The sequence below is a fragment of the Cygnus atratus genome, chromosome Z, assembly GCF_013377495.2.
Source record: "Cygnus atratus isolate AKBS03 ecotype Queensland, Australia chromosome Z, CAtr_DNAZoo_HiC_assembly, whole genome shotgun sequence".
Classification (NCBI taxonomy): Eukaryota; Metazoa; Chordata; class Aves; order Anseriformes; family Anatidae; genus Cygnus; species Cygnus atratus.
Genome location: NC_066396.1, coordinates 27111211 through 27399568, shown reverse-complemented (window position 1 = coordinate 27399568; position 288358 = coordinate 27111211). Strand labels below are relative to the sequence as shown.

Genomic DNA, 288358 nt, shown 5'->3' with positions numbered 1-288358 from the left:
TAAGTGGTGGTTATTATTTTTTTTAGAGACTTGTGCTTTGCCCATAAGAAGTAGAATGGAGGCAGAAGGCAGAATAGACATTTTGTTGTGGCATCCTCCCCTCACTGGAAAGCAAAGGTGATTGCTATAGACAGAATGCTGCTGGCACTTGAACTACCTCAGGTATTTTTTGCAGGAATAACACAACAAAGCGAGAAGGACTGTTAATGTACTGGTGAAAGAGCCAAGACATGACTGTGCTTTGGATCTGGTGTAATATCCACAAATATCCACAAATCAAAAGCAGTGACCTTAAACACCAACAAATGGAAATGCTCAGTTCATGCATGAATTTTGAGAAGGCCTAGAGATTTATATTGTGGTAAAGACAATTCAATGTTTAGAGGCATGAAGAACACAATATTCTGTTAGATGTGAACTAAAAGAACTATTTTGCCATTCTTGTTTGTTTGTTTGCTTTCACACTCAGAGGAATACAAAGTTTAAAATCTGCACTTTGGCTCTGGAACTAGAAGGGAAAGATCATTTGGCTGGATTAATTTGTTATTTCAAATTTGATCAAAAGGTTCCACTGAAGTAAATTAGGCTGTGCTGACTTATACCAGCAGAATTTTGGCCCAGGAATTTAGTATAACATCACAGATGGCATATTATCTATGATTTGACAGTAGCTTGCAATTCCATTACAGTGTGAACCACAGTTCGTTAAATAAGACATAAAACCTACATTTTTCTCAAGTTCCAGAAAAATGAACAGATGAATTCAGAAAATAATGACTACAAAGCTGAAGTGGTTATGCTTCACATTAATAATAATAAAAAAGATTTGTACAGTCTCCTAAGCAGAGCTTCTGTATGTCTTTCTGCTAGAGATTGATGGTACAGATAAAACTTAATGTCACAGAGAGCAGGATTTCCTTGAGCGATACAAATGTGAAAGACATGTTATTAGCACTGCATTGCATTCAGTCAGAAGGTCAAGTTCAGTGTAATGTTTTCCATTAAATGAGACCAGAAGTTGTATTGTCCCAAGCCTGTACATTTCACAAACAATGTCAGATTCCATTGGCACACATTACCCTCTGTCTTTGTATAATGTACACACTGGCAACAGGCCAAATGCAGATCTGAGGACTTAGTGGTAAAGCCATCTTCTGAGATGTTGTCAAATCAGGCTCTGAGCCCAGCTGGTATCTTGACAGGTGAAAGTGCTGTAGAACTAATGTAACATAGCTCCATGGAGGGACTGCAGAAAATGGAGACGATGCAGCAGGAATTCAAATGGAGATTTGTATCCACTCCATAGTCCTTTGCTATCTTGCATTTGAATCAAACATGCCACCTTGATACTAATATCCCTCTCTTCCATAGCACAAGCACGACAACATGTTAAAGGCAAGGGAAAAACAGGAAAATACAGGAAAGGAACCCTGGTGTTTAGTGAAACTCCAAGCAGCCAAGTCTCTCAGAAGGTCCCAGCATGAAATGAGCAGTGATGGCAGAAACGTGACCTATTTACCTGGAGAAATGAGAGGCTACTGTTGTGTCTGGCTACTGCTATCCCTGCCCCAGCAGTGGTTATAACAATCATGATCATTGTCATGCAGGCCACCACAAAGCTCCCCTTTCTCACCTGGATGACACTTTGGTCAAAGACTCTCTGCACAGAAATACAGAGACACAGTACAATGTGTGTAGAGGATGATGAATGCCTTCCAAATCAGACCAAAATGAAAGGAAACGTTAGAAAAACAAGGCTATGTCAATGTCTTCCTTACTAAAGAAATAGTATCAGTGATCAGAAAAACAAAAGCAAAAAAAATAAAAAAAAGAAGCATACAGTTTGTTGAGAACACCCTGGATCACCACACATTCTGTTACCTTGGAGCATGTTCAGCATAAGCCCATTTAAGTCAAAAATTTTTATTTTCGGGGGGAGTGGTAGACAATTGTTCTTGTTTTTGTGCTTTTTGCTTTTTCCCCTCTTTTCTTTATTTCTCTACATGCTTTTTTCTTCAGCACTGTCTGGCCTAACATGATTCCTTTGAGCCTCTTCAGGCCCATTTTAAGGGTTCTCCAAGCACAAAGACTGAGATCTCTTCAAGTCTGCAAGCATCCATCATTGGACAGAGACACCACTGATGAGTGAAGAATCCCCTCATTTTTTGGCTCGGTTTAGCTGTGAGTACAAAATGTGACAGGCCTGAAACCATCCACTAAAAGACTTAATTGTGAGCATTATCAAATTAGCCACTTGAGCAAGTACGCATCTGTACCTAGATATGTGTGCATGCATTTTATATTAATGTTGTACTGATAGATTTAAGGATGATCATTTTGCTGTTGATTATTAAACCAGTTTCCTTGTTTCTTATTGCTCTGAGGAAAACACTGCATCACAAGTTGAAGTCAAAGAAATCGTTGATGTACTCACAAAGACATTTTTATATACTCTAGCTGCGCTGTCATTTTTGTATTTCATTTTCCTCTTGTTTTCTCATTTTCAATATTATTTCATATAAGAACATCAATAAATGTCTAAGGTAAACACTTCATTTTTTTCTTCTTGATTATCAAACATTACCATCACCTTCCCGTGCCTGTGCATAGTCATAGGTCTTGCAGGTAAGAGAAAGTCCTGTATTAACTCCAGCGAGTGCTGCAACAGGCCCCATCTGAAAGTCAATCCTTTGGTGGATGGACTTTTTGCTCAGTTCAGTTTTAGGCAGACCTGAGTTGAAAACAACAGCAACAGCAGCAACAACAAAGTAGACCTGCTGGATTATTTTTCATTCATCTTGAGACTGAGGTGAGGAGAATGGCTGGTGGCACTGACAAGTAGTGCAGTGAGTGGGTGAGTGCACATCTTGCCTTCCTCCCCTCCCCTTACAAACACATCCCGGAACTTTGCATGGAACTTATTTTGAAAATGTCTGCAGAGGACCAAGTTAGGAAGCTGCATGGGGAATCTTACCACATTTTCTAAGGGATATCTACTCCTGATTTTCTCTTTGGTTGCCTGGGAACTGACTGTGTGTGAAAAGGCCGTCAGAAGCAACGTCCTCAAAAACTCTCGTGAACCTGCTACTTTCTGGTTCATTATCTGATTTTTTTACTGAAGTATATTGATGAGAGTTTTGTTTTCATTTTGCTCCCAGTCTTCAACTATAGAAAATTTCTGTAGTGGTTAAAAGAAAACCAAGAGCCAGGACATCCAGGTTCTGTTTCTCCATCAGCCACTGCTTCAAGTTTTTTAATTCACATCACTATTCACACTTAATTTCTTCCTTATAGAATAACATTACTTACTTCTAGGCTGTGCTTGTAATGCTTAATTTATTCATGTCCATGAAGCCCCTAAAGATCATGAAATAAAGGTCATTATGTAAGTGTGGTGTATTATTGATATTTTTCTTACTTAGTATTCATCTTAAATGAGGATGGAATGGAAGCCAAACAAGTTTCCTGAACATTACAATGTTAAGTTTCAATTGAGTTGCTAAAAATAGCCAAGAAATGTCTTTCTGAAACCATCGTTCCAAGGTTAGCTATCTTCTTTCAGTATGAAGAAGAGATTTGATTTAGAAAATCAGGGCCTGACTCAGTCAGTCCTCCCACATGTAGGTAAATTCAGTGTGATTGGATAGATAGCTATACGAGAAAGGGGCTGCAGAATCAGAACCTTAATGTTTTTACTTGTAATTGCCTGCAGTAGGGTTTGTTTTTCAATAAATTACTTTAATTTAAATGTGTCCCAGGGCGTATTATCTCTTTGAGGCATATATACAATTAATGTATATTTGAGACTTAAGAGCTCACACCATAAAGCTACTACAGACTCTTATCCTTGATTCTGATGTTTCACTTCAGTATGATTTACACTGAAAGAGCAGTATATTATATGTTTAATCTGGCCAGGCTCTTTGTACAGGAACATCTTATTGGTTTTCAAATAAAAATTCACCGATTGCCAACCATTTCTATTCTGTGAGTTTGATGAGGAGGTGACGCTAGAATCATGCAAGCTTGACATTAAATAATATGATGTACATATTGAGAAATTGCTATCATGTGCAAATTAAATATATCTTTGCTCTGAAGAGTTGTCTGGATTTGACAGAAGTAGAATACAAATTTCATTAAAGCTATTATAATTTGGAGGAAAGGACAGACATGAAGATAATGAAATCAGTTCTGGTGCCTACAATATTTCTTTGCAGGCTGATCTGATGCTTCTTAAATTGTAAGTTTAGTGATTGTTGTTAGGAAAAAAATAAATAATAATAATATATAAAAAAGTACATGCCCTGAAGCTGCGTGGTTTAGGTAAGGAGGCTGAGACTGAGGACTGAGAAGGGACCTTTTGATGAGATGGCATTTGGAATGGGATACCTTACATTCTTTGTCCCCAGCTGAGCTGAAAAAAAAATAAATAAATAGTCGTTTTCTTGGTGAACACCCTCAGGACACATGAGACAGAAACAGATATACTATTATATTAGGATCTTTTCTAGAGAAGTGGCCCAAAGGTATTTTCCTTGCACTTTTTCCTGTGGGATAGCTTCAAATGACTGTGGGTGTTTTGCATCTCTTTGTCCTCCCCTTTAAGGAAGAATCTCATATCTGCCTGTAACTCTAGAGTGAAACTAAGGAATATTTCTCATCTTCATTTCGGACTTCTGACTTTGGCTTTTCTGTTATGAGTTTCACAATATTCTGTGGTTTCAAAATCATATTGTGGTATGAACCTCAACGTTCCTTTCTGAAGTTGCTTGAACTATAAGATACAGAAAAAAAGGCTTGAAATGGGAACTGTATGTGCATTGACAACAGCTGGATACACCTAAACAAAACACTTCACCCATGTCACTCTGCTGGCTCGTCTTTCTGTACCCACACAGGACTTAAATTGCCCATCTTTTTCACTTGTCTTCCATAGCCTTCATCTCACCCATTCAGCGTGACAAGATTATTTCCCACACCTGATTTCTCATGATGCTATCTTACCTTTCTCCAATGCTGGATCTTCACACAAGCCCTTTTCTCCTTTATGTTTTGTTGCTCTATTTGTTGCTATATTTCTCAGGGACTCCTCTGCTCAGCCTCATAACCTGTCTTCTTAACTCTGGTACCTACAAAACCTTCAACCTTCCTTAGAGCTAAGTTCCTAAGAATTTTGCTCATCAAGCTGCTTCTTTTCCCTTGTAGTTCTCTCTCTGACAATACACATTTTTTTGTTTTGTACTAAGCATTTCTCTTTGGATAATGAAGTCTCTCTGTGCTGTTTGTACTGCATCTAGCTGGAGGTTTTGGATCACCAGTTTAGTTTTAGTTCCCTGAAAAGGAACATTAGGCACAGAAACATTACCTATGGGCATGAGAACTGAGAGTGCCAAGGTATAACAGGTACCACGGGTATTATTTACTGAAAGAACATGTGGTTAGACTTTACAAAAGTACATAGGTACGTTGAGAAATGTAAGAAAATAAAGTACACAGAAATGGAAGAAAGAGGGACAAGAGGGAGGAATAGGACAGAGGTGAATAAGGAAGTGTACAGGAGAAGTGAAGAAACCAGAAAGGAAAATTTAGAGGGGAAGTGTGGAGCAGAAAATGAAGAACTAGAGGAAGTCTGGGGAGAAGACAACAGGAATAACGCCAGTCTCTTGGATCGCTGAGTGTTGATTTCACTGATATACCAGTATGCCAACCACTGGATTAGGTTGAGCTCATGCATAAATTAGACCTCTTGCCACCTTTTTTCTCTCTTTTAGAGATTCAAAAAACCATTTCATTCCATATATGAGCATTTCTCCTATCAGCCCAGCCTGGATCTCACAGCTGATAGTATCCTGTCCTGGGTGACTGCTGTTGCTCAGAGCCAGTCCCTTTGATGTACTACTGTGCGTCTATCTACACTTTCCATCTACTTCTTGGCACTGCACAGTTAATTTTCAAGAGCCTTTTTAGTTCAGATGTTCCCATTCTTTCTTCCCCCATTTTTTTTTTTCTGTACAAACAACAGATTGCATTGCATCTGATATGTTGGTTTGATCTACAAAGGGAAAAACAAACCAATAATGCTGCTTTGCTGTTCCTTCTGTCAGGCCTCCTATGCTTCTCTCTTTTGCCAGATGTTTATTCTTGGACTTCCTCCTAAAGTTTTCTGTTTCATTTTCTGTACAGTTATTTAACTTGGCTTTCTATTGACTGTCTGTGTTTTAGCACTTCTGCAGTGCTTTATAAACACCCTGCTAATTCTTCCATTCTCTTTTGAGCAAAGAGATATTATTCCCATTTCACATACAGGGAAAATGAAGGAGGGAGGTTATGAAGTTCATAGAAAGCACTCTGCTTGCACCCACACCACAAAACCACAGAACAGTCTTTTACTGTTGCTGTAATCAGTTCTGTGTCAACCTCCCACTCCTAAATTTCCCCTTCTGAGTATCACAGACGCAAAGGCTGCAGTGACTATTTCCTGTGGTCCTGACCAACTTCCTTGGAGTCTGGCAGGCAGTGAACTTCTTAGGTCAGGAGGCACTTAAGTGAATCTCCTATTGCCTTGCAATGCAACTGCGAAATCAGCTACAAGTGCTGTGCCCTGGGGAACTGAATAAACTCTTTTGCTTCTCTCTGCTTTATTTATTTATTTATTTATTTATTCATTTATTTATTGCTAGAGCAGTGCAGTCTTGGAGGTACGAAGGCGTTGTTTGCTTTTCTCTTTTATTTTTCCTATTTTTCATTCTTTTACCAAAGGGAAGCAGAGAGAAGTTTCAAGAAATAAAATGGAAGAGCAAAAGCTGCTACTTCAGCTTAAAACACTTGAATCTAGAGTTAATTTCTGTAGAGATGATTGAAAGCACTAACACATAAATCAGTATGCGTTTGATGACCAAATAATGTATCTGTTTTTTGCCAGTGTTCCAAAACACGGTTACATCTATTCCAAAATTAGTTTGCTCTCATCTCTATAACACTCCCCGCAACCAATAAATAAATAAATAAATAAATAAAAATCCAAAAATAAACTAAAAATCTCCTACCAAATATATATATAAGTATATATATTCTGATTTCAGTTCAAACCTAGAACCTGCCAGTGCTTATACATGGAAGGATTTCTCTTTATATATGCTATTCCCTTTATACTTCATATATGACATTGCTTTCTGGATGCTTAACCAAAAATTGAATCTCATAGTTGGTATCAGTTGTGGATGCCCCATTCCTGGAAGTGTTCAAGGCTAGGCTGGATGGGGATTTGAACAACCTGGTCTAGTGGGAGGCATTGCTGATGATGGCAGGGGGTTGGAACCAGATGTTCTTTAAAGCCCCTTCCAACCCAAACCATTCTGTGATTCTTTGACTCTATAAAAGGATCTCACAATGAAGAACAGAAACTATATTACTGCCATGACTTCACCAATTCACAACTAAGTAAAATGGCTAAAATTGAACTTACTTCTGTGTGATCCCTAAAGTAAATGGCACAAACTGAAATAGGCTAAATAAATTTGAGAAAGATCTGTTCTTGGACATTTCAGAAACAGGAACTAATTTCTCAGATTAAATTGCTCAGTCTTATTGGTCCTTTACTAATAATGTATTCTGGACAATCATCCTATTTGTGGTAAAGCACACAATTCTTATTCCACTCACAGTCAGGTACATTCTATTCTTCTCTTTAAATTATATATAGAGAAAAATACTTGCCCTATTAAAATGTCATTTTTTAAAGGATTTTTTAAATCTAAACCCTTTTCTAAACCCTGCCTGTGATGCAGTGTGGTGGAAAAGGCTACTTTGTCTCCAGAAATGCTACAAACAATTTGGATGGCAGATTTGATCAGAAGATCAGTAATGAAGTGGTAAGTTATGGGAAAGCATTTTCTTTCATCACCAGTCTCATTTTGCCTTAATCTACAGCATCCAATTTTGTATTATTATGCAAACAAGTTATATTTATCCTATACCTAACAATATACGATTGAATCAACTTTCTAGCAAAATCACCATTAATACTGGTAGTCATTGAAAAAAATCCTTCCAAATAATAATGAAGAATCATTCATTATTGAACATCTGAGCACACAGTGCCTGTTGCTGACTCATCTAGTCTTTACGAACATTTGTATCCCCGAAACACAGATCTTCTTTCCTTGTGTTTTTTAAAGTTGAATTTACAAAATACACATGCATAAAAATAGTGTCAGGTCTGACAACCTGAAACAAGACACACATCTCTCTAACACAGTTCTACAATGCATCAATGCATAGAGAGCTGTGAGAGCTGAAATTACTGCTTTTGGCAGTAGAAGTGTACTGTCACGAAATCTCTTTGGCTTTCAGAGGTTTCCCAAGATTAGATAAATTGAAATAAGAAATTATTATGTTTTCTGAAAAGAACCTGTCATTTCAAAGATTCAGCTAGCAGAAGGACCTGAAAATCCCACAGTACTCTTTGTCTTTGCAGCTACAAATGCATCTAGTTTTATATCTGTTCCCAACACTATTACTGTACCCATTTTTCCAGAGGACCATATAGTTAACACATTTCATGTTAATATTTTCTGTGGGAATAAGTTTCAATTACATTTGGCACTGAGGATTTTCCCCTGCATACAAATCTTAGCATAGAGTTGGTCTGTGCTGAAAAATTGACATTGTGATTGTCATGTTCCAATAATTTCTACAGCAAGAGAGCTTTCACAAATTTCTGCCAACAGTTTGACTGCACAGCAATCTCTACTATAATCTAATGTGCATGCAAATGAATGCAGTCCTCTCATGTTGTTGCCCTAGGATCTGTCGTTGCCCTGGGATCATGCTACTGCAGCTCCTATTTATCCATATCCTCAGGATGCTCAAAGACACGGTGATGCTTGCCAAGACCACTAATGTCTCGAAGCTGGTACTACAAATGGCACAAAGTCTGTTAGGCTAGGTTATTCATGAAATGTTTATGTTGTCCTCAACAAATCTGAACTTTCATTTCTTCATAAAAATAGTTATTTTCCACGTTCAATTTTATTTAAATTTAAAGTAAAATTTCTGCCGGTTACTTGCAAACGTGACTGCTTGTACTTGGTACCCAACAGCTGCACTGTCTGGGTGTTTTTTATTGATGAGTCAAAGCAAGTTTTTGGCTATGTAAGGTGAATTTGCATGTAGGTCAGATGCCTCCAGCTGGGAGGGTACCAGGATGGCTGCAGTGCCTGTGTGGTTGATGGCTTTGTCATCACAAGATGGTGAGGCTCACAGCTCAGAGGCTGGCAGTAAAGGTGCCTACCTTCACAGACTCTTCTCAGTAAACTTTCTACCCATGACATCTGAAAAGGGGGGCCATGAAAGTTCTTCCGCTACTCCATTTCCTTCTGTTTATTTCCACAAAACCTGATGAACACAATGAGACCCAAGTACACAGCAGCCAAAATTTTTAATTAAAGACCAACATCTACCAGGAAGGTAGCTGGAGCGAGGCTTTTCTGTGTTTTTACAAAGATCCTCTCCCTCACCATCAGCCTTCCTTTTCCCCAAGCCCTCTAGCTGTTATTTTATTTATTATTTACAAAGTGGCTAAAGTATCTGAATCATCTCTCAAACAAACAAAGACATAGCGGCTCACATCAGGAATTCACAATTTAAATAATGAAGCCCTGGGGACAAATCCATTGCTGACACAGGCAGGCAGAGCATCACCGAGTTCAGCTGAGTTGTGCTTGCATATTCAAGCAGCAAAAGCTTAATCTTGTGTTTGCAAAATCAGATGTTGCTACTGAAATAGTTTTGATGTAGTGAATTTGATTAGGTGATTTTACAGCAAGAGGAAAAGATTGCTTTGCTTTGTAAGTGTCCTCGCCTGTTTGAATGGAGGGGCAACAATGATCTAAAAACTCAAGCAATTAGATACTTGCTTCAGGAAGGGCATGTAACATAAAAATCAGATTAGTTATGTCCTTTTCTTCTTTAATTTGCAAAGTGGGGGTCAGAAATGTAAAAGGTAAGAAAGTGAAGTTGAAACTGTGTAATCTATGCCTTCAGGTGAGTACGTGAACCAGAGCACATCATGTGGTGATTTAGACTATTCATTTTTCTTGGCACCAACTATCTTGACCCACTTTTCAGCATATCCTTCTGCCATTAACCTATCAGAAGCAAAAAAGCTTTAATTCCTTATATTCCTCCTATTGTCCCTACACACTTAATATTGCAAGCATAAGCATTAAACTTTGAAATGTGTTGACATCAGTGGGAATGAATCTCTTCTCAGTATCCATACCACTGAAAAATAACAGATTTTAGGTAATTCTTACTTGCAGTGGAAATACATAACCATAACTTGCAAGACAACTGTCTACATGTGGGAAACAGTAGAACAAAGACCATGTATTTTTCAGATCAAATCTTCACTGTTTGACAGTTTTGGACAGTTACGGTGCTTGGTTCGTTTAGTGTGCACTGTCTTTTTCCTTGATAACAGAGTTAATTTTTATTTTTGTATCAGATTTTGTGCTGAATTTGTAAGCAGTGGTGTAAAGGTTGGTCTAACCTAGGTTTAAGCCAAGCTATGGAGCAAGCATTTAAGAAGATCCATCACCATCTACCTCAATGTACAGCAGTGATTTTGGCTGTCCAAAGAGGTATTTGGGAAATCAGGTGCAGTGAGGGAATACAACGACATAGTTGTTATGATACAGACAGCTGGAACTAGATGATCTTTGATGTCCCTTCCAACCCAAGCCATTCTATATTTCTATGAACCCAGGATCAGATGCTGTCCTGGGATGTCCAGGCAGGACCATGGGCACAGGAGCGTGCTGAGGCTGGGACGGTGTGGGTGCCTGGTTTGAGGCCATGGCTGGGCAAAGGCAGGACAGCAGGGCCAGAGCATATCCCCACCACAAAGAGCTCCGTGAGGCCACCAGGAGTCCTCTGACCAGAGTCCTGCAGCCATGCTGATACCAAGCTGGCCCCAAGCTCCACTGACAAGTGTCCCAGTGGGGAGACATGGTCAAGGCCCAGACAGAAAAAGCAGTGCTTATCACTGCTCAGTAATGTCAAATGCCTCAAAGTGGAGTAGTGAGGAGATCCCAGAGGACACTGTAATGGTATTTCACAGAACAAAGCTCTTTCCCCATCTCTTCAACATTTTTTTTCTCTGCAGAGGATAAGGCTCTGATTTTCAGTCCACCTGACAGAAAACCCAGCTGGAGCATGTGGCTGCACTGGCAGGAGACAGTGCCACAGAGAGTCACTTTGGTAGGGAGCAGCTCTGAACAAACAGAAGGAGTCTTACTTATATCTCACTTTCTTATATTTAGTGCACTTAGAATAGTTTTGTTGTAGAGTAATTAATGGTGGAATCAATGGTGGAATCTTCCCTTGTAATATGAGTTCAAGTAATGGGGGTTTTACCCCAGAATTCTGAACTACAAAGACAAATTTAATCTTTCCGTATACCATATAGTATTTTCAGCTATTTTTCAGACTGTCACTATTCCTAGCAAAAAAAGATATTGAGTCCTTTCTTGAATAGTCATATATTAAATCAAGAGTGACAAATGTAATCCCCAAGTTCTATCAGATTCTTCTCTCATTCCCACCCCTGTGATTTTTATTACATTTTTCTTTACTGAGCATGAAAATATGAAACTAATTACATAATGCTGAAAAATATGCTAAATTAAATTAAAAGCACAATTATCAATGATTTTTTTGTGATTTTTTTCTAATTAGAAAGAGCATAAATCTATTGTCCTGGGATCTACTGTGCACATTTACATTTTGCCAGCTGTTATCGTTGGAGACTTAAACAGACCACACAATTTCTGAGCCTTGTACTGGTGAAAATACTCCCAGAAACTGGAGGGCTGTGCGAGTGACAGCTGTGTTGCCCAGCAGGCAGGCAGGCAGGCAGGACTACCTCCCAGCCGAGCTGTGCTGTGCTGGGCCATGTGCCTCCTCCCAGCCTCTGGGTGTGCAGAGCTCGCGGCATGTCTGCATGTCTCACACATGTTATCCACTCATTGAACATAGTTAGCTGGAAGTCCTAAGTGGTTGTTACTTAGTATGGGCAAGACCAGCAAAACCTGGCTCTGAATGAGCACACGAAGGACCTTTCTCTGTCTCCTGGGAATAAGTCCCATCTTATGGGACGCCATCTGCTTAAACCAGTCCCACACTCCCTCACGCCAGCATAAACTTGGCCAGTGGTCAGGTTAGGGTTTTGTCATAATGAAGCACAGATTTCTACATCTGCAACTGAGCACAGACTCTGTCCCATGTGCTGGTGAAATCATCACATTCCAGACAAGTTTTTAGATCATTTCTCTTCGAGCGTTTAACATACTTGGCATCTCAGCAGCTAGAAATATTTTGTTTGTTTGTTGTTGGTTTTTTTTGCTTTGTTTTGTTGGGGGGGGAGGGTTTTTTGTTCTGTTTTTGAATGCTGAATTTAGAGATTAATCACTGCCAGCATTTGGCCAGCATGATATCGTTTAGACTAGAATCTCATCTATTGCACCATCGTGTCTCCAGAGTAAATCTAAATGGGCTCAAAGAGGCTTACAACCGAGCAAAAGCATGTGTATGTAAGAATGTTTATATATATTCTGATGAACAGGTGTTTAAATCATATTGGAATTCAATTCTCCTGTTTGCATTCTTAATGTGGCTGGTAGATACAGTATGTAATTAGAATCTTATTTCATGTTTTGCTTTGATCTATACATTTCTTTTCCTGCAAATTAGATCAAAGCCTGAAGGATCAGAAAAAAATAAAATGAAACAATATAGAAAAGGCGGGCTGATTTTGTGAAGATTTTTCCATTATTATTTCTACAGTCGGTTTATTTGAAGAGATGGGGAGATGTGGTACGCATACACAAACAATGTATAGGCCCAATTTATAACTAATTATGGGTAGAATCTGGCTCACGAGGCTCAGGAAAACAGCAAAACGTAAGACCTTTCCTTTTATTTTGTGAGTAACATGTTGTACTTTCTGTTAACTCCAAAAGAAAACAAATACTGTTTTCCTGCAGAAATCTTGATGGACTGGAAAAACAATGGAGGGATGATCAGAAAAGCAAACAAATTCCACCAAGTGGATGTTGATTTTACCTCTCTCTGAACTGTGTCCAGGAACTGAATAACTGAACCATGATGTTATAGCAAGTAGCTGGAACTCCTTAGAGCTAGATATAATCATCTTTGTTTCCATGCATTTTCTAACCTGCAGTTACAAATTGAAATGAATGAGTAAATGCAGTTGTTCACAGAAATAGGTTTGTGGTTTTTTTTCTAGCAATGCTTGCAATTCATGGTCCATGGACCCTGGGGACCTGCCGGCTATTTCTAGGGTTTCTGAGGTTAGGAGTTTAGGTTGGTCACTCTTCAGTCAATAGGTTTATTTTCTATTGATATCCCTGGGGAAATTCTTAGCAATCCTGAAGCTGCACCCAGTAGAACCCTAATTTTCTATATCCCAGAATGAATATATCTCAGAAAAGACACCACAAATAAATGTAAAAATTGGCCATGGTTAGAGTTTTGGAGTCCTGGGAGTGTTTCCATATTTCCTTTTCCTAAGGAACAGCACTCAGATCAACATGCTCAGCCCTAGGGCAGGTTTGTACAGCGGTACAAAATACCCAAGTCCCCATGCAACCCTTGCACGCTGCCTTCTTTCTTGCCAGCAGTGCGCTGCATACTCCTGCTGCACGTGTCGTAGCTCCTCTGCAAAGCCAGGGTGTAGCCCAGGGACTTTCAGGGTCCCTGGTTCCCGTCTCAGGTCCTCAAATTCCTGCTGCAGCTAATGTCACTGGGGCTTCCTCCTAAGTCCAGCATTCCCTACCTCTGGTGTCCTTCCCCTTACAGCACACTGGAGAGCAGAAGGTTTCAGCCTGCGGGATGTTGAGATGGGAGTTTGTCACGTTAAGGGGTGTAGCAAATTAACCACTATGGGTCCGGTCAGACTTGGGGTACTGAAATATCACAATCATATATTCACCAATAACGCATTAATCGATATGGGTCTGGTCGGATTCAGTGAAGTGTCTCCACTCCACTCCATGCTATTCCTTAGAGTCAGCACACCAGGTTCCTCACTGCGATAGCATCTAAGGTTGAAAGCCTAAGGAACACTCAGGTAATGCAGCTACACCCTACCCTGAAAGCCTCTTCAATGCTGTACATTTTCTTTAAAATGTGAATATTAGTTTTATTTTCCTAGTTACTTTAAGCAATTACACTGCATAATCCACCTCGTGACTGTGCACTTAGTTACATGGTCTGAATTTTTGGGTAGACCTGTGTGGTGCCAGGAGCTGGACTCGATGATCCTTATGGGTCCCTTCCAACTCAGGATATTCTGTGATTCTATAGTCACACAAGCTTCACGGCATTTGGAATATGTCAGAGATACCACATACATTCTCAGGATGAGGTTTATCGAGTGTATGTACATTGTGTAGGGATGCTAAATGTTTCATCATAATCCAAAGTTTAACATACAAACTAATTGTAAGCATCATGTTGAGGATTCTTGTGGCAGCTGGCGACCATCCAAACAAAGTGTCCCACCAATGGTGTTTTTCATCTCTTTACTCTTTCCATCACTTGATGTATTTCTTCTATATCGTGGTGGACAGTAATCAGTCTTTCATCCATTTTCTCGAACGTGTTTCATCAGCTGCTTCAGGTCTTCATGTAACAGTAATTTCTTCACCAAGGTAAGGTTCATTCCAATAGAGGTAGGCAGCAGATCATGAAGCAGAATATAACTGGACACAATAACTTGATAAGAGGTGACAGGAGCTGAGTAACTAAAATCACATCCTAGAATTTTGGTAAAATTACAAACACAAACATTAGAGTGATTACTGCTATCTACAATAGTATTATCTATGACTATAGAATCTCAATGGGTTCTCATGCAAACACAGTCTTTCCCAATATATACAAGTACAGTTTCAGGGGTTTCATTAGGATGTGTCTCAAAGTGGCAAATATTTTGTCCAGTGTAAAGTCTTGGGCTTCAAGCGTGCTACTCTCACAGATGAAGCCTTTTTGTTCACACACAATACATGCATATACATCAATTGTTTGCCACTTTCCTCCCTTTTGATGGGCCCATACTTCATGCTCCTTAGGATAAAGTATAGTTCCATTATGACTGAGTCCAAATGCAATGATTGTATATACATTGTATATGGTGTCATTACTTATGGTAAGTATATAGGCAATAATTTTATCACTTTCTGCATAATAGGTAAAGTTGACTAATTGCCACCATGCTTGAAACTCCTTTTCAAATTCTGAAGCATTATCCCAAATCAATTTTCAAATGTCAGTGGGTAAAGTTCCTCCTTCTCCCCCTCTAATAATAGCTGCTGCTACAGATTGTATCCATAACTGTGCTCTGATGCAGCTCAAGGCAAGGGAGGTATTGCTTTGAGTTTTTCCAAGAGCATTTACAATTAATTGATGATCATTTTCTTCAATTTGTTCCCGATGGGGTAAAATGTCTGATAGAAGCCATTGACTTGCTCCTAAGGCCAGTAAGAATGATTTCATTGGTTGTTCCAATTTCCTTAGGTCATCTGTAGTAGCAGTTATTCTACTCATTAGGACTTTGGAATCAATGCTACTTAGTATACCTAATCCTGTTCCCAATAACCCAGTTGTATCCTGTGGCATGTGTTGAGATTGTTTCATAGAACGGTCCATGTAACCATGCTAACCAGCCGGTGTGACAATGCATGGTTATATGTCACGGTGAAACACCTCAGCTCCATGCACAAACACAGCAGCTAAGTTTAATTTTTCCTTTAAGGCCTGTGTTTCCAAAATTCCAGTGTATTTGACATAGCCTTTGGACCACAGCCATCCTGGGTCTCCTTGGCTATAAACCAGAAGGGATTGCATCAAGGTCAGGGTAAAGAATAGTATTATTAATCCAAACTGTTGATTCATCATCCTCCAGCTGTCCATACGCAGTTCACTCAGGATTCCTGTGAACACAAAAGAAAATAAAATATGCTCGGTTGTATTCAACCAGAAGGGTTAGAAAGAGGGTGAAATAGCAATCTTTGACTTCCCATGTGTAGAGATATCTGGGAGTAGTTAGCACTATTGCTACTGTTAGATGCACAGAAGGCTTTCACTATCTCTGCCATGTTTGGAGCTGCAGCAGTCAAAGGTGTGGTGTTAGCATTTAACTGTCTGTAATCCACTGTAAAATGCCATTGCCTGGTTGGTTTCTTTACTGGCCACACCGGTGATTTGTAAGGTGAATGAGTCCTTTTAATAATGCCTCTTTCTTCCAATTCTGTTACCACCCTGTCAATCCCCATAGGTACTGCTGCTGGCAACAGATATTGCTGAACATTAGTGATTTTAGCAGGGGGTAAGGGTATGGATGTTTGTAACAGACCTAGTTTCACTGTGTCCAAATCCCTTTTATGTGTTGCGAAACTCCACACAGTTCCATCTGGGAGTTTCCACACATGCCTGGACAGCATGTCAAATCCTAAAATATTAGTATATGCAGCACCAACTAATACTTCTGCTCTGGTTAATTTTTGTTCCCCTAGCAGCCAGAGTGAAATTTTTGCAGTGGGGCATTGTTTTTCCACACCATTGATTTCCATGAATTTAACCCTGCATCGACCAGGTGTTATGCCCAGGGTTTGTGCTGTCTCATCTGTAATTACTAATATTTGGGCCCTGGTGTCAATAAGAAAATTTACCTATATTTTTTGGGGTCCAACGGGAATGGCAATGATAGGGTCAGAGTGTTCATTAGAGAGCCATTGAATTGCTAATACCTGCCGAGCAGGGTGGCTCACCGGGTACAGGAATTCTTTTGGTGAGATTCTGCTTTGTCAGTTAGGCTTGGTGCAGAAGGTGTACTTTCATTATGGATTGGGGGTTTTTCAGTTAGGCAATTCTCCCCATCTGGAATATTTTTCTTACCCAGAGATCGGACTAATGCATGGAGGTCCTCCATAGAGGCACCATGCAAGATTGGCTGGGGTGCACCCAAAGCTAGGGCCTTATGCCACAACTCCCCCCATTCTTTAATAAATTTGAACCTCTTTTTGAAATTGTGGTATCTGGGATTTTGAGTGTGAATTTGGCGGACTTGCTGAGGGTGGTCTTGGGACTTTATACTGGATGAACTAATACGGCCCAATCAGCATCTGTACTTATCTATGTCTTGTACAAATTCACTCCAGGTTGGAATGGGGGAGCTCGGCTTTCGCCACGACCAAGATCACCATCCCTATGAGCAGTTTGTATGCGATCCTGGGTATTTGCTACAAACATCTTAAGACAATCAGGGTGTCCACGGATGAGAGGGGTTAATCAAGCTGGGTCGATAGGAGCCAACATTGGGGATTTCCTGAATACATCTCTTTCATATATTGCCTGAATGTAGGCTGCTTTCTGTACTGCTACAGCCAGGTCAGAATAGCTTGTGGCTCTAATTTCCAGGGGTTCCCCTCTCTCCTGGGGATCTATACCACCTGCCCAGTATGCCACCCGTGCAGTTATAGAGCAATTATGGTATCCTGGTGTGGTAGTTAAAAATACTCCAGGTCCCCAAAAGCCTCCTGCCTCTTCCTCACTCAACATAATTCGATCTCCTCCTTCAAGAGAAACTCGCCACACATACTCAACTTCTGATTCTCCTGACCACCTTGAGAACTTCTCCAGTATTTTAACCAACTCTGCCGGTGACCATGGAATCGTTTGCACAATAGTGCGGATTTCATCGTCATCATCAACAGTAGTCTCAGTTTTAACCAAAGGTCTCAAGGAAATAGATTGAGGTTCAGAATGAGCAATCTCTTTGACATCATCATTACTGTCAAACCAAAAATCACCATCCCAGGTTTCAGGTTCTGCACTATGCATCAATCTACAAACCTGCTTAACCAGAGCAGAAGGCTGTACTTTATTTAACAGGTGACTAAACCTCTCCAGTAGTTGTTTAAGATGACTATTGTCATTCACAAGTTTGTTATTCTTATTCAAAAGTTTATCACTTTCATTCAGAAGTTTATCCACTCCGATTCCTAATGTTTTCCTGTCTTCCTTTCAAAGGCCAATGATGACTTCAACACCTTGATCTCTGATTTCAAAGCTGTATATTCTACATCAGAAATTAGTTCAGGAGCAGGATTTTCCTTAGCTTCTCGCTGAGCACAAGACAAACAGGCTGCTAACACAGCACAAATCGCACCTTTATCCTTTTGTTGTCTGATCTTTCGTGAAGCCTGACACTGCTCAATGCGTTCTACCACTTTCTCTTGATTTTTCCAAAATTTTTGGGTCAACTCCTTCCCCACCTGGGAAGGGACACATTTGCGTTTTTGCAGCAGTTTATCCATAGCAATCCTGCTGACTACGCCAACTTCTCTGTCGTGTTAAGGGGTGTAGCTGATTAACGGTTACGGGTCCGGTCGGATTCGGGGTACTGAAGTATCACAATCACAAATTCACCAATAACACATTAACCAATATGGGTCTGGTCGGATTCAGAGCACTGAACTACCACGGTCACGGATTCACCAATAACGTATTACACCCTTACTCTAGTCGCGTTCAATGAGAACTATCACAGCTAGGAACAATGCAGTTAAGTCCAATTTATTACAGCAATAGGTACACAGGTTCTTTGGATTGCCGGCGATAATTTACTGTCTGCAAAAGCAAGTTAGCATGCATGAAATACACAGGTGCATAGCCTGGAAATGAATGTGTTAAAAGGCACAAAGACTCTATAGAGATTTCTAAGTTTCCACGGCGACACCCAGTATAACCAAATGTTCAAATCTCACCCAAAGGCATCCCAATGGCGGGGGGGGGGGGGGAGGGGAGCGGAAGAAGCTCAGCCCATAGACTGATTCCAGAAGTCAGGAGGTCCTCGTGATGCTATATTCCCTCGTGATGGTATCCTCCCTAACATCCTGACGATGGTATCTTCCCTAACATCCTTTCTCTCTTAGGCCAATTTATAGTATTTTCCATCTTTTAGGTGGAGCTTGAGTGACTCTAGTCAAGCATATCTTAGTTATGACTGGTGAAAAGTTTTCCCATCTCTGTTTAAAGGGATAGGCTCTGAGAAATTCAGTGCGTGCTCAGTGAGGGGTAGTCGCACCTTGGAGGCAGGTAGCTTTTGGGATGGAGGTGTGTTTTGGTATTTTAATGATATTATAATGAGCTAAAGTACACTAGAGTACAGCATTTTGTCAAAAACATGACAGGGTGTTGGCTCAGGGTAGCAAAAGTGCAGCTTACCGGTCTCGGTGTGCACAAGAACAATCGAGTCCCCACCTGGTCACAGAGCCTAGCCGCGGTGTCTCCACTCTGCTCTACTCTCCATACTTTTCCTTAGAGTCAGCACACCAGGTTCCCCCAGTGCAATAGCATCTAAGGTTGGAAGCCTAGGTAACGCACTGGTAATGCAGCTACGCCCTACCCTAAAAACCTCTTCAATGCTGTACATTTTCTTTAAAATGTGAATATTAGTTTTATTTTCCTAGTTACTTTAGGCAATTACACCACATAATTCATGTGATAAGAAGGCGGCAGGTCAATCAGAATGGGGTTCCCGCCCTGGTGATTTACGTGGCACAGGGTTGCCAGCTGTGGAAGAGAAACCCTCTTGTACTGCATGTGTCTGCACCATATGATTTCTGTATTTCCCTGCAGCCTGGGGCTGTGTGGCCCAGCCAAATATCAGAGCAGGGAGAGTGTGTAAATAAATGCAGAGAAAATTCTTTTTTCTTTTGTAAGGAAGAGCTGCAACAGCTGTGTTTGTATTTGCTCTGTACACGTATGACTGGGTTGCAGTGGCTAGATATGTGGGGAGGTTTGGGGGGTTGTTTCTTCTGCTGTTCTTCCTTTCTTTTTTTCTTTTTTTTTTTCCTTTTTTTTTTTTTAATAAATAGCAAAGAATGGTTTTAACTTCCCTTTTACACTCCTGTTGACCATATTTTATCATTAGGTTTTTTTAAGCCTCTTTAAGCACATCATCAGATATCTAAGAAAAGAACATTATTAGATCTTGCACACTTTCCCAAAACATGGGGAATTTTTACAGTGTCAAGGGCTGGGCTGTCTTGAAAACATGATGCCTTCAGAGTCATCATTTCTAATATGGAAAGAGAACATACTGTTGTGCACAGCAGGATCCCTGCAATGCTTGTACACTGGAACTGTGACTTCATGGATACCATATTTTTTAATTACCTGCTTGTTATATGCTATTATCATTCCTTAATGTTGAAAGAAAAACCCATGCTACTCACATTCTGACCCAGAGAAATATTAAGCTGTTCCCAAAAGTCTTGTTTTCTATGTTGCTCATTTTTAGTGTGTTGGTATTAATACACTAAATAGAGACTGAGAAAACCTACATTGGCTGAGAAAAGTAATGGAACTCCCAACTAAATTAGCCTTTTCATGATAAACCTCGGTTTACACAGAGGACAGTGCTGCAGAATACACCACCAGCTCAGACCCTGAGCTGTGTGGAATGTCTGTCCCATTCAGCAGGGTAAAACTGAGTTCATTAAAGGGTGCATCACCTCCCTTCCTATCACATCTTCATCTTCTCTTGAGAAAAACAAGGCTTTCATGTGCTGAGCTGTTTCATGGGAACCATGCAGCTGGCACTAACCTCCTCTCTGGGTAGTTTTTTTACACACTGCCCATACCAAAAAGATTGCTGAGTGCACACTCCACAATTTATTTTTAAAATTATGACCTAAGCTGAACTCCAGCTGTCTTATGTTACTGAAGCATTCTCATTAATAATGGGATTTTTTCAGCCTATGTTTACTTAGTTGGCTATAACTTTTTAATTTAAGTGAGTGTTCAGATCAGATGTTTGAACCCAGCTAAGAATTAAGTTCAGGAAGAGTTAGACAGGCAAGAATAATTAATATCTGTTCCTAGAGTACTTCTTTGAAACAGAAGTCCTGTTGTTCTGGTAATTTTCTTTTTCTTTTCCTTTTTTTTTTTTTTTCTTTTCTGAATTATGGTCAATCTGAATTTCCAATTATGTGTTTGGAACATTTGTCCACAGTATTTTTATTCATAACAGTCCCAGAAATAATTTAATTATGGAATATTTGAAAGTAGTAGCATTTACAATAACATCATGTTATGTATATAATTAGATGCATGATAAGTGAATGACATAGAAACAGTAGCATCAGTTCCTTGTATTCATTCCAGTGCCTGGAAGCACTGATTAGTTTTGTCCTAGCATTTTACCTAGCATGACTACATCTGAAGAATGTTCGTAATCTAATCCAATCTAATGGAAGACAATTTAATAGTATAGATCCTTTAAGAAGTATTTAACCCACACAAATATATGTGAGATTGATAACTATATCATAGCACATGGCCATGCTATCTTGCACATAAGAATGTTCCTGAAATTATGTAAGATCCATTAGATCTCATCATAGAGATTACTGAACTCCAGTTATTAAAAAGAGAGAATTTATAATCTGTGGAAAAAATAATTTTTTCACTGAACACTTTGTTTGAAAAATAAAGTATTTTGACTAGTACAGAGAAAACTCCGTTCACTGTTTATATGTGCAGTGAAAAAATGCAATGTTTTGAAGGAAGTTGATCATCTCATGAAAAATTATGCTTGCAAAATCAAAATGTTTGATTAGAAGCCGGTGATGAGTTTCTTTAAGGGACAGTTACACTAGCTGAGATTAGAAAGCGGTTTACAAGGTGAATGTCATTGCTAATGTGATATTCCAGAAAATCTGGCTAGTGGAATTGTTCTTAAGAGACTATTGCACAGCACGATCTAAAGCAGTTTTGAATTCTAGCATCTATATTTCTGATTTATTTTCTTTCTTTTTTTTAGAGTTTAGACTTACATATCCATTATCAAGGAGCTTATATCAAATTTTTGTGGGATTGATTTACATTGTCTGTACAACTCTACTTAAAAGCACAAATCATTGTGCACAAATTATTTGTGAATTTTCTTTTAGATTATAAAGGCTGTTAATAAAACCCACAGTCTGGCTGACTGATTAACTACTAACCTGCAGAGGAAATGCTTGCTCCTGCTACAAAATGGTATTTTTTACCTGGTAAAATTAGTGGGTTCCCCACTCCCCATGGCATCCACACTCCCCATCTTCTAAGCTCCGTACAGAGAGTTTGCCCATAAGACTTACTAGTCTTGAGCAGTCATTGAAGCTTTTCCACAGTATGAATGCTTCTCATACTCCTCTTTGGCACAGTCTTTGGCATAGTACGAGTCCTTCTCATAGTTGTCCTTGGCAGAATAAATTAAACCACACAATGACACCGTTGATGTAACATAAATGTGACCACAAGAGGAGCCAGAGCACAAAAACTGTTGCATTACACCCACTCCGGACTATTTACTTTAGCAATGTGCCAGACTGAGACATACAGTGCTGTAAGACAATGCAGGAGCTACAATGCATTTTTGCACAGTGAGGGTGACCAAAAAGAGATGAGCAGAGTTCTGTAAATTTTTTTTACTATTATTTATTTATTTTTGCTGAGCCAAAAGCATTCCCAGCTGATGAGACGGGAGTCATGAACTACTATGGGCGGCAAGGGACTTACAATCCTGGCCACCTATGAACACATTTGAAAGAGCTGTGGCTCACATTCCAGCCTGCTTATTTTTGTGATGCTATGATATTGTGTGATTCCTGTTAGGATCTGTTGTCTAACATGTTGTACTGGTAAGGCCCCAAGATACAAGTGGCTGGACTATAGGCTGTGCATCTGCTTTTGGGCCAAACTCGTGTAACCCTACAGCCCAACCTGAACTTGACATAATTGCAATTGTGGCATTTTTGAAAAGCAAGGCAAAAATTCTCACTGGCCTTCACATTTCATTCAGTGTACTTATACTGTTAAAAATATTGCAATCAAGGAAACTTTATGGAGATGGACTCGGTGGAAGAATGGTGGGTCTGGAGGTCCCAGGATTACTGGGAATATGAAGATGAATCAGTACCATCTTTGTTGGGGTTGCTTTGGTGATTCATATCACTGCTTCTGCTCTTCAGCTGGGGAGGAGCTTCCACGATTAAAGCACTTCATTTTGCCTGGCTAGCACAGCCAGCCTAGCAGAGATTCTTTCGTAACACTCAAATGATTTACAGCAGCAGCGGCAGCTATGACTACAACTGGACTAAATCCAGTAACCAGCTCTTAAACTACCCAGTGTAAACCACAGCCAAATTCCACATACCACTTAGAAAATTCACACAACATAGTGATCATCCAAGTGCTTAACTTGAGTGTTCTGATACCGACAAATATATTCAGTTATTCCATTTTAATTTGTTGCAAAGTCTTGGCAGAGCTTGAAATATATTCACTTCCAGACGCAGAACCACTACAGCCTGGGGTAGGCAGCAGATAAGGCTCTGTTCACACGATACCTTTCAACACCATCTATATTTTTCCTTGGGTTGTGAATATCTAATTTGCCTATAGTCTGAGAATAGCCTGTTGTTTTTAAGTTTTAAAGTGCTGTTTATTATGTTTGGAATAAGACAGATTCTCTGCCCTTGTTTCACTGTTTTTTTAACTTATATATATATATATATGTTATTGCTGCTGATACAAAAATATTTTCATCAGATCTTCACTATAGATAAAACCTGAACTTTTAATTAATTGATTTCCTGGCAATTTTCTTAGGTTAAAAACACAAGATGTGTATTGTGCAATGCTCATCTCTCACAATTACAGAGAGGTCTGAGGCTGTGATATGCACCACTTGCTTGGCAGGAGTACTCACAGTAGCTGCTCAAGACCTGTTCTTCACTTCTCATTACTGAGAAGGGCTTTTTTATTATTTTTGTGTAGTGCAGTCTCTGATTCAGTGTACAAAGCACTGTAAGTTTCAAACTGGCTCTATGCATTAGACTATTTTAAAATAGAAAAGACATAATATTAGTCAAATCATTATAAACTAAGAGCTTTTGTATCCCAGCTGATTTAAGGGCTTCATGACATCTTCATATTTGTGAAGACAGGAGGAGATGACTCTGCTGTGGACTAATGTGGTTGTGAACTAAAGTATTTAAATATTAACTCAGATATAACCATTTAACTAAACAGTCAACAAAAATACAACATGAGCATCTCATCATTCCCTTTTCTGCACAGCTGATGGAGATTGTCCACTTAGAGAGATTTACAAGTCTCAGTTAAGAAGAACCCTGTGTAGTATATTGGAGTCACATATTGAGAGCTATGCAGATGTGACACAGTGGTAGATTGTGATAGAGGGGCCTATTACATTATAACAAACTTCAGCAACATTACTTATAGTTACATGTATATTTACATATATATGTGTGTGTGTGTGTGTGTGTATTTATAGTTTCAAGCAAGAAATGTCACCTTTTTCATTTCTTGGTAAGAAACCATTAAAGCTTGATAAGGGTTAACCATTAAAGTTAAGAGAGGCTATTAAAATGGAAGGGATTTGCTAAAATATCAAGCAGTTTCCTGTTCTGGTTCCCTAAATGGCAACAATCGCATGCTGGGCTATTTCAAAAATTGGGCTCCATTATGTAAGATCTACGCTTGTAGGCTGTAAGAGTCTTTGCAGGTTTACTCTGTGCAGTGTGTGAGCAGAGGGATGCTGACATTTATTTCCAAAGCCACGTGATTCACTTCAGAGACGTGGTAGGCAGGGCGCCTCTGCTGAGTCACAAAATGGTAGAAGCTGGACGGCGCTTCTGGAAATAATCTGGTCCAACCTCCTGCTCAGGAGAGGGTCACCTAAAGCAGACTGCTTAGGGCCATGCACAGTCACTTCTCCAAAACGGAGACCCCAGATCTCCTCTGAGCGACCTGTTCACTGATCTATGTGACCCTATAGGCTTTTTTCAGAGTAGAGGCTTCACTGATGTCAATATTACATTTTCTTGTAGCCCCCACGGACATAAGACAGAAAAAGTCATCTGAGATAACGAACAGCCAGCTAGGAAAAATTGAACAGTCCCCAGCCATACATATTAATACCAAAACATGGGAACCAATTTGCAATATTAATACTTAAAATTTAAAAGGTATTTTTAGATGCTGGCTGGGAAAATTCTTTTATAATATAGAAGTGCAAACTACACTTTTACTATCACTGAATTCTGCTGAGAGTTACATTATATTTCATTTATATCACAAGCTTTAACCCTTTAATTTCTGATCTTCTTTATCTTTTCAAAACTGTTTCATCCCCAGCCCAGTTGGTTCTTGATTAGAGATATACAAGGCAAAACCACAAACATGTTTTCTACTAAGAAGTATATAGTACGCAATCTCAACATTTAGTCTGATTCTAAATCTTCAGCTACTTCAGCTTTTATGGTTATCAGGACAATTTTCTGGACAGGATGAGCAGAAATGTTGTAAAACGCCCTGTCTTTAAAGCTTTTTAAAACCATTTTTCTCTGTTATCATGGTCCTGGAATTTGACAGTGTTTTGCAACAACAGCAATGAAACTCTACCCATATATCTCAGCTCTATACATGAAAGCTTCATAGCCTGTCACTAGACTCGTGATAACAGCAGCTTAGCAGAAAATACCTGCTTTCCTTCTAGATATGTAGGGCTTATTGATTTAAAATGTAGTGATTATGAGAAGTCATTAAGATCGAGATTCTGTCTTTTGCTTCAGCTTTTAATGCCAATTTCTTATGTCATCACTTGTTACAGTCAGCTCCAGGTACAGCCAGCAACTTTTAATAAAGCTCTTTTAAAATTAAATTAAAACAAGACATTACACACTACAAATGACCAAAAAATGATCTATTTTGAATGAAATTGACTTTTTTTTTTTTTTTGTGAATCAGAAAAAGGGGATAACTCATTGCCTTTTTTCATGAAAAATTGTGTGTGAGATATGACATTTCCCAATGGAAAAAAAATAAGAAGAAGAAGGAAAAAAAAGAAAAGATATAAAATTTTAAGATGGATAAGCTGACTAAAAACTCTTGCTAATATTTTCTAAATCTGAAAAGAAAATTACAGCATAAGAGAGAGTGACTTTCCTTTTTAGTGACAAGACATGAAAATGGTATCTAAATCCATTCCAGCTGGAGATATACCTGAATATTTATACCCATATCCAGACTGCTGTTCACAGTACAAATGACTCTACAATAAGAAAACAACTTCCATATGAAACATTTTCAATTTTACTAAAAACAGGATCAACACTTTGTCTTCTGCTCAGTTATTGTAGCCCACTGTAAAATGGCTGCTGATGTCTGCAGAGCAGAGCTCTCAGGAGCAGAGAGCAGCAACATACCAAAAGCAGAAGCAATCAGAGCGGCATAAGTCACGCTCACTAAATCCTGATAGCAGGAGTTTCAGTAAAATCGTATTTCAATACAAATTTTCAGCCCTCAAGGGGGAAACCCAAAGTTTTGGAGCATGTCTTTATGGTGGCATAGTCATTGAACTCAGCTTCTACACCTGAAGTTTCAGTGCTCATGTCCAATGTAATCATTTATGGCCAATTGCTATTGCTTTAAGCAGCCTTGCGGGTCTTTTTTTTTTTTTTTTTTGTCAGCTTCAGAATATGTCGAGGTGTCAAACCTAATTTTTCTCACCGCTCCTGCATGCCAGTAGTTTGCAGTTAAAAATGCTATCGGACTGAATCATGATGCTATTTCCAACATCAAAACGTACAAAGTGCTGTAGGGGATAGTCTCTTCTGCAAACAGGTGGCAAATGTTTCTGAGAAATGCAAAATGTAGTGCTTCAGCAGGACAGAGTACTACAGAGTTTCACGGTCATTGCTGTGTTTTATGCTGGTAGTTGTGTTTTACGACAATTGCTTACAAAACTTATCAAAAGTTAAAGTCCCATCAGAATGAAAGAAGAACTTGAGTTGCACATGACCTCATGTTGCCAATTACAAGTAAACTTCTATAAACGATCTTGGCAGGTGTTGGCAACTCTATTGTGTAGGCATTTTTAGGGCTTTCATCCGAATTTTGGCACTTCGGAGCTGCATCTGGCAGAGGGCCACAGCAGTACCAGGAGTTCGTGATGCTCTCTGTGTGTCTGTGCATGTACATGTGCATGAGAGGAACTGGAGGTCCTGATAGCACAAGTCTGCTCCCCTAGGTTTCAGCAGAGACTTGGGCATGTTGCTCCAGCACGGTGTCAATGTCGACTGTAGGGACACATGAACTGACCTCTGACCAGCTGTATCCTCTCTTTTGCCCAGAGCTTACCACCTCCATGTGGAGGAGGGTGCAGGCATGGGGGGTTACAAGTGATGGTGAACCTCCCAAACACACAACCACACTGTCTGCATGGGGGTGGCAAGCCTCTGGCATGGAGACCAGCTTGAGCAGCTGGAACAGAAAGAGTGTTTTCTGAGTGTTTTCTGGAGCTCATTCATGTGGACAACCTCTGCCAGAATCCCACATGTCAATGTCCATCTAGAAAGGAACAAATGTAGTCTAAATCTTACAGAGCAGAATAACGCCTGTCTCTAAAAATACAAGTCCTTGTATCCATCTCAGGGATTGCTACTGAAAGATTCTCTGTGTTATAGTGGCTACGTTAACCATTAGGAGTTAAATAAATACTTAAGAAAATGAGATAAAATGCACATCCTAAGAGAACCTGTGCACCAGTAACAACTTCCAGTTCATTGTTATCTATGTGGGCCCTTCAAAACGGGTACGTGCACATTCACCTTTGCTCAAGCTCAAGGAGGGGTGAAGGGGAGAGGGAAAGGTTGGGATGAGAGCAGGTCATGGAGGAAGTAGAAATGTTGTTACTCCTTTTGTAGGCACATTTTGGATGCCTTTAGTATATCAACTGACAATTTTAATTTGTCTCTGTGCTTAAAAAGAAAAAAAGTTGAAACTAGTTTCTTTGTCATCACATATCAAACAGATCTCAGGTGATGGGTTGAGCAGCTAGAGTTGAGGATTTCAGAATTTTTTTGTATGAGGATTGTCCAAACATGCATATAGATACCTAATTTCTTTATCACTTTCAAAAGTACTAAGATGGCAGTTTCTGTACATGCCTTTGCACGTGCAGTGATACAAACTGTGCATGTAAATAATTGTAAGTATAGGGATTTAAGCCTATACAGCATTGTTGAAAAAAGAATGCAAATACCATGTTTCTATGGGGTGGCACCAAGAAAAAAATCTTGCTCTTAAAGTGCTACTGTTTTGAGTGGTTTTGTTTGTTTGTTTGTTTTTCTTTATTATTTTGCAGACAACAGAAAGAGAAGTGAATTTAGTGGAGCAGAAAATAAACAAGAGATAGAAAAACTAAAAAAGCTGTACAGTTTATTTTGAAAGGAGATAGTAAATATATTCTTGTCTCATGTGAAAATCAATGTTCAAGGACAAACAATCTGACCAATCCAAGAAAACTTTAAAAGTTTGTAGGGAAGTAAGTAGGTAGGTATCTACACAGGCACACAGGCACACATGCATATAATTTACACGTAGAAACATTTTCATGTGACAAGATGCAATTTAATCTGTTTATCTTGATGAGATAATGTGGTGAGGTAGACAGGATTGTAAAAGAGGTTTTCGCTTTTCATTCCTGGCCCTGCTACAACAAATTTCAACATTATTGTGTTTTCTTCTTACTCTTTGTTTTCTGTTTAAGTAATGTAAATTTTAAGCTCTTGAAAGAACTTGCTGCATATTTGCAGAATGTTTTACTCTGTGGGTTCCCAAATTAGTTGAAATCTCTTGGCTTTGATGTAATAACAATAGCAGATAAACCCAACCTATAATTTTCATAAATGCAAGTATATTTTCAAGAACTAAATGTCACGGTTTCCTGGGTGCTTTGCAGATGAGCTGTGGTATACTACCCAAATTTACCCTTATGTTAAATTACAGATCTTTGCAAGACTTCTCTGATGCTTATCAAAGAAAATTCTGCACAATATGCAGTAGGTGACAGGAAAGATTGAACCAGCTAGCCAAGCTCAAGTGACAGATTTCAGCTGTATTGTAGGACAAATAATTTGATCCATTGCCTTTTGACCTAACTTTTGCTATTTCATTTTACAAAATTTTCATTAGAACCAACAAGACCAACAAGTCAATCAACAGAGTGATGTATCCCTTGGAGCAACAATGGGAAGCAGAACAGAGGCCTTCGTATCAGGTGAAATATTTAACAAAACATAATTTACATATCAATGGTGTTTCTACCACTGAGGTTAATAAATGTAGTGATAAAAGTAAAACTGGTAGCCTGAACAGGCTTCTGTGACTTGGGTATTTCATTCTCTGAACTAATAATGAAGAATAATTGTCTTTTGAAGTGTTTATTATCCCTTAAAAAGATGCTTGGAGGTCTAAACAAGACAATTAAATTAAAATGAACATTCAGTAAAATTGAGCCAAATAAAATTAATCAATGAAATGCGAGGAACATAATAAGAAAAATTATTCTGCATCTGGATCTTCCATATTCTAAGCCTAAGTTGAGACAAAGGTGGTAAATCCTTAATTGATAATGGGTAGCATCCTTGGAACTACTGAGTAGTTGGTGAAAAGTTCTGCAAAAGAGACATTCGATACTTTCAGATACAGACTGTATAAAACACATAATCCACATGTGTAACTTACTGTCTCTACAAACTAATTGTCTTGTTTCTCAGATGCACTGAAATTTACCACAACCTTTCAAAAGATTTAGCAGTCACTGAACTGTTTAATTATGAATGTTTGAAAAACATTTTTAGGCATCAGTGAAGGTATCTTCACCACTGATGTCACGACATAAATCAGATTTAACATGTTATGTCCAAGTCAGACAGGATATAAACAGTTTGCATTTGCATCATCTCTTTGTACGGACTTTCTCCGTGAACAAAGAACGTACTTCACAAAATGTTTAAGACAGATTCAGTTTGTGCTTTTATGATTTGGGTGAGTGCTTGGAAACCTAAAAACTCCAGAATTCCTCAGAAAGAAATGCATTTTCACAGGCAATGCCATTGATTACATTTTCAGAAGAAAGAAGAAGAGATACTGGAGGAAATTGTCCCATATACTATCTCTAATGTGAGCCTCTCTCACATCATTTCTTTAAAATTATTGGTCAAAAACAAAGATTATCTTCACTGCGCCTTACAGCTTGACACCCTATTCCTTCTCCATCTTTATGCCTAGTGCCCTACCTGACTGCAGACATTGGGAGAGAAAAATCTAACTTGCCACAGTCCATTGTCTATTACCACCTCTAATGTGCTTAGTAAGATACATTTGTTTAATTTGCACTTTGAACTAATGCTGTACACTGGTGTGCCTTCACATGAAGACCACCACAGGGTTGAGAGCAGACTGTCTGCAGAGCCCCAAGGTTGCTTTGTTGCCCTATCAGCATAAACTGGGAACTAGCCAGCACAACCAACACTCTAGCTTCCAACCAGGACACTCTGCATGTGCCGCTGCCTGAATGGGGGGTGAGGGGGGGTGTCTATATTTTTACACTTTTGCACAATTCCATGGAGCACGGCTTCCCACTAGGATGCTGCTCTGTTTGTTTTAATTCTTCAAGGGTTATTCCCAAGGAGTGCTGTGCTGCAAGCTGTGCCTTCCCCAGGGGACTAGGTTGAAAAGGAGCTCAAGCACATGAAAGGTACCCTTCACATATAGCTTGTTTCCACCTTTCTTTCTCCGAGTGGCTATCACAGATATCCACTGAATTATATGCAGTGGAATTGCTCTAAGCAGATGTTACCTCCTGAGTAACAAAGTAAAGCTCAGGCCAAGAATTAGGCTAACTGATTTATACATCTTCAGTGCAGAGAATTGCTCTGCTGGCCTCAGAAGCTCAGAGGTCTTAAGAAAGTATACAGGTAGGCAGTGGGCATTAAATTTAATTAATCCATTGGCATTTAATTTAGGCTAGTGGAGCAAGGAATTAAGGCAAATTTAGACCTGGGGAGCATGGCCAAAGTTTCTTTATCAACTTGGCTGCTGTCTGTACTAGTGATAGAACTAAACAGAAGTGAAGTGTTTTTCCAAGTAATTTGTCACTAGTTGTAATGATGATAGCAACAGTGACACTGCAATACCTGATAACTGATTCATCATTTAGGCTAGGGGTAACTGGCTTTTTGATCCATTCATTCATATTGGCAGAAAGTCAGCTGCTTTGATAGGCATGCTACAGTCTCTGACTCCAAGATCAGCACGCCACTCTTTGAGCTTATATCTGGAATATGATGAGCACACTCTACTTTAAATGAGCCCTAATTACAGATTACTTTTCATTAAATTTTAATGTGCAACCAGAGGAAGTTGCTCGTTTATGACACCTTGTTTGGTATAAGGCTCTTTCAGTAGGCACAAACTACATATTGAGACAAAGAGAAAAAAATAAGAACTGGGTACAGCTGCACATTTTGTCTCTGGGCTGATGAAATGTGGGATATTTCCAGCCTCAGAGCTCTCCTGGGTTGTCTGTTTTCTTGATTTGTTACTGTTGACACTAGGACAGGCTTGGTCTTCACAACAGCATAGTCCATTGCAAAATGTCAGTCTGCAAGCTGACTATGGTGTTGGAATGGCTGCCAGAGAAACTGTGTCTCTGCAACTATTGTACACGTTATAAGGCTTGGGATTGACTAGACAAACTGTTCATTCCATTCACTCACATGCTACTCAAATTAAGCAGAAGTTTATTCTGCAAGTGCTTTTAATGTTTTCAAGAGGCTAGTCATGGCGTAAGTACTACTCAGGATGAGTAACACAAGTTTGGCTTTCTATACAGAGTGATATTTTGCAGCTTTAGTCTTAATAACGGAATTTCTTACATCAAAATTATGCAGACACTTTGTAGCCTGTTTTAGCACAACTTCACTGTGTGGGTATTAAAAAATTCAAAATTAAGGCAACAACATCCAAAATTCTGCAATAACACTTTGACTATCTGAGAACTCTGTTCATCTCACATTATAAAGCTAGAAAATTTTAAAAGACTATTCCCCAAGGATGTTTGAAAATTTCATCTTTAGAGAGTCTTACCACGTACGTTTTGTGAGTTATTTTTTTCAGCTGTTTCTTGCACAAGTTTTGAGAGACGTTATGATGAAATTTGTATTTCTGCCCAGAATGCAAAATAAGTCCCAGCTCTTAGATTGGCTTTCTGTGACTCCTTAAAGTATTTTCTCTTCATAACTGCCATTACAGTACTACACTATAACTTTCACACATATTTGTCATATATGTTAAAGGTCTCAAACAATTATAATTGCATTATTGTTCTGCTTCAAGACGTGTTTTACTGTTAGAGGGCATTTCATGTTTTTCTTTCTCAAAATTTGTGTCATTAACTCATGCTGTCATGTTGCTGGACAGTTCTCTGTAGCTCCATATAACATGTTACCACTGTAAATTCTGTGGTATTTAAGAGCTGCCAGTAAAAGAAAACATATGAGTTCTGGTAGGAAGGCATTTATTTTGTTGTTGAACTATAAGCAGAGTTGAAGAACTTCCTTACCCCTTCCAAATAGCACTTTAACAGATGATTAATTTCACAGAATTTTATGTCTTCAAGTAAAATGTCATACATTTTAAAAATAACTAATTATTTTGGCCTAAGGGATACTATAAACTGGCCTGCCATTGACATAACTACAGGAGATCAGGACTTATTGTGCTGATCATGGACTTGCTGGACGTGAGCAGAGACTGTTTGGTTGAGCCCCTAAGATGGCAGCAATACAAATAGACAAGACTAGCAGCTGGCACTGTCTGTTTCCTTGTGTTCTTCAGGAATAAATATGACATTCAGAATGCTTTTATGTGCTAGCCAGATACCTTACTGTGCCTAGAGTCGGGAAGAAAAACATATTTATCAGAAAGTCAGAGAAAATAATCAAATTGTGGCAACAGAGGGTCAATTTTACTTTCCTACCAGATGGAGTGAGAAACAATAAGGAAGAACTTGCCCTGGTGTATTCTCAACCTCTTTTGCTTCATTCTAACATGAGTTTCAAAACCATAAATCACTGTTGGAGTTTCTGGGGCATTTTTTTTTTGAAGAGTTTCATTTAAATTCTCTTAAAATTTCTGATAAATCTTCCATCTAGGCAGTGAGCCAAGAAATGATCACCAGGCGACACTGAAGTCCAGTCCATGACCTCAAACTTAATTTCAGTATGTCCCTGGACTGTACTGTAACAGGATGTGATAGGATGTTTGTGTATGTAGACACAGTATGGACTAGGGCACTAAGCATGTGGCTGGGAGCCAGGAGGAAGAAGAGACACGGTACCTTTGAGAATGTATATACAAAATTCGCAGGACATGACTGAACCACAGTCTAGGACACAGATTTCCTGGGTGCATTAATAACTTCTGGTGTTTTCTCTACAGGAATACTTCTCATTATACTCCTATGGAAAAAAATAAAAAATGAAAATGTTATAAAACATTATACTCCTATGGGGAAAAAATATATAAATAACTGAATGATTTCTGTTTTGTTTGTCATATATGTCACATGTGTTTCATAGTACTCCAGGGAGAAACCTTAGCTCTGAATTCACTTTCTAATGCATTGAGTTTTTTTAAAACTACATTTGAACTTTCAATCTTCTATGCAGCCCCCCTCAGATCTCATTTGGTCTTCCCTACTCTCACATGGTGCTGACAGAGACACCAGTATATCTGACTCTTACTCTCCAGTTTTCTGTCTCTCTTTGGCCATGCTGCCTTCTTGTCCTCACTCTGTTTAGATCTTTTCCAGGGACCCAGTTTATCTGTAATCTAACAGACACATTAATCAGCCGTCTTCACCACCCACATGTTTAAGATGAAGCAAGTGAAAAGAAGAATGGTGACATTTTCTATGGGAGTGTCAGAACATCCTACCTTTTCTGCATTTGTTCCCTAAGTAGTTCAGACAGAGAGACTTGGGTCTCTGCTTTTGCTATACAACAGTAAATTAACAAAGATAATCAGTAATAATTGAGTTGCTACCTAATTCAGAATAGTCTGAAGGTGTGTTGGTTGTTGTAAACAACATGCATGTTGCATTGATATATGTTGTACGCTGTGAAAATATAAAGGAATGTTTGTTATGAAACTCCCTGCCTCAGAGAGCTTATAGTGTGAGCCTTGTGGATATATTTATTTATTTATTTAAATTATTGATAGGAATAAAAATCCGTGGCTTTAACACCAACCTAACAAAGTGTTGTTGTTTTTTTTTCCTTTTTTTTTTTTTCTTTTTTTCTGGAAAATGGGATGTGTTGTACTGGCTGAGGCAGCAGGGACTTCATCATCTAATCCCTTGGAGAATCTGGGAACCTCTGAGCACTCAAAGCCTACAAATCAGAGTAACTCTCACTTCAGCAGAAGAGGGTAAAATTTGACTCTTTCCAGCAAACATTATCAGCATTTCTCAGCAACTGCTGGGAAGAATACTAACAGTAAGTATTCCTGTTTTCTTACTTGTTGGGGATTGTGTGTGCCCTTTGAAGCCAGGTGTTTCTGCTGACAGTAGAGAGGACCATTCATTTGTAGCATCTCCTGCTGCAGCAACTCCAGTAATGACTGCAAAGGCAAGGGACCCAAAACAGCTGCACATCAAAATCTTAAAACACAAAGTTGAAAATACTGTAACTTACTTGGAAGGTTCCTTCTACTACAGCAAGGATGCAATGTTCTATTCTGGGAGATGGCTGTTCCTCCAAAGTGTTATTGTTTGTCTAATGCACTTGCTGAAGGATAGGACATTATCTGCCTACGCATAAAATGCAGGAGCGGTGTTATTTCTCCAATTTGCATTATTCATCCAGAACAAGAAAGCTTTTCTTGTCAAGAGGAAGCTGGTTGGGCTGGCTTGCTCTGCCTATCCTTAATAAATAACTGAAACATCTTTTTAGTCATCTAAACATAGAACAATGTGTTTTGTTTGTTTAAAAGCCAGGGCTAATTTAGTAACCAAAAGTTAACTTTGGTTAAAAAATAAAAATAATAATAATAAAAAAAACAGTAAGGTATACAGATAAGCAAGTTGGTTACAAAACATTTTTACCTGCGGAAAGGAAAGGGAAAAAAAAAAAGGAAAAAAAAAAAGAAGAAATTAAGAAGGACAACAGAGTTTTAACTCTGTGGAGGGCACTGAATCAATACCTTCAGAAAATAGCCTTTGTTAAAACAGCAGGGCTTGAAAGGCAGACTGGAGAAGAACAGGATCAAGCCTGGCCAGGAACGGGGCCATGTGATCAAGTGCAGAGTGGGCTCTCAGTCATTCATTGCTACATTCCCTAATGCTAGAATCCAGCAGCAGCAGTTCAATACACCTTATAGGACTGTGACATTTGGGACTGGTGGGTTTAACATACGAAGTGTTATTTCCACATTGTACAGAAACAGGTATCAGCGATATTCCCCAGCCTGCTATGGGAACTAATTGCACAGAATTTAAATGCTTTCCTTTCTAGTGTGCTGTATTTTAACACCATTTTACTATTCTGCTTTACCTAATTAATTCAGAGTTAGATTTTGAAGGTGTGGGAAGAAACCTACAAAAATACTAAAAGCAGCTCTTCTCCAAGATTATTTAACTGTGGCTTTGCCAACAGTCAAAAGAGATTAGTAGGGCTTTTCTCCCTTCTACCCGTTCACATGGTGTGTAACCTCCCCAGCACAGCTGCAGCTGTCACAGCTGTAACACAAACTTCCTGAAGTGTAGGAAGAACAAGACTATTTTTATTGGTGGTGACACTGTCTTTAGAGTTCATCACATGCTAGCCTAAATCTCTCTGCCAGTCTCCCTTCTGTAGTGTTACATTTATTTATTTTATATTATTTGTGCAAGTGTTTGATATTTAAAGATGTAAGAGAGTTATATTAAGGAAAGTATTTATAATTATTATTTGATACTTAAACATGCAAGTTTAGGATAAACTGTGTTGGCCAAGAATTTTGTTCCTAACATGTCTGTCTTCTGTATTTCCGACAATCTGGTATACATATGTGCTTTTGTAGTTATGGTTGCAGTGATATGTTGCAGTGACATTATGCCTGTTAACAAGTTGTTGTGCCAGTTTTGCGTGACACACATGGCAGCAAATGATTGGATAGATGAACCGTCTGCCTGAGCCTACTTGCACCAGCTTTCCAGTGGGAAGTCCCTTCTGTTTGATGTTAATGTCATAGTGATGTACTGCGGCTTCGACGGTAGCTGTGAATATTCATGTGATATTATGTATTTGTACTTTGGAAGGTGCTGAATTCATGGTCTATAAGGATTACAGATGACTACAATTTATTTCTTTATTTCTGACAAATCTAATAAGAGAAATGAAAAATCATGTGGTGCACTGATAGAAATTCTGCAAAGTAAGTATGACCAATTTAAGCAATGGCTTAAAAAATAAAAATAAAAAAATGGCTCAAATGCATAAATCCAGGAATTATGCACTTGCCCCCAACTCCCTACAAAAAACTATAGATAAATACAGATATTTTCCTCAAGCTGGCATTTGATATTCAATATTCTTCTATAAGATGATAAAAATGGTACTTTTTTATTATTATTATTCATAGAATCATATAATATCCCGAGTTGGAAAGGAACCAAAAGGATCCTTGATTCCAACTCCTGGCTCCACACAGGACCACCCAAAAATCAGACCACCCAGAAATTAGACCATGTGTCTAAGAGCTTTGTCCAAACGCTTCTCAAGCTCCAGCGGGCTCGGTGCCATGACCACTGCCCTGGAGAGCCTGTCCCAGTGCCTGACCACCCCCTGGGTGCAGAACCTTTCCCTAACACCCAGCCTGACCCTCCCCTGTTCCCAGCTCCATGCCGTTCCCTCGGGTCCTGTCGCTGTCCCCAGAGAGCAGAGCTCAGCGCCTGCCCCTCCGCTCCCCTTGTGAGGGAGCTGCAGGCCGCCATGAGGCCTTCCCTCAGCCTGCTCTGCTCTGGGCTGAGCAAACCGAGGAGCCAGAGCCGCTACTTATACATCTTTCCTTCTAGACGCTTCACCATCTTTGTAGCCCTCCTTTGGATGCAAATAGTTTTTTGTCCTTCATATACTGTGGGGCCCCAAACTGCACACAGTGCTCACAGTGAGGCGGCACAGCACAGAGCAGAGCAGGACAATCCCTTCCCCCGACCAGCTGGCAGTGCTGGGCCTGATGCACCCCAGGGTAGGGTTGCCCCTCCTGGCTGCCAGGGCACACTGCTGGCTCATGTTCAGTTTGCTGTCAACCAGAACCCCCAAATCTCTTTCTGTTGGGCTTCTCTCCAGCCTCTCGTCCCTCATCTGTACATATAACCAGGGTTGCCCCATCCCAGGTACAGAATCTGTCACTTGCTCTTGTTGAACTTTATGCAGTTGGTGATTGCCCAGCCCTCTAACTAGTCAAGATTTCTCTGCAAGGCCTCTACCCTCAAGGGAGTCAACAGTGTCCTCCCAGTTTAGTGTCACCTATAAATTTACTTAGTACACCTTCAAGTCCTATATCCAAGTCATTAATTAAAATATTAAAGAGATCTGGCCCTAAAATGGAGCTCTGGGGAACCCCATTAGTGACTGCACACCAGCCTGATGCAACCCCATTTACAATAACCGTTTGAGCCCAACACATCAACCAGTTGCTCACCCATTGTATTAAATGCTTGTCTAGCTGTATGGTGGACATTTTGTCCAGGAGGATACTGTAAAAAACAGTATCAAAAGCATTGCTGAGATCCAAAAAGACCATACTTGCTGGCTTCAGGCATCACATCTATTTTTCAATGCATTGAGTGGAAATAATTTATATTTCAAGAAAATGGAACATGATACAGTGAAAACATGTTGCCCTCTTTGTGTTCCAACATACATAGTGGTTGATGGCTGTAGTGGCAGGTCTAACTCTAAGGTAAACATAAGACATTAATTCTTTGAGGAAAACTAGTAAAATAAACATGGTTATGGCAGAAGCCACTCTCACAATTATGTACAGGTAAGTGTTTCTGTCTCTGCAGAGAAAAACACCTGTGTGGGGGCAGTTGCTGTGGCATCCTCTTGGCAGTGCCCGCATTCCACCTAGCAATCCCAGGGGAACAGATCACAGTTACTCCAGGGAAGCATCTCTGCTCAACACAGCCAATCCACTGCAAAGGGACTGAAAAACTCTTCTGACACTGTTTTATGGATATGACAGGAAGTTTCTTCACTGTCTCCATCCCCAACATTCAGCAATACCATTCATGTTTTAGACAGAGATTCACATCTGTGTATGAATCTTGAGCGAGTTTCCTCACTGCCACCATCCTCATGACTACATTTGGCATGTCCATGGAAAAACTTTAATTACCCCCAAAAAAAAAAGAATTTGTGTTTTTCAGACTCTACCTACCATATCAAAGTTGTATCAGGATGTATCAATTCTGCACATGGATTTTCTTAATTAAAGATCAGCTTTGTAGTTGCTTGACCTTCAGCCTTGCCTCTGAACACAGCTTGTGCACAAGTTCTTGGAAAGGAGTAAGTTTCTTTGTTTCCTTACCAGGACTCATCTTGACTTATCTTTTGGCTTCAGGAGATCTGTCTTTTCCTAGCATGGCCCTATTAATTGGCCATCATTGTCCATAGCTAGAATCATAGAATTACAGAATATCTTGAGTTAGAAATGACCCACAAGTATCATCAAGTCCTACTCTATAACTACTTCCCTGATGAGTTTGTTCCAGTACTATTTAAATAAATATTGTCTTGCAACAGGAAGCACATTATGGTGTTACTTGTGCCATGCCGAAAATGCTATAGTTAATGCTTTCACTTGTTCTCTTTTCTTATGTAAACTTCCATCCAGCTCAAGGTAGCTAAAGGAGTCAGTTGCTAGAGCACCTGATATGATGTGGAATGAAACGCAAGTGTTGACAGGCCAGGAAATTGTCTGAACAGTTTTTTAACACACCTCCATACTCTTCAAGTCAGAGTGGGAGTTGAGATGCCTTTCATCATGGTGAAAGTCCTAAAATGACAGTCAGAACAGACCTTTTTCTTTGCAGCAGCTTTATTACCCTTCATTGGCTTTTCTGCTCTTTCAGATATTTTTGGTGGGAAAGAGACTAACAGAGAAAAGAATCGAACAGGGTATGGTAATTCTGACACAAACAGAACAAATAGGTTGTTATGGTGCTATGAGCAAAAACATCATTCCCCAATCTGTAGAACAGAAGTGGCTTCTGAGAAATTTCTGAAGTCAACCTTGTATACCAAGTGATCAGTCTTCTCATTTTTCTGCCTTCCAGCTCTCCCATACTCAGTTGCACATATGCTTGTCCATCAAGCAGTGGGTTTTTAAAGCACAGGGCTAGCTGGTGTGAGAAGGTACAATGAAGATACCTTTTGCAGCATTTCATCACGGTTGGAGTAATTGTCTGGAGACTTACGCATTTGGACTTCACTGAGTGCTCAAAAGAGCACAGCAAGTCCATGCCAGGACAATTTCTGGGCGCAAAATCACGTTTCCCCTCAGTGAACCTGGTACCTGACTAATGAGAACAGCTAGAGCAAAGGTTAGACCAAATTTTTCTTTCTTCTTTGGAACAGATAAGGAGTCCTATAAACCCTCAAGGAGCCCTGACAGAGGAGAAGGCTCATAAACTCAAAGAGATCCTATGATTTATTAACAGTCTTACCAAGGCAATTTAGTGATGGGGATGGAGTGAAGATTTTAAAGCAAAAGTTTTCCGTTTCTGCTCTTCCAGTGTAATACACACATATGTTCATGAAAAGGAAGAAAAAAATCCACACTGTCTGGCAATCCACCAAATCACCAATGTGTGTTTGCTGATATGCCCATAAAAAGAATTGTGCAATCCTAGGTGTGTCAGTGGTGAGGAAATAAAATTGAATTTAGTACTCTGGTTATTACATAGAAAGGTCTATGCTATCAGAAGACAGCCTGCCAAATAGCCAGTACCTGAACTGGTACTGCCTTTTCTTTCACAGACCAGACCTTTTCACATTCTTCAGCGTTCTTGTTTATGAATCCTTTGAACATCACAGGGATCAAAACTTTGGCAAGTCTTCAGGAAGATGTTTTCCTCGGATATTTGCTGCATGCAGGATGGTTCAAAATTGGCATCATGAAGTTTCAAAAGATAGAAAGAAGATAGGGATAAAGGTAGAAAGTGAGTAGATGAGTGTGAGACAAAAAAAAAAAAAGTGAAATAATATTTTAGGTAATTAACTATACCTGTCACATTAGTCAGCCTCTGGTACCTCATTCTCCCAGTAAAGCAAATATACATATTTTTGTTCTATTAAGTCTATGCAATTATGTACTCCTGTTTTACGGTCTATCTAATTTATTCCCAACAATTTCCTTTCAGATGGAACTTTCCATAGTTGAATGGTTTATAACTTTAAAATTTTCATTCATTGGTTCCATTCAAAACCTCACAAACTCGTCTTTCATTGCCCCAAAGACTCATATTAATCATTCAGTACAGGGCCAGTGCAAATTTTTGAATGAATTAACTGAAAATAAAGTCAAGGCAATTTGTCTAAAACTGTTTTTTCATTCTTATGCTCAAGAGAAACTTTCACAGATGATGGTACATTACCATTTTAATAATTAACCAGTCACTCTAGTGTACAGACTTGCTTTGGTTGCCATATTAATTGCCAGAGAGCTATAAACTAGGGAAAAAATGCTAGCATTTGGAATTACAGCAAGCACTTTATGAAACACTGCAATTTTCTACACCCAGATTAGCAATAGGAATTCTTTATCATCTTAGGTCACAAAAGTATCATAGAATTCAGGTAAATTGAATTCTGCTTTTTAAAGTTTTATTTTATTTTATTTTATTTTATTTTATTTTATTTTATTTTATCATAATACTAGTTTTCATAATATATCTAGGCATTTACAGGCTATATGAACATTGTTTTAAATGTCTCAAATGCCTGTTTAAAGAAAGTTTTTGAAAAAGTAAATGAACTGTTTATCCAGGAAACAAAACACAGAAGTGATCAGTAAGATTAATGATATAACTTAAATATTATTGCAACTAGCAGGAAAATAACAAATTCCTTAAAAAATAATACAATAAATAAATTGAAATGTCTATATATTTTAGCAAATAAAATAATGCAAATCTCCTCTATTAACAAAATGGTGTTTCTTATCTTCCTTTATGTTTTGTTGTTGTTGTTGAGTATATTATGTTTCAAAACATTTTATTAAAAGTTAGTTTTAATAAATGACAGCTATTCTATTTTTAGAAGATAGATAGTATCAAAGCAATTAGGCCAATGTGTTTGTGTGTGTTGGTCTGAAATGATTTTTAAAATAAATAAATAAATAAATAAAAGATATTTCTTATACTACGAACATTCTTTTCACAAAGTCAAAAAGTAAAAGAACCAGTAAGTAGGATAAAATATGTGGTAGAAGCAAATAGGCATTCTTCTACTGAAGTTAAAAAAAAAGGCATTCAGTTATGCTATTGTCATCTGGTCTTCATGACAGGCTACTTTTATTATTTATTTCATTAATTTATTGTCACTATAAATCTATTTTTTCTGATTGGAGAAGGAAAGGAAGCTTTGCCTTTTTATTTATAGTAAAGACTGTTTTCTTAATCACGTTGTTAAAAATAGCTTCATGAATGGACAAGGAGTACAGAATATAACACAGTGCAGTCTGGGTGAGGGTCATCAACAGATTACCGCCAGATTATCCAGATTATGTGATTATCACTGTGAAATGTAGGTGTGTTACAAATTAAATATTAATCAGATTTTACAAAAACTATTATTAAGTCAAGATAGCAACAGTTGGCCTACTGTATTTAAGTTGTGGTGCTTTTTAGTGTGGATTTCATAATTAATATAGCGAAGTGGAAAAAGGCTGGTAAAACTCCAATTCTTAAATTCATTTGAAAAGACCTTACACTGACTGTAGCAAGTATTCTTGATGAAGGAGTTTTGTTGTTACCCAGTTCAACTCCAAATGAATTTCAAATATGTCTTTATCTTGACCACTTTCCCCTCCTCCAACATTCCTCCAACAGCTTTAACAAAGCCAACTTCATTTGCGTTTGGCAGCTAAAAGTCTAGTTCTTCCTGGAAGGTAGTGCATACACACATGCATTTTCCCAGCTTTATGAAATGCAGCACAATGGGTCAAAACTGCAGCAAAGAGAAGTGTCTTCTCTGGATATCCTTTTGTGAACACAGATGCCCCTTCTGCAAGACCTCATGCTCCAGCTGGAAGAAGTAAACCTAATCCACAGGATTCTCAAGAAAGTCTGATGCATAAAATAGCTCTACTCACCAGCAGGCAACTGCAAAACCCACCGGATTTCTCGGGAAGAAATAACATCGGGAAATTATAGGGAAGACACAGTTTTGCACTGTGCAGATATCTCAGCATCCATACTCTCAGACATTGAAGTCTTTCCTGCATCTGTCACATGACAAAAGTGACTCTTTGACTGGGGGACTTGAAAATAAAACGAAACACTCATTCAAAATTAAGGTTGAAATTTGTTTGCATTCTTCACCAGGAACACACTCCATATTATGATGGTAGCCCTAGTATCACTAATTTAACAAGGATACGTACAGGGATATGTAAGCACATAAGTGGCCACTGTTGCTCTGAATCCACATTGTGGAACCCACGCCCACTAGAGGAACTAAATTTAAATGCTGACTGAGAAAGAAAATATCAAATTCGCATTAAAACAAGTGTGAAACCAATGGAACCAGTCAAAAAAGCAAAGAGTGGAATGACACATAAAGTAGACGGAAATTATATCTTCCTGTTTTTAATCATTAAATAGTCGACGTGAAAGGAATTGTATTTCTCCTGCCCAAATAACGACCTCCCATAATACGTAGGTTAGCAAGGTTAATACAGAAGCACATTAATGGATAATGATGGAGATGATTTGAAAGCTCCTCCATGCACAGCTAATAACTATTTGCTATTTGTTACTTACCTATGGATGATTCAGTATTTCATTACTTCTAATGCACTCTGATTAATGTTTATATATTCACTCCAAATATTTTCTCTGTTATTTGTTTTAATCTGCACAATACCTATGACTATGGAAAATAATATTCACATTCCCAGATGTGATCATTAGGAAGTACTCTGTCAAAGGTGATGGCAGTAAGAGCAACCTCAAAAAATCCTGGGAGAGACTGAGAGCGTCACAGGTGCTTCAGGATGGATTTGTTCCTATAATAGCCTGGTCATGATAGTAGCACAGTGACAAAATTCTGTTTTGTTTGTTATTTTCCCTGGTCCTGGAAAGAACATCCTCAACTCTTTTTGACTCATAGCCTTGCAAAAAGTACAGAACTTCCTAGTTATTTAAGCTTGGAAGTCTTCTGTAAATTGTAATGAATTAGGAGCCTTTAATCTGCAGTGTGGTAAGCTGCCTTGAGACGTTCAGTGTGTACAGCCAGCTCTCAGATATACCCAAGGAGTTTAGGAATGCTTGTATATTACTGGATGTACACAGAATCTTTCAGGAGTGCCTCTTTGTCCGTAAAAACTCCAAGGGCCTGGCCTTTATTGCCCTAATAGTATTTTTTGTTTTAGGTTTTATGGGAAGAAAGGCAGTTGTATATTTCACCATTATGAAATATTAATAACTGGAAATAAAACATCATTGTTAAATAAAAATTTCTATCATCTGTTACTTTGTTGCTTTCTTGATTTTTATTATCATTATTATTAAAAGGAAAAAATATTGGTAGACTTCCTCTGTGATACTTTAATTGTGACTGTGGATAGGATTACTGATACCATTTCATGGCACCAGCACATACGTCTCCAGGATTTATAACAGTTCATGGCTTCTCTCTCATGGATTTCATCCAAGAGATGCTTGAACACAGAGCTCTTGAAATGTCTCCCTTGTGGTGGTTCAACTGCACTGAGCTGCATCAGCAAATAGCATTGACACTCACCACGGCAGCAACTGTTACATTCCAGCATAGTTTGATTTAGTGCAGAATCTTTATAGATGTATTCTGCTGTAACCCTTTCTTATCCATTACTTAATTTATGCTAGGCCTAAAAATCAGTTTCATGGAGTTCAAAAGCCTCTGGCATTCCTCTGGAATTTTATCTTGCAAATATTTTAAGTATCAGCACAGGTATGGACTGTCCTGTGAAGAAAAATAGAAACATATTATTTTTTAAGTCATGCTTAACCATTTACAGGAAAATGGTAAACAAGTTAATCCTAACTGTCAAAATATTTTTAAAGATACTTTGAAACAGGTAAAGTCAAAAATCATTTCTAGAAGGTGAGACAGGGGACCTGTACACAGCTTTGCATCTATGTCTGCATATTCAGTTTCAGTTTCAGTGATGAAACATGGAAATTGAATAGCATTTAGTAAGCTTGCTGCTTGCATGAAAGTATGAGGATTTCATTCATTTTGTGAGTGAAAAGTTGGGTGTGGAATTACAAAAATGTCATCAAATATTTGGATGTAAGTTTTAAATGGGTATCTCAACATGCAGTGAAAAGAGGGTCAGTGCATAGGATAGGGCCAGTGTACTGCTAGTTCACTAATAGGACTCTTACCAAAAACAGCTCTCAAATCTCATTAAACTGCTCCTTATCTATGTGGGGGAAGAGTGCACATCAAGCTGCCTTTGTTGAAGGACAAATGGTATAGAGATGTCACGGTTCTCAGCAATGAAAGGGAAGAACAAAAACGTAAACACAAATAGCATCTGCCATGTCTAATATTTTGATTATTAAAATGGGCAACACTGGAAGAAGAAAAGACAATGGATGAAATCTGGTGACTATTAAGAATGAAGAATTCTGTGTTTTTAAAACACAGGTCTCAGAACAGATAGATTTAAGTGATGTTGGTGGCTCATCCAAAGGCTAGATGATGTTACCAAGTCACCTAGGCATCTATTTTCAAAATTCCTTATTTAGATAAATTTGAAAGAAGTAGAAGATAGAAGTGATTGGCAGCTCAGAATATCTTGTTCTAATTCTCTCAGATAAAGCCTCACAAACAGGTAGTCTGTAATGCATTAAAAGTTAATGAACACTCAGTAGAATATCTGTTACCTGAGGTTTCCCACCTGCAAATTGGATGCAGCTTCAGGTTGCCAAAATGAGTCAACAAACATTTCTGGGACCATCTTCACCTTCTAATACTGTAGCATCATTCTTTTTGATCCATACAATTTCACCTTGTATTACGTGCCTTCCTTAGAAATATTTATTGAAACTCTAAACAGACAGGCTTTGGTGGCCGTTCTTACCTTGTAAACACCTCTCTGTCTGCAACATCACCGTAGAGGCTGATGTCTAATATGCACAGGGAGGTAATGCTCAGCTTGTTCCACTATGATCGTTTAACCTCTTGAGGGTGGTGAGGCACTGGAACAGGCTGGCCAGAGAAGCTGTGGATGCCCCATCCCTGAAAGTGTTCAAGGCCAGGCTGGATGGAGTTTTGAGCAACCTGGCCTTGTGGAAGGTGTCCCTGCCCATGGCAGGGGGTTGGACTAGATGGTCCTTAAGGTCCCTTCCAAACCAAACCATTCTGTGATTCTGTGATACTACGATTCACTTTCTGTGCCAACTTGCAGTCTGACTGTGACCTCCTGACTGACACAGGCAGTCCTAATTGAAAGAAATATAAGTAAAAGAACAACTTGTATCTGTAAAACTCATGCACCGAAGTGAAAATATGAAAAAAATCCACTACCTGTTTGAACACCCAAGAGCATGCTGTTCTGTGAGTTCCATTTCTGTTTTCTTCCACCCCGTTCCATAGGTGATGTAACACTATGTACTGTGGCAAAACTTTCCCAATTACAATTTCAAAACAACATATGAACTTAAAGACAATGTTAGAAAGTATATGTACTGTGGCACTAGAGGTGGGAAATTACCTCAAGTTATATACTTCAGGTTATATACTTCAGGTTAAACAATTAAGTAAATCTTGTTATGGATGATTTTAGAAAGGTAATTAATAATAATAATAATAATAATAATAATTCCCAGCACAATGTTGTTTTATTTTATTTTGTTTTCTTTTCTTTTGTATTTATTACAAAAATGCTCATAATAAAAATAATGCAAGAAAACAGTTTGTTATACAGAGCCAGCAATGTGATCTTGCCACAAAGAAGGCTAGTGTTATCCTTGACTGTATTAGCCAAAGTATTGCCAGCAGGTCAGTGGAGGTGAGTTTTTTTCCTCTATTCATCACTGTGTCCAGCTCTGGACTCCTCAGGTACAAGAGAAACATGGACATACTGGAGAGAGTCCAGCAAAGGGCCACAAAGATAGTGGAGGGGCTGGAGCACCTCTCCTTTGAGGAAAGGCTGAGAGAGCTGGCACTGTTCAGCCTGGAGAAGAGAAGGCTCCGTGGAAATACCAGCAATGTCTATAAATACCTGAAGGGAAGGTGCAAAGAAGACAGAGCCAGGCTCTTTCCAGTGGTGCCCAGTGACAGGACAAGAAGCAATGGGCACAGACTGGAACACAGGAGTTTCCCTCTGAATATCAAGAAACACTTTTTACTGCATGGGCAACTGAGCACTGGTACACGTGCCAGACTGTAGTGTCTCCCTCCTTGGAGATCTTCAAAAGACGTGTACACATGGTCCTGAGCAACCTGCTCTCGGTGTCCCTGCTTGAGCAGAGGCTTGGACCAGATGGCCTCCAGGGGGCTCTTCCAATACCAGCCGTTCCGTGTACACGAGTTGAAAAAGATCTGCAAAAGAAAATAAGTAATTTTTGAAGCTAAAATGGAATTACATTCTACCACCTATTCAGAAAAGAGATTTTTCTCACCTAGAACTGACTGTCATGTTTCTTTCCTTCACAGTAATTGATCTGTCCATCAGCTTTAAAACTCAGCGTAATAAATGAATGAATTAAATAAATATAACATGATTTATTTTACTTACACACATTTTCTCTAATATATATATATTTTATATTGTAAGTCAGTCTTGAAGAATTATATCTAGAAAGGAATCATTAGTATAGTTCTTAAAGAAACAGAGAGAAGTACTTCTGTAGCTGGTTAGTAATATAAAACATAATATAAACATAATTTTCTTTGTGGAAAGAGACCGGTAATTATTTTTTTTTCACTGCTAGAGGAATGAAGATGCTTGATGAATATAAATGTTATTTAAAGATGACAGGCAGAAAGTACTCTAACCTCCCCATGCAGCATTAAGAAAAAATATATTCACTTGTAAGCAAGCATTTTTTTATGAAATTGAGGTGCTGCCCATCAAGCTCTGTTACCAGCTGCTGTTAGGGAAACAATTTCCAAACTGAAAGCACTGATGATCCATGTGGGCATGATAATTGGGTATAGACATATAGGGAGCAATATAAAACAGGGGAAAATGATTTTAAAAAGTAATATTAAACTGTGCAAAACAAGTTACAAGAAAATTTGAAGGCTGGCAGAAACCTGCCAATTCAAAAGGCTGTGGTAAAAAGAGCTTGCAGTAATGCCAGGAACTGAAACAGAGCCTAAGGTCTGCAAAATTAGTAATAAGCTCCACAGTAATTTGATATCCATTTATGACAAGAGAAGATCAATATAAACTAAATGTATGATCTGAAGATGACAACATGGGAAATTCTCCATGTAGAATGCCCTAGAACTCTTAAAAACTTAGAGAAGAGAAATTGGGTTTCACAACCTTGAAAGAATTTGAACTAGAAACGTTGGTATTTACATTTTTCTTGCTTATATTGACTGGCTTTAACAAAAAATAATCCTGAATTATAAAATTCTGCTAACTGTGGCTGTTTGTTTTTCCTTTCAACAATCAACACTACAAAATACCACTGTATAAAGATCATGGGAGCCTTTTATTGTAGGCCAGTGAAAGAGAGCCACAGGCCTTGTATAAAAATAGATTAAGAGTATAGACTTTCTCTTTGTAAATGAAAACATTAGCTAATAAGACAGTGCTGCTAAGATTGAAAGATACAAACAGCTGACTTTCATCCCTTATGGGGCACATTCCTTTTCTCAACTCCCACATCTCTGAGGGAAGTATGCCTTGTGCAGTACAAAATACCTCTTTCAGAACTCCTGTGAGCCTTTCTGGAAGTATCCTTTCTTATGTCCAGGCTTGCAGAGATAGCAGGGAGCTATGGTCGCCATGTCCTTCCTCCCCACTCTTCCACCTTCCAGATGGAGGAGTGACCTAGCAAACCTCCATGGCCAAAGATAAGCAAAAGGACTAAGAGGGCACCACGTAGCATCCACCCCTCCTTTTGGGTCTACAGTAAGATCAGGCACAATTTGGTCCTGAACAGAGAAATTTTGCTGCTTGCAAGCTGCAGCAGAAAGCATAGGAAAGGTTGTGCAATAAATGCCTTTAGTAATCTCTGGGATGATTCTGGCCAGCAGTCAGAATGCCTCTGGGGATCATGAAGAAATACATGCCAAAGAAAGAGATCTTTTTGCCATTCAACCAAACTAAATACCTCAAATACTGTAAATTAGCTTTAGTTCGTTTTAACAACAGCTTAGAACTGTGAGTATTTTTCTGGACCATCTCTACTTACACTTTTTAGAGAAATTTAGGGGGATATTTTGTCCAGGAAAGGTCAGTTAATGCCTTTCCAAACATGTTTCCTTAGCAAGAATGTTTACAGCCTGTACTGGAACACTTTCCAGTGTTTCCAGTCCTTTGATAATTTTCCAGTATCTAAGGAAACACAAGTCCAATTACTCATTCTTTCTTTTTCTTTTTCTTTTTTTTTGAGAGAGAGTAATTTTTTCTCTCATGCCTAAAATGTTCATCGTTCTATCTTCTGTTTTGAAATCAGCTTTGAATTCCCTGTGTTCAACAGCTGTTTTTATTAGGGATTAAATAGAGTGATGCTTTTTAAATTGTACTGATAATTCCCTCTTCAAAAAAGCTATTATATTTTTCAAAAGTGGCTGTTATAGCTGTATTTTAATCACACGGAATTCCTTTGCAATATTTTTTCTAGGTTAGACATAAGTATTTTACTAAATATTTGACCTCATTGTTATATCTAAGTGGATACATGTTAAATATCTTTGTGCCTTTGAGAAACCTAACTCTTTGGCCTTTTAGTCTCCACAGGGCAATGAGTGAAATCCTAACACCATGTAAAATGTGGGAATGTTACCTATGCTTTCAATTAAGTCAGAGTTAAGTTAGGGGTGATGTCATGATTTTATTTTTACCATACATCTTCCCTGCCTCTCCACACCTGGATATGACTTGGATATTGTAATACTTTTGAAGCTGTAATTGTAAAACACATACAACAACTTATTTGAATCTGTAAGTATAACATAAATATTCAAAACAAAAGAAGAAAGGAACCTCACCTCCTGTTCATAATACTGAAATGTTTAACAATATATTTTTTATACTTCATGTAATTTACACTTGTCATCTTATCATTTTGGCTTTTGGTATTAAGTTACTTAAAAATATAACTTGCTCAAATGCAAGTAATCGATTGTTCTATTTTTATACCATGGCTGAATGCTTTTGGACTGTGTATTCTAATGGATCAGTAATTGTATTTCTTCTTAAGCAGACAGTATTAGAGGACACACAGAAATTACAGATTTGTAAAAACTAGCACAATCTAGCCAACTTAATTATAGGTGGAATTTGGTGTTTTTTCATTCCCTAGATGGAGATTTGTTGACTTGTCTTTGAGAAGAGTTCTGAGAAAGAAAAATAATTCTTTATCTTGGGCAAAATACTGCAATATGTATTTTTATCAGAACATTTTGGGGCACATACAGCTAAGCCCTTGGGTCTCCCTTGTGTGCACACCCTTGAAACTACCCTTTATCCCTTTCTGAAGGATTCAGTAATCACACTAGACCCAACAGATGGTGCATTCTTTGTTTGGGGGACCTACAGCTATCAACCAATCCAATAAATAACCTCCTCAAATACTAGTCCAGCCTACAGCAAACACTTTTTAGGCAAAGACACTCTGAAAAATTAGTAGTCTTCCATAGATTGTTGTGTTCAGCCTCCCAGACCCATCAACACCTCTCATTTGCAGCTGTGCTGCAGTTCCTGGCAGAACTCTCACCCAGCCAGGCTCACTGGGGGCAGCACTGCTCCAAACCCTGCCCTGGCTCCCCAGCACCCAGGAGCACAAGGAGGGACACACAGGCTGACTCGCCAGGGCCAAGACAGCTTCGCCAGGTAGGCTACACACCTCACCTGGGTTTACATCTCACTGTTTGAAAGTTGGTGCTTTATGACATAACAATTTATAATTGTAGAAATCAGGGAGCAATAAAGAAAGTTATATAATACCTTATTGTAAGAAATAGTTAGATAAATTAACAGGAGGAAGAGAAAACTGGCCATCGTCCTGCTCTTGCCTTTCTCTGGGTCCTTTTTAATCCCAGTTCCACTGCCCCTATAACCTGAATCTACCTGGCATCCCCACCATCTTCTTCTCTCTTTTATCAACCTTCTTTTAGTTCTTTCCTAGTACCTTTTATCACTTTTTCACCAAGACTTTTCATCATTCTCAAGTCAACCAATCTCTGATTTCTCAGTACTTCTGTTCTTTCAATCTCTTCCAGCCGTGCTATCTGGGAGATAAACCTTTCAATCACAGTAAAGACAGAAGTAAGGGGTCTCAACCTGTGTCTCTACTGAAGTCATAGAATCATTCAGGTTGGAAAAAAACATCTAAGATCATCTCGTCCAACATATAACCTAGTACTGACAAATCTACCACTAAAACATGTCACTAAGTTCTACGTCTACACTCTTCTGGAAGACCTCCAGGGATGGTGACTCAGCCACTTCCCTGGGCCAATACTGCACAACCCTTTCAGTAAACAAATTTCTCCTAATACCCAACCTAAACCTTCCCTAGTACAACTTGAGGCCACTTCCCCTCAACTTAACACTTGGTGCTTGGGAGAAGGGCCCAATCTCTACCTCGCTACAACCTCCTTTAAGGTAGTTGTAAAGTACAATAAAGTTTCCCTTGAGCCTTCTTGTCTCCAGACTAAACTGCCCCAGTTCCCTCAGCCGCTGCTCGTAAGACTTGTTTCCTAGACCCTTCACTAGCTTTGTTGCCCTTCTTTGGACATGCTCTAGCAACTCGATGTCTTTTTTGTCATGAGGGGCCCAAAACTGAACACTATATTCAAGATGCAGCCTCACCAGAGCCAAACAGAGGGATAATCACTTCCCTGCTCCTGCTGGCCACACTACTTCTGACACAAGCCGGGATGCTGTTGGCCTTCTTGGCCACCAAAGGACATTGCTGGCTCATATTCAGCTGGCTATTGACCAATACCCTCCAAAGTCTTCCTAATTTTGTCATTCCCGTATATTAACAAGAACAAAAAAGACAAATATTTTCTTTGTCATCATTTACATCTTTTCTGCTGTTTCTACTACTGTCACTTCTGCACTCAAAACAAAGGAGGTGAAAACTCTTATAAAATGCAGTGCTAGTGGCAACCTTCTCACTGTAACTCATTCAACTCCTTCAGATGATCTCCAAAGATTTCTTCTCTCTTTGAATCCCTACTGTTTCCAGATGGGCAGCCATAGGCTTTATGAAAGAGGAATTCAACAGGATATAGCATTCTATTCAAAAAATTTGTCTGGCCAACAAGGAAAAATATGAACGTGATATAAAGTGTTCATGAGAATTTTCTGTTAAAAATGATACCTGGGCAGATGAAAGGGAGTTGAGGGTTGGTACTAGATAATCTTTAAGGTCCCTTCCAACCCAAGCCGTTCTATGACTGATTTGTTTATGGTACTTTTAACTCCTACCAGTCTTGGTTTACATGTTGATGGCCTGCTTTACACCTTTTCTCTATTTTTTTAATGTACCAGCTTCTAGCCTTTCCATTGTTTAACCTGTCCAGCGAAAATATATCCTTAACGGTGAATAGTTTGTTTTAAACACACTAATGTCAATACACTTTTACCTTTACTACAGAACATTTATATTTTAAATTCCACTTAAAATGTACTTGGCATGTTATGACTAATCTTGGAGAGATGGCTGGTGCAGATTGCTTGAGGCAATAACAACTTTAGTTGCTACTGTTAAATTTATCTTCAATTGTAAATCAAAACCTTTAGGAAGGCAGCTTATTCTTTGTAGTGATACAAAACAGAAAGTAACTCGAGACAGATCTCAACAGCTAACACTAAACACCATCTTGCCTATATGTAGTTGAAAAAACATTTTTAGTTAAGGAAGGATGAAATTCTCGCAAGCAGCTACCTAAATGTTAAAAGTTCATGTGTCATTTCTGTTAACAGTGAGTTCATTAAAACCCTAACCTAACAGAGATAGTCTATGAATTAACTAAAATGAAATACCCTTTAGATAGGAAAAATAGCAGTGACATTTTCATATTCTTGTAGACAAGGAACTAATTAAGTCAGTCATTTTACACATACTGAAGGTCAATGGAAAATTTTGTCTATGAAATTAATTAAACTATGATACTTTCTGTCTGAGCAGCACCCCCAGTTAATCATATGTTTCTCATAATTAGTGACCAGGTCTTTGCCAGGTTACTTCTCATGTATCATGTTCTTGTGCATAGTGCTTCCAAAAGGTGTAAACTGCATATTGTTGAACAAACCTTGCTGTATTTTATTAGCATCCTAAAATCCTTCCCTTCCCTTCCCTTCCCTTCCCTTCCCTTCCCTTCCCTTCCCTTCCCTTCCCTTCCCTTCCCTTCCCTTCCCTTCCCTTCCCTTCCCTTCCCTTCCCTTCCCTTCCCTTCCCTTCCCTTCCCTTCCCTTCCCTTCCCTTCCCTTCCCTTCCCTTCCCTTCCCTTCCCTTCCCTTCCCTTCCCTTCCCTTCCCTTCCCCTCCCTTCCCTTCCCTTCCCTTCCCTTCCCTTCCCTTCCCTTCCCTTCCCTTCCCTTCCCTTCCCTTCCCTTCCCTTCCCTTCCCTTCCCTTCCCTTCCCTTCCCTTCCCTTCCCTTCCCTTCCCTTCCCTTCCCTTCCCTTCCCTTCCCTTCCCTTCCCTTCCCTTCCCTTCCCTTCCCTTCCCTTCCCTTCCCTCTGTCCTCATTTTTGTTAGATTTCTTTATCTCAGTTATTTCTTCCCTAGGGGACACAGTAACTGCTAGTACTCTGACAGATCCACCAACACTAAGCAAGAAAAAGCATCCCAGATAATAGATGCTGGAAAATTACACAATACAATTTTGTTTTGCCCCCTTATTCGATGGTCAACAAAGCAATGATATTAACATTTAAATGTGGCCCATATACATTTGAGTTGATACCTCACTCTGTCAGTTTGAGAGTAACACATCTTCAACCTGTTGATTTGGAATTTGCAAACTCAGGCAAACTTTACAACATCTTTACATTTAATTTTAAGGTTTTCTTCAATCCTAACTTTAAATGTAATTATAAATAGAAAACTTGGAACAATCTTAGGACACTTTATCACCATTTATAGAACACCTCAGCTTGATACCTATTTCTCTGTTGAACAAGGCAGAAATTCAGTTAAGTGAGCCAGAGAACAAATTTGCATGGGAACTGCATAGCTTCCCTTATGACTAAGAAAACTGCTGTTGCATCCAGATGACTTATCTACACTGCCTGATCCTGCCAAGGGAAAACAGATGTTCAAAAGGCAATTGACTAGGATAACAAATGACAGTGAAAATAACCAAAGCTGCTTCTAAAAAGAGAGATCTGCAGTCATATAGAGGTTCAGCCTCTGATTAAAGAAAAATTAAGTCCTAGAAACACAGAGTCATTTGGGTTGGAAAAGACCTTCAAGATCAAGTCCAACCATCCACCTAACCCTACCAAGGCCACCACTAAGCCATGTCCCTAAGCGCTGCATCCACACATCTCTTAAATACCTCTAGGGAGGTGGACTCCACCACTGGGCAGCCTATTCCAATGCTTGACCACCCTCTCTGTAAAGAAATTGTTCCTAATGTCCAATCTGAACCTCCCCTGGTGCAATCTGAAGCTGTTTCCTCATCTCCTGTGACTTCTCATCTGAGAGAAGAGACCAGCACACATCTTCCTAGAACCTCCTTTAAGGTAGTTGTGGAGAGTGATGTATGTCTGTATAATGTACACTCTAGAGCAATGTAGAGATGGATAAGCTGGTTTCAAATAAATTTGGAAATTGTCTAACATGAAACATTGAGACTTATTTTCTCAGGCTACCTTTTCCTGCTGGCAGGTAAATCAAATGTTTTGCATCATGATGTCATGCCTCGGCTGGCTTTGATACCCAGGTAACTCCCCACCATGATACACTACAGTGCCTGTATATTGCAAATGAACATAGAGACAAAGATCATTTTTCAGTAAGCCACTTCCATCATGCATTCTTGACAGGACATCAGAAGTCAGCAACATCTTAAATGGACGATAAGGGCAGAATTTTCCTGTGTATGAAAGACATATTCATTGGACCTCTTCAGATAATGTCAAGTGTGCATGGAAGGCAGAAACCATTTAAATATATTTTGGTGCTGTTTACCATTAGAGCAAAAAGGAATATAAAATACAGTTCTGCTGGCCTTGTTTAGGTAGCAGCTGCCTGAAGTCTGAAAGCGTATTTCAGTGAAGCCTAGCTAGCTGCTTTAGAAAATGTACTGCTTGCTTAAAAATATTGTATTGTATTATAACAGAAAAATCTTAGGAAAGCTGACAGAAAGGTAGTACTCTGTATTTACCTCAAGTCTGACTAAAATCTGGCAAAGGTTACCCTCATCTTTCATTCCTCCCTCCTTTAGTCTCTAACCAGTGAAAGGCCCCTAAATGCAACAGCCTTCAAAAAGGCTGTTCTGACAATTGGGAATTTGAAGTACAAGGGCAGTGTGGCCACACTGGCTTCCCAGTCACTTTTAGCAGAAATACCTGAGTAGTAGATTATGCCAGTTTTGTAGCTTTCTTATACTATGGACTGGTTTAAAATACCTGTAGTAGGAACCAGAACATAACACTGTAACAAGAGGATTTCTAGTTCCCTCTCATATCCACTAAACCCTCTGTGTTATCACAAGCTTCTTCCCACATCTTTGCAGTGACAGCAGGGCAAGAAAGAGTATTATGAGTTTGATTTTAAATTACATGTGTAGGATGGACTATCCACTGTGTTGGTACCGATGAACTGGCAGCATATCAGACAGACGGAAAATATCCCTTCCTCCCACACCTTCCAACATCATCTTGTTAGTACAGCCCCTCTCCTCTACCTGGCTCCTTGCTGTCTGTCACAAGACTTGAACTCAGTTATCTTTTCAAGACCTTCACCTGTGAGTCAGATTTGATTGCAGCTGACCAGCAGACTGAAAAATTTTCAGAAAAAAATGATAAGAGAACTGGACTTCCAGGCAGATAATGGAATCACATAGCATTGTGTCATGAGGAAAACAGGCCTTCATTTGACTGATGCCATGTGAAATTCAGATCTTTCGTGAATGAACTACTGAAGTGTGAAAGCTGTGGTTCTCTGGGCTTGAATCAGCTGCTATATTTGCAGTGTCAATTTACACTTTATTTCTTGGGTTTTGTGTGTTAAATGTAAAAAGTAAAAAAGCTAATGGGCCCATTTCACTTGCATATATATACATCGTGTAAATGTGCATCACATATCAACATATAAAGCATACAGTTTATACTGTGCAAATATATGGTAGATGCATTTTTATTACAGTTTAACCTCCTTTTGACTGGAATATTTGCTTTGTTTCTTTTATATAATAAAGAATTATTAAACAATTTTAACAATTTCTATCAGCAGCTTTTACTCTGAGCTATCAAGTCTCATGACCTGTCAAGTCTCAATATGAGGCTGAAGAATTTAGCTCTTATTTCCTTTCTTTCATGGCATCTGCAACTAAGACATCTGCATCCTAGCACTACTATCCCAGCACTTGCCTGCTGTAGCTGTGGCTGGCATGTAGCTGGCTTGCGGCTCTGCATTTGGAAAGGCTGAACTGGAAGACACTGACCAATGTACCCACCTTCATGTTAGCTGAGAGGTTGGGTTTCATTGTGAGATCATGGATCTATACTGAGGTCATTGAGGGTATAAGTATTGAGCTATAATTCAGTGTAGAGCAACTAAGTAGTCTATAAGGACAACACAATCGGATCTGATTATTATGCATTAAAATAATACCTGTGAAAAATATTAGGTATTTAATTGGACTGTGTGGGCAGGGCTTTTTATAAGGGAAAGAAGACTTTTAAATGTACACAAACAGATCTTTCAGTACAAGGAGATCTAGACACAGTGCTGAAATGTTAATACTCACACGATTACTAGACACGTCCCATGAAAGTAATGGAGCTGGTGTAAGTGTTGGAATAACAGATGATGAACTTGTTTATGTGTATAAACTTCTCGTGTTCAGCCCAGTCATGTTTTCACGTTTTTCTCTGCAATAATGAGTATTAGAAAATGACCTTTAAAAGTAATTAAGTTTTAAAATATTGGAAGTAGCTAGGGTTGATGTAATGAAGCCATATTGGGGTGCTGCCTTACACAGCTGTCTGGAAAAGCAGCTGTCTTTATGGATGACACCGGTGAGTGATTTTGGTAGCTGTGAAATGACGACAGTGTGCAAGACAGGTATGTGCACGCAGGGAGTGTCATCTTGATGAGGAGAGTGTCAACAAGAGGACTGCACCCCACAGACTGTTGGGGTAGGAGATACACAAGAGGACCATAAGCAAAGTGGCCAGGTCTGAGTTTGTGTCAAGGCTCACAATATTATTCACTTTTCTAAAAGCTCTCCAAACCTTTGGAATTGTGTGGGAACATTTAATACAAAACAGTTTAATGGTGCCTACAGCCAAAGAGACAGGATTGCTGTGTGAGATGGACACTGTCCCTGGGCTACCCACACAGCCACGAACACAGTCAGGGTGGCTGCCTCGCCCTGTGAGCGAGCCCAGAAGACCCCAGCTCCGTGTTGCTGACTCGAGATGAAATCCATCGCGCTGCATCTTTGCAGCAGGGCCCGTGCCCTCGTTCCTCAACTCTGTTGAGAGGAGCCCATTCATGGCGATGCAGGCACGAGGGACAGGCAGGTGGCCATCCACACTTGCGCCTCATCGAAGGAGGCAACAGCTCGGGAGCACCGACACCGCATGTCGGCCTGTGACGGGGGCACACGTCCGCCTGGCCTAGCGTGCGGGCAAGAACGAGTCAGCACGGGGCCGCCGGTGGCCGGGCGCAGCCGGGCGGCCATCTTGCAGCCGCCCCCAGCCGCGGGCGAGGCCGCCGTTGCCACGGTTACCGGCGAGCAGCGCCCCCGCCCGCCCCCTCTCGCCTCGGCTCGCCCCGCCCCGCGGCCAATCGGAGGGGCGGCGGCGGCGGAGCCGGGCCGTCTTTGTTCGGCCATTTCGGGGCCGCGGCACCTTCCGGCGCCCAGCCGCCGAGGGAGAGGACGGGCCGGGACGCGCCGGGACGGGCCGCTCCCTCGCCACTCCCCGCCCCTGCCGCCGGGCTCTGGGATGGTGTGGGTAGGTGTCCGGGCTGCGAGGGGCGGGCTGAAGCGGCCCGGCGGCGGCGGCGGCAGACGGCGCCTGCCAGCGCGGGGGGTGGCGGCCGGCTGCGGGCTCCGCCGCTGGGTGTGTGGGTGGCCGGGGTCTGAGGGTCGGCCTCTTCCTTCCCTCCCTCCCTCTCCTCCCCGCCATCTCCTGGCCGAGGAAGTGAAAGCAGCCCCGGGCGTAGCGACGTGGCCGTGTTTCTTGGCGCCGTCTGCGGGATCGTGCCGTGCGGGCTGGGCTAGGTGGGGTCCCCGTGTGCGCATTTAGCGGGGTGCTAGAGAGGGGAGAGGCCCCGTGTCCTTCTCGTACGTCGCAGGGGGAGGCTGTTAATTCAGGCTCTCAGAGGAAACAGCCGCTGTAACTTGCAGAGCCATTGTGGGGTGAGCGCGCAGTGGGCCCGAATATTTTTGGGGTTGGCATGAATGGCTTGCTCAGTCTGCAAGCTACGTTCTCCCTGTAAAGACAGTAATTCCTTTCACGAGATTTTATGCCCAGGATCCAAGAGATCCTCCTGCTGTGAGGGTTGTTGTGCTGCGAATGCTGGCCGCTGCAGGTTCATAACTTGTTTGTTTGCTGTCCTGCGTGATCCAGTAGTCCTTAAAGTGGTATTTCAATATCTCACAGATACAGTTCAATACTTACAGCACTCACCGAACAAAAGGTTGACTTGTGTCCCCTCAGAGCACGAGTAAATGAACAGAAAAAAATAATCACATGCCCATGACCATACAAGGATCCTTTTGGTAGAACTGGAGAATGAGCCCGTATTACTAATCTAGAGTCTCAGCTATGCTTAAAAATGACAGTGGATGATCTGTTTCTAAAAGTCCTCATTTTGCATCTGCTGTGTGAATTTTAGTTATTTTCGGATTATATGTGGGAGGATGGAGGAAAGGTGCCCGCAATTGGAAAGAGTTTCTGTTTGATCAGAATTATTTTAAAGTGGATTTCTTCAAAATAGCTAGCCTATACTCAAAGTAGCATAGTGCAAAGCAAAAATTATAATTCTGGGGAAAAAAAAAAAGGTTAAAAAAAGCAGTTTACTCTGCCTTGAAGTAGGAAGGATCTCATTAGAATTAATATTGATTAAGGACCGTGTTTACTATTGCATGCAGGCTGTGACACCCATTTCAGTGACTTTAGAAATTGATATAGATGTAAGAACATCTGCTAAACTGAGCTAAGCATGCCTTGTGACAAGAAAGTGAAAATAACAATGGTGTGTTTACAAATGTAGGCTTAGATCATCTAACATGCATTTTTCTGGTATATTTGTATAAGTTCCAGTTCAGGGGCTCTTGTAGGTGGATATTCAAGAGAACATGGATACATGTGGTTAATTTCAGGTTCATGGGGTAAATCAGCAAACTCAGGGACTGAACTACTGTATAATTAGGTGACGGGTACATATAGAGCTGTCCAGCAGAGTGGCACAGCTAGAGTACAGTGTAATTCAATCAGTTTTCCTTCCAGCTCCTGCTCTGAGCACACCAAGATGCCATGGCTATAAAGGAAAGTGGCAGAAGGGCAAGGGTAATCCTCCTTCATTGCAGCTGATAATCACTTCTGACATTTCATTTTTAAAATATCTCGTTGGTAAAAAGAGATCCTTTTGTAGAACCTGCATTTTCATTGTCATATAAAAATTTAGACCACGCATCTGTGAAACATGTTCAAATTAAATCAGTATGTTATCAGTGGAGTTTCTGCCAGTGTGCAACAGGGCAGGACTTTTCCTTTGTTTTTGAAAGGGCTAAAACTGCCTTTCCTTTATTTTTATGTCTTAACTACGTTGTGCCTTTGATTTATTGGTTTTAAACACAGAAATAAATTGTCAGTTAACTTAGTTCCAGATTCTACGAACATTGAAATACACGTAACAATATGTTCTGTTCACCTATTCCACTTCTTACCACAGTCTCACAGTATTGAGTTAGATAGTTTGGATTGGTTTTCTATATCTGTTGATATATTTCACATGTGACAGAAAAAATATATATATATAAAAATATATAAATATTATATTATTATTATATTATTATATAAATATATATAATATATAAAAATAACAAAAAAATATAAAAATAATCATGTATATATAATATGCAAATGCTATAGGGGCCCGAGGTCAAGGCTGCAGTTCATACTAAGATTTTATCTTTTAAATCTTTCATTGGTAAATATACTTGTGTAGACCCAATGTTGTTGGATTTATGATCTACCGTATACGTGACAAGTTATACGTGTGTATGTTATGTATGTTTTGTTCACCTATTCCACTTCTTTCCACTATTTCATAGTATTGATTTAGATAGCTTGGATTGGCTTTCTATACCTATTAATAGACTTCACATACATATGCATATGTATAACTTGTACGTAAACATTTGTTTGTGCATGTCTACATGGATACAATGGAAGATAGCTTCTTATAGTGATAAAGAAATAAACTTCTAAATGTCACTTTTAGCCTCCAGAGTTTGATTTAAACAATCAAAAAGTTGACTTCCTATGTATTTTTCCTATGTATTGAATGTTTTTAAAATAAGATGGTTTTGTATTTTTTTAAACAAATCAAATCTGACATGTTACTATTGAATTATTCGTCTATTAAATAATTTAAGTAATTTCATTTTATTTTGTAAAGCATTTTCTACAAGCTTTTGTGAAATATCCTTAAGCATTCAAAATATGATGCTTATGAAGAGCCTGCCATGAAATGCTTTAAATTAAATAATTGACTAATGCTAAACATAAAAGCGGAGGGAAAGGCAAGACAATGTATTTGGCAGAGAATGGAAAATAGCAGCTGAGTAGGTACAAAAATTCAAGAAAACTGCTAGCATATTAAAACCTAGAAAGGAAATCTTTGCAGAAATGATGGCGTAGCACAGACCAGGGCATTCCAAACCTAGTTCACAGGTATATGGTCATCATAAGTAACTTCTGGCATCCAGGATCATGTTTTCCCTAACCACACAAAACCAGAGCTTTTCTGCTGCATATTCCTGTGTTCCAAACTAAGACTGCAGTCCAGTGCTTATACTTACCTTTCCCATCCATACATGCACCTGCAGATGTTTATGTTAATTTTAAACTTAAGCCATATACTTTCTCCACCACACACCCAAATTGCAAATCTTCACTTCCAGCAAACACAAAGTGGAACTTCAGCTTCCCCTGTGTGCTTATTATCTCACTTATCCCATTCATCCTACTTCACCATGTCTTCCTCTTTTTCCTGTGTCCTGAACCAGAAGTGTGGACCTGCCTGGGGACAGTGGGGCTGTTCATTGCTGTTGGTTGCAGTTGGTAACAAGAGGCAAGTCTATTGTCAGAGGCTAAAAACACAAGTCTGCTTTTTTAACTAAAGAAACTTAAGTGCAAAAGTCCAAATAGATACCTGTATTTCAGTCTGTTTTTTGACTCGGGTTCACAAAAAGGGGGGAAGGGGTTGGAAGAGAAGAAAAGAAAAAGCTTAAGCCAGCATTGAATTAAAATGAAGTGTTTTGCACAGGGGTTTGCAAGCTGATGCATAGACAAGTTCAAGCTGAATTGGTGCAATTTTCTCGTATAGACAAATCCTGAGCTACATGGTTCTAAGTCAGGATTGACTTCAGTGCTCTCCGTTACGTGTATGGTAAGTAGGGAGTTGGCATCAGAGGTGAAAGCTTTAGTTGTTGAATCAGTCTTATAACAAGTAGTTAAAAACAAACAAGGTGAGGTTTGAATGGAGCTTTTGAACAAATGGGAACCAGTTGCATTGACAAGAACGTTAGAGTCATGTAATTACGTTCTTAACTTACGTGTGAGAAGCCAGAGAGCAGAAGGCTGAAAGCACTGGAATCTGGAGCAGATATGCTCTTGGAGCCCCTGGGAGGACAGGTCAAAGTAGGCAAACTAATGAGAGGAAATGATTGGTTTAAAAATAAATAAATGAGTGATTGCTTCACATTTCTCTCTAACACAGAAGTATATACACTGGTGCAAATATGTGTTTCTATATCACATCTTCAGATAGCTGCTTAGATTAAAACTCTTCACCTTTAATATGCAAAAATCCAGTTGGCCATTTAGTTACATTACCAAACAACTTTAGACAGCTTCCTTTCTGAAATCTTCTTCCACCTCATCTCTGTAGAAGAGTGTAGAAACTATTTCTTGACTAAAAACTGGGTAACACGCTGTAATTTCATGCAATATTTTGCTTCTGGTTACTATCCTATTACAGTTGTTTTCTGAGCCAATGGGTATTTGTAATGCATTTTATAACTTATGACTGTGATATATCTTTAATTTAACAAGAAAGCATATTTTAGCCTAGACACTGTCTGTTCTAGTGATTATCTTACTTTTGATTCTGTGCAGTCACTGACAAATTGTGCTATATTTATTTTTTGTTTGATAATTGGCAGTATTTTCACAGCTTCCCTCACTTGTAGTGTAGATTTCAAGTTATGTTTTGTTTTGTTTATTACTTCCATTAGCAGTCTTTCAAGCTGTGGGTTGGAAAAGTCAATACTGATTAAGGAATTTCATGAGACAGTGGCAGTTATATGCAAGACTCACTTCTGAGTTCTGTCTCTTTCTCATTAATAGTTGTACAATGTGTTTGAAAGACAGGTTTCTTTTAGGTAAGAAAAAAAAGAGAATATATGAAACTATATGCTTTAACGTCTTCCTTATTTAGATTTTTTTTTATATTGGCACATGACGTAGAGAATGAGCAAATACTGAGATTGTTGCTCTTGCTTTGTGTTTTTTTTACGCTAGATGACAGGGCTAATAGAGCACAATGAGTCTTTGATAATCTCATCTCTGCTAGAGTAAGACACTCCTTGTTTTAAATAAAATAAAGAAAAAATAGTAAGATATTAGAGGCTGCCTTTTGAGGATCTTCTGGATTGTCCAATAAACATATTTCAGAATGTTTCTGAATTCAGAATAATACAGATTTAATTGGGCGTAAGGATGATTTAAAGTTTCTTTAACACACACACACACACATCTTGAAGGTTTGGAGAAAAAGCATGCCTGTGAAAACAAATAAAATAACTGAGGCCAAAGACATTGGGCTTATGTTATAACAGAGATCTTAAAAACTGGCCCATGTTATTGATATAATCGGAGTTGCTATTTTCACAACTTTCAGATGGTAGTTAGAAATATTTAGTTCTAATATAAAATATTTTCCCTGCATGTATGATTTTATATTTTTCATACAGATTGCTTAATCCTCTTGCTTTATCAACAGCAATAGCAGAAGCCATAAGTAAATAATGAAGAGATTTTGTGATAAAGTGATAAGAAGATAAGATGTTCCTTTCAGGAGTTACCCAGTATAGAAGAATTTGGTATCTATGAATAAAATATTATGTGTCAGTAGAAATTCTAGAAAAGATGCTATAGTGTATGCTTTTGAACTCTATAACATCCATTAGAGCATCTTCTGTGTAGATTGTAAGACATATCCCAAATTCAGAGGAAATTCATGACAGTGGTCATCTCTAGTGTAATGTCCTCATCACAATTTAAATCTTGGGTCTTCCAGAAGATGTTTAAATAATGAAACAACATTGTTGTGAAAGTATTATATAGATAGAACTACTTCAGCCTTGCATCTAGTTAGACCTAAATGAAGGCAGACATATCCTTTTACTTGAGAGAAGTTTAGCTATCCTGTCTACGCTTTAGGGAAAATGTATATTAGGAAAAGACAGTTGTTATGCAGATATCCTTAAGATTATGCTAATTTAGTGGTAAGTATGCGGGCGATTGAGCTCTGTGTTACTTAGTTGGGCTTTTAAGCTCAAATTTGAAATTCTGAGGAAATATTTAAAGTCAGTGTTGGTCCTGTCCGTGCTGAGCCATTTTGATATTGTTGATGATGGTATGCTATGACAGTAACACCAAGTTTTACAAAGGAATTATTAATATATATATATATATTAATATATATTAAAATGAGTATGTTGTTAAATACACATTTTTGTTGTGGAACATAATCTGAAAGAAAAATAAATAGAAGTAGGAATTTGTCAGACGTGTCATGCCATGTAGAAAATATTCAATTGCAAAAAGATTAGGCTACAGTATTTTATATTTTATATTTAAATTACAGTAGGAGGTCCACATATGAATTAAGGCTCTAACAAGTTAGGCAGAAGTAACAAAATAAGTATTTTCTCCTTATGGTTTACAACTGAATTACAATACAAAAGACAAATGTTCTATAATGGGAAGATACAAGGAGAATGAGAACTGTGCGACAGACTCAAAGCATCTGTACACATTGCACCAAAGGAGTGCAATTTCTTTTTTGAAACCCAAATTTCTATGTAGAATCTGAGAAAGGATGGAAAATAGCTTGTAATGCCTTTTGTATATTTTGTTAAGGGCAGAAAAGATGCTGCCTGTTAGTGAATTTTTCCTTGAGGTGGAGAGTATTATTATCACTAGCAGGAGAAAAGAAGCCCAGATTCTGCATCATGATAGTATATAAGAACTGTTACATAGGATGGAGATGTTAACTTGTTCTGTTGTGTGTAAACAATTTAAACTGACTTTGGTTTCAGCTCTTCATAGTTTTATATTTCATGCGGTGGTTACACTGTTACTGTAAGACAAAGATGGGATGCCTGCAAATTTATTTTTGGGAGGGTGGTGAAACTATTTGCAGTGTTGTGTTTTTATGTGTAATATGCTTAATGCTGGTTCAGTATTGCTTCAAAGATTTGTGGTCTTACAGATACAGTTGTGAGAATGATTTTTTTTTTTCAAAAATACGAGTAGAAATGAGGGAATAAAGTAAAAATTAAGAATAAGAATTACACTGTTATATGCAACCTTTTCATTGCTTCCCACATTTGTGCCTTTTCTTGAATCAGACGCTGTTCACCTGGAGTTATTCAGTGATCTCTTAACAGCTGTTGCTGAAAAGGGCCATGAAGATCTGCGTAGAAGTATATAGGCATTCCTCTGGGGTGTCTGTTTGCTTCAAGACGTAACTTGAATATGTTATTTAATTGAAACTCTAAGGCTTCTCTTAAATCTTACCTTCATGTTTCACAGCCAAGAGCATTTAAAATATGACTGGATAAACTTGAATGGAAAAAGGTGAAGCATTCTTCTATTGAAATATCAATCTGTATTACATACACAGTGTGCCTCTCTTAATTGAAATAGGCTTCACTATGTAGATTATATTCTTTTCCTTACCAGATTATCTGGTGAGTTTTATTGTTCTGGTCAGATGAAACTTCAAAATTTTCTAAAGGAGTTTTTAATAATGTTTTAATTTCTAAATATATTTTATATTTGGTTTACATAATTCCTGTAGAGTTAATGTTGAAGTGCTTGGATAGTACTGTTTGTTTTTTTTTATATTAAACAGTAATAATTTCAATTCTGTCTTATTTACCATCTTAAAATACTGATACTTGGAGGAGGAAAAAATAATGTATTTGCAAATTTCACTGTGTATGTATATGCAGGAACAATTTGGGTGGGCTATGTGTTTGTGCCTGTACTTCCACATTTACCCTGCGTTTTTACCCTCTCCTTCATTTGAGCCTTAAAATACAAGGAATGTCTGCAGTCATTTCTTATGTCTCTCGGTGAGATAAAGGTTTATTTGCTTACTTGTCTTTAGAGTTTCACTTCTTTGATTAAGCTGGTTAGGGCATCATTTCTTTTGTTTATATGTATGATTGTATTAGCTTTTTCTCATCACTCATGATCACATGCATGACTTTGTCTCTTTTGGAAGGAGCTCCATTCCAAATCAGTAATTATTTGCTCATTCATCCAGGAGGATGGAATTTCAGAATATTTACCTGACTTTACAGATTAGGGAAGACCAGACAACTGTACTCGAGCTCACAGGGCAAAAGATTGAATTCTTGTTTTGAGCTGATGCCTTGTAAGTCTTTAAGTTCTGTTTTTGTCCTGCACATTTGAATATGACTCCAGTTAGTCACTGTGCAGGACAGATACAAGCTTGTTAGAGTAATATAGAGACTAATATAAACCCAAAGCATGTCATTTCCTTGAGTCAACAGCATCTTAAAGACCTTAGATAAATCACTTACTGCAGTAAGGAAATTCATCAGCCACACGGGGAACGAAATACTAGTCTACTAGTAAAATGGTTGGTGATGCTGGTTTAGTGTATGGCATTGCTGTCAGCATTGCAAATGCCACCAAAGCACCTACGTTGCCATCACTGACAGACCTCACAGTGGTGGTAGTATTGCTGACAGTAGTATTGCTGACACGTCTTGATGCACAATCTGTGTGTGAATGTTTTAATAAACATTAAATAATTAAACAGCTGGATTCTCTGCATCCCTGGCTGCAAGATACTTTGACAAGAAGGAAAAATAAAAATAAATAGTGACAAACCACATCTTTGTGCCCTAATAACATGTTTCTTTGGCCCCTTTACTGATTTCCTAATAATGCCTGGGTTTTGACTGGAGGAGACTCCTCACTTCTTGGAGACATCCTTTGTACTTATGCCTTTGTAGCTGGTGCCAGTGGTTACTGCAAGAAGACAGCGGTCTGACTTATAAAATTTTTTATTTTAAAATATATAACTTAAATCAGAATGATAAAAAGCTTGTTTATGTACTTGGTTTTAATCTTGCATTACATTTGTAGTTTTTCTTTTCCTCAATAAATCATTCTCATCTCATTTATGCATCAAAACATACTTACAAATAAATACACCATTTGTCTCGTCTTTGTTACCTCTTTCAACTAGCAAAAGGGCCTTTGTACCTTTACATGTTTGTTAGTACTTGATGAGATTCCTAATCATTGTGTTTGTATGTAAGAAATATTAAAGATATTTCTACTGAATGACTTACGATGTAGTTGTACAAAAAGTCTTAAACAATTCTGGTTAAACTGATTTATGACAGTTATTTATACATATTTTGCATTAATATTGGCTTTTTTTTAATTTATGTATTAACTGTGGTTAGAAAACAGGTCTGTTTCCATTCATCATAATACAAAGTTTAAAAACAGAGAGCCACTTATTTGGAACATCAAGTTTGTTTGTAAGTTTTATTTATTCACAATTATTTTGAATGAGGTAGTTTTAAAGAAGCAATGCATTTCAGGTCTAAAATCTTCCCCAAACCTGGCATTACACCACAGCGACGTCTGCTGTCTTTAGCATTTGCTGTGGAGTGCTTTTTCTGTACTGTCCAGGCAGGAGAGGACTTCCTTTTTAAAAGTTTTTGAAAGAGCGTAGAGACCTTTACCACATACCTAGGCCATGCGACCTCACACAAAGGCCCTGTCTGTCTTGGCTGAACCAGTCCTAGAGGACCAATCCAGAAGTCTCTCTGACTTTACTTCTTAGGCTTTCAGGGGTTAGGACCACTTTGTCAAACAGGCATCAGGAGGAGATATGTATCTCACGTTTAACTAATCCCCTTTATTTGATGAGGATGAGCACAAAATTGAATAAAAGTAAATGCTAAAATTTCAGGGACCACATCTCTTCTGTCATTCTCTTCTACCATTCTCATCCATGGATGTGGATTTTTTTCAGCTGTAACTTCATTTTTTAATTATTTCTGCTGCTTTTCTCCTATGTTTTCAAAGGTCTCAGTTCTGATCTATTAATGAAAAACAACTTCAAAAGCTATGTATAACTTTATTTTTCTGCCTTGGGACAGTCTGAATTATCAGTTACAGATGATTAGTTTTATGTTCAACCAAAATCTTGCAACAGACACCAGCTGCTTTGTTTCCTACAGCTATGAGAAGTAAACCTTACTTAAATAGGGGGTTGAATAGGGTTCATATGTACCTGACACTAATCTCGGTATGCCTGAAAGATTTTAATCTGGTAAAAAGCACACCCTGAACTACAGATGTGCAGTTTGGCAGTAGAGACTCAAATAAGACCCTGGAACTTCAAGAATTACTCTAGACTTTGAATAGCCCCCCCTTGAAGTAGATTTTGCCTATTACAATAATGAGTGGGGCTTGTTACTCAGGACAGAGCGTTCCACTTTGACTTCCTTATTCTTAGTTACCATTTACTTTCCCTACCTTCAAAAATCCCTTTCATGTTAGGCAATTAAAGAGGCTTGTATGGTTCATATAGGAAATCTAAGTACTCTCAAATTTAGAGAAAGAAGCTTGTGTCCTTGGGGGGGTGGGGAGAAGACGGGGGGAGGAGGTTGTACTATATCATACTTCAGCTGTTAGATCTGGCATCATCCCTCACAAATTCAGGAGGTGATGATTTTGTCAAACAGTCATTGATTCAATTTCAGTTTTTTATGACTGTCAGCATTAAGAACATTTGCTACCATTTTAATCTGTAGTATGTGTGATTACAATGGGGGCAAATCAACAGTAACAGGGGATCTTTCCATTGGGAACCTTTATCTGCAGACATGTAATAGTAGCATATTTGAAAAGATAATGCCTCTAAAGGTATCCTTGTCCAGAAGATTATTTGATCAAAGGCATTTCAAGTCAAGAGATCTTTGCAGTTTTGCCTACCACTTGTTCAGTCAGTTGGAATTTTTACTGAATTATAAGAGCAATGTTTTACCCTGTCAAAGTAGAATTCAAAACTTTCCTGATGATTTCCAAACTGGTGAAAGCTTAACAGGTTTCTGTCTCTGCAGTTGATGATGTCATGCATGTAATCAAACCCAACAACTGCAATAGGCTTTGTTTTTAGCTTTCACTTGTATGTCAGCCTGTGCTGTGTGTTGATGTTTGTAAGCTTAATTTGGATTAAGTCTTGGTTAACTATTCTACAAGATTTCAAATGTTCATGCATGCTGTGGCCTATCATCTGTCTTGGCTGCAGTGATGTGGTGGTTTGGCCCCTTCAGATATACAGAAGCTGCATTGCTCTGCACTTTATTCTATGCTTGTTGAATACATGAGGAGCAGTCAGAGGTATCCATTAAATAAAGAACACACTTCTGTCCAAAGAGTGTAATTACATGACAGCAGGTTACTATACATACTATTTTATCTGATCAGTGGGATTCTACAGTGCAGGCTTTTTTGTGGACACTATCTGCAAAAACAAATACTGCTTGTCACCTTTGGGAAAAGAAAACACAGTCATGGACAGCGATGCCACAACATAAGCCAGAACTCTCCGTTTGCCAAAAGCAACAGTCAAGCAGATTGCCTGAGCAGGTGCATTATCACAACTGTAGGTACTGTCAAAAGAAGTTCATCATCAAGTTGGTATTCCATGGAGAGCAAATAACGTTACAGACTTAGTTGCCACCAATACTGAAATGTCCAGTCTTCCAGAAAATTAAGAGTTTGGCTTCATTACAAGGTGTTTTATTATGGGATCAATAGCACACACACACAATTTCTAATATGTCACGCAGCATAAGACAAAATTGATTATAGCTGTAATTGTCTCAATAGGATGGGAAGCTAACATAATTTCCCTTAGCTTCTTCAGCTTCTTATTCTAATCCTAGACCTACCAGCTCCAAGGAATGAATGACAATAGGAAATGAAAGTCAAATAACTGTACCCAAGTCTGAAACTATATTATCTGAAAGCCTGTGTATTTGCTGGTTTGAATATTGCTGGCAGTGTACCTTTAAGGGTCTTAAACCAACGAAGGAAGCAGATTCTTAGTTCAGTACATTCCACAAAATTTTTTACTTGAGCCCAAGGCATACCGTTGTACTTTGGATCATGTTGGACTTTTCTTACATTCCACTGGGTGGATTTCCTGTAGGTGCTATCTTAGCTTTTTGTCATCCTCTGGCACCAAAGAACACACAAAAATGTTTCCCGTGCCCTTAGTTACCAGAAAAAGTACCACTTCTGTATCATGTGTCTGAATTCAGTAAGACCACACTAAATGTTTTATAATGTATTCTCCTTTGATACATTTGATGGGAGGACTACCAGCATTTTTTTTAACTGAAAGCTGAGGAAATGTCTCCAGGAAGAAGGTATTGCAAAATGGTGTAGTGATAGCTATTCTGCATGAGCTCCTTTGCAAAGACACGCTTATTGTGTTTTGAGAGCTTTTTTTCCGCTTAGCTTAATCCACTTCACTCTTAGCCTGAAATAAGAGGGTTTACGTAAAGATCTATTATGGAATATCAGTTATCTACTCTTTCCTCTGTGCATACAAACCTATACATAGGGATACAGAGAGACGCTATAAGCAGTCTGTGTGGAAACTCGGAAGCCTGGATTGTAGCAATGGATTGGATGATTGATTCTCGTTATTAAACACCAATTTTACAGTTAGCAGTGCCTGTACTTTGTACGAAGAAGGAAGGTAGCTATTAGAATTTGCTGTCTAAAAGAAAAAAAAAATCCAATGTTTCCAGTGTGGTAAAACTAAAGAGAGGGAATGATTTTATAAATGTTAAAGTGGCTGAAACCACAAAAATATTCTGAAATTAGGGCAAATTTTATAATTAATTTTGATTAGAGAATAGTTATTTGAAACTAGTTTCAAAACTGCTAGCAGCGAGAAGTACTTCCCAATGGTACGGCTTGGAGGCTAAGACATTTGAGGGATGGGATATCTGCCTACTAGTTCAAATCTATTTTGGCAGGGCGTCAGCACCAGTCTCTCCTGTTTCTCTTCTCAGTGCACTGAGACTGCTGGAAGGGTGGGGAGGGTATTCTGTTAAAAATCTCCTAACTATTTTTGCTGCCTATATTTGTATTTGGAGTATTATTTCTCAATTATTATAGGGTGCAGATTAGGAAGTAATTTTTAATCCAAGTTCCTCTTATATCTGTTTATAACATAACAGAAAACAAACGAGTTTAAAAGACCTAGCACTAAGTACACTGTAATATGATAGTAAGGACACTTTCAGAAAAATTTGGCTTCATTGCCCTAGGAAGAAGCAAGAGTTGAAACCTGCCTCATGCATTTGGAGCTAATACTCTTAAGTACTGGATTTTGAATAAGGTATGTTATGTTACAGAAGTGACTTGGGACATTCCGTGACAAGGAGGAAATGGACAGGTTTGCAAAGTTGTTACTAAAGTTTATCCAAAGTTTGCTCAAACGGGACTTTAGGTGTCTCATCACACAGTGGGTTTGCTCCTCCGGCATCCACCAACGTGCTCAGGCCGGTGCTTGCGGCGCTGGCAGAGACAAAGCAAGCGGTACCAACCTTCCAGGTGAAACAGGCAGCTCTTCCCTGCAGAGCAATTCACACAGAGCAGGGCAGAGCAGAGCAGTTCGCCTCCTCCCTGCAGCCCCCACTTCTCTTGTGGCCATCCAGGCCTGTATCTTCTTCAATATCACTGCATGAGCACTTCTTTGAAAATGGGTGCTGCGTTTTCATGTGCGAGCAAGCAGCACACAGAAACAGCAGGGTCATTAAAATCAGCAGAATTACAACAAAATGAAGAGAGTTACAATAGGATGTGTTGATAAATGTAACATTACAATGGCTTTGGGTGAATATTTCTTAAAGATATCATAGTGGTGCTTTGTAAAATTGGCTTGATTAATGAGCAATTTGGAATTGAATATCCCATCTTCAAACAGCATTTTTCACAGTGCTTTGTCAGCTCTTGATTATGGAATAATAGGATTTTTTTGTTTTTTTGCCTAAACCAATGCAATTATTATTCTGTATTTGTTCTGACAGTCTGTCTCAGCTCACCCCAAACTGGAAAGTTGCTTTTGTTTTGTCTGTTTCCATAAATCAGTAGCATTCATCTTTCCCCTTGCCTTTATTCTCAATGATGACTAAGAATTAACAATAGCACTGCTAGCAGTAAATATGGTCTTAACAATATTGCGATGAATATCAAGTATATTTTACTTATCTTGAACCACACATTTGTTTTTGTTTTTTTCAGTCTAATTTTTAACAGATCCTTGATTTCTTCTGTCCTGGCAAGTTTCACGTGAGAATGATGTATCCAAGTGTTTTTCCCTGTTACAAGTACTGCAGAAAAGGAAGTTAACAACACCAAAAAGAGTCTTTCCCACCTTGGCATAACTGGCTTTTCCTTTCATGTACTTTAACCTGCACATAATCTGCTGGTTCACAGAGGTGCATTTTCCCTTCTGACGGCACTGGTTGCTGTAGCTGAGCTTGGTGTTGGGAGGGTTTTATCTACTTCTGGAGCTCCACCACACTGAGTTAACCTTTCATCCCCTTCCAACAAGTTGGTCTTTGTCGTGATGTAAGTATTCAGAATCTGCAAATTTCTCCCAAATGATACCTCAGCTGGAGTTAATGCTCTCTGGTTTGGCCTCTGTCTTCTGTGCATTAAAATGACTGGTAAGGCCTCTGGCCACGTCAGACTGGTTTCTGCACAAATTTTAGACACAGCACGGTTCAGGCTCTGATTCATTCTTTCAATTTTCCCTGACGATTATGTGTGGTAGGGTTATGCAGTTGTTGGGTGATACCTGATGTTTTGTATAAGCGTTTTAAACCTGGGCTGTAAAATGGCTGCCCTGCTCTGAGTCGATGTTTTCTGGAGCTCCAGACCTGGTCACCACATCTTTTAATGGGAACTTGACTGCTTGCCATCTGCGTTGCCAGCTGGACGAGTCTTCTCTTCAGTGTGTGCTGCTGGATGCATCACACTTTTTTGGGAGGTCTTTTCTGGGAGGCTGATAGCTTCTAACAAATCCTTGATCTGCTCAGCATTTGCTCTCCAGCCACTGCTGGAGGTCTGGAGGTCACAAAACGCCTTTGTTTCCACAACTGTCCTGTCCTGTAGCGTGGCAGATAGGTACAAAAGCATACTTCAGGTCCATGTAGCTGTTCACTTCGTTCCCTTGTGCTTCCCTGTGGGCTTCTGCCAGGGCTACCAACTCGGCTGCAAGAGCATCGTGTTTCAGAGAAATAGGCTCTGCGATTAGCACCTTGTGCTGAGTCAGGAGGGCAGCATACCCTGTTAGTCACCTTCCTTCTGATCCTAAGGTGATCGGTCTACAGAAGTCTGGAGTTGGCAGGGCATGTCTGTAAGGTCTGCTCTTACCTTTCCTCAATTTTGGGTGACCTCTGTGCCATCATGGTGTGGTTCCCCATCATCCAGGCTCAAGGCGTTGCTTCTCTGCTGTCAGCAACAGCAATTTGTACTTCTGGAGTTTCTGAAAACTCAACACCTGCGATGATTTAGTGAACCTCAGTTCGACATCATGTGGGGCGTTTACAGTCAGTGGGTGTCCTAAGACAATCTTCCCCTATTTTTCTGCTATCAGTGCTTCTGAAGCTATTGTTTTAATACATCCCTTTGTCACTTTAATAACTGGGAGTAACTGGGCTGAACGGTAAGCCACTGGGGGGCACATCTGCCTGTCCAGAGTCTGAGCCAAGGCCCCAGAGGACACTCCTTTCCTTCCACACACAAGTAAATGGAACAGCTTACTATAATTTGGCATCCTAAGTGCACGTGCTGTCATCAAATGCTTTCTTCAGATCTGAAGTCCATTTCAGTGGTTCTTCAGCATCTGCTTTTGTGGATGCCACCAGTGGTGTGGCTGTTTCTTCAAAGACTGGCATCTGGGATCTGCAAAAATCCTACTGCTCCTAAAAATGTTCTAACCTGTTTCTTTGTTAAAGGCCTAAGCATATACTGATTTTTTTTTTTTTATTCATTAATTGGATATTTTTCCACCTTTTCCAGACAATGCATATCCTATATATTCTACGTCTTCCCTATGAGATTTAGCTGGGGAAAACCTGGTGGCCTTTTTTAACTGAAGAAACCAGTAAAGCCTTTCTAATGTTACACAGTTTTCCTGATTTGAACTACCAATTAGCAAATGATCAACATACTTAGTCAGTGCAGAATTATTTGGTAATTCAATGCTCAGGAAGTCTGTAACTAAAATCTTTGAAAATATTGGAGGTGATCCTGCAACCCCCTGTGGTAATCTCATCTATGTCATTTGTTGCCCCTCCCATGTTAAAGGCAAATATATATTGGTAATCCATGTGTATTGAAATGCTAAAGAAAGTGCACACATTAGTTATAGAAAAATATTTAGCATCTGCCATTAAGAAGGTTAGTATAATCAATGGGTCATGGACTACTGGGTGGGGTATTCTACCCATTGTTAGTTGCTTGTAGGTCTTGCACAAATCTGAAAACTGTCTTTCCCTCTGGGCCAGGATTGGGCTTCTTTACTGGTGATGATGGTGTGTTACAGGGAGGTTCACGAGGGAGTTAAAATTTCCTTCTTCAAAAACTCCTCAGTCATTGGCTTTACTCCCTCTCTAGCCTCATGTGACAACAGGTATTCCTTTAAGGAGGGAGGTTTCCCTCCCTTAGTTTCCAAGTGGGGTTGATGACTTCAGCAGACCCACATCCATTGAACTTCATGCAAAGATGTCAGTATGCCTTTCAGCTCCTGAGGGATGTTGTTTATTTTCTCCTGGCCTGTAACCATCATTATTTTTGGAACATTTTCTATTGGAAGTTTGAAAGTTATACCTTCAGGAACGCATACCAATCTTGCTTGTAATTTATGCACTACGTCCAATAAGTCCCACCCTAACAAATCTGGAGATGCTATATTCCAATAACAACAGCAACAACAACAAAAGGTTTAATGATAGATGTAATGGTACAAATGGGCCTATCTTTGAAACACTTACCTGTTTTCCTTCTATAACTACTACATTTACTTTTCCTGTCACCTTTGAGCTCTCTGGGAGATTGGTTAGGGTGGAGTAAGTTGTCCCAGTATCAACTAAACATGCATAAACCTTATTTCCAATTTTGATATCTAATATTGGTTCCTGGGATCTGCCTGGGAGGTGTATTCCTGTTTCAGTTTCCATTGCTGGGGCTTGGGAGTCTGGAAACTTATCTTCCTCTCTTCATCCCCTGCCCTGCAGGGCTTCCCTAAACTATGGTCTTAGGTACCCTGCCCATGGTAACGGGGCATTCTCATCTCCAGTGTCCTGGTTGCTTGCAGTAACAGCAGCAATTCTCTGGTGTTAATCGACCTCTGCCCTGATCTTTGCTTCTCTGATTTCTGTTACGTGCCTCCCCTTAGTATCCCTCCCAAGTAAGGCTGCTGCCAGAGGGCTTGCTTTTTCATTCTGTTTCCTCTGCCGAGTTGCTTTTTCCTCCTTTCTTTAATTATATGCAAACGTGGCTGTGCTCGTTACTTCTTCCATTGATATACCTTGCCATCCTGGGAAATGTTCAGCAGAATAATTCTTGATACCTGGGGCTGCTTGATTTACAAATAATGAGACAACCTGGGGCTGATTTTGTTCTGCTTTAGGATCTATTCCCCCAGACATTGGTGGCTGTTTCCCCAGCCTAGTTAGAAGAGCAGAGGGGTGTTCCCATTTCTTGCCGACAGCCTGTTGCCCACGTCCAATGTGCTGTTCTTTGTCCTGCTGCCCCCGTTGCAGTTACTAGCCCACTCGCTGCAGTTACTAGCCCACTTGTGCCAGCCCTGCCACGCCTGGGGCCTGCAGCCTGGCTCCCAGCCCAAACACGTGGCTGCGCCGTGCAGGGCTGCGGCCGCTCGCTTGTCGTGGGCAAAACTCTATCGTTTCATCCGTCCCCCGTCAACAAAGCCTCTGGCGGCTGAGAAACGTCTGTCCACGTCAGATCATACGCTCTAAATATACTTCTAATCATCTGTAATGCTTTTCCAGGGCCCTCCTGTAACCGCGGCGTTTGCTGCTGTCACGCTGCCGAGCCTGCTGCGCTAAAAGGCACACGCACCCCAGCGGGGCCGGCGGAGGGAGGACCAACTCCTTTAACGGAGCTCGCGGAGCACGATCAGCAGCCGGGGGTGCAGAAGGGGAGAGAGAGAAACAACCCAGAGGCGTTGGCAGCAGCACAGCCGGAGCACTGTCGGCGCTAGCAGCAATTGCTTGAGCTTGCATAGACAAAAGAGCGTAAGGCGACACCTTTTTCCTATCACCATTTGACTTGAATTGATCATTTTGGTTCGTCTGCTCTGTTCTGTGAACTGCCCAGGTGTTCCAGTAGTCCAGTTAGGCAGGGAATTGGTCCCCCAATAACAATCACAAAAAACCTTAGGAGATCAACGCTAAAACTGCCAACTTCTGGCCACCTTTGGTCTGCAGTACCAAATGCAATCGTAGCAGACCAAGCTTTTCCATAAAATTCCACTGTCTGTTTCCTAGATAACTACAGGTACCACCACTTTTTTGAAACTTATGCTAGCAGAGCAACTCTCATGACACCTTGTCCCCTGTCCAATTTGCAGGATTTATGTGGATTTCCAGTTTTTGACACACCACCACCATGCAGCATTTATGTGGATTTACAGTTTTCACAGATCACCACCTCACCTCCTTACAGCTCGCTCCAGCACCCCTCGTGAGAGACAGAAAATGGGTAAATTCACCCAGTTTGTGGCCCAGTCTGTCCTAGGAAGCTCTGAAGCCAAGCAGTCAGGGTCTAACCTGGGTTACCAAATTGTGGCACAGAAGTAACTTGGGACATTTCATGAGAATGAGGAAACAGAGCCCAAGGGCAGGTTTGCACAGTTGTTACTAAAGTTTAGCTGTGATTGTGGGACCCCTGCTCCATTAGGGAGATGGGGGGGAGAGCCCCCCCAGCCCCAGTTAAATCCTGTGGTGCCTTACATCTGATCCCCATCCCGACACCCCACAGCCCCTGCAGTCCCATTGTTGCCCCAGCCCCTTTTACCTTGTATGAGATATGCCTGAAAAGTGTCATTTCAGCCTGATCTAATGGGACATTCTGAGAGAGAAAGGGAAGAGAGTTCCCAAACAAAAAATAATAAAAATTATCTCTGCGCTCTTTGTGGATGCTCAAATATAACATGGCAAGGTTTGTTGAGAGAGAAATAAAGATACAGACTAGTTCAGGGGTTTTTGTTTGTTTGTTTGTGTGTTTTTCTCTTTTTTTTTTTAACATTACACATTTCTGTGATACCAGTGGATTCTTGGGTGTGACATCTGAAGCTTGGATGATAGAGACATCAAAGATTGGCTTCACTATTTGTTCCAGTCTCCTGTCTTCAGTGAACTTTTGCCTTAAGATATGTAGATGCAGTGCTCCATATTTATTTCTGGTGCATTCTACTGATCGAGTGGGATGAACCAGGCCATCATATGTTTTGAGGGGTAGTTTCCAGGCTTCTAACCGCTACTTAGTTTAACATTGATTCTGAATTTCACTCTACACAAGAAGATGCTTGCTGGAGGGAAATGGTACTAGAAAACAAGGAGGCAAAGGATATGGAAAGAAGCAATTGTCTCATTTTTTCAATAATATTCTTTACAGAATCACAGAATCGTCTAGGTTGGAAGAGACCTTCAAGATCACCTTGTCCAACCTCTGACCTAACACTAACAAGTGCTCCACTAAACCATATTTACTTTCAATCGTACTTGTTTTTTTCACTCAAAGTATTTTCCCCTCTCAACAGAATTCAAAGGATAAGAGATGGGTAAAAATAACTTCAAAGTAATGGTCAAGAAAATAAGGTATCCAGCTAATTAGCTATCTGCTTTAATTTCTATGTATGCTGAGTAGTTTCCAGTGGTAAAGGATCCTATATAGAACCTCAGGAGGAACCTGCCCCGTAGGACAATCATATAAAGCTTTTACATGTTCCACTAACTATAGCAGTTCCCATTCATTCCTAGTCTGATTTGTATGCCTTTTTCTCTCTTTTCCACAGCAGAAAGACAGGGAATTAATTCTGGTCATGTTCATGGAAAGGAAACCTATGTCAATCTTTCTTAGTTCCAGATCCACGGCCTGTTTCTCCTCCTGCTTCTTCCTGTTCTGCCTCTCAACCTCCCTTTCTAGTCTCGTCCCTTGTTTCCCATGTCTAATCTTATTTTTGTCTAGGGCCCTTGGTTTCCTGATCAAATTAGGCAGATGCAATCCTTGTGTCATAAATTCTGGACAGTAACTTTTGAAGCTCTAAACAATTTCAACCAAATTTGACAGCGGGCCAGAAGTCTCAATGATGATGAAGTTTCTAAAACCTTCCTGGTGAGGCAGCAGTTGGAGAAGTGAGACCCAAATGAGCACTTCCTTGGTTTGTTGGACCTCACCTTTCATCTGCTCCAGCTGTGTAAGCATCATTATGGAAAGCTCTGCTGCACATATGTTGTGAACCACGAGCATAGTTTTTAATGGTCTGAATCTGGTTAGCTGTGATTCTTTGCCTGAGACTTTTCTGTGCCAGAGCGAAATGAGTGGCAATTCCCACTGCTCACAAAAATCTTGTATAAAACTTTGTGCCATTCCTTTCCTTGTAACTGGTGGCGAGTCTTTACTCTCCTGCCTTAGTGACTCCAATTTGTAGGCATTTCAGTGGGAAAAGCTCTGAAGAGGTGCACTGCTTTAGCAATCTCTCCCAAACAGCCCTGGGATAACCATGGCAATTGCTTAAACAGCAGATGCTTAAACAGCATCAAACATCCCGTTTCTTTGTTTGCTTGTTTATTGTAAAAGACAGTATTTTTCTGTCCATTGGTTTTGTTCTCTTGCGTGCTGTGCTGCATACTTCTCTGCTGTTTAGCTGTTTCCTGCTTCTTATTCCAGTGTGCATGCTTTCCTGACTGACTGTCCTCATTATCCGGAAGTGTGGATATTGTAGGTACACGGCCCGTCATACTTGTTGCCTATTCCAGTTTGCTTTGCTGTTTTGCTGTGGGTACTGGTTTTGGCTCCTTCTGCAAGGCTGGTGGCTCATCATAACTGAAGGAAAGTTGGCTGGGGATACTTCATAGCACTAGCTGACTGAAACTTAAATACTGATTTAATTGAGAGCTTTGGGGAGGTGAGACAAAGAGTTACACAGCAAATTACCTGGGAATTGCTATTGTTCCCTGTCCTTGATGCCTCAGTTCTTAAGGTTGCGATGTGCAACGCACGCGCGTGCGGCTCAAACCCAGTGCTGTGCTGCAGCAGAGGAGGCAGAAAGTGAAACTAGTTTTCTGCTTGGCAAGCAGGTTGCTTACAAACACAGTGACTAAAATCAGATTTTAAAAGCTACGGAATTACAGGTTTTCACGTTCGTATTTTAAACATCTTAACACATTGAAACATTTTAAACATTCCACTTGGCCGTTAGCATATGTATAATATATATAAACAGGAATATGTAAATATGCGTATATATTTAAATTGATAATTTTGACCTGGGCTCCGTGGTGATATATTTTGAGGGTGAGGGAAAGATGTACTAGGCATTCAGGGGAGTTTGTTTCGAGCTGCATGCCCCCCTTTTTGCCAAGCTGTTCCCTCTTCACCCGCCCGGCACGCAGGCCGCGGGGAGCGGACAGATAGCAGGCGGGTACCACGTCCCTAGCTGCCGGGGCTGCTTTCTCTCCCCAAAACCTCCCCCGTGGGCGGCAGCCCCGGCCGCTCTCCCCCACCCCCTCACCCCCCTCGGGGCCTGCCCTTCCCCCGTAGCGCAGGGGGAGGCGCTGAAGGGTCGCGGCGCTTTGTCGCCGGCAGGCTGCTGGCGGCGTGGGACGCACCGGGGGACGGCTGACGGCGGCCCGGGCGGGCGGAGGCGTGCCTGGCGCTAGGACCCGGCAGGAGGAGGAGGAGGAGGAGGAGGCGGCGCGGCGGCTCTCGGGGCCGGGTTACCAGACCGCCGTGACTCAGTGCGCTCGGCTTTGCGGAGGAGCCAGCAGGTCGGTGCCGTCCGTCCGTCCTTCCCTCCCTCCCTCCCTCCCTTTCACCCGGGGGCGGTTGGTCGGGGGGGGGGGGAGGGGCTGGGCATCGCGCTGCTCCCTCCCTCCTTTATTCCCTCCCTCTGTCCGTCCGTCCGCCCGCCCGCCCGCCTGTCTGTCCTTCCTTCCTTCCTTTCTCTTCTCCCCTCCTTCCCTCCCTCCCTCTCTCCCGCCTACCCCGCGGCCTGGGCCCTGCCGCGCCGCTGAGGGCGGCCGCCCGTTGTTGTGGTGTGTTCGCAGCGAGCCAAGATGGAGTACGAGTGGAAGCCCGACGAGCAGGGGCTGCAGCAGATCCTGCAGCTGCTGAAGGAGTCCCAGTCGCCGGACACCACCACGCAGAGAGCCGTGCAACAAGTATCCTTGGGCGAGGCCGCGCGGCGGCGGGGACGGGGGAGAGGGGCGGGGGAGCGCGGCCTGCGGGCCCCGGGGGCCGCCCGGCCCCGGCCCCGGCCCCGGCCGCGGGCCCGGGCACCTGTTGCGAGCCCGCCGCCAAGGGCCGCGGCTCCCCTTTCAGGCCCCTGGCTGGCTGCGGCGCGGCCGCTCCGGTGTCGGCCGCGTTACCGGGTTACCCCGCGCTGGGCCGCCGCCAGCGCACGGCCGCGGCGGGGCGGGAGCGGGGCCCTGGCGGTGCCGGGGCCCGCACGGAGGCCCCCGGGGCCCCCCGAGGCCCCCTCGTCCGGACGCGGGGCCCGGCGGGGGCCTCCCGAGCGAGGTGGCGCGGCGCCGGGACGCGAGGCGGGAGCCGGCGGTGTCGGGGGGAGTGCCCCCGGCGTGCTCACGCAGCCCGGGCCCGGCGCCTGCGATCACCGTTAGGCTCTGAGGGCGGCGGGGAGCGGGGGGACGTGCGCCACAGGGCTCCTCGGGGTGGCTCTGCCGGGCGGGTTTTTGTCAGTGGCGTGCGCTCGTCTTCCTCCCCTCTTCCCCTCCCCCCCCCCAGTCTCGAAACGATGAAATGGCGGAATAAAAATTAAAGGAAATTTTAGGTTAGGAGCGGTGGAAACATAGCTCCTGAAAAATAAAGCCCGCATCGGTTGTGCGCAGGCCTTTGAGCTAGCCACATAAGTGCTTTGAAATACCTAGAAGTCCTTCTGAAATCCTCTGAACGGTACGAGTTCATTATCTCTCTCCCTTTTAGTTTATTATCTCACTCCCTTTTTATTTAAGGCGTGTGCTTGAAGGTCTTAACAGATGGCATCAGAATTCATTCGCATAGGTAAGAACAAATGTATATAAGGTTATTAAAAGAGTTTAGTTTAAAGGCAAATCTACTCAACTTCTACGCTTTGCTAAGATAGCCAAGCATAGAACAGCTTCTGCTATTATCTGAAAAGCAAAGTGAGTTTTCATATTGATCATCTTGCTCTCAGAGCTGTATCTTAGACTTGTAAGATGCTGTTTCTTCCTTTGGAAAATACTATATGGAGTGGTAGCTAAAGTGTTCTGATAATGCTTCAAACTTGGGCAGGCTTTCCTTAGTACTTCAAATGCAAAATTGTTGAGAGCTACTGGTGTTACAATGTAAAAGGCATTTCACAGCTCAACTTCAAATAACCTGCTTTGTTTGTTGAAAAATAGCAGCGTAGGTGTTGGATGGGCAACATAGTAGATGTTGTCTGTCTTAAAGATGAGCAGAATCATTTTTAAACAAAAGTGCACTAAATTGATGTATGAAATTCTTAAATGTTAGTGGTAATTCCCTGCTGTGCTAATACACCTTACTTTCAGAGAGGTTCTTGTATGCAGGCCTGTAAAAAGCAGAGCAGTGGCACACTTTATTATTGTATTACATGATAGTTTGGAAAAAATGTTTTAATACAGCTTGAACAGGTCATGACCTGTAATTTTAAATAAATAAATATTCTTTCAGTCCATTTGTGATAGGTGTTGTATTGTAGGGTGCTACCTATTAACATGCCCAAGCAGGATGGTGATTAATGGTTTCAAATTTGAAGTACTTTCAGTCGATAATTTAATGTAAGATTATCAGTGTACTCTCTTGTGCTTTTTCATTATGACACAGTTCTGATATTTAGGTGCTCAGAACTCAAATATAATAAAGTGGGGAGCACGGGTCAGCCAAAAACCTTTGTTAATTTAAGTTACGAATCAGTAAGGCTTTCAAACATTTGTCAGATGAAGAAATTAACTTTCTTTTTTCTTCCAAGAAAAATTTAATATAGGTGAAGAAGTTGTTGGGGAAAATATGGCCTATTAGCTATTCTTTGATTCCTAGACTGGTGAGGTGTATTCTAATTTAATACTGCTATTTGAGTTCTTTCTGCTTGCTTCTGCTGCTGTTTCATGTTTGAGCCATTTTGATGTGCAGTCGTTAGTAATGTTCAACTGACTGCTTCGGTGGTCATGTTTCTGAATTGTGGAGAAAGTAAAAAATTTACAGGACACAGTACCCTACTTTTTGGCTCCTGAAAGAGCTGTTAGGCATGGCACCTAATCTTTGGATGTGTGTTTTATCATTTCTAGGCACCACGTGGAACAGTCAGTATTACTTTCACTTGGCATGGCCATCCTTCTGTTTACACTCATCTCTTTTGTTTCACAACAAAATAACTTGTGGCTGTGATAAGTGTGCTTTACTCTGTTACTGAGTGGTGAGAGGACAGACTTCTCTAGCAAAGTTAATACTTGGTGCAAACAACCTAAATATCTAAAAATGAAGTTTCTTAAGTTTGTGTTTGAGACTAGCTAAACTAGTTGTTGGTCATTAGAAGGAAATGGATCCTTTAGAACTGTAAGGGACCTAATGGGCCATGGAGACCTAACAGATGAATTTGGTTAAGGTTTTACCTAATTTGAATGCTTAGAGGTTCAGCTAAATTGCAAATGAAGTCAATGCAATGCATGTGAATCAAGCACTGTTCTTCAGAAACTAATTTTTTGCTGAACGTCTTGATTGTGTAAACCTACTAGGTATCGTCAGTATGTCAGTAACTTGAAGATGATGCTGCATATTTATGACTTACAATACTATTGTTGAGCAGCATATCAGTTAATACCAGGGTGCAAGAACAGGGTACAGGGAGAATGCCAGATCACTTTTCCAGACAAACAGCACAGAATACTTGGAAGTTTGAGCCAGAAGAAACGGTAAATTTTAGAAAAACAGCTACATACCTTCACAGCTCTTCAGAAACATAATAATTCTTATTGTAGTTTCCCCAAGGACATAGTGAAGAGGTTGGTATTGCTAGTAAGACACTCGTTCAGACAGCTGACACTAGAAAACAGGTACGTATATGGAAGAACAGTTCTCTGTTACTTGTTTGAGATGGTGGATAAGAATAAACTAGTTACAAATATCCAGGCATTTACAATTAAATTCTCACTACTGAGAGCTCAGGCTGCAGCTAGTTAGAGTTATTTTTTTAAAAAAAAAAGTTTGTCTAATATTAAGAAAGTGAATAGCATTAAAATAAAACAGCTATTTATGATTTTAATAGGCTAAAGTGATTTTATTTATGGTGGAGAAAAACAAGAAATGTATTGTGGGATTGTGTCTCAGTGGATTCCTTAGTTTGGCGGGCTTCTGATTGTAAATACTGAAATTCAAAACTATACAGAAACAAATTTTTAATGGTTTTAAAAATATTTCTTTAAGAATCTTTTAACTTCTGTTTATGTCCCTGGATTTTATTTTTTTTCAGATTTTACCACAACTAAAAGGTATTGCTTCATTATGAAGACTGCAGACTGTCTTCAGATTGTTCTTACTTGGAATATTTTAAGCTTTTATATACAACTGTTTAAAATGACACAGTAGCACACAACAGATTTAATAATAATTGTATCTGGAAAGCTATAAAAGCTGCATGTAGAAGATTTCGCTTTTCCTTAACAGTTTCTCTCTTCAGAAACTAGAACAACTCAATCAGTATCCAGATTTCAACAACTACCTGATTTTCGTTCTTACAAAGTTAAAGTCTGAAGGTGAGTTCTTGAGATATGGACTGTTTTATTCTGTTTCTATTTTTCACTTGTTTGGTTTTTGTTTTCTTTACCTTGAAAGAAATAAGAAGCTGATTCCTGCAGTCGGTTTGCTGGTTTGTGGATCTCAATAGTCTTTTGAGAACTTGTCCCCTCAGGAAACTTTGTGGTAAAATGTCTGGTAACTTACTGCTGCTTGTAGTTTCAAAGTTTTAGAATAGGTGCCACTCTGAATGTCCTATGAAATCTTATCAGAAGTGCTGGAGCATCATACTTCTCTGAGACTGTAGTAAAAATGGAATGAATTTGCTTCATGGTGATGAATTGTGACTGTAGACAACATAAAAACAAGCTGCTAGATCCAGTTAAAATCATCTAGTAATCAGCCTGCTAAACATTTTAAAGATCACATACTAGAGTTGTCTGAAGAGGCTGCCTGTCAGAACCTTCATCCTGAAGTCGTTCTTGTAAAATGGTGTTCTAGTTAATGCCTCCTTCCCCCCCAGACCCCCATCTCCCTGTCATTCTAGTAAAATGGAGTTAGAAATCTACTCCGTATTTACTGAGGGCTTATTCTTATGGACCTTAGTACATGCTCTGTATGGCATGCTACATAGCTTCTACCTGCTGGTAAATTCATGTGAAAGATTTTCTTTCCAGTGTACTACAGCTACTGATCTGTGAGGTCTTAACTAGTGAGAGATTTATTTCAGGACCTGTTTTAGCACGTGGCTTTTTTATGTTTGTCATTAATGACAAATCACAGTGCTTTTGGATCGTGTGCATAGGAAGTATTCCGATAATCTTTAAGGCCTTGTGGAAATCTCTGAAATTTGATAGAGTGCTTTCAAGACCTGAATCAGCCAAGATAATAAATTATTGAGCAAGTTGGTAGTGTAGTTGTAAAGTACCCAACACTTACATGTTAACGAATGTGGTACCATACTTCAATTGCTTGTGTGCTTTAAACCAGTAACAGAAAAATAAAAACACAAAGCAAGTCTGGTACTGGGATCTGGAATTTGTACAAAGGATATGGTGAGGAGGTTGCTTCACATCTTTCCTCTCAATATGTTTTCTAACACTGGTTAACCTGCTAATTTCCCCTTCTTTATTCTGCTCGCCGTTTGAGCTTGAGGTTCTAGGTACTGATGTATGTTTAATGATGTCAGGATCTCTCTAATGGATCTGCTTAGGTTATCCAATAATCTTTTTACCCCTTCTTAATGTTTACACACATTAATTTGTTTGGAATGGAATGAAAGGTAGGAGATGCTAATCATTACAAAACATTTGTTTTAAAGCCGTTACATTGCGGGGAGGAAACATTTATAATCTGGTGGGTTGAGGGAGGCAACCAAACTGAGAAGTAGCAAGTTAACTTCTAAGAAGAGCTGTCTAGGATCATCCTGCACAGATATCTCTCAGGTACATCATGTAGTCTTCCGTGAGACTACTGAGAAATATCTGTTGCTTCAGAGAAGATCTTGTCCTGCATCAGTCACGTTTTCAGTCATAATCTTTTGTCCAAGGCAGCTGATCTTCTTCAGCTTTGTATTTCAAGGCCAGGAAACTTTCAGATTATTGAAGGTGGGGCATGGTCCTTGGCAGCCTGCTTTAGGTGTCCCTGCTTGAGCAAGGGGGTAGGACCAGATGATCTTCAGAGGTGCCTTCCAACCTCAGCCATTCTGTGATTCTGTGTCATAATAGAGTCCAGTGGTGGTGTTTTTCACAGTGTGGTGGTGTTTTTCACAGCTAAGTTCCAAATATCTCATTACCTTGCTTAGATAAGACTAATGAGGGATAACAGAGGACTGTTGGCTGGTTTTGCTTTGAATCCAAGGGCCAGCAGCTCTCCATCCCTTAGTATTCCTGCGAAGTAAGGTAAAGAGACTTTTAGAACTGCTATTACTCTTGCATCCTCTTGGAACAGTAGGGGAAATGTGATGGACCCTGTCTTCATTACAACTGGGAAAGTATTCTTTCACTGTCTATCCTGAGGAGGTTTCTCCTGGCAATCTGTCCTACAAGTCTGTTGGCTAGAGAAGGGAAATAGTGTGCTTCATGACACAGCTGAGAGATCAGTGCTGTTGGAAGTCATGCTTTTCTTATGGCCATAACTTCCCAGCAAAAGGGCCCACAGAAGTAAGCTTCCAACATGACTGACAGTTTAGTCAGTGGAAATTAAAGTGGTCTGGTAGCTAGTGCATGGGGCAAAAAACAACTTGGTTTGATAGCAGGTGTGACTAACCTTTGATGGAATTTTTGCCACTGTTGAAACTGCTGTTTAGAAAACTGTACTTAAAGATGCATTTTAATCCACCATTACAGAATTCCTACGTTCAGGAGCTGTCATATAAGCGTATTTTAAGCACCTTTATTTTATTGCAACAAAGGTTGTACCAAGTTGTCGCCTTTTTTTAGTACCAGAAATATTACTTTCCAGTTGAAGGAAGTGTAACTTTATTTTCCCTTCCAGCCTTAGCTTTGTCCGAACAAAGTTCCTGTATCTGAATGCTTAAAACATGCAGGTTTTAGGTCTCTTGTGGTACTACTGCACATAATGTGGGTTTTGATTTGGTTTTGGTGTTAAACTTCTGTGAGCCTTTTTAAGCTGATAAAGGCTTGGATCTTCCTGAATACAGGTGTTGCCCTGCTGCAATTTATCAGTGGAAATATAAGGCCAGTCTTACAGCTAACAAATGCCCGAGCTTTTTTTTTCTTCTACTTGTTTGTCCAGACTTGCAATGCTATCTTCAGAAATGCAAATCCTGACATTATAAATATCATAGAATGTAAAAAAATGAATATCCAGGAAATAGCACGCTGTCCTGAAAGTCAGACAGTAGGCAAGCTGATGGAATAAAATATGATCCCAAATCATTGAAGGCTGAGGTATAGCTCTCTAGAAGATAACTCCCTAGAAATATGGTGCTCAGAGATCATCCTCAGTTCGGCAAGATGAAGTCTATATTAATTGAAAAGTGTTTGAAAGAAGCTTGTCTTTATTTGTAAATGAAAGTATCATTCAGATTTTCTGTTACTGTAGCTGTTTCTTCCTGGTTTGACAGGTATAAAGCCTGGCAGATAATGTAGTGGTGCTGTGCTCCCCTGGCATCTTTCTTCTTTTCTTTTTTTTAAGGTGTCCCCTGAACTGAGCTCAGAACCCTGTAAGCCTGTCTTCTGTAAATAAGTAACTTGCTGGAATGTGTGCGTATTACTACTGCTGCTTCCCAGATCCTTTTCTCTTTTTTTCCTTTTTTTTTTTTTGTGGTTGACTGAAATAGTCCAGAGTGTCATGTTGTTCTGTTGTTCTTTTCTTCTTTTCTTTCTGGAGCTTTCATTCTTTGTTCCAAGTCGTGTATCTAAATCCTCCTTTCCTTGCTTACATATTTCCTTCTGTAGTCACAACTCTGTTCCCTTGAAGGAAAGGACAAGAAAACATCTGAAAATTGAGCCTTCTTACTATCTCGCTGCAGATAGTCCTGGTCTCTAGTTATGGTGCTTTGAGGCACTTGTTCAAGACATCTGAAGCATGAGGCAGATCAGAGGAAGAATTTCTAGGTATCATAATACAGGTGGCTCAATCTGTAAGCAGAACTTCTGGGTTTTGTTTCAGACCTTACTGACGCAAATGATGAAATACCTCAAGTTTGTCTGTATCAAAACCTTAATTGGTTTATGCCTTCTGTAAGTGAATGTTTGATAGATACCTTGCCCCCCTCTTCCCATTGAAAACACACTGGCAAAAATAGCATCCTTCTTAATTGTCTGTGTTGGCTTTTGTAGAAAAATCCTTTCAATTCCCTGTGATTTTTTTAATTATTATTTTTAACCTATAATTACACCTTACTTTATCTTCTGCAGCCTTCTGAACTTTGTGAATGAGAGGATGATCAGGCTTACACTAAATTATCAGAAGGTGATGACCATTGTCATTCACCAATAATACTCAACTAATTTTCATGAATTCGACATGTCAGTTAGGGAGTGTTGACTGTCATAATTGTGGCATGATACTTGGTTGATGCAATGTTGTATCAGCATATTCTGAGATGACAGGGTGTGCTTACATCAGCAAAGACTACTCTGTTGCTTCCTGGCAACAGTTCTCTGTTCAACTATGAAGAGAAACTACATTGCAACTTTATAATCTCTGTGGAGGATGCCCACTATGTTTACACTTGTATCCATGCCAGAATAGGGTCTTCACAACTCAGAGACAGCAAAAAGCAAAGTTGTCTTTATAATGTGTCAGAACTACTGTGGTATTCTACGAGGCCTGATGTGGCCTTCAAGATGGTGGATGTTTTATATAAGAATTGGAAGAACCGAAGTTGTGTCAAAGCTTACCACTTCTTAGGTAAGATTTGACATACCTAATACCTCTTTATATTGTGAAAAAAGAACGTGACTACTAATAAAAGTTCTAGTTAAAAAAACAAATAAGTCCTTTCTCAGATCTGTCTTTTATCCTGCTTAGACAAGCAACAGAAGTCATTGTTAGTTTATGGATAGTGTCTCTAAAGCCTTGAGTTGGGTTCCTTCTACTTTGTCCTTTAGATTCACTGCTGTGCTTTTTGCCAGGATCTAGGCTAATGGCAGCATACCTTGAGACAAACACATAATGGCCCTGATATCATTCTGCTGGCCCATGTAGCCATAGTTATTTATCCTGTTGCGTCACACTAGGGTATAATCTGTCTACAGAGATAACACTAGTGAGACCAAAGATTGGAGTTCCCACTTCAGGATGGGCTGAAGAGTCAGTCACTAAAACGTGATCCAAGATCATAATCCAATGGACTTCGTATATGTGCAACAGGATAAATAGTTGAAAATAGAGCAGTGTCTCAACCACTGTATTTTCATGTGTCACTTCGTTATTCAGAGTACCTTACTTGCTCATGGAGCATTACCATGGGAAGGTTTGTTAGTATTTTTCCTGTCCATCCTCCCCAGCCAAAGTTTGTTTCAATAGAAGATGCCACACATGGTAGCTTATTTTCTATTAATAATGACACTAATGATTCATCTAGGTCTGCAGGCGGAATTTGGAATGGCTTTTCCTAAACTATTACCAGGATCCAGAGTGGTTCTGTAGGTTTAAAGTGAATATTTTCTGATAAGTGCTGGAATTCAAATATAGTCTGGCCAGTAGTTTTCATTCCATTATAGATTGACTTAGCATGTTGGTGTTGAAAGATCTTTGAAGCTGAGTAAGAAAAGGCCTGTGTGAGATCATGTGTTGATTAACCAGCTTTCAGTTTCAGGAAGGTATTTTTGATGAGCAGGATTAAACCAGAAAAAGGTGTTTTTTAAATTAAAACAACACCTCCACCCCCAAAAAATCACCCACAAAACCCATCATCCATCATGATGTCACTTAAATATACTAAAATAGCTATCAAGGAGTGAATCTGATATCTGATGGGATTAAAATTCAGAATTAAACTCAGATTAATGTATCCTTACTTAGAATTTAAAGTGCTACACAGAATGTATAGTGTCATAGTGAAACAACAGTGAAATATTTTCCCCTTAAATTCTGATATATTGAGAATTAAAATAAATAAATAAATCCCACCTCGGTATTAGAATCAATGCAAAAAGTAATTGAGGTGCATACGTTTCTTAAGGGAAACCAACTCATGAGATGATTAATTTTGTCAGATCAGAGCACTGAAAACTGCATGCTTTTTCACCTATATGGCAGCTAACTCCTCCTTTCTGTGCCCCCACAGGGGTATTGTAATACAGACTTCAGTAAAATGTTTCTCCTAAGCAGTTTCATGGCATACATACCATAGGTGAGAAATGACAGATCTATTTATTTTTTTTCTTTTAAGAGTCTTGAAAGAAACTTTGAAGTTACCAGTGGATTGTGTTATGTGATTCAATGGTTCAGGAATGCTTTCTTGGAAATCCTTATTGTGAGCATCCAGAATCAGAGTATGGGATCTCTATTATTATCTCTTTTCTTATTCCTGAAACCCATGTAAGGAAAATACTGAGAAAGAGCAGGTACAGTAACAAGTTCATTGACTGTAAGTACCTGTTTTCTAACCCAATACCCTGATATGCTTACGTTGGTGTAGGCTCTTCAAAGGTGCTGTTCATTGCAAGCAAAGTCATTTTGGGAGGAGAAATCTTAGAATTTCTGTTTTCTCTGAATAGTATTATGAAAAGAAAGGACAGAATTTCTCAGGCTTTCCCTTGATTATTAAGGCTATCAAACTTTTTTTCTTCTTCTGAAGTTCAGGTGGTCTTTAGTGTATGGTCTGTTTTGGCTCCAAAAAAAACGTGGCTTTATTTCTGGGGTAAGTGGGAAGTATTCAGCCATCTCTTTAAAGTCTTACCTTAGTATGTATCTCAAAAGCTGAATGTAGTCTGCTACAAGGGGCGTTTATTTGTATACTTCTGTTAAGTCATACTTTCTTACTCAGTGACATTTGCTTTGTTGCTTCTCACGTCAAAGCATACTTAAAAAGCCAGTACCCACCATCCCCATGTGGTGTTTCCCTAGAGAAGAGGGAAGATATTGCTGGTGTGATTTCTAAGTGTACTTCTGTCCACCAAGTTGTAGTGTTTGCTTCAGTGCAGTTCTCAGGTGCTTGAGACTAGCGTGTCTTCTGCTGTGGTTTTCATCCTCTCTTTGTTAGAATATACATGTGTGGATTGCTTTAAAAAAAAAACTAAGTGACTGAGATGAGAGTAGTGTTATTCACTTTGCAGATGGTGATACACTGACTATAAGCGTGGCTTATATTTTGCCCTCTTACTCCTGTAATATTGGCAACTTTAACTGTTAGGGTGTAACTTCTATTTAAAAGGAAAACTGCTCAGTGTGCTCATTTTGCTCTCAAAGCTGTTAAGGCTTTTTTAGAAATAAGCTCATGCTGTGTGTTTTAACTACTGGTGTGGATTTAATATGTGCAAATGCAAAATGTTCTAAAAATCATCACAAGTGTCACTCTTGTTTGTGAAGATTTCTGATCCATTTTTGAGAAATAGGCTGTGTTGTAACAGCTAAAACCAAGAAAATAAAGATCCTGACAGCGCAGTGTCATGAGACAAGATAAATGTTGTCTTTAGAGTGACAGGTACAGAAATACCTTTATGAGCTTTACAGCAGGAAAAAAAATTCTTTTTTTTTCCCCTGGGATTTTAAGTAACCTTAAGTATAATACTTTAAGCTTAAAGTGGTATGGTACACTATCCAGTCAGAAACAAGATTGGAGATGTTTCAAAACATTCAGTGTATCTAAGTATGTTAACAACCCTGAAATGTAGTGGCTGGTCTGAAATTAATCAGTGCTCAGTTGATTCCTGTGAGTCACAGAAAAAAAAAATGACACAATTGCCTAACTATAGGAACGTCTGTAAGATACCAAAACAAGGCTGGAAGTGTTCTGCTGGAAGTGTTGCATATTTATTGCTTAAGTGGCAACAGCCATGCTTCTGAAGATCGTGTTGTAAATAAAGCTGAGCTGTTAAGAACATGGGAAGAGTGTTGAACTGCTGACCAAAAATTAATTTATTGGTTAGTTATACAATTTTTTTTCATTCTAACCAATAATGGCCACGGGTCGAACAGTGCAAAAATTTGTACATCTCTATAGGCTTGCAAAACCACAAAAGTTTTAAAGAATTCTCTGGTTTCACTGTTCTTTTCAGCTTCTCTATTGTATCCCCACAAACTGGTTGTCTCAGCTCTTTAACGCCATTTTATGCATCGCCTCCTGATCCAGCAGTTGAATTGGTGCTAGAATTCTACCAAAGAACAGAAGAATCCTTAATACCAAATGGAAATTCAGTGTAAGGAGAGAATGATTTGCTACAATATCCCAAACTCTGTAACAAATACAGGATATTGTTGCAGTTGTAGAACATCTAAAGACTATCATCCTCTGTCTCTTCTGTTTGTCTGTACCTTAGCACTAATTCAAGTGCATTGGAAAAAGAAATGATGAGCTTTGTGATGGAAGCGACCTAGCCAGTCTTTGGCAATGAATGAATTAGGAATTAGAGTAATTAATCTCTCTGAAGAAATTGCTTGGTGAGATGAATGGAAGTTTATTCACTCTCTGACTATATTGAAGGCGAACATGACATCTATTATATGAATAGCTGTTGGAACACAAGGATTAATAGGATCAATGAAATAAGGCCTTGTTATCAATTCTGGTAATTCCGAATACTGTTCAGACTATGAAGTGAGTATTGGGAAGTACAAAATAAGATACCCAGCAACACTGGTGTTGTATACTAGGCCATGCCATGCATTGGAAGTTTTGGCCACTTCTGCTGTCTACATTCTGTAGGTATATCTTAACAAAAAATTGTGTTTGCAGGCACATACAGGTCTCTGTTATAGAGACAAACTACTTTGTTTTTCTGAGACTTCCTTGCCAGGAAGGCTTCTTCCCCTGTAATGAGTAACTAGTTCATTAAGGCAATCTTCTGTCATTTTTATTTCTTGAACGTGCACTTGGCATATTTTCTTCCTCTTCTGTCTGACCTTTCTGTACACTTGAACTCGTATTTTGTTTGATATTTTAGGTTGCATTCTGGCAAATGGCAGTGTAGGGTTTTGGCACTAGTGGGAGTGTTCTTCCTAAATAGATGTGCATCAGCCTGCAATAAGAAATTAGGGAGCAGATACATGCTTTTAATTCAATACTCCTTTATATAGTTTCTTTTGTTATTATTACTTGAGAAATTTAACTTTTTTGTTTTACTCTTTGCCTTCACAAGAGTTCTCACTATGAGCAAAGTGACTGATCTGCTATTTAGAATGCTAATTAAAATGAGACTGTATCTAAGAAGCTTTAATATGTGGCTGTGCTGATTCTCTTCTTCCAAGTCATTTGAAATCCATCTTCAGCCTCCTTATTCTCCAGTTTCTACTTCAGATTTCCACAGTCACCTTTCCTTGTGGAGGGAGGAAAATGAGAGAAAGCTTGGAGTGTCTATCATTTAGAATCATAGAATATCCCAAGTTAGAAGGGACCCACAAGGATCATCGAGTCATTTAGAGCAATTCAGTTGGAAGGGACCTACAAAAATCATCTAGCCCAACTGCCTGACCACTTTAGGGCTAACCAAAAGTTAAAGCGTGTTATTGAGGGCATTATCCAAATGCCTCTTGAACACTAACAGGCATGGAGCATCAGCCACCTCTCTAAGAAGCCTGTTCCAGAGTTTGACCACCCTCACAGTAAAAGAATTTTTCCTCATGTCCAGTCTGACCCTCCCCTGGGTTTGTGCTGTTCCCACATGTCCTGTCATTGGTGACCAGGGAGCAGAGGCTAACACCTCCCTCTGCACTTGCCCTCCTCAGGAAGCTGCAGAGAACAGTGAGGTGATCTCTCAGCCTCTTTTTCTCCACAATAGACAACCCACGTGTTGCAAGATATGACTTCCAGCCACTACTATCTTCCAGCTTTTACAATTTTTGTTGCCCTCCTCTGGACACATTCAGGTACCTTAACATCCTTTCCTTATTCTTGAGCCTAGAACTGCACGCAGCATTCAAGGTGAGACCACACCAATACTAAATATAGTGGGAGAATTTGCCTTTCTTGACTGGCTGGTTATGCTATGTTTAATGCACCTAAAATGGAGTTTGCCGTCTTGACTTCTATGGCACACTGCTGGCTCTTGACCATTGTGGAATGCTTAAAAATTCTCTGAGACTTAAAGCTTGCGAGTCAGAATTGCCCGTGCAGTAGTAGATCCTCTGGTTAAGAGAAGAACATCCTTCTGATCACTTGGAGTTAGGTGAATGCTTTTTCCTTGGAGATACTGAAATAAAAATACATTCTGTTGAATCTATACCTGCTTGAATGGTCGCTGTGTGCTGTTTCAGATGAAGCAACCAATTTCACTAAGAAGGAATAGCATTGCTCAGTCAGGTGCTGCAGGGCTAAGCTGTCATAAGCTGCCTATACTGAGCTGAATGCAGACTGCAGCCATTATTGGTACTTATGACTCTGTCATGACACTGTTGTACCTGAATAACTTGTGAAAGCAGAACGCACAGCTGAGTCAAACCTGAATGGGGTTCTGAAGTGTAAGAATTGCCATTTAAAAGGAGGAGAAAGGATTTCAAAATGCTTCGCAAAAGCAGGAGTAATTCTTGGCTGGTTTTGGAAGTCAGTTTTTATTAGCATCAGACATCTTGACTGTGGGATCAAGATGTACTTTTACATGGCTTTTCAGATTGCTTGTAGGAAAGATACTCAGCTCCGAGGGTAGGAAAAATACAGTGTGTACTATTATTACTGGTATTTTTTTCTGTGTTCCTCTCCAATTAGCGTTAAAGGGGTGGCATTGTTACTTGCACACGAACAGTGTGAGAATCGATAACTGGCATTCCTCTTATAGGGCTAGATTTGGCTTCACGGGAGTGGTGAGTTAATCAATTGCACCTGCCTCAGCACTGCAAGATAACCCACTGAAACTGTTCTGACGTCGTCATAACATATCACAGCAAGTCTGCTTTCTGACAATCTACAAAGAGGTGGTGGTGTTGCTTCTTAGGAGCCATCACAGCCTAGATCAGACACCAACACCTACCCTCAAGAGTAGGAGAAACCATTTTTGATCTGTAATTCTATGAAGAATAATAAACACTCTTTAATATGTATCTGCGTGACATCTTGTCCACTCAGGCAGAACACTACCCTGACATCATGGCACCCATGTCTACTTCTATGGATATTTTACTGGTCAGAGTAAGAGTCTATAAATCATTTTACACAGTCATATGTTTCATATGTTTTTTTGCATGGTAGTCTTTTTCTTAACTCGGTTGGACTTTCAGGTGAACTACAGAAGATGCACTGCTTTCACATATATACCCAGTATCATACACGTTCTGATTAGAGGAAATGTGTTTATTTAAGGGCACAATCTCATTCTTTAAGGCTAGTACAGCAGTGCTTTTAAGTACTGTTTTTTAAGTACTTTGTGAGCCATTAAAACCTTAAACTAGTACTACAGCCTTGCAAGGGAGTTGAAAACTTGCTCAAAACCACATAATATTTGAATAGCTATATTGTGAAGTGAGGTAAGGTGAATGGGGGATCTTCTGCTGATTAATTTGGCAGTGAAGATGACATCAAATGCTAGAGGTCTGCTTCACTTCCCTTTTTTCTTGTACTGTATGTTCTTGTCCACTCTATACTTCAGGGCTGACTGAGATAGGAGGCAAGACTGCAATCTCTTTTGATGGCTGAAGCATATGGCTGACAGAACTTAGCACAAAATCTATGAAGACTGAAGAGTGTCTTACTCAGCTCTTAGGCCATCTGCTTGTAATCTTGGTGTTACAGCAAAAACTCCTCAGACCTATATTATTGTTTTCTGACAGTGTAGTTGTTAAGTTGTTGAATGCCCTGAATTCCTTAGATATCTTCATGCAGTGAGGTATCAGAATGTTTTTTTCTCAAACTAAGATTCTGACTGTGGTGTGGTTTTTAAAATGCCTGAGCGTCAGATTCTGTGTTGCTTCTGTAGCTTAAATAGTCAGGGTCTGTTTAGTAGTCTCTTTGGCCCGTCTTTGTGATCTGTTTGCCACCTCTCAGCATGGTGATAATTGGCTTTGTTTTTTGTCTTGAATCTTTCTGCTTTTCTTGCTTCTTGTTCTTTGCCATTTGACAGAGATGTGACTTCTGGTATGAATCCCTTGCAATCTTTGCAAGTCTGCGATAAATGTTTACTGTGAAAAATAGTCTTTCTATCCTTATCTTATCTTGGCTAAAGGAATGGATTTGAGATACTTGATACTGCTGCACTCCACAGGATGCTCCATAAGGCAGTACTTCAGCAGCATTTTTCTTAAAGGCAGCCTTGATATTTATTTAAACCAGATGGCTAATCTGAGAAATTTCTTAGTAACTGTATCTTTGCTTGGTTAAATTGAAGCTGTTGTTTTGTCACTTTTGCAATCATGTTCAGGCATACTAAAGGACAACTGTTTTTCCTTAATGGAGTGTTTAGTATTTTCTGGCTAATATTAGTTTATACTAATAGCAGCTAACATATCGTGTCTAATCAGACCTTGGACGTAACTCTGACCTCCTGCACCCCTAAGAAGATACTGCTGGCAGATAAAAGAGTGAGCAATTATTGTATTGTGTCTAACTGGTCACTAAGATGATGCATAAATTGTGGCTTGCAAGGACTTTAAATCACATGGGAATTAAAGAAGGACTCCTCTGGCTTCTGTCCTGGCCAAACGCATAGGCACAATTTTAATTGCTTACGGAGCACTGGATTTCTTGAAGATCTGCTGTCAGTGGATTGCAGTTATGTAAAGCAGTCAGAGTTTGATACATAAAATTGGTTTAATAGTAGATGTAGAGATTTTACTTTTAATTCAGTAAGTATTTCAGTCAAAACTGAAGCTGATCATGCATTCAAATGGGAACTTCTTTCTGTAGGTCATTCTCTAACAGAATTTTGTTGATGATATCTTCAAATTGTTGAAAAAAATGATGGAATTATTTGGTTTGACTTGCCAAGTAGTAGTTATACTGTCTGGCACAAGTCATAACCAAGTTCTGTGGTTGTGAAAAGCTTCTCCACTCATCTAGTCTCCATTTAAAATAGCAAACACTCTTTGCCCCTCCTTTTTCATTCTCCCAGAAAATTTGTTGGCCCTTGAAATGCTGCTACACTATACAAATGAAACAATGTGGGTTTTTTGTTTGTTTGCTTGTTGTTGTTTTTTTTTTGTACTAGTTAAAGTTTGATGGTACTTAAAACCTATGGTGTAGGTAAAGTTGCATAATTGTTTCAAATACTTATTTAGTGTGTGGCTTCCTGGTTTATAATAATGAGTTCTATACCAAAGCTGTGTTTTTGAATCAATACATTTATAGTTACAAAGCATGAAAAATAATGCTTCTTCAGGAAAAATGAAATATGAACATAGAAAATAGATTAAAGAGTGCCTGATGGCTTTCTGGTTTTGGAGCTTAAATAAGATAAGTTGATTAAAATGAGCTTTAATTTCTAATCAACCAAGCAAAAAAACCCTGTCCTGAGAAGGGCTGCTTCTGTTTTAATTAGCCCTGATCATAACAAAAGTGTCTGACTGCCAGATGTTGAAGACATCGGGGTGTACTGAGAGTACTATGTTGTGATGCAGTAACTTTAATGTTAAAATACTTTATTTTTGAAAAGTGCATATCTTACTTTACTTATCTTTATTCTATCTGGATATTAATCATTTTGAAAACCTACAATAGATCTGTGTGAAAACTGTAATTCTGGTTGCAAATAAACCTTGAATATTCTTATTTCTTGCCCAGGTCAGGGCTATGAACAATAGCAAAAAAAAAATTCAAACATGTGACTAAAATACTAATTAAAATTACCTTTATGTGCTGTTTAGAGTTGCTGTAAATGTAAAGGTTCTTATAGTATAAACTTTCTTTATAGAACATTCAGATTTCACTTTCAGTGTGTTTTAGAAGTAAAACTAAGTTATTCATTCTCATGAAGAACCAAGCACAAGCCTACTCCAATATAACTGAAAGGTCTCAGCTGTTCTTTTTCCATTCTTCCTGTTATTGCAGTAATTTAGAGGAATACACAGGAAAAAATAACTCAGCGAACTCAAACTTGAACTGAAACTCAAGGTGGTCTTAATTTGAATTTTTACTCTGTTTAGGTCCGTTCTGGTAGCTTTTTTTCTTACAGTTTGCACTATGTAACACCTGTTAACAGTGTTTAAAGCCTTTTTTGTCTCCATCTTAGTTATTAATTTAATGGGTCAGTAGAACAGCTGGTATCTGAAGGGAGTTCAATATTCTGTAGAAAAATAAAACGCTATTTCTCAGGGAGTAGAGTTTTTTCTCTTACCCTGTGAATTCAGATCTATTCCCTGCCTATATCTAGAAAACTGTATCTCAAAATGTTGAATAGGCAATACTAATAGTCTAATTTTGAATAAATGGAACTACTGAATTCTACTGAACTACTGAAATCTGCCTTATTCTATGAGCTGATTGAAGGTTGAATGTAACTTATTTTCTGTTGCAGATGAACCAACACGTTCCTTGAGTGGTCTTATCTTGAAGAATAATGTAAAAGCACACTTTCACAACTTCCCAAATGGGGTAACTGACTTCATTAAAAGTGAATGTCTGAACAACATTGGTGATTCCTCTCCCTTGATTAGAGCTACTGTAGGTGAGTTTGCTCTTACTGATATCGGTAACATTTTCAGTATGCAGAATATATGAGTTGGAGCCTCACTAGAAGGCTAAAGAGTTATTAAACTCCAGAAACTGTTTGCTTCTGGTAATTGTTGCAACTTCAGAATGTTTCAATGCAGATATTAATGTTCAGTATGAATATGTGCAAGTTGGACTTATTTTTGCTTCCTGTTTTCTTAAGTTGATTTAGCAATTCAGTTCACATCTCTTAAAATATAACTAAAATAAGTTTACTTAAATCTACTAAAACTCAGCTCTTTGCTGTTTTTTGTACCTGAAAATAGGAACAAAGGTCTGACTTCAGAACTATTTCAGCACTCCATTTGCTTCAATTAAATACTTATGTAGCTGCTTTCTTTTCCTCCCTCCCCACCCATGTATGCACATACATTCATACCCCTTCAGGGAATCATAATTACTGTACCATGTGTGACATACATTCACATAATGAGCTTCTGCTTTTAAACACCTCTTCTAGAAAACAGTAGATAAATTGTGGTGATTAGGACATCATCTACAAGTGTTTATTTTTTTTTTTTTGCTACATGAAGTTCTGATTTCCTAACTGTTTTAGTGCGCCTCTTCCATAAAATGTTGCAAGTGTGCATTATTGTTATTTTTATAAGCAGAGGGTTTTTTTCCTGTCTGCTCTTTGAGAATATGATTTTCCTGAATTACTACAGCCACTGCAGTAATTCTCCTTGTCCGCTCCAAAAAAATAGGAAAAAAAAGTAAAAAAGCATTAACGATATAGATGATTACAAAAGGAAGAAAGAGAGCATGTGCCACTTCAGAGGAAATTCAGCTCATATTAACTGATTCCTGTTGGCTCAGCAAGCATATAAAATAATCTACCAGTTACTGCTCCGTTAGAGTCACTTGATTTTGTTTTTATCTGTTCTATAGGATTGCTTCCCTGGACAGCTCTATTATTTACTTTGGGCTAGAGGAAAAATGCCCATCTCTTAGTTTTTGTTTTTTTGCTGTCTCATCACTTTTGAAGCTGATTTACTGTGATTTTTATTAATGCCTCATTTCCTTAACAACAATAGAAACTTTCAGGCTAGAGGTTGTGCTTACTATTTGTTCATAGGAATTGTCAGTGTCGTACAATGGAACTGTCTAAAGGAGATATTCCAGCTCCATTTGGAGTGCTGTCTTAGGGCTGTTCCATGGTTTGGTGGTGGTTGCTTTTCTGTAGGGGTTGTTTATTTGTTTTCAATCAGTTCTTTGATTTCTCCTAGTAAAAAATAGTTTGTGGATTAATAGTTAAATTACTGTTGAGCTTTAAGGGATCTTTGCAGGGATTATTCAGTCAGGTACAAACTCTGAAGATGCATACCAAGTGATCAGCTGTGAGCATACATATGTAAGGATTCCTATTTAGCACATGCTTTGCACCTTCCTGTGTGAAGTAAAGACTTCTGTCTTAATAGTGATCTTGGTCCAATACCCACCAGTGACTTGATATCAGCAAGGTGTAAATGTGTTACTACCTACCTACACAGCTTATTAGCATATGAGCTGGCATTTACTAGTCAGAGCTGCTCGTTGAGATGCGTAGTTTTTTGCTGTTCAAGCACAATCAATTTAATGGGACAACCATAACTAAGATCTCTGTAATTCTGAGAGGAAAACAAGCACATACAGCAGCATCAAAATACCATCAGGGAAGTAATGCAGCCTTCACTCCTTTGTGGTCTCTGGTATCTGGTGCTAACCAGACAAAAGCTAATACCTTTTGATCAAGGTGGAGGCAAGCTGATAAATTCTCTTGTCAGAAGTCATCTCACAGAAGAGAATGAACACAGCAATAGAGTCGGTTTTAGAACAGTGACTTAAGATTGAATAGTAAATGTGTTATTTTTTCCTCACTTAGTGTTATGCTTTTTTTAACCCCAACATGAGTAACTGTGCAAAACTTCTACGTTCAGTGTAGTACAGATCTTAAAAACCCTCAAGACAATGTTAAAATACGGATTCAAATTTAAAAAGGACTGCTGCATGTGTTGAGGACCCACCAAGTTAACCAGGAAATAAATGCATCTATTTAGAAGGTGTTTGACTATTTTTAGAACTTCCCAGGAATTCTGGTTTGGTCAGGACTGTACCTTGGTCAGGTCCTGCTTAAAAGCAAGCAAGTGAAATAGTTTGATTAAGTGGCAGGACTGAAGAGCTTCACTGTAGAAAGGAAATGAAAGTTAATGATTATTCTGTGTGGGGCAGTTTTGTCATGAAGTTTGGCTTTTTAGAATTAAGGAGTTCAGAAATCAGATTTTTAGGAGCTACAGAGGCAAAACACCACCTGGAAGAAAAAAAAAAAAGCCTTCCCCTGTTCTGTTATTGGCATGAAAGTACTGAAGCATAGCTGCTTTTACTTCATACTCATTTTTTTTTATGGTAGAGCTGGTGCTATAAATTAGGGTTGTATATAATTGAAATAATGAGAAAATGATGCTGTCATGACAACTGCACTTCTGTTTTTAACGAATTCTGACATCCCTCTGGACTTTCTCATAAGTTGGGCTAATAGCTGCAGCTAATGTTATATTTCACATTTGTCAAGTGAAATAGCAGCAGATTCGTAGTGGTGATGTGAAGTTCATTACACATCAAAGACCGTCTTTTAAAGATATTCAGTTTCAATTTATAAACTCGCAGCTTAGAATGTTGGTCAGAAGGAGAGGCCCGCTTTAACTCTCAGGTCTTACTCAAACCTGTCAAAAGTCAGAAATTACTTTGTGACGTTCAGTTTAATTGCATGAGCCAGCAACGTGCCCTTGCTGCAAAGACTAATGGTATCCTGAGCTGCATTAGCACACATATTGCCAGCAGGTCAAGGGAGGTGAGCCTTTCCCTCTCTTCCGCACTGGTGAGGCCACACCTCAAATACTGGATTCCTCAGGTCCAGGAGAGACATTAGCATACTGGAGAGAGTCCAGCAAAGGGCCACAAAGATAGTGAAGGGACTGGAGCACCTCTCCTCTGAGGAAAGGCTGAGAGAGCTGGGGCTGACTGGTCAGCCTAGGGAAGGAAGAGAAGGTCCAGGGATCTCCATGTCTGTAAGTACCTGCAAGAAGGGTGCAAAGAAGACAGAGCCAGGTTGTTTCCAGTGGTTCCCAGTGATGGGATGAGGCATAACTACCAGTATTAGTAGTGAATTATGCTGACTTTTAAATTTTGACTTGTATAAAGTCTGTACTAGTTCTTAAGCAGCCTTCCCTGTCCTTGTCTTCTGATTTGTTTTTCTTGGAATTTCTGTGTGTACTGGAAATGGAATTAGTGACTCATTGGCCTGTCCTATCTGTTTGCTGGACCTGAGTCAGCCAGCCTCCACAGATGGTCACTGGATGACCTGCCATAGTATGAAAGCTCTTAACAGGTTTTTCACTCTTAACATGTTTCCATAATGGTTTATATAAACATGGTTAAGTTGTGTGTTCACAACTTGACTACTAGGTTATAAGTTTGTTGAATAATGACAACCATTATGAAGTACTTCCTTTGTTCGTGCTTCTGTATCATAAGAGCTAATTTAAGGTGGATTCTCTGTTTACTGGAGGTCAGGATTTTTACAGTGCTTTGTAATTTTACAGTCAAACCTGTCTTAGTGTTTGGACATGGTTATTTCCTTAACTGGAATTACTTTCTGCCTTAGTTCTCAAGTCTGAGCCCTTCATGGTAGGAGGAAGAAACAACCAACGTTTGCATTTCAAAGCCGTTCAAATATCATTCATAATTAAATCTACTTCCTATCTCTGTTTGCCATTTCTTAATTCCTTTCTTCTTTGAGAAGACGGGGGAGGGTGGAGAGGGGGAGATGAAAAAAGTGTGAAACGTGAAAATGAAATCTCATTTCCCGCATTCCTCTGTGATTCACTTAGGCATTCTGATAACAACCATTGCCTCAAAAGGGGAGTTGCAGAATTGGCCTGAACTCTTACCAAAGCTTTGCAGCTTGTTGGATTCTGAGGATTACAATACTTGCGAGGTAAGGAGACTTACTTTGAAATAGATTATCTGAAATTGATTATTTTTGTCTCTTCATATATACCGTTTATATGAATAGTATTTTCTGTTTATACGTACATACATATATAATCTCTTCAGATAACAGTGGCTCAAAGTTGGTACTTCCTATTCTACCTTCATTCCTTGTTCTCAACGTTCATTCAAATGAATGTTTTCTTTGCATAAAAGCAGAATAAGGCTGCAGATGGATAGTTGGTAGCGTCTCAGATGGGAAGTGTCCATAAGTTATGCTCTGTGGTGCCTAATCATTTAGGCATTACCAAGTTGACCTTGACTCTTCTTTCTTAAATGCTTCAGTTGTTCATCGTTCATATAACTTCATCTGGAAAAGTGATCTGTCATTGCTGTATCAGGCTAGTGTGAAGTGAACTGTTTCTTCAGTGTATGTGAAGAAAAAGAATTAAATACCAACCTAAGTGTTATAAACCAAGGAAGAAAAAAAGTCTTGTCTGATTTAAAAATAAAAAATAAACTGTGATCACAACTTCAGTTATTTGATATTGTCTCCATAGGTATGTGAAGCATTTTGTATAAAATAACCCTTAGAGATAGAATGATGGTCCAAGGTATCATGCTGTTACATAATGTTTTAGTGCTGTTTTCCCAACAAAAAGGAAAAAGCACTTAAAAGTGAGACTCAAATAGACCATCATACATACAGTTCTGTTTTACCCTGTAATAAAATCATATATAAATAAAATCAGATACTCCTGCACCAGGTTGTTTTTTCAAATAAGAAACAGCTTTTGAGCATTTTTTAAGATAAAATTAAATAAATTAATATTGCATGCTAAAATGAAAATTAGCACTTGTCAACCATTTGTCCAGCTTGAGAGCCTACAGATGAAAGTGTTAGAGGATGAAAGCCTTCAAGGATGTTTCAATTTTACTCTACATTTAACTTACCACATTTACTGTGGTATTGTGCTGAAATTACCTGTTCTGACATATAGCTTTCTTCAGAATGTGAAAGAACAGTTGTATGGTTTGTTTGTGTTTTAAACAGGGTGCATTTGGTGCTCTTCAGAAGATATGTGAAGATTCTGCTGAAATATTAGATAGTGATGTATTGGACCGACCATTAAATATCATGATCCCTAAATTCTTGCAGTTCTTCAAGCACAGCAGTGCAAAAATAAGGTAGGTTTATATCTTGTACTACAGTTCTATGTTAAAGATATTATTTAAATGAGCAGCAAGGTTGATGTCTTGTAGATCTATTCAAAATAGTCTAATTTGAAAAAAAAAAAAAAAAAAAAAAACAACCACAAAGTATATTAAGTTCTAAACACTGCATTAAATTTTTCATAGTAGGCAACATGACAAAAGGAACACTTTGATATGCAAAATCATGGACTGTAGATTTGGAAGATGTATAAAAGTGGAGGTTGATCTATTAACCCAGCAGACTAGCATGAAAATTGTTCATGCATGGAATCTCTGTGCCATTTGCTTGTTCAGGATCATTTGAAAAAACTATGTTGCATGCCTCATTCGTTTTGAAATGACTACAGCAATGAGAGAGTCAAGAAATCATTTGCTGATAATTTCTGAGTTCTTTCAGGAGAATGTTTCTGCTTTTTTCTTCTAACTGCCCTGAAACTTATAAAGCTTTATATCTTTCAACTGGGTCAAATTAAATGGGTTCATCTTTTCACTTGAATACTATATTAATTTCTTCTAAGTAACATAAGTATGGCCAAAAAAAAAAAAAAGGTTCAAGAATTAACTTGTTACTGCTAGTATTTATCAACAAGAGTGGTAGCTTTTACCATGAAGTAAGCCAGCCATGTACCCTTGCTCAAAGAAGGTTAATGGTATCCTGAGCTGCATTAGCCAAAATATCACCTCAAGGGAGGTGAGCCTTTCCCTCTACTCCTCACTGGTGAGGCCACAGCTCAAGTACTGTGTCCAGCTCTGGGTCTGACCTGTGTGATCACAGATCAGGTACAAGAGAGACATTAGCATACTGGAGAGAGACAGCAAAGGACCACAAAGATAGTGAAGGGGCTGGAGCACTTCTCCTGTGAGGAAAGGCTGAGAGAGCTGGGACTGTTCAGCCTAGGGAAGAGAAGGCTCAGTGGGAATATCATCAATGTGATAAATACCTGAAGGGAGCATGCAAAGAAGACCGAGCCAGGCTCTTTCTAGTGGTGACCAGTGACAGGACGAGAGGCAATGGATAGAAACTGGAACACAGGAGGTTCTATCTGCTCATCAGGAACTACTTCCTTCTATGCCTGTGACAGAGCGCTGGCACAGGTTGCTCCGAGAGGTTGTTGAGTCTCCCTCGGAGATCTCCAAACACAACTTGGACATGTTCCTGGCAACCTGCTCTGGGTGTCTGGCTTGTGCAGTAGGTTGAATGAAACCAGATGAATTCCAGAGGCCCCTTCTTCTAGGGAATGATTCTGCAGGAATTCTGTGGATACTGGGATTCTGAGCATTTCTGTGAAATGTATTTCTTGAACTCCTATTTGAAAGTTGTGTTTGCGCACCTTAAGGACTGTAACTCTTTATTGTCAGCACTAGTAGGTGGTGAAGATTAAAAGGACGAGTAGAGAAACTAGAGATTTATCCTAGAATCACAGAACAGCTTGGGTTGGAAGGGACCTTAAAGATCATCTAGTCCAACTCCTCGCCCCCACACACACACCATGGATCAGGGGTGTCTTTCACTAGATCAGATTTCCCACAGCCCTGACCAGCCTGGCCTTGAACACTTCTGGGGTGGGGTATCCACAGCTTTGGATAACTTGTTAGAATGTGTCACTGCCCTCACTGTGAAGAATTTCTTTCTTATACCTGACCTAAATTTACCCTTGTTCAGTTTCAGGCCATTACCCCTTGTCCTATCAGTACAGGCCATGATAAAATATCTGTCTGCATCTTTCTTAGAAGCCCTCTTTAAGTATTGAAAGGCTGCAGTAAGGTCTACTTGGAGGTGCTGGAGGCCCTCTGGCTGTGGCCATCCAGCCAGTTCTTGATCCCCTGAATCCATTAAATCTTTCCAATTTAGAGACGAGGATGTTGTGTGGGACTGTGTCAAAGGCCTTACAGAAGTACAGTTAGATGGCATCAGTTGCTCTTTACTTGTCCACTGATACAATCACTCCATCATAGAATGCTACCACATGGGTGAGGCATGATTTGCCCTTGGTGAAGCCATGCTGGCTGTCACAAATCACCTCCTCATCCTTCAGGTTCCTTGACATTGCTTCCAGGAGCATCTGTTCCATGATCCTCCCAGGTACAGTGGTGAGGCTGACCAGTGTGTAGTTCAGCCAATTCCCTCAGGACCCTGGGATGCATCTCATTGTGCCCCGTAGACTTGTATATGTTCAGGTTCATCAGGTGGTCTCGAACTCAATTGTCACTTACATTGGGAGAGACTTCATACCCCCAGTCCCTGCCTTGAGGTTCAGGGTCTTGAGAGATGTGAGAAGAGTAACTGCTAGTGAACACCGAGGCAAAAAACTGTTGAACCTCAGCCTTCTCTGTGTCTGTCACCAGTTCTCCAGTTTTGCTTATCAGAGGGTGTACATTCTCTTTAGTCATCTTTTTCTGGTTAATGTACCTGTAGAATCCCTTATTATTCTTTGCATCCCTTGCCAGCTCTAACCGTGCCTTGGCTTTCCTGATTCCATTCCCATACTCTTCCCAGGCCATGTGTCCCTGGCTTCCATTTCCTATGCATTTCCTTCTTACACCTCAGTTAGACCAGCAGGTTTAACCACTCAGGCACACAAGATTTCTGCCTTCCCTGCTTGATTTCCTACATGTGGGAATTGAGACCTCTGGAATTCTGTGGAAAGTGTCCTTAAAGAGCTGCTAGCTCTAATTAGTCTCTCTATCCCTAAGGACACATTTCCCAGGAAATCTCATACAACAATTTTTTTAACAACTGGAATTTTGCTCTCCTAAAATTCAGGGTCCTCACTTTACTCTTTGCCAGGCCCATATCCCTCATGAATTCCACTAGGGTATGATCACTGCAGCCCAGACTGCCTCCAGTCTTGACCTCTTTAATTAGCTCATCTGTGTTGGTGAGCGTCAGGTCCAGTAACACTTGTATGGTTGGGATATCCATCTTATGATAGAATTAAAATAAGATTTAGAAACTCACTGACCTGAAATAGATGCATGTTAAGACAAATACACAAAACATGAAATTGCACTTCTGAAAAAATAAGCTTAATGCTTGAATGCAGCTGGGAGAGATGGAAATTTTTTTTTTTTTTTTTTTTTTTTTTACTTTCCACATTCTACAGTTTCTTTAACTTTGTCTGCTTCACTATGTTTATGGCTTTGAGATTTTCTTAAACCAATTTCAAGGTTAAGGCAAGCTATCTTCTCAGCTGCAGCCTAATTTCAGTACATAGTGCTGAAGTATGAAGAATATTAGTAGTACCAATAACTGCCTTATATTTGTCCAACAGCTTTTGAGCAATGTTTTACGAGACTGTTTTCCAAGAAATGTCTGAGCAGAGTTTAAGTTTGGAGTATAAATACTTGAATGGATCTTGAAAGGCTTTTAAAGGTAGTTTTGCCTTTTGCCTTTACTTATAGAATTTGGTTTTTGCATCTCTGGGAATAAAAAAAGACCTGTAAGTAGTGCCTTTGCATGAGGTAGATTAGAACAGGTGTTTCAGTTGTAGTACATTTCTACCAGAAGTCTTCCAGTATGTATCCAACTGCAAGTGTATGTTTGTTCTAAGCTATAACTGTATTGTTGACACTTGGTCTCTTATACTTGATACTTAAAGATGAAGAAGGGCATGTTAAAATTTCACCATGTTGACTTTTATGTAATTGTTGATAGTGGAGGAGATCAATAATCATAATACGCTCAAAAAGAACATCCTTAGATGCTGCTAGGAACAAGTGTGCCAGATACAGTCATCCTGCTCTGGTTTTTATTTACTTTACATTCTGATATTTATTAGGTGTATTGGAGTATAAGGTGGTACTTAAAAATGTGATTTACTAGTTTTCCTTGGTAATACTGTAGATGAACAGACTTTTTTCAGTCTTGCTTCTAGGTGATCTTTGGTCAATGTGATTTGATTCTGATTTGTTTTTGATGCCTACGTACGGTTTCAAAAAAGGTTTTAAATCACAAAAATGTAAATTTTGATTGTTCTAGATCTCACGCTGTTGCATGCGTCAATCAATTTATCATCAGCAGAACGCAAGCTCTTATGATGCACATAGATTCTTTTATTGAGGTGGGTATGCATTCTTGGTGGTGGTTGGGGATTAAGGCAAATGAATGTCTGTTCTTTCAATAGCTTTGAATAATGTTCTACAACTGCCACTTATCTCTGGCTTACTGTTCTTAGCTTTATGTTTAACCTATGTGTTGAAGTTTTTGTATGCTTGTGTGCCGAGTTGATTAGTCTAGGCAGTCTCTTACATAAAAAGTAGTGTTTTGAAAGGTGTTTCCTTTTCATAATTAGAGGAAACTTTTTTGCATAAAGGTGTAAAAAGTAATGAGACCAGTCTGTTACTTAACTGTGATGGAGAGAGCTCAGTACAGGGATCGTCATGTCATTTAATCTGTCTGGGTGATGGGTGTCTTTTTAATACTACTACTGAACATGAGCAAGAAGGGTGGTACTTTAGGTTATCTATAGAATTTAATTTGCTGCTGTTGCATACTGAAGCATTGCTTTAGAACTTCATTTACATTTACAGAAAAATTAAATAGCCAGGAAATAATGTTCTTGTGTCAGGGTCTAACATTCCCAAGTGTTTTTGTCATGTGTACTATGCACACTGAGAATCTGAAAATACTATTTGCTAAAGCAAGTATCTGTAAGAAGTAATACGGTATTCTGAGGTGTGGGGAAGGTAACAGAATTGCGTATTTGGATACTTTAGTTTGCTAGTAATACAAATTTAAACGCAAGATGAACTTGGTAAATTAAGACTTTAACTGGTATTAATTTCCAACAGAATCTTTTTGCGCTGGCTACTGATGAGGAGCCTGAAGTACGCAAAAATGTTTGCCGCGCTCTGGTAATGTTGCTGGAAGTTCGAATGGATCGCCTTCTTCCTCATATGATTAGTATAGTTGAGGTGAGTCTCATTTCCTTCACTGCATGATGAAACCAGTTTGGGATTGCAGAAATAACAAATAAAAAGCATTTCCAGGGAATGCCTTTTTACTGGGGAGGTGATGAAACAGATAATCCTGGAAATTATTTCCAGGCCTGAGAAGGACAAGAAAATCATCGGGATAATCAGCATGGATTCACCAAGGGAATTCATGCTTTACCAGTCTGATGAACTTACATAGTGAAATGACCAGCGTGATGGGTGAGGCAGCAGTAGATAGTCTTCCTGGAGGCCTTCCAGTAAGGCCTTTGAAACTGTCCCCACATAAGATCCTCATAGTGAAGCTGTTGAAGTATGAGCTGGTTGAGCATACAGTGAGGTGGATCAAAAACAGGACCTGTAGGTTAATGGTCAGTGGTGCAAAGTCTACTCAGAGCCCAAAGGAGTACCCTGGGGCATCAATACTGGGCCCAGTCCTGTCTAACATCTTCATTAACGATCTAGACAATGGGTTAGAGTGCACCCTCAGTAAAGTTGTTGATGACACAAAACTGGGAGAAGTGGCTGACTCGCAGTAGGGCCATGCTGCCATACAGAAGGAATTCAGCAGGCTGAAGAGGTGGGCTGGCAGGAACATCATGAAGTTCATAAAGGAGAAGTGACAAGTCCTGCACCTGGGGAGGAAGAACTCCATGCACAGGTACATGCTGGGGAGGAAGAACTCCATGCACAGGTACATGCTGGGGGCCACCCAGGTGGAAAAGTAGCTCTGCAGAAAAGGACCTGGAAGTCCTGATCTATGCTGATTTGAACATGAACTAGCAATGTGCACTTTCCACTACAAAGCCTAACAGTATTCTTAGCTGCATTAGCCAAAATTATTGTCAGCAGGTCAAGGGAGGTGAGCTTTCCGCTCTGCTCAGCACTGGTGAGGCTGCACCTCAAGTACTGTGTCCCATTCTCAGCTCCTCAGGCACAAGAGAGACATGGACATACTTGAGAGAGCCTAGCAAAAGGCCACAGAGATGGAGAGGTGCTCCAGTCCCTTCACTTAAGAGGAAAGGCTGAGAGATGTGGGACTGTTCAGCCTAGGGAAGAGAAGGCTCAGTGGGAATATCATAAATGTGTATAAATACATGAAGGAAAGGTGCAAAGGAGACAAAAACCAGGCTCTTTCTACTGATGCCCAGTGACAGGACCAGAGGCAATGGACAGAAAATGGAACAGGAGAGGTTCTGTCTGCTCATCAGGAACAGCTGATGTTACAAGAACATGTTGAAAATCTTAGTTCTGGTATTGATACTGCTACAGTTTACGTATTGAAGCTGTCACTTTTCTTCTGCATGTGTTGATCATGGGATAAGGCATGTTTTGCTATGTAGCTGAGATGCTATTTGGGCTGCTAGCAAAGTTGCCTCCCATTGCATTCGGTTGTAGAGGTTAATGCTGTTTGATAGTTCCATTATCATTCTAGATTAGTCAACTGGCAAGCAAATCTGCACTAGTATGCTTCTTCCCCTCCACTCCCCCACTCAGCTGTTTGAATTGAGTAATTTCCACATTTCCAGAAAATATCGGCAGTTTCCAGGTAGCCTTTACATACGCTGCTTGCCAGACTTAAAATATAGCTAAGGTCAGTCAGACGGATTTCATGCGAACTGTGGGTCACAGCCCAGTGTCATACTCCAACAGGGCTAGGTCCAGACAACGTGAAGAAAAATTCAATTTTTTTTCTTGGACACTGGCTTCCAATAGGGATCAATGAAACAGGTGACAGCCTTCGTCTGGTGTCTAGTCTTTTCTGTTTGTTATCTGGAATTCCACATTACCAGTACAAGATATGTTCTCATGTAGTGTAGGACAAGCAAAGATTATTGGTTCTTGAGATTTTTTTGTCTGGTTTAGAGCTTTTTTTTTTTTTTTGACCAGAAAGATGTGGTGATGAAAGCAATATCATCTTGCTCTTCACCCTCCTAAGATTTGGGCCTTTGCAGGTAGAAATAGTGTCACTAGCCAAAAGATCCAAGATTGTATTCTCATTGTACTTGATATTTTGTTGTTGGGAAAAGTTAATAGATTCCTCTCTGCAAAAGGCAGTTGTCATGAATTTCTGTTCTATAATGAAGTCTAGACTTTTTTCAGTTTTGGGACTACCATGTATAGTTACTGATTGCCGCAGTTCTGTGTGCATCTTGGTATGCCCCAAACTACAACTATCGTTTAGTATTCACAGAATCACAGAATCGTCTAGGTTGGAAGAGACCTCTAAGATCACCTAGTCCAACCTCTGACCTAACACTAACAAGTCCTCCACTAAACCGTATCACTAAGCTCTACATCTAAATGTCTTTTAAAGACCTCCAGGGATGGTGACTCAACCACTTCCCTGGGCAGCCCGTTCCAATGCCTAACAACCCTTTCCGTAAAGAAGCTTTTCCTAATATCCAACCTAAACCTCCCCTGGCGCAACTTTAGCCCATTCCCCCTCGTCCTGTCACCAGGCACGTGGGAGAATAGACCAACCCCCACCTCGCTACAGCCTCCTTTAAGGTACCTGTAGAGAGCGATGAGGTCTCCCCTAAGCCTCCTCTTCTCCAGGCTAAACAACCCCAGCTCCCTCAGCTGCTCCTCATAAGCCTTGTTCTCCAGAACCCTCACCAGCTTCGTTGCCCTTCTCTGGACTCTCTCGAGCACCTCCATGTCCTTCTTGTAGCGAGGGGCCCAAAACTGAACACAGTACTCGAGGTGTGGCCTCACCAGAGCCGAGTACAGGGGGACAGTCGCCTTCAAATGAGTAGTTTTTTGCCCTCTGAAGCTTGACCACCTCCAAGCTGCTGATGGTGGCTATTCTAAGTAAGTCCAGGGAGTCTTAACAAAGAGAGAAAGCATGTATCCATGTGCTGTTTTTCATGCTAATGCAGAACCAATTTTAAAATGATTCAGAATATTAATGATCCAAAGACAGGTCATCTTGCCCAGTATTGTGCTTTTAAAGCTGACAAGTTTAGTAAAAACTTGCATACCAAGTTACTGAATATTAATATTTAGTATATATACCAAGTATTGAATAATCTTACTGCACTGTTTTGTAATTTGCAGTTATGAAGCAACTATTTTCATTGCCTAAAGTCAGAATTTTATAATTTATCATTAAAAGTACTTGTTGAAATTTAGCATGATGATATTAAACAAAATCTTCAGGTACCCTTCCAACATTTTGCTTTGTTACTAGAATCACTGTTCTTACTATGATTTCTAGGCTGTGTATATAATTATCTTATACCACTGAATGTAAGTAGCTTTTTTAATCAACGATTATTTAACTTTAAGCAGTATGTTATAATACATACATATACATGTAAGCGGCATGTTATAATATATATATATATATATATATAATGTATACTTAAAGATGAAATGACAGTGTGAGGAGTGCCTTCAAACAGATTACTACTCGTTACCTTTTTCACTGTAGTGACAAACAACCAAATGGAACAAAATAGTGGATTTTTAAGGTCTCTAGGGGAAAATCCTAAACTAGTGCAAATTTCAGTTGCACTAATGAACCCTTGCTTGTAGTAGTAGGGTTTTTTTATCTTTTCCAAGCTACAATTTGATGATAACTCAGAATAGAGGGGTATTTCTGTTACTGTTAGTTCTTAGTCACAATAGCAAACCCTTAGGAAAAGCTTGCAGTTTAGTTTAATTCTGTAGAAAGGGGTGTATCCATGGAAAATCTTGCATCCTTGAAATGCGTAAGGATAAAAAAGAGGTTTCTATTTCCAGGGGGGGGGAAATAGTATTCTGAAGTAACTGAAGGATTTCTTTTGCTTGTTTTAAATCCATGTATGAGGAGAGGTAGCTGCAAGAGTTTCTGCGAGGCTTCTAAAATGAGTAGAATTATAGAATCATTTAGGTTGGAAAAGAACTTAAAGATCATCAATTCCAACCATCCACCTAAAAACTACCACTACTAAAACATGTCCCTAAGCACCACATCCACCCATATCACTCTTAAATACCTCTAGGGAGGGGGGGACTCCACCACAGCCTGTTCCAATGTCTAATCCATCTTTCCATGAAGAAATCCTTCCTCATAGGCAATCTAAACCTTTCCTAGTGCAACCTGAGGCCATTTCCTTGTGACCTGTCACTTTTCACCTGAGAAAAGAGGCTGGTACCCACCTTGCTACAACTTCCTTTCAGGTGGTTGTAGAGAGCAATGTGGTCTCCCCTCAGCCTTCTCTTCTCCAGACTCAGCAAACCCAGTTCCTTCAGCCCTGCCTTATGTGTCTTGTTTTCTAGTCCCTTCACCAGCCATGTTGCTCTTCTCTGAATACGTTCCAGAACCTCAGTGTCTTTTTTGTAGTGAGGGGCCCAAAACTGAACACGGTGCTCAAGGTGCAGCCTCACCAGAGCCAAGTTCAGAGGGACAATTGCTTCCCTGGCCCTGCTGGACACACTATTTCTTATGTAGGCCAGGATGCCATTGGTCTTCTTGGTCACCTGGCCACACTGTTGGCTCATGTGCAGAGGGCTGTCAGCCAGCACCCCAAGGACCTTTTCTGCCACGAGATGTTTCAGCCACTCTTCCTCAAGCTTAGACTTCTGCACGAGGTTGTTATGACCCAAGTATAGCACCCAGCATTTAGCCCTGTTGAATGCCATACACTTGGATGTGGCCCGTTGATCCAGCCTATCCAGAACCCTCTGCAGAGGCCTCCTACCTACAGGCAGATCAATACTCAGGCCTAATGTGGTGTCATCAGAGGGTGCACTCGATCATCTCATCGAGATCATTAATAAAAATGTTAAACAAAACATGCCCCAGTGCAAGCATGGAAGAACACAAATTACTATTTTGGTTGTTGCGTGCATCTTCCCTTCATTGTTCTGGCAGCTGTCTGTAAGAAACTGATGCAACAATGGTATACTTACATTTTCTAGTTATGCAGGTATTTGATTATTTTTTATTTAAGGGGGATTAAAGGTTCATAGCAAGATTTACAGATTCGATAATCTATGAATTACTATTCAGGCTTGAAAAATGTGAGGTTTTTTTTTTTGTTGTTTTCCTATTAGGGCTTCTACTTATTTAGATTGTCTCATAATCAATTTTTGGAAGCTTGTTATGGCACTGGGATTGAAGAGTATTTTAAAGTGTGTACTTGTACTTCCTTGTTCAAAAGTGAAGAGGGGTCAGTTAAAAAAAATCAAAGGAAACTGTTAATTATTATCTTTAGTCTCTGTCCGTAGTTTCTTGGTAATAATGTTCTTTCTTAAGCAATGAAGAAATGTAGAGTGTGAATCATCTAGGATTAAGAAAGAAATCTCAGTTTATTCTCAGTTTATTCTCAAATTTTCTAGCTTTATGTAGTCTCTTAACTCTTCCCCTTCCCACAAAGAAACAATATTACTGTGGTGACATGCTCATTTTCTGTGAACACAGTTTGCAATATTAGTAGCTTCTTCTTGTCACATAGAACTAATACAAGTAATTTCTTTCTGTATCATGTAGTACATGCTTCAAAGGACCCAGGACCATGATGAAAATGTGGCTTTGGAGGCTTGTGAGTTTTGGCTGACTTTGGCTGAACAACCCATTTGTAAGGATGTCTTATGTCGGCATCTTACTAAGTAAGTATGAGTATTTACAACTTGTTTTTGAAATAGTCATCTTGAAACTTCAGTTGATTTCTTGCTAGTTACTCTTATAAAGACTGTATCTATCCTACAGCATGCTTAGAAGAATTTTCCCGTAGTTAGTTGTTGTGCGGAGTAAAAATGTTTGTGACACAGAGTTCATTGAAGAGACTTGTATGTTTCAGACACAACTACTTTTAGATGCAATCTGTCACTTTGGTGCTTCTGTGTACTGTGGTCACTATAAAGTTAAGTCTGTTAAACATCAGATGGATGCTAAGATGCACTGTTGTGTGTTTAAGCTGAAAAAAACATTTCCACATGACATTGTCTAATATCTGGTGTACCCTGGTATACATGGACAAGTAGCCTAGACAACTGCTAATCTGGGGGTCGCAGTGCAATCCTTCTGTGTGTATAGTCATGCCAACGATTGTCTTTATAAAGAAGTTAATAAAATTACATGATCACTTAGACTTGGGCTGAAAGGGAACAAATATCCACGTCTGAGACTTAAATGTCTATATGTCCATAACATTGATTATAACTTTTTTCCTGACTAATTTTAAAGTAAAGTCTTCTGTGATAATTAACAAAATCTTTAATGTTCACATCCCAAAAAAAAAATCTTCATTTAATGCACCCATGGAAGGTTTTTGAAAATACTGCAGTAGTTCTGTCTGTTTTTCCAGACAAGATGTGGAGAGAAGACATGCATTCTTTTCAGTAGAAATTATCATTTTAGATGTGAAGCAATTAAAATATATAAAGTTCAGTGAAACTTACTTTCATAAGCAATTGGAGAGACATAAGGTTAAAACACTAAACAAGAATACTTCTCAGTTGCAGAATTTACATGGATTTAGTCTGTCACTGATGCTGGCTCAGTCATGATGATTTCATTAATAGCTTGATTTGTCTTGTAATACATGGTTTCTTATATGTTAGGAGAACTTAATGTAGTTAGACTTCTGTCTTCTAGGAATAGTGAGGTAGGGTCCTCAGACACGAGTATATAATTTCGCATGTGCTGTTGGTGAGAGCCAACTTAGTACTTATTTATCAAGTACTTACTGAAAAGTTTTAGATTTAATTTGTGAAAGGTGTGTCAGAATAAGTTTCATCTTATGACAGAAAGGTAAAACTCAGTTGTGCCATCTGGCTACCTCTAGTTAGAAAGCTTGTTATTTTAAAATAACACTATTTCAGATTACAAGTACTGATTAGCATCATGAAATGCAGCTTGTATTTGTTCTAGCTTTTGTTATCAGGCTGTTGCTTTTTGGGGATTTTTTTTTTTATTTTGGGAAGGGTTACAAACAAAATTGTGGCCTGAGTAAGTGAAATTTGTCTTGCTTAATATGTGTTATTTTGACATGTATCAATATTTCTTTGTAGGTTGATACCTGTGCTGGTGAATGGTATGAAATATTCAGAGATAGATATTATTTTGCTGAAGGTGAGCACCAATTTCTTTTATTCTGTAGGAATATCTGGGTAGCTTCTGAGTTGTTAATTGGAATGATATACACTACATTCCTAAATTCCTTGAATAATATAACGACACTAATGAAAGCATTTTGATGACAGGGGGATGTTGAAGAAGATGAAGCTATTCCAGATAGCGAACAGGACATCAGACCTCGTTTTCATCGTTCACGGACTGTGGCTCAGCAACATGAAGAGGATGGTATTGAAGATGATGATGATGACGATGATGAACTTGATGATGATGATACTATTTCTGACTGGAATTTAAGTACGTCAAAGTGATGTGTAAAATGTTTTTAAAATACGGTTACTTGCATAATACAAGAACCACAGTAAAAAGAAGACTTTGTGTATAGGAATACAGAGGCTTTAGTTCTGAACAGGAAAAAAAATTCCTGCGGTTTGGACAAGAGGGATGTTGTACCTTTTTTTTTTCCTGGGGTGGCTCTTCCAGATGATATTTAGACTATCTGTCAGCTTATTTTTTGTTGTGAATATGGCACATGGAGCTATAAACCCGTACAATTTAATAGATGCTTTGGACTTTAATTCTACAAAATGCAAATCATGGATCACCTATTTAGCTTAAAAAAATATATAGATATCATAACTGGGGGAAGCTTAATAATGCTTTCTTTTACTTCAGTCTCCACTGTAAAACTGGTTTGTGTGGTTCTCCCCTCCCCCCTCCATTTGAACATGCTGCTACTGACAGCTGTTACCAGTATTTCTTTTTATATGTGAGAAACTTGCTTCTGACCAGAGCAGAGCACCTGAGTTGCAAAGAGAGCAGATAGCTGTGAGGAAACGACTGTTCTGGTGGTCTGTGCATGTGTATGTCATAGGATCTTTAAGCCAATTGGTCATATGGTAAGGAAAGACAATGCCACAAACTACATATTTTTTAATTTATATATATGTGTGTGTATATGTGTATAATTTGTTAGTTCATTCATAGCAAGCAGAATTCTGTCAAATGAGGCTTAAATATACTTTTTTAAAGTAGCCTAGTTCTTAAACAGGCAAGGATTTGTCTTCTGTCTGCTTCCACATGAGATAAATCTGTAGCTGCCACTCTTGTCATTTTCTTGGTTCTGCTGCTCACCACCTTAAAAGGTGAATCCAAGAAAAAGAATCCAAGAGCTGATTTGTCAGTTATGATCCAGAAGATGTTGGATAACAAAATGAGGAAGTATAATTTCTTGGTACCATTAGAAACTTGTGTTTCTTGACATGGATTGGTTTGATTAAAATATGTATTCTTTTTGAATCTGGACAGTCTACAAATAGATTTACTTATATAAATAGGAAATCACACTGTAGATTTTTTTTTAACAACTTCGTAACATGATTTTAAACTACTCCAATCAACCTCTCAGAAGCTATAGGAATAAAATACCTGATTTTGTTGGCTGTCTCAGTGTGGGTTCAAAAACTTCTCAAGCTATGCACCCTAACCTATTCTTCCCCAGTTTTGTTGTTCTTACTGTGTAATGAGATATATAAATTAGACCTTTTTTTCCTTAATGAGCCCCTTTTTAGTATTGAGACACATCCACATAAACATTTTTTCTTAAGAAGCCCTGAGTTTTCATAACAGATGAAGGTACCTTGAAGCTTAGGGATCAAAATAAAAAATTGGGACTTAACCGAATTTTTTAGAATTATGAAGAAAATATTGACATAAGTGGCTTATTTTTGTAAAGTATCTTAAAAAATATATAGTTTTAGACTCATGCTGTTCTTGTCATTGTTGTGTGTAGAGATTGCAGTATTAAATACATATTTTCTGTTATTCTTCAGCTATGAAAAGCGTAGCTGAAATTGACAGAATGCCTTGTGTTAAGAGTTTTAATTAAGATGGTGAGGAAGCTAAAGCTGACCAGGAGTGGTGGCCTGAAAGAGGAAGAGCAGAACAGCTGGGGAAATGTGTACTGACGTGTCATCTGGACTTTGAGAGAATTTGGGTTATCTGAAGTTCAGAATTGTGTCCCCTATTCCTTATCAGTGTTCTATATTTGACTTTGAATTCAAACAGAGGAATCATCAGTGCAACCTGGCTATTAGCAGTATTGCTTACTAATGATACCTGTTAACTAATCATGGGAGCAATCCTTTTTTCTCTAGAAGAAAGCTGAAACAGTCTTAGCTGATAGGTGCAGGTGCTCATCTTTGGGAGTTTGTGCTGTTTAGTATTGATTTTTCAGTTGAGATCTCCTGTAAGCTGAAGGCTCTTTGTTTCATGCTAATGTTTTGGACCTCATATAGGAGCAGAGCAGAAAGTTTTATCTGTTTCAGCAGTTGCTGCCTCGCAGCTGAGACTTACCTGTATCCTATCTGGGCCCACTAGCAGTTTAGGTCTAGTTTAGGATTTTTGCATGTTAGATATGCTATGCATGTTTTGACTGATAACTGTCTAGTATATTCCAGTTACAACCTTTCTGACAGATTAAGAAGGAACTGAGATCATAATATGCAAAACAGTATAGCATAAATTCTGTAATACACACATTCTTTATAAAACAACCCTAGTGTTATTTTTCTAGGCATTTCTAGACATTACATCAGAAAACTAGAGTAAGGATTTCTGAATTGTGCTTTGAAGGTGTTTCTGATTTTTCTTTTATGAGCTTTTATTTCTACAAATGTAGGGTTAAAAAGTTTCAAACTAATTTCAAGTTGTTCCTGTTTAGTGCATCAAAAAATAGGAGCACGGGCCTGCAGATTCCTTTGTCTATAGACATGATTTTTCTTTGAGACATGAATCATGGCTGAACTCTTTTGAATCAAATACTGATTTTTGTTTGTTTTTAGGCCATTCTCCTTAGTTTCTCAAGTATGTTACATTCATGTCACAGACCTTTTCTGTTCGTTGGTGTTATGCCATCCTGAAATTACATAGCGTATAGAGCGTTGCAATAGAATGATGTGGTTCCTGTCAGTGAGTTAATATCTGCAGAGCGTATATTTTTAGTTGGTATTTAAGAGCTGCAAAACTAGATTTCTAGGAGCTGTACCTTTACACCAGAGCAAAGTGGATCAGTGACTGGAACAAAATAGAAGTATCCTTTTTAATGCCCTGAAACTCTACTGGCAGCTGGAAGTTAAAATGAGGGTTATACTGCCTAACTGTAACTGGGATTAACGCTATTAATTCCCTTTAGGGAAATGTTCTGCTGCTGCTCTAGATGTCCTGGCCAATGTATTCCGTGATGAACTTCTGCCACACATCTTGCCTCTTTTGAAGGAATTGCTCTTCCATCCTGAATGGGTAGTTAAAGAATCTGGTATCCTTGTTCTTGGAGCAATTGCTGAAGGTAAGGCAAATAGTGCATATCAGCTTGCCAAACTTTTGACTGATTCTAAAGCAACTCTGTGATTACTTCTAGGTACATTTACTTGTGCAAACAAGTATGTGTCTTCCACTGATCTCTGGTTTCAGTGATTACTTTCTACATTATTTGGTGACTAGTTATTTCTTTAGTTTTCATTTTCAAATTAATGCATGTTTGGGACGCTGAGTTACTTAGATTTCTTTTATTCCTTCTTTAACTCTCTTTGAGCTACTTTTTGTGGATGGTTCTCTGGTTTAAATATAATAACTTACGTTTCTTTGTAGTTAAAGGCTTAGCCTTTTGTCCAGACTTCCAGCTTCTCTGTTCTTTTTGCAGATGGAAGGAGTACTTTTGGGTCCATGTCTGCCTGGATTTTTTTTTTTCCCCACAGTGCCTAGTGAATATAATTTTTTTGTTGCTAAGGAACTTTTTTGTTGGTTTTGATTTCAAGTCAAGCAAAGTAAAAGTTAGTACCTCTGGTAAACCTCAATAAATTAACTGCCCTTGCTGACTTGAGAGATCAGCTTTTGTTGCTGGTCAGTGTTTGTGTGATATTAGGAGAAAACGTGAAGAAAACCAAATTTCTGAAGTAATCCTTTTTAAGAATGTGATTATCTGTTATCAAGGCCATATCTCTCTACTTGTTGCTTTGGTCACTGTTAGCAGACTGAATTAGGACCTTGAAGCCTCATAAACCCATTTTATTTGGGTGTTCCTTCTTTACTCTGTCTAACAAAGCAGAATTTCTGGAGATTGGGGAAGCACTGAAATAGAAGTGCAGTTAAATAAAAATTTCACTGGAGAGGTTTAATTGTTCATGGTAATGTTTCTTTCTGGGACTTAACATAAATTTAGTAGACTTGCTTTGTATATTAAAATGTATTATTATGCGATAGAGAATGAAAATATGTCCCTTTTAGGAAATGGGATTCTTTGTTAATTCTGGTACTGCAATAGCTATATTTTTTTTCCTTGCAGGCTGCATGCAGGGTATGATTCCGTATCTTCCTGAGCTGATCCCTCACCTTATTCAGTGCCTCTCTGACAAAAAGGCTCTTGTGCGTTCCATTACATGCTGGACTCTTAGTCGCTATGCACACTGGGTAGTTAGTCAACCCCCAGACACATACTTGAAGCCATTAATGACTGAGTTGCTAAAGCGTATCCTGGATAGCAACAAGAGAGTACAAGAAGCTGCCTGCAGGTGAGCCAAAGCTTAACCAAAAAGCACTGTCCATGACACTACTTTTTCATTGGAAGTTATTTTAATGCTTTTATTGATGAATGTGTGACTCCATTTTTAGCACTCGATGTTGTTTTTATTTCTTTCAGACTGGAGTAGGTGCAGCTTTGTGTGGAACAAACACAAATTACTCACAGTTCTATAAGATTTTAAAAGTTAATTTGTATTTCTCTTGTCCAGTTTGACATCAGAGTATATGAATCATCAAACTAAATAATACTTTGCAGTAAAAGAAACCATCTTTGTGACACCTGTTTAATTTCAACATTTGGAGTTCCGTTGACAGGCTTTTATATGCTTATGAATAAGGTCAATACTGATGAAAATAGAAAACTATCCTATCATAATGTTGTTTATACTTACCCAGATGTTTTGGTAATACTGGGCTTATCATTATTATTGCAATGGATGTTCCTTTTTCACTTGCAAGGAAATCCTGGGAGACAAGATTCCACTTTCCCACTTGTCTGCTGATATTTTAAGAACAAAACAAAATTAATGTCTCCATTAATGTCTCCAATTAATGTCTCCATGGATGGAATGTTAATGGAAGGGGAATAGGGTATACCTCTTTTGCAGGAAGCTCAACAAACAAAGCTTTACTCGTCAGTTTGTGTGGGGCAGGAATTTACATAGCAGACTGCCAGGAATGTTTCTTCATAAAGCAGAATTAGATCTGCGTTTGATTGCACACATAATGCTTGAAACAATTGTTATTTTTCAAATTTCAATAGTGTCTCAAGGCGGTGGTCAGAGTTCTTGTGCTAAGCTTTGCACTAAAGGGGTAGATGTGTTCTTGCCTAAGATCAGAATCAAGTAATTTAATGAAATGTAATGTGTAAGTTTTGCATATTTAATCACTGTATCATTTTTGTCTCTAAACTTTTTCAAACAATTGGCTAGCAAGTTTCTTCAGCTTTAACTTCCGGTTATGTTTGCCTGTCTTTTCTTAGTGATAGCTTTCTGTTCCTTCCAGAATGAACAGGAGCATGGTGATCTGAGTACTCACTTCACAAATTTGCAGATCCAAGGAATTACTTGCATAAAAATTATATTTAAAACAATAATCAAAACCAGCAAAACCAACTACACATTCCTAACCATGCTTTCCTTGTCCAAAACATGGCTGAAATATGCTTAAACATAGCTGTGTTGCGATTGTTGGAATACCCTCATGGAGTGCTTATGGAGTATGCGCAATAGGTTGTGGAAACTATTAAAAGAGAAAAGTGTCTCTACTGTTGGTAGAGATAAAATGGAAATATTAAAAAATAATGAAACACCTAATTATTTGTAGCATACTTTGAAATGCTCTCTCTACAGCAATGACTCATGAAAAATATTGATGCAGTTAAAATAAATAAATAGTCTGGGACATTCCACTTTAAGGAAAATGTAGAGTTGTTACGGGTCAAAATGTACTTAGTAGCTTTATAAATAGCGATACAATGATTTTTCGTGGAGAGGAGCTAAAAACTGCATCCATGCAGTAGAGAGCTGCACAGATCATTGTCTACTATATTTCAAATTGCTCACAGGATACTGTATGTTTTCATCACTAACTTACACATCATTGCAGCTGTCTAATTTCCACTGCTGTGATATTGAGAAACTGCTCCTATAGTTGGGGGTGCCCAAAAAGACTTCATTGAAACGCATTTTCCTGCTCACATTCTATGCCTTTCTGAAAGAATACTTCAAAATAATATAATAAATTTATTTAAAAAGTAATGACGCTAGCCACTTGAACGGTTCACAGTTGTATTGTGTTAAGAAAAGGCATTTCTGTATTTGGCAACAGGCCAGCAGGGAATTGTTCACTTCATAAGGTGATGCATGCCTTTTTTTAGAGCTGGGGCAGGCTGCTAATAATCTTGTTGGCACAAGCTAGGCCAGTATCTTTTTTTCACTTTTATTGTTTTCTTGAAGCAGCATGTCCTGCTTTTTTTTAATGCTGTGTTCACACACACTTGACAATTCGAGCTGAGAAGGTTCAATGATGCCGTGATGGCTAAAGTCATTCATCCCTTGTTTGCTTTTGTTTTCTTTGTCTTTCTGTACCAATTTTTCAATGCAGTGAGTGAACTGATGCAGGTACAGGCTGGTGTTGGTGTTGTACTGGTACAACAGCACTGGGGCTTCTAGGTGCAGCTACAGCATGTATTAAATATAGTGGGCTGGTTTTAGCTGAAATAAACAATTTTATGGTTTCTACAATTTCAGTTAATACATTGTAACTTCTATACAGTAATGCTTGGGGGGGAGGAGGGGGCAGAAAGGGCTTCCTGTGTATATGTAACAGTTTTTAAATGAATATTTTTGAATTTTATTCATCACAGTATGAGACCTGAACCCTTATGTGTTCAATCAAAATAGATTGAGGTTACCTCAGTAATACAATTTTGAAAATAGACCTGAGATGAATTTGAGGACAAAAAATTTTGTGTTTAAAAAGAAATGGCTAGTGTGAAGTGCTTTGAATTGGTTTTGTAGGTGGTTTTTGTTTTTCAGAGGTACTGGCTGACCTGTATGCTTTCTTGGTTTGTTTTCTCTCTCAGTGCCTTTGCTACTCTAGAAGAGGAGGCTTGTACAGAGCTTGTTCCTTATCTTGCATATATACTTGACACTTTGGTCTTCGCATTTAGTAAATACCAGCACAAAAACCTGCTCATTCTTTATGACGCTATAGGAACTCTAGCGGATTCTGTAGGACATCATCTAAATAAACCGGTGAGTATACCTTATGTTCCATAAACATGCTTACTGAAAAAATGTTGGTTCAGTGTTTTTTGTAGTATGCTTTACATGTTATGAAAACGAAACGCTAAATTTTCTGTGTAGGTTTCAATGATACTGAATATTTACATGTAGAGTACATAGAGTGCGTGTAATTTGGCCACAATGCAAGTACTCATGATTTTGAATAAAAGTTTCTGTGTATTGGCTTGTGAAATGTGCTTCTTGTCATGACTTCGTACTTCATTCTCAGAATTCTTCAGCTCAGGGGAGATATGCATGTCAATGTAAATATTAAGTGGAACTTCAGAGGAATTGGTGGAATGTGTGCTAATTTCTGCTGACCAATCTTTTTTTGTAACTATTTTCAGTTTAGCTAAGCTGCTCTGTGTGTCATCTTTTTCCTATATAGTGGAGCGTATTGCCACTAGAAATTCCTTGAGAGTAGAACAGATATGCAATTTATATATAAAAACACCAAATTCTTTAGCCAAAGCACAGATAATGCAAAGGCAAATACTGGGGGGTGTTAGTGTACATTTGTTAATAGAATGTGCATATTTCATGTGTTATATGCATCTTCTTAAGCATATTTAAATTCTTTTTTTCTCTATAGTGCTTCACATGACACAGACATAGTAGAATAAATCAACTTGGGTTCTTGCAGTTGCATTTTACTTACAATCCAAAACCCCATACCCTCAAAGGACTTCTTTTTTAGTCTCCTTCTGGCCTTGGCCAATTTGACATTTGACAGCACCTAGAGGAAGCTAAATGGGAACTCCTGGTGATGGTGGCACTTTCTTCAGTCACTTAGAATATTGCAGTTTTGGACACAGCATTAGCTGGCTCTTTAGATACCTTCTGGGAGCAGCACCACTAACAGGGATGCCTTGCTCAGCGTCCTTATGACTGAGTAGTGGCAGTGAAGATGCAGCAGCTTGTTTCAGAATGGGCAAGTTTGTCCTTCTGGATAGATTAAAAAAAAATAAAAAAAGGTTTTATTCATAGATGGTTAGTTGCGTGAGGAAGTTTGAGGTATATAGGGTGATTGGGTTTGTAACATGAGGGCAATGGCAATTGGTTGAGAAAAGCAGGTGACAGACTGCACTGCTGGTTTAAAAAATAAAGTATTTCATAGGTTCTGTGGTAATCACATAGATGTGTAACAACCTAGGCAGCTATTGACAGTTGCTATGTTGAAAACAGTCCTGAAGGAAAAGATTCACTTTCCAAAGGTATTTACATGCTTCACTGAAATGATCTTAAAACATAAATTATAAACTCTAATATTAAACTACTTCTACATGTTACAACAAAGAATGGTTTACAGCAAATCTTTTTTTTTCTGCTGAAAAAAATAAAGTGGATCTTGATATATCACTTTTCTGGCCTTGAAATAAATTAGTATGCAATGAACTGCTTCAGCAGCTGACGCATTTTCATCCTGAACAGGAATATATTCAGATGCTTATGCCTCCATTAATCCAGAAGTGGAACATGTTGAAGGATGAAGATAAAGATCTCTTCCCTTTATTAGAGGTAAATGTTAAAATTTGAATATCATCTATCAACTACTTCTATGAAGAAAATTTTTTAGTTTCTTAAGAAGCTCCTACTAGGAAGTGTGACTGCAAAATCTGATGGCATCAGGAATTTTCTATTATGGATAAAATATTCTGATTGTAGTAAGAAAATCTTATGATTGACAAAATGTCATTATATTTAGTAGAAATCTTAGATTATTTTCTGCCATTCTTGAGTGTTTTCTTTGGGATTCTTTTCTCTTTTTTTAAAAAAGTTCTACCCCTTTTTTATTTTTGTCTTCTCACTTTCCTTTCGTACCTCCATTAAAACTACTTTTAGACAACCTGAAGGTATAAACCAAACCGTGTTGTCTGTTCACTTTACTTTCCAGGTGTGTAGCAGGAAAACACTTATAGAAAATGAAATAATGTTAAGTAGTGTTAAGGCTTGTACATGATCAAGATATTGAAGCTTAGTGTAAGTGCTATGTGTCTTTGTATGCACTTAAAAATTACCAAGAAGGAAGATCCTGCTTCTGAGAAATTTTGTCAGTTGGCATGTTTGACAGAGTAGCAATTAGCTGACAGTTGCCTTGGTTCAGCTAATTGGTACTGCCTTTCTAGGTTGTGTTTACTTAATCAGTTGCATTGGATATGCTTTAAATACTAATGTTTTAATTTACCTCTCCCAAGTAAAAGGCTCTTGGGGGAGGTGAGTAAAGTTAGTAACTTCTTTCTCTTTTTTGTAATTCCAGTGCCTGTCATCAGTTGCTACTGCCTTGCAATCTGGCTTTCTTCCATACTGTGAACCTGTGTACCAGCGTTGTGTAAATTTGGTGCAGAAGACCCTTGCACAAGCCATGGTATTTTTCTGTTGCTATTCCGATGTTTTCAGAATATCTCATTAAAACAATGTATGAACTATGTGAAGTTCTGGGTTGGCAGGAAAATCTGTAGTTTAACCATAGAATGTCTAAATGAAGCTGCAGTCATTAACGTCTAAATAAACCTGACTTTTATTTTTATGCATACCCTTGAGAAACTGTGATACTCATTCTGAAAATGCATGTTTATTTGTGGCAGTTGCACAATGCTCAACCAGACCAATATGAGGCTCCAGATAAAGACTTCATGATTGTGGCTCTTGATTTACTTAGTGGTTTAGCTGAAGGACTGGGAGGCAACATTGAACAGCTAGTGGCCCGCAGCAATATCCTGACACTAATGTACCAATGCATGCAGGTGAGATGAGAAACCTATTTAATCTAAGGATATTCTTTAAGAGAATCAAAACCACTTCTAGAATTAATATCTTGTTTCTTTTCCTCTTTAGGATAAAATGCCTGAGGTACGGCAGAGTTCTTTTGCATTGTTAGGTGATCTGACAAAGGCATGTTTTCAGCATGTTAAGCCTTGCATCGGTATGTTTCTTTTGCATATTAAAGTTAGCTTGTTTACAAACTGATAAGAAACTCATTTATCTGTTATTACGTTCCTTTTTTTGTGGCTTGCCTTGTTATGGTGTTGTAAGTTTTCTTTTTTTTTTTTAATCAGCAAGGTGCTGTAGTCTTTTCTCCTTCAAACTGTGTTTAAAAGATGTGTTCTTTTGTAGACAGGGTAGAAGTTCATTTTGGTGCTTGATTTTTTTGTAATGTAAAAGCTGCTTGTTCGGCAAGAATACAGAAAAATAGATAAACTTCAGTTAGAACAATTGATGTATTTGATAAATCACTGAATTAGTAGCTTTCATATTTTTTATTAGAATCTGTAGTTACATTAGAATTATAGACATAGAAATGGGAAAATGTAGCTAAACGGTAGAGTTTGGGTATTTTTTGTTCTGTTTTTAAATTTCAGTAGGAACATAGTATCAGTTACATACTTACACAGTAATTATTGTCTCATCCCTCAGATGCTCTTGAGATACACTTACATTGACAAATGTATGTTATGATAGGTTTGGAATGTAATTTTTAATTGGCAGATGTTATAACAATAGATATGATTGACTTCTAAGCATTTTTTTGTTAGCACAGTTGTATGCATAGCTATCCAAGAGATTCAAGGGCTGTTCAACAATGTTATTAAACTACAAGTACTTGTTGGGTTGTTTTTGTCTTCTGCTCTCTTACCCAGCTAAAGGAAGGGAAGAAAAAGGTTTTATAGAGTTGCATAGAACGTAAAGCCTATTAGAAGCATTTTAGAATCATAGTTTGAAAAGATTTACATTGATCTACTTAGGTTCCAAAATCCATGTTAATCCAATATATAGCAGAAATACAGCTCTTATTAATTCATGCATAACACTTTCAAAGTATTTAAGTAGGCTCATATTATTTTATTTTTTTAATGTTATTTTTCTGCAGTATTATAGTTCTGGGACAAGATGATTGTGTTGTGTGATGAGATTTCTTTAAAAATGTTGTTCTTTCTAGCTGATTTCATGCCCATCTTGGGAACCAACCTAAACCCTGAATTCATTTCTGTGTGTAACAATGCCACCTGGGCAATTGGGGAAATCTCCATCCAGATGGGTAAGATTTTTTTTAGTTTGAATCTTTGCATATTTAGCATTGTTTGTGTGTTTTGGTTTTGTTTATTTTTAATGATACTTCCATGTTAAAACTTAAAATTTATTTTGGAAACCTTGTCCTTGATTGTAAATTCAATGTATCAAATCTATATAGATTATATATTAATGGTCATTTTCTTCTGAATGTTTGTATTTGACTATTTCAGGTATAGAGATGCAGCCTTATATTCCAATGGTGTTGCACCAGCTTGTAGAAATAATTAACAGACCCAACACACCAAAGACGTTGTTAGAGAACACAGGTACCCAGAAACTCAACCATTTGTGGTGAAGGGAATTACAGTTTTGGTTTTGGGTTTTTTTTTTAGCTCTAAAAATTGTATAGAGGAAACACACCAGAACCGATTATATTGCTATGTATTTGGCTTTTATAAACAAAAGCAACTCTATTTTGCAGAAGCTCTTACAAGTCTCAGCCTTGCAGCAAACCATCTATCATATATCTAGATTCTGGAAAGTTCACCCCTATAAGAGTTACTATATTTATTTGTCATCTGTTTGATTTTGACATATTCTTCCAATTTTATTTACTGCCTATATTTGTCATATTAATAGGTGACACTAAAGACTTTACCCTGATTTAAATATATGCACACAGTACATATGTATAAGGACATGCATATATATCTCCAGTGTTTGAAACAAATATAATAGGCATATATATAACGAATAAAGATTTTCTTGAATTTTCAAAAAAAGAAGTGCGTTTTTTAAAAGTACTTTTATTGAATTGTGTTATCACAAAGATCTAGATCTGTGATGGCACTTTTACCACCAACATAAAAGAAATCTTGTACAATTTCTAATACCTGGTCACAATTTAAAAAAAAAAAAAATATATATCTAAAATTGGCATGTGTGTTCTGGCCAACAGCTTTGCCTTCCAAATTGAGAACAGTCACCAAACTAAACAAGAATTTCTGAGGCTTGTTTCTTTTGCATTTATAGAGGGCATGTTCTGGTATGAAAAGCACCTTCCATACTTTAGCAGAAATTTGTTAACAATTTGATAGGTTTCTCATTTACTAATTGAGAATCTTTTCATTTTTTTTCGTGTTCGAAAACTAATTATCTTGTAAGAAAATGATAGTTTAGACATTGTAACATGACACAATTGAAAATGATGCAAATTCATTTGATGTGAAGCATGGGGTAAATTGGAGAGAGATTCTCAATGTATTTTCCTTCAGTATTCTCTAAACGTAAAAACTGCAGTTTACCTCCCTCCCTCCCACCAACCCTACTTTAGTATGGAAGGTGAATATGAAAGAAAACTACCTAGTTGTCTAGCATATTATAGATAATGGTTTTTGAAATAATTTTCGAGCAAATACCTACTTGTTTTGAAATAGACCGTGGAATAGTATAGCAGTATAAATTCCTCCTCACCCAACCCCTGGCCCCCCTTTCTTTGCACTGATGGATGTGTAATACCTGTAACTGATAGGCATCCAATACTTAAATTTTTGCTTCTGTCCCTCTTAGAGAATTTTTGGAAGCATCCAAACACTGACATTTTTTTTATTCCCTTAATAGTTACTTTAAATGTGGATGCGTAACTGCAAATAAATGTTGAGTGTGGTGTATTTATTATAAGTTTGTTGTGGGATATTGTGCTGCATGCCACTGGTATGTGCAAAAATATTACTGTTTTCTGTGTTAAGTTGCTGTGTAATGATCTATGACAACATTTCTGTAGAAATGTATGACTACATTAAGTAAAAGTAGCAGCATTGAAAATGAGTACACGTGGAAAAACTTGAGTTTTGTCAGAAATTGCTATTTCTTGTACAGACTGTAGCTGTGAGAACTTAGGGGTAAAACTTATATTTTCATTTGAAACAAGTAGTTCAAATAAAATTTAGTAAGTTAGATCTCGTGAAAATTGCAGACATCGTATGCTGAAATTGAGTAATATCACGGAAGAATAGTACATTACAAGTGAGCTGCAGCTTTCATGGAATGAGTACATTTCAAACTACTACTATATCCTACACCAAACTTTTATTGGAGAAAGCATCATCTGCTTTATTGCATGTTTCATGAAACTGTTCACAAATGCCTGTTTAATTAGAGTGTTGCATAGTATGTCCCTTGAACATAGGTTTCCTTTCTCTGCTTCATATAAATCTGCTGGATTTTAGTATTATTCATGTATTTTGCTTCAAGTAATCCTGATACATTATTCCCCACCCTCTTCTTTTTCTAAAGATTAATCTTTTGTAAGTTGAGCAAACACCACTAAAACACATTTGCATAATGATATTTTATTCAGTCTGTCCCTCAAAAAAGGACCAAACCACCAAATCATCTCAAGAAGGAATTTTGATTTTCATGTGTCCCTATGCCTTTGTAACATGAATCAGATTCTGATACGACTTTTATGAGGAAGCCTGTTGTGAAAAAGAAATTGGGATTAAAGAATTAACTTTGTGCAGTTAGTTGCTGTGACTTAGCAATCACTTTAAATTCCCTACAAGATTATGAAGAAAACAAATATTTGGTACTCTTTAAGAACTGTATCACCTATTTAGTGTTTATAGGTAGACAACAGTATATTTAATGTAACCTTACTTCTAAATGCATCGTTACTCACAGGTGTATTAAAATCTTGAATTCTAAATATTGAAAAAATAAATGTTAAGAGTACTTAATACTAAAACTGAAAATGGTTAATTCCTTTTGATTAAGGGAATTTTTAATAGGACGTATGATTAAAAACTCAAGTGCATGGTAGGTAAATTTAACATGAGAGAACTTGGAAGAGGGCAGAATGATTATTTACATCAGAAAGCCTTTGGATTTTAAATTGTGTTTTTGGTGTTCTCTCATTTACTTCTTTAATTTTTCTTTTACCCTGGAGAGTATACCATATATGTTGCTGCCTCTTATTTAGGGGGTGGTAATAAACAGCACTGGTGAAATCTTATGTTTATTATCATACACAGATTCTGTTGGTTTCTGTTTCTGAGTTATTTGTTGTTTTTTCTTTATTTTTTCTCCTCCCCCCTCATTTGCTCATGTCTTGGTTGGCGTTTGGTGGTGTATAACCGTGATTGCGTTACCTTAGCAATAACAATTGGTCGTCTTGGTTACGTTTGTCCTCAAGAGGTGGCCCCCATGCTACAGCAGTTTATAAGACCCTGGTGTGTATTATTCAATCTTTTTTTTTAATTCATTTTTCTTCACTCTCTTTCTTTCTTCTTTCTATCTCACTTTTAGATATATTTTCAGTTGGTTACAAAATCTCAATCCTTAATCATTGCCAACCATGTGACTAATCTTGTCCTATCAGGTTTGTGAGTTTTTAGTAGCACCGTCATGTATTTTTTATGTTGTGGCTAACGACTAATTTATGCATGGGATAAGATTGTCACATGCTTGCTGTGTTAAAGCTTGACTATGAAAGAGCATTTTAAAATCCACCAGAATGATAATACAATGCATGCAAATACTGTAAAATTTAAACTGTGCATTACTTTACTTTAAAAAAAAAATATATCAGTCTGAGGCTTGAAATGCTGTAAGGAATATATGTTTATAGACTTGTTATGTATAAAATAGCTTGCTTGCTGCTGTAAAAGTTAAATAACTGTTCTGTTAAGTGGTATCTGACATAATTCATACTGTGATGGTATTATATGTTCTGCTTCTAATAATGATAGTTCCTATAAATATTTCAGTTATATGTTCCTTTTGTATTTAATGGAATACAGGTCACACTTTGTATATAGTGAAACAGTAGAACAAAATTCTGGAAATGATGCATAATGGGAATATGCTAGTAAACAACTGTTTTTCTAACTGTTCAAAACAGTGTTTTAGGTCATTTTATCAGTGTGACATTCCATCAAATACTGTCATCTAGTTCTGACTTGACTGAATGAAGGAGTAATAAAATTAGCTAAGATTTGCTCTCCAACTTATTAGGTGCACCTCTCTGCGAAACATAAGAGACAATGAGGAAAAGGATTCAGCATTCCGTGGGATATGTACCATGATCTCAGTCAACCCCAGTGGAGTAGTCCAAGTAAGATGCATGAATAGATCTTTATTAGTTGTTGTTTTTTTTACTCGTGAAATTTAGTGAAAGCTGAATATGGAATATTAAAAAGTTTTGACGTTGATGCACTGCAGAGCATGATGCAGCTTTACTTTGAAGTCATGGAGGCCAAAATGTTTACATTGCAGTGATACGCACTGATAATACTTCAGGATTTCTTCAGTAATTATCATCTGTGAAAAGGAGTTGAAAAGCAGAGGTGTTAATCTTTTGTCTAAAATGAAGTTGTAAATAATGAACTTTGATTAAAAATAACTATTGTAATATTTCTGTCATGTATTTTGTGGTGAGGATCTGTATGAAAATAGAAGACGAAATCCAACGCATTAAAACCTATTTTTCAGATGCCATCTGGACAGTTAAGAAGAAAAAGAAATAAAAATAATAAACACCTCTTCATTCTTAAAACTAGGGTAGGGAAGATTCTGTCGGAACTTGGATTATATTTCATAAATAGTCAATGTGACAAGAAAGATACTCTTTAAAATAAATGGTACATACCAAGAACAGAAGTGACTTGCTTTTTAGTCTCCACAGCTCCAAAGTAAAGCTATACCAATGTAATATTTTGTGAGAGGAAACTCAAAGTGAATTTTCCTCTCCACTGCATGGAATCCTTCTCCTTGAAATACAAGAATTGAGCCTCTGTCTTGGTTTGAATTTTTCAGTTGATTTCACTTATGCCTTATTCTGTTCTTATTCCCCTCTTCTGCTGTCCATTTGTTCTTTCAAACAACTGCAGGGGAAATTAAGGACTTTTCTCATTATCCTCTCTTCTTCTCTGTAGCTGTTATCTTTGGTTCCTATCCAAAAACATGAGCATTGTCAAATTAATGATTAAAGACTGGTGTTTTAATAGAGTAGTAAGAGATGTAATGCATGACAGCAAATGAACTATGTGCAGGGATTATGAGGTGTCTTGGTTTTGAACATGTATGGTAAACATTCTGTGTGCTCCAGAAATAACTTCTGGCTCTGCTTAAAGAAATAAAACAGCTTTTCTCCAACTGAAGATTTGAGTGAAAGTTGTGAGTGTGATCTGGAGTTTGTTGCTTGTTTTTTAAGATGACCAGTTTTTAAGCTTCGTATGTGAACTGAAAGAATTCAAATTAGCCAATTGTGTTTGTTGTTGTTGTTTGTGTTACTGTGGCTTTATTTAATCAAAAACCTGATGAAACAAAGCTTTTCATAGTCAGCCATTTCTACTTCTGTACACTTAGGCGTAGAATAATTTACCTGAATTAACTGGAAAATAAGTACATGAAAACAAAATCAATTCTTGAGTTAGGATCAAAGACTCCTGCATAGTTTATAGAAAGAACATCAAGCATTGTTTTCAGACCTATAAATTGAGGTTTCTAACCTATGTGATTGTTTAATCTTATAGGACTTTATTTTTTTTTGTGATGCTGTTGCATCGTGGGTTAGCCCAAAAGATGATCTCCGAGACATGTTCTGTAAGGTAATGTTCTTAGTATAATAGTATATCCTAATTATGATTGTTTTGGGTCCTCTGTTTCTTTCTTGTTTTTATTTCCACTGTCGTGGAAGCTTCCTGTGTTTGTGGTCATGGAGTCTTCTTCGCAAAGTCATAAGTTTCAGACAAAACATCAAAACAATCTGGAGGTTTTTTGACCTATATTTTCTTATATGCATTCAGGCTATTATACTTTTTTTATAATGGTGCTGAAAAGTTCACTTGGGATTTTAGTTGAAAGGATAATGACCCTCAAAGAGGTTTTCATAATGCCACGCTACTATGATTTGACTGCATTTTGAAGAACGGGATTATCTATACCCACATATGTGTCATCTCCGTTCTAGAAAATTAGATCTGTCTGGTTTAAGACTTTTTTTTGCCATGAAAAAGACAACTTTTTTTTCAGAAGTATCTAGAAGATTGCAAATGGAAAATATTATAGTGCTATCCTGATATGTTTATCTTCCTTCTGCTGAAGCCTTCTTGGATGAGTGAATCTTCAAGAAATTAACGTGCAGTGATATCCAAGAATAAATTCTATAGACACTTTGTTTAGGAATATAAGCAAGAGAACTATCTGCCTTCTATAAAATAAGAAGGGGAAAAGAAGACACATTTATTATGTGTCTTAGGTTAAAAAACAAAGCAACAGAAAACCCCTTCTATTTCAGATTCATGAACATATGCTGTTACAGTTCAGTAATAAGCCTTTTTTCATATGTTGTAGAGTGATATCTCTGTTTTTAGGAAGGATACGTTTCACAAGTTCACAATATTCATTTTAAAGCTAAAATAGACCATATTTCTAAGTATGTATTAGGATCATGGGTCAGTATTGGCGCTCTCTCTTCAAGTAATGCTAAGTGTCAATATCAGAACAGAAGCGAGAGTTTTTGAATCCCATCTTGAGGAGCAAAGACAGAAATCTTACTGTACTAGATAACTAGTCTCCTTTGAAGAAAGTTCAGGTTCAGGAAATGCATAGCTGTAAGTATTCTAGTGTCAGCAGAAGGAAACAACAAATACTTAAAAGCTTAAAAGAAGTCCAGGATGCTGTCTGTCTGTGATGATAGTCCAAAGCAGTTTCAGTGCGTGTTTCTGCACTGGTCCTTCAGCACTGAATACTCACTTCAGTAAGTTAAGCTTCACTGTCCTGGATTCTTTCCAAGATAGTCATGTGGGATCTAATGCATCCAAACTAGATGCAGCAGTTCTTGGCCATTTTACATAAGAACATACTTGTTTTTTTCAGCGTTATCCTTTTGTCTTTTTTCATGCAAGAAAGGAGACAAGTTTTCATCAAGTGATGGCATACAAATTTTCAGATGACTTCCTCATTGGAGTATGTCCTTTTGCCAGCTGAAATTACTACGTCTTTTAGGAACAATGGGGAAAAAACAGCTTTTTTTTGTAGCCCCCTGAGGTCTTCTGCTAGTGGATTGTACAGTGTGTGGTTTTGAGGCTGGATATCAGGAAAAGGTTCTTCACTCAGAGAGTGGTTGGGCACTGGAACAAGCTCCCCAGGGCAGTGGTCACGGCACTGAGCCTGCTGGAAGTTAAGAAGCATTTGGACAATGCTCAAGACAGTCTTTTTGTGTGTCATACCTGAACATCCTTGGATGTTTTTTTTTTTCTTTGTCACTTCTTGGTAGCTGGCTGATCTGACTTGCTTGGATTAGGAAAGAGATGTGAGCCTGTTTGTGGAAGGTCTCCTTCTTGGTGAAAAGAAGTAAATTAATTATGATGTAATTATTGCAACATCCTATTTAAGGGCACCTTTCCTTGAGAATGTTTTGTTGGGGATGAGCTCAGCACTATGAGCTTTAACATTTTTTTCTGTGAGGATATTTTTGTGACCAACTCTTCCGCAATTCAGTATCCTTGAGTTTAAAAAAAGGGAAAACAGAAACACATAGACTCTAACTGCATTTTTTTGTGTGAGGAGGAGCCATTTCATCCTGCTTTTTCTTACATTTGCTTTTTAACCTGCTGTTTTCACATCAAAAATAGAGAGACCTTTCTGATAGTACCACTTAGTTTTCAGTTGATTTATTATATTGAAAGATCCAGACTGTAACCAGTAGCTTTTTTCATTCTTATGCTTACTTTTAACTGCTGTGGGTCCATGTTGTTTTAATGCACAAAAGACTTTAACAACTTCATTTTTAGTAGCAGTTGTCTACAGGTTCTGAGAAAAAAGCACAGCTTTAATAGGAAGCATTTGTAATTGCCAATTTCTAGCACAGGCATTCATTCTGTCAAGTGCTATCTGTGATACTGGCTCAACTTTTCTTCTAGAACCCATCACACATTTAAAAATGAAATATGAGTACAGTAATCACAACATACAACCTAGAGTTAGGTCATTTCAGAATACTAAATATTTTGTCAATTGACAGACTTTGTAAGTCACCTTACTTGATAGTTAAATATTAATATCAGTCTTTATGGGTAGCTATATTCTGTATGTCTCAACTGAATTTGTTTTCTTTTTAAGAAAGCCTTATTAATTTCCTTTGTTTAACACTTAAATTGGAGAATTTAGATAGACAGATGAACAATTCAATAGATTGTAGGTTATTGCATATATTACTAGTAAATAATAATCATGTATCTATTGTTTGGTGACTATTTTTACTTTCAATTCCCCCCCCCCATCACTTGTAGATTCTTCATGGATTTAAAAATCAAGTTGGGGATGAGAATTGGAGGCGTTTCTCTGACCAGTTTCCTCTTCCCTTAAAAGAGCGCCTTGCAGCTTACTACGGAGTTTAACCTCATGCACTGTAGCTGCAGTCCCATAATTAGAGGTAAGCATACGAATCTTCCTTGCTAAATAGAGCTGTATAGCAGACTTCATCCATATTTGCATTATTTGAAACATGATTAATTGACTAGATTAGTGGTTTTTCTTCTTATAAGAAGGGGGGGAAAAAAGGCAGTGATGGTTTACCTAAATGGTGGTAGTGTAGCTGTAGCAAAAACTTTCTGACTCTGCTCTTTACTTTTTACAGAGAGAGAGAGAAAGTGTACAATATGCACAGTAGTGTATCAATGTAAGATTGGAGGTGTAGGTGTAACGAAGTGCCTGTTCAGGTTTAATAAAGTGATGAGTGTGATCCTCAAGGCATCATACTAAACACACAAGGCTCGCCGTGCATCTTATGAATTAGTAGAAAGTAGATGTAGTTTAAGCTGAATATTTCTCTTGGATAGGAAAGCAAGTTCAAGACACTTTAGCTATGAGAAGTCCAATACGTTCCTGGCTACATAATACATGGTCTTTGCATTGAGTTAAGGATATGCTAATCTGCAGCTCTATAGTCTGTAGACCTTTACTTTTTGGGGAATTTAATGTGTTTTGTCTTTCCGATGTTGCATTTTATGCACCAATTCAGAAATGTTGGAGTTCTGTCTCAGAGAATACTCAGCTTCATCAAAGAACAATGACTGTGCATTCTACGACAGTTATAGTTATACCACCCTGCTTTGTATGCTCTTTGTGAACACTGTATTAAAGCAAAGTACACTTGTATAAAGTAGTGTGATATTGCCAAGAGTTTATTATACTGCACAAAAAGGAAGGGAGGGCAGATTTAAGTTCATTCAGTCAGACATCATATAAATCTGATAACTTGCTGTAGAATTTTTATACTAAAACTTTGGTGAGAATTGTGCAATTTTGTTTTACTGTTGAATGAACAACTATTTAAAAGTCAGCCTAATGTTTTTCAGAGTCAGTGGCATAATAATTCCTGTTTCAATTGCATATTTCATTTGAAAAATGGATTAAAAATGTACCAGCTTCAAAAATTTACGTATTTATCAATGAGGGCATTTTAGTTTTGACAGACTTTTTTTCTTCTAATGAAGAAGAATCCAAAGTGGGGAAAAAAAGCTAAATTATTCTTAGTTTGTGTTGAGGAGACAGTATGATTACCTTGTTTAATCCACATAAAAGTGAAATTGTTATATTAGTAAAGATATGTTTAATAATCTTTCTCAACATTGTAACTACCTCATAATTTTGTACTAAAAGGGCAAAATCTTGTTAGAATGTACAGGACTGCTTTCACCTTAAATCTAAACTTGGCTTACAATAATAGAACGGTCAGTGTAGCTTTAAAGCATACACCGTTGTCATGAATACTAATCTTCCCAGTTATAAATAGTCTATTTTCTTGAACAGACTTATAAAAGGAAAATCTATGCACAAATTCTCTTTAAGTTTAGGTTGGTACCTACTGCTTTTAAAAAAAAAAAAAAAAGGGCAAAAAAAAAAGGCTCTTTGTTTATGCACAGGTCTGTCACTTCAGTTTACAAGTAAGATTTAACTATACCTCTATCTTTTCTTTTATAGGTCCTTCAGTCTGGGAGACTATGAGGGAGCCTCTGCACCCAGGGAAAATGTTACCCTTTACTGGGGGGAAGGGTGAACCAGTAGGGAATACAGTACAATCCCAACCCTACTGGGAGGGGCGGGAGGGAGGTGTTGCCGTCACTGTATTAAGTCGATGTTGGGAAATGTTTTAACATCTGGAGCCTTTGTGGGTGGAAATCTGTCTCCTATTACAACTCTGCACTGGATGTGAAGAAGAAAAAAAAGAATCTATTCATAAAACAGCACATTCTGGAATATTGTGGGGAATTGTACCAAAATAAGAACCATATAATTGAACCATGGGGATACGTAAAGAGGAAAACTATTTTGCGCACAATAAAGGAAACCTAAGAATGGGGGTCACAAACAGTAAAAGGCTTTCTTTTTTTAATGTTTTTTTTTTTTAAGTAAGGGTTTTCTACATTATTTCATCCTGCTTGATGGGATTCCTAGGTATTTGCATGTTAATGAAGAACTACACAAATGAAGTTAGTACAGTTAAAATGCAGCTTGTGTCTGTATTAGAACAGGCACTTGCAGTGTGTGATACAGAAACCCCATCATAAATTAATAAAAGATAACTTGGACAAAATGAAGCAACCTGCAAGCTGCCAAATGAGTCACTCCTTTCATTTTTGGGGTAAGGGGAGGGACAATTCAAAGGAGAGATTGACATCTTAATTTTTACGTTAAAAAGAATTTAAAGTAGTGGATATGATTTGATTATTGTACTTCATTAGATTTAATTTCTAGAGTAAGGCATTATTCTTAACGTGCAGTTTAAGGTTCAGGCATGTGTTCTGGCTCATAGTGATCAGAAGTAATTTAAATTAGTGGGAAAGTAGCATGCTTGCATCACATAGAGTGAAATTGGTATACATTTACCTATGTTGCGCCAGTTTTGTGTTGCAGTTTACCAATTCAGTATAGCCCTGCATTTAAAATTCCTTTTCTAAGATTCTGTGGATTTTATTTTTATTAAGAATATAGATATAAAGTACTGTAGTTAACAATTAGGCCTTGAAATACCTTTTTAGGATCTGTTAAGAATAAGATTGATATTGTATTGTGTGTAACCTGCACAATGTGGAAAGCTGATATAGCTGTGCAAAATACTTGCCTCTGTGCTGTCAGTGTGATGTGCTTTCTGCATGGTTATATACTAGTGATTTTATCAGAATCTCTAAAAATGAGTTACATGGTAAGACCCGTTAAAGGCTGCATAAATGTTAGTTGGCACGTAAAGACAATTGTAGAAGTTGATGACATGATTGCTATATTTGTGTTTATTCCCACTCAACATATTACCTTCTATGCTTTCTTTTTGTTCAAAGCATGATCTTAAAGAGATGTTTAAGTTAATGGATGTAATGCAGGGTATCTACACTGTATCGGCGCATGTTGGTGGCCCTTTGTGATGTAGTTAAATGCACAAGGGTGCAAGTTTAAAGCTACAGAGTGAAAGTTGGTTTGGATCCTCTTCATTTCATTTGTTTAGCTTTTCTGTTGTGTTTTTTTCTCTACTTACATGTATTCCTGTGAATAAATCCTTGTTAAGTTAACCCTTTACTTTTCCTTCCATGTGTATTTTCTTATGTACTGTGAATGTGAAATCCTAACTGGTACACTTGATCTTGTGTCCATCTGAAAGTGGCAAGTCTTTATTAATTTAGATTGCCTAAAGAGTATCCCATGATGATAAAGGAAAATGGAGAGATTTTTAACTCTGCTGGCCAGAGGTGAAGCCACACCTTTCCATTTTTCAAGTGCTGCATAATTAATCCGCAAAACAAAATTAAGCCATAACAGCCTTTTTATAGATTTAGTTTCTCACCTTTGCATTGCAGAATGGATACTGGATAACAGTTTTTTGTTGTTGTTTTTTCTTTTGTTTGTTCGTTTTTAAGAACTTGCTCTTCTTTGCATGGTTCTATTCTTTGAGTGTTGGATGATTTAGCCATTGCACTGAAGTTTGAGCTGTGTGAGTGTGAACTTATAAATGATGTTCAAAGATTTTTTTTTTTTATGCATGATAGCATGCACATTTTATGTTGTCCCCGACTCTCCCCTCTCTCCCCCTTTTTTTAATTTGGGTTTGCAAATTTAAATGGATTATGCCTGAAAAATAGTTTGGACATGTACTGTATGAAGTACACTCGGCAATGCTAGTACATAGTATTTATATGATTTTGTCAAAATTGCATGTGATAACTTGCTTTCAAATTACATTGCTTTGGTAGCAAATACAAATTCCTTCTGAACTAATAACCGAACTAAATTAGAAATAGTTTTAGTCACTAAAAACACTTAATCTGGAAAAAGAAGAAAAAGACTTCAAAATTTAGCAAGGTAGGATATTTTTTTAGACCCAAACTTGCTTTAATTTCGAGTGTGTTCAAGCATTAGGTAAGAATTTCAGAGAAATTACATTTAAAAATTTGTAACATAGAATACCTACCTAAATAAAACAGCATTATGGGTAGAATCCAAGTTTAGTTAGACTTTTTAAATTTCAGAAAGTCCCTTTAACCAAATAAAACCACACCACCTCATCACAGATTAGCTTAGGATGCCACTTTTGTACGTTCATATTTTAATAGGTATTTACGCAGATGTTAATTGGTCTGGTATAACAGCAAGTGAAGTAATTAAAATAAGGCAGACATAAACATTACTGACAAAGTAGTCTTTTTGTACCAGTAAGTTCTCTCATTGTGTATTTTAAAGCAAATAAACCCTATTCCTAATGCATAATATAGTGCAGAAATTTGCAGAAGCCATTTAGGGTACAATGTGAGGTAAGAAAAGTTGTGAATCAACATTAACAGTTACAATTCAATTATTGCATCATGGGATATATTTAAAAAAATCTTAATTCTTGTGGTGTGGTCTTGACAGTTTTTGAATGTTGACTGAATGTCTATACTGGTAGAATTGTGAGTTTGTCTTTGTTACATTCCAGTGTTTCTGCCTCTTGGCATGCTGAAAGCACGGCTTACTTCATTTGCTCCTTACACACTGAATAAAGTGCTGTTAGTGTGCTAAACTACAGAAATAGCCGCTGCTAAGTAATGGTGTAGATTTTCTACTTGAATATTTTTGTTGTAGGAACCTCAGGAGGTCAGTGTTTACTGTTTTTATATATGCCTTTCTCCTGTTTTGAGTTTCCCTTTTTTGAAGGATTCTGAGAGTGAACAAAAGCTGCTGATCAACCTAAGTTGGTAACAGAAAGTGTATTTAAAATCCTTATAAATGCATCTTTTTTGGCAGTTCTAAATTGCTGTTAAATTAGTCTTAAGTGAAGTTCAATACTAAACTTGTTTCATTACACATTCAGGAAACAGCTCTTTTCATTTAGGAAAAAAAAAAAGATTATAGTAGTTCATTATTTTAACCAGTGCAAGCAAAAATAATCAATTTTGTAATTTTTTTCCAAAGCTTGATTATTTTCTAAATCAGTGAATATGTATATATTTAAATTGTAATGAGCTAATTCTTATGCTTTAGTTTATTGCTCCTTAATGCTTATACTCAGAAGATCACTTTTAGGAGAATGGGTTTAAAATTTATAATCATTATAATTTTTAAAAGTTATGAGGTAGCATAAATTTTGTAACTAACAATATTGATACACACTGTGATTATTATTTTTTTTTTTGTTAGGACTTTTATGTTAACATCAATCTTACTTAAACTGCATATATTGTATAATAGTAAAATGTATATTTTAAAACTTGGAGTGGCTTTCCTCAAGTGAAACTCATTGCTACTTAGAAATATTCAAATACTAGCTTTATCTCAGGTGAATACTCTTGTACCCTTTTTGTTCAGAACACATGCTTATGAAAATGTGTCTTGATTATATCAGTTCATGTATTTCATGGTAGGCAGCTCCTCTGTCTTGAACTTAATCTAAATTAACCTTCTACTGTGGGACAATAATGACTTTTGCTTCACCTATTTTATTCATATTGAATGTATTAATAGATAAAGGTGCAAAAACATTCTTCCCTTGAGGAGAATGCATCCATATTCAAACAACTGAAATATTTGTTGAAAAATGCTTTAAATGCAACATTGTTTTGGAAATCTTCTGTTTCAGATTTTGTCAAGGAAAGAAGTTGCAACTTAACACTAATTGCTTCAGTACTTTCATGGGGATGATAGATGCAAAAAGCTTCTATATAGGGTCTAAAGAGTAACTTTTTATCTTAGATAAAGGTTAAGCTCTACAGTGAAATGACTGCTGTAAATTAAAAAATAAAAATAAAAAACTTGCAGTTATCTCACATAGATGCTGATGTAGTTTGCATACATATTTGTTATATATTACATAAGTATTTCCAGTAACCTCATCTTGAGTAAATGAAGCTTGATCAGTAGCTGTGTATTTCACTCACCTATGCATTCTCCAGATGACTTGCATCCATCAGTCTACTAGCTATTCTTCTCCAATAGAAGCTGTTTTTTTTTTCTTTTTTCTTTTTTGTCTGCCACTGATGCTTGCTCTTTGCACTTAATGGTTGGAGCAAGCCAGTTTTAGGTTATTTTAAATGGGGAAACTCTGAGGTGAGTACTCTTGTTGCTTGCCTTATGGTATATATTCTGCTAAAATAATAAGGATACTTACTCACTTGAATGTATTTATGTGAGGGAAGTTAAAATGGCTCTATAAAAGATGTATCCCAGTGTGGTGTTAACAGTATATGTCTTAGTAAGCCAAATCCACATCTCTAAGAATTCAGCACTTATAGTATCATCTTTTGATAAGCAAGTTCTATTGTGCTACTTTCACCTTAGATATCTGTTTACTTACTTTGGGTAGGAAACAAAACTGAGAAGGCCTGGATGAACTTTATGGGGATTGTGATTATTTAAAAAGATTAGTATGAGCAGTTTTATTTGGCTGTTGAAGTCTCTAGTGTAGTATCTTTTTTTTCATGGGAAGAGATAGGTAGATACGTTGTATGCTGTCTGACTTGCTAATACTAAATACTTCCAAAATTTTAAATTGAATGCAGTATATAAAATAGTTTAAAGTGAAAGATGACTAGATCTTTCTGCTGACAACTTAGGTTGTATGAGTTTTGCTTGAAAGCTTTAAATCTGATGTTTCTGTATCTGCCACAATGTTGGAATGTTTCCTTCAAACATATCCTCCTGCAACCTCTCAAACTGTACTAAATTGAGTGATTATTTCTTGAAGTCTGCCTATGTGCTAACAGAACTTCATTTTAAATAGAATATGGTTTTAATTTTTGATAAGCTGCTGAATTTTAAAGAGTTTTTGGGGCCACCAAATATTTTGGATCATGCAGAGAATATATATTGTACTGTAGTAATTTTGTATTTACATTTGTATGATGTGACATAATAGATGTGAATGTTAATCACTGCTTGACTATGTTAATAAAGTTGTTTAAATATAGATGTTGCATTCTAATTTTTAATGAAAAAATGAAAATTTCTAGTTTCATTTATGGTTTTCCTGAGCCATTAGTGCACTCTTCTGGTTACCACATGTAAGTTCTGAAGTCTTTTCAAGAATAAGGAAGGTTTTCATTTATCTCAAAAAAAAAAAAAAAAAAATACTTTGGATAAGTTCAGGTCAATTCAATTTAAATGCTTCATGCTGCCTGGAGGCAGATTGGTGTTAGACATTGGAGGTTTAACTGAACTTAAATCAGTATTTGTTGGGTCATAATGGTTAAGTGCTTTACTGAGAAATGGTATGGTGAAATCACTTTCATTTGAAATAGCTGATGTTTGCTAAGGCTCACCAAATGGGGGGAGAAAACAGACCTCACTACTTGTATTACCAGTAATCTGAAGGAAAATAGGAGTAAACTAAAACATGAATGAAAATTAATCAAGACCTTAAAGCAAAAAAAAAAAAAAAAAAAAAAGACCTTACAGTGGTCTTAATCCAATTTTTGTCTAGCTTTTATGGGACTGGGATCATACAAGCTATTTAAAGATCTGTTCTTCTGTAATTTCCTGGTACAGGAGTCTGCAAAATTAAAGTACGAAACTAGAAGTGGTATCTCATGGGACAAAAATCCATCTAGATCGATTTGAACATTTCATGTTCAACATTTAACAGTTAGTCAATTATATACAGACAACTTAGTTACCTGTGCTGGACAGGTGTAACTCCTACAGTGTAATGATAAATTTCAATAAAATCCATGAGCAAATACAAAATAAAACTTCAGTAGAAATCCATTGCTGCATACTTAGCTAAAAGTCTGCTTAACCTAGAGACTTAGATTTCTGCCTCCAAAAAGAGAAGAAAGCCATGGAATTGCTGTTAACAGCAATGTAGGTGTCAAGTTGATCAGAGAGATCAGCTCCTGTCAGCTGTGAGACATGAGTGCACTGGTGACTGGTGGGAGGGGTAGGGGTGTGTTTTCTTTCAGATTGCGCTTCCCACTCCCTTTTGTTGTGGGGTACCTATGATAGAGTCCTGCTGTCAGCAGGGTACTTACACAAAATATCTAACCCTCTTGACTCAGAGCCTGATCTTTAGCTGTGGCCTCTAATTTTGAGTCTGAGGTTAATGACTACTTGTTTACACATAAGAGATGAGCAGAGTAAGTACTAGCATCTTGGACAGGTGAAATGAATGTTGTGACTAAGTTTGTGGTTAGATTGCAACAGTGCAAAGGATTGTCTTTTCAACATAACGCCATACTGTTCCCTTTCATTTTACTTTTGTATCTAACTTAAAGATAGACTTAAATGAAAACTGAAGCATGTCGATAGGAATATTGAGTGCATAAATTTTTTTGTGTGTGTTAAATGATCGCAGATAAATGTTGGTAACTTTTTTTTAGTCCAAATGACTCGGAATGAAACATACTGCTTATATAAATTATTGACATCCGAAGTCCATTTCTTTCAGAGGCGTTTGCTCTTGTTTTGCGCAAAATGAGAAATATAAGCACTATTGAAACTTCCCAAAAGATGCACCAATGTTAATCTGTAAAGTGGTGGACTTGATGTTTTTTCCACTAGTCAGTCCACTTTAAGAAAAACATATGTAATTATGCTGCACACTTGTTAGAGCATGTATGTATGTGATAACATACAAGAAATTACTTTTGAATCATACAGATTTTCATTTTTTTGACATTTTTTCTTGTTTGCCAGACTTACATTTGAATTGTGAAAGTGAAAACTGGCATACTCTATTTTGTAGCTTCAAAATACTTCTTGTCAAATATTGATTTATATTTAAAATATGGAAATAAAACTTTGAAGTCTTATGATGACAGCATTCTTACCCATTTTTCCTTTTCCTATCACCCCTTGGCAAAATGGATAGTCATAAATTTTTTGCTGTTGATCATACAGGGGAACTTAGTCTTCCGCTTTGTTTACAGCATACAGGTTAACTTGGATGTGTAACTATTGCAATAACACTAAGATTAATTAATTAAACTGTTCATTATTTCTATCTGCTCCCCTGGTACTTAATGCAAATTCAAAACAATTTATATCTCTAATATGGTACTGTACACAATGAGAAGCAATGTAACTTGACAACACTTCTAGCTTGACAACACTTTTACCTTGACATAATTGTCAAGGAATGCCCCATGTGTAGAACAAACTTTATGTGCAGTTTTGTCAATACATCTATTGGAGTTATATTCACATTGGCTTGTTTAGAGGATTCTGTGGCTGGCAGATAAAGAAACTGAAGGATTCTACAGTTTGAAAACCCAAATATAGTGAATGAGACCTTAAAAAAATAATAATATAAAAATATGATTTTGACTTAAATTTTATAATTCTGAGTTGGTGTTTTTCTTCTGTGGTGGTTTTGCCTTGATGGGCAGCCACTCTCCACCACAACCGCTCCCTCACTCCCCTTCCTCAGAAGAAGAGGGGGAAAAGAAAGTATGCTGGAAAGGAAGGAAAAAAATCTCACAGGTTGAGATAAGGCTATTTTAATTAAAGGGAAAAGGAAGGGGTGGGAGGGAGCACAAGCAAAGGCTGTGCGGAAGTACAGAGGAAAAAAATATTTCTACTTCCCATCAGTGAGCAATGTTCGGCCACATCCCAGGAAGCAGGGCCTCAATACATGTAGCAGTTGTTCGGGAGGACAGACGTCTTCATAACGAGAGCTTCCCCTACCCCACTCCTTCCCCTTTCCCACCTTTTATTGCTGAGTGTGACACCACAAGGCAAGGAATGTCCCCTGGTCGCTTTAGGTCAGCTGCCCTGGTGATGTCCCTTCCCCACCCCTTGCCCACCCCCTGCTGGCTCTGGGGGGTTTGGAGGGTGTCTGGGTGCTGTGCCAGCGCTGCTCAGCAAGAGACCAACACTGGTGCCATCGGCTGCTCCAGCTACAGGTGCAAGCAGAGCAGCTGCAGGGAAAGTCAACTCCATCCCAGCCAGACCCACTACATCTTCCCAGAACGGCATCTTGACACAAGGTATGTTGCATTGCCATCCTTTATCTTAATCGTATTAGAAAAGAAAATTTCAGTCATTACACATATTTCTGGTCATTGTCTTGCACATACGTTTTTCATTCCAAACTCTGCTTGCTGAAATAAACATTTTGAAACTATACCCAAAATAATCCCAGGCTAGTAAACTCACGCCTTTTCCTTCTAGGAGCAGATGTACTTTGGATGGACAGATGAATTGCATGACTAGGAATTAAGTGGCCATTTTCTTTCGTTCTTTATATACCTTAGCAGAGGAGAGTAAGAGAGTTGCATCACTTTCTCTAGTATTCCAGAGGAAGATGCAGCTAATTTTAATTTTCCTTATCTCAATCCTTCTTACTTCTAAAGGTTTTATACATCAAAACCATTGTCTGTCTTGGGCAAAAAACAGACAGAAGGAAGCTAGCTGGAACCTTTGACCACAGCTCCCACTACTTGCAAGCATTCATTTACTCAGTCCATAAAATGGCAGCATTAAAAAGGGAGTTGTGGAGACTTGAAGAGGTCACAGGTGAATTGCCCACTGGTACAACTCAGAGCTTTGCCTAATTAAGAGCAATAGGCATCTCACATACATTTATTTCTCAATTAGTTTTTTATCTTAATTCAAAGTGTGGCAGAAATAACAGGATATTATTCCATGTGTGGAGACAGGAGGTCCTGAAAATTATTGCTAATACAAGTCTGCACATCTTCATAATGACTTAAGCTTTAAGATGATTTTTATCGAGGTGATAAGGTCACTATGAATTCACCTGTCTTCCAGCTGCTCAAGTTGATGGCTGCCATCAATAAGCACTAGTACGTTCTTTTTTAAACGTACTTTTTTAAACGTTCATAGTTTTAAACTATGGATGCTGTAAAGAATCAAAGTTTATATTTTCACATAGCATGACTTTCTCCCAAATGCAACCCACTCGTTCACTGCCTATGCTGTCCATTAGTGCCATTCAGATTTCAAACATGCAATGCTACTTCAGTACCTGTACTTTTTTGTTTTACCTCTTTCATAGTATTCCCAATGATTTCTTACCTAAACAGAAAAAAAAAATCTGTCCAAATTATTTTTTTCATTATTCCTTGACTATATCTCGTAAAACTCATTCCTGAGCCTTTGCACGTCCTGTTTGTTAGTATAGTAATAATAATGAGCTGTATTTGTGTTTAATTAAAAACACAAGCAGCATTTTTTCCACTAGATTGCATTTAGAACACTTTCCTGAGATACCGTGTGATCTTATTAGTGGAACTTCATGCCTTTCTACCACAAGCTACTGTTTCTGTTTCATATTATCGGAGAAGATCTTTGTGGTCTGGAAATCACAGCTGGTTATGTGGTAGGTACTATGTGGCATTTTGGTACTAAGTGAAGTTACACCATCAGAGCTTTGTCTTCTAAACACTTCAGATTTGTTTGCTTTTCATTTAATTCAAATCCTTTAAACAATTCTTTTTTTTTTTTTTTTTTTCCTAATTTAGGTTCTTTTTCATTGGTTGACCACAAATAAGAAGCTGCTTCAAGTGCATTGATTAACCTATTTTCAGGTTGAAAATATTGATAGAGCAACAAAGTTTAGCTAATCATTGACTCTGTACCTGACAGGATCACAGCAAAATAGTTTTTCATATTACTGCCCCACCTTTCAGAGAATATAGATGAGATAACTCAGTATGGTGTATCTGTAGTAATGCATCTCCTGAATATATTAGAAATAACACAGAATTTTTCAGGCAGGACTGAAGTGTCACTGGAGAGAGTCAATATGAAACTTATAGCCATTAAACTACTGCATTTTATAGTTACTAATGCCAACTTAGACTTCCATCTGGTTTAACTGATTTGATGAAGCAAGATTTTGGCAGCATGAGCAGAAGACTAATAAAGGTCGAGTATTGGTACTAAGTGACTCACTCTGAAACAATGCTGTTGAGTTCATAATTCAAGTAACTGAAGTAATGAATGGGATGTGATCAAGCTTGCTGACTAGATCAATAGAAGTGTGGTTTTACATATACAGTGAGTCAGATGATGCAGCCTAATGGAATACATCATTCCAGGGATGTTGAAAACAGCGCAGTTGAAACTTGCTAGTGAATGGTTCAACAGAATACAAAAATCATTAGCAACTTTGAAAGAGCTCAGGTGAGGTATTACAGAAAGCTGAAAAAATTGAGCTGATCTCTTACTGTAATGATCTCTTACTGTAATAAATGTAGTTATCTATGTGCATAACTATTTTTATGCCCGGAAGTGTAATTTGGTCGTAATCTCACCTATGATCTCTCAATAGACCACATCTTCAGTTTGTGTGTATATCTCTGAAAAGAGATGGGAATATCTTAAGATTGTGTTGGAGAATTGCCAGTACTCTTTGGATAAGCTATTTTAAGTTATATGTATTTGCTACCAACTTTTTAGTCTCTTACTTCTAGCCAGATTTTTTTTCTAAACCTTTCTAGCTTTAATTACCATGTATGGGACTTCATTACATTTTTTGTACCTTAAGAAAACAAAACAAACAACAACAACAACAAAAACCTTCTCTAGTCATGAAGGTAATGTCTAGATCAGAAGCAAGTGAATCATTAAGCTTCTGGGTAATGTCTGCATCTAGCCAGGTACAAACGTGTGCTTAGAACATGCTCCTGATGATCTTGAAATCCTATAACACAACCTGATAATATTTACCACGGTTAAATGACTCTTGAAAGAGACTTCCCTAGCAATTTGCTGTCTTCCTTTTGCCTCATCTTTTGTTCTCCACTACGGTTGAAAGAAAAAAATAAATAAAGGCTTTGTACATTTTCTGGTGCTCATTGTTTTGGAATCTGTCAGTAAAAGTTCTTGTTTTCTTATCAAGGTTCTTTGTGTAACCATTTTAAAAAAGTAAAGTAAATGCATTTCAAGGGTGTGCCTCAATTTGGTATGTATCTGAGAAGGATAAAAATGGTCCAACTCCATCTGCTTCTTCAGGTTCTCTTTAAAAAAAATAGTGCAGTGTGAGATTATGTATTTTACCTGCATCAGTTTCTTACTCTTTCTTTTTAATGTATAAAGAGCGTTAAGTATCAACTAGCTCTTTGGCAGTTCATTATGACAGTAATGTAATAGCCAAATTTAATTCAGGTTATTTGATGTCTTCATTTTTCTCATTTTAAAGTATTAGTGCCTTCAGTTGTAGGTTCATGTACCACGGGTGTACCCCAAAATTCTATTCAGTTATTGTGCCTAAAGTTCATAATCTATTTTCAAATGGATTACTCATAAGGTAGATTTAGTTTCTATAGGTAGAAAGCAATATACAATCTTTTGTTTTTTAATGATATCTGTCTAATGTCTGTAGTCTAAATGCACTCTACATTTCTGTATCATATTTGACAGGTCCTCCGAATAAGAACTCACTGCATATATGCTATGCCTTGCATAATTAGTCTTTAAAAAGATTGATTGTTGAAAATAGGTTATTATTAAAACTTACAAAATCAGAAGCTGGCAATACAGGAGGATGGGTAAATGAAATGGAGAGAGCAAACTGGAATCAGGGATGCTTTTCTGGGAGAGGAATTATGAGCCGAAGACCTCCTTTCACACATGCAACCTACATTAGTACCAAATGGCATCATTTTTCAAAATGAGCATTGTATTCATGAGATATAACTTAACTGGTATAGCCAAGAAATCTGTTCAGCTCTTCATACACTTACTGTGAGGTGTATTGTTATGGTTCTTTAACCTTAAATTTGTGTAGATAGCAAAAATAGGAGAGGAATTGCTTTTTAAATTTTCTACTAAAAAACTTAGTAATCCAGAAAATTACTTGAATCTTCTGTGAAAGCTAAAGATAATATGCAATGAGAATGTTAGTTGTATTGTACAGTGCTCACTGTATAGTTATGGCTATCAGAACAGCATTCCTTTCTGCCCACTCCCATTGCACTATAAGAACAAAAGAACAGTTGTGCTGGGACAGAGCCTACCTAACTCAGCATCCTGTCCTTGGCAAACAATAAAGACAATACCTAAAAAAAAAAAAAAAAAAAAAAAAAAAAAGAATAAAGTAAAAATACGAATGGTATTTTTCTGCAAAGTATTCTCATAGGCTTCCAGAATAAGTGACACTGACTTTGTATTTAGTAACCCATTGTGGATTTCTCTATCTAGAAAATTTGCAGAGTTGCCCTGTAGAATGACCTTAATACACTGGCTAGATATTGTAACAGTACATAAAATCTCATCCCCATCATATGTCTTTATACTGAATTTTAACTTCAGTTGCAAGATACTGAGTGCTAATACGTCCTAATACCTGTTGCTGGGTGCTATGCAAGAGGCATGCCCGAAAAATTGTAGAGACTGACTGGCTATTGACACGGCACTGATGTAGCACATGAACTGATTTTTTAGTCATGCTCACTACATAATACCCAGCAGCACCTTAAGCAAGGTAATCAATAATCAAGAATTTTCTTATCTAGCCCAGTCTCCAAAGAAGGGATGTGCGTAATAAGATTGGCTTCAGTAAGGGTTTTTCAGTATGTGCTACTGTAAATACAAGGAAAGTGACAAGATCTGCATGCATGATGTTGAAATTTGAAAACAGCCCTTTGTTGCCGGTAGAGCTTTGTGATTGTATATGGAGTTCAAAAGAAAGTTCACTCCTGAAGATATTAATTTTATTGTGGGAATTTCAGTGCACCTTAAGAACATTATTATTATTCCTGATCTTCATCCATATCAAAGTGGTTTTCTAGGTAACTGTACCTGTGCTGCAGGATGCCTTAAAGTTGAGGCCTAAGATTTTGCATTTCACCTAACTTTTGTGGGAAAGAAACTTGTAGAAAGCCTGAGGATATGTTTGATGCTTGTGTGATGGTAGATTGCTGCAGAACAGCAGCAGTTGCTTTGCATCTTGATATAGTAATAGATACAGGATGACTATATACCTTTGAAAATGGTAGATGGGAATGGAAGATGGGAAGTCATGTTTAAAATGTATAAATAAGCCTGACTCCCCTTCCATCATAGCATAGTATCTGTCCATGTGGAAAAAAAAAAAAAAATATATATATATATATCTACTATGAAGAGAGGGGAGGAAAACAAAAACAAACAAACTCAGCTCTGATCATGCAGTTTTTATTCCATTGTTTGCCCTGGAGTACATCCTTACAGATAACAATGCACACTATGAACATAGTTCATTTTGTATCTTTTAGGTTAAGAGCATCATAATGCAGAATGCTTGCTTATATCATGTAAACAGAAGCATAAAGCATTTTTTTAATGTAGTACTACAGCATATTGTTATTTAGAATTACCATATACATGCTTGCTACTATTATGAAAAGAGAGAAATCCAGATCTAGCAGTCTTTTGGGATTTCTTTATAAGTTCTGACTACACAAAGGGTCCAGAATTTTTCTGTCTTGCCTTTGGTGACTCAGTGAACCTTGCATACAGTGAAAGTTTAGGAGAACGTTGCTAGAAAGAGAGGCACTCCTAAAGTTACCATGGAGCTACAGGAAACAATGTGCTAAAGGTATAGCCAGTTACCAGCAACGGTTACACCAATTGGGAATGATATTCTTTACGTGTTCATGGAAGATGAAGGTAGCTGAAATTGTGTAAGGCAGAATGAATCACACTGACTTGTGCTGATACAAATTTGGTGGTCTAGTTTGCCCTAGGACATAAAATATATGCCTAATTAAAGTCTATAGTTCTTTAAGCTTCTGCAGAACGCTTTTCCTAACCATTTGGCTTTGATGGAGGTGTTTAATCAACATGAAGACCCCCATAAAGACCATCTACCCTATTCTGGACGCATTGGTCCCTGAGTAAAATCGGTGTTTTACTGTAGATAGTCTTGGCAGCTGTACCCTTAATAAAAAAAAAAAAAAACAAAAACAGTAAGATGTAGATGAGACTTGAGGACTGCGAACAGTCATGGTGGCAATGCCGAATGAGTGCCAGGGGACAGTAAGCACAGGGGCACTGCCCTTGTTTTGGGCTTTCTGCACCATTTCACCCCAGCCAGGGGTGAGTACGGTGGTCGGCCCCTGTGGAGCTATAGGACTCAAGTACAGGACTCTGTGATATACATGTATCACAGTATGTGATTCTGTGATATGACTCGGGGATCAGACTTGTCAGTGTGGGACTGGCACTGCTGAAGCTCAGCCTTCTGAAGCTGTTTGTTCCCTCACAACTCTACGAGGCAGCGTAACGCTATATATTGCTTAATAGGCAAGGCTGAGGAGCCGGCACGTTGCTGTTGCGCACACACTAATACACCGCCCTCTGCGCCTGCGTTTGTGTCTTTACTTGTCAGGCTATCCGCAGGGGCTGTCCGCTGGGCCGCTCCACAGGCAGGGGCGGTCCCCGCAGGCCAGAGCCAACCCCATCCCCGCGGAGCCGCCGCCACCCTCAGGCGGACAACGGCACCCAACGCCCCCCCCCATCAATGGGCTCCATGCGCATGCGCACCCTCCCCTCTCCCGGCGGAGCGGGGCGGGCCCCTTGGCGCCTGCGTAGCAGCGCCGTGTCCACTCGGTGCCTGCGCGCATGCGCGGCGGCGAGGGGCGGCGGGGCCGTGTGAGGGAGGCGGCGGGGCCGTGTGAGGGAGGTGGCGGCTGCTGCTTCCTCCCCCGCGTCCTCCTCCTCCTCCTCCGCCCTCGCCACTCGGCGCCTGGGGCCGGGCCGCGCTCGCCGGGGGCGGCGGGATGATGATGGCGTACTTCGCCGAGAGCTTCTGGGTACGGCAGCGCCGCGGGACGGGGGGCGCGGGGTGCCGCGGGGGTCCCCCCGTCAGGCCGGGAGCAGCCCCCCCCCCCCCCCCACTCAGGCTTTGCGGGGAGCGGGGGCCCCGGTGCCGGTGTGTGGGCGCGGAGGGGGGGCTCCGCAGGGAGAACGGGGAGGGAAGCGGTGATCCGGGGGCCGGCAGCGAGCCGGGGCGTGTTTCCCAGCCGGGGAGGACGGGTCCGGGACGCTGCGGCGGCTAGCTGCGTCGTCGGGGCTCGCCGGGCTGCCGCCGTGCGCTGCCTCCCTGCCGGCTGGTGGGGAACGGCGAGCTCCCCGGGACGCGCACACACAAAAAGGGAGAGAAAATACCTCAGACCTTCCCATCTTCCTGCTTCTGCACAAACAATAGTTGTTCCTAACGTCTAAAGAAAGCTCGTTTCCTAAATGCGGTATGCTGTTATTCCAGGCGTAAGCCTGGTTTCGTGTTTTGTCTGCAGCCTGCTTTTTTTTTTTTTTTTTTCTTTCTTGCTTTTTTTTTTTTTTTCGCTTTGGCTCTTTTTGTTTTCGACAAAACGTTAAAATCGGGTGAAAAGAGCCCACGTTTGTTCGTATGGTGTGTGGAGACGCTTAAATTGAAGTTCTGCTGTGGGAGATGAGTATTAAACTAATGCGTGAAATCTTTTCATCTTTAAACATAAATAAATAAATATTTAAGTTAATGTAGAAAGTCAAATTTTCATTTGAAAAGTTAGTATCTCCTCGTATGAATAAAGTGAAATACAAGCTTTTATCCAGCTACCTCAACTGAAATAAAATATTTTTCCGTTTAACTGCATTAAGTACTAAAACTTTCAACTTTTTAAACTTTTGACTGCGTGCTTATCTGTGGCTAATTTCGGTAGTAAGTCAGTAATTTTGTTAAATCAATGAAGATAGAGGGCCATTTTTGTATGTTGTTTCTCTCTGTGCCTTCAGAAGTGCAACCAGCGAATATGAGGCAGTAGGCATCTACCCAACGTTTCCCATTCCCCCTTTCTGCTCTGCAAAGTCCCTGTCTTACAGCTCGCAGGCCAAACTCCAACTGTGGGTTTAGAAACGGGTGCCAAGAAAAGGAGTTTTTCTTTTGTTGGTGCAGGTATTTTTTTCCTGCCTCCAAAAATGACGTAGAGTAGGACAGGAAGCACGTTCTTCTCGCTTGTCTTGCAGTGGTGGCAAAGACAGTAGAAAGGGTCTTAAACTGGCAAAATTTGACGAGAAACCTTTGTAATACCACGGACAGAGTTTTGTTTTGTGTAAAAGTAAAATAAAAAGCGATGAGGATGGCTGCCTCCTTGCTGATGTGGGCAAATATCTTTCTAGAAAAACTGTAGTGGCTACGCATATGTATAATTTTTAACATCAGAAAGTATGTCCTCAAAAACAAGCGTAGGTTTGTGCATTTTGAATGATAAGGCTTGTCCAGCTTTTCAGAATGGGTTATTGTTCAGAACTGTTATTTTGGAAGATTCAGGGTACCATCTATATCTGCTTTGAAACGTGGTGAGAATGCTGAGACGGAAATTAGAAGATTGCTGTTGAAATGCACTGACCACGTGATGACTAAAACTAACGAAGATAAATCTGTAAATAGAAAGAAAAGTGGTATTGCATTGAACTTTGGAAGAAGTGTCATCTATTTCTTGCTTTTGCCATGGCGTTCTAGGTAACACAGGGCAAAATATTTTACTTTTCTGTTCGTCCTTTCTGTCCTGTTCGTCACCTATGGAATGGGGTTAATTATACTTTCTAAAGCGCTGATGTGGAATAAATCCAAAACATTATAATTAATACTTAATTATATTACATACGTGCTGCCATCAATTCGCAGCTGAAATGGCACATTGGAAATGGAACTCTGGGTCTTGTGCTTTGGAAGACCCTCTCCCAGCTTCATAACCTGCAATAATTGGTAGGAAAAGGCCTAAGAAACTTGAGGGTCTCAAATGATTTCTTCGGTAAAGAGGGGTGACATGGATATATATGCGTTTCCTACATACTGTTCAGGCTGCTGTGTTCTAAGAAGTTCCTAACAGGGTTCTTGTATAGACAAAACAAATTTTAGCTTCTTTACTGTAATAGTCTTGAAGCTTATTAGACTTCCACATTGTACTGCTTTTAAAAGTAACTGGATAGTTGCAATTTTATTTTTTTGGTAGGGAACGTAAGAAAAAATTACTTTCTCTGTGGTATTTTTGGGCTTGTCATTTGTTGACTGCTTCTAAGAGGTCATTGCAAGATTATTTTCAGGACATGAAGTTGAAGTTTAGAGACCTGTACTGTCACTTGAAAAGCGTAGGGGTATGCCAGTAGTGTGTGGTGCTCCTGAGCTTTTCAAAGTCAGTATCATATAGATTTGGGTTTTTTTGTGTGCAATTTGTTGTGTTTTTTTTTTCATTTATTTGTGGTATCAGAAATTATGAACGAGTAATACAGACTATAAATGGCTTTGATTCTTATGACTGAGTTTCAGGCATTCAAGTCACATGGCCAAACATTCCCCACTCCTAATTAGGATGTTGTCATAAAACTTGGGTGCTCGCTGCTATGTATGTGCTATATCAAAACAATGATGTAATTTAAAGGGAACACTTTTCTAAGTTATTTCCATTATAAATAACTAGGTTTTGTCACTTTGAATACACTCATGCCAGTACAGTAGAAAAAAAAAAAAGCATTCGTTATTGTTACTTACTGTTTTCCTAGCACTGCTTAGGAAGTGTTGCATAAGCTTTGACATAAGTTTGGTTTTAAATTGCCTGGTGCAAGCGATACCCCTGTTAATTGTAAGTCTATTAAACTGTTTCAAGTCAACCAAAATAAGCCACTTCTGAGCCAGTTGGTATACATCTGTAAATTGTTTTAAATTAATTTGATTAAACCGATTGAAGTTTTATGCATAGCTGAAACTGGTCTCTGCAATGGTGCGCATGTTAAACATTCGAGAAGTTCTGCGGCATAAAAATGCATGTTTAAGTCAGCTTTGACAATTTCTTTCTGTTTTATCTTTTTAACTGCTTATGCTACATGTAGCCTTTGAGAAGGGCTGCCAGGAAGGTTCCTTTCTTAGGGGCTTTTGCAACATGTAAGGGCTGGCTGTATCCGGGGTTAGTAATCTCAGTTTTGTGAAGAGGCTTGCTCTAATAAATGTAAGACGTATTCTCCTACGCACTTACGGGCTATGATTGACACCAAGACTTGTCGCGCTTCCATCTGGAGGCCCATTCATATGTTTATGCAGTGCTACTCTTCGGCTTGGCGTGCAGATGGATGCTCAGTTTTCAGGAGAGCTGTTGTGCAATGTTTGTTCAGTTCCCTCCCTCTTTGTGTACTCGTTTAGCATGAGTTGGCAATTTTCCATCTTCTTGTCCCCAAAATTTTTTTTATTACCTAGATGTAGAGGAAAAAACGTCCTTCCTCCATTGTATGCCTGGAGCTTCTATGTAGCTGATCTGTATTTAATTTGCTGAAACTGGAAGAAGGAAATTGAAATTTCCAGGTTGCTTTGTGTTCAAACTTCTCAAAACTTTCAGAACCGAGAAAGATACTTTGCCTGTGTAAACGTCAGATGACTACCTTTTGGGTGTTTCCATGCACTCAATTCTGTGTAGCTCTTTCAGACACTCAGTGATCCAAAATTACAGCTTTCAAAAGTGTAACACCATCACATGCATCAGAGGAGTATTTTCGTGTAGACTATGTCCACTAGATTAAGCAGTGCTAGTGGAATGCAGGAAACATTACTTACTTGAAACTGCAGTAAGCAGTAACTGATTAAACAAAAAGACAACAACGTGTATCAGAGCATCTAAAATTTGTTTAAATTTACCTGAGGTTAGCTGGACTTCTATAGCTTTATTTCTTTAAAGTCATACTTCCTTATGAGTTCACGAAAAGAAGTCAACAGTACAAATGGACAAGCCATAGCAAACAGTATACATCTAACTTTGTGGATAACGAGCAAGGGTTTTTTGGTTAATATGTAGAGCTTTCATTTTAGGGTGAGGGGAATGAACAGCCAGTCTCTGATGCACTAAAATATGTAAATTAGTTGTTAAAATAAAGTATCTTGTAACCTGTTAAACTTGTATCTTATAGCAGAAAGGTTGTAAAAGTTGTGTCTAGTTTCAGCTAATGCTTTATTTCACCTCCCTTGAGGGAGTTGTGCTTCTCCCTGCGCTCAGTTATGGGAATGTCTACAGTTATTATTTGGCCTGTCAATGCGACTCTTGAGACTTTGATACAGAAAAATATTTCTTCCAAAAAGGCTTATAAATTGTTAAGATTTATCCTTGCTAGGGGTTTTATATGCATACTCTTACTTCAGGGGTGTGGTTTTCTCATATTTGCATCTGATAGTAGTATGGGCAGTACTTTTAAGCGTAAAAGTAGCTGTAGGACAGCTTCTCTAGAACTGACCCATAGAAGAGGCAAAGGATACAAACTTTCCTATTCTCACCACAAAAACTGAAGCAAGTGACTCTGTTTTCGATATTAATTATTTTCTAGGCTTTTCCTATTTAGGATTTATCTAGCAAAAGAATTTCTTTTTGGTCATATGTTGTTGATATTGCATGTTTGCCATAGACGGTTGTAAGGTTTAACTTAATTTGGAGATTATCCAGTTTTCATTTTTAGACAATTTGAAGTAAATTAGAGACCTAAAATTCTTAGGGTTAAAAAGAAAACCTGTCTTTAAGTTGAAGAAGCACTTGTAAATGTTGCAGTTTGAATATTTGTCTATTTCCTGGAGAATAAGCTGGAGGTTTGGTAGGCTATTAAAAAAAATAAAAAAAGGGAGTCAACAGATTATGATTTAAATTGCTTGAAGTCAAAAGTATAGTTTTCTTATTCTGTTCTATTCTTTCAGTGTAGTGTGGTATTGTGATCATATTTAAAAGTTTGAATAGGGGGTTGAAGGCTTATCGTGCATACTCAGCCACTACTCACGTGTGGTACAAAAGCATAGGCTAAAATGATGGTAATTCACTTATTGTCAAATGTTTCTTTACTTGCCAAACTTAGTTGGAAAAAGTTAAACTTCGGCTGAATCTCTCATTAAGCTTCTAAAGCATGACCAAAATCAAAAAGTACTGCATGTGCCTTTTATTGACTTGTCCACTGAGTTTTGCAGTGAAAGCAGTATTTGCAGCTGTCCTCTTCTTGCTTCTCACACTGGCCAAACCAGTAGTAAATACCTGACCAATCATGGAAACTTTATAATCACGTCAATAGTTGGGAAGCATTTGTTTACATTAGGAAAAAGGGGCGTGCTATAATAGAGTATTAGCTTTTTATACTAATACATGTTAATGTTGAACAGTTTTAGTCCAAAGCAGACAGAACTTGCACTTAGACAAATTGATTAGAAACATAGGAAATAAACAGTGCTACAGATGGCCCAGAAATTTCTGGCTAGTTTACAAAATGTAGATTTAGATTCGGAATTATCTCTATGTGCAGCAAACTAACTTAGTCTTTTTTTTTTTTTTTTTTTTCTAAGTCTGTTAAGTAGCTTAGTAAAACGGAGTTCATGTAATCTGTTTCCTGTTATGTACAAGTCATGGAAATGCTGAATTCTGACTTCTCAGTTGCTGACAGGGTTACTTTCATTTCCATGAGAAAATCATTGCAGATAGTTCTCCATGGAGGGACGTGGAATGATTGCCTACCCTCGCTTTCTGGGAGTGTTGTTTGTTTTGTGTACGAAGTTGGTCCGTATTCCTTATTGTGGGCTTAAGTGAGGTGTTTGCTTGTATTTTAAGTCTTACTTTTTCTGATGGCTTGCTCTCAGGAGACATTTATGTCATATCTGAGAAAGAGCTCTCTTATGGTGGCGTAAAATGGGAAACCTCAACAAGAACCCCAGCTTCTGGAGAGAGAGTTCTGTTAGCTCTAGGGAAAAAGGAAAAACTGCTAATAAGCTTAAGTGTAATTTAATGGGGTCATCCTCAACAGATGGTATTTTAACCCTGATATGACATTCAGAGTAGTTTTTCAGACTGATCTGGTAGTGTGTTGCATACAACCTGGTATTTCTCCCAGGGTGCTGCTAGCAGAGGGATGTGCATCAGACTTCATGGGCAGTCTGTTACGGAAGGGGATGGTAATTGCCTCTGAGCAGGAGTGGAAGGTCTCACCAGTTCCTTCTACTGCCTGCTGCATTTATTTATTTTTAAGACAGTTCGTATTGGGCTTTCAGTGATCCCAGCAATTACTGTTGGCATCAGGAAGGAGCACGTAAAAATCGTAGTGAAGAATAATTGGCTCTACCTACAGTTCCCATGTACAGAATTTGATGCCACATCTGTGCAGGGCATTAAGGAAAAAAACACACAAATAAACAGTGCCAATGCTATATATGTATGTAGGGGGCAAGTACTTGTATTTTTGTAAATTGAACTACATTTTTTTTCTCTTAGCTTCAGCATACATCTGTATCCTAAATACAGAGCCTTAACTGTGATGCTCAGTATGTGAGTATTTGAGATATCCTTCTTAAAAATAACCACTAAATGGAGTGGTTATGGATAGGCAATATAGCTTTTCCTGAGCAGAAAAACATTTGCTCACTGCACCGAGATATCATGCTTTATTTGACATAGGTACACAAATGTCTCCCCAGGCATGAGTAGAAGATAATGTAGTTTAGAGAATTGTCCTCAGGTTAATTATCAGGACTCTTGATTATGTAACTTGTAAATAATCAAGCAGTTTCAAAGTCTAGATGTTAGTGCTTTTAGGTGGAGCCTGATATTGGTAAGATAGGCTGCACTTGGTGTTGTATTTGCAAGTGAAAACATCTTTTAGCTGCACCAGATTTAAACTGCATGGGACTAAGTCACAGTGCCTGCTTTGGTCTTGCTGCTTCATTTAATCTTTAATAGATTTTTCCCTTAGCCTTGGATAACTACCTATCATATATAAAATATGTGGCATTCAGAGAGCTTTTTTCACTTATGAAACTAACTGTTCTGTTTCTCTGTTGTTCTGTCTGCTGTTCAACATGACGTTAGGAACGAGACTAGAACTGATTAGAAGACTTCATTTAAGTGGAAAAACTAGTTCCTTACATTAAACTACACTCACAATTAGGGAACAAGATGATGATGGAAATTGGTTGCTCTGGATCATTCAGTTCCACAAGGATTTGCAGAGTTACATTTCTGATAGATTGTCAGCACTCAGGAAGGCTGCAGCCAGAAGTAGGGTCATGGCTATGCTACCCTTCCTGTGTTTCTAAACTGGCAGGAAATTTATGGAGCCTCCAGTATAGGAAAGATTAAAAGTTACCCCATTATGAACAGTCACACTTAAAAGTTCACAAGCAGTCTGTGTTCAGCACATTTGGATCAGTGAGTTGGTTCAGATAGGAGAAACGCATTAAAGTAAAGCAGAGAAAGCACACACGATAAAGGAGAAATTTATTATTTTTTCTAGAAGACATGCTTAATGCTTGTTTGTAAAACCTCCAGATTTGGGCATGACAACAACTGTTATATTAGAGTTTGATTTTGTATTCTAATTGAAAATATCAGTACTTTCTTAATTACAGAGCTACTCTGGTGTTTTATAATGTGGTGGCATTCATCAGGGTTTATACTAAGTAAATACATGAAGATAATAAGGCGCCTGTTAGTGCACCTGTAATCAAAATTATCCTGAGCTTCAAACTGCAAGGAGAAATAAGTAGGAGTGCAACTGTTTACTTCTTGTGTTTGCAGATATCTGGCTTCCTCAAAACTAATTTGCTGGTTTGCAGTCATTTTATCGCTGTTTCTTTTTCGATTGCGGGTTTCTTTTTGGCTAGTTTTTCCCAGTGCCTGGAAGAACTAAAGCATATAAATCCTTACTAGTAATCTGAATGAAATTGCCGTTCACTCGCCTGTTAATTGAAAATAAATGTATTTGTGTCTACATGGTGTCCTTCAAGGGAGCTTGCTGCATTAGTGCTCAGACTGATGCATGCTCCAGGGGCCTGCTACTGCAGCGCTGCGAGCTTCCTCCAGCCACCCATCCACCGCCTCCTTGCTTCTGCTGCTCCTGCTGAGCAGCGCAGCTGTTCGCATCCTCATCGTGATCTGGACCACCGACCTTCGTTTTTATTTGCCAGCTTTATTTTTCAGCTGCTGCACAACTGCCCCGATCAGGTGTGCCTTAAGGCTGCTCAAGCAAATTTTTTTTTTTTCAGAACAAAAAGGTCAGAAATGGTTGGAGGGATTTATGACCAAATCCCCAGCTCCTCTCGCTGAAAATGTGGAGCTGCTGTCGTGAAAAGTTCAGGATTGTATTTCTATCCTTCTTTCCCTTCCACTCTGAACATCCGTGCAGCTTTCCCAAGGGCGTACTACTGTGTCTTGAGCAGCAGCAGTGATGTGGATCTGAAGCTTTTGGAAGGGAGGAGGGGCATGGATAGTTTCACAGGAAAACTCTTAAGAGTAGCAGTGCTATTGTACCATGCCTCGCCTAACCTTCTTTTAATTTCTATTGTTGCTTTCTCCTGTCCACAGGAAGTTCACTGTAGTGCCAAAGGCGATAAGCTGGCTCACTTTCTTAATCAGTGTTTAGGGCAGTGTCTTAATTTTAATGGCGAGATATGTTGTAGTGATCGGAAAACATTTTAAATTTTAAAACTAGATTTAAGAATAGACAAAGGGAAATTACAAAGGGAAAAATGAGATTAGTGATTTTTACTGATTTTACAAACAAACAAAACACACACACACACACAAAAAGACTAATGATCTGTGAAGAATTGGACTGATAGGAAGTCAAGTGATCCCAAAGTCTGAATTTTAGTTCATGGGAAATAACGAAAGTTAGGCGAGAATGAAGAGGGTGTTCAGTATTAAGTATGTATTCAATAAGATATAAAGCAAAAGAATGCAAGAGCTGTAGGAGTTCAAAACGGAAATGGCTTTGAATGTAGCCTAAATATATGGAAAGGAGGAGTTGTCGGTAGAATCATAGTAGAGGCTGCTGAGGGTGATTTTAGTTCGTTTTACATTAAGAGAACTAACAGCAGTTAGTAAAAGCTGAACCATTAGAAATCATTCAGTTCATGAAACTTGAGCAGTTATTAAATTTTATAGGTTCTATACTTTGTTCTGTAATTGCTTTAGCACATTGTGTTTCATGGTTTTTCTGTCTTTTTATTAATCCTTAGGGGGAAAGAAACAATGGCTTTGACGTTCTCTATCACAATATGAAGCATGGACATTTGTCAACAAAAGAATTAGCAGACTTTATTAGGGAAAGGTAAGTATTCATCCTTGCTGATTCTGTGTCTTTAGTGTACTATTTTTGGCTTTTATTTCAGTTTGCCATGTGTTGCAGTAACATGCTAAATATGTAAACATCAGTGAGTGTTTCAAGATCTCTCATATCCTACAAGAATATCTAGATTTATTCCATTCACTTAGAACTGGATAGTGACTCTTAAGCATTAATTAATAATAAGCTTCCAGTTTTTCAGGTTTGATTTGAAGAAAAAAAAAAGGCAAAAATCTGGAGTATCACATTAGGGGTCCCTCAGTTTATTTAAATTAATCCCAATTTTCATCATGGCTGGAAGAAAAGCAATAATTTAACAAGTACAAAGTATCAGTCTCCCAAAATTTCTGACCATAGCTGTAGAGTTGGGGTAGTAGCAACTGCAATTATGATCTTTAAAAGTTATCCTTTCAGATTAAGATGTCGAGAGATCAAGTTCTTAAAAGAAAAGGGAGTGGTATATTGGGATAAGAAAATAATACACAGAAAATAAGCCAAGTTCTTTATGGGATAGAATGGAGAGAAATGAAATCTGCAGGTACAACTTCCTAAACAGTTGACTTACTGCCGTTTTCACTCTTCTTTATGGAAGAAGACAATTGCTGCTACTTGGAATGCAAGAATTTACATTCTAGATGAAATTAATTATATGTCTGGTTCAGAATTTTGTCTCATACAGTTAATGACACCATTAATGACCATAATGACACCAAAAAACATTTTATTTCAGAACTGCTTACCTTGACTTCATTCTGTTCTGCATCTTTGTGTATTGCAAAGTAATTAAGAGATGTTGTCCACAGTTACCTGTTCCCCTCCTTCCTCTGCATAGATGAACATAGAATAGAATGTTATTTTGCATTGCTCCTTTCTGCTGGCAATGTGGAAGTGGATGAGCAAGATTCATTAGGTGCCTCCTACATTTTGTGTTTTTATGCCCTACTTGTACCTGGGCTGTACTGTTTTCTGGGCTGTTGTCTCTGAAAACCAAACCTGCATATGTTCACATTTTCTGCCTTTGGGTTCCTTTCGAACGTAGCAAGCAGTTTTATTCAAATGTGGAAACACAGGAGAGTGAAAGTTGAAAATTGCTGGATAGGTAGAGGAGACAGATCATGAGTTACTGATAACACTTTAAAAAGTTAGAGCACTTAACCATTGTATCTATGTTTGTAATGTGTTCATTTGAAAGAACACAGTGTATTTGTACTATATGTGCTGTTAAAACTGGATATTCCTGGAAAGACCAAAAGGTTTTCCCCTTGGCTAGGTCCTGGATCTGGTGGGACACTCAAGACTACCATGGTCTGTCTGATCCTTGTGGGCACTCTAGTCTCTGTTATATATGCAACTTTCTAAGCTTATTAGAGAGAGAATTTTTCTAGGCTGTGTTGATTTACCAAGTCAATTGCAATTCAGTTTTCAACAGTGTTGTTTCACTGTTTCATTTTTCTTTCGGAGTACTTGCTAATGGTAAAGTTCTTACAGGACTGAGGGACAGTTAGATATTTGGACAGTTCTTTACTGCCTTTTTTTTCTGGATATGCTGCTGCTCTGAATGGCAAAGAGTTGCTTCGTTAGTAGTTACTACCTTCGAGGAGGTTCAGAAATGTGTTTCCTGAAAGAATGAATATGTGGGGGAGCACTCTGCTCAGCACTGCTAAATCTTTGATCGGGTGGGATATCTGTCTTTCTTCTGAAACATAGGTGTCTTAGCTCTATTCTTGATAAAGTGCATAGACATGCTGTCTTTAAAGGAGTGAAAATGTATAAAGATTGGGTTACCCGACATTTCTTTCTTTTCTTGTTTAGAAATACACACTTTGCATACTGGGAAGATTTTGTAGGTCAACTGTGTGTTGTGTTTGTATGTATTTAACACCTAAAGTGTGTATATATAAGAAACTGTTCTCAACTAGGAACTGAATAGGTGTTGTGTTGGCTTTTCTCCAGAAGTCTTTCAAACCTTTTTGTGCACCAGTTGTCTGTAAATGGCCTAAAAAGGAACTCCTTGATCAGAAGAAACTGGCAATGCACGTATTCCCATTTCAGTTTAAATGTTTAACAGATCCCAACCAAAGACATTTTCAAATAAGTAAGAACTAATTTAACCAGGCATTCATAGTATGTTACTGGTATATCATATTGCTCTGGGAAGTCAGTTGATACAACAAGCGAAGATAAATGTGCCCAACCAGTCAGCAGCATCTTTTGGTTTTTATTGTTTGTAACTGTTGTGTGCTGATAATCTGTAGCAAGTTTCATAACTTCAGGGTTGTGAAGATCGTTCATTAAAGTATTCTGTAAATTGTTCTGAAGAAAAGAGCTGTGGATTTTGGTCAAAAAGCGCTTTTTTGTTGTTGTTTGTTTGTTTTTAAGTGTGGAGTTTTAAATCTAGAAAAAAATGATAGAAGCTTTTGATAATTTATCAAAACACATTGTTCATCGTGATAATTAAAGAAACATCAGTATATGTACTTTTTTCAGTGAGTAAGCTTTCCCAGCCTTGGAAACTTAAAACCTTTTTCCGATCATCAAGAATACTTACATATGAGGAAGAAGAAAGTTGTGTAATTTCTTGTGGTGAATAAATTTGTAGTTGTTTGTAGGTGAGATTTAAAATGAAGTTGAGTTGCTGCATTTTACATTTTAATCGCCATCTCCTAGTTGATTGTCTGGCTGATTAGCTTGTTATTTTTGAAGTTCAGTAGACTTAAATACATCTGTCAGAGTTTCAGGTGACTATTACTACTTCATTTCGTATTTTCATAAGTACTGAGTATTGGCTTAGGGTCAAAAATGGCAATAGTGTGCATCTTAACCTTAGCAATAGGAAGATTGATGTGGGAAAGACTTGAAAGGAGTCACTGCTATGGTACATTGTGCATGACAGCTATTCCATGACAGCTGCCCCAACACAGACTCTCAGCATTCCTCCTGAGAGGAATTAATGGTGACCCTTGGATTTTGAATCCCTTGGATTTTGAAAGATCTTTAAAAAATAAGTATAAACAGTAGAACACAATACATTTTGCTGCATGTCACTTCACTGTTTTCCAGACTCAAATGTCACTATGCATAGAATTTAAAACCGTGAAAAAAACTAGAAAGGCTACATAAGACCTCATTATATTTATGGTGAACAAACGTGATCGCTCAGTAAGCATTCAGTTTGTGTAATGTTTTTATTACAAATTTATTCAATCATGCTGCTCTGTAAATCTCAGGTATTGAGACAGTGTTAGATGGGTGATTGTGTCACTTTGTTCTAACTGTTACTAAAGACAGGAAAAAGCAGAGAATAAAAGAAGGAAGGTATTGCCTTTTGCGAGTCTTGAGTCCTTCAGTTTTACTTGTTCCAGTTCCCTTCAACATTCTGTCACAATGTTCTTAGATTTATTTATTTTTTTTACATATTTCTTTGGTTTTGCATATAGTTTTTGTGGGATCATTAAAATGGAACAATTTTCAGCTCAAGAAACAGTCCTGTACTTTGCATTTTTAGAATTCATGTTTATCTGTCTTTAAGTATCTTCAAAATTTCAATTGTGCTTTTGGTTGTTTTCTTTGACAGGGCTACAATAGAGGAAGCATATTCTAGGTCAATGACAAAACTAGCTAAATCAGCGAGCAATTACACACAACTTGGGTAAGTAAGTGTGCACAAGAGAGAAATAATTAACTACATACATATTAAGAATCCAGTTTGCTTCTGAATATTTTATTGGCGATCTTGAAAGTAGCATAACTTTGCCACCTTTAAAAATGATTGTTAGTCCTTCAGCTAGTATGCAACCATACAAAGTATACAGATATGACAAAAATAAAAGACAGTATAGTTCTTTATGTAGATATTAAAAAAAAAAACACGACAACACAACCAAACATGAGGAGGGCTGTTTGTTCCTCTATATTTAAGATTGAGTTCTTTTCAGACAAAATAATGAACATGACTTTCTATTAAGTGCTCTCAAACCTAATTGTTCTGAGTGGAGAACATATTGTCTACAAATGTGGCAGTGAATTTATTTCTATTTCTAGCTGTGGTTACTGCAAATAAAATAAAAGCCTTTAGCCTCATGTAAGAAGTCTGAGCTGTAGGCATAATCTTTCTAACAAAAAAAAATCCATTAATCATTTAATTTTTTAAAGCATACCTCAAAAAAAGAAAAAAGAAATTATGGAATGAATCTATTGAAAAGTCACATTCTTAACTTCTCTGAGGACAGAGTTAACACTTCAGAGAACGGAAATATGGAGAGCTTTTATCAGTAGATCTAGCACTATTACAGTATGCACATAAATATGTTAAATTTTTGAGCTATTCTTGCATCATCTGTAGGAATATCCTTGTCATTTTCATGGTGTTGATGACAGAGAAGACTGAGTGGATTGAGTAAACTTTTATATTTTACCTGTGTTGACTCTAAAACAGCAAAAACTGAAAAAGCATATAGTACATTTGAAAGATATAATAACGTTATTTATAACATAGCAGTTGTTGGGTTTTTGTTTATTTGCTTCAGTTTAGGAGCACAGCTTAACTTCTGTAAACATTGATACATTAGCACTATTTTAAAAAAGTTAGCTGATTGAAAGGAAAAAAATCCAGATGAACATTATTTTTTTCCTCCCCCCCTCAATCCAGGACATTTGCACCAGTTTGGGATGTTTTCAAAACCTCAACAGAAAAACTAGCAAGCTGCCACTTGGATCTTGTGCGGAGATTACAAGAGCTAATAAAAGAAGTTCACAAGTATGGAGATGAACAAATTAAAGCTTATAAAAAGGTTATTTTTTTTCTTATGTGTGTCCAGTGACTTGTTAACATTAAAGTTCAGAAGGTTGGATTTTGATGACTGTGTGATATTTGGCAGACTAAAGAAGAAGTTTCAGGAACATTGGAAGCAGTGCAAAGCATTCAAAGTATCACTCAGGCCTTACAGAAGTCAAAGGAAAACTACAATGCAAAGTGTCTTGAACAAGAACGTTTGAAAAAGGAAGGAGCAACACCAAGAGAAATCGATAAGGTAATTCTGTGACATCTTTCGTAAAATTTATTGAGTTGTCAAGGTGTAACACATTCACATTGTATTAGTGAAATGCTCAGAATGGGTTAAAGGCGGTAAGCTGTAGCTATTTTATAATGTACATGATCCTTTGAATGCCTAGTTAGGTTTTGTTTACGCTTGCTTCCTTATCTGTTCTTTCTAACTGCACTGCAGTTCTAATTATGCTGTATTACTGCCTCATACGGTAATTTCGTTTAGTGGCTTTTACAGAAATTTCATATAATTGTTTCAGCATCTACTACGTTTTTAATGCATTTTCGTATGTAAATATTCAAACACTCAATGCCCTCTTTTTTGAATTAAGGAGTAGAGAGGTTTTTACGTTGTCCTTTCAACTGAGACAAAGTAGTTAATTGTCAGAGTATTGAAGTCTGTTCCGTTGAAAAGAAAAACAAGCTAACATTACTTTCAAAGCTAGTTTAGGAGCTCCCAATTACACAGATCAAAATCCCTAGGGATAAGTATCCTGATGCTGTATTTAGTACTGTCCTTGGGTCATGGGAGAGTTTGATCCATTCACAGAATCATTGAATGGCTGAGGCTGGAAGAGACCTCTGGAGACCATCTCGACCAAACCCTCTGCTCAAACAGAGACACCTGAAGCCAGGACCACAGGTCCATGTCCAAGTGGCTTTTGAAGATCTCCAAGGAGGGCGACTCCACAACCTCTCTGGACAACCTGTGCCAGTGCTGAGGCACCCACATAATAAACAAGTGTTTCCTGATGTTCAGATGGAACCTCCTGTCTTTCAGTTTGCGCCCATGGCCTTTTGTCCTGTCACTGGGCTGCATTGAACGGAGCCTGGCTCTGTCCTCTGCATTCTCTCTTCAGATATTTGTAGGCATGGATAAGCTCACCCCGAGCTTCCTCTTCTCCAGGCTGAAAAGGCCCAGCACTCTCAGCCTTTCATAATAGGGGAGGTGCTCTAATCCCTTCGTCTTTGTGGGTCTTTGCTGCATTCTCTCCAGTGTACCTGTGTCAGTCTAGCAGTTGGAGAGTCCAGCACTGGACACAGCACTATAGGTGTGGCCTCACCAGGGCTGAGTAGAGGGGAACGATCACCCGCATCAACCTTCTGGGAAAACTGAAACTTTCTCTTGATTTCAGGAAACAAAGTAGAGGGAAGTGGTTATGTTTCCCTGTCTCTATACTTTCTCTCTTTTAATCTTGATACCTCTGCCTGTTTCTTTTGAGGTTATCTGGTCTGTTCATGTTAAAATGGTCCTAGTACCTTTTTTCTGTAATCTTGGTGGAGCAGATAGGATTGGTTCATTGATGACAACGGTGATCCTGTTGACAATGTTCTGATTGTTTTATTTTTAATTTAAATCTATTTTTCCCCTGATTTGTATTTCAAATAGCAATCTGTGTTGGATTCTAGATATGAATCAAAAATATGTGGGACAGCAGATGTTTTCTTGCCAGTCCATTCAAAATACATTTATTTTTCTGAACTTCTGAAAGTAGTTCAGAACTTTTCAGTTAGAAAAGTTGACTTGATGGAAGGCTTGCTTTTAAGATATAATCCATAATCCCTCCTCTGGTCAGAAACAAACAATCAGAAAAATCAGTCTAACTAATAGCTATGCCTCTGCAGAAGAAAGAGAGGAAATGCTGTAGGACAAGGGCCACTTTCTGATGTTTTATGCATCTTTCTTAGATAATTTTGCCCAAACAATAGGGCAGCATGGTTGAAACTCAGCTAGTACTTCAAAAATGTTTCTGGTGGGAGCTAGTAACTGTGACTATTGCATCCCTTCCATCATGTCTTTATTAAAATTTACACTTGTACTTTTAGAATTGTGATAAAGATTGTTTTCTTATATTTTTCTTTTGGCAGAGAATAATTTTGTTATGTTTAGCGGAACATCAAAAGTGTTTTTCTCAAAATCACACAATACCTACTGTATCACAAGACAGAGGATTTGTACCAGTATGCTAAGAGCTTATCATTAAGTTTAATATTTCAAGAGATACTTTATCAAAGAATCTGAGGAGGCATGGAAAGCTTGCAATTTTAATTGCAGCTGATAGTTAGTGTTAGCTTGTGTAGTAACTTCCTGTTTTTCTCTGACATGTTAACTTCTGTATTTATAGTGACTTGACAAAAAATTCTTGACTAATCTTTATTATTTCAGTTACTGTAAAACTGCTAAATAGAGCTCTAGCGATTGCTGTACCTGAGAATAGACACATCCTGTTTTCAGAAGGGATTAGTAGCTAATCATGCAATGTTCACGTTCCATCATTGTCTGTCTTGCTGATTGTTTTCCGTATGTACTCTTCAGCAGACAACACTCATGATTCTGCTCATAGTTAAACATGATGACAAGAGGCAGAGAACATTTTGTTTATGTCAAAATCCCATGCATGCAGAGTTCAGTTACATAATCCTTCACAAAAGAAACTTTTTTTGAAGTCTTTTAATTTGGCATTTCCTTTCGTTTCAAATGATCAAGTTCGGAATCCTCTCATTGCATAGCAATCATAATTATTTTTAAAACCAAGTGTTTATAGAGCACCTTGCACTTTCAATAAAGTAAAGCATATTTGGGAAACAAGATAGGACAGTTTTCTTCTTGGGAGTTCCCCTGTGTGAATATGCAGGAGAAAGAATCATGAAGCAAAATTCAGGGCAAATTGTAGGTTGGTCTGATATGTCCTGTCCTGCTGTCCTTAATGCCTGAAGGATCCATATTCTTTGTACAATAAAGTATTTTGATGCTCTGTTTTGCTGGGTTTAGAGTACTACATGAGCAAGGTCTGCTTAAGCTTTCTCAGTAAGTTGATAAATTGAACTGCACCTTCAATTCCTCATCCTTTGAAGTCCTGTTTGATGTTTCCCCTGATAAACAAGTGCTAATGGTATATTGCTACTTGTGATTTAGGGTTATTTTTTCTTGGAAGAGGAAGAATAGAATTATCTTCTTCCAGAGGGCATCTTTGTATTAATTGATTTGAATGTTATAGACAGTGGTCAGCTTTATAACTCACCGCAAGTGAGTAGTAGTTGCTGTCTTTAATCTGGGACTGATAAAATCCCTTTGAAAGAGGAAAGGAAAGCTCTTCAGAACTAGAATAGTAAACATTCTGTCTTTACTCATGTCACTAACTGAAAAGTATTTCTGAATTGTTACAACTGGTGGGAAATTTCATTCAGATAAAGAAGGTATTTTGAACTTCTTTGGCAGAAAAAAGGTGTTGAGAAATAATTTTTATTTAATCTGTGGTTTTTTTTTTACTTGGATATAGCAAAAATATCAAAGTTCAAAAAACTTAATCTCCTGTCATGCTGTAAAATTTGAAAATAACTTCCCTACCAAAAACAGTTACTTCATTCATTTTTTTCCATGTTAAATTGAGATTCTCCTGTATTTCTTTTTATCTTTTAAGAATATCAAGTCCACAGAAAGAAAACTTTGGTTTATTGAAAACAAATAATGAAAAAAATCATTATAATGCCAAAAAATACTATTAGAAACAAATCTGAGCTGCATGAATCTGTCCATCACTTTGTTCTGCGTTAATTTCACTTTCAAATATCTTCTTTTACTCAGTTTCCATTATTTTTCCACATTCCTTATTTTTTTCTTTTCACTTCTAACAAGTGCCTTCTTGTTTTATTTTTTTTTACAATTGACTCTTTCAGAATTGCACTAAGAACTGTTTACTCTGAATTTCAACCCTGCTTTTTTCCTGTTTTTGTTGTTGTATATCTAAATATTTTATGTATCAGTGAAATAGCTTAATTTCAGCAGCACATACTTTAAAATGTTGATCTCAAAACAAGTGTATTATAAATTAGTCATTGATGATAAGAGAAAGGAATTTAAATGAGGTAGTTGCTTTGTTACCTTTTTTATGTGGCTTATTCTAAGCAGCATAATGATTTTATGCAGAAATCTCTAACAGTTTGAATCTAAGTTATTTGGTGGTAAAATTTTGTGATGACACTTTACTGTTTTGATATGCCCCTGGATCTTTTTTATAGGTCATCCTATGCTTTCTCTCAATAGTGACTTTAAAAGCCTTAGATATGATTGGATTGACACTTTTTTTGTACTGATCCATAGGCAGCAGTTAAATCGAAAAAAGCTACAGATACCTATAAACTGTATGTGGAGAAATACGCTACAGTTAAATCTGATTTTGAGCAGAAAATGACAGAAACTGCACAGGTAAGTGTTATACTAAATAAGACACTTTTAAAATAAATTAATATGTCTTATTTTATCTCTCTGAAGATACCAGCAATCAAGGCTTTTGAAAAATTAGTTCAAGATAGAATGATCTCCTTTGGAAATTGATGTAAACTGTGCTGTCAAAAGTAATAGGTTTGAAAGACAAACACTGGCCATGTGTATTGTGATGGCAGTGTCCTTGAATAATACACTGAAATACTAGCACTCCAGAAAGACATTTTGAAGAAATTTTTAGTAAGAAAACAAAATGAACTTCTGTAAGTGTTGTAGATGCATTGTGATGATGCAGGAAATCCTGCGAATTGCTGGTGACCCAGAATTCATTCACAGGAGTTACAATACCATGACCCATTATGTTTTTTTCATTATCATTCCAGCAAAACATTTCAGTAACAGCTTGTTAAAGAGTCTTCCCTTAAGTGCTTATCTGAGGTGCTCAAAAGCCCTTACCTCTATTCAAATGTCAAATGAACAAATGTTTTGTTGTGTTTTTTTTAAGGTGTTTTAATCTGTATTACAGAGGATATCATGTTCTCTGTATGCTCGAACATTCTGTTTCTTCTTATAATTTAAATTTTTTTTTTAAATCTTTTGGTAGCAGACTGTCCTAGATTTCAAAAAGCAAAATGCACCATTTCTGCTCTTTTTACTATTTAGTTGACATAATTACTTGTATACGTTTTCTGGTTGAAAAAAAGCTTTTACAAGATTGGAGTTATTGGAGTTTTCTTTTTGGTTGGAAATTCTTTGCTCTTTTGCTTAGTTTCAAAGATTAATTTTTTTTTTTAAATTATGTCATACTTATTACATGTTATTAATGTAGAAGTGTACAAGTGTTAGTGTTTTCCTTAACTTCTTGGAAATTAAGAATTAAATTAATAGTTCAATTAATTGAATTTTACAGTAAGGGAATTGTGTAGGTTGATACAGAAAAAGCTGTGCTGTCCTAAACTGTAAACTGCTTTTCTACTTTGAAAACTTGATTAGAACTTGATCTAGTTCATCTCCGAATACATATTCAACACAGACGTTAAAGAAAAAATACCAAATATATACCAGAAGTCTTCCTTGCAACCCCCCAGTCCAGGCATTTGTGACAAAAAAAATGCTCGGGTATACTACTGCTAAAGTCTGCCTTTAATGTGACTTATATTAGGAGTCTTGATACCCTTTTGTTGGAGAGTTTCCAATAGGCATCTTATTTGTGCAGTATCTTGACTAGGTTCTGATAGAGGAGCTATGCCCCAAGCTTTTCTTTTCAGTTTGAGTTGAATTTGGCTAAGTACATTCTTTTTCTCGCCTTGTAAAAATGTGAATCTTAAATATTTTGTTTGTTTGTTTAATTGTGTAGTGATGATTGCAGTTATTCGGTGTTATAAAAGGTTTTATTTAAAAAAAAATCACTAAGGAAATTCATGGGTGCTGTGGTAAAGGTTCTAAGTCCTGTTGTCCTTCTCTATCATCTCTGATTTGCTAAGCTCTGTTTTCAATACATGTTTTAAGTTAGTGTTGCAGTCAAAAGCAGTAGTTGTCCTCTTTCTGGTCTTTTGTCGTGTATTTGTTTGAGAAACAGCCTTGTAGAGCTAAGCCAGATAAAACTAATGTATTGAGGAAGGTTAACATTAACCCAGAGGAGATTTGGGTTCTAGTTTATGAAGAGATCATACAAGCATTTGTGCTGGCACGAAGGAAAAGGCAATGTGTTACCAAGGGTGGAGGTTTGTGTCCTTAAGCTGGCTTGAAGTATGTAAGTATGACTTTCATGAACTGGCCTTGCTAAATTGCCCTGTAAACTTTTCACTAATGAGCAAGAAAGCTATGAGTGATGGAGTTCTTATTTAGACTGACAGGAGATAGACATGAAGAGTATTTGAAATGGATTTTATTGTCAGTGAATCAGTGAAGGAAAATGTAGAGACTTTCAGCAAGCAAACTAGCTGGGCTATTCGTGATATGCTAAAAGAAAAGCCATTTGAAGAATCCAGTACAACAAAAGAATAGGAAAAGAAACGACTTATTTTGTATCTAGAGACACAATATGAAGATGCTTTTTTTTCCCCCCTTGTTTATGTTATTAGGTAGGTATTAGGTACTTAAGCATGACTGAACTTTAGAGAGAAAAAAGGTTTTACTGTAGTAGATATTATAGCTGGGAAAGCATGACAATACTCCTGGCTTTTTTTTTCCCCAGTACAAAAATGGTACATATTTACCTCTCATGGCAGGCCATACTTGTCTGAATGTCTTCGGTTATTCTTTAGCTGCAATAACCCTTTTACTCAAACTTTAGATTTCATTTAAGATGATAAGAGGCAACTGAAAACTCTTAATACCTTTCATGATTGTCTGTGCTGAAACTGAAAATTCTACCTGTGTAAGTCATACCTATTCAATTATTGTATTTTAAGTGTAATAGTGTAGCTGTATCTAAAGTTTGGTTGCAAGACAGCTACTTTAAATATGATGTGATAGGAAAAAAAGAAAACCCGTGAATATGTGTAAGCTCCCTCCTAAGTTAAGCACACCCCAGATTATCTTAATTTGGGGTATATTTCACTTGAAATATACCAGTTCAGGAAACAAATTAGGAATGTGGTCATTCTCTGCTGTTTCATTGCAAAAATAGTTGGCTTATTCAGTCTGTCTTGGGCTGTTCAGATAAAATTGTTCTGAGAACACTAACATCTTGAATTGATGTGGTTTTATCCTAGGTAATCATGTAGTAATGTCTTCACTTAGCTGTCCTCCTTGTTAACCCTCCACCACTAAATCTGTTGCATAACTTTTTTTTCATTTTTCTTTTTTTATCATTTACTATCTTATCTGCAGTTATCAAAGTGAAGTGGTTTGTGAGACATGATTTTGAGAGGTTAAATTTTGAAATACGATCTTCCTAATTTTGAATTGCAAGTTTTATTTTTTGCTGCAATAAAGATGGAAGGTTTAGTTGTGATTATAGAAGAATAATAATACAGTTAATTTGTCATTTAGAAATTGGTTTTGAATGAAATTCTTTATGTTGAAAGATTTTTTTTCTGAATAAGGATGTGATTGTATTATATAATTGCTCTGCAATTGCTAAGAAAACATGATGTCTCATTTGCAAAGTATTCCAACTTGTTAGAAGCTTTTTAAAAAAATCATGTTATCCAGTCAGTTATTGGAAAGGATCAAATAGCTGAAAGTGCTAAATTATTTTTCTTTGAAAGCCTTCTGTCTTAACTAGAATTAAGTACAGTTGACTGTTCAGATGACCTTGATGTTAAGCAATCTGCATATATACATAAAGTTAAAGACAAAGTAGTAATTCTTCACATTTTAAAACTGAAAAGAAAAGAATGTTTACAGAATGGATCACACGCTGTGTATGCTGAGTTAGACAGTTAAGGATAGTTGAAGATTTTTCATTTTTAATTTAGCATAAAACACTAAGAAGTGACTTGTACTTGGGTCTTAGCATTATAGATACATTTCAGTATGTTTCAGTATATCCTTTCAGAACAGACAAGTTCAAGTAAACAATTTTGTTAATGATTCTATCTGTGACATGAATGATATGGTTGTATTGCAGTGCTGAGATAGTCTTTGATCAGAATCTTTGTGTTATGTACTGTACAAGGCAAAGATGGCTTCTACTTCAAAGACTTTATTACCGATAAAACAATAAACAAGAAATAAGGAAACCGAGAATGGCAGGAGTGGCTTGAGGGGAATCGTGGTATCCATTGACGTAACAGGCAAAAATCTCTGAATGGCCGGTTGTTTTGATATGCATCATAGAGAAGAGTTTAAAAGAGAGTGATACATCAGTTTTGCACAGTTTTATGGGGATCTGCAACCAAACCTGAAGGCAGCAGTGTTGGTATAATCTCAGAAGTTCACTATGAGTTTAGGTAAACATTAGGTAGTGGAAGTAGGCTGGAAGATCACATTGTGTACAAGTGCTGGCACCCTGATTGTGACTGAGAGTATGTATAGACATGGACCACAGATATGTTTGAAAGCAAAATAGTGCAGTTTATTTAATCAGGCAATTGGTAAAAATAGTAGCATCAAAGAGTAGTCTAGAGTTTGACCCTGTCCTCTGTGATCAACAAGGAAAGCTGCTGGGGGGGAAAAAAAAAAAAGATTATTCTAGTCTGCTTATTGGCTTACTGTTGTCTAGTGAGTCATATATGAGTGTGGCAAAAGACAGACTGAGAGTTTAGAAGATACAGATATTTGACTTGTATGGAGTTATACTTGTGTTTGTGAATCAGACTGCCAGAAAGTATGAAATGCAAAGATGATCTTCAGAGAACCTTGTAAAAGTAGAGAGGAATAAATGGTGCTCCAAAGTTTGGTCACACTTGAAAAGGCAGTTACGGAGGTAGGAAGAGAATCAGTAGAGAGCAGGAGTAAAGAAAGATTTCAAGATGATTATGGCTAAGTGTTGGGTAGAATGAGGAAATTTTTCTTTCCTTAGAGATGTTCGAAGTGCTCTTAAAATGATGGAAGTGTGGGTAAAGTGGAACAGGGGAACAAATCCCAAACAAACTGCAAAGATTATATACAGTCAGTTTAAAGATAAAACAAATTAATTATATTTAAAGAAGCAAAGGATATAGATTTAACTGGAGAAAGAGAAAGTATGTATATATTGTGATCAGGAGGAGAGGGTGCTGAGGAAGTACAAAACAGATTCAGAAATAGGACTTCTCGAATTAGACAAAAAATCATGAGATCTTTCGGTAATGGAGAAAAGAGATTTTTTCTTCAACCCTATTTTCTCTTGGTAAAAATAGGTCAGATTTTTTGAAAAATCAAGATAGGTGAAAGCTGAAAAAGGAAGTAAAAAAGCTAGATAATGGTTCCAAAAGGATATGTTATAAAGCACATTATTTTGTAACTGTGAATTTTACACCTTCCTTTCTTAAATACTGTAATCACTGTAATAAAGATCTGGAAAAAAAAGTTTGTTTTTTCTGTTTAGTACATTTAATTATTATGATGTAAGTTTTAGCATTTCAAAAATTATTTTCATTATGAATAATTGCTTGCATTGGTTGACAGAAATTTCAAGACATTGAAGAAACACATCTTCTTCATATGAAAGAGATTATAGAATCATTGTCAAATACCATAAAGGAAATTCATTTACAAATAGGAGAGGTAATTTTTATATTATCATTTGTTTATTTGGATTATGCTACATATTTTTCTTAACTACTAAATGGAACATTCCTTACTGTGTTTGTGTAACTTGTGCTTGTGTAATTGCAAGACTACATCTTTCAAATGGCAATAACTTTTAAAATCACAATAAGAAGGAGATAAATAGTAACAAAACACAGAATTTAAAAGACTTTGAAGCAGATTTGATTCTTTTTACCACAGATATCAAATATTGTATCAGTGCTGAGCTCGCTTGTCAGAAGTTTGAAGGAGATTTGAATAACTACTAAATAGCCATTTTGGTCTTCTCAGATGTGTGCAATCTATTCTCTTATCCAAGCCTCTCTGATAAATTTTATTGAATGGATCAGCTCTGATTTTCTTCATTGTATTGGAAATCTTTTTAATATCTAAATTAAATATGAGCCAAAAATTTTACTGCTTCCTGTTGCAATTATAAATTCAGTAAGACAAATTCTACAGAATGTCTGAACAATCATTAAATTTTGTGCTAACAGAAAATAATGTCTTTTGACCATTTGAAGGATGTTTAGTGTATTTCAAAGCTCTGTTCATTAGATATTAAATTAACACTCATTTTACACGTAATAGGGGTACTTCCTCTTTTCTTTAACTAAAACATGGAATTATATCGTCTGAAAAGTTTCAAAATTTTTGATGATGCTGTTAGGGAAAGGCCTCCAGTAACAATGTTAAAAGAAGTTTTTGTAGTATCTTTTCTTCAGATGCAAGCTGGTCCAACTAATAATCCTTATAAGTAGTCCTCAGTTTTTTTGATGTTTTGCAGTTTTATTTGTGTATACTTTGTTTGAGTCACTGGTTTGCTTGGTTTTGAGGTTTTCTGCTGGTGAATGATGGTCACAAGGTTCACGCTGTTTATTTCTAAAACATATTACTGCCTCGTTGCAAAAACTTCATATTAACAACATGTTCCTTTGCCAGACCAAAACCATTAAAACAGTAATGCTTTTACTCAAGCAGGTGGAAACTGTGATAATACAGTGGTAACTGTTCACACCCTTAACTGGTGCTGGCTTAAGGGGACAGTTTGTCTTCCTGACATTGTCGTGGGGCATGTTGTTGACAAATTCAGAAAAGCGTATATAGAAAAGTAGTTTAGATAGAAGAAATGGAAGTAAATCATAGACTTGTCATCAGTCTGTGTTCTTTCATTCCTCATTTGTATGTGTATTGTGTACACAATTACCAATGCTAAAGCAATAAAAAGGGATTTCCTTGATAAAATGCCTATTGATTTCTGGAAGTTAATATATTTTAGAGGGAAGCATTTTACACTCCAGAGTGAAAAATAAACACTTTCTGAAGTTAATGAAATTTCTTTAATTACTGTTTTTTAAATTCCTGTTGTGTGTGGTATTTTGTTTGTTGTTTTTGAAGGTTCACGAAGAGTTTATTAATAACATGACAAATACTACAGTTGAGAGTTTAATACAGAAATTTGCTGAGTCAAAAGGAACTGGCAAGGAAAGACCTGGTAAGAGATTAAAAATAGAGGAGCAAACTTTAATTTTAATACTGTAGATTTTCTCTCCTAATCAAAAGGCAAACCCTATTTGTTAACATGCTATTGTTGTAACATACTTAAAATTTCAAAATTCTCAGAGTTCATTAACTTTGATATTAAATGTTTCATAGAAGTTTAACAACACAGTTTATTTATTATGTATTTCTAGGACTCATGTTCATAAAGCATAACAATTTATAGCTCAGAGTCCTCCAATGTGGACTTCTGAGGAAGCTTTTAAACTATACTGTTCCTTGGGATGTCAGTGAAGTTTGTCCAGAAAATGAAGTTCCTTACACAAAACTACCTTTATTCTATGTGCTTCAGCACAAATTAGATTTCCAAATTTAATACAAATTTAGGGATATATTCAGAACAGGTGTCTGTAAAGCTGATTATAGAATTGTTGTAACAGTTGCATTGGTTTATTTAGTTAGCTTACAAAATCATGCTTTTTAGTAGATTATATGTAGATTGGTTTGTTCTTTATCAGCAACAAATTTACGAGTACTTTCTGAAGTACTGCTTGTTGGGTGTGTTGTGTTTCCTGGGCTGGCATAAAAGGACAATCTCACATTACTGTATATCTAACATTACCGGAAAAATACAGAGTTCAGTTTAATATTCAGGCATGGGAACATGGTCACTGGATGTGTGAATACAGAAGTTTGGTAATACTGTTTTTCTTGGAGTGTGGAGTGTTGGGAGTCCTTGTTAGCATCTCTGCCTTATAGTATCAAAACATGTTTTTTTTCAGAGCAAGGATGTACAGAGTAGCTTAGATCTTAAGCATTTATATTGAATTATTAAATGTGGTTATTAGGTATCTTACAATGCTTCTGTGCTGTGTTGTTAATATAACGTTGTTACATATTCACTCTGTGATCTGCTAATGCTTGTACATGAGTGGGATGAGGCAAGGTTGTATATGGAAAAATTGTCAAACTTTTCCAGTGTCTTACATTTTTTTGGTAAAGAGTAAGAAAGAAAAAGTACACACCTCAGGGATTCATGTTCAGTTGGACTGAATTCAGGATGAAGACAGGTGAAAATTCAGTATTCAAGCCTCTTTGACTAGCTGTGGCCAACATGTCACGTGTAGGGGTCACTGTCTTACATTCAGGATCCCGACTCCCTGTGTTACAAAGACCTGTGCTAGCGTATTCTAGAGCACTGTGCGTTTCAGGCAATACACTTTTTTTTTTTTGTCAGACAACATAGCAATCATAAGAAAAGTAGCACTTCACCTTTTAATTTAATGGGAGAAGTTGTACACAGTGTACTTATTAGCTGCTTTACAGATTTTGTCATATTCCATTTGTATTCTCTTGAGTCAAATAAAAACTTTTGCCATGGCAAATTCTATTTTTTTCAATTCTGTAACTATTTTAACAGCAAAAAGGTATGCATGTTGACTCTTTTTTTTTTTTTTTTTACAGAGTGAAATTATATTGATATTAATTTTGTAAAGCTGCCATGGGGCAGAGAGAAAGCATAGGCAAATTCAGTAGCAATGGAAATTCACAAGAAGTTGTGAGGTGTCAAAGATTGGTCTTAGTTATAATTACTGCTTCTATTATAGTCATATAGCTTTGACAATTACAAATATTCGGAATGCAAAGTGAGGTATCACTTCTGTAAGAATGAAATGAAAACATCCAGTGTGGGAGGAGCAGCTTTTTCTTGATTCAAAAATGCTTTTCCACAATTGAGAACTGTTCTTAATAGAAAGGCATTTTTAACCATGAAGCAAATTCTAGAAGTCTTTCTGTGATACGAATTTAGTAATTATGCTGCAGAAGGAGATGGCTTCTCAGATAAGTCTAAGTATTCAATGTATAAAAATGGTACTGACTTGGAGTACAAAACAAATGTAGAAAAAATGACTTAGTGCTCTCACTGCTACTTAAGATTCTGGTCCTGAATATATTTGAAAGAAACAATTTAATAATCATCTGTAGTATGTAGGCCTTCACCTTCCCATATTATTTGTAGACCAATATACTGAATCAGTTTGTGGAACATTCTGAAATACTGAATTTTGAGAACAACAACAACAAACAAAAGGATAGTGCATAACAAAGTATTTTAGTTTATTTCAGTATTTTAAAATTGTAGTTATAGTACTTTACAGCAGGGTTCACTTTCCTATTTCTACAGATCTAAATATAAATATGAATCTGGAAGGAAGTACTGTAGAAGGGCTTTTTATTTTGTGGATTAGGAACAACTTATAATGTTTCTCTGTACATCCAATTATTTTCTTAAATTCTCATCTGCGTAACTTCAATTTCTCTTTGTACGATCATATCCCTTATACCAGATTATACGGGCTCCCTCTGGTGGCTAATTTCTGATACCTGAAGTCTTGATGTACTGCAACAAGTAGAGTTTAACACGCATTTTTTCTAGTACAAATAAAATTTCTTTCAAGCAGTAATGCTTTATGAGTTTTCTAAACCTTATTTATGGACTTCCTTACTTTAAGGCTTTTTTTTAACTGCTACCTAAATAACCTACCTCTTGAGCTTTATCTCCTAATTCTTATGGAATTTACTTCAAGTATATTTTTTAAAGATATACAATATTTGAAGAAATTCTATTCATAATTTTTCATACTCTCTTTCATTGTAAAAAAAAAAAAAAAGCCATGTATATTAAGTTGCAAATACTTTAATTAAAAATGAAAGAAAAATCACTTAAATGTAAAACCTTGAAAAACAGAAAAAAAGGTCGCAGGACCCTTCAATAAACAGTCATGCTCCAGGTCAGAGTTTAATACATTATCTGAACTATTTTCTAAAGTTTATTTGGTTCTGCTGTTAGGTCGAATAGCAAGTTAGATACCATCTGATGAAAGATGCTTCTGTTGTGCAACATTGATCAAAACCCTTGTTGGCCACTTCAGATGAATCTATTTTCTGTTTGTGATAGGCTGCTGTTCTGTGTTCCTCGGAAAAATCATTTATAGCGTGGCAGAAAATGTCTGCTTTTCTTCCACCCAAAGTAGATGTTAAATCTATAGTAGAGATGATGTAAATTCCAGATTAGTGACATATCAATGACTTTTTGCCTTATTTACTTAATCTTCTAATCATCTATAAAAACTTGGTTTGTTCCATTGTGAAAAGTTGATGCATGAAACAGAAACTGTTAAGAAGTAAGAGCTCATGTTCTTCCAGGATCTTATGTCTGAAATTGGCAGGATAATACATACTGTGTGTAAAGATACTTGTGAGTGCCAGTGGCCAGATGTAGCTGGTCATGAATGATTTTCCATTTTTTACAGCGTTCTCCTATGTACAAAACTAAGTCTGTGTGTCTGTCCCTCTATTAGTGTTAGCCCACTACAGTTTACCCAGAAGCTAGCTTTGAAGGCCAAATGAGAAGACTCAGCTGTGCTACATTGTCCGAAAATACACAAACAAAAGCCAAATCCAGACTATTTGTTTTTGTTAATTTGTTCTGTTGTCCTTGTTAGTGGTTGTTGGTAATTTATTAAGTTGTTGCTCTTATTTTCTCAATTTTCTTAAAAATTTAATAAAGAGGAAAACAAAAAAAAAATATTGTAATACAGACAACAATAGAAAGACAAAATCCTTTCTGGCTCCATAACCCTCCAATTAAACAATTATCCGCAGATGGCAATTACTAAATATGCTGTGCCATTGTTGAATGTGGAATTGGGGGTCAGCTTTTTCCTACTATTAAAAAAAATCATTGGTTTTGATCCATCTGCACAATCAGAATCAGACAGAACGTGATTTTCACTGTGACCCTACATCCTTACCCATGCAAGTAAATGAAAAATGTGAGGAAGAGGAATCAGCTACATGCACAGTCTTCTAACTGTACCAGTCAAACATCTAGAATTCAGGCTGTTGAAAACAACCGTACATAAAAATACTTCTTGTATCCTTTCACATACTGTTCACCCAATAAACTTGACCTTTAGGAGAGGCTACAAATCTGCTTTTGTTCAAGCATTGTAAAGTGAGTGTCGGCAATCCATGGGCTCTTTCTACAGAAGTAGTTGAGAATGTCAATTGTCCACAATTGCTGGTGATCAGCTGTCACTGTCTCTTGCACAGTGACATGGCTGTACATATAGCAGAACATTTTAATTTGTCCTTGTCATTTTAGATAGTGGGAAAAACAGTCTATGTCCTTTTAATTGAATGATGCTTCCATAGATACCAAGATTCAGAAAGCGACAGCTGTATTGTCTTTACTCCTTTTCCTTCCTCTAATGGTCCCAGAAAATGACAATTCAGTCAATAATTAATCAGTAATGCTGGTAAATAAATGTTTGGTCTGTGGCTTTTTAGAGCTGCTTTATTTTTTTTTTTGCTTTATATATTTTTTTTTTGCTTTATTTGCCAATGCAGGAAAAAATGGTCTCAAGGCTCCTGGTAAGTCCAATTATCAGGAAGTATAAGGTCATGGGTATCAAATGCAGACATAAATTCAGAATTGTTATTTATTTATTAATCATTTTGAAATTCAACTCTCTGGGAAGGCTTTGAAGTAGTCTAGACTGACTTAAAACAGCTATTATATCAGGATCTTCAATGCCTCATAAGGCAGAGCATATCAGAAAAAAATATTCCGGTATCCTCAATGTGCTGATGATCCTTGTCTGCTCTGAGGCAACACATCTGGGAGCTCTGTTTCTGGAGTGCTAGCATTTGAAGCCTTATTTTGAAGTCTTAAAAAATGATTTATTTAGGCATGACATTCCTGCTGAAAGCAATATGGAAATTTCACAGGCTGCAAAACTGTTGACAAACCATTATGTTTACTATTTGGATGGCAATCAAAGCAGTTTAATCTGGATTCCTTACAAGCTCATTAATGCTGCCAGCATTGCCTGTTACCAGAATTGTAAGGCATCAAAGCTTCAATTTAGTAAACATTTAAAAAACAAATTTTACCTAGGCTTTAATTCAACTGAGTACTGATTCAATTAACTCAACTGAATTGTTGAACATTTGATTAGAATAATGTTTTATGTGGCTGGTTGTTGGCTCTGGTGAGAGTTGGTGCAAAGCTGAGGTGTGAATTTATGAGATGTTGTTTGGCCTTCGCTAATTGTTATGTGGGCATTTTAGTCCTAAATGTCTGTGGAGCACTACTTATGTATTTTTCCCAAAGTGAATGCAAGAGCATTAAAGTGAGCTGCACCACAGCTGTGAAGCTAGTCCAAAGTAACCAGTGTAGTGTGAATGCTTCCTCTTTGTTAACATTCCTATTTAAGTTACTATGTTGTATAAAACTACATACTTTCTATCTTACGAAGAAATGAACAAGGTCTATAGGGTAATGTAGACCAAAAAAAAAAAAAGTGTTTGGAACAAATGTTTTATGTCAATGAAATTTCAGAATGAAGTTAGTCCTTTCCCAGAGATTGAGAGGCAAAACAAGGGTCATGGAATATTGAAGCTTGCTTTGATTAAGGCTGCTAGCTTTTTATGTACTTGAATAATAAACTCTGCTTTGAGAAAAAGACTTCAAACAGCGCTGGGTGTGGCAGGCACTGGTATTTTCCATGGGTTTGTTTGATAACATAATAGTTTGTAGGTTTTATAAAAAATACTTTTCTAGGAAGCTAGACAACAAAATAGATGGAAATAAACACTGCAAATGTCTAATACTAATTTTTGAACAGGTCTGCATGACATCTTTGAGCTTCTTTTCCACAAGGAATTGTAACAAAGCAACTGTTTATTTATGTTCTTATAAATTATTTTTATATTTTCTGTAAATATTGTGAATATTTTAATACTGCCAACACTTGTGAATAGATGCATAAATAGCCAGAAGTGTCTCCGTTTTTCAAAGCCTGTGCCCATACATAATTCTACACAGAAGGCTGACTGAGGAAGGAGTTTAGTTTATCAACAATGACAGTGTCCTAGGGATTCACAATAGTGTTCTCTGTAAAGGAAGACAGTCCATTCGTGCATCTTTGTTCCTATCCTAGGTCTCTGTTAGATTTTGCCTGCAAAAATTAGGTCCTGTCATAGATAACAAACCTGCCAAAACTGCCGTAGACTTTAGGAAACCTTATCTGCCAGCATAGATTTTAAATAATTACATATATCTAACTTGCAAATTTGATTTAAACGAAGAAAATAAATTACTTTTTATTTGTAATGGTCTGAAGAGTCAAAACTACAGGTTTTGCTGTGAAAATCTTAGTGCCTGTGGAAGACTGGTAGCATTGTACTGAATTTGTCAGCCAACTGGAAATTTAACATTATTTGGCAGGTTGGGCTACAAATGTGGTGCCATGAGGAAGCTAATTAAGCTTTTCATTTTAGAACGATTGTGTTTTAAGTAGTAGAAAGAGCAATTCATATTAATAACAAAAATTATTCTTGGTGTGGTATCTTTCTTGAATATATCATGTTCACAGACACACACATTCAGAAGTCCACATCTGAGTTTGAAAGCTGGGTGATCCTTTCCTGGTGTGTGAAAAATTTGGGTTCATTCTATCTGAGAAAGAAAAGTCCAATTCTCCTGAAATACTTAGGGAAATCAAGAGCTGCCTGTGATAACTAGGAAGAAAATCTGTCAAAGACCAACCACAAGCTTAGCTGAAAGAGAAAACAGTAGAACAGCAGGAAACCAACTTCAATGGTTTGTCAAAAAACAACAACAACAAAACAAAAAAACACACATCCAAGAAACAGTCGAACAGTGGTAAAAGTTTATGTGAAGATAACCTTTAAAAACGCATGTGCCATGCCGTCTGGAACCATACCCTTTTTGTTTTTTCGGCTTCATTACAGTTCTGCAGTATATTAGTACAATTTCTTCTACAGAGCTAGCTAAAACACTGAAATGTAGTGTAAATATATTCAACAAAAGTGGGACAAGGGAAAAATGAAAAATACCACAGAAACTGTTAGACAACTGTAGATGCAACAGAACAAAAGCTTTGACTCCCTAAGAAGTACTGTGAGTTTTTCTTGAATTTTCCTGCCACAGACAACAACAACAACAAAAAACAGCTGCAGACTAAGGCAAGTAATTATTATAGGTTGTGGGAGCAAAGAAATGTCAATTTCAGTAATTTAAGATATTAATTAGGTAATAGACTCCTCAGAAAATGAAGTAATTGGCAGGATAGGTACTCCTACAATAATAATAAATTATTTATTAAGAGCTTTTAAACACCTGAGAATAGAAATAGCTTCATGAGACATGTTTTGTACTAATATAGCAAATAAGACCTGTAATTTATTTATATAAATAGTATAACATATGAAATTAATGCTGGAGGAAGGGGGTAATTGTTAAAGACATTTTTCTTTTAAGGTGGAAAATGTTCTGTGGACACAGTAAACGTTAAATGGCCTTTTCAAACATGAAATTTTCACAAGAAGCACAATTGGAAGAAGTGTATTCTTTTTTTTTTTCTTTCAGAAGATAAAGCTTAGCAAAAACAAACTCTCTGAAGTCTGGAAAGATTTGGAAAACTACTTATAAACATCTGTGCTGTAGTTCATTCTTACTAAACCGTAACGTTAGAGAAAAGCAACATCTTGAATCTTGTAATTTAACTTTTTGAGGAGAAATGTGGTTTCCAACCTTCCAACTAGGGAAGCAAATAGAGGAGTCTCAAGTTGGATATTTTATACACTTTACCTTTCTAATAAAATTAAAATAAATCCTAAGCATACAGTCTTCATACGCTTGTCTAACATACAAACTTAAACAGTTTACACACTAAGTTGTATGCGGACATGTTTCTAATAGACAATTATTGGACAATTGTCTGATAGACAATATTTGACAAGTCTAATAGGCCATTAATTATTTCTCATAATTTCATTGATGGTAATACTGCAGCATGGAAGTGCTTTACACCAGAACAAGCTATCATTGGACATTTTTTGCAGTGAATTGACTGGGTCAACTAGATCTGTGTATTATACTTTTTCTTGATCAAGAATATCATTTATGATTTGGAAATGAATTCTCACTTAATTTACCTTTGACCTCCTGTGTCCATGGTAGTTGTCAGAAAGTGCAGAATCTCATCTCCTTTTTCTTCAGTATCTTTCGATTGTCTTAATTGCCATAAATCATCATGTTCTGCATCCAGAAAGCTTTCTGCGTGAACAATTTCATTTTAAATGATTGATACTGATTTTTCTGCATTTTGGTATTGGAAGGTGCAGGGGGGCACCTATTGCTTGAATAGCTGTACAGATATTTGCCATCTTGTTTAGCTATCAAACTAGATTCATATGTGCAAAATTATTAAATGCTACAAAAATGGAAATTTCTTGATGCTTTTTTACATATATATGTGTTTAATCCATACGCTTTTCTCTCTGCTGGTTGGTTTAAATGTCTCTTAGGCTTGCATTCTTCATACCTAAGCCCAAGTTTAGCCATAACAATAATATCTCAAATTCCTGTCTTTTATTAATAATGTTCATAATTTAAATTCTTCATGTAATGTCATGGATTTGTTTTGAAGAATTTTCCCTAATTGGTTGCCTAGTTTTGTGGGAAAGATGGTCTCTAAAAAAACAGTGTAAGAAATGCTGTTACTAGCAGTAAACTTCCTAAGCTTTCGGAATTTAGTTTCACAGTGTGTTTCTCAGCTTTACTATTGTAGCTGATACAGTTCAAAGGATTGTGTAGTGCTACATTATTTTTGATAATTTGTCTGGTTCGGGAAGATTAGATAGAAGTGGAAAATCAGGATCTTGTCACATACATTTGTCCCTTTGCAGCCACTGATTTTGAAACTGTCACATTTGCCCGATATTGCCTAGATGTTTTTAACGTCCAAAGAAGGATTTAAAAAAATAAAAAATAGTATTACACGTATTTAGTTTCTTTAAGCAGTTAGACATATTTCAAGGTCAAAGCTATGCTGAAAAAACACACTAGGAACAATTTCATAACAAATTTTTTGCTTGTTGGTAGCACTGGAAACTGTCATACAGTAATCAGTACTTCCCATTTTACAGTTGAGGTGGAAGGGTGATTAAGCTTAAATTCTTTTCTTCCTTGCCCTAACAACTGAATCTTCTGTACACATAAATTGGAAAGCGCTTTAAAAGTGCTACAAAACAAGAAAACATTGTATATTTCCCATGAAGATGTTTTTGTCTACCTGAAAAAACATTTTTTCTGTCAGAAAATATATATATTTTTTTAATTCTCTTTTTCTCCTCTCTTTTGGAAAGAGGTCCTATTAAAGGTTTTAACCTCCTAAGGTTTCGTGGATTTGAGTTCAGGACTTAGAAAGAAACCATACCCCTCTTGGTTTACAGGGACATTGTGCAACAATTACAAAGAAGTGATTCTTTAAAAAAGAGGGATATTATTTAATGTACATATAATGCCTTGCATTAAAAAATCTTAGCTGAGTTGACTCTGAGAAGAACACTACTTGAATGTGTCTACGCAGTTTTTTCATCACTACATACTTGGATGTTCTGCCTGCAACAGATGAGTCATTCATCCTGCAGGCAGGCAAAGCTGTGTGTTGCATACGTTTATTATTATAAACTAGGTATATGCGGTCCTGCCATTTCATTTTCCCAAGACTTTGCTACTTTCAACTAAATTTGATGGAAAAGTAGAGGTTGCAAAGATTAGGTAAAAATGAGGATACAGGTAAAGAAGGACCCAAATATGTCCTGCAATATGTCCAGTAGCTCATACTGAGAATCAGCAGGCAGCTGAGTATGTTTGTATGTTGGCCAGCTTGTGGAGAGTTTAAAACCTGCTATATCTCACATCCTGTTGTTTACCCAGCCGAAAAGAAAATATAAGATGAAGTTAAAGTGCAAAGCAAGAGAGTAGAAGAGGTTGAGAAAGAGTCTGGGAGTGGTATCAAGAAAGAGACTTGGGAGCATTGCATTCTGTGGATTCTTGTCCTAGCTGACGTTAATTTTGCCACTCATTTCATGAATTTCATGAAACTGCTGAAATTTCCTGTGTTTGTTGTCATATTCTGGTGTTGTAGGATAGTTGGATCTCAAACTTTGAACTGCTTTCAGTATGTGCTTAGTGTCTCTTGTTGAAAATTCTTGTGTTATCTGAGCAATAAAAATTATTTTATTTGTAACTGAAGATGTTTGTCATCTTAGAGAAAAAATGTTCTCTCCTTTCTGCTGATAAACATCTTAATTGATGGTAATCGTTTTAAAACTATGAGGATAATGATGCTTTTCTAGTTCGTTGTTGCTGTGTAAGCCACAGGGAAATACTGCCCCTTGAGAGCAGCATGCCTAGTGTACTCGTGGAGTTGTATACACAGTACCTGAAGTGCCTGAGATAAATGATGTTTCCTTTGATCCAGTGAATAGCATGAGGGGCTAAAAGCACGACAGCAGAATCAGGGTTAGAACAAATTGCTTGTTCAGTGGATGGAGGCAAAGTTTGCTCTCCTTTTATGTTAATCTGTTCATCTAAAAAAGAAGGCATTTGGAAGTGCTACCCATGTTGCTACTGATAAGCATGGTTGTCTATGCTTCCATTGTCACCTCTATATTTTTCCATTTTTTCAGCTAAAGAACTAACACCATGCTACAGTTTTCTATATTGTTTTTTTTTTTCAAAATGAATGTTGAAAAAGAGGGTTCAGTCAAGTCTCAAGCATCTCAAGAAAGCTAGATTGATATGTAAGCCTGAGTATGTAAAAAAGATTTGTCAGAAATTCAGTGATTGTTGTAGTGGAACAGTATAAAAATTATTTGTAGAATTAGGTTTAAGGATACAGCTTTACCACAATTTCAGTATTTTCTCTCAGCCAGGCCTATGTTCAGGTCAGTTATTGTATTTTATGTCCCCTATCCTCTTTAGTGAGATAGAGCTGACCAAATCCATGAACTAATGTTTGAGACAGTCTGGTACTAATACAATTAAGATACACAGATACATTATTTACCTCAAAGACTGTAATGCATCTTTATAATGCATTCTTATAAATAAACTATGTTTTAATTTTTTTCCCTTTTTTTTTTTTTTAATTCTAGGTTAGAAATCCTTTTCCATGGAAAAATAAAATTCTCCTGCTCTTTTTAGAAAATTGCTTATCTTTCTTGGACAGCCAATAAAAATGGGAAGTTGGTGATAGAAACAATTCTGGTTTCCTGGTTTCTAAATTTGAAAGCTTGGATCAGGATCAGATGATGAAGAAAAAGATTGCTTATATGTTTGTGTACATACAAAATTGACCTTTGTGATGCAGCTTAACATCTAAACACTAAAAGCAGTCATTTGTTTTGACAGCAGAATTAATTGAGGCTAAAACAGTCGAAATTCCACTTGTATCAAGCTGTTCATTAGGAATTGCTCTCTGGCTTTAGTGCTGTCAGAAAAATAACCTGTTCTGCTATGATTAAATAGCAGAATGATGGTCGGTCCACTGAATTTGAGAGAGAGGTTGAATAAACTTTCTACTGCGGAAACAATTCAGAAGTGACACGCTGCAAGGGGGGTCAGAATGTGCATTGATATCCAGCTGAGCTGTCAACTGGCACTGGGCCAGGCACGCAAAGCTTTGCCATTTGAAGCAGCATGTGAAGCATATGCAGTTTAAAAAAATTGTCCTCCTTTCATGCATGATTTACTGTCAAAGAGAAAAACTTTTGTTTTTATCAAAAACAAGAATATTGTTTGTTACTGTATTTGTAACTACAAGTGCAGATTTACAGTTTTTTAAAAAGCTTTTGGTTGAAAGAGATATGTTAATGTTTATATATGTGCGTGCAATATGTAAACTGTTTCCTTGGAGTAGAGGAAAGGCCAGAATATATATATATATTTTTTTTTTCTTTGAGTGACTGAGGATTTCCATTTATTGGCAATTAAATGTAGTCAATAAAAATACATGCCTGGGTGGGAGAGCATTTCTTTCTGTCAAGTATAGCCCCCTTAAACTAAAAAGGACCAAAAGCAGGTACAAACGTAAAACAGTTGTTAGTTGATTTATTGACTTCTTGATTTGTTTATTTTTTTTTACCTTGGCAGGATTTTCCAGTTCATTGGTATACTTACTGGGGGCTCTTTTCCAGAGAATGACATAATATTGTTTGCCTTCCTGGTGATAGTAGTTGGCTTTTTTACCTGACTTGTTTATTTAAGAATTCAAACAATAAAACTTTTTTTTTCCCCTGTTATGCAAAGTGCAAATAATTTTGTTTGTCTGACCTTAGCAAAACCTTTATTTTTCCAGAGTCTCCCTAACTGTATACTAGAGGTAGGTTTTATAACTGGTTTTCAAGGTCCTTGACAAAGAACATAACTGTCTTGAAGACTATTGGTGTTACTTTGTACATAAATTTGCTAGCAGGCATGAGGGATGTTATTTATAAACCCTCTTCTGTAGTTGTCTTGTGTATACTCTGAAAAAACTGTTCCCACAGACATAGGCTAAATATGTTGTAGGTACTAAATTAAAATTAACAGTGCAATTGTATCAGCATAGTTACATTTTCTTCATTCATCTTTGAATAAGATCAGTATCTCCTTATTGTTAGCCATCCACTTTGCTTTTTGGTGTCATGGAAGTCCACATACATGCCTCCCGTAACAAGAGAACTCTACCTATATTTTCTGAATAGTCTGGGAGATGCATTCTGAGCTACAGATTCAGTTACTTTATTTATGCTAGTGTCACTCACTGTAAGCTATTAGATTAATTAAAATCAAAATTGTCAGTTTCTTCAAATTGCCATTTTCTATTTTAGCAAACCAAAGCTTCCTCATTTACAAGAACCATGAACTGACCCACTCCTGATTTATTTGCTTCAGTCTCTAGTCAAATAGCAGCCCTTTGCTTTCACGTGTCTGTAAAGCCATTGTCCATTTGCCTTTCCTTCCTGTCTGTATCTGTCCCTTCTGGTGGCATGCTGTGAGCTGCAGCAGCCTGCTTTGGGAAGTGTTTTAGGGTGACGCTTACTGGGAATGTGGATATACAATTAGAGGAGCTTACTAAATTTTGAGGCCCCCTTCGTTTGTAGGTGCTAAGTTCTCATTAGCATCCTGCTAGCTAGGTATGTATCCTCAAGTGACTGAAATCCCACAAGATACTCATATTTCTTTCTGTTGTAAATGCTAACCTTCGTTTACACATATTAATTTTTTTCTACCCGGGGTACATACAGTATCAAATAGTTTTTTAAGTTTATGTACAAGTATTTCAGATATTTAAATTGTTGAGTTACCATTCCATAGCTCAATGTAACAACGAGCAGACCAGACTATGAAGAAATTATGTGGAGCCTGAAACTATCCTTCCCTAAACCAAAAGAACATGAATGCAAAGACTTTTGTGAAGGGTGGTCTCAGCTATGAATTTTTACTTACTCTGATAAGTGTCTTAAAACGTATTTTTGATTTTCATAGTCCTGGTTTAGTTCTAATATTTGTTTTTATTCTTTTTATGTCTTTATTCTTTTTGTGTTCAGGTGAATACTTGAGAATAGTCTTCCCTCTCAAGTCACATTATTTTCTTGACTTTCCGTGAGAAAAAGTACAAACAAAATCTCAGTGCTTTGACTGTAGTACTGCAGATTATCGTCATTATTATTGCAGTGTGGTAACACTTTTCAGTGCTTTGGGCTGCCATGTGGCTAGGACTCTAGAGATATCCATAAAAATGTCTACTTTAGGGAATGGCTTCAGTCCCTGTCATCACCAATACCTGTTAAATGTGAAATGACTGCTTTTCTTTCTTCAGATGTTGCGATGGAGAAGTATATCAGTATACTTGCTTCAGAAATCTCAGAAGTTAGGTTGTGCAGCATTTGGTTCTGTAGACAAAAGTGTCAGTGCCATTAAGTTAATCATGCAGGTTTTGAGCTGAAATCTTTGTTGGAGTTAACCTTTTGTCTGTGCAGCAGTAGTTGGGCGCAAGTCTGTTAAGAAAACTTCTTTCCTCCTAGTGAAGAGGTAGTGCATCCACATCTCCGTGTAGCTGTTATGAAAGTGTGATAGCAATACACGAGTTTTCGTGCTTTGACATGCACCTATATATTACACCTATTTGGATATCTCCTTTATTGCCAACCCATTAGGAATTTTTGAGGATTTTCGAAGGATTAAGAAATTAGGAATTAGAAAGATGGAGGTTATGGTTGTTCAGGGAAGAAAGCTTTTTGATTTAATGTGTGGGTCTTTTTGTTCATTTGTTTGTTTTCAGTGATAGCACAGGTGCTTTTGTTATCCAGAGACACAAATACAGTGGATAATGTAGTGGAACTTCTTAAGAAAGCTTCTGAAATCCTTACTGATACTTTGCTTTCATAGCACTGTGTGTGCCTAAGGAGTTTTGGTTGGCTGCATCTTGTAGTGGAAGATGATGTGGCAACAGCACACGCTTTGAGCTGAACAACAGTATTATTACCTCTTTAGGCACAAAGCTGTCTGCCTGCAAGAAACTCTAGTTATTTTGTGGGCTACCAAATGCTCATCACAGCTGTTCTGCTTTCTAAATTGGCTCACCATACAGCACCACATAAAATATCTATTTCTGAAATGTTATTTTGGCTTAAAAATAACGCTCCTAGGGCAAAATGTGGTGCTCTTTACAGCAGGCATATAGGGAACATAACTGTTGGGAGATCTGAAGTTACGGAACAAAACTCCAGAAAATTAAGAGCTACTACAAATTTCACTCTATTCTGCTAAAAAGTGCACAATGTATGAATTTACCCTTGCTTGCCTTTGCTACAAGTATATGATTCAATATGTCAGGAGAAGGTTACATACAAATTTTAGGAAAAAAAAAAGTCTATGGAGTTTGGAGGAAAGTGATAGAATTAATTTATTATCATTTGTGAATTTGTTAGTAACAGCCATAAGCATCTTGAATATCTGAGATTCTGAATGGTGAAGAGCCTTATAGAAGTTCGAATTAAATGGAAAAAGTAAGTTAGGATGAAAAGAAGCTTTAGAATTTTAACTGGTTCACAGATTTTTTTGTAAGAGAAAGCTGTTCTCATGATTTATCTTTCTTGTGGTATAGGAGCTAGCAGACACAGAGAAAGGAAAAAGCATGTGGGGAGAAGGGTTTTCTGTATTAACTGCACATTTTGAGGAAGCACGAAGTTAGATAATTGGTATCATTAAGAAGAAAGTGCATTTAGAATCTCCAAGTTAACTTCATAGATCTTAGTGAAAAATGGGACCTGCTTGCTGAAATTTTTTGCACTTTTATCACATTACAGTCTCTGGCTATTCTTAAGTAACTAAGAATTCTTAATTCTTAATATTCTTAAGAATATTTCAGATTGTATTCTGTAGACTTCCATATGAGGAAAGAATACGGTTTTGAAAGACTGTAAGCTCGGGGTGGTGGGGATAGGCCAGCGTATGTTAATTCTAAATGAAAATACTAACCTGTTCTTCCTGTCCTTGTGTGTTTCAGTACTAAGTAAGAGTGTTCATTTCTTGAAGAGCTTATCGATCTGTAAAAAAAAAAAAAAAAAAAAAAACTACCTTCAAAGACAAACATTAGGCAAGTGTAGTGGACAAAATACAGAAACTTCGATGTGTTCATGTTGATCAATCTCTTCTTTTATGCTTGTGTTTGAAGTGAAAGTTAAAGATATCTGAAATAAGGATGAGTTTTACTGGAACCTTGAATATATATATATATATATATTTTAATCATTAAAGTAGAAGAATTAAAAGTCTGGGGATCTGTGTTAGTAACTGGGAATGGTAAAGAGGAAGGATGGTATTCTGAAAAAGCTTTAGAATTGTTTTCTTCTAAAAATATGTTTAAGTCCCTGTAGTTTACAGTTTTTTCCTTCTGTTTTTGTTTTGGGGAAGAGTGCTTGTGGTTGGTTTGGCTTTTGTTTTTTTCCTGGCCAAATGGAAATATGCATAGAAGCAAGAAATAGAAGTAGTTGAATCCCTAGCAAATTGATGAAAAATAGATTGTCTGAAGTGAAATACTGAATAAGTAATGGATCTGTTCTTGAGCTTTTATGTCTTATAGTATTTTTTCTGAATTTCATCCCCAATGTGTTTTGTACAATAGTGTTTAATTAACTAAAATAAAATGTAGGCGAAATTGTTATAGGGATGTGACAGTTCTCTGAATCAGTGTTTCTTCTTTTTTTTTGCTGTTTTTTCATTTTGTGAGATACCCAGATTTGCTGACTTGTGGAGCACAGTGACTTTGTTTTACAGTGAATTTCAAGGAAAGCAAAGGAGAAATGATTGGAAGAGAAGTCTAAAATGTCCATGTATTTACAATATATAGTGGAATGAGAGAGCTGTTTGGAATTTGCATTTTATCTTGTGTGGAATAATTAGACTTGCATTTAAAGTTATTTAGCAATTGAAATTCAAAGGGTAGTTAAGACTGCCATTTGAAATTGGTCTGTTGATATTCTGCTCTCAAGAGCTTCATCTGGAGCCGAAACAACTACATTATGATAAATGAGGTATCAAGGTGTCCTAGTCCTAGACTCTCATGCTGCTGCTGCTTTTATAAACACTTTTTTTTTTTTTTTTTTAACCAGCAGGGAAAATATTACAGACTTGGTCATTGTTGCAATAAATATAAGTCATTACTTTGAGTATCTTTTTTTTTTTTTAAATCCAATTCACTAGATATCTGCAAGATTTCACAGTATCTGATAGCTTTTATCTAGTATGCCTAAAACAATTCAGTTTGTTTAACATTACCAAGGATGGAGCTTCATCATCAGTTTCTCAATTATCTTTTTATCTTTTTGTTTGATGTAAGTGTAACTTTTTTTCATTTGCAATTTTGAGAAATGCCATCAAAATGTGGTGTTTATACTGAGTTGAACACAATTTTACACTTCAAGAGTTAGTGTACATTTTAGGGGTTACTTTACAATATAACCATTTGAGGTAATTAACTGCGTAAATCAAATGCAAATTAATCCCAGTTGTGTAATTCACAGTACTAATTCACAGCTAAATTATTTTTTTGCTTTCATTGTGGCATCTCTAATTGCAGTACAGTGATTTGCTATGTTGTACTGCTTAAAAAAACAAACTGAAGCCTGTAGTCATCTTTCTTGTATATAAGATCTGTTTATATCAACTAGTTATTTTAAGACCAAGAGTATCACATTCATTTTGAAGTGAATGCAAGTGAGAATGATGGAAAATGCTTGCAAGCACACCTTTTATTTTATGTGAAAACACACTGAAAATTACATTACTCTTGGTTTTATGGTAGATGTTCCAAAATAATCTTAATTTCACAATAAAGATAAATAGAGTATTTACTAGCACATACGCTTTTGGGCAGAAGTGAAAATTGTTCTATATTTAAAGTTTCCACAATCTCTTTACTTCCAGTTGCTTGTAATTGAAATTTGCAAGATCTCAGTCTCATTTGCAGCAGATGAGTAAGCCCCAAAAAAGGGGTGAGGAAAAAAACTTGGCAATCTTACTGAATTGGGAACTGTGGTTTGTTTTTTTTTCTCTCTCTATTTTATCTGTAAAGAGTGTATATATGAACTTCCTAAAATGGCTCATAGTGGGGCTAAACAAGCTCTACACTTAGACAGATTGAAGAAATGAGAGTTAGATTTACCCTTTGCAATAATACCTGACTGCTACCTTGTGTCAACTCTAATGAGACGTCACAATAATGAATTTATTTAGATACTATACTTAAACGGTGCTCGCACATCACTTTTTACTGTCTAGGTAATTAGCTATGAAGAAGAAACGGGAACTAAAAATGCAGTCAGGAAAGGTGTGAATCTCAAAACTAGAGTTATAGCTATACTTTCTGGTTTTCAATTTTTTTTACATAGCTCATCTTTCATTAAAAGAAGATAAGTCTAAAACTTTACACTGATGCTATATTAGGGATACAGGTTTGAATGAGAAAAGGAAACAGAATAGTTTCATGTGGCTGTAAGAGCATAGGCAATTAACTTGTAATTGGGCAGTGTGCACTAGAATTTTAATTTTTCACTATGAAAAAGTGAAAATATTTAATGGTTTGTTGTATATATATGATTTTACCATCTGTTTGACCATTGACAGAGCAACCATGGTTTTCCTTTACCATTTAAAGTCATAATTAGATTATCTGGTAATTTCAAGAAATATTAATAGTGGCTAAAATATTTTAGTGTTTGGCCCTCATTTGAAGTTAAATTTAAGCTAATGTTTATCTTCATTGCCATTTCCTTAAGGCCCTATTGAATTTGAAGAATGTAATACGTCCAGTGCTGTTGAAGGTAAGTTATTGTAGTGTAATTATTTACATAACAGTTCAGCGGATAGCACCTGGAACTGAGTAGTGAATTGTATTCAGCTTTTGAATTTATATAACTTGAAAGTATTTCAATCAACTAAGAAGCAGTTGTTCTTTTAAGAAACAAATTTAGAAGAAAATAAGACCTACAGTACTTTTTAAACTAATGCATGATGTCAGAGAATTTTAATGTTTTTCAAAATGTACTTTGGCTAAGACCTTGTCTTTGCAGAGGTTTGGATTTGGTTCGCTTACAACTGTGTAACTCCATTAACAAGTGTCAAAATATGGCCCAGGCTCTTTCCATTGTTGTCATGTTAGTTGTACCAATTTTAATGCAGTGTTATGGTCACAAAACCTTTCTTTGTTGGGAATTGTTTTGCTTAGGGAATTGTTTTAAGTGGTTAAGAACTGTTTTATTTGCATACACTGTGTATTTACTTTAGGGACAGAGGAGTCAACAGTATAGCTGTAGTGTCCAGCAACTTTTAAATTGCCAAGATTGCATCTGAAACTTAAATCTTTTTTTGACTAAAACAAAGGGGATCGATATTCAGAAACTACTCACATACTCTATTTGTTACTGGATTGGACTGGATAAAGCACATAAAGGAAATAAATCTCACGATAGCGTTTTAAAATAATTTTGGAGCAATTTGTGCACTTATGAAAACATAAGATGCAGCTGAGTTTACAGGTACCAGATTTGACAAGTTTAAATTATTTCACCCTGAAAATTTCTCATAGCAGAGAGGTTCCTTATGTGCTGTGTGATGTATTTCCGTAAAGGGTAATATAATGAAATTTTAATGATGCACTTGAACTATAGGTTGCAAAATTGGGGAAACCAAATTGTTTCCACCATTCTGCTCAAAAGCTTGCTGTAGATAGTATATAATATGAAAAAAACCACCCTGTAGACTAGTTGGATCAAATGCATGCACTTAGTTGTACTTAGTCATTTTGCTTAAAGATTGACAGTCTACTCAGCTACAGCAAAAATGGGGAGAGAAGTAGAAATGACAGGCCGATGAAATATTCAGAAGTATTTATTTTATTACATTAAATAGGAATGAAAGAAAACTTTTTTTTTTTCTGTAGTATACCCATATGTATCTAGCGTTAAAAACGGGGAAGACGTGATTCCAGACTCAATGGGAACCAGCCTTAGTGCTAGCTACAGCACTAAGGAATCGTGAGCTGAGCCTCAGCTGGAAAACCTAAGAGACATTCTCTTTTTTACAAAGATCCTAGGTTTGGGGAGAGGTGGAGGCTTGCAGCTACTAGGAACATTCAGGAAAATAAGAACAGGGTGCTGAACTGCAGTAGCTGTTAGGGACAGTTTGAGTTTCCGATCCAAGTTCGTTGGCTATTCAAGATTAGCAGGAGAAATGGCTTCTCTTGAGTTTCCATGAGCTGGGTCCCTTTCCTGAGAACTAGCAGTGCATCCATTTATAAAAGTGGCAGTCTAGCATACTGAATGTTGAGAATAGCAAGTACAATGCAAATCAGTTTTATAATGACTTAAATTATTAATGTGTTGCTTTTTGATTGGTGTGTTACTTAACAATATACTGGAATGTATTGCAGATAGCTTGTGTTCCCTTAGTTTCTCTCCATACTACTTCTACTGCTAGATTTTTCTGTCACTTGTTGTAGCAGCATTTAAAAGGTATTGACATTGATATGCACAAGTGTTTGACACAGATAGATATACACTCATCTCTTTGATCTTTAAATAAGAAAAGGTTTTGTTCCATAGGGATAAAACCACGGAAGAGGAAGCCTTTTGGTTTATCAGGAATAATGAAAAAAGAAAAAGATACTGAATCTGTGTAAGTATGTTCCCAAATTGAAGCTTTGTCTTGTATGAAAACTTGTAAAGGTATGGAGATAAACATGAGCTGATGTTTAACAACTGGTTTTATAGCAAATTTAGAAGAATGCTAACTATATGAAAACGTCACAGCTATTTAAGAATTTTGTAATAGAGGGTTTTAAAGGAAATAATGTATTCTTATTAGTCTACTCATGTTTCATTCTTTTCTTTGCAGAGGTAAGTAGTTCTCCCTATTTCTACATTTGAACATTGTAGATAATGTGATTTTCACATGAACTCCTAATGAAATAATAGCTGTAGATGTGGAAAAAGTACTGTATGTCTGTTTGCAGATTTGAAGCTTCTGTTATTCTTCTGTTAGAAAAGCTTTTGTGTACGGTACAGAATGTTTTTCCAGTAAATGATGTGCACACTCATGTCAGAAAGATCATCATTTTAACTCATGATTGATATCCCAGCTATACCCTCTGCTATATTCACTCTATCTCCCAGGAGTTAAGACTATCCAGAAAGTGAGTCTGAATAAAAGTTCTTGCATGGATTGGTAGCGTTCCATGTATTAGTAATTATGGTTACTGTATTACAGTGTATTTGGTTCTAAATTTCTAGAAGCATTTTCTCAATAGAAATATTTTATTCAACAGAAAATAGCTTGCAATTTAACAAAAATGTAACAATAAAGAAATATTTTCAAAGTGGCAACGTCTGTATACGTTCTTTTTTAATACAGTTCTGAAAAATTCATAACCTAAGAACTGCAGATGTTGATTATTTACACATACAAAAAGTGCCTTATAGCTATTTTTCTTCTGGTGTTTGGTTTAAATAGTGATACACTTCTAAACCATCCTTTTTCTTCATGCTGTCAAGAAAGATGCACTGGGGCTCCAAGGTGTTATTTGCTTTAAGTCATTCTTCTGTATTTCTGTTCTTTCTGTGATTTAATCTTTCCTCACCCTCTCTTGCGTACTTAATTATGTTTAAGTAAATGATGAGAAAAATGTATGCAGTATGATTTTGGTCAGCAGTAACCAAAAAATAAAGTTACAAACTTTTTTCTGATGATTTAGTTTAAAATATTTAAATTAGTGTGTTATGAATGATGATATTAGAGCTTTAAAGAGTTTTTGTGTACATTTTAGATATAATTAATTCTCTCTAGAAAGTTGTTTACTACACTTCTTTTGTGATGCAAAACTCACAGTGTAAAACAGCACTATGTACATTTGCCTTTTTTCCTTGCATTTACTGCATTGCAAAGTAGTGATTTTGCATATTGAGTTTTGAATACTGTTACACGATTGAGTTCTATAGCTGTCAGCTTTTCTGTCCAACAAAAAAATATTTTGCCGCTACATGGGTTGTTACACAAGCTGATCTCTTGTATTTTTTATTAGCTTGCAAGCCAAGCATCTTCTTCCATCCATTCTTTGGCAGATGATGAATGAAATTTAACATGGCCCCAGCAAAAACTGAAGGTTCTTAATGTTATTTTTCTGGAGCCAGTAAAAGGCCAGGAAGCTCCAAAATGATTCATTGTGGGTATATCACTTAATGTATCCTTGCTCAGTGGTCATGTTTTTCCTTGACCCATCACAGAAAGAAATTTCTTTGGTACTGAGGGTTAAAAATTGGCTTGTGTGTGCTTATCCATTGGGTCTCAATACTTTTGTGAAAGCTGACATTTTCCAAAGACATTATATTTAAAATTGAAAGATAATCTGAGTGTTTCTTCCAGGGAGAAATTTTGTTTTTCATTACATGGTGATGTCGTCAGATAACAAAAATGAATGCAGCCACTCTGAAATGCGAAAATAAGTTGATTTATTTACAACAATTTGAACCGAAACTTGATTTATATTATGCTTTTTGTTTCTATATTTGCACACAACACAAAAAAGAATAGATGTGGAGGTCAAAAAGAAAGAAATATAACTGCATGATACTGATTTACTATATAACACATGCCATAGGTTTTTACAAAGATTTTTGCACTAGTCCAGAATTTCTATCATCACATGTTTAGAACTTCACATTCTAATATTTGTTTTTCAAGTATAGAGGATCCATTAAGTTCTAAAGTAAAATATTCTAATAGTTATTTATTATCTATTTAAAGAGTTTTAGTGCTAGTCTGTATTTGCTTGATTTCATCTTCAGCTGATGATCAGCTTACAAGCTGTGCATGATAGAGCTCTGTATCATCAGAAAGTTCTCTGCACACAGAGAGTGCTTTCTTAATTTCTTGTTAAACTGGACTGGAAGTTTGTTTAGTTTGTGTAGGACATGATTTCCAGACCTAGAATAAATAACTCTCATGCTTTTTAGGCTTTTCAGTTATCAATCTCTGAAGTGTTGACACCTAAACCAGATGTTGTGCCCAGTAGTGTTTTTACACGGGTAATTGTCATATGCTTTATATTCTTGCTGTACAGGTTCAGTCAAGGGTTTTGCTTGTTTTCCTAATTACTGCTTTACATGATTTATTTGGTTTAGTTTTTAGCTAAAAATTTTAGATTCTCTCACAAAGTCCCCATTTTCTGAAATGTTACCTTATACTAAAAGCGTGACCCAGTTCTTTAATGTTAAAAGATTATGCATCTAGCAATATAAAAGCACATCCATCTAAAACCTGATGTCCTCATTTTCCACTTCACCAGCAATTAGAACCTTTTGAGAGAAGTCTAATACTTCAAGCTGCAAAATAAAGTAGCTGCTTCTATTGCTATGAATTCAGTTTAGCCAGCAGGGGGAGGTATGACATAGGACAATTTGACTTTGCTACACACATTTTCTTTTGTGTGCAGCCTTTTAGAGGAGAGGAGACAAGACCCTTCATCTCGCTGTGTTCCTAAAGGCTGGACTGAATTTTGTGTTCATGTTCCCATGTCAGCAAGTTTTCAAACCTGTTTTTAAGGACACGGTAGTTTTTATTTATAACTTCTTTTAACCTTTTGGAGGTGATGTAGTTTACTCCAAAATCTTTTTTATTTTTCTCTTTTCTTTCCTTTTTTAAATTTTTCATAAGTACAAATTTAGGATGTTCAACTTGACAGCACCAAAATGTGGTTGTTCTGTTGTACTAGCATTTACAGAGTTGTTTCTGAGGGTGCAGATTAGAGAGGATTTAATCACCTGTATGCTACTCAGGTATTCCCACATACAGTAAATGTGATTCCTTCTCTTTTTTGCATATATTGGTGGGAAGAGATCACTGTAATCACTGTTCCTTCCAACCACTTTTTAAATTGATTTTTTTAAGTGTTTCTTAAGATAGTTTTATTTTTTCCTGTATTTTCTGGTGCCTAACTGCAAATTTACTTGACAAGCATGAACTGGGAATGAATTTTCAAAAGAAAGAAGATCTGAATTCCTTTAAGAATAGTCTTAATTGTTTTAAGACCTAGTTATTATCCAAAATGTTTCATTGAGTCTGGTGACTTATACTTATTATGCACATTGTCCACAGAGACCTGACTCTTTAAGTTATTCATTCAAAATAAATCACGGTACTCCTGAATTCCCTTGATTCTTTTTGTCTTTACTATGAAGTGAGTTTGTTTTTAAAGCATTTATTGTGAATTTTCTCCTATAGTGTTTTCAGCATAAACTTTTAGCTTCTTTTTTAAATATCATTCAATTGAATGTGGATTATTTATTGCAAAAATTTTAATAGACTTTGAGAGGCAAATGGGTTAACTTCAATGTTTCAGATTAATTGAAAATATTAGAAGAAGTGTATCAGAACTGGATGAATAAAGTCATTTGTGTGTTTTGTAATTGTGTATATTCTTTATTTTTTTAATAGGGAGTGTCCAGACGCAGACTCAGTTGTAAGTAGACTTATTTCTAACACAAATGTTTATGCTAACATTGTCAAACAGTGCAATTAGAAAAACCAAAACTTTATATATAGTGCTTGCAAAGTATTATTTATGTGATAGAGAGCTTTATATTTTGGTAATATAACTGAAGTGTTAATTTTTTCTCAGATCATAATCTTTCACAATACATAAAAATATGCATCTATAATGCGTTTATGTTTCCTAACAATTTTAGGTTTTAAACAGGATGTTCTTACTGTAATTATTAGCTACTTTGTTTTGCCAGTTAATAGTTTGAACTGCTTGACTAATAGATTCTGAGTGAGTTAAAAGTTCACTATATTCTCGTGTGGACCCAACTTTGCATCATCAGGTTCTTCTGCTTTCCTACTGTCTCCCTGGAGAACCTTTCTGAAATTAATGGAGTTCTGCTTGATTGAGGGCAATAGAATGTAGAATACTGCTTTAAATGTAGACTTTCTAGATGCACACTAAAATTTCTAGATGCACACTTTTTCACTGTCTTTCGTTGCTCTTAGTTGATCTGTGCTGCATCTTAGAATTTTATTTATTAAATTAAAATAAGTAACAGTTACAAATGCTAATAGTTTTTTATTTCCTTAATTAAGTCTTTTTATTTAAAAACATAGATGTTGTCTTGAATTATATGTAATGGATATTGGAACTCCCTGTAGCTATAGTAGGGAATAATTTACAGAATGGTTTAAGTGACTTTGGATAGACTGATTTGTTTTTCAGTTAATTTATTTAGATGCCAGTTATCTTAAACAATTTTAGTCTCCATGTGCACCTGTTGTGGATTTCTCTTCATATAACGTCTGTAAGTTTTAGTATATAGTATAAAAACTTTTTGTTTGAGGAATTTAGGTTTAAAAAATCTAATAGGACCATTCTTCTACATAAGGAAGGTAAAATTTGCCACATAATAGAACTGTATATGTATGCACAGCCTCGTAAGAATCGTATGAGATAATTATTTTATCTTCTATAAAGTCATCTTAATTTAAAGCAAGTTTATCAGTCTTTTCATAGAAATAATGTCAGGTTGAGTCACTGGAGTGAAGCACAACTGGGTTTGACTTGCAGTATTTATTTTCTACCTTGCTTATTTTGGTCACTACATTTTTAGAAGATAATTAATTCAACTGTAAATGAGTCTGACATTCATTCTGGCTGCATGAGGCACACCATATGATCATATAAGTTAGTTGTTCTGTCTAGATGTAATTTATATATAAAAACAAACAAACACTAGCTTCCATAGTGTTAAACAACAAAACTGATACTTTCAATGCCTCCTTTTTAACGCCCACAATTTTTTGATTACATTTGGAATTTAAATATTGGTCTATCATTTCTTCTTGCTTTTTACAAACAAAAGTGTTATTCTGAATGGTAGAATGCTTTAACAGCAGAACCCATTACTGTCATGAAAAATGATGCAGTGTACCGTAGATGAGATTCATTTCACCCATTACAATCAACTTATCCCAAGTGTAGTTTTACACTTTGGGTTGGCATCCTCCTCTGGAAGGTGACATTTCATATGTTTTTTCTCTTTTTCTTGTCTTACCGTAAGGCATCTTTTCTGTTTCATTTTGAAAACTTGGTCTAAGTAGTTATTGCTAGTAATTGTTGCACCAGGCTATCTCTATGAGGATCATTTGGTATACATCTTCACAATACCTTACATGTTTCAAGAAATTGAACTTGGAATAGAATTATTGCAAAAAGAAAAAGGAATTGTTATTTTTGTTTGATTGCCAGAAAAACACTGAGGATGAACCCTTAGAAAATTCAACTTACTTAAGGTGTCCCCTACTAATGGTTAATATTGTGATTTTGGTCATGTTTGGTCAATTACTAAAAATCTCCATGTCTGGCTTTTATATTATCATGATCTTTTTCTTAAAATTGGCTTTTGTTTTTTTGCCAAGAATTTTAGTTGTTTTTCACTCAAGAGAAAGGACTGTAGGAGGTAACCACCTTATAGTTATTTATAATTTTAAACACTGAGGTAAATATATTGACTGTAGAAGCTGAGTAACCAGTAAGAACTGACTTCAATACTGTATCTACCAGTTATCCATGGTTATATCAGTTATCTACCAGATCCATTTTTTTCATGGATCTTTGAAAATAGGTATTAAGTAGCCAGTTCCATCAGGGTCTTGTCAGTAGTCCAAACTGTATAATGCAGTATATTCTGACTTGTACTCTCTGTTTTCAGAAAACAAAACAGCAAGATTGTCCTAAGAAAGGTCTTTTGTACCAAAATGAAAGTTCTTAAATTTGTGTGTGGCAAGCTATGTGCTTATGCTCATCCTTTTTATGCAGCTGCTAGATTATATATATTGGAAAATATAATTTTATTGCAAATGAATAAATTGTTAATTGCTATCAATATTTTTTTTTGTAGTTGCTATAACAGGTTTTTATGTGATCATGAGTTTGAAGGCAGCTGTGAACTGAGACCTGTTTTTTGTTAAAGAGGTTGAACACTTCAGTAAGCATTCTCTGTTGAAATATGGATCACAGTATGTCATGAGATATGAAATTCATGTGATATTATATATCAGGCTACACATGCAACTTCCATTAAGTAAAGCCTTAATAATTAAGAAAAGTAGAAAGCTGTGTGTACGCTAGAAGGAGACAGCAGTTGAAGTTTGGTTGTGTAAGTGTTTATTACCTAGCAAGCTGCTCCATGGGCAGAAGTAATTGTCTTGTTTCCCATGAGTTTGGCATGTCTCTAGGTGTATAGGAAGATAGAAGCTCTAGCAGAAATTTTTCTTCTGGGAAAGCATTTACAAGGTTCCACTTGTGTCCAGTAAGGTCTGAGTTTGGATAGCAGCCCTTCCTTTGGTTGGGATACTAGCAGATCTCTCTCTTCTACTTGACTGCCTATTTTCATGAAAACTGTAGTAATGTAATTATCTTTGAGTCCTCTGTTCTTTCTGTCAAATCCATTTGAAATTGTCCGGTAAGTTCAAAAGTAATTAAGAAGGGAGTCACAGATGCACTGAACAGTGCCGAACCCTTTTTCCTTGGAAACTGGAATGCAAACAGTATTGGGGCATCTAAAACTTTCCATTAATCTAATATGTAAAGGGTATAGCATAATTAAGATTCTATGTAATTATACACCATTTTTATTCCTAGGGAATGATTGAATTTGGGATTGTCATTAATATGTGGAACACAAGTATAACCTTAATTATATTTGGATTGCTATATTCAAATGTTTTTCTTTATTTGTATTTTGTAATGTTTACTTATGATCTATTTTGAGTAGCTGATGATGATATAGGATATGAACCTTTGTAGTCACAGTACAGGAGAGGAGCACTCTGAATACTCATTTTGCTTTCTTTCTGCATCTCTGGCAGTGGAAGTGACTGAATGCTCTCTTCTTTCATGTCTTTTGTATACAGCCTAAAGAGAGGAGACTGAGAATGTAATGTAAAACTCTGTCTTAGCCATGAGGATGTACCTGGGTCAAATTTGCATCTTAAATATGTTAAAAGTGGAGAGGCTCTTTTTTTCTCTTCTTCCAGGATATAAGCTTCAACTGCTCACTTTGAGTGTGCTTTGAGTTTGCTGATCTGGATGTACAGAAAGAAGTCAGTCTTCCTCAGTAAAATGACAGAAAGTTCATCAAGCAAAAAAAGAAACAGTGAACTGTTCTGCTTATCAATATCTTGAAGCATGCCTTGAGGAAGACTAGATAAGTAGCTCTCACTGTAGATACCCCAGAAGAAGAGAAAATGGGCAGAAATCTTGCTGAAGATCAGTTAAGGTTCTTTGTTTTTTGACCCAGTAACAAACCTGTGAGTAGTGCTCATGTTGCTGAGGAAGGGACAAATGAAGTAACTAGACTGCAGCTGTCTCCTCTCTCATCCTTTGTATGTACCTTGGAGGAGCCAATAATGTGGTAGTGGTTTAGGCATCTTCCATTGTTTTTAGATGCCAGATGGGATAGAATAAGGAATTTGAGCCAAAGTATTGACCCAAACTCTAAAAATGAGTTTTGGCAATAGAATTTGCATTCCTTATGCTTTTTGTACAGGTAGTTTTACTTTGTTATTCATTACGTCCTTTTGTTATATTTATTTTTTAAAAAATATTCATCTCAGAAAGTGTGTAAAACATACTAATGTAGAGATCGAGGTATAAACTCTAAAATTATATATATATATATATATATATTCGAAACTAGATATTAACTTAATCAGTAATGTGTTGTATTACATCTGCAAGCACAGGGAAAAACTCTGTGCTTTTTTGTAACAGTATGTTTAGTCACTTAACAGAACCTCTGAGAATGTGAAGCCTTCTTCCTAGGAAGTACACTTTCCAGAGACTTTCAGAGTTCAAGTCATGTCCATATTGAGCACTTTTTTCCATGGAAATACAACAAATAAAGTGTTTGGGTAGGGGGCTAAACTTTCATCCCCACTCACATTCATAACTACCTCTTATGGAAAACCAAAGTTTGTAAAGATCTTCTTCCTCTCTGCTGAAGTTCAAAAATGACTTGTATACATGGAGGTTGTATTTTTTCTCCTCATTTCATTGTGGTAGGCAAATCAGGTCTTGACTATATTGTGTGCCTGGTATTTGAAAGATGCACTATGATCTACCACCTTATATGTAGTTCTGTCTTTGTAGAAGTGTGGAGGAGGCTTAGCTTGGTTAAGTGTAAATGCCTTCATTAACATCAATTTTGTGAATATGTAGCTTATCCAAAGGGCTGTGTCTTCTGCTGCTGTTACAAAATGTAAATTAGTAAATAACGGTCTCATGTGTCAGAAAGTAAGGAAAACTGATCACCATGAAAATGGTATTTTGAAATTACTACTTAATTTTAAGTAAGACTGTGAAGTAACATTTTGCTTGTATATGACACAATTTGTCAGTATAAAGGTTCATTCATTCACCTATATCTGCTAATAGTTCATACAAAAATGTGAATTCAGTATCTTACTAAGGAAAACAAAAGGCATTTTAAGAATTATAAGAATTTTGTACAAGATCAATATGAATCATGGAGAAACCTGGAAATATAAAGCCTGATGATTTCTGACTCTGCTTACACTATGTAAAGTCAGAAGTTTTAAATGATATATATTCAAATTTCAAAATAGAAAAAAAGTACAAATAAAGTTCTTTGGAAAGTGTTAGGAAAAAAAAAAAGGCAATCTAGTCCTGCAGGTGTAAGAGCAAGGACTTTTACATACAGTTCATGTGTTCAGAAGTTAAGCTGTACATTTCCATCTGTTTTGAAAATACTAATTTTAACTTCTTGTCTGAAGTTTTGAATACAGGCTGTATGCTAAAGTAACATTGCTGAGAAATAGCTGCTTCAAATATCTTCTCAAGATCAGAAATATTTAGATAAAAATATTAAGAAAGAAATTGCATACTTTAAGGAAGTTAAGATTTTAGTGCTTTGTACAGATACAATTTATCTTAGAGATTACTCAATAAGCTAAAATAATGCAATGAAAATATCTTCTGCAAACTGAGTTTTTTTTCCACAATTATAAACCAAAACAGACAGATTTGTCAGCTAAGTTGTTTGTGCTGTGTGTCCCCAGTAATAATATCTTTTACGTATATGGCCTGGCTGGAAGAAAAATTAAATGTTGTCTATTTGAAGATTGTTGTTGTTTTTCAATTCATCTTAACCATGAGTGATCCAAATCTATTGAAAATTGTCTATTATGACAACTAAATCACTTCAGAATTCAGAAGTTGTAATAAGAACATGTACCTACCCTCTAGCTGTATGTTTTTGTTCTGTTTACTTTGATGTCAAGTTTCATTAGTGTTTGTTGGCATATAAACAAGGTCGGCCTGAGGTCAAGCGTAGCTAAGAACTCTGATTTGAGCAAGTAGAGCTAAGGTACTGGACCGTGTGATCCTACTCTTATTACTTTTTTTGGGGGGGGGGGGTTACTTTTTTTCTTCTTGTTTTTAATTTTTTAAAATCAAATACTGGTGAAGGCAAAGTCTTACAAATTTCAAGAAACTGCACCTAGACATTCTGCATTTTAAAGTTTGTGTTTAAATATATTTTTTTGCTTTAGTTTGTTGTGCTTTTTAATTAGGTACTGTATTGTATCTCCTATATATGATCATATTTCTTACTCCTTTTAGCATAAAGTTTGATCTATGTTTAAATTCATTACACTTAATTCAGAAGTGTTAGATTTAGAGGGCTGTACAGAAAAGAATCTCTCTTAGTAAATAAAATATGAGACATCACATTTGTGATGCCTATAAAATGAATATAAGAACAAATGTATGTTTATCTTCCTCTAATTCTAAAGCTATTCAGGTTGAATACGTCTTCAAGCTTGGCTTCAAATTTTAGGTGAAGTCAAGTGGCTGCTTGCTAGCCCACTGGAAGTCTCTAGTATAGGTTATTTTCTTGTATCTCATGACTTGTATCAGAAAGATATATTTTGACCATAATATATGTTTCTTTTTCAGTCAAACTGCTTACCCGTACCTGTTTTCTAACAGAGAAAGGATAAACTTTTTGATACATTAGAATAAATCACTTTTTTTATATGAATCTTGACATTATTATATTTTTATAAGAACTTGTTGTTTTTTAATAACCTTAACTATGGCATTTCAATTCACAAAGTCATTAGTGGTCCTTTCCTTTACTATTTTGTTTTGAATGGGGGAAGTATCCATATATGCTGGTCTATTCCTTTACATGCAATATATACCAATACAATAGATATGTGACCTTTTTTTGCACATTTTTGAAATTTAGATTTCCATATTAAAAAATTGTTTCTCTTGTTCCAAAGCGCTTTTATGAAACAAAGTGCTTAGCTAAAAATTCTAAATGATTTTTAGCATAATTCTCTTCAATTTATGCTTAAGTGCCTGCAAGAACTGAAAAACTGAAATGGTTTGAAGTTCCTGAATGATTATTAGCTTTGAAAATCCATGGCAGTGCTGAGGGTGTATTTTTAATTTTCATCCATGCTTTTTAACTGATGTGCATATTCTTTGCTAAAGCAGGCTTGCTGCCTTATCAAGGGGGAGAAAAGTTGCAACCTGTATAGCCTGGAATGCTTTTACTCACTCACTGAAGTATTGACTAGTGCTTAATAAATGTTATGTTCCTGCACCATCAGAGCCTCAAAGGCCTCAGCTGAAAGAATTAGAAGTAGAAACTAGGAAAATATTTGGAGCCAAAAACCTGTAGGTTTATTTAACGCTCAGCAATAAAGGTAACTTGCTACTGACCTTTTTGCTAGCGTACCAGTAAAAACAGATGCATTTAAACTGCCATTTTTCGTAGGAAATTCAGAGGTTGTTTTGTTGCACCCTGTTCTGAGGTATCTTGCCTGTCACTCTACTTCCGAATTACAGACCATAACATGAGATAACTGCGATAATTATTGGTGAATAGTGATGACTTTCATGAGCTGTCATAATCAAATTTTAATTTGTCATTGACATAAAATCCAGTCTGATGTAAGAATGGTTTTTAGTTATTTGTCAATACCACATTTTTTTGTTTGTTTGTTTTTAGAACATTCCTGATGTAGATGATGAAGGATACAGCATTAAACCAGAAACAACACAGGATATCCTTTTTACTATTGTTGTGCCAAATTATTTGATATTGTTACAGTTCTTTGAAGAGGGCAAGTACTGATTAAAGTTTTAAGTAAAGGAAGACATCATTCAAGCTTGTGTTGCAACTTTGTATTCTTATGCTCATAGCTTCTGCAAACTGTACAAAATTTTGTCTAGCCTAGATTTTGTGTGTATAAATGTTAAAATTTAGATCAGATGTCATAGGAACTGTAAAAGGATGCTCTTTGTCTGACAGTAAACAAAACAAAACAATAACAGAAAGCCTGAACAAAAGCTTTAAGGTGACCATGAAGATCTTTCTCCATGAAAACCTTTCAGAGAGTTTGTAGAACTCTTTTAAGCATAATGAACAGTTACCTGTTCTATAGTCACACCCTTCCTACATTTTTATAATACCATTAGAAAGGTTGGGAGCTCCAACAGCCTAGAAATAGAATTTCTTTTTCTTTATTAAGTCGTTCCACCACATGCTCTTTCTAATTGGTGCTTCCAGCTTTTATTGTATTTTAGTAATTGTTTCGATATGTAGAATACATTTTCACTACGAGTATTATTTTATGGAGACACGTGATTTTTCTCTGCTCTTCCTTTGAAGGAAAATATTTTTGCCTTCTTTCATTCTCCTATCAGAAACAGAGGCAGGCTCTATTCAGGAACTGGGATCTGGCTTGCTATAGATCTAAACAAGCCTACTATGTTAGCAAGATTATTAATTTTTGGAATTGTATTCACTGATTTTTCGGAGGACTAGAGATAAAAGGTAAATTTACACTTTACGTTTATATTAGTGACAATTTTTAACAAGTTGAAAGCACCTTAAAGTGAACCAATTCATCACAGTTTCTGTTTTCATCATCTCTGCAGAATATGCGTCTGTTGCCCCCAGTGAAGATTCCTGTACTGATGAATACAGTCATGTTACCTCTCATTTAGAAAACTGGTATAAAAGTGACAGACTTATCCAGTTCTGTGGAGGGCTTTATTTCATGTTTTGCATATATTTATGAAGTGGAGTGAGTAACATCCGTTCTTTGTAAAAGATTCACCCAGACATCTTTTTCTCCATTATCCCATTTGTCATGAAGAAATGTAAAAGGCCATACATCTAGTGACAAAGTTCAATGATTTGCAATCCCTTCAGCTTCAGAAGCTTTTGACCAGATTCAGGAAGTCATCAGTTACCTTCTTCTTTTCCTCCCACTAGCATCCAAGAGTGGATATTTATTCTGCTGATGGGAACTCTTAAGGTGATTTGTTGGAGGACATTAATTTACCGGTCTATCTTAGTAAGGCCAATCTTAAGTGTTGGAAGAACACTCATCCTAAAAATTACTGGCTGACCTTTCAGTTCACGTTATTCAGATCTAAATAATCTTTGCCAGTAACCATTTAATAGACCTGCATGCAACAGCCTGATTTGTAGTAAATGAGTCATAAAACTCAGTAACTTCACAGGCAAGGCAATTTTGTGAAATGAAAAATGGCTTGTCTTAAAATTTTATTTTCCAGACGTGATCCATTTTTGAGGACGGATAGCCTGTAAGATGGAGACATCTGAATTTTTCTTCACCAGATCTCAGGGATTCTTTCAGTTAAATTGGATTTCTAATGCATTTGTGGTTCAGGGTTTTAATCTTTGTCAGGGAGTACTTTCAAGAGATTTCATTCAAGTGGCTGGCATTTTTTCAAATAAAAAAAAAGAAGCAATGTATAGGGTATGTGTTCTCCCCCCATGTGGCAAGAAAATTTTGAGTAGAGAAAATTTTTCACCTTGTTTCTTGTCAAAACAAATGCATCTTTCAAGACTTAGCATGGGCCTTTCAGAGGTTTTTCCCAGTGCAGTGTATGTACATAAAAAGAATCAAGGCTAAATTCATCTATATATTTTGCTTGTGTTGAGGGCTGAGTTGTCATTGTGATTCCTTTTTAGGAATGTTGACATTGCTTTAAGTAGCTGATTCTGGTGTTTCATTTACTGTGCAGCCTCCTGTGTAACTGGCATCCTTTGTTGCGAAATTATCATGCCACTCTGCAAAAATGGCAAGTTGTGGTGGCTGCTGCTACTTCCTCTGCTGTTATGGTTGGTACAGGTACCATGGGCATTCCGTTGCTATTTAAAAAGCCTAGTGTTTTCCCTTACTTGATTTTTAAGGATTTCTGCAATTCATACATTTTTCATACATGCATTAAGATCGTTGGTGGAATCTTACAAATCATTAATTTAACATACAGAAGTGTTGCCGATGTAAAATCTTCATTTTTACCCTGATGCCTTCAAATATGCACTTTTTGAGTTATAGAATGGAGTAGTGCCTTTCGTAACAGGGGTACCATTTTGAAGACGAGTGGGATATGAAAACTAAATTTTTTTACTTTGACTTGGGGGATCTATTTGAGATGTCTGTATAAGTGCACAAAGAGTTTAGGCAGTATTGTTTATCAGTTGTGTATGAATTTGTAATTTGTAAAGTAAGTGAATTTGTAGTACTTCCACCTTAACTGAGAAAAACATACCAAAGAGAACCACTTCTATTCATCCAGTGATTCTGACTCTGAAGATGATGAACCCAGGAGGTTCCATATAGAAATAAAACCTGTACAGCCAAATAGTAGCTCTCAATATACCATGCCTTCCTTGGATGAATTAAAAGTATCAATAGGGAACATTGCCCTTTCTCCAGCAACATCCGTAAGTAATTTTGTTCTTTGTATTTTTAATGAATAGAGAAGAAAAGTGATAAGGAATCTTTACTGTAAACATGTAATTTACTGTCCAAAATTTATTCTAGTTTCAAATTTTATTTTTTTTTTTTTACTGTGCACTGGATTATCTTTCATGCACTTTATCACAAGATAATGTTAAGTAATTTTCTCTTCTCAGATTTTAACTTTTCTTAAGTCTGTGAAGTGCTCAATCCTTGTCTTTCCACCGTTGCCACCACAATACATTTGAATAAATGTGGAGTTAGGTGTGCATTGCTTTGCAAACTTAGTTAACTAATGGGTATTCAATAATATACAAACCTTTAAAATTGATTATATGATGTGGGTACGTGTAACTCTTAAAGAGCATCTTTACTGTATGTATTCTGCCAAACCACAGAATTATCCTTTATACCAAGAGATGAAATTAGAAATAAATAGTTTTGAAGTATTCTAGTGCAATAGTCAAAGTAGAATTAGGATGGCTCTGATTTCAAGGAAAGTAATAATAAAATATTAACAGTGATTTTTCTCTTTTTTCCCCATTTTTTGAAAGCAGAGGCACAGTCCTGTAAGTACGGAATGGCTTTTTATTCGTGTTTTCAAATGAAAATTGAGTAAGTCTACTATGTGAGGGACTTGGGAAAATGTTAGGAATGTTTCTATTCTTATCTGTCAGACATGATGCAGCTTTCATGTAATATGAAAGCTGTGAAATCCTACTGGCCTAGCCTGAAAAGAGATTTGGTAATACTGTTCCCTTTGTCAGCTCTGCAATCTTCTTTCCTGCCTTTTCATATCCTGTGTGACAGGTTTGCACTGGTTGCTCTGTTATGGCTCTTGTTCTATTATTCTGCAAGTTCCAGAATGTTCTGCCTGGCACTAAAAGTAAAATATCTCATGGAAGATTGAGTGGAAATATGAGCCCTGGGACTATTAAGTGTTTTATTTGGCAATTGTTGTAACAACAACAACAATAATGGTAATATTTTTTCTTCTGTTTCAGGCACAAATGAACAGAAATTCATCCAGTAAGTGCAATATTTAACTTTTAGTCTATTTATGTTAGTTTTTCAACTTAGCATGAAAATAGATTTTTTATTGTTGGTACCTTTGTGATATTTCTTTTGAAGTACCAGTGGTAAATTCAAAGGGCAAAATTAAGTTATCTGGTCTAAATTTCAAAACAGTAGAAAACACGCGAAGATCTCCTCAGTTTCTATGTACTTAGTTGTTCCCTGTTCTGGGAATCAGATGAGGCTGTCTGACATTGCTGAGGAACAAGTCCAAGAGCAAAGGGAAATGACCCTTGTGCAAGTTCTTAAAACCCTTCCACCATCTCTGGTAAGGTGTGATCCACAGATCCACAAACCCACTAAGTACTATCTTTCAGAGAGAAAGTATATCCTCTAGGTTTTTTGTATGTGTGGTTTTCTTTTTTTTTTCCAGTAAGAAAAGAGGACAGGTTTGCTGAGGAATAAAATTGGTGTAAACAGAATAATATAAGGATGAAATTTCAAGTGATCACTTTCTCCCAAAATGTATTGCTCTGTGTAGTCCTTTCAGAAAGTATTCCAGGAGCATCTGAATTTATGTTATCAGAAATAATGCATCTTCTTTCCATTTTAAAAATCCATGATAAAGTTTGAACTGCAATGATAAGCATTTACTACTTTTGTGTAATAAAGCTGAAAGATTTTTATTTTAGTGTATCACAGCTTTGCTCATACTACTCTGTTCTTTGCTTAGGTGAGGAGTTAACAAAATCAAAACTTTCTGCTCCAACTAATGAGTAAGTTCAACTTTTATATTATGTCGAATGAAGTTTGGGGGGAATTTGTTCTTATTTTGATCCAATACTCAGAAACTCATTGGAAACATCGACTGCTGTTTTAAGCATCTCTTGTGTGGTAAGAGTTAAGGACTAATCATGTAATGATTCCTGTTCACTTGTTATTGCCCTCCTAACTTGCTTTGTTGCTTTGTTATGATGTCTCAATTGATATTTAAAATTACGTAATCACTAAATACTGTTTTTTTATTAAAAACTCATGTTTTAACTGCCGAGGTTAGCTTCCATTTAAGAGCGCTTAAGATCACAAACCCCACATTTAGACATATATATATATTGTTCATATATGTGTTTGCTGAAACAAATCAGTTTGTAAATGTGTTTCTTACTGAAAATGAGGTTAAGTACTAACATAATGATATATGCCCAAACACAAACTTGCACCAAGGTGATAAAGGTATCAGTTCAGATAGTTTACTTATGTGTGAGTGAGTTCCTTGACCTACAATTTGTAAGTACGTTTTTTAATTTTTAGATGCAAGGACTAACAAATATAGAAGATGAACTATCAAAGTTGTAATTAGATTTTTTTTATAAGTATATATGCGTTTCATTTATATTCCAATTGTAACTCTTACTGTAGAAAGGGGAACAGTGACCTTCTGGCATGGGATCCACTCTTTAGCAGTTCTCTTGAATCGTCCTCTTCAGCCTCCTTGGCGTCCTCATCTTCCTCAGGTAAGATATTTTATAGTAGAAAATGTTTTCTGCATATTCTTCAGGGTGTTCTATTGTTGCTTATTTAGTCATTGCAAGTGAATGTGCATAGATATTGAAATGAAAGAACTTTTAAAAGCAGTGTTCTATGTTATAGGTAATACACAACAATAATGCAATACGTCAGGCTTTCCAGCTAGGGAGCAAGTGGGAAGAGAGAACACAAGAAACCTTAGGAAAATTCCCTCTTGCTTTTGTTTTTAATCTCCTTTTCTCCCTTTCCAAAAAATGAACATCTGTTCTGGAGGAATAATATAATCTACTTTTTTAGCTTTTAAAAAAAAAAAGCTTTTTAAAAAAAACTACTTTTTTTTAGCTGGTAGGGTTGGGAGATGAAATGGAGGTTGTTGAACAACTGTGAGCCAGGCTGAGCTTGCACTGTGAATAGGGATGGGTTGCTTCTTTCCAGGGAAGCCTGCTGAGCTGTGTAGTACAAAGCCACTATAGAACTTTGCAGTAATGAACCTGCTTTCTATAGTAAACCATGATTCTATTAGGAGATGTGTGGGCAGAATCCAGGGGGAGTGGGAGAAAAATGGCAGGACTAAGACTGAAATGAGGGGGAAGTTTGTGGCACCACCTATATATATATATATATATATATATATATATATATATATATATATGAATGAAATATGCTGAAAAGAAGTTGTGTTTTCACAGTGTTACAAAGTGTAATTTTCACAGTGTTACAAAGTAATCTGTTTTTTTTGTAGTATATTATTGCTTTGGTCTGGTGTTGAAGTCTGTAAAGAAAGGCAGAGGATGCTTAGTTTGTTCTGCTAGTGGTTGTTAGTGTCCAGGTCTGGGGTCCCCATCACAGGAAGGATTTTGATCTATTGAAGTGGGCCCAGAGGAGGACTAAGAAGCTGATCTGAGGGCTGGAGCACCTCTCCTATGAAGAAAGGGTGAGAGAGCTGGGGGTGTTCAGCCTGAATAAGAGAAGACTCCAGGGAGAGTTCATTGCATCTTTTCAATACTTACAGGGGGCTTGTAAAAAAAGATGGAGAACAACTTTTTGCTCAGGCAGACAATCACAGGACAAGGGGGAATGTTTTTAAAAGCAACTTAAAGAGGGGAGATTTAGATAAGAGGTTAGGAGGAAATTCTTCACTCAGAGGATGGTGAGGCACTGGAACAGGTTGCTCAGAGAAGTTGTGGAAGCCCCATCCTTGGGGTTGTTCAAGGCCAGGTTGGACAAGGCCCTGGGCAGCCTGACCTAGTGGGTGGTATCCCTGCCCATACTCCATCCCTGACTCCTACTTCAGTCTTAGGAGCTGTCCCACTACCATCCCAGCAAGTTCAGAGCCCTACAACTGCACATAGATTTTTAATTCATTGTGTATATTCCTCATACTGTGTTCATTAGTGTACAGGCACTTCAGAGAGGTGTCCCAGCATGTGGAGTTTCTAGAAAGGGTTTGAGCAATCTTTCTGTAATAGTGCCTTGTAGGCATTTCCTTGCTTACATGCAAGTGATGGAGATGACCCTTCTTAAGCCCCATTTTGTTAATTTTTTTAATCTGTTCCAGTCACATGACCGCATGCTGTTTGCTCAGCGACCGTGTTCAAATCCCTCACAGGACTGCTGGTTACTCTTTTAGTCCCTCATCATCCTTATGAGGCCAGCCATCCTATTGGTAAAAATGTTTTTGTGCCATGTAGTGAGGTGGATCCAATCTCTCCCAAGCAGATGCTGATCTGTAAGCAAGGTACCATGGTCACAGCACCCACAACACTGTCACCAGCACTGGTTCTGCTGTCAATTATTGACATGTCCTGTTAGTGCCCTTCTGACACCCTTTCCCCTCACCAGCAGGATTGAGTGGAAAACCACGTGGACCTCCATGCCTTTGACTACTGCCTTCAGAGCTCTGTAGTTGTTTTTGATACTGTCCATATTTCACCTAGCAGTATCATTTATGCACCACATGGAAGAACTGCAGGGGATAGTAGTCAGTGGGTTGAACCATCTTCAGCAGTTCCTCTGCCATATCCCAGATCCAGGCCTCCAGCAGGCAGCAAACCTCTCTAGTTGATATCTCAGGTCAACAGATGTGTGCCTTTGTCACTTGTAGCGGGGAGTCAGTCACCCGTTATAGTGACTTACCATTTCTTCCAGGTGTTCTTGCATGGTGTAGGATCAGGTGGACCATGTTCACTGCTTTAACATCCATCTGGCTTCTCTTCAACTGCAAGGGCAGTGAACCTCCTCTGTAGCTGTAAGCCCTTGGAAGGGCCAAAAGCCTTCCTCTTGGTGGCAGAAGTCACCAGCTTTCATCCTTTCCCTTCTCTAGAGGTCGTGCTTACTTTAATAGTGGGGGTGGACACTGCCTGCTTCTCTACTGTGGTTGGGGTCTGAGGCTCTTCAAGCTGTTGTGTCTCAGGGAAGATCTGTCTCCCTTTCATATTCTCGCATGCTGCACAGCCTGCTCCTTTCCTCCTTTATCTCCTCCACTTGGTGGCATAGCTCCTCCAAGACAGCACTGCAGCTGTCCTGTAGGACGGGATCATCTGTCCTGGCATCAGAGAGAGGCCACAGGCACTGCCCGCAGCAGGGGACTTGGAGGGCCACATCCGCCATCCGAAGCTCTGTCTGCAATCAGATATTTATTGCTACCTATGAGTAGGAGGGTAAAGCAGGTTAAGAAATGTTCACACACTCCCTCCTGTCAACAGAACTGGAGAGTGTAGCCGCTGGCTGATGAGTAATGACAGATCATTGGGATCAGTAGCCAGACTTCAGGAGGAATCATCTGCACCTGGCCTTGTACATGAAAATGGCTTATGCACAGAGCCCTATGTTTGACTGAAATTGTTGGAATATAATGCCTCATGGGTATAAGTCAATTTTAGATATGAAAGTCTATTTTAGATATGACAAATATCTAAATATCTACATATTTTGCCTTTGCAAATTTTATCTGATGAATAATTATTTAAAGGATTGTTGTTCTAGGAATTAAGTGTGGTATTTACATCAGTGAAATGATCCATGGAGTTAAATAGCAAGTGAGGGTGCTAAAGTGTTATCAAATTAGTAGCACATTTGGGAAAATTTTTACTTAATTGCAGTAGTTCATATTGTTGTTTAAATCAAATTAGCTTCTGATATTCATTTACCTGCATCTTAGTTCTGAAGACCTCAAAAAATACATACTTTGATCTGATTCTATTTTGAAACCTATTGAAATCAGTGTTATCTTCATCTTGAATGTTAATAAGATAAGCTTATAAGACAAGATGCTTAAAGCTTTTGAAAATCTCAATCCAAAACTTAAATTACTCAAGTATATAATTATTTACTTATTTTGTATACAGAATATGTAAATATGATCTCGCAAGTCCCACGGATACTTTTTTTACTGTTAAAACATTTCATTAGATACTGTTTTGTTACTCTGTTAATCATTGAACACCTAAACCACTGTGGTATTTGAGCAGGCATTGGTTTATGCAGAATAGAGGTAAACTTTGGTCATCCGTGAATAGTCCTGCTTTATTAGGTGTTTAAACTAACTTTGTGATCTTGAACAAACAAAACAGACATTTTTAGCGAGCTGTTGATAACTGTAAAAATGCTTTTTGTTTATCTTCCCCATTTTCATAAACAGGTATTTTTAAAATAGCATTTCCACATTGCTTTTGTATAGGATTTGTAGTAGTATTTCGAAGTCTTTGAATGATATTTAAAATATCTGTTAGAAAGGGAAAACTGTGTTAGGTCTCTGTTTATTTGGGCTTAGGGAATGTACTTGTTCATGACAGAAAGATAGCTATAGTGTCTTACACTTCTGATGTGAATTTTTAAATGTGTTGCTCTCTTTAATTCTCTATGCCACTCTGCTGTTGCTCCTAGCTTTGCCAATCTGCAAGATGTTGAGAGTTGACTAACCTTGCATTTGCTGCTTCTGTTGTCATCTACTGCAACAGGCAACAGCCAAGTGCAGGGAATACTTGTAGGAAACTCCCATTTTCCAGCACCCCAAAGACTCTGGGATGAACAAGAAAAAGAAACTGAGGCAGATGATGCCTCATGCGTACAGTCACTAGAATACAAACAGAAAAATATTAAACAGGATCTCATGACTTCATTGTCTTCATTCATTTACTGGGCAGCCATTTGTGGTAAGCCTTTCCATTACAAGCATGGAGGGTTTAGAAGGAACATAGAAGGATAGGTTTGATTAAATAACTTTGAAAGAAATGCCATGGAAAGGAAATAAAAATGGATTAGGACACCGAAAAGTAAAAGAAAAAGTCAAGAGGAAGTTAAACCACAATAAGGAAGCAGTCAGAGGAATAAGCAAAGTCATGAGAGTAAAGGCCTTAAGAGGAGAAAAACACCATAAATAACTTTTTGGCCTAGTTAACAAATGGAAAGTGACCTGGCTGAAAGTATGAACAAAGTACCAATGATATGTGGCTGTTTTTGTTGTTGTTGTTGTTTTTCCTTTAATTGTAAGTAGTGGGATTTTTAACCTAGTAGAACACTTTGTTTTTTTTTTTTTTGTTTTGTTTTTTTGTTTTTTTTGTTTTTTCTTCATGCTGGCTAGTAATCATCATGCAATGATTATTGAATACACCTTTTAAGTCTGGATTTATATTGAGATTTATATTGAAACTTTTGTTATTTCGGTGTTGCCTCTAGTTTCAATTCTTCCCTTTTCCTTCAGCTACTCTAAGAGAGCACAATAGGAATTGCTCTTCAGCTACCAATGATTTGCCTGGGTGTAGAGTATCTCAGTCTTTGCTTGGACACCAGACAGATTCTGGGTCTAGAAGCCCATCCTCACCAGACTTTACCATTAGCACGTTGTGCAAATCTGGTGTTACAGAAGCACCATCAGGGAGTACTTTATCCTCTGTTTCATGGTCTCTCAGTCAGTGGATTTCCTTTGCTGATGAACTTCTTACAAGTAGAGACACAAGCACAGACAAGAAGGAGCCCCCAAAATTGCCATTCACAACTGAAAATGCCTGCCTTGCCTCTTCTGCTTTGCTTGGGAATTCTTCCAACAGCTGTGCTTCTGAGGATCAAAGTGACCTTTCAAATAATGCTATATGCCATGAACACTTATTCATTGAAGAAACTGGCACTGCTGCTGAAATTTCTTCCACATCATCTTCAGCACTACTGGAATATAGTTTAGTGTCTCCTTGTGTTCATACAAATAAGGGTATGACAAGCATGCATTGTGTGCTGCTCTTTGCTAATAACTGACTCTAAAAAGTAAGCTTTGGACTGATTTTTCATTTCATTATTCTTGCTCACCTGATGTTAAAATTAACTTTGTCTTCTTAACTTAGAATGTACTAAACAAACTGCTTGTTAGCACCAACTTCCTTGAAAGTTAGGACATCAAAATAAATGTTCAGCTTGACATAAGAAGAAAAATTTGAATTATTCAATTAAAGGCATTGCTTTTTCTTAACTACATGAAGCTTAGCTTTTCTAGAAATATGAATGTACTTATCTGTGATGTCAGAGGGCAGTGAGGTCTCAAAGATTAAATGATTGAATTTGCAAAAGCAATTCCATTCTTAAGCAGATGCATTCTGAACCAGCTTTGTGTGTAATTTCAGATTAAATAAAGTGAAATACATTGGAATAAGAATAATACTTTTTTAACGCCCGTTATTTTGAAGGGTGGATGATATCATGGTAATGCTACATATTAAGAGGGCAATGGGAAAAAGTATTTGGGCAAGTGTGCCATGTTTCACTGTATACCTTTGATACTGCAGCAGACTACTTGGTGTTTAGCATTCACTGCCTTCCTTGGGCACAACAAGAATTTTAAAGGAATTAATGATATTTCAGAATCGAATTTGTTTGGGGACATTTCAATTTGCAACTTTTAAGGTGGATGTGGTCAGTATTAGCCTAATTTCTTCCAAGTCAGCAATGAAACTCCCTTACTTCAATGATGGCAGAGTTATGCTGAATGGCTGAGAAAATTCCATGCTTAAAGTTGCATTTTATATAACATTAACTTAATTATTTAAGAAAGAACCATCCAGAATAATTTGAGGGAGATGAAGTACTCGGAATGTAATTATGTATAAGGGTTTCGTTCTATTTTGAAGTTAATTTTAGATGTGGCATACTCACTGGATGGCATTTAACATTTATTTTGAAATGCAGTTCTATTCAGAAAAGTGACTATGTAAAAGTGGCATCTTTGTACTGCTGCCACCATCTGTTAGTTGTGTCTGTTAGCATTAGAAGGACATGGGGGCAGTATTTTTAATCACTTTTTAGTTCTGACAGGTCAGCTAAGAGATAATAAGGAGTTATTGTGTTCTTGCAAACAACAGAGTAATTTACTGAATTATATTTGTTGTACTGGCATTTACATATTGGAGTCAATATGATTTCAAAGGGCATAATTTTAAGCAAACAGTTGCCCCATTGTCAGCCAGGACCAAATACGAATTTCCACTGAATTTTCCATTTATCATGGGGCATGAAAGATTGTCCTGTTTTTTGAAACCACATAGATTATACTCAAAAAGGAGCTCAGTGAAAACCATCTTTTTACCTATAAACTTCCAAGAATAGTTGATATAAAGTCATTTGAGAGCAATGAGAAAGCCCATGATGCCATTTTTAGAGTCACTTTTCAGGGTATCTTATAGTCCTATTTTAAAAGCATTTTTGATTAGTGGTAAATCTTACAAAACGGAACTTGCAAAATAGGGACTTTGAATAGAAACATAACTTGCATTTATTTTGTTCAAGTGAGTATGTATTTATATTCAACGTGATCTTTCTAATTTCCTTAAATTTGCTTTCTTTCAGCAAGACCCACAACTCCTCTTTCTGTAGGCACCATTGTACCCCCACCAAGGCCTGCCTCAAGACCAAAGCTGTCTACAGGGAAACTTAGTGGAATTAATGAAATAGTATGTATTGATTTTTTTAAATTCTCTTTTATAACTCAATGTCAGATATACCATTAATTTGCACTGTTACAATGGAGTTACTTTTCAGCCAGTGCTCAAGGAATCACATACTCAGATTTTCACCATTACCAAATAGGCATGGAAGTTGTTTCTGGTAAACACATTACTATAATAAAAATAATTCTTAATTGAATTAGAAAGGTCTAAAACATAATTTTTGCATCAGCCAATTAAGTGAATAAATAAATAGTTTGAAAATGCAAAGATAGTATGTTTGTGGGATTAAGGTATTCAAATGTGAACCTCTAGCAAAGTCGTTAGTAAAGCTCCATTGATTTAGGAATATCACCAAAGCTTTGGGGAATGAGTGGCATTAAGTAGATCATTATCAGTTGTGTGTTGACACAAGTAGCCATTCTGTGACTTCACCCTGCCCTTGGTGCTGGTTGGTGGTGAAGGGAGGTGGCAGATTGCAGCAGCTGCCCATCAGGATAGTGAGAGGTCATCTCTGCTCACTGCCTGCAGTGCAGGTCCACCTGCCAATAAAGATTGCGGCAAAGAATGCAAGTACTCAGGCAGCATATCAAACCAAGCCATGCTTAATCTTTTCTATGAATATTATAATTCTTTGGGTTTTGTTTGACTTAATGACTTGAAAGAATGTGACTGTGGTAATATTCTCTTCCTGTCTTTCAAAACAGCAAGATACATTCACCATCTTCTCATTATAGACAAAATTTTGGTCCTACATGTTCACAAAACAGAAACATTTTTAACTATTTTGCTATTCTGTAGTATTGTAAGGTCTATTTTGAGATTGTTTTCTCATTCCAATATAAAACTGTAGTAATTGCTCTTAGACAAAGGAATCTTCTTATCATCCAAATAGAAGTGAATTTAGTTGGTAGTATTCTGTTATAAAGTATGATTCTTCTTAAAGTTACATACATTTTATACTGTTGTTTTAGAAATCAGCTATTACCTCTGTACAAGTGGAAGACTGAGTTGTCTTCATTATATGTCACGTACATTTACAATTCCCACAGTCTGTATAAAAGTCATATACTCACTGACAAGAGTGATAGAACTGAAATAAAATAACCATTGCCCAGCCAAAATAGATGTTTCAGGAGTTTCAGTACCTTTTAGATAGATTAATCCCCAAGTGATCATTGGTTAGTTTAAACTGGTGCTTTTACAGTCAAGTGATTTACAAAGCCATTCAAAGTTTTTGGGTAGATGGGACTTCTGAAGATCTTTAGTACAACCTCCTGTCCAAAGAAGGTCCAACTTCAAAATTGAATCAAATTGTTCAGGGATGTGCCAACTTTTGAAAGTTTCCAAGGAGGGAGATCTCACAACCTCTTTGGGCAAGCTGTCCCAGCTTATAAGAAGGAACTTTTTCCCATACATTCAACTGAAGTTCCTTTGCTATAGCTCTTTGCACATCTGAGAAGAATGTGACACCTCTTAGCTGGTAAAAGATTGCTAGTAGATCCCTCCTTAGGCTTCTTTTCTCCAGGCTTGGGCAAACTCTGGTCGTTCAGCTCTTACCCTCTCTTACGTTCCCCAGACCCCGGCTGTTTTAGTTGCCTTATGCTGGACTTGCTTCCAGTTTGTTAGTAGCTCTCCTTTAGCTGTGCAAATCTGCATTTGGTGCACACATGCACAGGGCTGTAGGCTTAAATTCTGCTGCTGTAATACAGTTCAACTATTGACAGGCTGTTACACAATCAAAAATATTAGACTTCACTACCCAGGGAAAAAAATAGTATCAATAGTCTATGAAATAGTGGAGTTGAGTTCCAAGGAAAATGTGTGTTCTCTGTTTTACACCAAAAACTAGGATAGATAAAGTATTAAAAGAAATAAGAAATGCTTTGAAATGTATTGGGGAAGATACATTCCCCAACTGGGGAAATAGAAAAACTCTTCCATTTACAGTATTTTTTATTTTTAAAATCACTTTGTCTATTTAATACTCCTGTGAACTCTTGTGTTCAGCCTAGGCCATTCAGCCCTCCATTGACCTCTAACTCAAGTCCACCACCTGCAGCTCCCTTGGCACGTGCTGAGAGCATCTCCTCAATATCCTCTTCTGCTTCCCTCAGTGCAGCAAACACACCTACAGTTGGTAAGTTAAATTAACCATACTAACTTAGTAGTGGTATAATTCCACCACTAAGTTTCACCTCTTAGGAAAACCATTCCTTGGAGTTAGTTGTTCCACATGTAAGTCTAGTGTAGGTATTTCAAGCATCTTTTGAAATACCTGCTACTAAATGATACTGAGACAGGACAGTGTTCTGTCCTGCCAGGAGAGTGGATTTGATTAGATTAGGCCATTAATGCAATTATGGCATGTTCTTTAGTGAAATACTTTTCAAAGTTACAATATTCATTAAGTTCATATTTGGTGTGGTTGTATATGCGTTCATCGAGCACAATGTGTTATTGTGCACTTGTTTGGAATATGTTATTTTATAGGTACAGAAATACTTCAGGATACTGATAAATTTGAATGAATATAAATGTTCAAAACAGTTATTTTATGTTATTTTTATTTTGTTTGTTATTCTGTAATTGCAGTTTCAAAAAAAAAAAAAGAAACATGCATCTTCTCCTTCAAATTATTGAAGTATTTTAACTAAGCAGAACTAGTTGGTAAAAACAAAAGAACAATCGAAAAAAAGTCAAATCAGTCTCCATGTGCTGCCACAAGTTTCAGAAGATTTTCTCATGTTTTTAAAGCAAAGTCCTCAATTTTTATATTTGGTTTTAACAAATAGTAAGGAGACTTCTGAGGTGTTTCATTTGCTTTTTTGTTGTTTTTTAAAGACGTTCTAACTAGTTTTGTTAGCAGAAGCATAATATTTCATTTCTGAACACTATTAGCACTTTAGTTCAAAGTGAAATTAGACTCTGATTTAACACTCAGTTGTCTGTGAATGGTACTGATGCTAAGGATTTCTCAGCCAGGCTCAGCATTTCAGGAGAGCATCTGTACAGCTTCTATAGGGGAGTTCCATATGGAAAGCAGTGCAGCTGTTTCCTCACTGTGCAAGATGTAGGCTAGTAAGGTCTGACCAGTTTTAGCTGCTGTGGTGGTGGCACAGTTCAGTGTCTACCATTTTCCCAAACGCTGAGAATCATCATAGAAAGATAACTGATATTTTGATTGTCAAAGTCCATCCAGGCTCACTTCCTCAGGCCTCAGCACTGGTCCTAAGGAACTAGAAGTTGGTGGCAGCAGCATCAGTAGCTCCAGCTCTCTGTATATGCATGTGTGTGTGAGGAAGAAGGTAAGGAGGTGTGTGCTGCCACAGAGATTTGACATGGTTGTTAACCTGGCCTACCAAAAATGAATAGGGCCAGTTCACTGCACGGTGTGTGTGAATTAAATAGACCTGGAGAGATGGGAAGGGCAATGCAGATGGCAGAATGACTTTGGGGCATGAGGATACTCTGCACTACTGTCTACAGTCTTTTGGCTTTTGCACAAACTAGTGTTTTCCTCACCCCATTTGTTCTGAATAATAGAGAGCTGACTCTTGTCTTGTTCCGTGTGAACTTGTAGGTGTGCCTAATTGTACATTTCTTTTATGCTTTAGCTTAATTTTCATTTGGAAAGAATTTATATATATATTAAATTGTCATATATTTTTGCTTGAAATATTTTGTTTTCTTGCAATGTCTTGTTTCATTTAAATGTAATAGAGGATGATCTTTTGATTGGAACACTTCATCCAATAGAAAGGCTTTGTGACGCACCACCAGGTATTGTATTAGAAGCAGACTTACATGTCAACTGATCATCTAATGCACTGCACCTAATAAAATTGTATTTCTTTTGGAACAAGTTTCTCCAGCTATTTCTGGTGTCTGGCAGATACAAATAGCTAGAAGGTGCAACTTCTTAATGTGTTATATGTTACCAAAATCATCAAAACTTTATTTAATCACTTCTTTGCAGCATAGTCTTCTATTTCTCCAAACATGCTGACACCTGGTCTTGCTTCTTTAGTTTTGCTTTACTGCTTTTATTCAAAAAAAGGGACTACATTTTTACTGTGATGGTCCTTATTCTCATAAGACAAGAAGGCAAAAACATTTATATATATTCATATAATACAAAGCTTTGAAGATACAGATAGTAAAGATAGTCTTTTTTTGAAAAAAAAAATATATATATATATTTTCACCAAAACAGCCAATGTTAAAATCACCTGAGTCTTTATTCCTGAACTGAACTGAAACCCTTTGGTCAAATTTATTTATTTGACATTTTTATGACCAATGATACGAGATTTTATTCAGTAGTTTGCCACCCTCCTCAACAGTGTCAATGTCGCTATGTGTCAGCACAGCTGAGGTGCTGTTAACGGTGATCAGGACATCAAGGCCAGCTATGCAGGTACTGCAGAACATCTGGACCCTTGAGCTGTGCTGCAGTCTGAGATGCAGCAAGTCCATCTTGGCACAGCTCTATGGCTTCCTGCCCCTCTGAAAGGGTGCAGCAGACATGGAATGCCATGAAGCAGGATAGTGGTGCATTGTATTGTTAGGCTTATATTTTCAACTGCAAGGCAACAAAACAATCACATCTAGTGTTTGGTTAGACAGTTTTATATGTTTCACTTCATTGTTTTTAAGGAGAATGATTAGATTTCATGAATCATAAAGGACGATGAAGATTGAGAGCTGTGGAAATAAGTAGTAGTCCCTAAGACACACCTCAGAGAAATGTTTATACATATATATATTTGCTTTGGTATTACCAGAAAAATGTAAAATAGCCTTGTTGTTACTAATAAATTTCCCTGTTTGGTGAAGAAATCAATGTTTGTCTTTTGCTGATAGGAATATAATTTATATATTCACATTACTCTTGATCTTAAAATATCACTGTAAAGATATCTGCAACACTTTTATAAGGAAAAGATTTAGATAAAATTTATAAATCTGTAGACAATCTGACATAATATGACATAAAAACCTCTTATGGGTTCTGCAGTTGTTTGTTGTTCCATCAAGTGCATATTTTGACTTAGGTGGAGAATACTTCTGGAGTTCGGTATTTCATCAGACAGAATTTTGTGAATGGGTCTGGTTGTTGTTAACACAGAATTTTAATGCCTATTTGTTTTTTGAAGTCATTATTTCTGCATTCCTAAGACTACTGAAAATCACAGCTTTTATTGCTAGCTTCCATGGAGAGAAACACAACACTGGAAACATGACCTATGAGTACTCTGAAAGAACAAATAAAAATGATCTACTGTTTATATTAAAAAAAAAAAAAAGCATCATAACATTTCTTTCATTGAAGAATCTTTTGTTTTTGAACACTTGTGACTAGAGCAGTACTATGCATCTACGAGGGCTTAAAGTTTGCACTAATACCTTCTCATAGCACGGAGAAGTATTCTGAACGTTTTCATACCTTAGGCAAGAAATCATGATGGAGGGCAAGGTATGAAAGTAGCAGAATTAGACCAACTCTCCTGTCTTTCACTGTTCTGTTGTTAATACTTCTTTCTCTTATCTCTGTATTTAAGCATAAAATCACATAGTAGACCTTCTGTGAAGAACAAGGTCTCAAATTCCTTTTTGTTTATGAAAGAGCCCAGAAGGCACAGCTGCTATTTTGAAGTAAATAGGAGATTAGTTTGCCATTAGCAATGTTATACAGAAGCATTTTGTTTCTACTTCACGGTATGAAAATCAAGTTTCTCATTTTGCTTATGACATGAGAAAGACTGTGCCTCCTTTGTGATAAATATATTATGTGATATAAACCATTTCAGCAGTGGTACAAAAAATTAGTAAGATGCTCTCTACTATGCAGCTGCAGTAATAAAAAAGATGAAAGTTCCAGTATTGTGGTTTATATTAAGTAGCTGGCTGCACATTGGAAAACACTGATAAAAGTAATATCCCATGACAACCATTTTTTTCAGTTGTACAGATTTTAAAAAGCCGTAGCATGAGGTCTGAGTTAATTTTTGTAGCTATGCATTTTAACTCTGTTGTATATGTACAAACACCTGTGAAGGCTGATGCAAGCCTGATAATTATTTTTCTTGTGAACTGCTGTGTATTTCCAAGTACCTCCAAGGTATTCCCAGAACCCTTACTACAAAACCAATAGAAAACGTAGCAAAATATTTCTCCAGCAATTTCTGCTTGGAAATTTTAACCTTTGTTGGCTAAAGTCGTTAAAAGAATGTTCAACAGTTCACTTACGTAGAGTAATATAAATGTATATGCACTTAAGTTCATACATACTGTAGCTGAATTCTTTGCATTTCCCTCACCATTTTATCATACATCTTTCCATGCAACAAGCATACAGTAGGTTTTGTTTTTTGTTGTTGTTGGGTTTTTTTTAAGTATTGTAGTTAATGTCCAATGTCCTTTGGATCTGTTGACCTTGGTGTTATCATTAGCCATTTTAATGCAGCATTCTTCTAGCTCATATGTATTTCCTTGTGTCTGTCCATTTACAATATGTCATTGATAGTCCTGTTTTCTTAGGCTGCTAAGCAGTGTTTTGGTGGTGTGATTGTACTGTACTATGTTTATATTTTTCTAATAACTGTTCAAGTACCATTTCAGGCCCTACTGTGACCTTGATGGTAGTAACATCTTGTGAAAATGACAGATATAGTCAACCATTCTGAAATCTATTGCTAAACTTTTATAAATTAAACCTATACACTGTGTGTATTCTAGGTGTTTCACGTGGTCCCAGCCCTGTCAGCCTTGGAAACCAGGACACCTTGCCTGTTGCAGTAGCCCTTACTGAATCTGTTAACGCCTACTTTAAAGGAGCAGATCCCACAAAGTTAGTTAAATAGTGAATTGTTTTGAATGTAATAAGTTACAATTAAAAAAAAATTGTTTATACTTGTAATATTTTGGGGAAAATGTATGTGCATTAGAAGGGGGTTTCACAGGTTTTTTTTTGCCCGAGCGTAAGTGACAACAGTGGCTCTTTGCTCTCTATTGTCCTGCATCCTGCTAGGAGCTCATATATCCCTGCTTTACAAAAATATGTTCAGTGAAAACATTGAAAATTAGAAAGGTTTTTATCGTAGTCAGCTAGGTGCTACAAGTAAATTTGGGCAGCTCTATAAAGCACCTCATTCACCCTGTCACATCCCTTGCTATGCTAGTAGGCCTTGCCTAAGCATAGTTGTGCCATGTTTTCAAAGCCTGAATAATATCCACCAAGACTACTGTATGCTTAACCAGCTGCACTTTTTTCTTCACTTTCATCTGACTGCCAAATTGAAAGTGATGGTACATTGTTACAGTGCCACATTACCCTCATTTAAAATTGACTTTGTTTTGAATTCAGCTCATCAGATTGTGCAAGTACAGTGACTGCTTTAAAATCAGCAATTAAAACCACGCAGTTAATGAGTTGCAATAAAACTGATGTTTTCATTTTCCTAGATGTATTGTGAAGATCACTGGTGATATGACAGTATCATTCCCAAGTGGGATTATTAAAGTCTTCACCAGCAACCCATCTCCAGCTGTGCTCTGCTTCAGGGTAAAAAACACAAGCAAACTAGAGCAGATTCTTCCAAATGCACAACTTGTATACAGGTTTTGTATTTTTTTTTAATATAATAGTAAACTGTGTGATTTCTAAAATTTCACTTGTTTTATATGTAAATCAGAGTTCTCTGCCATCTCGTTGATTTGCTTAACCGTAATTTAATTCTATGAACTAATCTTGTTTAGCTCAGTTTCTTTCTACTGCCACCATTAAAAATCTCAGTAAGGTACTGAAATTTATGCTAAATAAAACAGGAGCCATAAGAAATACTTTGCAAAGGTAACTGTGTTTTTACATGCATTTTATACATGAAATGGTTTAATAACCTATTGAAAAAAAATACTTTTTTCCCAGTCGAACTGTATGAACAATCTAACTAGTTATGAAAATACAAGATATGAAGAAAAATTAGATATTGAAACTAGGAAATTCTTATGTTGTCATACAAATTTCTTTATGCAGTAACAGTGGTATGATTAAATGATGAAACAGTGGCTTTAAGTAGAAGACAAATAGTAGGAGCTATGCCTAATCTCATTTGTTGGTTACTACTGTAATTTTAAGCTGTATTGCTTCTACAGTAGATTAGAGCCATTACATGGCTATATATATATCAAGTGCATAGCAACATGTTTTGGAGAATTCTTAAGAAAAAAGGCTGGAGGTTGAGTAGAATAAGTGTTGAAATCACAGCATTTTGACTTCTTTTCAAAAAAAAAAAAAGGACATTTGTAAAAGTTGTAATTGTTTGTTCCATTTAGAGGAGAAATTATCTGAAAACCTATTAAACACTTCTAGATGGTACATTTTTAAAAATTACTGAAATAACTGAAACAAACCATATGCATCCATTCTTTCACATTTAATTTCATTGTGATCATTCATACTTAATGTTTCAGTGTAAAAAAATGTATTTGCTGCTTTTTGACATGATGGTATATACCTGAAATATTAGCAGAACTATATCAGACAATGAATTATACTGAAAAAGTACATTTCGGCAAAACATGAAAATGTCTAATATTCCTATCTGAGTGCTGTAACATTGCCTCTAATTAGAAAAAATGCATGTAACAGAAATTTACAAAGTTAACTGTATGGTAATAATTTAACTTTTCATCATATATGGCAAATGCTATCATTTCTTTAATATTTATTGAGGTGGAATGTTTCAGTGAGAGTGACATTCATGGAAACATCAGAATTTATTTTGAATTGCACTTAATTGTGGAGCAGCAGAAGGATTTTACTGTAGATTACATTTACTTTGTGTAAGGTCCCTGTAGTGATAAGTAAGTGTTCATCTATATTTTACTAAAAATGGATGTAGCATGAATTACGATACTATATTGAGAATCAAAGTCAAAATAAATCAAACAGATTACTTGTGTATAGGTCACTATTCTAGATTCATCCCATTGCAGTAATATTTACTGTAATCCAGATGTTCATTTTCAGCTTTTGCTTTGCACACACATTCTGCAGACCTCATTAGCAAATGGATGCAGGTCCTCACTGTATCCACAGAGCTTCAGTGAAGCTTTTTGATTGATAAATGATTTGTATTTTGTTTCTGAATCAGTATTCTTAAAAATTTCATCCTTATTCAAAATAAACATGATGCAACCAGAACTGAAAATATTCTTGACCTGCAAAACAGGTTTTCATGCTCCAGTAGCTCCAAACCAGCATTTTGATCGTGCAGTCATGTTTGCTCTTAACTACATAGAGAGATGATATAATAAATTGCTTCATAGATTGAATGTAACTATAAGTACCTAAAAGGCAATTGTTTATAATAATTTGAAAATTGTTTTTAACGGAAAAACTTTAGAAAGCTTATGCTTTCTGCAGATGTGAAAGTATAGTAGTAACACACATACAGCAGAAATCTTAGTGATGCTATAACATAACCAAAATTAATTACGATTTTAGGTCTTACTCCAAATTGGATAACATTCCTTTTCAAAGACCCTTTGTATCCCGACCTCATGCACATCCTCATGGCACATCCTCATGGCACCTGATAATATTGAGTTTATTAAATATAAAATCCAAGACTAAATCTTGTGGTGTCAGTTGTCAGTGGAGAAAACTCACTGCTCCTTGAATGGAAGGAGAATTTTTACTAGATACAACAAGCTGATAATTTTCCTTAATATTAAAAAGGTATAATTATGTGTCATAAAGCAGTATAACAAACTCTTGCTTGAAGAAGGAAAGGATCTAGTCTTAATTATTAGACACCCAAAAAAGAAGACTGTGTTGCGTTCTCAGTCCTACCTTTCTTTTTCTTTGTAGTGATCAGTCACAAAGTGATTCCAGTACTAGGGATTTTTGGATGAACATGCAAGCTATAACTGTCTACCTCAAGAAGTTATCAGAGCAGAATCCATCTGCATCCTATTATAATGTGGATGTTTTAAAGTATCAGGTAAACACATTTTTCCCTTTGGAATTTTTTAATGAACTCTGGCTGATTTCTTATCTATACAGAATTTATAAGGGTTGTTCTTTGCCTGATAGCATACAGATGAACTGTCACCCTGCATCTAGATCAATTCTGGGTATGTCACTGTTTCCAATCCATAGGGTCTGCCCAGGCTGAGTGCATTCCTGTTATGCCTTCATGTCATTCCCTTGGATTCCCTTGAATTCATGACCTGTTTCAGCTTGCTCACACCTTACTCCAATTCAAGTGTGAAAACTTTGAACACTGTTTCTTTAGGTATTTGTTAGCAAAGTCTTAAATTTTACATGAATTTAGGCATTGTTCAGGTTTTTGTTTGTTTGAGTTTGTAATTCAATTGCATTTGCTTTTGTAATTAATTAATTTTTGGATGCTGTAGCTGATCAGATGTAATATAAGAGAGTGAGTGATGTTCTGACCCCTCAGAAAATATGGAACAACTTATCCTGGAAACCGTTCTAGGCATGCAGAGGACAAGAAGGTCATCAGGAGTAATCAGTATGGATTCAGTAAGGGGAAGGCATGCTTCCCCTTACTTGATAGCCTTCTATGATGAAACAGCTGGCTTAGTAGATGAGGAAAGGACAGTAGATATGGTGTGCCTGGACTTCAGTAGGGCACTGTCTCCCATTAGATCATCATGGAGGAGCTGGATGAGCAGACAGTGAGGTGGTTCAAAAACTGGCTAACAGCCAGGCCCAGAAGGTGGTTATCTGTCGTGCAAAGTCCAGTCGGAGTATCCTAGGGGTCACTACTGGAACCAGCCCTGCTTAAGATCTTCAGTAATGATGTGGAGGATGGGGAAGATTTTGCCATCAGCAAGTTTGCAGATGACGCAAGGTTGGAAGGAGTGGCTAATAGGTCAAAGGGTCGTGCTGCCATCCGGAGGGACCCCAGCTGGCTGAAGGAAAGGGCTAACAGGAACCTCATGAAGTTCAACAAAGAGAAGCGCAAAATCCTGCGCCTGGGGGGGGAAATAACCCCAGGCACCAGGACATGCTGGAGCCACCCAGCTGGAAAGCAGTTTGTTGGAAAAGACCCAGGGATCTTGGTGGACACAGTTGAGCATGAGCCAGAAGCGTGCCTTGCAGAAGAGAAGGCTGGTGGTATCATGGGCTGCATTTGGAGGACTGTATCCAGCAGGTGGAGTGAGGTGATCCTTCCCTTCTACTCAGCACTGGTGAGGCCACAGCCAGAGTCAGGTTCAGGGCTCCTCAGTATAAGAAAGACATGCACACACTCAAGAGAGTCCAGCAAAGGGCCACAGAGATGGCTCAAAGAAGGGACTGGAGGATCTCTCCTGTGACAAAAGGCTGAGACAGCTGGGATTCACTCTTCAGCCTACAGACGATGGGGGCAGGGGAGATCTTATCAATGTCTATGAACACCTGAAGGGAGAGTGCAGAGAGGACAGAGACAGGCTCTTTTTAGTGGTGCCCAGTAACAGGACAAGAGGCAATGGGAACAAACTGAAAACACAGGAGGTGTCACATGAACATCGGGAAACCCTCTTACTGTGAGGGTGACCAAGCAATGACATGAATTGCCCAGAGAGGCTGTGGAGTCTTCCTCCTTGGAGATACTTCAAAGCTGCCTGGACATGGTCCTGGGCTTAATGACTCTAGGTGGCCCTGTTTGAGCAGGGGGGTTGGACCAGATTACCTCCAGAGGTCCTTTCCAACTTCAGTCACTCTGTGATTCTGTGGGATGTCAACCGAAGACCTTCATGAAAATACAGAAATGACACGTTCATCTGAATGGGAGAACAAGGATTTCCTAGGCCTACTAATGCAGCTATTAATACCAGTGTAGTTTTCCACATCCTCTCGGTATAGTTCAGAATATTGCCATACTGAATCTATAAAAAGAATGTTAGATTCACAGAAAAACAGAGGAAGAATCACAGAAACCCTAAGAAAGATTGAAAGAACAGAACTGTTCTTTGGATTGCAGAAATGAGCACTGTAGAAAGAGGAGTTGTGAGGCCTTTACCACGGGAGAAAAGTAAGCCGTTGGCATGCAGTAGCCATGGCAGATGGAAAGAGTCCTGAGTTGCCAAGGAAAGGCAAGATAGGACACAGGGAAATAGAAGGTTCCTCAAGCAGATGAGGAAGGTGGTAGGGGTATGCAGCAGGGCAGCAGCATGAGCTCAACCACAGAAGCAGCAGCTTCCAGCTCTCCTATGCCAGGAAAACAATGCTTTTAGTATGTAAGAACTGTTTTGCTGTCTGCCTGTCCAATGACAGGTATTCTCTTTTGCTGCTTGCTGCTTGGGGAGCTGAACTGATGTGGTAAGGATGTTTGGCACTGGTAACTTACTTCTGTGAGTTAGAGAACAAGACTAAAAACTATTGGACGTAAGAAAGCCAGAACAGGAAAAAGTCTCATGGGCCATAGCGAATTTAAAGCATCGTTTAAAAATAATTTATTTTAAAATTAAAAGAGTGGCAATTACTGTAGGCTGCAACAGTCTTTAGAATTCTGAGTTTAAAGGCTCAGAGGTAGATTGTTCTTCTGATCTTTTGTCACAATTTATAGTTATACTATAATTATACTCATTACCATCATTCCATAGTTCTGCCCAAAAGGGTAGATATTGTAATTAAGCTGCTTTCAATGTGTTTTTTTGTTTGGTTGTTTTTTTTTTACAGGTATCTTCAAATGGCATCCAGTCCACTCCCTTGAATCTTGCAACTTACTGGAAATGTAATGCTAGCACTACTGATGTGAGAGTGGATTATAAATACAATCCAGAGTCTATGAATGTGCCTAGTATGCTGTCTAATGTACAGGTTGTGGTACCAGTAGATGGAGGAGTAACAAACATGCAGTCGCTTCCACCTGCAAAATGGTAACATTAATACTTTTCTTTCTATTATTTCAAGTTCATGTCATTATATTCATTAGGGTCATAGCCTAAAAAATTTCATTGGAAGAAATAGTTGATTTTTTTTTCTCTTAATAAAGTGCATAGGACATTTTCTGGTCCAAAATAGACCATGTGCAGCCAATTCATACAGACTAAAATGAAACTATATTCAGCCATTCCAACTGTATAATAATACAGGTCTTCATGAAATTTCCAATGTTTTCTTTTGGTCCAGTAGACAGGATAGTTATTCTTAATAACATGATTTGCAGCCAGAATCTCTTAATGGTTAAAAAAACATGATATAGATTTGTGTGTGTGTAAATACATCCATGTATATGGATTTGTGGTGGTTACACACTGATGGCTAGCTAAGCTCCAGCACACTTCTCTCTCACTCTCCTTGCTCAAAAGCACGGGGGAGAAAATACAATGAAAAAAGGTTCATGGGTTGTGATAAGGAGCAGTTTAATTATAGAGAAAGACAAACAAGCAAAGGACTCACAGAAACAAAAGAAGAAAACAGTTCTTCTCTACTTCACATCAGCAAGCAATGTTCAGCAACGTTTTGGGAAACAGGGCCTCAAAATGTGTAGCTTTTACAGGGGAAGACATATGCTTTTATAACGAGTGTCCCCCTCTTCTTCTTTCCCTTCCTCAGCTTTTGTTGCTGAGCACGACATAACATGGCATGTCACATCCTTTTGGTCAGTTTGGGCCAGCTCCCCTGGCAATGTCCCCTCCCCTCCTCTTGCCTATGCCTACCCCAGCCTACTGGCTTTTGGGGGTGGAGGGTTGGAGATGCACAGCCTTGATGCTGTGCCAGCACTGCCCAGCAGTAGCCAAAACATTGGTGAGATATAGATGTAGTGTACAGGTGGTATAGATTGGTGAGATATGTGGTGAGATATGTTGTTCTAGCTATACATGCAGAGCACAGCACTGTGTGGGTAGCTGTGGGGAAACTTAATTCCATCCCAGCCAGGCCCACTACAACTTGCACTCCTTATTCCATAAAGTTAGTGTCACGCTCAGGTTCCACATACGTTAGTATTTTTTGTATCCTCTGATCGTTGTTACTTGCAACATACAGATTTATACTTCTTGATTATTTTAACTTAAAAATTAGCTTCTGATTTAAATTGTTTTAAAAGATAACTCAGTAGATGGAAGAGTACTTAATAAGCCATGTAGCATTGTCTCTCAATTCGAGAGTTGTCACGATTATCATCTGACTCACAGCTACCTGCCACCACCTCCTAAGACTGCAGGCCATTTACAGCAGCACTTGAAAGTGAGACATAAGTCTCAGATAAGTATATTGCTACAGATTTGTGAAAACAAGCAGAGGGTGGTAGGAAAAGGCAGAGAAGTACATCCATGAGCAAAAGGTGACCAGAATTCAACCACTGCACCTGTGGTTTGGTAACATTAAATTACTCGCCCAGGTATAATTTAATTCCAGGATGTTTACTTCCAAGGGGGTCAAGAGGGTCTTTTTAGCTGAGTAAAGCATGAAGATTATGAGAGAAAAGAATACCAAACTTTGTTAACCTTCCTATAAAGCAAGGTTCAGAAGAAGAATAAACTTGATATATTTATCAGATAGGTTTTGATGTTTCAGAAGGCAGTCCTCTTAAATGTGTTGATTGGACAATGTGGTAATACAGAATCATTTTAAGTGGAAAAAAATCTGCCAAGACTGAATCTTTCTAGATTTTCTATTTCAAGGGAGCAAAACTTGTAACCAGATCATTTTAAGCTTTTTCTACTGGAGCAGATTCAGTATCCTGCCTGCACATGATCAGTTTCTCCCTGTCCAGGCTTCTTCCACAAAACCCTTTAATAGTGAAACCTAGGTAAAAACAGGAACATCTAGTGCTACGTAGGAAGATTCAACATTTAGTGACTGTTTCACAGCAGATTCGTCAGAGTAAGGGACTCAATCCCAGCTATTCTGCCTTTCAACTAAGCAACCACCCAAAGCTAGAATTTTAAGCTTTGCAAGTTGACAAAAAATAAATACAGTTGTAGTGTTTGTCATGCTACATTTTTGGCCTGCTGGGTTGGGTAGTGGCCCGTTGTGCTTTTTTATTTTTATTTTTAATAACAGTTTTGTAATTCCGTCTATGGCAAATGACTGGTATCATCTGTGCTACTTACGTGAACATTTCATTCCTGCTATACCAATGTCAAAGACAATTTCACACCTATCAGCATTTCATGCCACTCACAGCTTTATGTTGTTAACTTTCCTATGATGGAACAGCTGCAAAGTGCTCAATATCAAAATGTCTTATCAGTTTAGAGACTCCAATTTTCAGTGCCCTTTTCTTTTCTGTCCCTGTATATAATCAGAAGTAAATCTGTGTGTCATAAACTTAAACCATGTGCCACTTTTGCCAACTATAGTTTTATTAGAATGGAAATGGAATAAAATTTATACAGCCAAGAATCTCGCATAGGAGAAAGCAATCAGCATTGTTCCCATTCATACCATCACCATCAAGCATAAAAACTCAGCTTTCAAACTGTTTCCAGTGTGTTTGGCCTGTCTTTGCCCTTTGAAGACAAATATTTTTGAGTTGTCAACCTAGGCATAGGACAGTGTTAACTGTATAAAGAGGTGTCATGTACGCATGAGCTCTGCTGCGAACTCAGGTGCAGTGCACTTGTTTGCTTTGTATAGTTTTCCACAAACTTATACAAAATAATCAAACATTTTCAAAAACATCCATTTAGAGATGTAGTTCATACATACGTAGTCTTTTAAAGTTACTAGTGTAAACGTACAGAAATAATGTTCTAAAAATTGATGCTTGTAACTAACCTGTAACTTTCTCTTACAGGAATGCAGACCAGATGAAAGCTTGTTGGAAAATATCTAGCATTTCAGAGAAGTCTGAGAACGGAGGCAAGTTGATTTTTTTGTTGTTTTGTTTTCTTCTACAGAAAAATGATAACAATAAAAATGTAATCGTTTTAGCCTCTGCATCCTCATGCGTGTATACACTTCCATCTCATGCTATATCCTGTTTACCAGGGGCTGGCAGGGCAGCATGAGAAGCTGAAAAGGCCTTGACTTAGCATAAGCACTTCTCAGCAACAACTGAAACATCTGCGTGTTAGCAGCATTATTCTCATCCTAAATTCAAAACACAGGATCATATGAGCTGCTAGGAACAAAATTAACACTACCCCATCTGAAACCAGCACAAATCATTTAATTTTAAAAGGAAAAATAGTGAACCCCCTTGAAAGCAGTTACCAGCTCTAAAATAGAGTTTAGGTTTAGTAAGGAAATTATTACATCAATGCTATTTGAAAATGAGCAATTATTTGAAGAAAAAGGATCTATCTGTCTTCTGTTTTGCCACACGTTGACAATTGAGATAAAGTAGCAAGAGGTTAGTGGAAGAACTGAAAAAAATAAAATAAAATACTGTGCTGAGACAGGCTCAACTCTAGATGATTCTTGACCAGCATTTTGAGGGTCTTTGTTTTTGCATACAGCTCTGAGAAAAAAAAAAGACTCTGCACATCTGCTCAGAGTGGTAGTTTATGTAGCATTTTGTGAGGTATCAGTAGGAGTCCTCCACACAGCTGCCTTTCCCTGGAGTCCAATTGATGTCACAGTCCTTGAAGCCTTTGTAGTTGCAATGTTTTTTTTCTGAATTAGAAAAGTAGGGGCAAAAGGGAAGCTTCTCATCCACAAAGCCTCTGTGGAAAAAATGGCCTTGTGGCCCTTGGAAGTGCCTGTAGTCCTGTTAAGAATTTAGTGAAGAGCATTATGAAAGCATAGATTTTCCTGTAAATACGTCTGATTTCATATAGGAACTATAAGCCTGGAAAGGGAAGCCCTCTTCAATTGGTGTAAAGGCTGCAAAGTTGTGGTGGTCATTTGAACAAAATCTGAGGGTATTTTAATCTGACAGAGGTTGTTTCTGTAGTCTGGTGTACTTTACCATTCACTGACCTCACAGTTCTTTGCCATTTGTCTTCCATTTTGGTTATGTAGGGATAGCCTTCTCTTTTCTTTTTCTTTTCTAAACTATATTTTCTTTTAAAAGAAAAAAAGCCATACTAAAACATGAATGCAGCCAGATGAAAAACTACTGCACACCTGCAGAGCAGCGTAAAATGGACTGCTAGTGATGCAGATCACATCTTGTGTGTTCAGCAGACTTCTGCATATCCCACTGGTTCTACTATATTCCCTTCTCTTCCAACCATCTTTGTTTCCCTTTCTCTTGAGCACAAATACTTAATACTCACAATCCAGTGTTTAAGAGGAAGTGATACTATGCCAGGCTTACACTTATAGGAACAATAGAAGTTACAGAAAGACTTCATATTAGGACAAATGTCTTGAAGTCTCTTTATTCTGGTGTACAGGGTGGTAAAATGTGCTTTTTGTACAATCCAACACATTATGTGAGTGGTGAATCACAGAGGTAAAACACAACCAACTTTCAAAGCTCTTGAATATGAGAATCCATTTACCCAAACTATGATATATATACTAAAGAAATGGAATGGACTTTATGGCAAATTTATCAAGTTACTAGCTCTCCTCATCAATTAGCTGTTCCTATTGACTAGGAATAGCAAGTTGTTTTAAGCAAGTAAAGGTACTTGACTTTTACTATTCCATTATTTATTATTTAAATCTCATTATTTTCCCGCTAGACAGTGCAAGAACAAGAAAACATTAAAGAACTAGAAAAAGGGAGCAGTAGCATGCTTTTTTTAATGCCTTGCACTAGCTACAGAAGTGTATTTTAAAATAATTTTGAACTATTGCTACTTTATAATGGCACTGAAGTGAGCTTCACCAATGTCTATGAAAAATCAACTGAAGTTTTTTGGGAAATGTATTTAATTAGATCTTGTCTATATTAGAAGAATGAGATATTTTTTTTTCCTCTTGGTACATTACTGTTTTTTTTATAGGTTCTGGATCCCTCAGGGCAAAATTTGAACTTTCAGAAGGACCCAGTAAACCAGCAACACTTGCAGTGCAATTCATAAGTGAAGGAAGCACCCTTTCAGGAGTAGATGTAGAGCTAGTAGGCACTGGCTATCGGCTTTCCCTACTTAAGAAAAGATTTGCCACTGGTAAGATGTTGAAATGGTTATGTATTCAAATTAATATATGATATATTCTGTAGTGCTAAATTATGGATTATGAAACTGTTAAACAAGTGATGCATAGTTACCTTTCCTTAAAACACATCTGAAAATTGTTTTGCATTTCTTTTGTTTTTCCATAGTTAGTTAAACTGCTCACAGGAAAATACTGACAAAATCTATTTTACCTACTGAATGCAAAAAAAACTACCTTTATTTTTCAGGACGGTATATGGCAGACTGCTGATGAACCTGTGAAAGTCATTGGATCAAAGGAGTGCAAGAAGCTCACTCTGCCCCCTCTACTTCTCAAACACTATTTTAACATGCATTAATTTTTTTTAAATGTTGACCTACTTTGAGGCTGAACTACAGAACAGAAAATGCACTTTTGAAGGTCATTTTGCAAACTTTTTATTACTTTAATAGCACTGAAGTTAACTTCAACACTGTCTGTAAATGATCAACTGCAATATTGGGGAAAATTTGTTAAAATTTTAGTAAATTTATATAGAAGTCAAAATGGTAATCAATAGTTGTAATGAAAGTATGAAATTGTATGTTATACTGTAAGCATTAAACCATAAAATGTAGGAGAGCAAGTAAGAAATATTTGAGCTTTCCATAAGTAATATCAGATTCTTTAATTGCCAGTTTTTAAAGAAAACCAAGGCAAACTCATGTAGTTCTTCCATCCACTCATGCCATAAAACCATTTGAGTTAGAGATGTATAAAAATGTAACTTGATTCCCATGTATCATATATTATTAACATCTAAGTTGTTTTATATAGGTGTTTGTTTATTTTTCCTAAGTGCAATGTGTTATAAAATTGCAAAAGACAGAAGAGATTTACTTCTGCAGTTAGTAAATTTTATGGGCGTTGTGATTGTTTGAATTAATGCTGTAGATTTAATTTATTTTTATATGAATTGCATAACATTTGTGCCTTTAAAAGAAACCTGTGCCTATCCAGTTTATTATTCATGTGCCTCACTTCCTTTTTCAAAGTTTGGCCCTTCATAAAGAAAGCATGCTGTTTGTATAATACATACAACTTTATAAAAATTCCTTTGACTGGGATTTAAAAGGGAGATCTGCAAAAACTGGAGATTGTTTTAAAAGAGGTTTAAAATACTAGATTACTTCCTCATGGGGTAATTGCAATACATGCAGCCATAGTAAAGGGAGATGCATCATGCAGGACATTGAAACTTTGATACAGAAACTTTAATGTCACCAAAGATGAGAATCCTTAAAAATCACTGAAGATTATAACAGCACACAGCATTTCCCTTCGCTTTGATTGCAAGTCTTTGGAATTTAAGTGCTTTTGGAATTGTGTGAAGTGAATGTAAACGTAATACTTTGGGAGGAATAGCATTTCAGAAGGGTATTTTATGGCAGCAGGATGACAAGTACTGCCATTTTATTAGCTTAAATTTTATCTGTAACCACCGATTTTAATATTTGTCATCTACTCTTCTTACACAGCCTAAGCACAGGGAAGTGACACATTAGTAACATTTTTTAAGTAAATTTCTAATTTAGAAAATATTTTGTGTTTTTATTATCAAGTGTTTTTTTCAATGCAGAAATCGAAAGTATTGGAGCAAAATAATTTAATAACGTGCAAGTGGGGATATTATATGACCATTCACAATACCAGTATCTATTTTAAATTGTATATTAAAACAATACAACTTGCTAGAACTAATTCATGCAGAACCGGTAATAAATTGGACTGCTAAAGCTTTACAATAAATTAAGCTTTGCAGAGGCTACATAAATTCTAAGGTATACTATACACTTTTGCAGATGAGATTTCCATTATTAGCATTAAGGGGATACTGTACTTTAGACCTGTTTGGAAGAGTATATCTGGCTTTTAATTTGATGATCTTACTGAATGATGAATTTCTAACTAATATGAAATGGTACAGTCAATTTACTGGAATCTTAATTGTAATCTGCTTTGCAATCAAATGCTCTTTAACATGAGTATGTTTTATTAGTGAAAACCCAAAACTGTATAGCTGTTTTTAATCAACTGTTACTTTCAATTCTAAGTTAAATGAAGTAGTTATGTTTCAGCACTTTTAAACTAGTTTTCGTTCAGGTGATTATACATACATTTGCATTGGGTGCAGGTTACAATTTCGAAGCCATACAAGTTTATGTAGACTTTTTGTAAAGAAATTCAAAAACAATGTAAAAAACACATGTAGCTATCTGATGAAAAAAGAAAAAAAAAGTAGCAAGCTGGTTCTTGCTTGTGTATACAGCAATATCCTTTGTAGCTGCCTCCTAAAAAAAATAATTTGTAAACACAACTCTAAAGGATCTGAATTTTTATGAATTGTTACTACGTCAGACTGTAAATTAGAGCATACAAGTTTATCTTGCAAAAATTGTAAATACTTCTGATTTTTCATAAAATGTAAATTTAAAAAATGTTGCACCCATAATAAACATGTAATATATAATTTAAATACTGATTTATATTGCTTATACTTTTGCACTCAGAGCCACAGAGATACAATACGATAATAGAACAAAACTATGCCTGTATTAAATGTTTGTGAAGTGTTAATTGATTTGCAAGTAATAAGTAGTAGAGATAATATATGATCTATTTTCTATATTTTAAAACAACACAAAAAAGATGGGTGGAAAGATGATTTCTTCAGAGTTACATCTTTACTAAACTGGAATGTTTGGGAAGATGTCTACAATGTCTTCTGCCTTTACTAAATTGGTATACTTAACTAAGATCAGACAAAACTGCAGATACGTTTGTCAGAAAAATCTTGACTTTGTAGACATGTTAGCTTGTAGCTGCTTTCTCTCAATAGTGCCATAAAATACTATATGTTCCCTAACTTCCTTAATAAGCATACATTTTGTTGAGTGCACATGAAAAAAGTCCATGGCGAGGCTAAAGTAATTCTTTCTGACTTACGTTTCCGCAGTCATAACAGCAGGTAATTCAATTCTCACAGTCTGAGAATAGATAGTCCCTCAAACCTTTGAGCACAGAAACAAAGTTTGAAGCTGAACAAATGTATGTTTGTGTCCGTTTCTTTCCCACTAGTCTCACAGTCTGTGTAGTTTAATAAGTAATGACTTATTGAATTGACTTTCTCAGCTGGCTGTATATCATTTCAATAAGTACCATTCTTGTCATGCTGGCAAGTAATAGTCCAAAGGTAGGGTTTGATTGCTATCTTCTGCTGCAAGGCAGGAATGAAGAATGCAAGTGCCCTTTGGCCACTGCCCTACAGCTAGACCAAATGGTCCGTCTAGCCCAGGACTCTTGTCTTCAGCAGAGGCAGAAGAATGGACTGTGGCAAGGAGAGCTCGTAAGCCATTTCCTTGCTATTCACCCAGCATCCTCAGTTATTGGTTAGGGATGTGAAAGGGTACAACTCTGCTCAGTCCTTCCAGCAGTCATTTAACTCAAAGTGTCGGAGATCACTGCTCTGGCACTTCTGTTAACAGTTGACTTGTTATTGTAAGCCAGTGCCCAGGTACTACTCACAGCTACTACAAACTGGATTTATACTGCTCAAGCTGGTTTCTCATTATCTAAGTGCATTATCAGGTAGTTTTTCAGGGATAATCGTCTACCTCTACCACTGCCAAGTAATATTTAGGTAGTGCATTTGAAGCAGATGAATTATTTGATTATCAAATGGAACAGTGTGGAAGTTACAAGTGTGGTGGTTTTTGCCATCCAGCTAGCCAGGAAGGTCTTGCATCATGCCAAAAAGCATTACATTTCGAGTCTTGCATGTTTGAGAAGTTTAAGATAGGCATCTTAATATCTGCATACCTTTTGTTTTCTTGGAATTGCTAGATAATTGGTTTCCATTTCAGTTGCCATGAACGAACAAGTTTACTTTAGAGCACGCAAGAAAAAAATCAGAAATTCCTGTAAGGATAGAGTAAGCTAAAAACAGTCCAAGGTACTAAAGCAGCAAATAGCATACTTACTGTGTAGTGCCCTTGATTGGACTGATTGCCAGGCCTCTTAATTGAAAACCTGATTTTTATCTTCAGCTGTGCATATTATTACACCACCAAGTATTCCTCCTCAGTGCTGTGTGACCTGTGTTTACTGACGTTGATTTTTAAGTTCTTCCTCAGTTAACTCAATACCAATAGAAATCATTCAGCCTGTAAAGAATAATCTTAGAAACATGAGGCAATTCCTGAATTACTTATTAAGAATTTAATATTCAAATGTTGCATTTTCTATATTTGCTTTCACTTCAGTTTGAATCCATTATATCGCTGTTTTAATTTGGGATGACTATTTCAATTACTATAACCTAAGGAATCATTTTGTTTGCCATTGTCTCAGATGTATTTCTTGCTAAAAGCCTTGTTATGTGACTCGGCATCTTTTTTTATTCTTAGAACTCAGATATTTAAAAAACAACAACAAAACAGGATAATAATCACGTCATAAATTATGCCAACTTCATAATTCTGATAGCAATTCAACTCTTCCTCTTACCATCACCCCATCTCCCTTCTTGAAGGTCTCATTTCTGCTCCAGCAAGTTAGCAGTGGTTATGCATTCAGTAATGGCTCAGTTCTGCTCAGTTCTTTCTTCACTGTCGTTAAGTGAAGCAGCTGATTTTTACAATTGCTGATTCTCCCCTCCTGCTTTGCAATTAGATGCATTCTTTATATAATATCCATAGCCTCCACTGCCTTCCTTTCCCCTCCCCACTAGTGTCATTGCTGGGTTATATCAATAGTCATCAGTAATACAGAGTTATTAAGGCTGTCCCAGTGTTAGCACTGGTTAGGAAAAAACGATTAGGAAAAGTCACCGGTTGCCACAGGTTAAAGAGAAGCCTTCCAAAAATGTCTTGTTTCTTGAACATGTGACTCTAACCTCAACACCAGTTTTTAAACAAAAACCATGCTGAATTTTACCCTTAAGGAATCATTCCCAGCAAAGATTCACCTACACCTCCTATTCAAGTCATCAGAAAGGTAAATGTGTGTCTGTACCAAGACATTGCAGGAACAGTATCCAAAAGATAGGTTCACCATTTCCATTATTCACAGAAGTCTACCAGCCATTATTTCAGCATCTGGATCTAATCTTTAGATCTTGCTCATGTGTCCAGCAATACCTATTGTCAGTTTAGTCCTCTCCACTGAAGCTGTGAAGTATGCACATCAATTTATGGTGCCCCAAACTGAGCTCAAAATTGGAGATTGGAGCATGAAGGTCGTGGAAAGAAAGAAGGAAAAATAAAACACTTTTTGATGTAGTTATCAGACAGAATCATACGTTATACCTCAACTTAAACTGCCTGGCCGGATGGCACAACCAAATATTTCTGACAACCAAGTCACCATGACTTGTGTTTGTTGTTTATAATCAATTCAAACTAATATTATGGGCAGGTAGTACTTTAAAAGGTCAACTTTTAGATTTTATTGATGCTTATAAAGCAGCAATCCCATGACTGAGAGGTCTAGAGTAATTAAGAACAACTAAACTGGCTTAGACTACAGATTCATGATGGGCCAGTTAAACATCCTGACAATGCCAAAAGACGCACGCCACACTTGTCCACTTCACCCACCACACCTTGCACCAGCTCTGGCGTGCATCGTGTCTGCCTATGAGTCAACATAAGTCACCAACCAGACATAATTCAAACTCAGGAGAGGGGAAAAAAAAAAAAAAAGAGAGAGGGAGAGATTGTTGGTAGGTTAGCCAGCTGAACCAGCCAGCAGGGGCTGGCAAACACCACACACGGGCATTTCCCCATCCAAGAGCAGTGAAGGGGCAGGGAACAAGATCTCCCCCTTTCAGCTGCAATGCATCCTAAGCCTGGTTCCGCTGTTCACTAAACCACAGCCAGAGAGAGGAACTGAAGCAGCTAGCTCAGATGGCATAATGGGAGACTTTTCTTAATAGTGGCTGTAAAACCAGAAGTTATAAACTATGAGAGGTTGATAAGAAAAGCAAATAAACACAGGGCGTAGGGAAGTCCATGTTGGTAGTTTAACTGAGGGCGATGGAAAGGAGTTTGTTCTGAAAAACAACAAAAATCTTTGAACTTCCACAGTGTTACTGGACCCTTACTAAATGGAAATACCAGAATCTGTAAGAACAAAAAACATTTTTTAAAAAATGTTTAATAATCGTTTTGTCGCATTTCGTAAAGGACACCTAGGTTATGTAGTCACATGGTGAAAATACCTTGCAATCCAGCAGTACCTAAGAGAATGTTAAAAAATCATCAAGCTAAATATTTTTAAACCTGCAGATCAAATAAAAAACACATCCAAGAATTTAGGAAGCTGGATAAGCCATGCTATGAACGATTAATTTTCCTTTCAGTGAGCCTTTAAGTGCTGGAAAGTATTAGAAGATTGGAAGAAAGCTAACATTGCACCGGTACAAAAAAAAAAAAAAAAAGTCCAAATAATTGTAATGTAGAATTTACAACAATACACACACACAATAGATTAAAAACTGAGCCTTAAGGTGTAACTAAAAAAGAAATCAACTATAAGTGCATTTCTGCTGGATTCCTGCAAACTTCATAATACTCAACATTTTTCCGATTAGCTGAAGTTTAAAAAAATAAATGTTTGCAGATGACAAAAGGCCGGAGTACAAAAGATAAGCTAGATCTCATGTACAAACAGTTTGGACCACATTGTCATCACACAAAATAGGCATGAAGAGGCTTTAGGAATAAATAATTAGGACAAAATATCCTCTTGCTTTGGGATAACTAAGGACTTTCCTAAACTGTTTTTAAAAGACATACAGTGCCAACTTCTGACTATAAACCAGCAGATCTTCACAGAACCACAGAAGAAGTGAGGCTGGAAGGGAACCCCAGAAATCATCGAGCCATTTCACCTGCTCAAAGCATGGACAAACACCTGAGGTCTTACTAAATTAATGAACTCCCTGGAAATAAAAATGTTAGTCTTAACAAAAACATCCAACAAAGACTGATTTCTGTGGAAACCGTCATTCCACCACCTACCAATGCAAATTCCTCCAGGCTATATTGGCTTTTGGCTTTCCATTAGTTTCCATTAGTTTAGTTAGTATATATTTAGCTACTACTCCTATCTTACCGTTTCCCTCCCTTTTCTTCATGCCTACCTGATTGAAGCTCCAGCCTCAACAGCTTCCTTTGTGTTTTTCTTCTTAAGAAGAAACCAATTACCTGGAGAAACCTTGGTTTCACTGTCTTGACCTCAGTGGAATAGTGAGGTACATTTAGTCTTTTTCACATCTATGAAATGGAATTTCTGGCATCTTTTACTTCAGCTGCAATGACTGCAAAAAAAGATACAGGCTTCTGTGACAGATCTGCCTATGTGAAGAGTTTTGGAGACAAGGTTAACTTCAGAGTGACTAGGAGTTCCTGCCAAAAGGTAATTCCTCAGTTTCACTTAGTCCAAACTACCCCACCTACATCCTTTCCTAAATCTCAGTCATCCACAACAGAAGCAACACTCTCTACCCTACATATTAACATGCTTAGATTTTTTTTTTTTAATTTGGACAGAATGCAATTCTGTTGCTTCTTTCTCCAAGAATCTTACTGCAGTCTTCACTCATCTTCTCCCAGTGTGTTAGTGTCTGTCTCATACCCTAGTAAGCTCTCATGGAAGATGAAGCTATCTGATGTGATACAAGCCCATATTATGGGACGAAGACAAACATTCTTATCCCTTAACTTAGAGCTCTATCCACAAAATTCTATACACTGCACTATAGCTAAGTACAGTGCAGAGAAGACACAAACGTCAGCAGAAGCAACCTCCTTGTCACTTTTTTCTTATGCTTCCGGAATCTTTATCCAGATAACACAAGTATTATCAACAATCACCTGCTTGGAGTCACTCACGGTGTAAAACTGCAGACCATATCTCAGAATAAAGATACAATCAATATCAAGAAATACTTCCTTGTGGCACCTATCCCAACCACCTCCATTTCTCTCTATCTCAAGGCTTTCAGAAATTACCTCTGGCCAGAAGCTTCCTGAATAAACAAGAGAAATCTGAGTTTGAGAAATGCCAAGTGCCTGTGGTGCTGCAAAGCTCTTTAAATCACTTGACACATGGGGAGACATGTAGCTTAGGTGTGTATCCTACAGCATCCTACAGGTTAGAAAAAGCCTTTCAGCTTCAGGGCCTGGGTATATACATGTGAAGTCATACACTTGCCATGCTCAGAAGAATCAGTAATCTGCCTTTCTTCTTTGATTATGGTGTCCAAAATATAGGAGAACAAATTGTTAGATTGTACAGAAATAAAATTTCTGCATCTATATCAAAATAATTAGTTAAAGCATGTGAAACATTACCAAAAAAAAAAAAATAAATCACTTCAGGCAAGAATCCTAGCTAAAAAAAAAAATAATAATGCTTCATTTATAATCAGGTGAAGGTTTTGGCCATGGTTAAGTTATCTTTCCCTGGTTTTTGTTTTGTTTTGCTTTATTACATTAGAGATGATCTTAACATAATTTCATTAAACTTACTTTAAAGCCAATATGAAGAATATTAAAAAAGCCCTGGGACTTGCAAAATGAGTGAAACAGGGCACTAATGGTGTGAGTCTGTTTCAGAATATCAAAGTCTAAGGAGTGAACTCATTACAGTTTACATGAACATAAGTAGAAAGACAAAACTCTACGTACGGCAACAGCACTCTAAGAGAAAGGTGAACTGAACCTGTATAGGACTAACAGGGCTTTATTCTGGATTCTTTAGCTACTTTAAGCACCATTAAACACTACCAGGGATATGCTTTACATGAAAGTGTGTCCAGTGTGATGAAGTTTACAGCCTGGTTTTATCAGCAAGCAAGCTGAACTTTACGTAACTGTTTTTATTTGTCCTCAAAAAATAGCTGATCTTGCACAGTGGAACCCAATGAAATCTGGATTTCCCTACAAAAGTCCTCCTCTCTGAATACTAAGTGGGCTTGTTATAATGATTTTTTTGTTGTTTGAGAACAACCCTCCTACACGTAATCAGCAGTAACTTAACCATTTGGTTGGTTCATAAAGAAGCAAATTCCACACAGTATCCTCTGCTCTCAAGAGCTTCACAAACACTAACTAATGCCTTCTTTGCTTCAGTCTTTACTGCTAAGGCCAGCCCCGAGGAATCCCAGACCCTTCAGACACAAGAGAAAGTGTGGAGAAAGGCAGACTTTCTCTTGGCTGGGGAGGATCAGGTTAGAGATCATTTAGGCAAACATCATAGCCACAAATCCATGGGCCTGGAGGGGACACACTCACAAGCGCTGAGGGAGCTGGCAGATGTTATCGGTACTCCACTACCCAACAGCTTTGAAAGGCTGTGGAGAACAGGGGAGGTGCCTGAGGTCTGGAAGAAAGCCAATGCCACGCCAGCCTTCAAAAAGGGCAAGAAGGGAGGACTCAGGAAACTACAGGCCAGTCAGCCTCGCCTCCACCCCTGGACAGGTGATGGAACAGCTCATCCTGGAGGTCATCTCTAATCATGTGGAGAAAAAGGTGATCGGGAGTAGTCAGCATGCATTCCCAAAGGGCAAATCGTGCTTAACCAATCTGAGAGCCTTCTATGACAGAATGACTAGCTGGGTAGATGAGGGGAGAGCGGTGGCTGTTGTCTGCCTTGACTTCAGCAAGGCTTTTGACACCATCTCCCACAACACCCTCATATAGGTAAGCTCAGGAATTGTGTGTTAGGGGAGTGGACAGTGAGATGGATTGAGAACCGCCTGGATGGCAGAGCTCAGAGGGTTGTGATCAGCGGCGCAGTCTGGTTGGAAGCCTGTAGCTAGCAGTACCCCCGGGGGGGTCAGTACTGGGTCCAGACCTGTTCAACTCACTCATCAGTGGCCTGGATGAAGGGACAGAGTGCACCCTCAGCATGTTTGGTGATGACACAAAACTGTGAGGTGTGGTACACCAGAGGGCTGTGCCTGGGTGTACCTTTTGCAAGTCCCATTCAGAGAGACCTGGACAGGCCAGAGAGCTTGCAGTGACTTGCCTCCAATATATTCTCTATGTTCCACTTAAAAGCACCTCTCTGGAATAGTCAGGATTAAATTAAAAAAGGAGTAGTCTGGAAAACAGTTGGAGTAAACTTGTTTAAAAGATGAGCAAGAAGACAGTGTTTCCCTCGAATCACACTCCTGTGCTATCCTCCTGGCAGCATCTAAATCTTTCTTTGAATTACCTGGATGTTACAGTCACTAGGTACCTAAATGGCACCTCACTTCAACTCTGGGTCTCCCCAGAGTTGGGCAGGGGGACACAACTTCAAAAGCAACAACAACCTGGTTACTTCACCCAGCCACAGTCCGGCATTATCCAGTTTAAGCGTTTCACGTACATATAAGATCCCAGTTTAGATCCTAACTGAATGCCACAGACTAGGGACTCCCACATCCATCCTAAATGTCCCAGCCACTGAGTTGCTACATGCAGGAAGAGAAGAGATCCACAGCAGCATCAGGGAGCCTCAGCTGTCATTCCAGCACCAGAGGAGTTTGTGACTCCCCCAGAAAGGCTGGGAGGAGCGAGAGGGGAGAAGTAGGAAGGGGAGGCACCCCAAATGGAATGAAGGTTCCCACTTGTACCAGGTTAAAAACATTGATTATAGAATACAGATTCATTTTTGTACCCCATTGTGTTTTCTACTGTTCTCCAGGCTTCAGTTCCGGCAGACGGGCAGCATGGCCACCAGTCGGGGTATAGGTGTCTGCAGCCAACACCTATGCCGACAGGTGCAGCACGTAGCAGCCCGCACAGGGCTGACCTTCATTTCCTCATCCCAGTGCCGTGACTCTTCAGTGCCACAGGTGAAGGGTTACCAACACTGCCAGCTGAAGGATCCGCCACACCCTCCTCTTAAAATCAGACACAAGCACGATAAGCAAACACGACAAATTAAGATGCAGACATGAGATACAGGACTACCTCTACAGGCCAAAACAAAGTTATTTGATTTTTAGTAGGGTCAATGTGTAACCTTTAATTAAATGACCTCTTCTCTCTAAATATCTTCATTTACAAACAGAAAAACTGAACTGAACTGTCGCATTCACACACTTCTTAGAGGAACAGAGGGAAGGGTGGGAAAGAAGATTTATGGAGAGGCAGTGACAGACAGACAAATCATGAGCACTCCTGGCTTGCCCAGGCCCTGAAGAAAGCAGTCTTGTCGGTTTTGTTGTTGGGACTTTTCCAGTTCCTCCTGCAGGAGGGACATTCACAGGTGAATAGGGTGCATAGCATGAGCACAAGGCAGCAGCAGTTTGCTGCTGCTTTGGGAGAAGGGTGTTGATGTCAAATTCACCCCCCCCACACCCTTCCAGTGCAGCCAGCATGCTGCACTTTTCTGCAATTCTTTTGCAACCATTTGCCAAACAACTGCAAAAGAACAACTATTTCAGGGTTAATTAAGTTTGGTTCAAAAGCTTACTGGCTGTTGGCACCGATGCTTTTGTCCTCAGCCTATAAATTGACAATTCTAATAAAACTATTCTAATAAAACAAACATCTTTATATCCTTATATTTCTAAGTATAGCCCTTTTGAGTCTACCAGAACTTAAATAAACCAAAACACACAGTCCTTAGCTATTCGGGTGAGCTTCACAGTAACTATGCATGCTGAGTGCTTGCTGTGAACTGTCTGTACAGAACTCAATAGGAGTTGGAGAACTGGGTTTATCTTGGCTTTTGTGCCATCATTTTGTTTGGTCCACACTGTCACAGTAAGCAAGTTATAATTTATAAAGTACAATTTGCTGCACATTACCTCCATGTGTTCTTCAACAGCTCTTGTTTCAAAGCATACCAATTAAAGGTCAGATTTCACTGAGACAAAGCAAGTAGCACCGGCCTTGATTCAAGGATTTTGTATGGTTTCAGAAAAACAGAACTGAAAAACTTCCAAGTGTGCAGTGAATTATAAACACAAGATGTTTCTCGAGTGGGTGCATTCTCATCAAGCCAGATTAGAAAAGCCTGGACTCTCTCACCGTGTTTTCAGACACCTAAATACGTTCTGCAGAGCATATTTATTGTTTTGAATTGAAGCACAATCTCAGCACGTCCTGTATTTTGCATGTATAATCTCAAAAGAGGAAAGATTACTCTAACAGCTGTGATTTTTGTGACCAGTCTCATATTGCTCATAACAAATTAACTTCTCTTCTGCACTGTAGAATTTTAGAAGATGAAATATGCTTAACTTTCCTTACGGTACTTGTCTTCATTTCTAGAGATCATCCTCATTAGGCAATCGAAATCACGCAAATGACTTTGTCATTTATGTGTGTTAATTTAAAAATAAAAAATAAAAAAGGTGTGTGTGTAGCAAGCTAGTAATTTTAGTTTGTATTTCATTAGATTATTGCTTTAATAGTTGCTTCCACCAGAACAGCCTTGACTAATTCCCAACCAATAAAACGTGAACAACTCTATTTCCCTGCTCATCATCCCAAAATGGTAATCTGTCTTTTTGGTGCCTTCACTAGTGCTCCTGACTGCAGGCCTGGAAATTATGTCAAAAGCAATCATATTCTGGTAGTTCTGGGTTTTCTGTCACGCTCCAGCTGTGAATGCACTATAGCTTTCCATAGCCCTAGGACTGCTTTCTATGCCAGTCCAAAATACTTTATTTTCTCCATTAGCAGCAACTTCTATAACCACTGTCTTACAACCATGTCCAGATTTATACAAACAACTCTCTCAGTACTTTCTGGTATAGGGAAAATCAATTTACCTCCATTTTTGCAAACATTACCACTTCGTATCCAGAAATAAAATATGCATAACTTATAACTAAACAGTTACTATGTGAAAAGCTAAAAAAATAAATAAATAAACAAATAAATAAATAAAAAGATAAATTTATTCTTATCTTAAATCACAAGATATGGCTCAAGATTACAGTTTAATGACTATAGCCATATGACATGAATTCAAATCCACTCAATCCACTGAAAACTGAAATCAGGTTGAATCAGAATCTCACAAATGGAAGAATGGCATTCCTGAAATGACTTCTCTCATCATCGGTGTCAAATCTGGAAACCTAGCACTACGAGAAAACCAAGTGGAGGGTGGAGAAGAAAGGCTGATGCAAAGGTTTGGACAGAAATCTTGTCTGCATGTAGATGCTAAACAACAAGATTGCTAACTTTTGTCAAGAAAAGGGAGAGATCTTATAAAACAACAGTGATCCTCTCATTTAAGGATACCAGACAACTGAAGAAAGTTCAGCTTGACAAGACAGTACGGAAATAAGCACCACATAATTTATTATTATTACTATTATTAAAGCTCTATATTGGACAACAGTAGAACTAGAATCAGATAATAGAAAACTGTCACATAAACATAATTAATCTCCTTGTGCCAGTGTTGCCACACATTATAAAATAGTCTGACTGTGCATTTTGATGCTCCTTCTCTTTTTTCAAGACTTCAGCTTCAGCTTGTGTTCATAACAAATGATGCTCGTCTTCTTTTGTTTGCTTCAAGTCTTTTTCCTTTTATTTCTCCTTTACTGAAATACTTCACTCTTCACTGAATATAGAAATCATCACTTCCTAGTCTCTCCTTACCGTGGGATCCTTCACAACAGTGTCTGAGTTTTCACAACTGACCTTCAAGTCGGTGGCAGCTGAGTTGGGACATAAAAACATACAAACAACAGAAGGTCAATAACATCCAGAAACCTACAGCTCTAGAAAACTTGAAGCCTTCTACCCCATCCTTCTCACACCCCACATGTATTCTCAAACTTAGTAAGTCCCCAGTCTTTGACTTTTCACTCTTAGTTTTCCTATTTTTAACCCAAATCCTGATCCCCTCCAAAAACATACATATCTCCCTTTCTCTCAGTGTTATCTAGCAAAACTATCTCACCGTCAGACAAGACTTTAACCATTCACTTTTCCTCCTGCCATCTATTTTCTGTGCATCATTCCACCTTCCACTCTTCCTCTTGCTCGTCTCACTTTGACTCACATAAGACCAAGCTTCCCTTGCACCTCACTAGCTGTCAGTCTGGGCCTAACCAGTGGAGCAGCTTTAGTCCTGTGGTCATTCAGGTCCAACCACAGCTCCACGCACTTACAAGTGGTACATCCCAACCTTATTCCCTTAGCTCCTTGTCCTCTTGCACAGCTACTCCCACTTTTCTTTACCTTTCCACCTAAGCCTGCTGTTCACTGTTGTGCTCTGATCTCTGCTGCCAAAGCCACCTTCCTCCTCCACGCTGCCAACACCTAGGAAGCTGGAGCGAAAGCATCTCCTCGCATTTCCACTGCCTGAACTGACTCACCACTGAAGGAAATCTCTTAGTCCTAGGCTTGGCCTATCTTTAATGCCTTGCAACTTTCCCAGTGTGCAGAAGTGTGTTTGTTTTATTTTGTGTGTGTGTGTTTGTTTTTTGTTTGTTTTCTTTAACTATAGAATCCTACTGAAATTCCAAGGGTAGACAGGAGGAGCAGGAAACCTGTGATATCACCTTGTGTCACCTTCAGCAACACCAGGCACATCCAGACCATGAAAAGCAAGGGGAATCCTGCTCAAAACCCAACATCTCAGGTCAAGGACACACAGAAGTCTGTGACCAAAGGGATCCAGAGATGGCAGGTGTGGCGCAACCCTCCCGAGAGCAACACTCATCGGCCTCACCCCAAAACCACCCGTATTTCGGGTGTGCGCCAGACCCCGGCCACGTACTCAGGGCTGTGAGGGGCGAGCGGCACCCGCACGACGGCAGGCCGGCCGGCCGGCTCTCCTCACAGCCGGGCAGCAAACACACCGGCGGGCTGCGGCCGGTTTTGGGAAGCCCATCCCGGAGGGATCCCCTCCGGCCGGCCTTCAGCCCCGGCGGTCACCTCACAGCCGCGGGGCGGCTGACATGGCGTCGCCTCCCGCCTCAGCCTCCTCACGCCCCGGGGCGCTGCCGGACGCCCCTCAGGGCTGACAGGAGAAGCTCAGGTCGACCGAGGGGCGACGCCGGCCACCGGGCGGGGCGCTCGGCACCGGGGGAGGCGGGGACGAGGAGGCGGTGCCGCCGCAGCAGCCACCAACAGCAGCACCACCGCCGCCGCGCCCCTGGCCCCTGGGCGGCTCGGCTCAGCCCTGCCCCGCGCCGCTGCCGCCCAGGTGCGCGGAGCCGGGCGCAGGTGCTTAAATAGCGGCGCTGGCTGAACCACGGCAGCTGTCTGCGGGCCGGCCAGGTAAGGGGCGCTGGGAAGGAAGGAAGGAAGGAGCGAAAGAAAGAAAGAAAGAAGGAGCGAGCGAGCTGCCGGCTCTGTGCCGCACCTGCTGCGGTGCGGGGCCGGTCCGCGCCGCCATGTCGGGGTGCCGCTGCCGAGAGAGCGAGCGGGAGGGCGCGAAGATGGCGGGTGGTCCCCGCGCTGAGGGGAGGGAGGGCTGGGGACGGTGCCGCGGGGGAGAGCGGCGGCTCCGGCGGAGGGTGTCGGAGGAGGTCTCGTCCTCCTGCTGACCTACGTGGGGCGGGTGTGCGGGGTGTTGTGTCACCCGACAGCTGCCGGCTGTGCTGCTGTTGTCGGTGTGGGTCTGGCTCCCTTCGGGTGAAGGGTGGAAGCGGTGGCTGGTCCTCTGCACGTCGCTTTTATAGGGCGGTGGTGTCCTCGAGTAACAGAGAGCCTCTTCTGCTGCTCCCTGGAGAGCCTGGGCCTGCCTGTCTCATGCAGGGACCTCTGGGCCTGTGGGAGGATGGGGAATTATCACATAGCCCTGTGCGAATTACGCTGCTGTCCATGCTGGTGGCATGGGGCTGGTGAGGAGGCTTCTGCTGTGAGGACCAGCTTGCCCCGGGTAGGCTTGCTGCCACCTGGCTCTCGCTGCTACACGCACGAGCTGCTCTCAAGGCATCGTCCCGCCCCTGCGAGATCCTCTGTGGCTTGGAGGAGAGCCTGTCTGACAGGCTGGAGTGTGAGGTGGGGTCTTTGGTGGGATGGTGCTTTTCCTGAACGGAGTAGAGCTTAATTGTTTTGTCCATGTGTTGGTTGTGTTTTAGTGCCCAAGGGCAGCATCAAGAAACTTCAGACAGGAAGGCTCTGGACAGCTTGTGGAGTCTTAGGTCGTCTTGATGGTCACAAGCGTATCGCCTCAAAGATCTGTAAGTCTCCTTGCCCGTGCCTTTTGTCACTAAGTGTCGATCAGATCTGTGGGACAGATCCTCCCAGAACTTGCCATAAACTGCTCTGCCTTGTGTTACCCGTCTGAAGAAAGTCACTTCTGGTTTTAACTGTGTGCTTGGGCCTCACCTCCATTTATTTTCTACCTAGTCTCCCTACTGGTGAGAAAACAAGAGCTGCTTCACCCCAGCTCCTGTGTGCTGTGAGTGTTCTGTGTAAAAGAGAATCCTACCTACCAGGGATCCTTCAGAGTTTTTGCTGAATATGGGTTTTATCCTCACTGTCTGCATGGCACCCAACCAGTCATCTGCTGAACTGTTCTGCAAATGTCTGTTTGTAGCAATGTGCCCTTCTGGGATCCTTGCATCCAACCATGGCATCAGTGCAAGGACCCCTTCCCTACCAAAAAGGATCAGGGCCCATTTGTAGACCGGCTTCTATTCTAATCATTTTTCTTTGTAGCCCACAGGGATCGTAGCTGGCAGCTTCTTAAAGGAGTGTAGTTCTCTGGCACAGGATAGAGTCCCTGACACTTTGCCAGTTTGTGGTGAGAAGGATCCCTGCTGCGCACGTGCCTGGAGACTGTCAGGATTATCCTGTTTTCTGTAACTTCCTACTGTGGGTGTTTTCCAGCACTCTTCCAGATGCTTAGTCCTATCCCACCTTCAACACTCAGAACTAACAATGCGGTGTTACCCTTCTTATATTGTGAGCTGGTATAATCATTTTGTCAACTCATATTGGTAGAGTTTCTCTCTGTGACATCCACTGAATGCTTGGAGATTGTTTTGTGCAGCTTTTAAATCCTGAAAATTCTTCTCCTGGGATGTCAGATGCTATGTGAGATGAGAACAATGTTGGGCACTAATTACTCTGCATATGTATGAGAGCAAATTGGTTAGATTAGCATCTGCAAACTTGCTAGTGCTGGTAGTGCTACTGTTGCTTGATAGTAGGAAACTGAAAGTACTATCAGGCTAATTGGCATTTGCCCTTACCTACACAAGTGATTAAAAATTGTGTTGGGGTGAGGGGGTGGTACATGGGGGGGGCAAAAGGTGGTAAACTCCAATTTACTTCAGGTTGACCAGCTGTGCTCACAGAAAGATAGTTCTGCTGACTGTCAAGAGTGCAGTTTGGGGGACATACTGTATGTAAATGGAGAAGTGAGTTATACAAGGAGTGAGAGGCAAAGGAAGAAGAAGGAGAGAGCCCTCTGGAGTTGTGACATGGAAGTTAAACTGAATAAAGTTGGGAGGTTTTCCCTCCAGTTAGTTTGTCCTATCAGGATTCATGGTTTTACTAGAAACCAGAAGGAAAAAACATGGAATGACAGTGGCGACTTTGCAGGAGGAGGTCAAAATTGGAATTAGAGGTGAAAACAGTTAAAAGGAAAACATCTGAAAGAGATGGCTTGTGAGTCCATTGGAAGTTGCTGTTGTGGACTACAGCTAAAAGGGTTAGATATTGTAGCTTTTAAATAATTGTATAAACTAGACCTGGTCATAGAATCATTAAGGCTGGAAAAGACTTACAAGATCAACTGGTCCGACCATCCCCCTACCCCAATATCACCCACTAAACCATGTCCCTAAGCACCAGGTCTGACCTTTCCTTGAACACCCCCAGGAACAGTGACTCCACCACCTCCCTGGGTAACCCATTCCAATGCCTGACTACTCTTTCTGAGAAGAAATGTCTACTAACTTCCAACCTAAATCTGTCTTGGTGCAACTTGAGGCCATTCCCTCTTGTCCGAAGAGCATGGTCCTTGTGCATGAAAAGATTTGGGTGTGTTTGCAAGTGAAATAGCAGAAATGGGGCCTACTCTGGGAGACATAAAACAGAGACAGAAATGTTTTAATTCTTCCAATGTTTTTTCTTCTTTTAGTCCTCAGTTCCTGAATTCATGACTGCATGAGGATATCAAATTTCATATGGGTAAGGGAGAGTAAGCTTATAGCCCTTATGTTTGCAGTAGAAATCTTAGAAAACGTAAACTCTGAAGGGTCAAACAGAAGGCAACATGTCCCCTTTTCAGAATCAAAATTTGTATTTTTAAATTCTTTGACTCATCCATAATGTGAAAGTTGTATCACAAGCATTACATGCAAAAATTACCATGTTATTTCCTGTTCTGTATACCTGTCATAGGCCAGACTTACAAGAGGATAAAGCACTATATCATTCAAGTTAAGCTCATAACCAGACTTCCTTTACAAGCCACGTTTCCAGTTTCTCCTTCCCTTATACTTAACTGTCTCTACACTGTTGAATTTTGTGCCAGCAGTTTCTGACCTGTTATTTCATGTCTGCTTTCAAGCTAGGGGTAAATAGGAAGTGAAGACCTCCCTGTGTCAATATGCATTTGGAGATACCTGATCTCGTGGAAGTATTTCAAACACATAGTCAATATAAGCCTTGCTTCTGTCTTAAAGTTCTTCTTGAAACACAAGAAATATGGCTTAATCTTTCATTGGGTTTACTATTAAAATTTGGTGGTAGCACAAATGAAAATTAGTCTGCCCTTGGATTTTGCAGCATGAAATCTGTGGCTTTCATCTTCAAAGCCACAACAGACTGTTCTGAATGTTCCTTCTTTTGTGGCCTGAGAGAATTAAGAAAATATGCACATGCTTCATTTCTAATGTGTGTTTTAACTTAATCTCATAACAACAAGATTAGTGGAAGAGAAACAGGCACTGTGTTGGAGCAAAGAGAACAAATCTCTAGATTTTTCTTTTTAAAGACTAAACACTTGATTTTTTTTTCCACTTCACATTGTTTCCTTTTGTCCTAATTTTCTTGTACTTATTTCCATATTTTCTTCCCTAAAGGGAATTGCAAAGAAAGCATTCAGACTTTTCTTCAATTATAGTGTATTGCTGCTATAATGGTTAATGTGCCTCAACAGAAAAATATCTCAAGACAGTTGTGTCTAAAACCGGGCTTTGTGTGCTCTTGTATTTCAGAGGCCCTTTACTCAATTTAGTACCCTTGTAGGTCAATAACTCTGAACCAGCTCAAATCAGTTATGAAAATGAGGAAAAATTCTAGTCATCAGGGAATGTAGGTAGTTATTAGGAAAAAAAAAAAAGGCACTTTGGGAAGGACCAGTGAAATTGAGGAAGGAGTGACCAACCTAATTATTTTCTCTGTTCGTAAATAGATCCTTCAAATTGACTCCAACTCTTGCAGTATTAGAAGTATGCTTGGGTAAAGGTCTTCAGTTTGAAATCTATCAAGATTTCTTTATTCTTTTTTTCTTACCCTTACTGCCCTGCATAGTTGCTTTTTCCAAAGTGAAGTCATGTATAATACTCAGTACTATCAAGGCAGCAAAAGCAGTGTGGCCAGTAGGATGAGGGAGGTGAATTCTTCCCCTCTGCTCTCATGAGACCCCCACCTGGAGTCCTGCATTCACATCTGGGGCCCCCAGCGCAGGGGGTGACATAGAAATATTAGAATGAGCCCAGAGGAAGGCTGTGATGATCAAGGGGCTGGAGCACCTCTCCTGTAAGAACAGGCTGAGAGAGTTGGGGTTCTTCAGCCTGGAGAAGAGAAGGCTCCAGGGAGACCTTAGAGCAGCCTGTCAGTACCTAAAGGGGGCCTACAGGAAAGCTGGGAAGGGACTCTTTGTCAGGGATTGTAGGGATATTGCAAGGAGTAATGGCTTTAAACTAAAAGAGGTTAGATCTAGATTAGATATAAGGAGGAAATACTTTGAGAGTGGTGAGGCACTGGCACAGGCTGCACAGAGAAGCTGTGGATGCCCCATCCATGGAGGTGTTCAAGACCAGGCTGGATGGGGCTTTGGGCAACCTGGTCTGGTGGGAGGTGTCCCTGCCCATGGCAGGGGTTTGGATCTAGATGGTGTTTAAGGTCCCTTCCAACCCAAACCATTGTGATTCTATGATAAGGGAGCCCCCACTTGCAGTTTTTCAAACCATTCATAGTAAAAAGAAGTTATTCTCAGAATAGGGAAGAAATACTTAGCATAGCTTATGAATGAACTGACCAGAGTAATGGGCTTCATTGAGGCATGTACCTTACTTGTGCTGTTTGAGATAGCCAGTCAGGAGACTGTTTCCTGCAGTGGTCATCTTGCTGCTGTGGAACAGCCTGTTTCCTTGCCTTTCAGGTCTTGTGCTCACTGTGCCTTGTCACCAGCATGCTCTCTGCCTTTTCTCATGCTGATAGAGGTCCTGTTTGATGTTCAGCAGATCTAGTAACTTCATTTGTATATCTGTTCACCCCTTTCTTTAAGTGGGATTCTGCTCTTACAAGTCATTAAGTAAGTGACTCAATAGATTGCCTTATATTGCAGACAGATAATTAGATAATTATGTATTTGAGTGACTAGTGAGTTTTATGGTTATGTTTTGTTTTCATCCCAGTGGGGCATTGCAGTTACTGGGGAGTGACATGGAGCTTGTTGTGGCTGACACATGTTCAACAGTTTGCTTCCAGAAATCACAGAATACTTTTGTTTTTCTTGTGGAATAGCTGTTGAGGCATATGTAAGGAGGAGTCAGTCTAACTTTAACTTGTAGCTTCCAGTTGTCTCAGTTTGTAGCAGGGCACTAGAAACTGGTAGAGGAGATGCTGAAGGTTAACTGAAACAGCAAATTAAACCAGTTACCTGCTTCCATTTTTGACAAACTGCTCCAGTCTGATGTCCCTTGTGATATTTCCAAGTCACAGACAAAGCCTGTCCTGGGAGACTACTGGTGCAGGGAAGAGAGCAGTGTTGAAACACTGCAGTATGGGCAGGATTAAGTACCTCCTGCTCTCAGTAGGAGACCGTTTTCTCATGATGCATCTGAACTTGCTATTTTCCAGTCTGAAATTCCCCTTGATTTCAGGTTAGCTCTTGATAGATGGTAGCTGCTTGGACAGAGATCTCAGTGGTTGCAGCTATCAATCTGATCCCTATGTCAGAGCAGTACAAACTTCCCTGTTAGTAATGACACAAGTAAATCTTTTTCTAGAGCTCACTGAATGCCACGCTGTCCTAATTTTTAGTCAGGCTTTCCCTGCTCTGGTATGTCAACATCAGCAGATTTGTTGTCTGTATGCACAAAACTGTTACTGGCCTCAGCACTAACTTCTGTATTCTGGTTACTTCTGAATCTGAACTCCCACAGGCTGATAGGTCCAGAAGCCTTCTGGGAGCCACCTTTGTTATTTCTTTTTAAAGCTTTCTTGGAGTATAGACAAAGGATTCAGAAACAGGGAAAGCTGAAAGGAAGTGTGGGAGCGATACACGTACCAGCTCTGGTTATGGAATCAGTGAAACTTGAAGTACAATCTTTAACATGGCTTTTTTTCACTTTCAGAACAGAACCAAAAATCCTCTGTGTACTTGCTCTTGTGGTTATGTAGGACAGGAAGGTGACCTACGGAGAGAAACTGCAAAGTCTCTAGTGGCTGTGGAAAAAGAAACAAGATGTACATGCTTTGAAAGGTATGTATTAGAAGATTTACTTGGCTTAAAAAAAAAGGCCAGTAGTCATCTAAACCCAATTTCATTAAGGTTGTTTCTTTCAACGCTTGTCACTTCCTACCATATGCTACAGAAATTTCTCCTAGCTTTGTGTTCAGGGGGAAGTTAACCACACCTTGTTCCAAGTATTCAGTCTTTGATATTAACGTCCCCTTAATCATAAGACTGTATCTCTAAAGAAACAGTTCATTAGTTGTACATCAGCAATTGTGGGGTGTTACAGTTGTTTTCAGTGTAACTCTAAAGTAAGTTTTGACCTGTTGTGTGTATTCAATGGCAACAAACTTTATTAGGCCCTTCATTCCATGACAGCATTACTGCAAAACAGAAAATATACTAAACATGCAATTCCAATAGGTTGAGTAGCAAATGTAGCAGTAAACATTATGTATCTAGTCCTGCTATTTTTTCTTCTTTTGATTTGTGTATTTTCATGTTTACAGATCAACTGTAGTTTTCTGTCACTGAATGCCAACAGGAAAAAAAATTATCTGCTTGAGGAGATTCTGTTGTAATGTATCCAGTGGCTGTTCCTGCACCAGGAGGTGAAGGAAATAATGGACAACACGAGAAACTTACTTTTTTCTTTTTTATTTTTGGAGCAGTCTTTCTCTGTGTTGGATTTCTGCTTTCAGTCTTTATTCTACAGTCATGCCCATATGAAACCTTCAGTGACTGTAATGGAGTTCTTAAGGCTTCTGGGCCTGTGCTGGCTGTAACTGGCTTGGTTTTTCTTTTATTGGCAAGATCAAGGGCCAGGCTGTATATAAGACAAAGACAATTGCAAAATGAGCAAGTATACAGCCTTGTTTTCTGTCGAGGGAGCTGTCAGTTTGCCCAGTTTCTCATCTTTGGATTCCTATTTTTGACGAGTGGAATGCTAATTAGTATCCTGGGCATTTGGGTTCCTGGCTGCAGCCCTGGTTGGCACACTGTACAGCTCAACCAGACTAGCAGTTCTGATGTGAACCTCCAGGGTTGTGGATTCCTGTCGCTTCAAATCGTGGGGCCTTTGATTGTGTTTACTGGGTTGTGTTTCTTCGTGATAGCTCATGTTAAAAAACAGAACTTCAATCTCAGCCAAGAATCTTTTGAAAATGAAGAACATCCTCAGAGCCCTGAATCTTTACAAGTTACAGTAGGTGGGTAAATGTGTGAACTTCTAATTTGAGCTTGTTTTCTTTCCACTAATGGTTTACTCATTTATGAATATTACTTGTTTGGTCTATAGGCATGTTGTCTCTGTTATGTCCAAACAGACAAAGTGGAGTCTTAGAGTTTAAGTTGCTTTGTCTTTTGTTTTCTGTACAATCACTTCAGTTACCTTGTGAAAAAGGAGAAAACCTCTTTTGGCATTAAAAGCAACATCTGATTTTCTATGTAAAAGAAACCACATAGTCTGGCACAAATGAATCTAATCTCACTTCCTTTCCCAAAGAGTGTAGCTGAGAGTGTAAATCATAAGTCTAATGACTTATGTGACTGCATTTGAGACTTATTTTAGCCTGGAGATCTGAACCCCCTAAGCAGGAGAGTGATTCATAAGTCTTGTATTGTATTTCCCTGAATAATGGCCAGATCTTGCAATTAATCTCTGACTGATGAAAGGTGCTTCTGTTAATTGCAGAATATACTGTGTTTAATTAGTTTATTAGGAGGAAATGCTGTCCTGAGTATCACCCTGCTTTTAAAACCCCATGAATACATTGTATACATAGGTTATTCTGATAACTCTGTAGTTCTCAGGAAGGATTAATGGATTAATCATAGTACTGCTCAACTTTAATCTGACAGGACTTGAGATCCATTATGCACAACTTATTGTATTAAAAAAGAATCCTCAAATATGAAATTGGCAGATATGCTACACAGTACATTTAATACTGACTTACTTATCTGTAGCTTTGTGGTACTTGTGTTAATAGTGTGCCTGAGTAACTTGGTAGGGGAACTGTCAAGGCACTCAAAATCCACATGAAGTAGTAATCAGAACCATTCATGACTTGAATGCTTTTGTTATAGCAGTGAAATAGGTATGGGCAGATTCATAAAACTTCTGTTTTAGATACATGAGAAAAAGCTGAATGCTTGTCTACCCTTAAATTGAGTCAATGATAACTGTGGGCTTTGTACTTCCAGTTTCTGAAGACAGCCAACAGTAAAAACATTTATCTCATAGCTAGAAAACCACCCAGTGGAATTTTCTAAATGAATTCTTCCATCTATGAATATGCTATGTCTTCAATCGGAAACAGTATTACCCCAAAATGTATCTCCAATATATTTCTGCAGCTCAGAATGTAACAATCTATATGTAGTGTCACTGCACTCGATGTTAAAAGGTAGACAAGTAAAAATACTGTAATTTCAAAGACAGGAAATGTTCTAGGATACATTTAGGGAAAAAAAAAAAGGATGCTTATTTTTTCAGAGACAGTAATTGGTGTTTTTTCCCTAGGTGATGCAATAATGGTATTCCCACCTCCTCCACCACCTTATTTTTCTGACCCTATGTCACCAACTGTGACACATTGTCTTACGTCAAGTGGCTTGCCTGCAAGTGAAAATCCTCCACCATACCAATCTATCTTCAACAATGGGTAAGACTGTTTTCTTGTCTGTTTTTGGAAATGACATTTCTCAAGGTGTTCAACATGTTCTAAAATAACTGTAAATTAACTCTCTGCTAGGCACTATAAAGTTTTCTACTCTATTGCTTAACTTATTTCAGATACCTTATTTACTGGCATAGAAATATCCGAGGAATTGGGAGTCACACTACCAAGTATCTTCCATAAGGGTTATTTTTTTTAAGTTTATTAATGAAATGAACTTGTGACAAAATCTTAAATCAGTGGCCTTATTTAGCTATTGCTAGATCAGATTTCTTCCATAAACAGTCCAAGAGAAGATGACTCCTCCAGACTTTAGGAGGCCTCTGTAGAACCAGTGTGGTGAACACTTCATGACTCCTGTCCAGAGGTCCCATGACCTTGGGAGTGCCACTTTCATGTGTACTGTGCTCCCTGCGACTCTTATTTCACTGCCTTGTGGAAAGGCCCTTGCTGGTCTGCCCTGTTCCTGCTGTGACAGTATGGTGAGACAGAAGAATACCTTGATACTGTGGGAGAAGAGCAGGAGACTACAGGGAGCTTTAAAGCGAGGCTCCAATGCCAACTTCATAACAAGGTGTTGTACCTTCCCCATGTAGCTACTCCTCTATGCCCTGAGTAGAGTGATTTGCTAGATGCTGCCACCACCAGGCTTAGGTAGTAAGAATAGTTGGCTGATTGAAGAGTCCCCTGCATTGTACACATTTTCAGGGACATCTACCCACCCCTGTGGCTTAGAAGCAGTGGGTTGCTATCGAGGGTGAAAGAGGTTACTGTAAGGCCACATACCAGGAGCCTCAACTAGGTCTGTCCAAAAGCTAGATACCATATACCCAACTTATTCTCAGGCCCTTAATGATCCAGGACTGAGGAGGTTTTACGCTTTGGAGGGGCCAATGAGTTTAGTTTTAATCTGTGGGTCAGTAGCTTGCGTGAGGCTTATTCAATGGGATGACTCTAGTCTACAAGACTATGCCCAATATGAAGCACCATCACTGCAAGAGTCCCTGTCTGCCTAGCTCTGTCCACATGGTTGTAGCTGTTGAGTGATTGCTCTAACAGCTTTCCACTGTACTCCAGATTTCTCTGCTCACATGAGGTGGTGAGTTCCATGACCAGCTGTATTAGCTGTGTGTCTGATATCAATTCTACATCAAAATTCTTCTATCTTCCCCTTGAAGCAAGCAAGCACAAACCCTTTTCATGTCCAAAGACCTAAGTGCCACAGAGGAGGAGGAGGCTTGTGTTAGAATGGTGCTTACTCCTTCCTGCTTATCACACTGAAGTGTCGTGTCAGTGGCTTCTTTCTCCTCTAAACATACATATTCAATGGAGAAGAGGGAATGGCCTCAAGCTGCACCAGGGGAGGTTCAGGTTGAAAATTGAGACATTTCTTCTCAGAAAGAGCAGTCAGGCATTGGAACGGGTTGCCCAGGGAGGTGGTGGAGTCACCGTCCCTGGGTTGTGTAAGGAAAGGCTGGATGTGGTTTAGTGGATGATATTGGTGGTAGCGGTACAGTTGGACAAGATGATCTTGGAGGTCTTTCTCAGTCTTAATGATTCCATGGATGCTGTTACTTGAGATGAGGTGACTATGCTCAGTGTTCCCGCACCACATGCGGAATTGGTGGGGATACGGATGTACACACAAAAGTACAAGTTGGCTCTGGGAGTAAGGCATAAAGAATGAGGAGTTCTTCCCTTTTCTTGGGAAGCAGCTGAAGCAATATGCTGAGGGCCACCTCCAGGGTGAGATGAGCAGCGTACTAGAACAGTGTGGGTGCAACCAATTGGCATCTAGCTGTGACGGTTAGAGGAAAGCAGTGACTACTTGACTGCTGTCCTTGACTTTCACAGAACTTAATAGTCTGGTGTACAGTTGCTTTTGTTTCTCTGGCTCTGAGCAGGAGTGCTACTCCTAATGTCTTAACGGGTTGCTGGAAGACTTATAAAAATTCAAGTTTCCTTTCATTTAAGGTCTCAAACTGCTAGGGATTGCTATTTTAGTGATGCAATTCTAAGTCTAGTAACAGTCTCTCATAAAAGAGGAGAATAGACTGATAGACTGTAAAAAGGAAGATACATTAGGAGCAAAGGATCAAAAGATTTAGTAAGATTGCCCTGCCAAAAGCAGCTAATACCCATAAGCCAGGCTGTGATGTGAATTAGAAAGGAGCTTGTTTGTCCTTCCATCTGAAGTAATAGAATTTTTGAGTCATAATGTAGCGCACAGAGTGAAATCCTAATGCCTATATAAGTTCTTTGCTTTAGGGGTTTTTAGGGAGTGTGCATACATGTATGTTCATGTAAGTCAAGAGTAATTTCACTTTTCACTTGCTATAGAGAAATGCGCTATATTAATATGCAGTTTTGTTTTACAGAGCACAGCTTGCAGATGATGATAGAACAGTTGCTGCTAGAGACTATGAAGCTATATGTACAATTTCTGGATGCAGTTCACCTTCAGATATCTTACCAATGCTGTCTCTCTCCTCTGAATCACCTCCAGAATATGAAGAAAATGTATTAGTAACAAGTAATGAATATTCTCTATCATCTTCATCTGTTTCCTTAGCCACATTGCACACCAGCTCATAGAGGACTGTCAGCTAGATTTCATTTTTAAATGAAATTGTACACTCAGATTTATGACTTTATGACTATTTACATTTTCTAATAAAAGCAGTAATAGTGGCTCTGTCTGATCTTTTCATTAACAAGAACAAATGATGAGTTTCTGTTCCAAGAAATGCAAGATAATGCTGGGCTTCTGAGTGAATATTATGAAGTGATTTAGTTTACTGCAAGAATAGAATGATAAATGTTCATCTTGTTCTGCTACAGCTTCAGTTTCTATATTTAGTTGTTCCCTCTATAATGGAGGCAGTAAGTAGAGACAAACTTCTTTTAATTAAATCTGTTTGGAGCGTCAAAGAAGAAATCATTGAGAAGTACTTTTATTTCTATTTTTGTGTAACTTTTGTGGAAAATACTTCCTTGCAGTCACTAACTTTGTTTTCTGAGAGCATCACCCATAGGAGTCTTTAAGATGGGGAGCTAATACATTATAGAGAACTTAAGTGGTTACTTTTTCATCTGCCTAGCAACAAACCCTACACAGTTTAATTTAGACCCTCTCTGGTCCTTATGTAAGTATAATCCCCCTGAAAATCAGTTTTAGCCAGCAGTTAAGAGCCCTGAGGCAAGACTGAGGATAGTTAATAAGCTGTCAGTTTAACTGTGGTAATGACTGACTTAAGGGTATTATATCACTATTAAATATCATCATCGATGGTTTATACAAGCAGTACTGATTAACTTTGAGAGAGTGAGTATTTTCCAGGAGCAGGCATTATTTACCAGCTAATGCGAGAGATGGTATTTCATGGAAATGCATAGAGCACGTGTTTTTAACTGACACAGCTCTTTCCTGACATTTCAGAAATGCAGCCTTGCAGCCTTCTTTTAGCTTTTGTCTGTAATTGAAATATTTGCTTGTAGGAGATGATAATTCACAATGGAGTTGCTTCTGACCTTTGTGTTTTGACTTGACATGAAACCTGTTGTAACCTTCCAGTTTGAGAAAAAGAGACCTGAAATGGAAGGTGCCACAGTTTCTATTTGGGCTCCACTCAGTGTGGTGTAGTGGTTTTTCCCTGGCTGGGCAGCTGAACTACACCACAACTGCTCTTTCATTCTCTCTCCTAAAAGGAAAAGGGGGAGAAAATACAATGGAAACAGCTCAGGCCTTGACATAAGGACAGGGACATCACTCATCAATTATCATCATGGGCAAAAGGGGTTCTGCAGAGGGAGATGAATACAATGCATTGCCTATCACTAGTAGACTAGAACAGTGTGAAACTAAATGCAAACTACAACCACCTTCTCTTCAGCAACCTTCTTCTACCTCCTGTCCTCAAGCAGTGTTGATGAATGAGGGCTGTGGTCAGTCCCTGAAACTTCATCTCTACCACTCCTTCACAGTCACTCTGTGCCCCTGCTCCACATGGGGTCCCTCCCACGGGATGCCGTCCTTCCCGAACTGAGCCTGTGGGGGCTGCCCACAGGCAGCAGCTCTCTAAGAACTGCTCCCACACGGCTCCGTACCACGGGGTCCGTCCCCCAGGAGCAAACTGCTCCAGCACGGGTCCCCCACATGTGGGCGGCAGCTCCCCCCAGACCCCCTGCTCCTGTGTGGGCTCCTCTCCACGGGCTGCAGCTCCGGCCCGGGGCCTGCTGCTGCGGGGGCTCTCCATGGGCCGCAGCCTCCTCCAGGCCACATCCACCTGCTCCACCGGGGGCTCCTCCACGGGCTGCAGCGTGGAGATCTGCTCCACGTGAGACCCATGGGCTGCAGGGGGACAGCCTGCTCCACCAGGGGCCTGTCCACAGGCCGTGCTGCGTGCCTGGAGCAGCTCCTGCCCTCCTGCTGCACTGACCTGGGGGGTCAGCAGGGCTGCTTCTCACTCCTCACTCTCAGCTGCTGTAGCACACCATTTTTCCCTTCCTTAAATCTGCTCTCCCAAAGGCCCAACCAGTGCTGCTCCCTGGCTTAGCTTTGGCCGGTGGTGGGTCCCTTTTGGAGCTGTCTGGAGTTGGCTCTGGTTTGACATGGGGCAGCAGCTGCTGGGCTCTGCTCACAGAGGCCACCCCTGCAGTCCCCTTCCTACCAAAACCTTGCCAGGTAAACCCTATACATGTGGTAAACTTTACCAGTGTTAAAATATCTTGCAAGAGTGATCTCTGTCTTGTTCAGCTGAGTCCCTGAACACTTGTGTGCTGTGGGACCCCAACCAAACAGGATTTGTTTTCTACCCTGGTGAATCTCAGGGAACCTGAGTGTAACAGAATGCTAAGCTTTGAATTAAGCACTCAAGTTCCCTCCTGTGCCTAGGGAAAGGCAATTGCCTCGTATTTCTTATGACCATGCAGAGCACTCACCAGCAGAGTACTTCAGGGAGATATTTAGTAACTCCTGCATTTGGCCATTTATTTCCACCTTTGTGTCATCATTCTCTGTCATGCTGGGGCAGCAATTTTTGCAGCAACACACACACACACAAAAAAAAAAAAAAAAAAAAGACGATGGGGAGGTACATTTAGCCAGCAATAGAGCTGAAAACCAGCCAGTGAGGGAGGTGTACTTAGCCAGTGACAGAGCTGAGGGAGTTATACATGCAGAGTAACGACCAAGCACAGCACAGAGAGAGTTTTAATATGTGGACCTTGGTTACACTGGTGTGACTCAGCCATGGGACATGTCCACATGAAGGGGAGCCACAAAACCAGCAGGTTTTTTTGTTCTTTCCTCCTTCCCTCAATTTTTTTAAACTAATGAGTTTTTACAGGACACTGTTCCTCAAATGCCTTCTATAATCCAAGCTATCATCTAATGTCTTACTGTGTTGTTTTTTTTTTAATTGTGTTTCTAACCTGTTTCTTAACAGTGGTGCCCACTGCCCTGTGTGACTTGTGCATACAAAATCCTGTGCATGTCAAAGGAGCTTGTCTCTGGGTCTGTCATGATATTATATAGTGAGTACAGAAGATGAGGTATTTTACCTTAAAGATCATGTGCAAACTAAGGCCCATGCTGGCTTTTTCCTGTTGTTTGAATTATAAATGAACACTCACTCATTTCCTTAGAAGGTTAAAAATCAAAGAGTGATTAATCTAAACAGACATAAATCTTTAATATATCCTTTTTTTTTTTTTTTCTTTAAAAGATACAGGCAACTTCTGATTGCTAACTGTAGTTACTAGCCTTTTGTGCTCTCTACAACTTGCTCAATCAGTTTTTCCCAAGATGTATCCAAGAGACCACATACATCAAGTAAAGTATGTTAACCGTGAACTGAAACATAATCTTCCTTCAAGGTTATTGTGTTTTGATCTTCTACTGTAGATCCTGTGTGGATCACTTTATTTGTAAAAAGCACACCTTGTGGAAAGCTGTTGGCCTGGCTCTTCAGCGTCAGCTGAATCCACCTGAATTTCTTGGGAGGGGTAGGTTTACTTACCATTTTAAATGAAGTTTGTAAACAGAATTTCGTTGTGTACCGTCTTGAAAAGATGCCTAGTAAATAGCTCATCTTGCAGCTGTGCAAGCACCTTCTATTTTTGGCTTGGATTGTCATTCCTTTAAAATTCACTCCATAACTTGCTCAACACTGACAGCTAACCAGGCCAGGGTAAGAGTATTTGCTTACTGTGTTGTCAAAATCCATTTCAGCAAGGTCAGAAAACGTGAGTAAAATGCTGGCAGATCTTCATCTACCACTGATGGCTACCACTGCATGAATAGCATTTGTGGGAGTAATTTTTGATGTGGGGAGTAGAAGTCAAATGCCTATATTATAAAGGAAGCAACACCTTGTAAAACTATAAAAGTAGCTTAAAACAATACTGAATAGCATTTTTATTGAGGAAGTGACATACTTTACTATCACACTAATGGTGTTATAACCCCCTTTCTGCCCTAAGGTTAGCTTAAGTGCTTGACATACAAATGCTAGGGAGCAAATCAAGTTGGTTACTGATTCACACTTACTTAAACAGGCAAAGTGGGAGGTAAGGACTGATTATCCTCTTGTAAGTGAAGTTGAGGTCTGTCTTCATTGATGTTTGCATTGACATTGCCCAGCTTCTAACTTGAACACAACAATGCTTTGGATTTGAGAAATATTCATAAATACATAAAGCATTCATAAATACATAAATACATACCTTTTCTCTAGGAGAAGTCTTTCTTCCTGCGTCACCAGCAGCTAGAAAAATTGAAAACTCTTATGTGAAAAAATGAAATTACACAGATTTTTCAAATGATGCTTCTTTTAGGATAGCTGCGCTTGCTGGAGTGCATCCAGCTCAACCTTGTACTTCATTATGCATAGCACTGTATTCCACTACCCCTTTTCCATCCTGTCACAGCTTATTGGGCATTTCTGTGTCCAGGCAGACATTTCTGCCAATACCTCCATGTCTCTGCAGCTAATGTGTCAGCCTTGATCTAGATCTGTGCTCCTTCCTCTGCCATACATGCATCTATCTCTATACTTATGTATGGAAATACCTTTGATTCGGCTGGCCTGCTGGCAAGACAACATTCCCTGGGAGTGTATAACACCACCCTGTATCTAGATACTGCTGTGGGCAGCTGGCTGAACTGGATCCTTTCTGCACGTTTATGCTCTGAGGCTGGTATTGAAGCAGTACATCGCCACAGGGGTTGAAGTTAATTCATGGTTAGGTGCTAGTCTAATGCACATAATTCGTGTTTTTCTCTAAAGATGCCAAGTATAGTCTCCTTTCTCTAGGAAAAGGATCTCTCTGGGTCAAATCATTGACTCCTCGATCTCTCTCTAATTGAAAATCTCATTATGGAGTTATATTTTATACCTTCTCTTCTAAAAGCTTATCAGTGTGCAGTACCACAGTGTAACTTGGTTTTATTTTTTATGGCACCTTTTGGAAGTTCTATGGCTAAATGGCTGGTTCTATTACAGGCATGTAAGAAATAAAACCTTAGTATGACAGAGTGATAATGTGAACAACCTAGTAAGAACAGAGAGCAGATGGAGAGGAGAAAGGAAGGATTAAGTGAAGACCCATCAGTGTTTGTTAGGATGACTCTTGAAACTGGTTAGAGAATTGAGAAGGTACAGAGCACTACAGAAAACCTGCTTCCAACAGCAAGCATTGCAGGGTAAGACCTGTATTCGTGGTAGAAAATTATGCAGAGGAACAGAAAATAAAGCAGTGCTTGGATTCAGGTGTAAGGTCCCTGAAGCAGACCAGAGCAATACTGTAGTGAGACCTCAAAATTACCTGTTTTGAAAAAAGATCCTGAAACAAACATGGGAGTCACTTGAAGATAGTGGGGATGTAGTCTCCAATTTATCTGTCTGACAAAACTGATACCAATACTCTGCGTGACACTGTACTGAAATAAAACCAGAAAGATTTTGGAAAATTCATTCAGTTCCACTTCCTGAGTTTAACAAGACCGTTTTCATTCATTTAGCAGTTACTCCAGGTAAAAGGGATGCATTTAGTAAATCACCATCTGCGAGTTCCCAGAACATCCACTTGGCAAAGGAAAGTATTGGCCTTATAAAATCAATGTGATCTGGTAATCTCTTAAGACCTTGACAGCTGCCTGAAAACAGCATTGGCACTCTCTGGGAAAATAATGGGAGAAACATGGGGAGGGTTAGAGAAAATTATACCTTACAGGTAAAGAGGGGGCTATTTACAGGGAAAGGTATAATTTTAATTTAGATCTTGCTGTACCAAACATCACATTTCTGAAGTTCAAGTGACAAGCAATCTTAGAATAAACCACCTGCACTCTCCAGCTCCACTGTGCACTTGCTCAGTGACCAATAAGCCATGTCCTAGGCCAGAGACAAGGAATGTAACCCACGGGATGGTGCAACACCTGACCTGGAAATCTCTGATTCCAGCCAGCATCTAAGGACTGCTGCACAGGACTGAGGAAGAGCTCTGGCACAAAGGTGTTGCAAATAACGGTTGCAGAGTTCTTTAGTGGCTGTGAGTAGAAAGGTGATATTACTTCTCTGTATACCATTAGTTAGGCAGTGAATGTGATATATGACTGCTTTAAAGAGGATGTTGGAAAGCCTGGGAGATTCAGCAGAGACTGGAATGATTCATGGCATGAAAAAATCTGACTTCCAGAAAGCAGCAACAGAAGTTCATTCCAGTTATTTTACCAAATATAAGTTTAAAAATTATTTATTTTGGGGTGTTCTAATTACCACATTAGCCAATTTGGCTACAATTACCAACGTTACCTTATCTAATGTCTCAGCACTTTCTAACTGAACTGGAGCGATACGAAACCACCACAATGCAATCGCTAGACTTTGCTCAGGTGGTGCGTGGGGTCCTGACAAGACTTAGTGCTGAGTGCAGGGCTGATCTTCAGTGCATTTGTCAGAAAATTTGTTGGCACCCTCAGCAACAGAAGAGCCATGATACTGACTTTGTAAACTTCACTGATTTTTTTTTAATAGTCCAGCATTAATGTTCTGCAAGATCTATCTGCTGACAAATAAGAAGAGAAAGACACATCTGCAAACATATTCAGCATCAGTTCTGAGAGCACTGATTTTAGTGAGCAGCCACGTTCAGAACTGATATGAATGCACAATAGGCTAAGGGCACTTTCATCAGTTTTGAAGAAGCAGTCTGAAAGGTGAGTTTTCTAGTTCTAGAGCTATTTTTATTTTATAAATCTCAGGATAAGCTTGCTTCCCCAAAGCTGCTGGTAGCAGGAAATAGCATTATATGTTCTACCTCCTGAGGAGTAATCTCTGTACTGCATGTGGTCCCCTGCTATGCTAATCAAAACAGATTGAGTAGTGGAAGATTTTTCCTCCGTAAGGAATTGCACAAAGATGTTCTACTGGAGCACTCCAAGAGCAATTACTTTACTCTGAAACCACGAGGAAACAGAAATCTCAACATTCAATTAATCTGTCTTTTTAATATTTCAGATACAAATAAGCAATGCTGGTGTATCCTTGCTTAAGACTTGATCCTGCTGTGGTGTTTACTTCAACAGGAGAAGGCTGGGACACTCTTCTGCCCACAGATCAGGTACATGCAGAGTATGAACCAGCTGCTGCCAGGACGATGGTTAATCCTGACATTAATGCAATGCATTATGTTTCAACTGTGGAGCCCCAGGAATTCAGGAAAAAAAGTGTGTTCTACTAGCCACACTGTACTGTCAGAAGGGAATTCCAACAAAACATTTAATTTTGGTGCAAATGTAACATTCCAGGTACTTCTGAATACACAACTTACCTTAGAGGACGAGATCCCTTGCTCTACCATGTTCCAGGAGACATTTTCTCATCCCTGCAGCTGTGCACTATTCAGTGTGGGGGGGATTTAGCCTAAACTCTGAGGAAGGGGTGGCAATCCCTCAACAACAACAACAAAAAAAAGTCCACAATTAAGGGGAAATTATAGAGTAATTATTCTACCTTCAAACAGCTGAAAATGCTTTGTCTGGCTGGAAGTAACTGCTCTCCCATAGCCAGCAGTTCTCTCAGGCTGCTCAGCACTCACCGCCCTACTCCCCCTTACCCTCCCACTACTCCCTCTTGGCACACCATCAGAAAGCTTTGATATTTGTGTAAACCACGGAAGGTCTGACCTGCAGAACCAGCTGCAGCAGGGGTCTGGACACGTCTACAAAGGTCACTGACAGCGGTGGCCGTGTATTTCCCTGCAGACCCGGGTCACCGGAGTGGTGGCCCAAGGAGAGGGAGCGAGTCTTTGCAGTGCTGTTGGCCGAATGTGTGCTGTCCATATGTTGGATGCATCAGCTGGTGGGGGGGGGCGAGAGAAGCTGTGGGGACCTCGGCTTCTTTTCTCTCCCATCTGGCATGGGCACAGTGAGGAAGGATCAGTGGGTGCCAAATTAAAGAAGAGAATAAACAAAAAGATTAGTAGCCACGCAAGGGTGAAGCTGTTTCGGAAGCAATGGTGATAATTCAAGAAGTCTTTAATGGTCACTTCAGGCTTCAGTTCTCAGACCTTTATTCTTCTAAGCAAAGTTTATTCCTTCACATGATGGACTCTGTTAACCATACACGCACAATGTTCTTGTATAATTAACCTGAACCTTCAACTTTAAATGCTCTGCAAAGTCCTTTACAAACCCCCTTTCTCTTGAGAAAGGAGATACGTGATATTTGGTAATGGAGCAGAACAATAGCAATGTAGAAGATTTCTCCTTGAACGTGTTTTCTGTCGCTCCTTACCAGCCAAACAGGTCTGATGTCCTGGTGTCAGATGGAGACAAAGCTGGTGCCACTTTGCTTTTCTCAGGTGTGTTTTTGGGACTGGTGGGGATCACTTTCACCGTGATGGGATGGATAAAATACGATGGCATTACTCACCTGGAGTGGACCCAGTTGCTAGGGCCTATTCTGCTGTCTGTCGGCGTGACTTTTATCCTGATTGCTGTCTGCAAGTTTAACATGCTTACGTGCAAGCCCTGCAAAGAAAGAGAGGAAAACACATCAGACATCGACCAGGCCACAGGCGGACAGTCCTTCGTGTTCACCGGGATTAACCAGCCCATAACTTTTCATGGTGCTACCGTGGTACAGTACATCCCCCCGCCTTACCCATCACAGGAAGGCATTGCTGTGAATCCGGGATACCTGCACCCCGTGCTTGGCTGCTGTGGTGCTGCTCCCTCCAGTGCCTCCCCGATCCCCAGCCCAGGCTCTGCTCACTTCTGCCCGGCCTACCCTCTGGACAACCCAGCTTTTACTGGAGACGAGAGCTACACCAGTTTTCTTGCAGAGAATACAAGGAACCAAAGGTATGTCTTCTGAATTTTCCTGCTACAGTTGAACAGAGATTTCTGAGAATTTTAAAGTGCTGAGTATGATTTCAAAGTATGATTTCTTTCTTTTCAAAGAAAAGCTACTCCAGTGTGTTGTTCTTCAGACTTCTTTGTTGTTTTATTTCTTTCTTTTTTATTTTTATTTTTTTTTTAATTTCCCCTTGGTTAGAAATATTTGTTGAGTAAAGGTCATAGAGACATTTTTTTTTTTTCTGGAAAACACTATTTTCAAATAGAATTCACTTATGAATCCTTTTAATTTTTAATCTACTGAATCTCTTGTTATTTTCAAAGATATTAGTACATATGCTCCTGTACATGTGCTTTTTTGTTTCTTTGTGTATTTTTAATGCTGATTTACTGCCTTCAGAAGATTTTTATTCTATATCCACTCAAACAGAATCACAATACAAGAGTAAATGCACAAACAGCATTTTCACAACTACGAAAGAGTCAGTTCAGTACCAGATGTTCTCCCTGCTCATTGCGGCTGGTCACAGTACACTCTGCCACTCTAGCAATCTTCCAACCTTTATTCGTTTCCTACTTTTGAGGTACAAACAAGATCACAGGTATTACACAGCAGTGGGAAACTACTTTAATCAGACATAAAATAATTATATACAGACTGTTAAGGGAAAGTATTCTGATTACAGGATTTACTCAGAATTATATCCTGCCTAGAAATTAAGTCATTCAGTTCCTTTATCAAAGTCTATTTGCAAAACTGCTGACTGGCCCATCATTCTCAGCACCACGTGCAACAGGCAGAGACAACATGAAAACAAAGGTCACCTCTTGACATTTTTACACTCCACAAACAATACAGCAAATAGCTGAATTACAGTAAAACTTCATCTTGTAGCATTTTCTCAAGCAAAACTCCCACTGAAGTCAAGAAGTACTTTGTCCAGATAAGGCTGACAGGACACTGAATTGAGGTTACTTGTATGCTTTGTGTTTGCTAAATACTTTTTTGTGCCTCATCTTCTTCCAATTTTCAGGTCCGAGGACAGTGCTGGTGAGCCAGAAGAACTGCTGGAAGACTACACCGGTGAAGACTTGTCACCTCCTCGTTACGAGGAAATTTACCCACTGTCTTCGTAAAATAACGATGGACAACTGCACTTCCAAGGGACGTCAGATTTATAATCCCCAAGAATCTTTTCTTTAGCACTTGCATGATAAGCAAGTGTAAACAAAATCTCGGTACTGAGCTGTGGTTCAGTATTGCTGAAGGAATTTAACCAACCCCTTCTTTTTCCTCCTCAAGCTATTTTCTTCCTTGCTATGCAGTCTAAATAGCAAAACTATTAAACTGAAAGATTTAAATCCATGCTAGGGTTCCCCAACAAGGAGTCTGAATTTCAGACTTGCTGAAAACAATGCAAACAATGAATGCACAAGATGTTTGTGGAAGGTCATGATTGCTCCTGGACCTTCAGCATCATTAGAATACACTTGATTTATTTTTGATGTATTCTGCCTCTTGATTCCTTGGAAATCTTCAAAAATGTCCAAATGCCTGATCCACAAAAGTGCCTATAATGTCTTAATTCAGCCTGATGCCTTAGACTAGCTCACTCACTTATAAGTCCAGTCCACATGTTCAATCTCCTCTGCTTGGTTCACCTGTACAAGCCAGTCCTGTAGGCATTTTCCAAGTACCCTGCCTGAATCAGAGCATCCTGGAAGAGAGAAAATACAAACAGCGCACTATGCCTATTTTTACACAGACCTCTAAGAGACCCTGCCTGCATTGGATTCAGTTCCATTCCCTGCCTGATGGAGCACAAAGCACCGTCTCCCACCAAGAGTCCTAATAATTAATTGGTTAACACCACAAAAGAAAATGGCACTTTTCTGAAGCCTTGACACTGGTATGTGGTCCTACCAGTTTTGAAGGTTTTAGCTATGACCTGCTGCACCCTCATTCTGCAGGAGAGCTGTAATGGGACACCTTCTGCACCTCCTGAGCTCTCTTCTTTCTTCGTTGCGGGTCTTAGGCACACAACTCAGGCTGTAGGTTCTCCCAGAGCATCAAGGCAACTACCTGCCACAGAGGACTTTCTTGATCAAGTTCAACTTGCAACACCAACATGGTTCTAGACGTTGTATCCACAAATGGATTTACAACAATATCTGACAAGGAATGGAGGTGCATAACCTCCAAAATCAGTGTGGAAGTCCTCAAAATCTTTGTTCAGGAACTGTCTAAACCACAGGGCAATGGCCAGGAAAATGCCATGAGTCATTCTGTTTTTATTTTGTATTTCTGCACATGCTTCAAGTTCTGCTCTTGTGTGTGCCCAGAAGTGCCCCAGTGCAGCTGGACAAGTGAAAATCTATCTACCTTGTGCAGGAGCCCAACAGGTTTGCCAATCTCTCTTGAAGGGCTCAATCCAAAAGCTTTTCTCAGCCCACACACGTTAGAGCAGGCACAACACAACGTGCTGCTAGGGGGGAATGGTCAGAGTCCAAGGCAACAAAGTGGTGCGCGTGCAGGCCGGTCTCCTGGTCTTATAGCATCTCTGAAAGCAGGAATTGGGTTTGGGATGCCTTCTCTTGCTTGAAACAAAACTGTTGCAGGTCCTGCCTGCTGTCATCAGTCTGTGAGGACTTCTGGGGGCTGGAGGAGCACAGGCAGGTGGTACCTGGCTCTGCATCTGGAAGGCACAGAGTGCCCCTGCAGCCTCGCTGGCGATCATGAGATGTAGCTCAGGATGGAGAGGTGCATCCAGAGTGTTGTCCCTCTCCAGATGCACACCAACCTCCCTGTCCTGCCTATTTAGAGCATGCCAAGAAACGAAGCCTTTTTGGAGGGGTGCAAGAGACAATCAGCTGCAAAAGTGTTGTTCTCTGTGGTGCTGGAAATGGCACCGAGGGGTCACATTTGGGACACAGTATTTAAGCTGACTCAAAGCTGGATTAGCAACAGCAGCAGCGGCTCTCCAGACAGTCACTGCAGTGTGCGAGGTTTTTCTCACCGGGGAAATATGGGACAGGTTGACTTTCAGCAGTGCTCAATCTGGTGCCATCAGGTAGTACGCGTAGCTGGAGAAAGGCCAGCACTCTGCACGATCTCTGCGGGACTGAGCGAGAGAACAGGAGGACTAAAAATAAGCGCAAGGCTCCCCTGTGGGAATCTCTTGCTCCTCTTCCAGAGTGTACATGGAGGTGAACCCGGCCTCTGCAGCAGGCAGCTGGAAGGCCCCGGGTCCCCGTGGGGCAGATGCCTGCACTTAGCACGTAGTTCTGCTGACCCCGGCAGGCACTGCGGGAGCATGGAGGTCAGGCGTGATGAATCCGATTGCAGGATCAGGATCAGAATTTCTGCCTGGCCCCCCTCCCCCACAGCAAGAAAATGCCTTCTGTCAGAAACCACATACCTTTTTCTGTTGCCTTTTTTTTTTTTTTTCCCCCAACTACATGACATAAGCATGTTTCATGGGGTAATCATGGTTTTATTTTCATGACATCTAGTTGTACTGTCAGAGTAAATATGGGAAATCCAGGTTGCCCTGTGGACTCCATATTGGTTTTAAAGTTTACTTTTATAGACACTAAGCATGTTGAAGGAGTCCTGAGTTTCTTTTTTTTCTTTTTTTTTTTTTGAGAGAAAGCTAAATAAATAAATTTTAATAGATATGTATTAAAATAATCTTGACCCATCAAATGATTTCTGTCTGGATTATGTTAGTGTGTTTTACTGCTGCATAGTTATTTGAGAAACTCCATTCTGATGATATTTCCTTGCTGTTCTGATTGCTAACTTACTGTATTTTATTTTAAGAATAGGGCAATACTCCATGAAGGCTTTTCTTCTTCCTTTTCTTTCCACTTTCTAATTTCATCCTTTTTCCTATTTAACATTTTTTTTTTATCTTTACAAGTTTCTTTTCTTTTGCCCTTTGCTCTGAATATTACAATATCTTTCTGCCCTATGGTGAGTGAAAGAATAAACACATCTGGCCAGACCCTCAACCAAGGTAAACTGACACGGTCCCTCTGGATGATACCAGTTTAACTCCTCAGAGCACCCAGAAGATTACATTGGAGATTTTACTTAACACGTTTTTCATTTAAACTACTTCTCTTTAAGCAAAATTACCCCTTCTCTCAAGTTGTCTGCGGTGCTGTTGCAGATCTGTAGAGTTACACTTTATTAGAGTTAGATGTGTCTTGAATTCCAGCCATGGAAAGTTTTATGTGATTATCCAAACTATGCAATATTGAATGATTTACTGGGATTTTCCTTAATATGACTCCATTTATACCATTTTGACCATAAGCTGGTTAATATATGAAATTGGTACGGATGTGTCCATCAGTATAAAGCTGAGCACAAACTGGTTATTATAGTAAAAGTTCTGCACAGGGCAGAACTCTAGGACCTGTCTCCAAATGCTGAATGCCACAAGCCATTATTTAGATAACATCTACATCTCAGCTCTGCTTTTTAATGTCACACCAGTGCTGTGGTATCTGTGAGGAACCACTGTAGCCAAGGTTTTCTTTCTTGCAGCACTTTCTCACAAAACCCTATTTTCACCCAATGATGCTCCTGTGCATGTGCCCACATATGCATGCAGGAAAGCCTAAACAGGTGCCCAAAAGGAGCTGAATCGCCCGAAGAAGTGCTGAAATCCTCCCAGGCATCATCTTTAAACAGCACCAGGATTTAGGAAACCAGGGTCTCGGGGCGAGGGGATCCAAGTCTCTAATGGCCCCTTCCCCTAGAGCAGGGCTCTCGGCACCGGCACCCGCCAGAGGGCGCCGCCGGGCCGCCTCGTCATCCCCATCCTCCTCCTCCTCCTCCTCCTCCTCCTCCTCCTCCTCCTCCTCCTCCTCCTCCTCCTCCTCCTCCACCGCGTTCTCCACCGCTTTCTCTCCTCCTGGCTTTTGAACCATCTGGGCCACAGTTCTTCTCCTTTGCTACGGAAACTAAAAATGCCCTTAAAAAGTATCCCGAGCTCTCAGGCGGCTCAATAATTGACTTAGGAAAAAAAATGCCCCGTGGTGAAAGACCCAGTAAACCCACGAAAAAGAGGATGTGCACGCCCCCACTGGAGGAGCGGAGCTCTGCAAGGAATTCAGCCCGGGGAGAGACGCTGCTCGGTGCCCTTGCATCCACCCTCCTCCTCTTCCTCACCCCTAAGACCTGACGGGACAGACTTCTCTGCAGGAAGGAGCCGGGGGAGTCCGAGAGTCATTTGCGGAGAACTAGGGCATGCTGCTTGCAAGCAGCACACAGGACGACCTGTGCCTGGTGCAAATATCACTCGTGGCTCTACTTTATCTGTCAGAGTGAACAGCCGTCAGCAGGATGTGCTGAACATCACCCTTGCTGCTCCATGCCCAGGCCAGCACCACTGTGCCTGGCAGAGAGGCGTGCGGCACCGTCCTGGCAGTGTCTGCATCGGCTGGGTAGCGCTGACTTCATCCCGGTTAGCTGGATGCTGTTAGCACCTGAGATGTGCAAGTTGTTCTCCTAGGATGTATTTCCTGGTTCGGTTTTACCCATTAGGTATTAATCAGCTCACGTGCTTCAAAACCACCGGTGATGTGACGCAAAGCCTCGCAGGGCAGGTGAGGACCAGGGGGAAAGTTTCTTCAGCACTGCCCCATGAGCACAGGGTGACCTGCAGCAGCTGGATGTGGTGGAGCAGACCCACGTGGACCTATGTGAGAAGCTCAATTGACACCAGCAAGCTCCTGGGAGAACCTTTCCCAGTACCAGCAGAGGTTATTTTTCCTGCCAAAATACCTTTGAGAGGTCTCAGGGCACAGTGTCACCACCTCTGAAGTTACTCAGAGTCTAATTGTGAGATGTAGCAGGCTTGTGGCTTCCTGAACAACATTTAGAAAGTGATGGAGGGTCTTTTTCCTTAGGGAACAGGCAAAAATATTTCCTTTGTTCAAGTGATCAATCAGGAAATGCCTTCCTTGCCCTCAATGCCATTGTGTAAAAACAGCGCGGGGTCACAGAGAAATCTGTAATGCTATGGTTGCTTATCTGTGTGCCTTGTGTGGCAGCTGTTATGAGCAATTGATTGCATATAGGCAATCTGTTTAGCAACACCACAGGACATGCTGTAGCAGATTAGCTGCTGTCTATCTTTTAAAATTCCTAGGATGGGATTATTGTTCTCCCATTTGGATTGTATTGCGCCAGATTTATTTAGAACATAGCAGGTGATTTTTGTTATTTTTTGCTAGTGGATCATCAGACTATAGGTAAGGCTGTGACTGCTTTCCCTCTTTTCTTGTGAGAGCTGGTTTGTGCCCCACTTTTGGGTGACTGGTGTTTCTCATCAAGCCAGCCTCCCCCAGGCAAAAAGCAAACACAGCACACTAGGAGTTTCTCAAAAGCAGCGCACAAACCTTCCAACCCAGGGAAAAGCTTTGAAGGATGCAGCCTTTTTTTAGGATACAGATATTTCCAGAGGCATTACCAAAGATGCGTTGATTATCTGCTTCTGCAGTGTTTCCTTCTTTCTTCCCCTGCCCTGCCTCAGCCTCGAGTTTCCATGCAAGCACAGTGCAGGAGGGAGCAAACTGATGCCCAGGTCTATACAGGCGGCACGGCATTGCCTCGCTCAGGAGCCAGGTGGTGGAAGATGCTGTTGTTTGTGTCCCTTTCCCATCCTTGTTTACCATCAGTTATTTTTCAGCATTCAACGTATCACCACCTGCATTTAAGTACACGGGAAGTGAAATATTAGCATGACAGCAGGTGCCACAGCACACTCATCATAGCTGCTATGTTATCACTTTCAAAAGCGTATTATTTAGACAATCAGTTGAACTCTCTCTCCTTATGCTATTTTCAGGGATGGAGGAAAATAACTGAAACTACCAGTACTTTGGCAGAAATTACTGTCTGTAGGACTATAAAGATGCATTTTTGTTTATTTATTTATTTATTTATTCCCCACAGAACAGCTGTTCCCTTTAACACCTTCCATGGAAAGGGACTGAGAAAGACAGACAAATCATTGTAAAGTCACACAGCTCCGGATTTGTGCATGTGTGTACAAAGATGCAGTTTTACTAATCCTGATAAAGCATTAGGGAGAAATAAATATATAAATAAATGTTTTTACAATATTTGTTCAAATAAGACTTACATATTTCCCTTCCCCATATTTTCCCTTCAAAAGCCCTTTGCAATGTACCAGCAATCTGCATTATTACAGTCTCTTCTCTGTCTCTCTGGCCTTTTGCAGACACAGAGGTGCTTGCTCCTCCCGCTTTCCAGGCTGGCTGGACAGGGACTGACCAGGACTGTGCTGCTCTGGGGGCACAGAGCACCCTTGCACTAGGGTTGGTTTGGACCAGTTGACTTTCTTCAAAGGCAGAATGAGCACTGTTTTTCACGTATAAAAGCTGCGGAAAAAAGGCACTTTCGCCATCTTTGCAAATCAGTCATGTCAGGACTTTGTTCTTGTACTTTAACATTCTTGAATGTGGTCTTTATTTGCATGTAATGACTCCTGGGAGGCATGTGACCACAGCATCCTTGACAGGATGGATGAGGGCAGTACTATGGAATGACTAATGCTTCTTTTATGCTTGCATTTTCAGCCTGTTAAAATGTGGATATGCTGGGATAGAACAGGAAGGAATATGGAGAAGAAGCTGCAGTAAAAATCCCGTCTTCATGTCCTTTCCTTTACTGTAGCAACCTCAAATTCCACCCAGCTTCACAGAAGCCACAGGGCAAAGGCACAAATATGTGGAAAAGCCAGAAGATGGAGAAATGGGAAATTGCAGGAATGCCACTGCAGGATGATGGTTCATATTCTTACACGTTTATAGTGAGAAGTAAAGAGAGGAAAAGAGAACAAGCATAATAAATTGGTGATGGGGAAGAAAAAAAAATGGGGGGGAGAACTCTCCACCCTACCAAATGATGCAAGTGAATACTTTTCTAATCAAAATTTCAGTTTAAAGTCATTCCTTTAACTTTTCCAAATAAACGTGTTTGAGATCTCTTCATAGGAATGAATTCCTCAACCAATTCCACTATATTCAAAAAGCTGGTGGTATAAATGTGCAAAACACTGGAATACACAAACATAGATACGCACAACGCCCCAACCTTCAGTTCCGCAGGGTAGAATAACTTGCTTAAAGTCACCTACCATAGGGCTCTGTCAGTGGGAACTGAACTAATGTGGCAATTGATGAGAGGCTACAGCACTGGGAGCACCAAAGTGGAAAAGATTGCACGGCCCCTGCTGTGATAGGCAACTGCACAGTCTGCACAGTCTCTTCTATAAAGTGTTCAAGCTCCATGTCAAAATTCGTCAGGATTTGTCCCTACTTTTACTGGAAGGCAAGGAAAAGTCAAGAAGACAGAATAATACCCAGCAAAGCAGGGAAAAAAAAAAGAAAAAAAACAGGCAAAACTTAGGAGAAAAAATGAACTCCTTTTACAAACTATGCTACCTGTTTTAAGTGCCTCTACCTTCTCAGCCTGTGCTTTGCGTATTGCACTTAATATTGATAGTAAATCAAAATGAGGCAACAAATGTGTAAATGTTTAATGTTTACTTAGCCCTAGAGAACAGGAGGTGGTGACCCACAGGGCAGCATTACTAAGATGTTATGGGTTTACATTACATGTGCAAGTATTTTATGTTACTTTTCCGCTATTTTCACAAAAAACAAGCTCTCCTCCATCTGTTTAGTAAAGAAAAAAAAAACACACACACAAATGAGCTGTAAAGCTATGTCCCTGCTTCCAAAAAGAATAATGAAATCTCAACGTGCATAAACATACCTTCTTAATCAGAACCAAGCTTGTGATCTAATTGGATAATATTTCACTTACAATATCTTATCAAAATGATTATCAGCCTGAATATCGTTGGTGCAGGTGTAACTTAATGGATTCAGGTTCCTATTATCTGGCACTTAGCTGCTTATGATGGTGTTCAGGGCATTAAGTCCCTCAGTTTTTCATAACAGGCAACAACATTACACTGCTGCAGAGAAATATAAATTAGAGATTTTTCTCAGGCCCCATAAAACAACCAACATAAATTTTTATGGTTGCCAGATTCATCACATGCTTTTATACACCCAGCAAACAGAACAGACTATAACCACTTTTGCTTGGCTATTTTTGTTGTTGTTGTTTTTGTTTCAGCGGAGTATGGAAATCGATGTGGAAATGTAAGATGAATGGTCTGCTCCTGAAGAAATCTCTGTCAAAGGCATGGAGCTGGTAACAGGATCCTGTATACAAGCCCTGCTTATATGCTTTGCTGCTGCACTGGGACTTGTAGTTTAGACAAGTTACATGCACAGTATGAGTAATGAGGACAGAAAACAGTGTGATTGCAGAATCATATGCCCATTTACAATATCATGGCATGCGTGAGTGTATGCAGACGATATGCACACACACAGGCACGCCTAAATTACATAAACTCTGACTTGACCTATTAATTCATATATATATTTAGTATAAATTTAGTAGCTGAAGACTGATAAATAAGAAACATTAGGAAAAAAGTATCCTCTGGTATTTTTCAGAAGTTGATTTTAGCATTCATTGTTTACCAGAAGATAACGTTATTTTGATTGTTCAGTTATAATATGAGCTACTATGATAGGAGTTACAATACGTTGCATAATGTTAATAACATTTCAAAATTTGTATCTAGCATATACATTTCTCATCTTACATTTACTAAAGAGCCATCCAATCGTAATTTTATGCTACTCGGCAGCATAATTTTTTACCTGTTACCTGTTTCTCTTGTCCCTCGCTAACTGTGCCTATCCTGGCACAGAGAACTGAGAGAAATTTGCCTGCTTCAAGAGTGGAAAATTACGTGCTTCCTTTCACGCTTCATACATGAACACATTTCCCAGCCCTCCATTAAAACTTGGAATATGCTCATTACCTACAATACTGGTACAAATTCAGCTGCTCTTTCCTGGGTGCTTCTATTAAAAATAATGTCAGTTGCCCCCAGTAATGCTGGATTGGTCCAATAAACCTGAAAAAAAAAATTATCTTCATATCAGGTATTTCTTGCCATTTATCAACCACCTTTAGGAGCTGAAGACTGATGAAGACTTCACACCAGATTTAGTAAAATAGATGCCAAGAAAAAAAAAAAAAAAAAAAGCCCGAACAGAAATCTTTGCTGCTTTTATAAACAATGCATCATTAACATATGAATAAAGTACAGATTTGAATTTTCACCAACACAACTGTTTTCCCCAGGAAATCACAGGAAAAAAGTGTTCCTTTAGAAAGTGCATGTTGTTTATAGAAATAGTCTTAACACTTAACGTCTGGCAAAGCTTCAAACTGAGAATTACATTACATTGGTAATTTTAACTTTATCATCTTAAATAGATCCAGTTTGGATGTATGAACACAAGCAGAGCAGGACAGTGCTCAAAGAGCTGCCTTTAAGCAGTCTTTATTCTGTCCCATGAAGCTTTGTAATTCTTTCTGTTATTATTAATAGCTGTTAAGTGCTGACAGCATGCTTGGCACAGAATGAAACGTACGAGCATACATGGTTCTTGTTAAGGGTGGCCCTCGGGAGGCCATTTACTGTGTGTAATAACAACAACAACTTTATTGGAGTAGTAACCTACTCACACAGCTGCAGCTCGGGTGTCAGGAGATGTCGCTGTTTAGACAAAATAGGGATGTGCACATGCATGCAGATATAATGTCGTTAGGCATCAATTTTTATCTTGGGTAACAGGGCTGCAAGCATTTCTCGTGAGCAGACAAGACTTTCTGAGGTAGATGAAGAGTGTCTGGAGCCCAGAGTGACATTTTTGCTGGTTTTCCTCCCTCAGCAGCAGGCATGCAGAGCACTAGGACGGGCCAAGCACTTATGAGCAACACAGGTGCTGGACATACTGGTCTGACACACGGGTAGGCAGGAGGAGGAACTGCAAGGGCAGAGTCAGGAATGCTGCTGGAGGTTGCATAGCTGATGGATACAGCTATGGGGTGACAAGAAATAGCAGAAAATGGCCAGTGAGAATTTAGAGGGGCTTCGGAGATGGTGCGGGAAGCAGTTGCAGGCCCTGAATCCAAGACACCTGGAGGGAGCTGAGCTGGTGCTCTAGGTTTGCAGGTGGCATTTACTCCCCAGCTCCTGATCAGGTGGCTGTGCAGTGTCCAGAGGAGAAGGAAAGGCTCCCTCACGCGATGAGGTTGGTGCTCACACCCACCAGCAGGTATGGTCTGACACAGAAATGCCACAAAGGCAGGGCTGGCCATCACCTACTGTCTTCTCCTTTGCATCTACCCCTATGCAATGCCCCTGTGTCCAGGTACAGCTCTTGATATTGCAGGTGGGATGGTTGTGTTTGCTTCTGCTTCTCCAGGGCTCTGCTCTACTGCTCCAGCCATGGCCACAACCAACCCCACGTTAAACAAATCTTGCTGGGGGATCCCAACTTGTAAGCACAGGGGATAAAGCTCCCTAAAATAAACTGCTGCGCCATGTGGGAGACAGGTTACGCATTAACCTGAGCATCCTGATTCTGGTCACTGCCAGCAGCAGGATAAAGCAGGTCCAACCAGCTCAAATAGTTCTCTCGAAACTGCTGTTTCATCTTGGTTTCATGGTAATTGCCTGGCTGGCTTGTTTCCTGCTGCACAAAACCCTCCCTCCCCCTTCTACATCACTTGCTCTTCAACACTTTCTAGCAAACGTCATCCCCACTTCACTGTCTCTCTCCTCACACTGATTTTAGAGATGGCTGCATTTGAGATACCTTTGCCAGATTGTCAGAAAATTGGCTGAAAATCATATAGCTTTAAGGTGTTATGGCTGGGTACTCCAAAAATGATGAATTCAGAAATCATTAGTCACCTATGACCATTTAGGCTATTAAATATACGAATGAAATGGATTATATAACTCCAAGGGAGAACCCTTGCTTTCCATACTCCTATGCATGGTGTTCCTGGCACTGTTAAATCCCTGCTTTTCTGCAAACACATTGATTCTGTCTGGTGTACTAAAACCTGAATTTGCAAAGCCTGTTCTCTGTATAGAGTGTCTAGAAGAGTTACACTCATTAGATCATGATGTACGTGCATTGCAGGGATGGTGTATGCGTGTTGGGGGGATTTCTGCAGGAACTGCATTGTGACTGTGCAGAATGAGTTAATTTTCCCACTCGTTCCTCTGCTGGGAACATGTTCTCATACCTCACACAGCAGCAAAGCGGTGATGGCTTTATTCACAGACAGACACCATGGGGGAGATTTTTCCAAAGCACAGGAGGGATCTGAGATTATTGGTACCCTGCCCAGGTCCTGGGACCTGCCACACTGCTGCGGCCACCAGACAAGAGACCCAAGTGCCAGCGAGGTTACAGCTGGTTGCCTCGGGGTCTGGCAGTCGTGCAGTGGGGGCAGCATGGAAGGCTGAGCAAACTGTTTGAAAAGCTGAGTAAATATTCAAACAGTTCACCCATGATGCTACAGCTGGACTACTTGGAGTGCCAAAGTTGATTTTCAGCTGTGCTGCATCACATTGCAGTGGCTCTGGAGCCGGCATCCTCCCTACTCTTTGCACTGCTGAAGATGCTGATACAATCTTAGTCTAAGGAAAGACAAATGGTACAACATGCTAACCGATCCAAAAGGGGCTCATTTTCTAAAGAATTTATGATTATGACAGCAGAAACAATATATCTGTTACAAGATAGCAAATAGGAAGTACTTTACTGAAGGGACTTAAATGTCCACAGTAAAATCAGCATTTGTATGTCCTTGTTTTTTCCTTTATTTCAAAGAAAATTCTAAATTGAAAAGAAGTGAGGATAGAGAAGTTGTCTCCCTCACACTCACTGTTTACTACTGCTTGCCTCGTTTCACATCATCGTTGTTCCTTAAACCCAAGGTACTTGGCCATTACCAGTCTCCCTCTTCAACAAGGCATCCATGTGAAGTGTCCTAAGTCACTGTTTTTTGTTTTCTCTTGTACTTGAGCAGAGTGTGCTTGGTTTTTGTTGGTTTGTTTGTTTTTCTTTTTTCTTAAACACTAAAAAGCTTTTACTATGATTACTACATCATTGTAGTAAGAAGAACAACCTTGTGCATCTACCATAGAAGTAGCCTCTATATTGCTGGTTTTTTTTTTGTTGTTGTTGTTTTTGTTTTGTTTTGTTTTGTTTTGTTTTTAGTAAATTATCCAGCATTTCAGGGTCATATTCTCACTCCCTAGTGTTGTTGCAGATAGGATGCTCATAAAAGCATTTCCAAGCAGCCTTTGAGAAGAATTAAATGTAGAGTTGCAATGCATCCTAATTAAGGCACAAAAGAGGTCTGGCAATCCTCATAGTACTTAGTATGTCATCTTCTTCCTATCTCTTAAACCTAATAATTTGCAAACCACCACTATATTGGAGAGTTATATCTGCTATAACTTATGTCAGCTTGGATCCCCCCCTCCTTTTTCTTAAACAATGTTTGGCAGCCAACTCTGTGTGGAAACTAGACTGTTTTACATTAGTCAGCAGTACATTTAAATCATTCTTACCAAATGATTTACTGTAGATTACAAATTCTTATATGGCATTTTAAGTTAATGATTAGACAAAGCAATATATCACTAACATGATTAGTTGCATATGTATTTTGCTTCGATGATTCTAAATTTCTCTTTGGTTTGGAGGATTTCTGATCTCTTATTTTCACTACTTGAAGAAAAAATATATATATATTTTTAAGAGAAAAGGGCAGAGGACCCCAACATTTTTGCCTGTCTTCTCCAGCTATTGCTTAAATCAATAGGATTTTCCTCCCTGCAGGAGAGTCATGTCGTGAGGAGATGCTGTTAAGTTGCTTAGTGCTCTCCAGACACATATTGGCAGATGTCAGTATTGCACAGCATTTTGATGTGTTACCATGTCCAAAAGGCATGAGGAAAAAATGGAGGGACAAGGATTAAGACTTTGTATCAAATGAAATAGTGAATCAGCCATCAGGAAAGATCAAATACTACATAAAAATATCTAAAGCAGAGTATCTCAAAGGAAAAAGGAGACTGTACTCATTCTCCATGCACAAACATTTCTGCAGGTTTCTGAAAATTGCACATGTTGTATGACAGTGGAAAAGGGGGATTTGCAGACTCTGTCTTACAAGTGGACTTTGAAACCAAGGTGAAAGAAAGGTGGAGCACAATAATAAAACAATGGGCTGTTGCACCAGGTGACTGGCATCTTTAAGAAGAAACAGTGACATAAAATAGACTGCTTGTTTGTTTGCCTGCAAGCACACAAAGATAACAAGCAACTTTACATTTACAACATAAATGA

General features: G+C 38.3%; 4 protein-coding genes and 1 long non-coding RNA gene across 8 annotated transcripts; 4 read left to right on the top strand and 1 right to left on the bottom strand.

Moving 5' to 3' along the window:
* Window positions 1-75502: 75502 nt before the first annotated feature.
* On the bottom strand, window positions 75503-79176 carry LOC118257638 (uncharacterized). Its single transcript, XR_004781655.2, has 3 exons — window positions 79107-79176; window positions 78433-78525; window positions 75503-76820 (listed from the first exon to the last, which is right to left on the bottom strand). It is a non-coding gene; the product is annotated as an uncharacterized LOC118257638 (long non-coding RNA).
* On the top strand, window positions 79122-141488 carry TNPO1 (transportin 1). Of its 2 annotated transcripts, XM_035565803.2 has the most exons (25): window positions 79122-79265; window positions 79545-79658; window positions 83174-83249; window positions 97302-97451; window positions 101362-101468; window positions 102516-102649; window positions 106656-106737; window positions 107468-107590; window positions 113088-113206; window positions 114611-114671; window positions 114803-114971; window positions 117868-118020; window positions 119017-119242; window positions 121840-122011; window positions 123473-123559; window positions 124299-124406; window positions 124627-124785; window positions 124877-124964; window positions 125979-126077; window positions 126283-126378; window positions 129207-129282; window positions 130067-130166; window positions 131587-131661; window positions 134347-134489; window positions 136040-141488. In XM_035565803.2, the coding sequence occupies exons 2-24, from the start codon at window positions 79554-79556 to the stop codon at window positions 134452-134454; spliced, it is 2673 nt and encodes an 890-aa protein (XP_035421696.1). In that variant the 5' UTR covers window positions 79122-79265; window positions 79545-79553; the 3' UTR covers window positions 134455-134489; window positions 136040-141488. The 2 variants fall into 2 exon arrangements, with proteins under 2 accessions (XP_035421696.1, XP_050572489.1); XM_050716532.1 differs by having other exon boundaries at window positions 79264-79658.
* Window positions 141489-151077: 9589 nt separating this feature from the next.
* FCHO2 (FCH and mu domain containing endocytic adaptor 2) lies at window positions 151078-240818 on the top strand. Of its 2 annotated transcripts, none has more exons than XM_050716533.1 (26): window positions 151078-151278; window positions 160467-160558; window positions 164148-164222; window positions 165222-165363; window positions 165451-165603; window positions 169720-169824; window positions 174901-174999; window positions 176422-176518; window positions 194728-194772; window positions 196552-196624; window positions 200438-200462; window positions 208039-208096; window positions 210620-210795; window positions 211366-211380; window positions 211816-211840; window positions 212559-212601; window positions 213245-213339; window positions 220184-220287; window positions 222292-222421; window positions 227023-227134; window positions 227749-227904; window positions 230159-230291; window positions 232979-233178; window positions 236046-236110; window positions 238150-238314; window positions 238551-240818. In XM_050716533.1, the coding sequence occupies exons 1-26, from the start codon at window positions 151246-151248 to the stop codon at window positions 238571-238573; spliced, it is 2439 nt and encodes an 812-aa protein (XP_050572490.1). In that variant the 5' UTR covers window positions 151078-151245; the 3' UTR covers window positions 238574-240818. The 2 variants fall into 2 exon arrangements, with proteins under 2 accessions (XP_050572490.1, XP_050572491.1); XM_050716534.1 differs by having other exon boundaries at window positions 151103-151278; window positions 211369-211380.
* Window positions 240819-253447: 12629 nt separating this feature from the next.
* Window positions 253448-265236, top strand: TMEM171 (transmembrane protein 171). Of its 2 annotated transcripts, XM_035565844.2 has the most exons (7): window positions 253448-253593; window positions 254400-254501; window positions 256412-256461; window positions 259860-259987; window positions 260470-261168; window positions 262485-262626; window positions 265020-265236. In XM_035565844.2, the coding sequence occupies exons 5-7, from the start codon at window positions 260541-260543 to the stop codon at window positions 265234-265236; spliced, it is 987 nt and encodes a 328-aa protein (XP_035421737.1). In that variant the 5' UTR covers window positions 253448-253593; window positions 254400-254501; window positions 256412-256461; window positions 259860-259987; window positions 260470-260540. The 2 variants fall into 2 exon arrangements, with proteins under 2 accessions (XP_035421737.1, XP_035421738.1); XM_035565845.2 differs by lacking the exon at window positions 256412-256461.
* An 8141-nt stretch (window positions 265237-273377) lies between these two features.
* TMEM174 (transmembrane protein 174) lies at window positions 273378-275140 on the top strand. Its single transcript, XM_035565871.1, has 2 exons — window positions 273378-274009; window positions 275038-275140. The coding sequence occupies exons 1-2, from the start codon at window positions 273378-273380 to the stop codon at window positions 275138-275140; spliced, it is 735 nt and encodes a 244-aa protein (XP_035421764.1).
* Window positions 275141-288358: the final 13218 nt, after the last annotated feature.

Coding starts and splice junctions, on each gene's coding strand:
- FCHO2 (XM_050716533.1), top strand. CDS start 151,246: ATGATGATGGCGTACTTCGCCGAGAGCTTCTGG. Junction 164,223..165,221: donor AGCAATTACACACAACTTGG/GTAAGTAAGTGT, acceptor CCCTCAATCCAG/GACATTTGCACCAGTTTGGG. Junction 233,179..236,045: donor TCGCTTCCACCTGCAAAATG/GTAACATTAATA, acceptor TTTCTCTTACAG/GAATGCAGACCAGATGAAAG.
- TNPO1 (XM_035565803.2), top strand. CDS start 79,554: ATGGAGTACGAGTGGAAGCCCGACGAGCAGGGGCTGCAGCAGATCCTG. Junction 119,243..121,839: donor GTACAAGAAGCTGCCTGCAG/GTGAGCCAAAGC, acceptor TTTCTCTCTCAG/TGCCTTTGCTACTCTAGAAG. Junction 126,379..129,206: donor GACGTTGTTAGAGAACACAG/GTACCCAGAAAC, acceptor GCGTTACCTTAG/CAATAACAATTGGTCGTCTT.
- TMEM174 (XM_035565871.1), top strand. CDS start 273,378: ATGGAGCAGAACAATAGCAATGTAGAAGATTTCTCCTTGAACGTGTTT. Junction 274,010..275,037: donor GAGAATACAAGGAACCAAAG/GTATGTCTTCTG, acceptor TCCAATTTTCAG/GTCCGAGGACAGTGCTGGTG.
- TMEM171 (XM_035565845.2), top strand. CDS start 260,541: ATGTATCCAGTGGCTGTTCCTGCACCAGGAGGTGAAGGAAATAATGGA. Junction 261,169..262,484: donor ATCTTTACAAGTTACAGTAG/GTGGGTAAATGT, acceptor TTTTTTCCCTAG/GTGATGCAATAATGGTATTC. Junction 262,627..265,019: donor CAATCTATCTTCAACAATGG/GTAAGACTGTTT, acceptor TTTGTTTTACAG/AGCACAGCTTGCAGATGATG.